Source organism: Catharus ustulatus, chromosome 1 (assembly GCF_009819885.2).
Source record: "Catharus ustulatus isolate bCatUst1 chromosome 1, bCatUst1.pri.v2, whole genome shotgun sequence".
NCBI lineage: Eukaryota > Metazoa > Chordata > Aves > Passeriformes > Turdidae > Catharus > Catharus ustulatus.
Genome location: NC_046221.1, coordinates 32,926,505 through 33,214,862, shown reverse-complemented (window position 1 = coordinate 33,214,862; position 288,358 = coordinate 32,926,505). Strand labels below are relative to the sequence as shown.

Below are 288,358 nucleotides of genomic sequence, written 5' to 3'. Positions count from 1 at the left end.
GCTGCAGGGGCTGCGCCGCCGCTTTCCCACGGCTGGTGGCGCTTCGCTCCCCCCGCGCCCAGCGGCTCTTTGCTCCCCCCACGGCCGACGGCGCCCAGCAGCGCTTCGCTCCCCTTGCGGCTGGTGGCTCTTCGCTCCCCCCGTGGCTGGTGGCTCCTCATTCCCCCCGCACTGGGGCCAGGGCCGGCGCTGGCTCCCTCCCTCCCCGCACAGCTCCTGCCGGCCATGGCCGCCCGCTCCCACCCCACCTCATGACTCGGCGTTCCCGCAGCACCATCCCCCCATTGCGGCTCACACTTCCAGGGTGGCAAATGTCGCAACTTTGTACATCATATAAGGCGCACTGTACTATAAGGCGCACTTCCGGGCTTGGGGGAAAATTTTAGTCAGAAGGGTGCGCCTTATAGTCGTGAAATTACTGTACTCAACTATGATTTGATGATTATGTTACTTCAGTAGTGCATGGATTTCCTCAAAGAAGCTTAAATTCCATGTCATGAAATGCTGTGCAAAATCCATCTGTGTTGGGCAAACCAACCTTCTGGAAAAGCTGTAGGAGGAAAAGATCATCTATGTACTTGTAGATAAATTGCCACAGAATTTGTTGAATGCAAGAATTAGAGCAAGCCATGAGCGTCTCTGTCCCTCTGTCTGTTAGGGAATTATGATATGGTTCTCAACAAGCTGTTCATTCGTGTAGCAGTGGGAAGTTGCTGTAACACAGGAATCAGTGTGAGAAAGTTCAGTATGAGATCTTATGAAAGGGGAGAAGGTACTTATTTCTAAAATCTTTAAGCAAGTTGATTTTATGCATTCACACTCATTCTGCTGTAGAGTTAATTCTCTGACATTCTGACACTTGTCTATTCTTGATAACCAACTCATAGAGCCCCACGGGCCTTGAGCTTGAGCTTGACACAAAGGAATGGGGATGCTGCTGCCACGCCCTCACTACAAGCCCTTGACTAGGGACAGCAAAGTGGTTTCTGGACAGATCTGTCATTTCCCTTGGGAGGCATCAGCTGGTATCTTACCTCAGAATCCTGTTTGCTTTGTTCTCCACAAATGACATGCCAGGATGCTGCCTGTTTTTCCCTGTTTTCACCATGTGTGTTTTCCAGGCAGGATAACAGGAAAGGCAAGGCATATCTGACTCAGCAGCCTTGGTACTGTCCTCCTGGGATCAGGATCCTGGGTCTTTTGCTAACAGGTTGTCTGTGTTGTGGCTGTTTCCAAAGTGCAGGTCCTTGGCCTGGACATAAACAGAGCAATTCCTTAACTTTTCTGCTGGGAACGGTTTTCTGGGTAAACAAGGGTCCATCCTTTTTACCCTCTGTTCTGCTGCTCCTACTGGAGCTTCCACACATTTTCATTAATTGCTCTTTTATTAGAAATCATAATCTCTCTAAAATATCTAATTTCCTCCCTACATATTTGACAGCATCCAGATGAATACTCTGTTGAAAAGTAAATGAAGCTTGTAAATGTAATGTATCATACTTTGTGAAAGAAACTAAAATTTGGGGATACACACACACTATATCCCCTATATCTGCTGAAGCACAGACTTCTTGAAATGCTGAAATATGTGTGAAATAATGAAAGCACTGAGGTGGCCAATATAAACAGCTTTTAAAATAACAAAATTATGCCTGCCAAAATAGTAATGGAAAACTGATAGTCTGTATTTCCCATGATGTGCTGGAAGACTTGAGCACACCGCTCCCACTGATGTCATGAAGTTACTGCTCTAAATTCACTGTTAGTAGGTGAAAAACCAACCCATTCCTGGTTTAATATCTTTTCATTTGTTCCCAGCAATGGAAGTTATAGATTATTGCTGACAGGAGGCAAAATGCTGACTCTGCCTTAAACCTTGAAGCTGAGGTTTGCTAGTGCTGACCAGTGCTGGGTATGGAGTTATCCGTCAGTGTTAGGTGTGCAGCTACATGACAGCATTAGACACTTTGAAACGTAGAACAGCACAGTGAAGTTACAGTACCTTATGATACAGTACCTTAGAGAGAACAGAACTTTACTGATCCAGCAGTTCACTCCATGAGTTCTAATGCAGAGGAATGTTTTCTTGGGAGAGGTATTTGGACACCTGAGAGGACTGGAAGCTGCAAGGCTGGATTTATTAGAGCTCCAGATAAACCAAATTTTGCACAAGCTAGAACTTGCTTTCCTCCCCCACCCCTAACATTGGGATCTAATAAAAATAGAAGTTAAATGTGGTTAAGATGCCACAGAAGAATGCAGGAAGAGATGCCACACACTGTCCTATGTGCAATCTTAATGCAGAATCCTTGTTCACAATCCAGCATGCAAACATAGAGCAATGGTCTGTGAAAATTTTTGTAATCACACACTTTCTGTCTTTTCCAGAGCTTGGATTGGACTCTGATACAGCACTAGAAGTGCATGAAAACTTTTTTTAAAACATTTGTTGTGGAAATTGGAGTCAGAAAAATCAGTACTATCTGTTTCTGCCTCTACTATAGAACTCCTATGTATCAACCTAATTACTCCAGTCAAAGTGCTCCTAATTTTCTAATGTCAAATATTTGCATAGGTAGTTCTAGGTAGCTGGAAACACTGAGGACTTCCAAGATGCAGCTGAAGTTTGCTATATGTGTATACATATATGCTATACATATATCCTCAGAAATGGTGCTGGAATTGATATCCAAGCTGGCTCATTTTCAATTAACTCTGATAAACCTGTAGTTCTGTGTACATTTATATACAAATAATGCATAAGTGCCTATACACATGTACATAGAATTATAGACTTGCCTGGGTAGGAAGGGATCTTAAGGTCCATCTTGTTCCAACTCCCTGCCATGGGCAGAAACACTTTTCACTAGCCAGATTACTCAGAGCCCCATCCAACCTGGCCTTGAACACTTCCAGGTATGAGGCATCCGCAACTTCTCTGGGCAACCTGTTCCAGTGCCTCACCACCCTCACAGCAAAGAATTTTTTCCTAATACTTAATGTAAACCTACTCTGTCAGTTTGAATCCATTCCCTCTTGACCTGTCACTACATGCTCTTGTAATAAGTCCCTCTCCATCTTTCCTGTACGCTCCCTTCAGGTGCTGAAAGGCCACAATTAGGTCACCCTGAAGCCTTCTCTTCTCTAGGCTGAACAATCCCAATTTTCTCAATCTTTCCTTGGAGGAGATGTGTTCTATCCCTTTAATTATCTTGGTCGCCTCCTCTGGACTCGCTCCAACAGATTTCTGTCAACTGAGAAAACCCTGCTGAGAAAAGAGAATACAACCTTATCAGAAAATTGATTAAATGTGTTTGCTTATGACTGCCATGTTACAGTAAGATGCCCATGAAATGACCATGGAGAAATAGTTTTATTCATTGCATTTAAAGTGAAACAAACAGTAGTTTAGAAAAGGCATTGTAACCACTAGTCCATTACACAGCAAACATGGCAAGTCCTGAATTTACTATAAAAGTATCCCCCAACCAGAGAAGCAGAAAGAAAAAAAATATGACTCTTGCCCCCAGTGTGAACAAGGTTAAGAAGCATTTGTGCAAATGGATATATTTCTGGCTTGCAGCCAACTGGGGAGAGAAGAAAATTGCTATAGATAGAATCCCAGAAGGTGTAACAGAAGTTGCAGCAGGCTGTTGGAGGCTGAAGTATGTCAAGAATGAGGTTAGCAATTAGCGGTTCCAGAGACTTTATTTAAGTGGAGTCTGCTCACAGGTAGCAGACTCCACAGAATTCTAAACATGGAAGCAGTTGTTGGTGTTCTTCCTACTACTTGGGACAGCAAGTATAAACGTTTTTGATTTACTAAGAGAAGGATACTTCAACACACATTTAAGGGTCCTGGCCACTTGACAGCAGCAGTGTTTAAATTCCATAGATGTAGAAGTATCTTTTCCTGTCATTAAAACTCTCAACTCTGAAGGAACATTACCAGAGGAACTGATCTTGATCAAGGATGTATTTTATACATGGCATATTCCAAATTTCTAAGTCCAAAACTAAGTTTACTTTTCCAATAAAATACTATTGTATTACTTTTGGCACAGGCACACAACATCATCAGACAGTACACACATCTAGCTGTTCTTTTCCATGTAAAGAAATACAAGGACAAGCTTTTGGCAAATCTGCCTGTAGCAACAGCTACTGCTCCAATACAGTTATTTTGCATTATCTAACTCCCTCTGTAACTCAGCTGGGCCTGCTCAGCACAATAAAGACAACTCTACATAACAATGTTGTGTTTCTGAGGCTGTAATATCTTCACTGCTCTTGAATCACTAGTGTTTTGAACATTTCACACATATTTTACAAATAAAAAGGAAACTTGGGTACAAACAAAATATACACCATCTAGGATTAGTGAAAGAAAAGATCATTGTGGAGGTAGATGTGTAAATCTGTGAAGAATATAGCAGGCAAAATAAGCCATACCCCCAAACCTCAGACTTATTTGCCCCTAATAATGGTTAACAGTTTTGAGCAATGTGTAATTAGGGATGAGTAAAATAACTTTGACACTGGAAACCACATTTCTCAAAGCAGTAGTTTTCATTAATTGAATTGTTATCTTTCTTCCCGCTTCTTGAGCTAAAGCATCCAGTGGTTTAATATAAAATAAGCCTGTATACAAATGCCTTCAATTAGTGGATATTTCGAGGAGAGTTTATGCTCTGCAGAAGAGCAAATGAATCTTTTCCCTTTTGAGATAATTGCATATTCAGGCCTCTGTGAATTATGGAAAGTGATGACAATTTGGAGGCGACAACTCTTTGTGAAGTGTACAATTACACGAGGTACAAGGAGAAATCACCAAGAAGCTTAAAGTGGCTTCTTTTATAATATATTCTTAAAAACCTTCAAACAGCACTTAAACATGTGTGAAGTCTTAACACATTACACATAACAAGAGTCAGACATGGGCTATCATAAAAGTTTTTGCAAAGACTACAACCCAACTTAATGAATAACAAATTTGCCTAAAAATGTGAAGTACTTGTTTTAATAGTAAAATACTACTTTAAAGTAGATCTTTAGGCATTTGATGTGACTGCCACCCATCTTCTCAGAAATATTCTTAAGATCCACAACCTGACTGTCAGGTGGTCTGTGTCCACAAGGGAGCAGAACTGCCAGGGCTCAGGCTGGGGGGGTTGGGGGCTGCTATTTCATCAGTGTAAACTCCCCAGTCTCCACAATTTGAGCTGCTAGCAATCATTTCCATAACGTTTGCAAGAGTTAAAATAGTTTATGTGTGCAAAGCACTGAATTAGATCTCAAAAAGTGGATTTTGTCTTGTTTCTGTAGGTCACCCAGACCCACCCTATTCCTCATCTGTAAAATGGGAATAATTATATTCATTTGCTTATAAAAAACATTTCAAGATATACATGGTTAAGGATTAAGCAATGTGGATTATCCCTGATGAGTAACACACAGCTGCTGATACACTGATTTATTCACTTTCCTATTAGCGTCTTTATTCAAACATTCGCAAAACACTCATTTTGTCAAACAGCAACTGCAAAGAAGCTTTTATCCAGCACAAGTAATTAGAATAGTAGAGAAGTGATGAGACTTTGAGCTCAAGGCACTATCTGGTATTTTAATTTCAAGTAACTGTAGTAGCAAAAAGAGTTTCCAATTCAAGTCTGCCCTCCGCTGGCTTTAGCAGAACACTGCTAATAAATTTTGGATCAACAGTGTATTTCTGTAATGAAGTCAAGGAACTAAATTAATAGAGGCTGATACCTTTATTAATTTACATATTTATTCAGCACTTATAAAAATTTTGTAATAGTAGTTAAATAATTTGTAAAAATTTTTAAAGTCCCATCTAGGCTCCCTGTCAGATTAATGTTTTTAGGATTTCAAAATCCCATCAGCATATCATCCATATTAGAGCTGCTGGAACTGAACTACAACATGGGAAAAAACATTCTGCATGTGGTTTTAAAGAAATTTAATAGAAAAACGATAGAAAAATATTTTTGATAAAACTGATGCTTGATACAATTGACTCTAATACATAGTGCTGTATGCATTAGTCAAATGCCCTATAAAAGACCCCAATCAGTCTAGTCTAGTACTCGGTCACTAGAAGCAGCCTGTCCCCTTAAAATATGAGAGACAAAACACGACCATTTTTTACTGTGTTTATTTCAGAAAGAATTTTCCATCACAAATACCACACACATATAACTCATCTCTAAACTCAGAACGACTCATTTTACTTTCTATTTTTAAGGCAGGAAGGTAATTGGGTGTGGGGAACTATCTTATTAATACTTACTCACACAGATTCATCTAGAATGACTTCAACCCCAAGGCGACATTGGTGTCTGAAATACAAAATCTGTATAATTATGTCCTGGATGATGTGATTGAGCTGAAAAGCCTCTGGTTCACATATCTTGTCATCCTCATGCTTCGTTACACACACCAGCATTTAATCTCTTGTGACTGCTGCCTACATCTAAAATAAAGGAGTACAATATTGTTTCTTCAGATGTGTACTTAATATACACTTGGAAAAAAGGGAAAATATAAAAGTATTGCAGAATTGGCATTTTATTGGGACCGTTTAAATGCTTGGAAATCAGGGTCAATTCACAGCTTGTGCCAAATGTGTCTAGCAGACTTTTTATAAAGCAGAACATAAGGAATTTTCACAAGTTCCTTGAATGTCCTCTGCATCTTCTAAAGCTCTTGTTGAAATGGTTCTCATTAAAAAATGAAACCTTTAGGAGTCCAACAGTTTACAAGAAGCAGTGAAAGGCACACAACTAATCTGCCATTAAGGGTTTGGGGTGGGTTTGTTTGTTGATTTTTCTTTTTTTTTCCTTTTTTTTTCCTCTAGGCAAGAGGCTATGGAAAAGCTACTGAAATCTCATTAATCACTGTAGTACCTAGTGCTGCAAATCACCCTCTTAAACTGGACTCCAGCATCTAAAATGACTAAAATGCAATTCTGCAATTCTAGGAAAGTAAAGTTTGAATTTTTTAATAATCCTAGCTGAAAAGCAGCAGCAGTGATTGAAACACTAGTAGGTATTTCCCTGAAAGGTGTCATTTGTCTTCTGTGCAATAGTAAAAAGAGTCTTAGATGAACTTACAGGCATATGAATCAGGCTGACAATACATAAAGAAGACACACTAGTGTGTCTACTTGACAATGTTTTGAAATTAGTAAAATCTAAAAACGTTTATCTGGGCTAAATATGGCATATGACTCCACTAGAATAGACAAAGTATGGACATAAATTGTGTATGAAAGGCAAAAGGGAAGCATTTTAAGAGACTAGATTTTATTTTAGTAGAATGGTAAAAACTTCATTAACCATGAGTTGCGCTTCATTTAATCTTGATAGCACCAGATAAGACTTGGAAAGAAAGAAAAGAGCTTTCCGTGATTGCCTTCTGGTATCTAGGAAAGGCCTTAATTACTCTTCATTATGATACCGATTCTAATCTTCTATGTGCTGACAATCTCAAAGAATTTTCAGTGAAATCCGAACTACTTAAATGCAAAAACGAAAGAAACACATAAATTTTGATACTTTTGTCCATACTGGTTGAATTTCCAAATTCTGGAATGCAGCTCTTGCTGGAGTGTCACCTTCAGCAGGAAGCTCAGGCAGCACACCCTGAGGGGCTTGGCAGAGGAGGTGTGAACTGCTCCTCACCTTGATGGTCAAGGTTAGGCTCTGCTGAAATAGGAATATGACAATAGGTTTGTCCTTAAGTTACTAAAGTCAATTTACTCAAAGTGTATAATGAAGATAAATGAATACCTATGTTCAGTTTAATGAAATAATTAGTTCAACATTTAGATTTACTACGAATTATTCAGTTTGTACATATTCGTGACACATTTCCTTTGTTGACAGGGCAATCTTATTTAAGATCTGAAAATGCACATATTTTTACCTTTCCTTTTATGCTCTGGACGCTGCAATTTGTATTACAAGTTGTTAGAAACCATTATAATGACTACACTAACACTTCGACTGTGCTATGCTTTAAATTCTATTGAAATTAAAGCCATACTGAATTAAACTTTAATTTACACTTTAAAAAATCTTAGTTTCAACAAACAACCTTCTTGTTTTGGAAGCTACAACAAAAAAAGGATACTTAAGGATATATTCAGTAACTACATATACAGGATATATAAGGACACTTAAGGATACATATAGTAATTACATATAATTTGCTTTACTGGGATTTAAGACAAAACCCAGAACAAACTGGCAAAAAAACCACACAGACCTGTTTCAGATCTAACTGGCATATTTCAACTCAGAGGTTCTTCCTTTTGCTTTATTACATGTTTTCTCTTAGCACATAACCAGAGCTGTATACCTGTATCTTGCAAAACCTGAGAGTGTATCCAAAAGCTCTATTGTACATCAGTGAAGCAAGTGCTGTGCATCAATCAGTTAAATTTTCAAATATTTCACTGTCAGAAAAAGTTGTTTCAGCATCATTTTGTTTTGTAGTTGGATGCTAAGAAAGACTATTACAATACTCGTTGAAGAGAGAAAGCAGAATATAACTCAGAATTACTTTTCAAATGCTGCAATTCTATGTCCTGTATCAGAGAGAAATAGTTCATTTTTCTCTGCAAAGACTTACATTATCAGTTTCATGGTTGTTTCACAATACAATTTACTAAGGTTGGAATTGGTATAAAGGCAAGTATACAAGCAAAGACTTTGGAAAATCAGAATATATTATTTGTTTTCCTCACCTTGTTTAAATCACAGTAAAAATTTGCCTAAAAGAAACTTTTTAAAAGTCCTTTAAAATCTTTATAGATATGTGCTGTTAAAACAAAGTATTCTTCAGCAACAAAAATCTATTTAAGATCTGTTGACAAAGAAAAGGTTTACATTAATAAAACACCTTTAGAGGAAAATCCTCCTCAAGTTACCAAAACCTTTTCTGCTCAGCTGCTAAAAAGAGAGCTTAATTAAAAAACAATGAATGAGTAAATATGGGTTTTAGTTTTGGCCTCAGAAAATCCTTTTATCCATCAGATTTTTGCGTATCACCAAAAGTATGTAAGGAATCAGATTATTGTTTTCATCCTTGGCCAAGTACTGCAATCATAAAAACATGCACTGAGGAACTGTTGTATTTTTAGAAAAACTATCTATGGTAAAAGGTAGCAGTATCTCCAAGTGTAACACTTAATCCTCATTATTAAGCAAAGATAGGCAGAATGGGAAAGTCATGCTTCAAACAACATTACAGTTGTGAAGCAGGTACTATTCAATTTTTAAGCACATCAACAGTTCTCGGAGATCTCTAAAAGGATTTGATGAGGTTCTTTCAATGCTGTCTCACCTCACACTGCTGTTTCTCCTTCCCTGGCCTCAGAAGCTGCAAAGAAAAATAATGAGATTATAACTCCATGCCACCACTCAATTATGGTTTATTTTAAAATACCATATTAAATATACAAAATTATTAAACTTTGCTGTTTGTTCCTGCTACTCTGGTCATTCTACTAATTTTCAATAATTTTCAGCCAGCAGCCAAGCCCCACACAGCCACCTGCTCACTATGCCTCACAAACACTGGGATCAGGGAGAGAATCAGAAAGGTGAAAGCCAGAAAACTCATGGGTTGAGATAAAGATAGTTTAATAGGGAACGGAAAAGCTGCGCACACAAGCAAAGCAAAACAAGGAATTAATTCACTGCTGCCCATGGGCAGGCAGGCAGGTGTTCAGCCATCCCCAGGGAAGCAGTGCCCCATCACATCCAACAGTTACTTGGGAAGACAAACAGCATCCCCTCAAATTGCTCCTTCTTCCCCCCTCTTTACGTGATGTCCCATGGTCTGGAATATCCCTTTGGACAGCTGGAGTCACCTGTCCTGGCTGTGTCTCCTCCTCGCCTCTCATGCACTCTCTGTCCCCTCACCAGTATTACAGTACAAAAAGCAGAAAAGGCCTTGGCTCTCTACAAGTTCTGTTCAGCAATAACAAAAACATCTCTGTATTACCAACCATGTGTTTAGCACAAATCCAAAGCACAGCCCCACAACAGCCACTGTGAAGAAAATTAACTCTACCCCAGCTGAAACCGTCACAGCGTCAGGGAATACCACTTTTCTTGGAAATATCCCATATTTGACAGAGCCAGAGTACATCCAACAAGTATCATACAGAAAATCATATGAAGAAGATTCTAATTTGGACAGATGCTTTTTATATGCATTATAGCTCTGCATTCCAAGCACGTTTTGAGACTATGCTAAATGCAAGAATTCAGACATACTCACCCCAGAGTAATATAGGCCTCAGTAACATTCAGGAGACATTTAGAATTCTGGTTATTTTGCACATGACCTAATTGGACAGCCTAAGTCTCTGTTATTTTGACTGTAGTACTTTCCATTTCTCTTTGTCTCTGTCTTTTCTTGTCTTTGTGAAATGAAAAGGAGCATTTCCCAGATCAGCGGTACTGCAGAGAAGCGGGGATTTATTAGACTAAATGAATAGGAATACTAAAATGGAATAGAAGGAACATCGTTATTAGGGCACAATAAAAATAGGAAGTTTAGTCATTACAATGAAGTGAAATAGAATGCCTAGCCATAATATACCATGGTTTTTACTGACATCATAAAGATTCAGCCTGCACTGGAAATCTGTTGAAGAGCTCTTCCTTATGTTCTTGTGCTATTTATACTGATTTATGGTATAATCCCAGAGTATGAAATATCCAAGATAGCTTCTTTGAAATCTAAGTTCCTCCTAAATAGGGTCAAACTCAAATTTTGTTCCCAAGCAGATAAATTTAACACAGCTTCTTTTCAGTAAATCAAGGAAATCTCAAGAGAGTAAGTGCATAATGGAGTCCAGCAGGGATTTCCTATGATGTTTACAGTGATTTTTCTCAGATTTCAATGTGTCACTGCACTTTGTCTCCTTCATCAGCCTCTGGAGTTACATGTACTGTTGCATGGCTTTACTTTGTGGTTTGCTGAGATAAAGCTTTAGAGGTCTGTAATTCTTTAACCTGAAAGGCACCTTTTGCACTCAAAAAGACAAGTTATAGCTGTATCACCAAGTGACATTATTTCCATGAATCTGATACTTGAACAATTCAGTCATGTCTATAAGAATCTCAATTCCATAATTTACCCATAAAAACGGAAATATCTGGTCATTTTACCATGAATATAAGTGATATTTATTTGCTGTGAAAACACTTGTAGAATTACTGCTAAATGAGTTAAAAGAGTAGGGATTCATGTTCTTCTTGTCCCAGTTGAAACCTCTGCAATTCTGTTTCTGATTTTATTGCTATGGCTGATCACATGAAGCTACAAGGCAAAAGAAATTCAAAGAGATTCTTTTTTTTTGCAACAAAAGATTTCCAACATCTATGGTATCACTTATTTTCTTTCATCACACCAGCAATTGGGGCTCTTACTCTTCTCAGTTAATGGATACACCATTCCAAGTGGTTTTGTCTTCATTATCAGCCACAAGAAAAAACCAAATTAAATAAAAATCCTTCATGGAAGTGTTACTACAATAAATTACAAACATGGATACTCATAGTGCACCCATAAAATCCTACTGTCTTCTCAAGACAGAGTCACCTCCATCTTAACACTACTCATTTCTTTGAGCATTAGGTTTTCTCCCTTCAAAACTCAAAGCTCATTGTTTCATGCCTCATCACAGGCATATTTGCTTTTAGAGGTTAATTGTCAATACTTAAATGATGTGACTACTGCTGTCCCAGGATGACTGCTGCTCTCCTTCCCCCTTTGAGTCAGCAGATCACCAAAGCGCTGCTGAGCTCTCAGACCCTCTAAAATCGTAGGTGACACAGGAGCATGGAAACTTCTGGAGTCAGCACAACCATTTACTGGTTTTATTTTGTTGTGGAGGTTTCGTGCGTTTGTTGGTTGGCTAGTTGAGGTCTTTTAGTTCAAATATGGTATGTTGGACAGTTTGAGACTATGGATGTGTGTTATAATGAAATAAGTGCTCTTCTCCAGTTTACAGACTTACAGTTTACAGTTCTTAGTTTACAGACATCCTTTCACAGCTTCAGTATGTAAGACCATAGAATCAACACTGGCTCATTTGCACACCAAACACACACCTTTGTGCTCTTCCAGCACTGATTTTGCTTGTGAGAAAACTGGCAAAGTAATACTAACTTTCTTGCTATTATTTTCCTGGCTTCTGTAGTTAAATCAATGAAATAACCTACAAGTTTTTAGTCAAACATCCAAATTAGCAGACATGAGAAATGAAGGCTAACAAGTTTCAGTGCTCTGAAAATTACTCCTTGACTCAATGTGTGAAGGGGAGAAGATCTGGTACATGTGGCACACTTTGGTGAGAATTCTTTCTCAAGACCAGCCACAATAACATTATATGTACTGTGTCACACATGACGCTGTTAAACCAATTCTCAAAATGAGACAGAGCAACTGTTCAACCCTTCACATCAGGTGATTTGTACATTTGACCTTCTGAATCTCACTTGCACTAAAATTACAGGAAGAAAAAGTACCTTTTGAATTTAATTCCACTACAGTCATATTTTATTGCAATATTTTGTAAGAGATTATTAACAAGCTGTGCACCGTAATGAACAGTTGGTTTTGTGTGTTTAGAAAGAACGAGCTGTAACAGTAACCACAGTGTGAAAACAGATCTTACTTGGCCTCATCTACAAAGGAAAACCAATTTAATACGAACTGCAAGTCAAAAAACCAGGTTCAATGGTTTGAGTTCTCCTTTGAGTACGACAAGCCATTACCGATTAATGAATGTGCCTTTTGTACTACACAGGTTCAGAAGAATAAATCTGTAATTTTGAATGTTTGTACAATTCTACTTATGCATACTAATTTGAAAAGTTTGACAACTTTGATGTACAAAAAAAATTGAAATCCAACACAAACATATAAAGACTTGTTCTCTCAATTTCCAGTTAGAATTCCCAGAATTCTCCCTCCAAAGGCATATTCTTTTGGGATATGTGTACTCATAGTTCTATGAGCTTCATATTGATGTTCATGGTGAATTCAGACAGCACTGGTGCCTTTCCATAGTGATAAGCTATTCATTAAATGTGTGTCAGCCATATGACTGGAAATACTGCTGTATCCCATGTTTAATGTGCATGGAAGCACAGCGCTCCAGGACTGGTGCATAACACGGAAGGTTGTGCATTCTGTAACATGACTGCACGTTTGTGCCATGACCTCACCAAAATACTCATTCACCACCCCCTGCTTTGATAATTCACAGACTGCGGCAAAAGGAAGCCACAGGCTGCCAGAACCCCTCATGTTGCCTGCAGTTTGCTACCTGTCTGTACCTGGAGAGCAAGTAGTGAGCTAAAAGCTCCTCCTTTTATCATGAAATGGAGGAACAGGCATCCTGGAAGAGTAAATGGTATAATCTGAGTAAGTAATATTTGTTATATCCCTGGACTGTTTCTTGTCTCTAAAAAGCACTGACATGCTGTTATTCTTAATGTGACAAAATGGCTACAGGAAGTTCAAGTAACTGCTGTAGGCAAACCAATATATAAAATGCAGAACTTTGCTATAGGTAGCAGACATGATAGAGCCTGATGGTGTTAACTGCTGCAGCTGCATTAGTAACAGCAGGAACCTGAAAACCTGCATCTGGCTTGGATCTGGCATTACAGCAAAAGGCAGGAGGCTACCTGAGAAAGAATGAAAACATGGTAAAGACATGATATAACTGGTTGAGTCAACGACATAGACACTATGCAGCAAGATGCCATGTAATTTGTGTCAAACAGTAGCTTGGTGGTTAGGTCACTGCAAGGACAGAGACCACTCATTTATTATAAAAAAGAAGATGCCTCAGTGCTTATCTAGGCTCTGAGGTTTTTAAGGACAACAAGCTCCAAGTGCTGTACTGGCAGTTTTTAGGTATCAGGCCTCTTTCCCCATATTTCTAGTCAAGTTTTCACTCCCTGACCTCTTTGCTTCCACGGACTGGATACGTCACACAGCCTGGTATCAAAGATCACGGAATATCCTGAGCTGGAAGGGACCCAAAAGGATCACTGAAGTCCAACTCCTGGCCCTGCACAGGACACACCAAGAATCACACCCTGTGCTGAGAGTGTTGTCCAAACACTTCTTGAACTCTGTCAGGTTTGGTGCTGTAACAACTTCTCTGGGGAGACTGTCCAAGCGCCCAACCACCCCTTAGTTGAAGAACCTTTTTCTCATTACAAGCCTAAACCTTCCTTGACACAGCTTCACGGACAGCTTCATGGAGAGGCACTTCCAGTTTCCTCCAGGAACACTCTCTTACCACTCCACCTTTACTCTTCACTTACCAAAGGCACTTCCTACCCTCCAGAGGCGGCGTGAGCGCAACACCTCGAGATCTCCGGGGAAGAACGAGCACAAGCGTGCGGCAGGACCTAAGGGGGCAGAACCACAGCGCCTGGAGCCCCCGCGCCCCCTCACAGCGGCGCGGCCCCGCTGGGCCCACCTCGATCCCGATCCCGATCCCAATCCCGCTGCCGCTCCCTCAGCCTGTGGCGCTGGAAGGCGGCTGGGACAAGCCCGCCGGGGTCGCAGCGGGCAGAGGGCGCCCGGCGAACAGAGGGAGGGCACCCGGCGGACAGCGGACACCCCACGGCGGCCATTTCCTCGCCCTCCCGAGGGCACGGCCAGCCCCGGTCCCCGCCCCGCAGCACAGCGATGAGTCCCGCCCAGCGCAAGGCACTGCTACGAGAGCGGCTGCACTCCTCCCCCTTCTCCTCCTCTTCCTCCTCTCTGCCCCGCCGCCGGGATGCCGAAGCTTAGCAAGGAGGCCAAGCAGCGGCTACAACAGCTCTTCAAGGGTGGCCAGTTCGCCATCCGCTGGGGCTTCATCCCCGTAGTGCTCTATCTCGGTCAGTGCCGGGCGGGGACGCGCGGGGGCCCTGGGCGGCCATTGCCGAGGCCGGGCCTGGGGCGGCCGGCTCCCATGGCCGCTCTCCGCCCTCGGGCCGTGCGGGCCTTGCCGGGGAGCGGCGGGGCCAAGGGAAGGGCCCGGGGGCCCAGGCCACCCCGCCGCCATCGCCGCGCATGTGCGGAGCGGAGGGCGGGCTTGTCCTTGGCAGGACTGTGAGACCGGGAGGCTTCTTGTTACAGTTGGGTTTTTTATTTGTGTGTTTGTGTGGTGTTTGTTTGGATTTTTCCCCTGTCTTTGTAAAGAAGAAGTATGCGATCATCCCACTCTATTCGGCCCTCGCGAGGCCATATCTGGAGTGCTGTGTCAAGTTCTGGGCTCCTCAGTACAGCAAGGACAAGGAGCTGCTGGAAACGGTCCAGCACAGGGCCACCAAGATGATTAAGGGACTCGAGTATCTCACTTAAGAGGCGAGATTGCGGGTGCTGGGCCAGTTTAGTCCAGAAAAGAGAAGACTGGGAGAGGATCTCATTAAAGCATAAAAATATCTTAAAGGCCAATATATAAAATATCTTAAAGTGCCAAGAAATTGCAGCCAGATTCTTTAGTGGTGCCCAGCTACAGGACAGGGAGCAATGGCCATAAACTATAACACAAGAAGTTCCACCCCAACATGAAGAAAAAATTCCTGGCGTTGAGGGTGGCAGAGCGCTGGAACAGGCTGGCCAGGGAGGCCATGGAGTCTTCCTCTCTGGAGACATTCCAAACCCAGCTGGACATGTCACCTGCTCTAGGGTGACCCTGCTTTTGGATGGGGTTGGACTGGGGGATCTCCAGAGGTCCCTTCCACCCCTAACTATTCTGTGATTCTGTAGTGAGTTGTTAGCTGCTCTTCCTCCCTGGAGGCCAATCCTGTGTGAGAGCCCCTGGGTAACGGAGCATCGAAGCAGCTGAACAGCAAATGGGGCTGAGATTTAACCCTGTGTCAGTGACTGCTTGCTGTAGTAGTCAAGGCTGTGCTTCGTGCTCTGGGGAGTCTGTGGTGAGGAGAATGCTGGGAGCACTGCTGCTTCATGGCCTCTGGCTGAGGTTGAATTTCCAGCAATAGGAATACAGGTTACAGTCTCTCTCCCACCAAAAATGGTGTGGCTCCTGTTTCCAAGCTGCAATGGAATGTTGAGGGTGGGCCTTGAACTTGTGCCTGGTGCCCAGGATATATTTTGCTTGCTCCTGTTGTCAGGCTGGCCAGACATCACTAGTACATGGTAGTTCTGCTGAGTTAGAGCTGTATGCTATCAGCTGTCCTTGTATAAAGAACTTGACCCACTTGGAACAGGCACATGTGCCACAGGCCTGACACTTTTGTTCATTTCTTTTACAACAAGGGGGCTGAGAAGACCGATCCCTAGAATTTATTTGGCTTACTTTCTGCCTGAACCGTTGGGCCTTTTCGGAAAAGCACCTAAACTGGCCAGGCATCTTTGCACTGAATGCAAACGTGAAGGAGGGCTGGGAGCTTGATATGTTTACAGTCAAATCTGTGAGGTTGTTTTGATTAATTGAAGGGAATACTGTGCCTGGTTTGAAGGGCTTTTATTGTCTATCTGTAACAACCAGGAAAATATTGGTCTCTTCAGCTGTTACAGATGTGCTTTAACAACAACTACAAGCAAAAGAATTCACTTCAAAAACCATGGAAAAAATATTTAGCATTATTAGGTCTGAACTTTAATTGCATTTCTCTTTTTAGTTTATCAATGATTTTAAATAAGTTCTGGGTGGGAATTTCAGCAGTGTTTTATGACCTAATTTGTTGTTTAAGTTTAGTTTTGATTTTACTTCCATGACACTATCTGTGGATGTGGGAAAGATGCTCATTTTTCTTAGTGACATCAGAATGTCACGTTAGTGACACTAATGAGTTACATTAGTGACATTAAATAAGTTACTTCAAATTGTATAAAGCCACCTTACTGTATTTACAGTTGCACTAACACCAGGGTGCCTAGTATATTTTTGTTATGTAGCAGGGAGAAATTTAAGCTGTAGTAGTTTAGGTTCATATCTCCAGAAATTGTGCTGTACCTCGTTGGCATTGCATTCTTCTAAATTTATCTGCAGTAATGAAAGTAGAAGCAGGTGGGAAGGGGAAGTGCACATGCCACCTCGATTGCCATACACATTTGGAAGTGGCATGTACGCAAAGTCTACAGGATTGGAAGAACCTCTTCTCTGCTGGGATTGCTTTTGAGTCTGGGAAGGAAGATGTGACCCTTGTGTATATAAAATAGAGTAAATTCACGAATACAAGCCGCACTGAGTATAAGCTGCATCTCTGGGTGTTGGCAAGTATTTCGGTTTTTGTCCATAAATAAGCCGCACCCGAATATAAGCCACTCTGTCGTTCGCAGCGGGGACCCGCGTGCAATTAGTAACAGAACCGCGGGAGGGCGGGGTTTACTGGTTGAGCTAAGGCTGTGCAGGCTCGGTCCGCTAGGGGCTGCTGACGGGGCCAGGTGGCCCAGCCCGGTGCTGCCGCTCGGGGCCGGCCGCCGCTGCCACTGGGCTCGGTCACCCCAGGTCGGCGCTGCCCCGCGGTGGCAGGCAGGGACAGAGCTTCCCCTGCTCCTATGGCAGCGGCGGCGGGCGGGGACGGAGCTTTCCCGTGCCCGTGGCGCTGGCGGCGGGCGCGGACAAAGCACCCCGCCTCCTCCCCGGGCCGCGGCAATGGCTGCGCGGGGCTCCCGTCGGCTCCCCGAGCCGCGGCAATGGCGGCGCTCCCCCCCCCCCACCGAACCGGGCCGCGGCAATGGCGGCGCCCCCCCACCCGTCCTCCCCTGGGCTGTGGCAGAGGAGGGAAGAGAGCTCTCCCGCCTCTCTCCCCGCCCCCCGTGCTGCCTGCAGGGAGCCAGGGCAACACAGTAACACTGTAACAATCACGGAATGCCGGCTTTTACTGGCAGGTGCTTGGCTCGGCACCCTGGCTGGCACATCTGGGGTTGTAAATGTCAGAAAATTATTCACATATTAGCCGCCCCTGAGTATTAGCCGCACTTCCGGGTTTGCACCAAAATTTTTGTCAAATTGCTGCGGCTTGTATTCGTGAAATTACTGTACATGCTAAACTAATCATAGGCAAGGAAATGGTCAGAAAACTTGAGTCTGTAAGTTTCTTTGTAAGGCTTTCTAGTTCGGGGCATGTATGAAGAGCCCAATATGAGATTGTGCAATTATAGTCATTGGTGGGGTTTTGTTGTATTTTTAAAAACTTGCTTTGAAGTGGCTGCTTTGGTTTTAAGTCAGTAAATTAGACCAATGCAGTTTTGTTATTAGACCAATGCAGTTTGCTTATTTTAAAATACTGGGGGTGAGGGGAGGAGCCGGAAACATTCACACACAGAGTGTGACTGCAATTCATGAATTTCTAAGTTGTGTTGCTGGACAGTATGGCAGCCAAAGAACTCAGGTCAGGATGACTAATTGTCTCAAATAATTCAAAGTTATTTTCAAAGAGCTTTTACAGTGCCTGTGAAGTTAATGGAAGTTTTTCCATTAACTTTTGTGGCCTGTGTTTCAGGCAACATGACATTAATTATTTATTTTCTGTAAACTAGGGAAATAATATATTTTCATGAAACATCTGGATAGCCAGTGTAGTGTTGAACAGCGCCTGAGCTGCATGATTCTGTTTCAAGTCTTTTATTTTACAGTCCAAAGAGCAGAAATATTTCATATACTAAACTTTCACTTGCTTCCCTAGTATACATATACTTTAGTCAACTGGTATATTTGAGTCGTTGAGGACTTAGGATGAACCCTTTGTAATTAACTTTCATTTCATTTTCCTGGGTATTAGAAAACAACTTGTTTGTTTGCAAGCTTTAATAATATGTAGCTTTTTCCAAAAAGTGCCAATCAAAATAGAGGATTGGTTTGACATTTAGCATTCTGTCATGCTAAATGGAGTGAACTGTTACTGAAACACTGCTTTTGTGTGTCAGATGCCACTGGAGAATTGTCTGTTAGGCTCAAGGTGCTTGCTCTACACCACTTTAGGTGTCTTTATTGGTAGAGCCCTGCTAGATGGCTTTCTGAACAACATTTAAAATCTGTGGGTTTGTGTGTGTAAAAGTGTGTATGTCTTGATCTCTGGGATAGATGACTTTCTTCATCTCACACAGTTAGTTGACCCTGAATTTTAACTCAGGTAAAGATTCAAGTTAGACTTTTTTAAAAAAGAAAAGTCTACACTGATGTTTGTTTTCTTTGCTTTCTAACCCTTGTAAAAGTGTGCAGTTTTTATTCAGGTTAGTGCACAGCTTCATGAATCACAATTCTATGTTCAGTAATTTTCTTTTTTATTGCTATTTAATGGGCTAGAATAATTTTATAGAGATTTAACTATGCAGGAATCTGCACACTGTCGTTTATTTTCATATATGTATGTGATGTATGTTTCACTTCAGGTTTTAAAAGAGGTGCAGATCCTGGAATGCCCGAGCCAACTATTTGGAGGTATGTAATGGTTCCAAATGTACATACAAATCCAGTGCAGATGCCGGTTTGGTTGTTACCTCTGGCCAGCAGCAGTTGTGAATTATGCTTCCATCCCTTGTTTTTACTTGTTGTGGTTCTTGTTTCTTTGGAAATTCAAATGCCAAGTCAGCAAAGTTCTAGTTCTTGGGAAGATCTTTCTTTTAATCCTGCATAGTTTTTAAGATAGAGTACTTCCTGTGTCTTTTGCATGAAAGCTTTCCTTCTAATCTGTTGTAGAGCCTAGTTTGTACAAGTTATTGCACTGAAGAATAACTTTTCAGCTTTCTAGCACAAATTTAAACCAAAACCCAATCTCCTTCTGCCTTTTCAAATGAAGGAATAAACTGCATAAAAGGTGCATGAAATAAATGGCTATATCCTTCTGTATTAGTCTCTGACATGAAACAAAGTGTGTTTGGCTCAGGTTGCCTCTTTCTTGTGGGACTCTTTGTTATGCTGCAGTGTTATGGAATTAGTAATGCTTAAGTTCTAGTGGTATTTAAGTTTTATTGAAGGGCTTCCTTGGTCTAACTAATTAAAGTTTTGCAGAAATCATGGTGGATCTGTTTTTCAAGAAATGCCTTTGATTACTGTGCAGGACCAGGTATTCCTAAACAAATAATTGATGGACTGTATTGTTTGTAAAGTCATAGATTAACTCTTCTGGCTTTACATAGTTACAATGTATAGAAATCCCATTTTTAGGATTCAGTGATTCAGTAGAAACAGAAAATCTGGGAAAAAAAGTAGTAAGATCATATTACAATTTCAGTGGAATCCTCTGTTGTCTTAATAAACAAGTTGCTTGCAGCTGTTTGCTTGCTAACAGTATTTCTGTTTAGCTTCACTGGTGGTTTGAGACTGTATCTGTACAGTGTAAAAGATTTGTTTGAACCAGAACATAGATATATATATATGTCGATACCACAAACAGATGTTTGGTCTAATCTGAATCTTAGAGGTGCTAATTTTTGTAAGCACATGTTGGTGCTCTGTAGGCTTAAATTTTACTTTAAAAGTGGCATTATTTCAGTATTTTGGGGGCTAGTGTTTATTTTGTACATTTGTAGGGCTGTTCCTCCAGACTTGCATTTTACAAATATCAATTTAAAGACAAGTACATGCTGCAAATCTGACTTTCATTTCCTCCCCCCTCCCCTTCCAGTCTACTTTGGGGATGAAGGCAGTGGTGGTCCTGTTGTAGACGCAGCCGATGGACAGTGTCAGAAGATACGTACATTCCAGAGGATGAGGCCGACACTTAGACCGGCTGGCCCAATCAGCTTGCTAATGACATAGGTTGTACATACAACAAAATGAAATTTATATGGACCTAACTTATTTGCATTACGGTGTAATTAAATAAATACTGTTTGAATGGATGCGTATTGTTTTTAAGTCTTTACATAATATAATGTAGTAGTTTATTTATTACAGAAACCCACAGTGGGGGTTTTGTTTTGTTGTGTTTTTTTGGGTAAAGATTCCTCTTTATCTTCACAGTAACCAGAAAATTGAGCTAATGTTTTAAATACTCCAGTATTCTTCAAAGATTCCCTGCCCAAATATTGGTAAACCTCTGTGGTTGGTTACTGTGCTGATCCACTTTGCGTTTTTTATGTCCTTCTGGATTCCTTTATCTGTGGATACAGTAAGGATGGAGGGATGTGTATGCTGTGTTACAGCACAGTCAGATACTAAAAACGTAAACTTTTCTGCTAAACTTACCTTTAAATGCTGTCTATATTTTCTGGGATTTAAGATGGGTGGGAGGACACAACAGTTGAGTACCCTGTGTGTATGTGTATAAATTGCTCTTACTGTAAGAGAAAGTTATTAATGTGTAACTGAAGGAAGAAAAGAAGTACACAAAACAAGGTATGTGCTTCATTGTTTTGCTGAAGCTTGCTCTTTGGACCATGGTTGTTTTGGTTTCAATTGATTTTCTCCCTTTTAACACTGAAGTTCAAGCACTAAAATGGTGACTGTTTGGCTTCTGTTAGAAGCTGTTTTGGGTAGATTGCTCTTTCCCTTCAAGAACTGTGCAAAGTAGTTTGTATCTCTGCAGTGATTTTTAAAAAAGTACAGTAAATTCACGAATACAAGCCGCACTGAGTATAAGCCGCATCTCTGGGTGTTGGCAAATATTTCGGTTTTTGTCCATAAATAAGCCGCACCCGAATATAAGCCACTCTGTTGTTCGCAGCGAGGACCCGCGTGCAATTAGTAACAGAACCGCGGGAGGGCGGGGTTTACTGGCTGAGCTAAGGCTGTGCAGGCTCGGCCCGCTAGGGGCCGCTGACGGGGCCAGGTGGCCCAGCCCGGTGCTGCCGCTCGGGGCCGGCCGCCGCTGCCACTGGGCTCGGTCACCCTGGGTCGGGGCTGCCCCGCGGTGGCAGGCAGGGACGGAGCTTCCCCCGCTCCTGCGGCGGCGGGTGGGGACGGAGCTTTCCCGCGCCCGTGGCGCTGGCGGCGGGCAGGGACGGAGCTTTCCCGCGCCCGTGGCGCCGGCGGCGGGCGCGGACAAAGCACCCCGCCTCCTCCCCGAGCCGCGGCAATGGCGACGCGCACTTCCCCCCGCCTCCCCGGGCCGCGGCAATGGCGGCGCGCCCCCCCCGTCCTCCCCTGGGCTGCGGCAGAGGAGGGAAGAGAACTCTCCCGCCTCTCTCCCCGCCCCCCGTGCTGCCTGCAGGGAGCCAGGGCAACACGGTAACACTGTAACAATTGCAAAATGCCGGCTTTTACTGGCAGGTGCTTGGCTCGGCACTCTGGCTGGCACGTCTGGGGTTGTAAGTGTGAGAAAATTATTCACATATTAGCCGCCCCTGAGTATTAGCCGCACTTCCAGGTTTGCACCAAAATTTTTGTCAAATTGCTGCGGCTTGTATTTGTGAAATTACTGTAATGTTTATTGGCCCCAAATTACCATTGCAACAAAGGTATTCTAGATTTTGGCATGGCTTTTTTTTTTTAAACCCACAGATTTTTCAGGCAGTTTTTGCATTAATTAAATGTTTAAGAATAGGAGATTCCTCAGTTTTTTAATCTGCCATGACAATTAATGGTAAAATGTTACTGTGTTTAAGGGCTATGATTGGAAAAATAGAGAAATGAACCAAGGGAAAAAACTTTGATTGAAAGACAAGAATTGGGAATAAAGTGTAAACGTTTATGACAGATAATGCAAGCCAGTATGTTCTTTAAAATTCCATTAATCACGATAACTCAGTCAAATGCCACGAAATACTGGCATGGCTAATTCTGATAGACTGCTGACAGTGGAACAGAGCAGGGACTGAATGCAGAACAATTTCTTGTGACCATGTATCCTTTTGCTGATGCAGCCTTTCTAGTGCCTTTTCTCTTACGGTAACTTGAGATTAATATAACTGCTCATATGTCTTAAATTATGAAAGAAATTAAAATTTTGATTCTATTTCTTGACTGCTCCTAATGATAATAGTAATGAAATAACCTCTTGGTACTTGGTGGTGGCTTTAATCATGATTAGGAACATTTTTCTTCTGTTGAGTTTCGTGCAGTAACCTGAGATATTCAACACTAAGAGTTACAGTATTCGGTGTGAAGTAACTCGTATTTCTCAATCAGATCTTGCATTTTACGAGGGTGTACGATATCCTAAATGCAGCAGTGGGTGGGTGGACCCAAACACCTGCAGAAGTGTATTTCATGTGCTCTGTTGTGTGTCTGACATTTGGGGATGTGGTTTGTGGGTCGCAACCGCCACATGATTGTTCTGGCTGCTTTCCAGGGATGATAGTATTTGGCAAGAGGTAGAGGAATAGGGAAGTTTTTCTCTTTCATTAGAAGTTTTACAAAAGCATACTTATGTCACGCACAGGCCAGATTCAGTGACGTCTCCGTGCTGCAAATTTGTCCTAAAAATAGTTGCATTTCAGGTTTTTTGCGACTTGGAATTACTGGATAAATATTGCTTATGCAATTCTTACTTTAAGCACATTGGATAGGAAATTTTTAGTAATTCAATGCTGCTGAAGTATGTTGCAGGAAAGTCATTAGTATAGAACTCTTGGGTTTTCAAATTGAGGGGGAAAAAGTCTTTAATAGTACTTTCAAGTCACGTTGAATTGAATGCCAGTAGGTAGTATAATGTTTTTTGTTTATATGTCCATTCCTATAGTGCTCTTCCTGTAATTAAAAGGTGAGTGAAACTTCTCCTTAAATAAACATTCATATTCTTTCTGTGCTTCCATGGTGGGGAAAAAAAAAGTATCAATCATTAAATCTTTGTAATTAATTCAAAGGTAGCAAAACCAAATGAGGTATTTTTCTGCAAGTTTAAAAATGAAGAAACTGGTATGGATGTTTTGAAGTTACTTTGCAGTTGTCATTTGTACAAAATTTGGACATGCTTATAAGAGCAGATCAGTGGTTTAGGAAGTTATACATGAAGAAGATTCCTGTGAAGACTCTTTGTGCCCTTAAATAAGGTCAGGAAATATGCTAGTCTTAGCAAGACTGGGGTATTTTTTGGTGATGCTAGGGAGAAGAGGGCAGGTCTGTAGAGTGAGATGGAAGAACTCTTATGTTGGTTAAGGCTGGGGACTTCAATTAGGTGTTACTAATTTCAAGTGTTTTAATCTACAGTTCTGTCCTTTCTGTTTTTCTCCCAGTAGAACTAGAGAAAATTTAGTTTTACTGTCACATGGGAGACACTTAGAAAAGAACAAATACGAGTTTTCCTGCTTGACTGTATTGATCTCAGTCACTGAATCAGTGCCTTCTGCAGCCAAGTGTAGATTATTTGACAGGATTTGTGAATCAGTCCTGTGAGCTCTTAGTGTTGGAATAAAGTTGGTGAGCCTAGTTTACTTAAAAATGGGCTCTGGCTACTACAGTTAAGCTCAAGGCTACAGTGTAGATGTGTGAAATGAAGTCTTTGATGCCTTCCTGTGTTTGGTGGAGATTGTACTGACTTTGAGGTATCCCGTTGAGCTTATCCCAGACACAGGGATTGTTTGACTTTTTACTTTGTGCCTTCCAAGCCGAGGGAGGTGGAGTGTGCTTGTGGTTGCCTCAATGTCAGGGAAATGCCACTTGTCACTGGAGCCTGTTATACCTGGTGACAGAGAGGGAGTCTTGTGGGTTTGGTGGTTTTCTTTGTCTTGGTGTAGGGACTGCAGATCTCCTGGTAGCAGGGTAGAAAAAGAATGATCAGTTTAGTGTCATAACTAAAGCAGGGGGGAAAAATCTGATGATCAGTATAAATTTGTTCTTAATAATTTAATCTACAGAGAAACCTATCTATGTGCTCCACAAACTCTTCAAGCCTGGCCAGTTGTGAGGCAAAATTAAGATGATCAGGTATTTATAACAAGTTTTTAATTCTGCTACAAATTCCTGGTGTAGACCTGACTGGTACAAAGTAATGGTACTGTATCTCATCACAGTTATAAAAGAGAGGCTGTTTTTTTTCTTTTGAAGTCATCAGCAAAGCTCCTATTAGCTGAACTATGACATTTAAACACATAAACTGTGCAGACCACTGTTCAGAATTTCATCGCAACAGGCCCATTTTGGGGAAGTATAAAACTTGTCTTTTGCTACTTTGTACAACTGTCTTCCAAAATGGCTGTAGGTGACAAAGACCTGCTTAAGATCTTGTCATCTTGCATTGTGTGGTAAATGAAACAGACATCTAGCATAATGATCTTAATCAGGAAAATTGCTAAATCAAACTATATATACCCTGGATATTTTTGGAAATATTTTGTTACAACCTTGGAATTTAAGCTAGGATGATACTGATGATATTTGGAAAGCTCATTGCATCTGTTTTCACCACAGGAGGAGAGACCACATCCTGTTAAATGTCATATGACTAATTTAATTTTTACAAATAACGACTTAATTGCAATTTCTAAATACTTTTCCATGGTGGTGTGATGCAATAGCTATTTCTTGGTTAAGCTTGTGGGTTACATACATTGTTTCTTGGTCGTGCTTATGTTATTTCAGGATTGGAGGATGGGTTTTCTCAGGAAAGATTTTCTCAGGAAAGATTGAATCTTAGATTCTGGTCGCTGAATAGAAATCCAGAAAAATACAAGAATTTCTGTAGAGTGTTTTATGATGACTGCCAAAGTCAGTCTTGAAAATATAGGAGGATTTGGTTAAATATGTTTAGATTACAGAAATTGGTTGATTTTGCTAGTAATTCATGGACGAAGTAGTGCTTCAAGGTTGAAGCCTGCAGAGGTTGCATTTTTTGGGAGCAAGAGGGTAGGTGGATTTTGGTTTTCTCCTTATTAAGAAGAGGAAAGAAATTGACTGAGAGAGATCAGAAATCTCTCAAATGATTTCAATCTAATTATTTGACTTGAAAAACAAGGACTTAGTCACAAAGTTTGCAGTTATATATATATATATATGTATATACACTTCTAAAATTTTTTTTGTGCCAGTACCTTGACCATGAGGGCTTTGATGTATACTACTGCATACTTACCTTTCCATCATTTTATCTTTGAAATTGGAAAATATTAGTTAAAAATAACGATTGCAAATATAGGGGGAAGTTTCCCATTAAGCTAAACCAACCTAATGACTCATTACTGTGATGCTGCTACCATGCTTTACTGGTGGTGTAACTCTTCCATCTCTTGCAGCATCAGCTTGGTTTTGCTAATCTCACCATCAACTGTTGATGAAATATGTGGAGGCACTAGAGATGCATGCAGTCTCATTCAAGCAGTTGTTGTTCTCTGCCAGAATTTAGTGTTTTCACCAGAACTGGGTAGGGGATAGTCCTGCAGCCTAGGAAGTCGGTCAGGCTGAAATGTTTTCCACTATTTTTTAGGAGTTTCTTACATAATGAAGTATGGTTAAAAAACAGAAAAAGGGTACTTCAGAGACCATCCCTTACTCCACTCCCCAACTTTTCTGTTACAGATGACTTCAATATTAGGTTGTATTCTGTCTTTTTGGTTTTTTGGGGGGTTGTTTTGGGGTTTTTTTCTCTCTTGTCCACTATTCTGGTGTTATGGTAGCTGCTCTTTGGGATATTTTCTCATCCTAAACACTGTTTCTGAATACTGTGGGCTTTTCTTGCATACTGTATAACGTATGCATGCTTTTCAACATTGCTTTACCTTCTTCCTTCTTTGGGAATTTAAAATCAGGATGAAGGGAGCTGGTAATCTGTGAAGCATTCCAGAACCTCGGTGTGAGGTTAACTATTAAGAATGAATGGAAATGTGGGGAAAGGCTGCTGGATGTGCAGGATGAGGCTGGTCCTGTACAGCAGCAGCCAAAATGCTGTTTTGGTGGGTAATTCCCTATTTTTAAGGTAATTATTAACAGGTCTTATTTTAAAATTTGGATTGCGTTAGTTTTTTGGTTGTTTTTGTTTTGGTTTTTTGAGTTTTTTTTTGCTCAGTTGACTGTTAGTTAGGAAAAGCTCTCTTCAATAGATGTGTTGAGGCATTGGTGCTGAGTATAGTTAGGACTGCTTGCTTTTACTGTCATTCTAGGTTTTTTTGTGTATTTGTGCTGGTCTGCCAACTAAAATAAATGCCTTTTTGTGTTTACTAATGTAAAATAGTTTCTACACAGCAAACTGGAAAAAGGATGATAGGTTTGTTCATTTGAGACGCCTTGTAACATGCTCAGCAGTGTTTAGGTCTTCTCTGATTTCATCTGAATTCCCCACTGCAAATATTTGTGTACCAGATACACCAGTCAGTGTAGGTTTCAGCAAGTGATGCTGATCCTGGGAGCAGTCCCTGAAGTTGCCACTGTGACAGGAGATTGATGGCCAGAAAGGCAGCTGCTGCATTGAAGGACCCTGAGAACTGTGGAGGAGCCACAGGTGAAATAATGGCAGCTCAGTGGCACCATCAGAGATAACACTTTGCTCCAGGAAGGACTGGAAATTTGACCTCCCCACCCAACCCAAGATTACCCAAGCGATAATCCTTGCTCATCTTCTGCACCCTAAAATATGGCAGCATTTACATAGTTAATAGAATTGCAGTCAGCCTAGGGTAACCATCAGCTGAAGGATGCTGGTTGAAGTGTCAGTGCTTGTCTGTCAGTTGCAAGGGATTTCAGCACTCCAGTTCTTACATGGTTTTTGGTGTTTCAGGGGATCAGTGTGACTTTGTTTAGATGCAGTGTACATGGTAGCTAATGGTGATCTCAGGCAGCCACTCTGCTGGGAGAAGTGAAACCAGGAGCTGGCTTTCTTTTGGTCAGTTTATTTTTATTTTCCCCTCCCTGCTCTTACATAGTAGTTAGGTCCAGTGTGGGATTCACTTTGGGTCTTATAGCTATTACTGGCATAATAAGGAAGGTCTCTAAACAAATGGTCACTAAAAGAAAATCCCACTGAATATAAGCAGTAAAAAGGCTGAGCCAGGCTTTCCTGTTTCCTGGAGCATGTGGCAGGACAGTTGAAGTAGGATCTTATGTGCTGTTAGAAAACCCATTCACCACAGACCTCTTTAAAGATCTCCTTGAGATCTCATTCCTTCTCCAGTTGTTGCTCAGCCTGAAATGACAGTTTTACCATATTGGGGAAAACAGTGGTTTGTTTTGTTTTGAGCATCTGAGATGTGAGCAGTGGGTGGATTGGTCACTCTTTTGGCATCCCCAGTGGTGGAATGCATATGTGGACAATCATGTCACTCAGAGGAAGAAGAGAGTTTGCTGGCATCCTTATCCACATTCCCAGGCATGCCTTTCATCTGCGCATCTTCACCACAGTGCCAGAAGGAAAAGTGAGGGTAATTAATAATCTACCATTTTTAGGGACAAAGGTTGAGGGCCTTCTGCTGCCTGCATCCCCTGTGTGAATTCGTCTGAGTTTGGGCATATGAGGTACCTGCACAGCTACAGTGCTGCTGCTGATGCAACCAAGGAAGTTTCAGTCATTTGGTACTCAAGTCCTGTTCTGGTTTGTTTTTTTTCTTTTTTTCACACAAGTATTCAAGAATATGCATTCATGGTATGTGGCATGTCCATACTAGTGAGATAGAAAAGACAAATGCATGATGCTACATTGCTGAGCAGCAATATGTTGATTTATATTGCTTAAGGAAATAACCTAATTTTTTTTATCTACTTCTTGGGGTAGGGGCTAGAAATGTTTAACCAAACTTGGAAAATTCCCCTGGATGACAGCAATAAAACTAATCAGAGGACAGTATTCATGTCAAAGTGGTTAATGTGGTTGGCTCACCACTTTATTTGTTTTAAAGAGGCTATTTGACTTGTAAGAAGATCCTTACAAACTATTTTATTGGGTGTCCCTTATTAAATATAAGGCACTTGTCCATTTGTTTCTCAGGAGCATTGATACCTTACTCATTCTTAAGTGCTGTTTTCAGTGCATCTGGTTCCTTCATATCCCATTTTAAGAATTATATGGTAATTGTGTTGTCTGTGTGTGTCTATGTGCTATGTAGAGAAGTGACCTAATTATATAGAGAAGTTCTTGAAAGTGGTTATTCTGATAATTGCAGGTATTAAAGACTGGATATATTAGAGTGCTTTAGTCTTGTTTAAAGTTCACAGAGGTTATACAAGCTTTTTTTAAAAATCGGCTTTTATTTGTCCGAAAAATACAAAAAAGTAATCTCACAAATATATAAAAACATAAGTTATACAGCAATTTTTCTGGGTTCTGAAAATGTTTTTTTTTAAAAATACATATTAAATAAGTTTATATCTGAATAGTACCATTAGAAAGGAAATAAAATACATAATTTAAATTATTTCTAAATAATGACAATATAAATAAGAAATATTAAAAACTAATAAATATTTTAAATATAATAAATAAGTTCATTGAGGGAAATGGGAATGTATATAGATGCAACCTATTGTTAGTATTGCTAGTTCTTAAAACAGAACAACATTTGTCTGCCACCTGACAGATTTGTAACTAAAGGATTGTGCCTGAACTAAAACATTCAGACACTGAAACTCCTGGTGTTTTTCAAATAGCGCACAGCCCTCACTGTCTTCTCCATAAATGAAGTAAAATCTCGGAGGATGAGATGGATGGTGATTTTCTCTGTCCAGGCCTTAATGGACTTCAGCTTTGTGTGGAGAGATTCCTGGGTAGCTGCATCTGGGATGATCACTTCTTCAGGATTTATCACCTGTGAAAAAGACAATATTTGGAACCTTGGTTAAAACTGAGCCTGTTGGAGAGCATCGGTTTGTATGTTCCCAACCTGCTGCATAGCCACTCTTTCTGTACTGCAGACAACAGCCCTCCCTGGACCTGTGCTTCTCTCCAGCCCTGCTTCTGTGGAGAGGTGTGCGAGGAGTATTGATGCCTGCTACAATTGCTGTGTAGGAGTCTCTGGGCTATGCTGTTGGTTCTGGTTTGAATGCAACCTCTGGCATCGCAGTCCAACAGGCTCTGAGCAGATCAATACACCCCTCCTTGCTCCCTGGCAGTCACGCAGTTGGTTAGGTGGGGAGGTGCTGATCGTGGTTTGTCCTAACCTGTACTGCTCCATCCTGAGTCATAACTTAATTAGCTGACATTGGAGTACTCTCACATTTTGTAGCAGATTAACAGTTTACAAAGATGTCAGACTTGTTTAGCTGCTTAATTCTTACTTTCCTGACATTTAGTCACATGTGAGACTCACCAACTTTCACTATGTGAGAGTATAACTACAAGATGAGTAAAAGTTATTTATCTAATGAGTTATTTATCTAATGCTGACTCACAGTCCTGTACACCCAGTACCTGAACGCCTTTGAAGAACTTGTCCCGAGTCATTGAACTGCTTTAGGTGATTTGGAGTCCAAGGTTCTAGCAAGTGTCTGCTCAATCCTGTGTTTAGGATCTCTCCCTACCCTATGCAAACCTCCTTCTGGAACATCTTTTTTGTGCTATATAAGAGAGAAATATTCTTCCTATCCAGACTACTTGGGAGTGTCTTCTGATCACACCATTTTCCTGGTATGCCCAGCTCCTTGTTCTGCTCTGCTAAAGTCTGTGTCTGGATATCCAGGCAGGTATCATGCTGGTGGATCTATTTAACCGCAAGTGATGGATTCTGGCTTTGCTGTCCTTGCCTTAAATAGCAGGTTTTTCTCTCACAAAGAAAAATGCCAACCTGAAGAGCAAGGCTTTTTCTCAAAAACTCCATAGTGTTTACAAGTGCAGGTTTTGCTTTTGATCACTGTGTTTAATTCTGTTTTGATTACCTTGGTCAAAAAAAATAAAATGTCCAAAGCCTCAAACCCAACCCAAAGAACTCAGTTTCTCTCAGTTATGAAACAAACTTTCTGCAAACTTGTGTATCAAGCTGGAATCCAGTAATCAGTCGCTGTCTTATGATAGGACTATTATTCTCAGCTAGCACAGTGTGAAAAAAAGCAGTTCAGCTTCTTTTCACATAAAGAATGATGGGCATAAGTAAATATATTAGGAAAGATATGGCAAACACGATATACAATAGGCTTTTCACATGCTGAAAATTGCCTGGAAGGAAATAATGCCCCAAGACTTTTGCAGTCCTTACCTGGGTGATTTTTAATTAGGCAAATGGTTTCCCCAAAGACAAAAGGAAGTGATCGTATTAAGGATTATTAAAATGAGCAAGAACTACAGGAATTAAGTGAATTTTTGAAGTGTGATCTTTCAAAACTCTCCTAAACCCGAAAAATGTCTATCAGAAATTAATAACATTTTAGTTTACCAAATCAAGAGAGAAATGAGTATTTTTATGAAAGAAGCCTTTTTTTATAAGCAAAATCTATGTTTTTCAGTAGGGAACTGTCTAGTATATTGACAGCAATATCTCAGTATTTCCTGCAGCTTGATTTAAAAGTTTTGTTTGGAGAGTTTTAAGGAGAAATAATATTGTAAAAGTAAAAGTTGCTGACTTCTACTTCTCAATGGGTTCCAACATTACAAGGGCTGAATTGCAGTTCCGCAATTAGAAACAAGCTCCCTGAGAAGTCTTATTTCTATCAGCCAGTTTAATATATTTGTTCTTAAAACAATGACGCATATAGTTGGTTTGGAAATTACAAGTAACAACAGAAAGTAGGAAAAGAGTTCTTTCTTTAAGAAAGTAAAACTTTGTAAAACCTCTAAGTCACAAGGGTAAGATCTGACCATAGGAACTGTCACCTGTTTTTTCAAGGAACTGAAACATAGCATCCCGTATTTCTGACTTCACATCAGTATTAAGCCACAAAAATTATTAGAATGAATTTAAAACCAACTCACCATCTGTCTTATGGTACCTGCCAGGAGCTCTGTACTATGGCATAGTGATTGAACATTTTGCTTTTCACTAGTAAAAGTTTCTTGTATATATTTGAGGTATGTCTGAAATGTATAAAGCCCGCTGGAGATTTTTCTCAAGCATTTATCCTGAAATGAGAGAAAGGTGAGAAAGTCACTTAAGAGTTCAAAATGCCTTGATCTCAATGCTGTGTGCAGGTTAGCAGATGATGCTTATATAGTGTGGAGGTCTGAAAAAAGCCGGCTCGAGCTGGCCCAAATCTTTAGGTCAACTTCCACAGTTCTTCTGAGCAGGCAAAACCTGCCCCAGGTATACAGGATTAGAGCAGAAAGGAGAGCGGTTCCTTGCCTCATTGAAGCCGGCGAGCAGACACCCATCTTCCTCCGTCACCTTGGGGAGGTTGAGGTTGTTGCGGAGGAGCATTTCCATGCTGTTCTGGCAGACGGTGAACTTCTCGCACATCTGGGGAGAGACACGGAGAGGTTTGGTCGCGCCTTGTCCGAAGGCAGCCGCGTCCGGGCCGTGCGGTGCGGCAGTACCCACCTCGTCCTGCAGCTCCGCGGCCCGGGCGTGCAGCAGCTGCGCCTGCTGCAGGCTGTTGGGCAGCCCCGCTCTCCGCGCCGCCGCCCCGTCCAGCTCGGCCTCCCCCGAGGAGTCCGCGGGGGGCAGCGGGGCGGCGGCGGCCCGCGGCACCAGCAGCAGCAGCAGCAGCGGCGGCGGCAGCAGCGCGGCGCGGACACAGCCACAGTCCCGGGGAAACTTCATCGTGCGCCTGCTGCTCGGCTCCGGCCTCGGCCCCTTCTCGTCGGCGAGGCTGGCGGGTTGAGTGAGCTCCGGGCATCCCTGAACGTGTATTTATTGAGGGGGCTTCGAGATTATTCATGGCCTGGGAAAATCCGGCATGAGAACACGGGGGGTGTGTGCTCACGGATCGCGCCCGGCTTGACAGGACTGCTCGAGAGCCGGGATTGTGAAATGGGCTGGAGGGGGTGGCTCGGTGGGAACATGAAGTAATCGCGCTCCGTAACTCCTTGCGGGCCGGGCTCCCCCCGCACCCTCCGCCGCTCACCTGCCCGCGGGGTCCCGGCCAGCCCCAGCCGCGCAGAGACTCCCGGCAGTCAGACCCGCGAACCTTATCAGCCTCCACACCTGATACACACATCGTATATGCTACATGCTGCCGTGTGTTTGGGTATTTTAATGTGGTTTAATGGATTTTGCATGATGTGTGTCTGTCTTTGTATTTTGACTATTTTTGTTATTTGTGTATGTGAAACTAAACGCCTCTGTTTAGGTGCTGGGTAGTACAAGTCTCAAGTTGCCTCTTTCTGAGTGAACTACGTGTGAGTAGATTAAATACATCAAATGGACGAAAGCTAGCTCCTGTGGGAGGGTGGCTGCAGGAAATGCCACGAAATTCCCTGTTATCTGCTACCTTATCTCTTTCTGCCTACCTGGTAGCTATTGCAGGAATTTTAACCTTTCAGGGGGACTCTTCACCCAGGGCAAGTGTGCCTTTTGGGATCAATCTTGCAGCATGCAGGCTGAGTCAAACTGTGTAAGGCATGCTGACATTGAACTTGTGGAATGTCTTGAACTGATTTTGGCCAAATTGCCTTTTCTTTTTTTTTTTTTTTTTCCTTTTTTCCTTTCCTCTTTTTCCTCTTTTTTTTATCCCCTTTTTAATTTTTTTGTTTTAGTTTTCTTTGTAGTTTGAACTCAGTTATGTTTTCTCACATAAGGAAGACTAGAGTCTGCATTGGGAATGGTAACAGCAGGGTACAGAGTGGGGAGAACAGTACATGAGGTGTAAGAGAGATGTTAGAGACAATACAGAAACTGAAAAATACCCCAGATACTTCATTTTCTAAAAACAGCCTGAAATGAGAGCCTCAGAAAAAACCCAGGGTACTACTGGTTTTTATTTAATGTCTCTTTCAGCCAGTAGCAGAAAAGCAACTAAGGTAATTTTGCCCAGTGGAGAGATATTACATCTGGAACACAAGTGTGAGAGAGCAGTTTTCAACAGCAGCAATCCATCTCTGCCCATGTCCCTGAGTGCTGCAGGGAGGATTTGCCAGAACAGCATCTGCTGTAATGTCAGGTCAGTGGTGTTAGGTACAGAGGAAAGCAAGCAATATGTTTGACTATTATCAGTGAAAAGTGCTAAAGGATTAAAACAGCCAGGCCAGATGAACTCAAAGCCTGGTATTTGCTTTTGGATAACCATCAGAGGCAGATACATCAGGGAGGGAACTCCTGCCTACCTCTTTTTCCACTTGCGATAGCACATGGATGTACATGTCTCAGGGATTTCCTTTCACTGCCAGGCGAGTCATAGGCTGCTGCCTGCAGACAGTCACACTTTTGCTTTACTAACCCAAGTGAAAATATTGTTCTTAAAATGATGAAAACTTGGTAGAAGGCTGTGTCTCCTTAGTAATATCTTTTCAGCAAGCATTCTGTAATTTAGTCTTGTCTGTAGCTCTGTAATTCTTAATTTTGTAAACTTATTTTATGAGTTGTCGTATTTTCATTGTGTCATGAAAGTCTCTGTTCCTTAGAAATTTTCAGAGAACATTTTGTACTGATGTGTGTAGTTGCATCTGCAGAGTGAAATAAAAGCAAGTTTCAACTGTTCCTCATCTAAAAGTCTCTAAACCTTCAGTTACTGTTTTCTCATTTTGGGGTTTTGTTTACTTTTTTTATATGAATGTCCATGTGACTTTTCAGAAGTACAAAGTATACTTACATGCTCCAGTGAAAGGTGCTCATTAATGGCTTAGAAACTCTGTTTGATAATCTAGGACAAAGCATAGCATTCAAAGGAAGAAGGAACTGGAATTTACACAGTAGCATTAGAATACTTCTATTGCTTTGGCCAGTTTCTTATGGAAAATGACTTGTTTAATTGGTACTGTACATAGAAGAAATACTTTTGCGCTGATCTATCTGTAATAATGGTTAAATTTTGGGGAAGGCTTAAAGTAGATCCCCACTGCATTACTAATTAGTCTGCACTGTACTACACTGGATTACACTGATTCATCAGTAGTCACGTCGCCTAAAATTTACTAAGCCCTGAACAAACAGCACTTGCTCATGAGTTACCTACAGATCAGATCTGCCTGGTACTTAAAATGTAGGAGTATTATTAGTGAGACTCTAGGGCATAGTTTCTAGATGCCAAGGAATTTCCTGCATAGCACCTTTGTAATACTGCAGATTGCTGTTCTTGCATCCTATTATTTCTATTGCACTTCGTTTCACTGTACAAGTTTTATCTTTTCATTTATACGGTCAATAAGATGGCTGCATCCTGGTATGTAAAAACTTCCTAAGGTGGGATTTCAGAAATTTTCAGTGTTTAACTATCTTCCATCTGAGGAATGAGCACTACTACTGGGCATTTCTGTAGGAGCAGAGGGACCATTTCTGACCATTGTAAAAAAGTCTCTCCTCTCTGATTGTCACACATAAAAATTTTTCCCAGTTCCAGTTTATAGCCAATCCAGGATCATTCCATGTGTGTTTTCTAGGATCAATACAGTGAGTACAACTCACTGACCCATTTTGGAAAAGGCTCTCTTTCTTCTAGAATTGTTCTGCCTGGGAGCAAGCCTGTGCCACTTTTGCTCTTGATAACCTGGGAGATTTGCAGAGGAGCCTGTTTTCAGGAGTGGTGGGTGACACCAACATGAAAATGTTATTGCCACTAAGGAATTCAACAAACCGCGGAGTTGTCATGGTCAAAGCCTGTCTCCCCTCTTCCATCAGCCAGCAGCCATCATGTCTACAAGGAGCCCCACCATGTGCCAGAGCAAAACCCAGTGCCACTGGCAGCAGCAGGAGACCTTGCTTGCTGAGTGTTGTGAGTCAACACAAATGGCATTCATAGAAGGAAAAATAAGGTCTTTTAATGAGGTAGAATTATTGGGGTTGCAGTAAGTTCCACTCCAATGTGTGTTTGGTTTGACTGTCCTCTTTCTAACAATCTCCACTATTTTACAGTAGTAAGAAAAACAGTAATGTTTATTTGGGGATTATGACTTAAAATAGTACTGCTGATAGTAAGAGAAGAAATACAATTTAAAATATGGTGTTATTCTATAGAAGTGTTAGATTGTCTGTGAAAGAGAATGCCAATTGTCAGAAGTGAGATCATGACAATCACTAAGCAAATATCACTTCCAAATAGTTTGAATAAGGAGGAAAGCTGATATCTGGTTCCCCTGACATATTTTTAAATTCCTCAAAGTTTGTAACAAGGGAACTTGAATTCCTACAGATCTTGTAGAGTGTCAGAGTTCTTTGTAACATTAAACCAAGCTGCCCTGTGTTGTATTTGAAGTGAACAGGTTGAACAGGTCAGTAATACCTTGTGTTCATGTTTCTCATAAGCAAACATTGCTTTGACAAGCTGTATGTCACCAAAGAGCACTGGTACATTTGACTAACAGCCCATTGCTTTTGTGGCTTGTCAAGTTCTTTGCTTAACTGTTGGTGATTTGCCAGGTAACTGCAAATTTTTTGGGGATTTTTGGGTGAAAAGCTTTGGGGATTGCTCATTTTTCTTTCCTAAAGGAAGACTTGCATCATTTTTCAATAAGACTAAGATGTGTAGTAAGACTTGAATTTTTTTCTTGAGTGCATCATATGCAAATACCATGAATTTCCTTGCTTTAAGCTAAATCAGAGGTTTAGAAGTAAAATTTTTACTTACCTTGTAATTATGTCCTGGTTTTCAGCTTTACATGCTCAATTTCAAGAAGATAAATAATGCTATGGTCTTCTCTAGTCAACTTCCAGTAGACAACAACTTCCAACCATGCAGTCCTAGATGAAGGAGGTCCTAAATACAATGGTTCTTGGGGAATATCTGAATGGTACAAGACACATCTAATAGACACATGTCCTTCAAGTCAAAATGATTGAAGGCATTTTAATGCTGAAATGAGAATATTGTGGCACCTGACAGTAGATTTGCCCTAGGAGCACTTTGCTGCTGTGGCTGTGCTGATAATGGCATCAGGAAGCAATTTGACAGACTTTTCTCATGGAAGGAAGGTAGCTGTTGCTTTGTCTCCACAGTGTGCCGGGTGGGGTGGGTGGTGCCCCTTTTAGGGCTGCATGAGACCACTAGAACTCAGAGCTGGCCAAGTTAGAAATACTGGTGGCCTTGGGTCTTTCACAAGCAGCATGCTGTTGTCTGGCTTGTTTTGTGAGCATCACTCACTAGGACAACACGCTGTTTTGACAGGGATCTCATTTTGTCAGCATTGTGTTTTGAATTATTGTAGGGCTGTACTTCTAAAAAAAAATCTCTGTTTTTAAGCATTAATTGACTGTAAGTTCCACTTGTGTTTAAGGAACTTCTCAGTTCCCATTGCGCTTGCTTTCTAAGCATGAAAGATGAAAATTCAAAGAAGTTATATGATGAAGAAAAGTGAAGTATTTCAGTCACCAGAGAAGATGACAGAGCTGAAAAGAGAACACAGTGAAGAGCGTGAGTGTATGGGAGGTATTGAATGGTGTATTTATTTTTATTGTTTGCCGTTTTTGACATGGTACATTAGATGTAGATTGTGTTTTACAAAGCGTTCAAAAGGGGGGTTTTCCCTCCAAGGAACTTGCTCAATGCCAAAGGAAACTGAAGGGTGTCAATGTTTATAATCCCACTCATAAATGCATACCAAGTCTAGCTCACCTCAGTAAAGAGGATCCATTTCACTCTTAAATAAAAGCTCATGTGTCATTTCACGAGACATCTGTAAATCTAACTATCTTTACCCTTGTCCATGTTCAATGTTTTTGTGCCCATAATTTCCTTGTCAGACTATTGACTCACTTGGTTTGACATTTAGCCGTGCATTCTCTTGCATTCTCATTCTGCTTTTCCTAGTGATTGCCTTTTTGTGACTTTGTAAATTACCTACATATAAACCAAGTCACTTAACAAATTTTTTGTATTTTTTCTGGAAAACAGTGTTTTCTCTCTGTAGTGAGATCAGAAGTTGGGTGGTATCAGTGGTAAAAGTATTGTAACTCCATTGTCAGAATGAGATGCAAGGCTCCAGTACATTCCTTTTGGGAGCTAACTTTTCAATACCACCTTATATGTGTTGGAAGTTTCTCTTAGCAGATGGGTAACTGGAAAACCAAAATGCAGAGTGCACCTTCAATGAGTGTTGTGTGCTCTCATAAAGGTTGTCTAGCTCAAGAGTCCTGCAGTGATGCAGTGAAGCTGCTGTGGAGTTTATCACTTTGGTCATACCATTTTGTTGAGAAAACTGAGTGTCATTACTCAGAAAGTACCTTACACATTGTGGGATTTGTGTCTTTCTTCCTTTCTAGGTGAGTTCTAGCAAACTTTATTATTCTGGACAGAATTTGTGAAAGGGAACCTACTTACCATAGCAGGAACCCTTTCTAATTGCATGCTAGCACACTATAAGAGGATTAATAGATTGTTCTGGATCTGGATATTTACTCTTCCCACACTGCTGTTCTTGAAGCAAAAGTGTCCTGGGGGCCAGGTCAGCTATAAAGATTTTGATCCCTTCACTAGAGGATCTGAGTGGTCTAGGTCCAACTAATTTTTTCCTTTAGATGGCCAGTTAGATGGTGTGTTGCTTTTTTGTTTAGATTGCTTAACCAGGATGTGGGAGATGTTGAATCATATCCCTTCTTTATTTAAACGGATTATGAGCCCAGATTTACTCCTTTACAGGAAAGTCTCCCAACTCCCAAGAAGAATATTGGCCAAGATGTTTTTCTATGCCTTGTCTTAAAGTGAACCGTTTTTTTTGTCAGAGAAGATCAGGAGCCTGTGTGTCACCTCAGTGGGTTGACCTGGATTCTGAGGGAAGTTTGCTCAAATAGGTAGTACAGAAAATTCAGACCTTGGGCAGAAATAGAAAGTGATTTCCAGGGACATGCTGACCCCAGAGCTGTTGAGTAAGCCTGGGCGTAGGAGAAAGCCTCACTTCCTCCATGGGCTGGTTTTTGGAAGGAAGAGCTGGTTTCTATGGTGAAACCCGGGAGGATTGGGTGGCAAAGGGTCCTGGCTACCTGGGAGTCACACCTGCTTCCTCTCCCTGGAGTTTCTTTTGTACTAGTGCAAGAGCTTCTCATGCAACACCAGCTCTCACACACCCCTTCCTTGGCAGGGGATCTGTGTGTGCCTGGCAGGGCAGCACCACAGCTCTGCCCGCTCTGGTCAGGCGCTCCTTGCTGTGAAGTCCCCTGGTATCGCTCATCAAAAATGCAGACTGCACTCAGCTTCCCCTGCTGATGTTAAAATTACGTGGAAGACCAGCAGTTAAAAATAAAAACCAGAAGCAGTCAAGATGAACCACTCTGATACGAAACATCCCCTTCCCCTAGCCCTTTCCTACAGCTGTAGCACAGAGCTACATCCTCTGCAGATGCAGCTATGTGTGACAATGGCAGTTTTGGTGTGGACAGGGAACTTGTTGGGAATCTCCCTTTGTACTTTAGTTCGGCATCATCAACCACCACTCCCTGCTGCTCTTACTTAGATTTTCATTGTTACTCACAAATGCTGAAATATTGAGATCTCTATGGTCTACTTTTTTTCTGATACTCCTTGTCTGGACTTTTCAGTATTTTGAAAGTACCTAGACTTTCAAAACATGCCTACGTGAATGCAACAAGGGGTACTGTCTTTATTCCCTATGTATACAGGAACAATTGGCAAACATGAACAGAGAGCAGAGGCCTTGGTCAGAGTTACAGGCATTTTAAAGGAAGGGTAAATTACACTTTTGTGTTTCATTTAATACTATTTCATTATCTGTTTGCAATAATCTATGCAATTTTTCTAGTGGGAAGTTCCATATTTTACACATTTTGAAAAAATTATTACTTTCTAAAATTTGACATCCTATTATTTTTTTTTAAAGTCATATAGAAGACATTCCATGGAGCATCCTATGCTGTTACCAACTGCACATTAAATGTCCCATTTAGCCTGGGTACCACACAACTGTTTAGTGAAATCTGCTGCTTTCTGCTTGACATTTAGCATGTAGTTCCACAACTGTTATAAACTGATATAGAAACATAGAATCATACATGAGTGTACCGGCCCCGGGCTTATTTATTATTCAGATTTAGTTTCAAGCTCTTTCAATGAGCCCTGCTAATTCCTGGGAAGCGGGGACATGCTACCAAATAGGTACAAATATGGCAAAGATGCTGCCAAAAGAGAGTATCACTGCCAGTCTGTAGTCTGACTTCTGCCACGAGTCACTTTTTCTCACCACTTTCCATGTGTTTCAGCACTGGTGTTTGAGCCATTATGTCAGACTGAGGAGGGGATCTAGCTGGAAAATAAGACACCAAAGGAATTTAATCGTTTTCGTTAGGATCCAGTCTGTGATCTGAGTGACTCTCTGCCTGCCTGAACACTTGTGTCAGTAGGATGGAGCAAGATGCAATGCCTGACTCCTGGGAGAGTATCAATAACAAATTAATAAAAATCACTGTGACTTTGTGTTGAGCATGAAAAATGTGTATATATTTTATATTATATATATTATACGTCGTCTCAAAATAAATTTCACCTCTCATACCTCCAAAGCAGTGGACAGTCTTGAAAGCAGATTAAAAAAGGAGAAAGTTTTAAGACATTGATGTGGTCATCACTTTTTATTAACAAACAAAGCTAGTAGCTAAAGTCAATTTGAATTCATGAGGATTTTTGTCAACCCGCCTGCCTTCAACTCCAGACAATATTTAGGACAAAGTATTATTATTGTTATTATTATTCCTTGACTGGTCTTTTTTGGTCAGCTCTACCCTCTTGCCCACGGAAAGCCATTGAATGCTTTAAACTGTTGTAACTCCATTGATTTTGGTAGAACTTCACATGCCTGATGAAAGATCAAAGAGAGTCATGCAGCCTCATGACCACTGTCAGTGCATTGCTTTGCCATCTGAATGGGTAAGTCCACAGCTGTCAACTTTTTCTGCTATGTGATGGGGTTGCAAGACCCTTTAGACAGCAAATTTCATGAGCTGATAACCCCTGGAAACACAGCTTTTGAAAGGAGCATTGATGTGTGGACATATGGTTTAAGCAGAGCTCCCAGTGCTGTTGGGTCTACAGAGAATATCTGCAGAATACAAAGCCTGCAAACAGTCAGGAAAACACAGCTGACTTTCCTGGCTTATGATGATGAAAAAAATGGTTGGAAGACTCTTTTAGCATTTCTAGAATTCCATTACTTTTTTGTTCCATGTTTTGTATCTTCCCTATCATGTACCCTACTGAGAAAATTTTTGTAAATAATTTCAGGGAATCAGTCACAGGGGAAATGAAAATATCTGCTTCTCAGAAGAATAAGATCAGTATCACAGATTGTTTTAAAACTTTCTCAAAGACAATGTAAAATTACTGTAAGAGGGTGAATCAATGGGAACATTTTTATTTAATTCATTATGAAACTGGCACTTAAAAGGAAAGACAGACAAAGTGGGAAATGACTTCCACCATCCCTCCAAAAATCTGTATTATTCTGAGCCTGAGCTTCTTCTCATTAGGCTTTGAGGAAACCCTTTTAAAAGCAGTACCATCAGAACCGAGGCTAGCATAGTAAGAAACGTACTAATTTTGTGATACCACAAGGAGGAAAATAAGTCAGATGATATCAGAAAAGGAGGAATTACTAGTTGCAAGTATTAGATGACATCTGTTTGAAGTCCTTTGCTTGTCACTGACGCAGGATACTTCTTTGCCTGGGGACAAAGCCACTCTACCTGTTCTGACACTTCTCCCTTCAAGTCGGTCCCTTAAGCACAAGTAATCATGATATAGCCTAAAGTAACTCTTCTTACAGTGTGAAGATTAAATGTTTCAAAGTACATGATGGGATTAGGATATTTGATAATTCCAAAATGAAGTCACAGGTTTTCTGTAGTAACAAGCTTTATTATTTTGAAATAGATTTTCTGTGGCCACTTGCCAGAAGTGATACTTATTGTTTAAGATTTTTGAAATAGATTACTTTTTTTAATTTGAAAAAAGGGTTGTAACACTTCTAATTTGTTCAGTAAAGGTCTTTCCCTGAATAGCTCCCCCTGACATCTGTAGGAATCTGTAATCCCACGGTTCCTTGATACTTCTGAAGTTTGCTGTTAGTTCCCTACTGATACATATATTTTTTGTATCCTCAACCTTCTCCCCTGCACCTAGTTTAAGCTTCACCAAACGTGTTTTCCCCAAAATCTCCTTTTGCCTAGGCTGCTCCTTTTTGTGGTATTGTGTGTGATAGGCTTCGTTTCAGTCTTAAAACAGCATCACACTACAAAGTATAGACAATTTTAGGCTTTGACTGGACTGAAAAAGTCATGGAATATAATTTCCTCAGATAGTCTCAGAAAATATTTATTTTCCTGATAAAGCACTGGTGAAGTCCTCTGGAGCAACTTGTGCACGTATTTAGTCTACTTTCTGCTCTTTCTTATTGTGTTTTTCACTTTTGCTTCTTGCTTCAGCATTTGCAGCCTGTCATTCTCACCAAGAGTTTATCCAGAAGAACAAAGTCACATGAAAAGCATCCTTACACTAATGCAAGCCAAGGTTACTCTGCACCCTAACAAATATCAGCAAGAGTTTTCGTCATCTTCAGTTTATTCCCTTCAGTAATCTGGAATGTTTTTAGTAAATTCTAAATTATTTAATAGAAAATAGAAATAGAAACTAAATAGAAAATACTTCCTTTTATCTTTGAAAGCTCTAAAGGAGTGACTCGTGGCATGTCCAAATTGTGGGAAAGCTGCTCAGATTTTTTGTCTTGGCCACATAATGTATTAGGAATGAGAATCTAGAATGGGGGCTTTTTGGTGCTGAAATGGGGCATATTTAATGATGTGGCTATTTACAAATTGAATGGCTATTAGGTGATGTGTAAGTGATCACTACAGGGGACCATTGGCTCATGATGTCACTTGCTCTGGAGCTCAGGGATGATGTTACACCTCAAACACAAATGTCCAGGGCAAGGGACTGCTGGCATTGCCACAGGGCCTGGTTGGGGCGGAGTGCTGCCATAAAGCAGATGATTCAGAAACCACAGGGTCAGACTTTGTGAACCACAGCTCCTGATGTCTGTAATGTCATCCTCAGTGCCCTCTTTCTGATGTGGAAAAGGAGCATCATTTCTTCAGCTATGTCTGATGCCTCCACTACACACAGTCCTGTGCTGCACTGTGGTATGGTGAGATGTACTGCATGTCAGCTGGAATTAGTAACAGGAATGAGCTGATGCCAGAGGTGGTTCCTCCTCTGGCAGGGGAGAGCATTCCCACTCCTTGGGTGCAAGCTTCACAGTGAAGCTGCTGAAAACTCTGCAAGGTATTTTACAGGCTCAAACGGAGGGGAAGCAGCTCCTCTCCCTGCTGTGGGACCAAGAGCATGGGGAAACTCTGGCAGAGGGATGGTCTCAGGTAAGTTTTAGTGTTGGCTATGGAAGGAGCCAGAGCATCCTTGGGCACTTCCCATGGCCTGGAATTGCTCCTGATTGTTGAAGCATCCCTGTTTGCATATTGATCTCCCCAGCTCCTCTCACAGGGTTATCTCAGGTGTGGAAAAACCACAAACAGGTGCTCAGGCCCACGTTTCTGAGCCAGCCCCTGCACACCGCTGGTGGCCACACAGCAGCAGGACAGGTGAGGATGGCTGCTGGCCCTTTGTCCTTCAACAAAGCTTTTTTAAGGGATGCTGTTTGGAGCCTTTAACTTCAGCACACATTTCCCAGCACACAAGGAGCTGGCAGATGTCATTACCTTCCTCTCAAGCAGAATTTTATGCAACATGGCAGGAATATGTTAAATGTTTCCTGAAAGTACATGAAAACTTCACAAGACTAAACAATAGAGCACCAGGAGAAAAAACCATGCAATATCCTGGCATGTAACAACATGTTTAGTCAAGTAAATTACCTGTTTTACATAAGTAACGTAGTTCATTCCCATTGCAAATAACCATTCACATATGTGTGGTTTGTGTCATTTCTCCCTGCTGAAGTCCAACTTTCCAGTCTTTTGCATTTTATTCATTACTGTTAGTTTACAGTACTGATAGATTTAATTTTTGACAATTCATGTGATACAGTTTTTTTCCTAAACAAATAGCAGTACTCACAAAATTTAGCTTTAAAGCTAAGTGTTGTTGCAACAGAAGTTGAGGTTATTGTTGGCCGTTTTTTCTCATGTGATGTTTTAGGTGTTTTTTTAATAAAGATTTTGTAAAGGACGAAACAGATGAAAGAGTTGGGCCTGGTTTAAATTACTAGGATGAGATTTCAGAATTGGGATGCTTGTAGTATGTTTTGAGCAGAGGATCAGGGATTTCATTCACAACTTTATTTGAACTGAGGAAGTGAAACTGTTTAAATGTGGAATATCACATTACGTCTGGTTTGAAAATCTATTTCTCCATGGACATTCTTTAAATATTATGGATTTTGCCTCTTCAAGAATTGTTCAATAAAATTGAGGGGATGCCAAAAAAATGCCTCTAATTGACATTCCCCATATTGCAAAACTGTTTTAGTTATGGATATTGTAAAAGCATTGCTGGTAATTATGTTGCTGGGAATCATGATTGAAAAGGATAATACAGTGGGGATAATCAGACATGTCGCAGCAAAGAAAGGGATTAGAAGGAAATTGAAATCTCTCCTATTGGTGGTTAACACCTCATTCATGATTTTGCCTCTTCTCGTCTTTGTTTTTCCAGCTAGTAGCTCCAGAAATGAAACTGCAGAGCTATCGCAACTTTTTGGATCTCCATAACCTAATAGATAAGCTGTGACAATAGAAATATAGTTGAAAAAATTCCTGCCTTCACAACTATGGACGTAGTGCCAACTATTGCACAATTTGTGTCTGGTTGTATGTTTTTGGGATAATCATAAGTAAATTTGGGTCTCAATCGTTTCATTATCAGTCACAACCAGCACAGCTTCATGAGAGGAAAGTCCTTCTTATCAAACCCAATTTCCTTTATGACAAGGTAACCTAGTTAACCTAGATCAAAGGAAGCCAATTGATGTAATCTCTTTGGAATTCAGTAAATCTTTCCATATTGTTTCTCACAGGATCCTTTGGACAGAATGTCCAGCACACAGCTGGATAAACACGTCATGGGATTGATGAGCAGCTGTCCCAGGGGTCGGGCACAAGGGGTTGTAGGGAATGGGGTGATATCAAACTGGGAAACTGTCACTGGTGGGGTTCCACTGGACCCCATCCTCAGCCCTGTGCTCTTCAACATCTTCATTTGTGACCTGGAAACAGGACTGCAAGTTCACAGATGATACAAAACTGGGAGGAGCTTCAAAGGCAGGGAGGCCCTGCAGAGAGACCTGGACAAATGAGAGGCCTGGACAATCATCCACCACATGAAGGGCAACCAGGGAAAGGGGCAGATTCTGCACCTGGGGTGGGGTGTGTGTATAGACTGGGGAATGAGAGACTACAGAGCAGTGCCATGGAAAGGGACCCGGGGGTCCTGGTTGATGGCAAATTGAACACGAGTCAGCAGTGCCCTGGCAGCCAGGAGGGACAACCTTGTCCTGGGGAGCATTAGGGACAGCATGGCCAGCCAGGCAAGGGAGGCATTGTCCTGCTCTGCTCTGAGCTCGGGTGGCCTCATCTTGAGTGCTGGGGGCAGTTTAGGTGCCACAATGTAAGAAAGATGTTAAACTCTTAGAGAATACCAAAGGAGCACAGCAAAGATGGTGAAAGCCTTGAGGAGAAGCCATGCAAGGAGTAGCTGTCACTTGGTCTGTTCAGGCTGGAGAAGAGGAGACTGAGGGGAGACCTCACTGCAGTTACAACTTCCTCATGAGGGGAAGAGGAGGGGCAAGCACTGATCTCAGCTCTGTGCTGACCAGCAACAAGGAATGGCTGAACTTGTGTCAGGGCAGGTTTAGGTTGGGTATCAGGAAAAGGTTCTTCACCCAGAGGGTGTTTGGGCACTGGAACTGCTCCCCAGGGAAGTGTTCACAGCACCAGCCTGGCAGAGCCCAAGAAGCATTTGGACAATACTCATGGGCACATGGTGTGATTCTTGGGAATGATGCTGTGCAGGGCAGGAGTTGGACTCAGTGTACCCTCCAACTCAGCTGATTCTGTGATTCTATTTCTGGCACTTCTGTTGTTCAAGATGCAGCAAATGTATCATCTTTTTTTTTTTTTTTCTCCTGGATTATTGTGAGGCAAAGTGTGCCTCTGAATTTGTCAGGGACTGGTACATCAAAGCACAGCTCTGGTAGCAAGTATTCCTAGTTTCAGACCTCTTAGGTAAAGACAGTAACACACATATGAAAAAAAGCAAACCTGGGCCCTTTAGTTAAAAATGTGGGGAGAGGAGGTGACCCAGGCAGTCTTAAGTGGTTGGCTGCAATAGTATGCCAAGCTCTCAGGAAAATTTTGAATGAAAGGCAAATAGAGGTTGGGAGGTTGATAAAATGAAACATGACTTTGCAATGTTGGATTGTGTCAGCCCAACACACTCATTCAGAAACTATTTCCTACACAAAGGAAACATGTTCCCTTCCTGGGAATTTCAATTAAGCCTTTTCATGGAGTCTTGTGGGATGCAGTGAGGAGGAAGCTGAGAGAAACAGGGATTAGGTGTGCATGGAACTGGCTAAAAGGGAGAGAGCACTGCTGGGTGTTAACAAACATGGTGAGGAAGGAATTCATGAGCTGGGTGCTGTAATGGCAGCAAGAATGCTGTATGGAAATAACTGTGGAAGGAAGGGTGCTGGTGTCTATGGCAGATGTGCTGCTAAGGTGATCTTAGAGCAGTCTGGTGAGGTATATCCAGCAGAAAAGGGAGAGTCTTATTGCTCTAAGTCAAAGATATTTGTGAGATTTCACTCCAGTTACATATGCTTCTGATTGCTCCATGTCAAACACAGAGCAATGAACTTTCAAACATGAACTTTAACTGGAGGGTGCCTGCAGTGGTCAGAGGGATGGAGGGCTTTGTGCTGGAAGGGAAGTGGGAAGTGGATACTGTGCTTAGTCTAGTGAAAGAAAGGCTCAGAGGGGACCAAGACTGCTTCTTATTGGCAGTATAAGTACCAAGAGGATGCCAACAAACTGATGGCACTAATCTAGCCTTGAATAGAAATGTGTCCTTCAAGAAGGAAAGTGCTTCCTAACCATGGAACAAATTTTCTAACCAGAAAAGTGTTTTACAGTGGGACTGGTCAAGCACTGCCAGCAGTGCCCAGAGGCTGCTGAATCTCCATCCTCAGAGGTGTGTGAAACTTGACTGGGTATGTCAATGACCTACCTGAATGACCCCATGCTCCATTGGAACAGAAAAGCTCTCAGATACCTTCCACACCACATGAGTAAAAAGCAAAAGGCCCTAATATAGGTTCCACAAGATTCAAAGTTTTTTTACTGAAGAACAGAGAGTGGCCAAGTAATGAAAAAAAGAGGTGATGAGAACCGAAAAAAAATCTGATTTTTCAACAAAAAAGAGTGCAGCTGAGGCAGAATTCAGGTATGGAAAATGAGTGGGTGGAAAAGCAGAATTATGATATAGGAAAAGAGTGGAGGGAAAAGGAAATAATCAAAGGAGAATTAAAGGGACAGAAGGAGGTTGGGAGATGCCCAAATCTACTAAAGAGTTCTGAAAAATTGTATTTCCTTGGTAGGTTCAATAGTTCAGCCTCTCCTAAATAATTTAGAAATTGAAATGAAGTGGGGAAGCAAATTGGCCTGGCCTTTATTTTTGCATTGTGGAAGTGTAGAGCTTGCAAAAGCTGGGGCTGTAGCCTAGACAGAGTTAGCAACAACATTTGACTCGGCTCTCTCTCCTTAACTCATCTTCCCCAGAAATGCTATATAAGCTGGTAGGACCATGTCTAGGAGAAAGAGGCAATTGTTTCTTCAGGCCCATCCTTCTCTTGGACCAGCAGGAAAAATACATGTCTTCTTTGTAACTCAGTTTTCTACCAGTGTCGTTCCACTGAAATAAATTCAGGCAATTTGGCTTTTAGTCCATTAAACAAATCATTAACACAGAAACACATGTGCAAGGACTGTTTTGATACTTTTCTGAACTAAATGGCAATATTGTCATTGGAGGTCCAGGAAATTTTTTTAATTACTGTTTTTTTAACCTTGAAGTAGCAGCCAAAAAACAAACATACAAGGGGAAACAAGTAATTTAAAAGATATTTTCATGTGCAAGGCTATCTTATTCACTGCATTGTTTTGTATCTGAAAGGACAAATTTCTTATTCTTTTGGTAATTGGATTGAGCCACAACTGTTTTTTCTAACGGTAAAGAGGTACTAAGGCTCAGCTTACCCTAAACTCTGGACCCAAAATATAAGTATAAACCTTCATTGAGTCATGATGCAATTCTCCTTGTACAGGCAAGCAAGTCTTGGCTTCTGTGAGGTGCAGGACAACTGTACATGCAAGATATATATGTTTCATAGCTTTTCTCTGATTTTACATTGTTTCAGCCTGCTTTGGGAGCTCTGCATGCATCACCTGTGTGTACAGATCATGTACAGCAGCTGCTTGCTGAGGTGGCAGATGCCCTGCTCTCCCAGCACAGCCCTGGGCAGGGACAATGTCTGAGAATTGAAACAAAAACCTCCCAGGGGAAAAAAAGGACATTTCTAATTGTTTGGAAGTTTCCTGTATTCATTGCCCAGAGGCAGACAACAGTGGATGGGCAGGTTCTCCCCAGTGACTCAAGGATTGCATCGCTCATTTGCTGAAGGAAGATGTGTCACTCTGGGGAAAGCATCACGTCATTCTGGGGAAAACATCACCCACTTTTGAATGTATTGCCTGGCACCCAAGGATGTGACCACAGAGGAATGTGATGGCTTGGTAAGAGAGGTCAAGTGAAAACTGAAACATGTCTGTGCTTGTATGGAGGAGGGATTCCCTGAGTTTCTTTCACTTCTCTTATACTCAAGTTTCTCTTTTCCATTATAGTCAAAAAGGACTAACTGTCTCAAAAACAGTAACCTTAATCAGCTGCAGATAAGTGCCTCTGACAATGTCTTTATATTACACGTTTGCTGTCAGGTTACACTGTCTTTCTCACCACAGCTATAGTGAGTAGGATTGATACTCTGAATGACTGAAAATTTGCTCTGCACCCTCTTCTGAACGCTCTGGTTTGTGAGAATCACCTCTTGAATACATCCTTGCTACTATGCCTTCTAATATCTCCTTTCAGCTTTAGGAGCACTCAGTCACTCAGTTCTTTGGATCTATCTCCTGCAGTGTGGTTTCTGTGCCTATCTTCCATTTCAGATCCCGAAGACTTTCCCTTACCTGATCCACCTTTTCTGGTGGACAATCTGACTGTGGCTTGTCTGTCTCAGTGGAGATGTCACTTGAAGGCAGTGCTACTGCAGCATGCCCAAAAAACGATGAAAGGAATGCTGCACTATCTCCAGGATGCCCAGGAGTTCTCTGCAGAAGCTTGAATCCAGTGCTGTACCAGTGCCTTGTGAAGACCAATGCCACCTCAGGAGGTAAGGGTCATGGCTGGAGCACTATGGAGAAGAAGAGTGAGGGTGGTGTTTGGTTTGAACTTAGTGTGTATGGAGGCAGCAAAGGCTGGGGTGTGACTGAGGAGCTGTTTGGAAGTGAAGCCACAGGGACAGGGAGAGGTTTTGTTCAAGAACTATATGAAGAATCAGCAACCTCAGGTGGGCTGCACGGTGGATGGATCTCAGGGACCTCAGACACATGGCAGGAAGGGACAGTTTCTGCAGATGGCAGTTGTATTCCTGATGTTCACTCGCTGTAGGGAGAGGCCAGTAGTGCTCAGGAGAAGGAGAGATTTAAATACTGAGGGAAAGAAAATGTATGAAATCAATGGTGGGCTGTATCTCTACTGGTGAAGATGCTGGAGGCTGCCAGAGAGTGTCTCTGGACAAAGACACTCACACCTCTGTGTTACCAGAATATACATGTCCTTACTTCAGGCTAAGACAAATATCACTCTCCAAACCAGTTTTTAGGCATCGTTTGGGGGTTAAGACCAATTCCTGACCACTCCTAAGAGGCAGTTTTTGAGGACCCAATCTAGTTTGGAAGATGAGATACTTTAATAATGGGAATATGAGCCTCAGTGCCTGAGAATAATTTTAGTCACAATTCAAGAAAATTCAAGAAAAGTTGAAGCATCAGATATTTAGCGAAGTCTCTGAAATTAGAGCAAGAAAATCTTGGCCAAACTGCCTAACAAATAGGAAATTCTGGGTATGAAGTTCTTACAAGCTGGGGGCAGAGTGGTTGGAAAGTGGCCCAGCAGAAAAGGACCTCAGGGTGCTGGTTGACAGAAACTGATCAAGAGCCAGGTGGCCAAGGCAGCCAAGAAGGCCAATGGCATCCTGGCCTGTATCAGCAACAAAGTGGCCAGCAGGACCAGGGCAGGGATTGTCTCCCTGTACACAGCACTGGTGAGGCCACACCTCGAGTGCTGTGTTCTGTTCTGAGCCCTTCAACTCAGGAAGGACATTGGAGTGCTGGAGCTTGTCCAGAAAAGCAGGTGAAGGGTCTGGAACCCATGTCCTATGAGGAGAAGCTGAGGGAGCTGGGATTGTTTAGCCTGGAGAAAAGGAAACTCAGGGGAGACCTTATTGCTCTCTACAAGTGGCCTCTTCTCCCCAGCAACCAGTGGCAGGAGAGGAAACAGTCTTAAACTGCACCGGGGGAGGTTTAGGTTGGAAAATAGGAAGAATTTCTTCACAGAAGGAGTGATTGGGCATTGGAGCGGGCTGCTCAGGGAGGTGGTGGAACAATCATCCCTGAATGTACTTAAGGAAAGACTGGATGTGGCACTCAGTGCCCTGGTCTAGTTGACATGGTGGTGTTTGGTCATAGACTGAACTTTATGATCTCAAATGTCTTTTCCAACTAAATTGATTCTGTGATTCTCTAATTCTATTGAGCCAATCTACTGCACTGAGCGTTGACTTCTTTGGATCCTACCTTGTAATTACCCGGAGCCAGATCTCTATTTGCCTCCTTTGCCATGCACTGCCATGGCCTTCCTTTGTTGTTCTGACCAGTTGTGCCAAATACAGCTGGTACTCAGAACTTTCAAAGAGCCCAGTGCAGAAAGGACCCCTAGCCCAGGCACACCACTGGAATACACAGCCTGTGTTTGGAACAGTGCTGGAACCTGCCCTTCCCGTGCACCCCAGCAGAGACACGCTTACATCACCCCAAGTGCCAGATGAATCAATCCTCCATTGTGTCATCTCATGCTTCTGTTGTGTTGCCTCATGCTTATATTGGAGAAATTAAAGTCTTTATTGGCATTGTTGGTAAAACACCAGTGGTCTCTGGCAGGCTGGTCCTTCCTTTCTCCTTGGAAGGGGGGCATTTCTCAGGGGAAGTACGTAGTGTCGTCCATGAGGGATGCAGGACACTCTTCCTGCACAAGAAGGCAGGGGCCAGTGTAGATCTTGGAACTTGGCTGCACAGGGCCTTTTCAGGACTCTCCAGTCTGAGATGGCACGGAGTGAAGAAGTTCCTTACCAAAATCCCCTTGTAAAAGGGGGCATTGCCAACACTGAGCATGCCATTGCCAGATGTGAAAGATTGAATGAGTGCTACAGCTGCTGGGTCAGATTTTGCTGCTTTGGTTTCTGGTTGACAGGTGTTATAATAGAAGCACCAGACACTTCAAGGTAGTTACCTGGGTTGGAAGCATAGGCCTAAAACTTCTGCTTCAGTTAGTCTTTGTTCAAGACAGCAATTAAATACACACAGTAGGTGAAGTATATGCCTAGAATTCATTGAAATTGTACCTATGCTTTAAATGTTTTCTTGGTACTGCTTAATCCAGTCTGCATTTCATATATTACCTTATGAAATCCTTTTCTCTGTATTAAGCTAGAATTACTGCCCTGTAATATAAGGACCAAACTTTACACCTGAATGTCTAAAAATATCAAATTAGCTATTACAAACCTGAGTTATACAACTTGGCTTTGCACTGCTGCTGCATGCAGTGAAGGAGCAGCAGAATAAAAAAAAAAAAAGAAAAATTATTAGGAGATATGTTTGCCCTCCAGCTGGACTGTGTTCTGTAAAAGCGATAATCTGCGTCAAAGTGATCTAAACAGAGCAGCCAGCAAAGGAAATTAAAACTGTCATTCTTTGACACAGGACACTGCTTGATAAGAATGCAGGGCAGCTGTAAGCCACATAATGCTGCATTTTTCATGGCATCCTTTATACAGACTTCACAACAATGTTACCAGCCTATGGTTCTTGTCTGGCAATTAATGATTTGTACTGGTAACTCTTTGTTTACCATTTAAAAATGTATTCTTCATATTTTGTTGAAAAACAAACAGGGTAAGCTTTGTAAGATTTGTAACTGCTTTTAGAATGTGAATTTGTTTCTAAGTCTTCTGACAAAAGAAAACACAGTTTCCAGGCCTAAATCTTAAAAAAGCAAAAAACGGACACAGACTTAGTATTTTTTTACATTCATGGTTTAAGAGAACAGATTTTGCGTATTATGTATATATATACATGCTTATTATGTATACACATACACACACACACATATGTAAAATATAAGTTAATACAAATTTGAAAAAATACATTTAAAACAAAGATAAAGCTCTGTCAAACAATTCAGTCAAACCCAATTCTCATTTTGACCTTTCTGCTTACGTAATTTTAAAAAATAAGATCTTGGCATGTGGAGAACTGAAAACTTTCCCATTTTAAACTGCTTTATCTTTCATCCATTTTCAGTCATTTCAGGCAAGTTTACTGGAACCATTTCCTGGGATTTCTTGGAGTTGCGAAAACACATCCCTCTGCCCCTCACTCCACACAAAAGACCCACTTTAGGCCCTGCACTCAATGCACTTACCTTGGAAAATAATTTCATCGCCTTCTCCTTTGGACTTGAAGGAATTCTGGACATTCAGGAACTACCTTGCAAGTTAGATGCATATATTTTGCTTTACTGGGGTATATTTAGCTGTTATTTAAACTCCTGTCTATGAACACAAGGCTTGACAATTGCTTCTTTATTATAATTATCAGTAGTATTGCTATTAGTGAAAGCCCAGTCCACTTTAAAAACTCCAAAGAGGTTATGGCTTTAATAACACATGTTGGAACCCTCAATAAAGTTGTGGAACCTCATGGGGCTCTAAACTGAGTTGGACTGCAAATAATGCTTGCCCTCAGTGTGTTTGTAGTCATTTTCCTGAAGATAAATTGCCTAAGGAGGAAAACACAAGCCAGTTAAAACTGCTGGTTTATTTCAGAAAAAAAATTGCAGGGAACATTACTGTCAAGGCAAAGTTAAACACCCTGTCAAGCATGTGTAAGGACCTCAGGTCCCACGTCAACTGAGGAAATATCTTTGCTGGCGTTAGTCTAGTACAGCTAGGTTTTGTTCTGTAAAATGCCAAATGTTTCTCTTCCCTTTCTGCCATTCACAGTACTAATACATAGTAAGGATAAAGAAAGTTATATAACATTTAAGAATTGAAAATATCTCAAGAAAATATAATCCTTCTTGGATGCATTCAGAGTCTTTGTCTGAGGAAGTCTGGGATTCTCCATTCAGTAATGCTCCTGGAGTGTTTGAGAATTAGTAAACTAGTAGGGAGAGATTTTCAAAAGCACAAATTACAGCCAAGTGGCCATCTGCCATGGTTTTTACAGCTCAACTTGACTGGATATCTGAAGACAAAGCGCTTCCTTTGCTCTTCTCCATGCTGACGCTCAGGCTGATGTGGTGGCTCTGGAAGTAACCATGGTCTCCTTGGAGCATTCTCCTTGGCACAGTCTCACAAACCTCACAGATGAGGAGGTGAAACTCTTGCCCAGGAGTGTGGGTGACCTGCGCTCAGGGCAAGACCAGGAGCTGACTGGGAGCCTAAACTCACCAGTGTCCTTTTGACATCAGAGCATTATGACCTGCTGCTTTGCTGTTGTACCCTTTTGCTAGTGTCCTCCCCAAGCCGGACCACAAACCTCATTCTACAGGGATTGCTGTCAGGCTTAGGAAAGACCTCAAAGATTTGACCTTCACATCAAATTGTGAAATAAAAGGCTAGACCTACTCAGCACAAGTCATCTACACTCACCTCCATGTCACCTTCAGAGAAGACTCAGTTGCCTTGTCAGTTTTCTCTTCCCATCTGGCATATTTTTCTGGGTTTATGATTAGCCACTTCCATCAGCAAGCCTGTGAGATATATGATATGCACCAGCCTCGGGTGACAGAGAGGAACTACACAGGGATAGGAATTTCAAAGTACCTATCAAACAGAAGTCTGTATAGAGTTGTTCAGGGCTTTTTTTTTTCTTTGGTATTTTATTGCAGTTCATTTTGAAGTTTTGAGGAACAATATTGTACCTTTGGACCAGAGCAAAGGAATGGCAGTGCAAGTAAGTCAGTAGACTGGTAAATAGTCTATTAAATTTTTCTTAGACTGAATTTTTATGTGTGTTCAACTAACAGTAAGCCCCCAACAAAGAGAAACACATGAGGTATGTGAGGTATGGATTTCAGAGGAAACAGTTTCCAGATCTGGTTTGTGCGCTGCTGCTGGAGAAGAGGGAAAAAAACCAGGGGAAGAAGATGAATAGGGATTAAGCAATGTGGTACTGGAAGGATTACTGACATACTTTTCTGTTTTAACACAGATCTTTCCTTAACACATGGTAAGCTGGGACCTGTGTTGTAACCCCCCCACTGGAGAGGGGTTTTCAGATGGTTTCAGGGGGTTACTTTTCAGAGCAGACTCGTAAGAGAAGCTACGTGCATCTTTGAGCTTGCGTGCACAGCCATCCCCAGGAGAGACATCAGTGAAGTCATGGTGGTCCTTGCATGACCTCTGGCAGTCTCAGCTGGAAAATGTGTTGCTCAGGCAGATTAGACACCAGGGCCTGAGCCAGCTGCCTGACTTAGCTACATCTGTGAGTGTGCATGCCTGGAGCTTGCAAAGCTGAATTTAACTCAGGCCTCTAGTTTCATCTGTAGGGACTGCTGACGCTTCCACAGACAGTTTCTTGGCTCATCATTTGTGAGTGGCCCAACATCAGCAGGGTGTTCTAAGATGTCACCAAGGGTTTGTCAGCAGAATTTTCAGGACAAAAACCCACCAGCATTGCCTGTTTTAATACCAGAGTGCTGAGCAATGAGGCTTGAAAGAGAAATACAACACCTGTACACCATGAGTGATGAAAATGACATTGCAGATCTCATCTTGAGTTTCATGGACTTGCAGTAAATCCATTAATGTATCCAGTAAATAGGAGACCTTACATTGTTTGCATATTGCACTATTTGAAATTCATGACAGCATCATTTTGTCTTCACCAAGTTCTACCTTTTGATGCTGTCTGTCACACAAAGGGTCCAGAAGCATCTTGCAATTAGCCAGGTCTCTGCTGTGACTAGGTCATGTAATCACAGGTGCCTCAATGCCACTGTGTGTTACCTTTCCCTTTTCTGTTATTTAATTATATTTAGGTTTTATTGAAGCTCTTTATTTTACTTAGTTTCCCTTTCCTATTTACCTGCTGCATACTGTCTGCATTTTAGGTATAAAATCAGGGTAGGGAGGTGGAAGTTCTGGGGAGTTATGTAACTTCCCAGTGAGTTGGAGATGTGACATTTGCTTCTGGTTGGGGTCTTCAGACTGCTGTGCAGCATCAAACAGTGGAAAAAACACTGTAGGTTCATCTGAAGGGTTTGGCAAAATAAGCATTTTGTAAAATGTGCGCAGGACAGGCTAAAATTCTGAAAAACTCCTTTAACTCATGTTATGAGTTGGTACTCAGGTACCTTCATTGCTTCGCAGCACCACTTAAGGGAATCACATGGGACAGAACATTTGGATGGCATCGTATTCTCACAATGTCTTTCTTGGGGATGTATCTTATTCCTATCTTTTTTTTTTACTCCATGAAGTGGAATGTCAAATTAAACAATCATCTTGGAAACACACTCCATTGCTCTGGCACCCTTGCTCTATGTCTCTGAAAATGTAGCATGATTTATTAAAGGGTATATCCTCTTTTTGGAGAGATCTTCCCCTATAAACACTTCATAATACAAGGCTGTCATGGCAGAATTTCTTCCTCTCATTTTTTTTTTCCAGTGGAAAAGCTGGTGATCCAGGTCTGTGTTACCACGAATTTAAACTATAGTGTCTGTTAGAGGGCTCATCTGTGGTTCACAGTCCTATTTCACTTAGCACCATGCCATAGGAGCTCCCGTAAACAGATCAGTAAAAAGCACTTCACCAAAAGGGCAGCAATGTCACCTGTACTTCCGCTTCCCCTGTGCAATCAAAATCCAGCCCAGCTACACAAGGAGACATGAGGCATCTCTGTAAAAGCAATCACTGTGTACCTAGATGCTCAGATTCCTACATGGAGGCGGGAAGGAAGGATGAGGCAGCAGCCCAAAGGCCAGATTTTCCTGACTCACTGCTCTGTTCCGGCTGTGTCCTCCAGCTGCTTCCACGCAAGTAACGTTTTCTGCTGAGTCACAGCATGACAAGGCATTTTCCCCTCCTGATTAACACCTTCCCCAAGAGCAAATCTGCTTCTGATTTCTGCTCTCTCCTGCCTTGAGGAAAGTGCCTGGGTCACGGCAAAAGCAGATCTTTCTCCTTTTTATATCACTTCCCCCTTTTTTCTGGCTACTTCTCGCACTTCACTTTATCTCTGGAGTGTGGGAATAATAACAGCTGCTTTAGGGAATTGCCACTTATCCCATTTACTGTCCATCTTATTAACCAACCTCTGCCAGAGAATGTCTGTAAATGCTTTTTATGGGGATTTTCTTTGGCACAAATTTCTGTGGCAGCTCAGCACTTGTAATACTCCTGCTGCCTTTGCAGCTCTTACTGTATGTTGCAACAACTTGCACAGCCAGTTTCCACACTGTCACTGGCTAAATCATTCTTGGCATCAGTGGATAAGCTTTCCAGAACCTACAACCCAGCCCTGACTAAGCCAGGACAGGAATCTGTGTCCGGGGCAGTGTTTTCTCACTCAGGTGTTTTGAAACATTTTGGATTCGACTTTTCTGGGCTGACCTCACTTGGGCCACCAAGGAGCACCCTGACCTCCCAATTCACAGAGCTGGAGGCACCTGTTTTCAGCAACAACAAACGGTGTGTCCTAAAGCAGGTTGGGTCCAAAAGTAAACTGTGAGGTTCAAATCCTGCTTTTGGTAAACCAGGTGCTGATGTGGGTCAGGGATTTATTGTTCTATTTATCACGTGTTTCAGAGACCAAAATGTCAGGTTTTAATACTTTTTTTGGATAAGATTCTGTGGAAAGCCCATCCAATGAAATCTGTGAGCTCTCCTGAAATAATATAGCTAAAGCCTCAGAACATCAGTATTTAAGAGTCACAAAAAGGCACCACAGCTTGGCCAAACATTTCAGACTGGAAGCCTGTGTTTGTGGAAGGTGCAATTTCTGACAGTGGAGAAAGAAGGCAAAGTTGCTTTCAGTTAGAGACTTGTAGCAAGGGCTTGATTAAAACTTTTAACAGTGCACAGCAGTACAAGTAGGAAACCATAGGGAAAAGTTTTAGTATGCTAGTTGGAGAGTTGTCACGATTGAACTGTATTTGAAACATATTCCCTAATTCCCTTTGTACAGAGCTGGTGTCACAATAGTCCTTTTGTCATATCCCCCTGCTCTCTGCATATGGTCAGCCCTGACACTAGGAACAGCTGTCACAACACTGCTACCAACAGAAGGTTAAGATGAATGGGTATCTGGATGTGAGCTGAATCTACTGTATCTGAGGTCTGCAGTAAGGTTAGCAGGACAGGAAAGTGGGTGAAATGTGAATGAAATTCAGCAATTTTGAAATTTCCAAATACCCTAAGTATGACCAGAAGAAGAAATAGATAGGATTTTTTTTCCCACTTTAGTCTACTTTGCCAAACCTTGTATGTCAGAGAATCAGAGAAATGTAGAATCATTTAGGTTAGAAAAGACCTTTAAAACCATCAAGTCCAAGGGTTAACCCAGCAGCCAAGTCCACCACTAAACCATGTCCCCAAGTGCCACATCCTACATCTACTTGTCTTTTAAATACCTCCAGGTGTGGTGACTCAGCCACTTCCCTGTGAAACCTGTTCCAATGCCTCACAACCTTTTCGGTGAAGAAATATTTCCTAATGTCCAATCTAAACCTCCCCCAGTGCAACTTGAGGCTATATCCTTTTTTTTTTGTTACCTGGGGGAAGAGACCAGCACCTATCTCATTTCAACCTCCTTTCAGGCAGTTGCAGAATCAGTAAGGTCTCCCTGAGTCTCTGAGTGTCCAGGCTAAACAGCACCAGCTCCCTCAGTCACTCCTTGTAAGACTTGTGCTCCAGACCCTTCCCCAGCTCTGTTGCCCTTCTCTGGACCCTCTCCAGCACCTCAATGTCTTTCTTGTACGAAGGAGCCCAAAACTGAACATAGGATTTTGAGGTGTGGCCTCACCAGTGCCCAGTACAGAGGGACAATCCCTTCCCTGGTCCTGCTGGCCACACTACTGCTGACACAAGCCAAGCTGCCACTGCCCTTGGCCACCTGGGCACATGCTGGTTCTTGGTGCTGACAACCAGCACCACTTAGGTCTTTTTCCCCAGGGCAACTTTCCAGCCACTCTGCCCCCAGTCTGCAGCACTGCCTGGGGTTGCTGTGACCCAAGTGCAGGACTCAGTATTTCACCTTGTTACATGTCACAGCCTTGGCCCATCCATCCAGCCTGTCCTGATCCCCCCACAGAGGGATCCCTCTGCTACCCTCCTGCAGATCAACACTCCTGCCCAACCTGGTGTCTGGGTGCACTCAATCCCCTCATCCAGACCATTGATAAAGATGTTGAACAGGGCTTGTCCCTGATCCCTGAGGAACCACTTGTGATTGGCCACCCAATAAAGAAGCGTCGACTTCAAAGCAATGAACCAAAGTAAGGTGTCACAGGAAGAGGTGTGTTACATGAGCAGAAGTTCCCCAGGCAGCCTTGTATTTCAGCAAGATATCCTGCTGCTGCTGCTGCGGAGGCTTGCACAGTTCTGCTGAAAGTGCTGCTGCTGCTTTCACATCCTATTAGATTTCAGGAAACTTTGCTCGGCCTCCCTGAAAGTGATTGACGTGCTTTCAATTTCATCACTTTGCATATGCTTTTTTCTGTTTCAGAGGAAAAAGTGAATTGGAATGTCTGTCCCTTGACCAGAAACCAGAAGTACCCACTGAGAATGAAACAGAAAAAAATAAAAAGGCTTGCAGCTGGCTAAAATGCTGAAGGCTCTCATTGTATTTCCAGGGAAGTCAGTAAAGAGAAAAAAGGGAATATTATCTCCTTAAATCACTTCCCAATTTCCTAATCTCTGTGATCTGATTTTCCACAGGCTGAAGATGACTCACCAAATAACTCACCCAAAGGTGTTCAGTGCCTCTTGAGCGCTGTGGCTGGAGAATATAACATCAAGCCTGCTAAAGGGAAAACTCCAAGGGAATGCAGCAGTGCGTGCTCCCAGACCGAGGGCAAGAGCCATTGCTCACAGTTTTCCAGGATTGTGCAGAGTCCTCTTCCTTTTTCTGTGAAGGAGACATGATGAACTTCCCTGGTTGAGGAAACAGTGATGCCTGTCTGACTGTGGCTGCTAGCTGTAGGGATATTACAATAATTAATCAAACTGGCAATCTCCAATGGGTTATCTACAGGTGGTCCCTTCATCGTACAGGCAGGGAATTGAAAATGCAAGCTCTTTTGTCCAAAGACACAAAGTGAATTAGTATCAAAGCCCACATGAAAATTCTTGAGGCCAAATGCTAATTTCAAATGCCCACATTACCAGTAAGATGTATCATCAAAAATATTTAACTGATATTTTGTAGGCATATGTCTTTATTGATAATTCAAACTATGTGACAATTTAAATTCCTGTGTCTGATGTTAGAATTGAAGGTAAGAAAACCTTATGTTTAATCATAAAATGCAATGACCAATGATCCTGAAGGGGAATTCACTACCTGTTTTCTAGAGATGGCATTACAATGACCAGGGTTTCTTAAAGGAATAGCTATACCCTTGATGAATCTGCTGAATGCAAATATGCAGATTTTTCTGTGGTAGCATAGGCTAAAAAAGACCCCAGACATCTCTAATCAGAAAATCAGCTGAGCACATTGCAATTACATAGCAGGCTTTTCTCAGCATCACCCAGAGCAGGACTCATTAAAATTGGAGTCTTTACAAAAACACTCTTAATGTTCACAGCACTCTGTTACAATTGACCAAATGGTGTTTGGAGTTCAAACACATGAGAACTGTGATAGATGCTTTGTCACAGCACTAAATATTATGCTCCGTTCTCCCAGCTTAGGGGTTTTCTACAAGCCAGCCTCATTCCTTATAGTTTTTAAAAGATCTTGAGCTTTGTGAATTTTCTCTGGTAACATAGAGTACCTCCAACTAGTGGGATTTTAATAGGCTTCCAAGTATTGCAGGCTAGAATAAAAGTGTAGATGGCACTCTCTGAAAGAAGTTATACAAATTACAATTGGAAAATATTCAGCCTGTGTTGCATTTCACAAGCACCATCACATTCCCCTCTATAGCTGTGCATTCAGAAGACTATCACTGCAAGTCTAATCTTTCTTCTACTTTGGTTATGGTTATTTTTGCTGCAATGTGACAGGGTTACAGACACCATGCAAAACTGGACAAAACCCTACAAGGGTTTTGGTTTTGCCTGGAAGAACGTGGAGCATGGCTGTTCTCCATGAGTGTGGGTGATTGCTTCATCCCAGAATCACTTCCAGTTTCCCTTTCCAGCTTATCTGATTAGCATGTACCACACAATGTAACCACAGCTTTTTAGGTTGGTTTTGGGGCTTTGGGCCTTTCAGCTAGGAAAGTTTTTTATTTCTTCATGTTTTTCCCAAAGCTCTCATCTTTCCTAATTTCCTTGTACATGCAGGAGTTCTGAGTTTTAGCACTTACTGACTGTTGTGGTTTCACTCCAGCCAGCAGCCAAGCCCCAAGCAGCAGCTCTCTCATTCCCCCACCATTGGGATCAGGGAGAGAATCAGAAGTGCAAAACCCAGAAAACTCATGGGTTGAGATAAAGATAGTTTAATAGGGAAAGGAAAAGCTGTGCACACAAGCAAAGCAAAACAAGGAATTAATTCACTGCTGCCCATGGGCAGGCAGGCTGGTGTTCAGCCATCCCCAGGGAAGCAGTGCCCCATCGCATCCAACGGTTACTTGGGAAGACAAACATCAGCACCCCAAATTGCTCCTTCTTCCCCCCACTTTACATACAGAGCATGATGTCCCATGGTCTGGAATATCCCTTTGGACAGCTGGAGTCACCTGTCCTGGCTGTGTCTCCCCCAGCCTCTCATGCACTCTCTGTCCCCTCACCAGCATTACAGTACAAAAAGCAGAAAAGGCCTTGGCTCTCCACAAGTTCTGTTCAGCAATAACCAAAACACCTCTAAATTATCAACCCTGTGTTCAGCACAAACCCAAAACACAGCTCCACATCAGCCATTGTGAAGAAAATTAACTCTACCCCAGCTTAAATTGGCCTTGTGTCACACCGCTGATCTCTGTTGCTGAAGAACTAACATTTCTGTCCTTGATGGATAATTCTTACTAAGAAAACCTTCTTCAAGGTTTAAGTGAAAAATTAATTTACTAAAGCATATTCTAAGGAGGTAATGGAAGATGTTTGTACCCCATCACTGGAAACGGATGCAAAACTCCTCCAGTTCTCAAGGAAACTCACCAAGAGTTTTGACAGCTCTGCATACACCAGCAGGAGAAATTTCTGAGTGAAACTGGCCTGGCTCACTTCCATCTGTTTGGCTGTTGATGCTGTTGCTGCATTTCCTTGGAATCAGTGTGATGACAGCACTGCAGCTTCCCAGCTGAAAGAAAGGACCTAGCCACTAAAACTTTTATAAATATTTAACTTAATATCAGTTCAAAGGAAAAACAAATTGCATGCAACAACATCCCTTCTGAATCAGGATGCACTTTTGCTGCGGTGGTCCAAAACCTGTGTACCTTTGCCATGTCTCCCTATTTGACTACTTTTTTTGGTGGTGGTGGGGGCTGTGTCTCAGTGGCCCTAGGATGGTAACTTTAAACAGTAACCAACCTTCATGAATCAAACTGTTGTATTAGATTCATTATGTCAAAGAACACAACTCATGCAATCTGGATTTCAGTTTTGAAAATTTCGTGGCACCTCATTCAGTGAATCCTACCCCTCAGAAACCCTGCTTTCAATAACCTCCTGAATTATACTGGAGTCACCCTTCTAGGAAAGACATTTGCCTTTCGAAATGGTGCCTTTGACTGCTTTTCTGGAAATGATGGTGGAGCAGAAGCATTATATTCCTGTGTCACTGGATTCCTAAACAAGCAAGTCTTTCCACTTCTGAATGTGTTATGGTGTATCTCAAGAATAGATGAAACTCAGGTATTTCTACTTACGGCAGCAGTACATTGAGGGTAGATGGCTAGTTTGGCACACAAAAGGTAGATGGGTAGTGAGCAGTTAGGAAATGAATAAGTTTCTCCATCAGAGTTTTAGTGGAACGAGTCATGGACCAAGGTAGCACAGGCCCTGCAAAGGCTACCATGTGTTCCTGGTGTCCTTATCCCACGTAAGTTCTAGCTACAAAAACGAGAAAATGCTCCTTAACAATGTTCCGTGGTTACCTTATTCCCTTTTTTTTTTTTTTCTGGTGCACTTTTTTCCAGCCTTCTTTTTCTTGTATTCCGGAATCAAATTACAACAAATAATCTCCCTTTGTTTGCCAAAGGTTTACAGGGCCAGTGGATTCTTGGAACTTTCTGACCGACTGCATTTCTCTGGGCTGTGCCCTAAAGGGCAATACAGACAGCAGGGGGATATGTGTGTGTGAATCACAGAATCAATGAGGTTGGACAAGACTTCTGAGGTCACTGAATTCAGCCTATGACACCACTGTGCCAACCAGACCATGGGACTGAGTGCCACATCCAGTCTTTCCTTAAACCCCTCCAGGGATGGTGGCTCCATCACCTCCCTGAGCAGCCCACTCCAGGCTGATCTCACCTGGCTACAGCCTCCTTTCAGGCAGTGAAGAGAGCAATAAGGTCTCCCTTGAGTTTCCTTTCCTCCAGGCTAAACGACCCCAGCTCCCTCAGTCACTTCCCATAAGACATCCTCCAGACCCTTCACCAGTGTTGTTGCTGTCCCTGGACTTTGGATTTAACTTGTGACTGGGCTGAATAATCCAGTTATAGTCTGACTCTGCATTTATTCTCTCTCATACTGCCCCAACCATTGATGTAACAGTGGCATCACGTTGTGTGTGGAGCTGCCTGTTGTTCCACCGTGACTCATGTGCTCACACTGTTCTGCTTGGGCCACACTGGCAATGTCAGGCTGTGAAGTCAGAACTATTTCCCAGGACCAGCTTAATTCTCTTCTAGATCTGTTTGTACTATCTGCTGGAAGCATGACTCATCCATTCCTTTGGCAAAAGCCCACCAAACTCCACAGCTTTTAGAAAACAGATAATTGAAAAATGTCTCCTCTTTAGAAGGAGAAAATCCAAAACCCATCTACATCTCATGAGTGATATTCTTGCCAAACTATTCCATTACTACGAGATAAAATAGTACAAGGATCACTCTTGGGCTGACTCTTGAAAAAATAATGACATTATCATAAAGCATATTTGCAACATAGAATACAATATTAGTCAGCTTTAAGCATGCTGCCTGTTCTGAATGGGGAGTTCAGCACTTTTTAGAGGGAAATGAGGGGGCTGAGAACCTACATGTTCACATCCTAATCTGTGGGTTAGTCAGGAGAGGATCAGACATACTCTCTTTGACCTCTACTAAGCAAGGGTAAAAACCTGCCGCTCTTTGTCTTGGAGGCTGTGGGAATGGAAGTTACTAGAAACTGAAGGTGGTAGCAAAAGGGTTCCACCAGGATTTTGGCAGTAAATATAATGAGTGAGGTAATTGCATGTAGTAACTTTCTTGAGCATCTTCTGGCTATAGGTTAATGGTAGAATGAGATTCAGTAGAAAGTGTAAAATTTCCCTAGAAATCTGTGGAGCTAGTTGGGCACTTATCCTAAACTCAGTATTGCAATGATTAGTTCAAAAACTTAGGTATAGCAGGATACAGCTATCTAAAATATCAAACTTGTTGCAGTTAAGGTTCAGACCCTTGCCCAACATCCTATGTTTTAAAAAGTGCTACTAGAACAGAACGTCAGTCTGTTCTATAGTCTTTCCATCAGGCAGGGGATGGAGGTGCACAGGACAACTTCTCCTTCGCTGGGATTTGCAGTCAGTCTTTGCTACTAACAGTATTTTGTATGGACTTCCAAGAACAAAATGAAGGAGTAGGAAATGCTGAAGACTGAACTGTCTGTGGAAGATTGCCATGCAGCGGGGCTGCCAAGACCTGCAGCCATCTTCATGTACAGCCTCCACAGATTTAACTTATTCCTCTGCTACAGAGCTGGGCAAATGGTTCTTGTTTAGCAGCTCAGTTTCCTTTCCCCACAGAATGTGTATTTTCTCCAGAATGTCTTGCTGGTGCAACATCTCCTGGGAAGGCGGGAGAATTTTCTGGAGGGCAGCCACGAGGTACTCCCACGACTGGACTCTGCAAAGCTTCTGGCCTGAGAGAACGGCACAAGGAGCTGGGGGAGGTGGTGGTGGTGGGGCTGGGATGGGAGGGGAGGCTGCAAAAGGCAGCAACAGAAGAAATTCTTGGGGTTGCAGACCCAGTCTGGGGAAACACTAAAGCATCTGCAAGGTGCTGAGTGTTTTAGCTATACTATGGTTGTATTACGCAGCCTTTTAGGATCATCTAGAGTACAGGGAACATAAAATGGTCTCTGACACAATGCAAAAACAAGCTATATAACAAATCAGTTCCTTCATTTCAAAAATTACTCATTTTTTGGCAGAGGAAAACTGCTTGGAGGAAAACTTTAAAAAAAATACATTTATCAGTTTTCTAGAACACTTTCCATTTCTTAGGAATGCCGTGGGTTTTTGGATCAGCAGAGGGAGGTTTTAAAAATAGCAACATGAACTCCTACTACTTTTCTAGCACTTAATCAGAAGTCTTGTGCCAGGAAGGATTCTTTTTATCAAACTTACATGAGATCCCCTCTGACTGGTGATTGATAACTACCTAGGAAATACTAAGAATAAAGAAAATTTTCAGAGTCCTATTTAAATAGCAGAACTCATGGTTGACCAAAATAGTGGAAACATTTTCCTTTACCTTAAGGTATTTATGAATTATTTCTACTCTGAATCTTGCACAATATTGCTACAAAACCTGCCAGGCATGTTTTTAGAAAGAGTCTTTATTCTATAAATTTGCTTTAACATCTTGGCTGCTGATTTTGATGAGCAAGAAGTACACATCTGACACTTAGTCTTTGTGCAAAGTCTTCTTTGTCATTCAACATTAGGTTCACTCTTTAATAAATCTGTTATTCTTCTTTCTGCTCCAACAACCACAAAAATCCTATGAGGACTCTTGAACAAGACACTCTGGCTGATACACTATGTTGAGGAAGTATGATACTGTGTATAGGAAATGCAACCTGCAGTTCACATTTTGAAAATAGGTTTTCTGTGTTTCTTAGGGTTTGTGTAATATAGGTAGCCAATCTAGATATATTGTAATGATCTTCAGCTTAATCCCTAAAATTCTCGCTAGACTAGCTGTGTTCTGGCTATGTTAAGGAAATGATTTAGAAAACAACATACAGAGAAGAAGGGGTGGATTCAGCTGCTTTTTGAGAAAGTGTAGTAGCTAGTTAGTCTGGGAAGTTATGCAAAGCTCAGTCTAAGACAGACATGAGGGCTGTGAATTGTGGTGCCTGCTACCTACGTTCTCACATTAGGACATGCGTTGTCCACCAAATTGTAAAATTAATAGCTTGTGCAATCCGTGCAGTTTGTTCCTTTCAAATTCCCTCCCTTAAGTGTTGAAGATAGTGTGTTCCAGTAAATCAACAGCAAAGAGATTTTTTCCCTTCCTGGTATTTGTCTGAAGCTTCAAATAATGTTATTTTAGCCCTTACAAACTGAAAGCAACCAATAGCAGTTGGACACATCTCTGATTACAAAGTTGGCAGGCAAGTGAAATCCCACACTCATCCCTCTGCCAAGTGGAGAGGGAAAGCAGCATGAGGGCAGGGGAGCCACCACTGCTGCAGAGCTGGCTGGCAAGGGGTGCGTCAGCAGAGTGACTCCCACTTTGACACAAGTCAGAGGCTACGGGAGGGACATGCAAAAACAATTAAGTTTATTTATCCTCGGGGCTTTATTCACTGCTGGAAATTGCACACGAAAAGGAAGAAGCAGATTTGGAATGAGCTCTGAGCGGACTTCTTTGGAAAGATTTGTGGTGCTGTAACCACCTTTACTGGAAGAGATGGCCCCAAAGGTTGATCTGCTTCTGCAGAATTGTCTTAACCCTTTAAAAAGCAATGAAACACTCTTGAAAAAAAGTATTTCAAAAACATTTTTTCTTCTTATTTAGGATTAGTCCTTTGAACATTTTAAAATGTCATTTTCCCCAAAATATTTTATAATCATTTAGGTACCATTTATGCGCTGCAAATTAAGGGTACAGCAGCTGCCCTCCAAGGTTTAAGACTTAAAGGAGGATGTTCAAAATGACCCTTCCCTTTACTGAGCTCTAAGCCTAATACTGAGAGACATGTTTAGCTCAAAATGAAAAATAAATGAAAGACCTCAGTTTGGTGAACTTGTAAAGACACGTTAATTCCCATTTTTCCTCAAAGACTTTTTTCCTTTGGAAGATTTTCCTGGATGTTATTACCAGTAAGGAAGGATTTAGGCATGGTCCTTTTGTTACCTTCAGTAGTAAAGAAGGTGAACCACTGGCAGTGTCTTATCTATGGAGCCCCTGTAGGCCACTGATAATAGCCAGGCTGTAGAAGCTAAAACAACAATGGTAGTTTTTATTTTCCAGATACCTAGAGCTGAAGTCATTGCAGTATTCAGCATCTTTATGAAGAAATTGTGATATCTGAAGGAATAGATACAGTATCAGAAGAGAGAAAGACCTGATTCCTCTACCCTTAATTTATTTGTGTAGCTGAAGCTGTCTATAAAACATTTGATTCCACAAATAACGCAACATTAATGAATTAAAAGAATCAAACATTTTATGAAAAATGTTTGTATTTTTTTGGTTCAGTCTATGGAAAGCCCCAGGAAAACCTCTTTGTCTCAAATTTTTCATGGGAATGATATTAATGCCGTAATTTCCCTCATATAAATTAATACTTCTGAGGTTTTAGTGTTGTGGTTAGCACCTCTCCACCATTTCAGGTGTAGACAATTTTAGGAAAGACACAGATGGCAGTAGGTGAGAGAGGGATCAGCTGTTGAACAAACAGTGAGAGGGCTGAGCAGATGTTCCCTTCCCTAAGCAGCACTCATCCTGGACTGTGCAGGAGGTGAGAATCCACTGGAGAAAACAGCTCATATCCTGCAAATAAAGGCAACCTCATGGTGTAAAAACCCAGGAGGAGCCAGCATCACACAGGCCCACTGATACCCCCTCTAACCCACCTTTAAGTGGTATGTAACACTCACCACAGAGAGTAGACACAGTCTTGATGAGGATGAACCTTGAGAGCATCTCTACAAAATATTTTTTAAAGGGCACATACACAGGTGATTTCACTTTGAACAAAATCCCTTTTCATGTAAAGGCAATTCTTTTAAAACTGTTGGCAGCTCTTTTTTAAAAACAGCAGTAATATTGGTTTTCATTTCCATTTTAATGTATATAAAAAAACCTCTTATTTCCATTCAAATTAATCCTCTTTTTTGAAATTTCCTATCTTAGCCCTATGGAACAGGTTGGACAAGGTTTTCCTCATTTAGTGTGAGATCTCTTGGGTGACTCTGACACCAGGCTTTGCAAGGTCTCATGCTGAAGGGACAGAGATGTTGGTTCATTGGCCAAGGTCTTCTATCTTTTCTTTGAGCCCAAAAGTTGAACAGCTAGTGAAGTTGAGAAGCTGGGAAACAGAAAATTGTAAAAGCAGAAACAATCTAGCTCAAAACGTCATAGTTTTTCAACTTCCACTCTTTACTTCCCTGATTGCCATCCCACCATCATGCATTTTCCTAGAACAAACAGGCCCTATAGTTCTCTTTTGTCGACTCCTTTCATTTCAAGGTAAAACTAAAGTTTTAGAGAGCAAATTATTAAGAAATTATCATGTATACTCTTCTTGTCATAGCTTGTTAAGTGTAATTTTTAAAAAATCTTAACAAAATCAGTTTGTTTTTCAATCTTTTGTCATGATTTTTAGTTTGTTTTTGTTACCAATGACAATGCAGCACAGACACTTAATTGTCATAAATTTGTTTTAAAAGGAAAATCACTATTCACCATAATAGGGTGAAGACAGATCCTTTTCTCTGCATGATTGGCACTGGGTAGTCTGCCTGATGGCAGGGAATTCAAAGGGACACCTCCAACAGGTTTGTGTGCTCTTTAAATCTCTTCCCATTGAAAGTCAGTGAAGGCAAAGCAGAAAAATAAACATCAAAATACAGTTATTATTTCTGCTGCTCATCTTTTAAACAGATGACATCAAAGTAAGGGGAAGTAGGAACTGTCCCACATTAGTCAATCTTGTAGCCCAACAAAAGCTTTATTCTATTGCAAGAGTAAAGCTGCAGATTTCCTTTAACCACAGTGAGATTTGCTAAATGCTTTTACTCTTACCATGCAAATGAATGGTATTGCAAAAGGTAGGGCAGAAGTTCTGAAAGATGGATATCCTGTTTCACTTGGGGTTAGGAAAAACATGCTCATAAAAGAAAATGAAAGCAAATTATGTGGTGTTGAGTTCTGCAGTTAGTTGAAGAAAGCAATAGTGAAATAAAACCACAAGTTAACCTGAGGGAAAAAAACCTCCGATTTCTGCCTGGTGTTTTATTTTTGTTAAGATCTCTTATTCTATAAGGATTTTAAAAGATACTCAATATCTTGTTACATACCTAATTGCTGCAACTACACACTGACTTGACAGAATAATCCATCTCCAAGACTCTCCTACTCATAAGTGGATTTCTTTCCAAGAACTTTTGCTGTCCTAAATTTTATGCCTTTCTAATTGAATACATTTGATCACAAACATTTGTTTTAAAGTGCTTTTTTCCTCTATTTTGAACAGTGGCATAATACATTGAGATAAGTTTTCTAGTCTGGTGAATATGGGACTTTTTGAATTGCCTTTCTGAGACATGATTTTGACAGATCAGCCTTTGTTAGAGGAACAGTCTCTGCCTGCACCAGAGCAGAAATGGCACTCAGTGTGTGCATGTGAAGCACGTGCAGATACTGGACTTGGTCTGTGCTGGTACTGAGGACATTTTCCTGTGTGGCAAAGTCATGATGTTGTGACCCTGTCCTCTGCTGTTTCCAGTGCCTGACCTGCATTGTGTGTGTGCTTTGTCTGCACGGTCTGCACAGAGCTTATTGCAGAACCTTTGTCTGGTGCCCTTATCCTGCTACTACAGGACCACAACACCTGCAGGGAAGCAGAATAGCCAGTACCACTTCAAACACTACAGGTAATTTCTAATCAGAAATCTTATTATATCATAAAGCCAAATAAAGTTAAATGGTTCAAATGGACCTTATAGATCATCTAGTCCCAACCCCACTGCCATGGGCAGGGACCCCTCTCGCCAGACCAGGTTTTCCAAGGCTTTATCCAACCAGACTTTGGTGCTGCCAGAGTTGGGGCATCCACAACTCTCTGGGCAAGCTGTCCCAATGTCTCACCACCCTCATACAAGAAAAAATCGTCCTGATATTTAACCTGAATTTGTCCTCTTTCAATTTTTCCATTACTCCCTGTCCTATCACTACAGTTCCTGATCAAGAGTCCCCTCTCCAGCTTCCCTGTAGGCTCCCTTCAGATGCTGGAAAGCTGCTATGAGGTCTCCATGCAAATTTCTTTCTCCAGGCTGAACACCCCAACTTTCTCAGCCCATCTTAGAAGGGGAGGTGATGCCAACTATATCAGCTTCCATGTGAAGCATTAATAGTGGGTAACAATCTGTGAATTTGATCAAGCTTGGCAATTTCTCAGTAACATTCTTCACCTCCCCTAAAAGCAGGTCAGGCCAACAGATGAATACCCAACACATTATACATGTATTGTATTTATGAATTACATGTATACCAATATATAAATCATGCAATGTAACAAGAATATTTAAAATATTTGCATTATTGTAAATTAGCTGTAAAAATAATTTGTATTATTTTAAAAAGATGTATTTTAACAAACTGTTTCCTCTTTCTACTGTAACCACATATTCTGCAATTGCAAGGATGGTTTCAGGGAGTGACATGAATGGCATTTTATGAAACTTTTCAAGGAATTATGAAACTGGTACTGGAATAATTTTAATTTGGGAATTTCCCTAAACTTCAGAGAACAGCAACCTACATCAGATCCCAGTAAAACCCACTGAAGAATTAGTATAGAGTTGTAGAGGAAAGAATGGTGCAGTGCAATAAGCATGACTCTTGTGGCACATCCATCATCATAATTTCATTTTTTCCACGACTCATTAAAAAACCCCAAGGGCCTCTTTTAAACCACACTGGTCTAAAACATGCAGGAAGCTGAAGCACATGGCTGCTCCAGACAGTGGCAAGACAAAGGCCTATGTGCAAGGTGTGTTCTGGCCTTTGTGAGGGACACAGGGGGATCATGCCTCCTTCTTACTGGCAGATGTCCCCAGGGGTGGTGACATCCAGCCAGAGCCAACCAGCCACCTCCACATTTTGTTGGTGCTGGTGCCAGCACAGAGGCTGTCTCCACATCACAGCAGAAACCAAAGGGAATGTCCCTTAGCTGAGGTCCCATAATATTAAGGACATGCATAGTTCTCAGAGGGGTACAAGGCCACAGACTCTCCAGGGAGAATATTTTGGTGCCAAAATTACTCACGTGAGTAATCACAAGAGTCTGTCTAGGAACCAGATGTCCAGTCACAGCACTGAGCCTCCAGTCACACTTGAACACTTGAGTCACACTTGAACACTCAAGTCACACTTGAACTTTGTTCAAAAATTTGAACTTTGCATAAAGTGGTGTGTGTGTGTTCAGTTTTAGATATAGCCTGATTAGTTTTGCTCTGCAGAGTACTAGATGCAAGAAACACTTTTCCTGGATAAGATCCCAATTTAAAAACCTAGGTAAGACCTAATTTTCAATCCAGTGTATTTTATCCTTTTCATATTTAAATAATTTTCACTTTGGTATAGTTTGTCTTTCACATTTATAACACGAATCTAACAGAAATATCACCTGGTTATAAAAGATTAATGAAGAGGAAGCTGTTTGCTGTGGGTTAGAGGACATTGAAAGTTTACATAAGAAATTATACTCTTTACATTTTGAAAATCAATGTGACTTGTGAAGGAATATGTACAACCACACTTAAGGAATTAAATATTAGTCCATGAATAAGAAAACAGTGTATAGACATTAGCATAATTTATCGTATTCCTTTAATGGATGAAGATCCCATTCCTTTATCAAAGAGGCCATACAATTTCAATGCCCATATATGCACTTTACAAAGATGTCTCTTTCCTCCTCTTTTAACAAGTGGTTCCACGAAAGCTACTGCAAGTCTAATGTGGAGCTGGCTCTAGAAGAACAAGTTAACTGACTCAATGCTTTGTTTATCTCCTTCAGTTATGGGTCTGGGTGCATCAGTGGAACTTAGGGAAAAGCATCAGGGCCTCATGCAAAGCTGTGCACAACAAAGAGGCATTCTGCACTGCAGGGTGTTCCAGCTGGGGTCATTCCATTTGCTTGGCAGTGGATTCTGAAGGAACTATCCCCTCTGTTACTCCAAAGATAGTCCCACTGAATGCACTCCTGCTACAATCTATTGTCTTCAGTTAGCAAAAAAGTTGATTTGTATCTTTCATTGAAAGAGAGACTCCTTGAGTCTGGCTGTATTGGAATGAAAGATCATCCTGATGCCACATATGCTGTGTGAAACCCAAGATCTCAGCACTGAGTCTTCTCACAAGCTTTCCACTTGACCCGAGCCAAAAATGCCTCCCTCCCTATGCTGCTGCTCAGGTAAAGCCAATAAAAAGGAAACTGGCAGAAGTGATTTATTGCATTTACTACATTTTTCTTTACTACTAAAAGAAAGATAAAACATCTAAAGACCTTAAAGGGGACACACTGATACAGTTACCTGATGTATCATCTAATTATTAGATTATTAGTGTTTCTATCTGTTAAATTGTCTGGGACGGTCTATGGAAACTGGCCTAGATAAAACATAGATGTTCAGCTGGTTTATGCTGTGCAAAGGAAACACTGTGCCTTATAAAGGTTTGTGACATGGTGTGTCTCTGAAACATCTATGATGGCTGCTTTCAGTCATCTTTGTGACTTTCTTGTTTTTGGAATGATTTCCAGGAGGATTTTCTCTGTAACTTTCGCTGGACCTAAAACAAAGCTGTTTGGTTTGCATTTCCCTGGGATGGAGACATGTTTTGATGATGATGATGATGTGTTTTTTTCCTGAAGATCAGACACCCCTCTCAGTATCATTGACCTTTCAAAGATGGTAGAGAGGGGCCACACAATCAAAACCTCATGACTTTCAGGTGCATCCTAACTGCTACTGTGAACTTGCACCTTTCCAATTGGCCCTGATACTCCACTCCTCACTTGTGAACACAACTTCTTAACAGAGCCCTGAGTGCACTAATGGGCTTCATTTACTTTGGCCACTTGCACATGGGACCTCTATCCACACACCAATGGCCATGAGACCAAGATATTTCTTAAGTGCAGGCCCAAGGGTGGGAGCCCTTTCCTGAGCTGTGGTGCAGCTGAAGGATGTTTTTCCAGTCCTGTTTTGTCATGAGTCATTACTTGGATATCCTGACCTGATCTTGTTGTTGCCTTGCCTTTGCCTGACATCATGGGATGGACTTGTTGCTCTTCCTGCCCAGGGGCTGTGGGGCCCTGCCCAATGGTAAGTTCACTACTTGTGCTGTTTTTACCTTTGTCTCACCCTCCCCAGTGGAGAGCCCTTCCCTTGCTCTCTCCTGGCATATTCCCACAGCAGGATCATGGAAAGGGGAGAGCAGGTGACAGCCCTTTCTGGTGCAATCTAAGGCCAGAAAGAAAAGTATTGGGTACTCCAACCAACTCTGTATTTGTCACTAGGTTCCCTGACCCCTGCACAGCAGGGCTATGTCTTCCTTAGATTCCTTGCTGCTGCCAGTGTGCTTACAGAGGTCCCTCTTGCTGACCAATGTAACCTGCTACATACTCTAACCTTGCTGAGCTTTGGCCTTCATGGCTTCACTCTTGTGAATGCAGGCAAAGTTTCTATATTCCTCCCGGGCAGCCTGTGTCTGTTTCTACCTTCTGTGTGCTTTCCTTTTTTTTTTTGAACTTAGCCAGGAGCTGTCTGACTCTTCCATGGCCCATTTCTCCCATGTTTAGTTCCCAGATATCAGAATAGGCTTTACTTCAGAACTCTCCTCAACTCTCTTTGAGATTAATTGGGAGATTTTGAGTCATTTCAGTATAAGCCAAGTTTGCTTCTAGGCTTTTCTATAAAGCAGAGCAGAAATTGGAACATTTGAGACATCAATTCACCAAAAAAGATACTCTGAGGTGGTAAAGGAACTAGAGGTAGACAGAAATATGAGAGCAAATGGTTAAAATGCTGGTCTTGTCCAATTCTGTCTCTTTTGGTCTGAAAGCAGAGCTGCAAAGTATGCACCGGGATTTTTTCAGGTTTCAGTAGTTTCAGTTCCCTCATTGTCTAGCACAAAGCCAAATATCTGATAACCATAGATCCAGTTCCCATCACTCATTGCAGGCTGGGACAGCTCTCTGGAATGCAGCTGAGGGTGGCAGGAGCTGTAGCAATGTTGCACGGGTCCCTGCTGCATGAAGGAATGGTCAGGATGCAGAAGTGGCTCCAGTACCTGCCAAGTCCTTGCTGGGGCTGCACAAGGGCTTCTCCCCCTCTTCTCCCCGGTCCAGACCTGGTGCAGCTGCTGTGGCTCACCCTTTGGTGTTACAGCCCCAGCTGCTGGCCCTGCCTTTGAACTGTGGCAGTCAGTGTACTACTAGGAAGGGCTTGGTCAAAAGCTTGTTAAAATTTGCACACTCATGAAGCAGCTGGATTGTTGAACCTTAGTGCAGCTTTATACAAATCCCAATCTGTAGTCAAGATTTGATATGAGCCTTTATGGGAGTGGTCTCAATTGTTAGAATGGCATGAGGTGACATTGATCTCCTGCCCATCTCCTCTTGCAGTAGAGAGCTCTTGGTTATGAACACACTGAGCATGACCTAGTCCTTGTTTTACAGAAACCCGCCCACAAACAACCCATATTGTACTGCAAAATATATATATATATGTATATTTTAAAATATATTTTTAGAATTTATATATATACACACACAACATTGTATCTTTTCAACAAGAACTGTTTTGACATCAGAGAAAACTACAGGCTCCAGAAAACCAAAACCTTTTCATGGTTTGGGAGTGACAGCAGCACACAATATGCTTCGCAGGGAAGGGGACTGGGGAAATGGCTGATTTCACACCTTTGCTTTAGAGCAGTTTATGGGCATGGTGCAGACTCTGGTGGCCACACAATGGTGTTATCAAGGATGGCTGGGCAGCGTCTCAGGTGTCAGTAAACTAGAAGTGGTAATACTGCATAGTTGCATCAGGCCAAATTTTTGCCCAGATGGCAGCTGATGAAACAACTTGGAACGAGGACAACACAGCCCCAGTTGCACAGAAATAATGCTGAAAAGATGCTTTAGATTTCCTGTGGTGAATTCCATGAAAATATTTTTTCATTTGGTATTAACCCGATTTATGTGAATAACAGCTAATTAAAGAAAAAATAAAGGGTGAAAAAAAGTCTCTTATAATAATCTCTTTAAAAGGCTCTCAGGGGATTTTAGGAGGTAATATGTACTTAATGGAGGGGCTAAAAATGCAGCTGCATGTAATTATGGCAGGAAAAATATTCCCAAAGCTGATTTGCAGTTTCCCCAAAATGGTAGTTAGTAAGGCACCCTCAGGGAGATGGAGGAGAGCAATTTTTTATATTAAATCCTTCATATTTCAGCTGACTTCCAGCCCACTCCTCATGGGGCTGTGGGCTCTCTTTTAACCCTGGCCATCCAGGTAAGAGAAGCAATCCATCAGCCCTGTGCAGAAGGTGAATGCAGCCAGGCCAGCATTGGCTTTTCGTGGCAGCTGCTTCCCACTCCCACTGTTCTGGAGTTCCAGCCTTTTTCTGTCTTTTCCCAGCCCTGATGCAGCCAAAGGACATCATAGTCAGAGGAGTATTCTTTCATTTATTTATTTGGGAAGCCATTTCCTGAAGTACATGTCTCAATCTAGAATACTTTTATAGCTGGAAGGCGTCACCCAGGGCTGGTTGTTTGACTTGAACACCAGAAAAGTCCTTGATGACGGGTGTGCTCTGGCAGCTCCTGGTTCAGAGGGGAGGTTCAGCCTCCAGCCAAGGCAGCATGGAGGAAATCCCACTTTCTCATTTTCTGTGCCCAAAACTGTGGGGTTTATTAAAAGACTGGTTTGTTTTGTGGGTGTCTGAATGTTTGTTTGCTTGCTTAATTGTGCTTTGAAGGTCACCCAACTTGGCTGTTTTTGCTCTCTGTTGCTGTAGCCGAAGCCTGCCAGTATTTAAAAGACAAGCTGCTTTTTAGATAGTGGTTTGAGGACATCTAATACCTCAATCTGGAAACAGTTTGGGTTTTTTCGTTTTTCCATTTTGAATACCTTGAATTCAGCTTAGTTGTCGCTCCAGGTTTGCAAACTTGTTTTTCTAGTCACAGAGCGTTTCTCTGTGCTTGCGGAGCTCTATCTCTGTTCTCCTCTGTGCTGCTCGCCCTGCTGCCTGGGTGAGCTGAGGCCAGAAGGGGTCAAAAAGCGATTTTTGCGCCTCCGCAGCCTCCACGGAGCGGTGCCGCTGGCCGGGCGGCAGCAGGGGGAGCCCGCGGGCCGCGGCATCCCGGGAACGGGCCCCGGGAACGGGCACCGGGAATAGCGAGCGCTACAGCGGGGCACGGCGGGGCAGCACGGCAGGGAGGCGAGAATCGTAATAACAATATTTATACATAACAGCAATGTTTATGAATAATAACGATATTTATGAACAATACCAATATCATCGCCATGCCACAGTGCCAAGGTGTCGGATGAATTAAGTTACTTGCCAAGCATATCCTCAGGGATGCTCATTTGTCACAGGATGGATGTCCCGGTGGTGTTTAAGAATTTGCTTTCTTTAAAGTATTCGAAAAAAAGTTTCGAAGGGAGCAGGATGGTGCATCTCATCAGCACTGGTTGTCCAAAGTGATGAGCCAAGCCCAGTGCTGCTCCAAGTGAACAGCGGGCAAGGCAGCTCTGATCCTCTGCAAGAACAGCTTTTGGAAAGGCTCCCCTTGAAAGATCCAGTCACAAAAATCTAACTTTACAGAACATTGCATAGAACATATAGAACGTTATCAAACTTCATAGAACATTGCATCAAAAAATAGAGGGGGAGGGAGTTAATGGGGGCTGAATGATAACTTCTGTATTAATTAAAAAGAGGTTTTTATTTTGGTCCTTTTCTCTTCCAATGAATAGGCTGTAATTGATGGAGGAGAGGAAAAACCTAGCAAGATTTACTTTGTGAAAAGGCCAAGTGGACTGTATTAATTGAGACCAACAGAAAGCCATTGAAAATAAATTAAATTAGAAATAAGTTGAAAGTTGGTAATTTCAGCTATGCCCTTTGGTCAAATGAATAATTTTTGATCAGAGTTACTGCTTTATCTGAATCTCTGAAGTGCTGAGCTCTTTATCTTCACCTTGGAGAAGTGTTATTTTCACCACTGGAACAGGTGGGGGTAAGAAAAACATTTGAGGTGTGCAAAATGAAAGATTCTGTGTAAAATGATATTTCTGTGTTAAAATTAAAGTGGAAGACTTCCAAAACATTGAGAATGCTATTGGAAGTGTACCTGGCTTGTTCTTTTTGTGACTGGATGGTGAAACTTCTGTCAATTCTTTGGCTCAAGCACCAGAGGAGCCCTTGGTCCATGCTTGATGACAGGTGTATTCTGGTGGCAGTTTCTAATCCAGAGAAGGTTGAGCCACCCAAGCTTTTAAATTCAGATAAATGTGGCAGGAAATTCCTGATTTTTTGTATCCAAAACTCCGAGTTTTATTATAATTTCCCAGAAATAGTGAAATTTCTCATTAAAAAGTAAATTCCTTCAACTATCCATGGAAAAAGTTCTTACAAAATTTGTGGCTACCTCTGGGATTTGCTTCCTTATTTACATAGATAATCCTATGCAAATTCAGGGAGGTGCATAAAATAACCATATTTTTAAAGATAACTAAAACTGGAACAAAATATATAGTCATTAGTAATATAGATGACGTATTTGGATTTAGTATTTCAAAGCACAATAGTTTATTACTGCCGAGTTAATATTGGAAGAAATAAAATATTTTTCCCTCTGAAAGATTGGCAAGGAGTGTGCAAAGCTGGAAAGGAAGCTGCAGATCCCTGGGTGATCCAAGGCTCCATAGCTATCATGATTAATAGAGCTATAAGGCAACTGCTGCAGACTGTGGCAGATCCATTGGTTCCAGATATGCTCAACAATCAGTATGCAGATATGCTAATTTACAGTGTATTACTCAATCTAAAGGACGTTTCTATGCTCCACTAATAGTTCAAAAAGATAATTATTTTCTAGTTAGTGAAAAAGACAAAACCAGGCCCCGAGTGTTGGAGAAGCTTTATTTTATGGAGCTTTGTGATTGCCTTCTTGAACAATTCTGCATTCATTCAAAATGGTTTATAATCTACCAGGACCAGATTTGAATACCACATGTGCCAAGGCAAAAACATTGTGGTGGAACACAAGCCAGGGAACAAGCCAGATTAGGCAGAAGCTATGTGATGAAGACAGAAAAGAAATTAAGGTAGGCTGGAAAGCACAAGGGAGCTGTGGATAAGGATTTAAGTGAATGCTTTAAGTGGCAATTTGCAATTGGAGCATGGGAAAAGCCAGAATGTAACATTATAATGTAGTTTCGCATAGTATACAAATTGGTTCATGTATTATATTGCAAATTATAATTATGCCACATTATTATACTAATTTTATGCATTATAATATTTTGTAATATTGCTGTAATTACATAATTGGAGCAAATTATAATGTTACATTATACTAATACAGAAGTCATTAAGACCCTAAAGCACATGGAGTAGGGCTGCAAAATTCTGATTTTTCTTCCTGATGGGTTTGATGGAATACTTGAGTGATCCCCCAATTAATGGAATCAAAATCAATATATTGTCACTTCACAGTCTCACAGTTCTCACTTGTTTTGTCAGCTTCTGCTCATTTCTGGCTACATTTAGCAGTGGATGTACAAGAGAGAATGATCAGCAGCTGCCAGCTACAGCCCCTAAGTTACTCTCATAGTAACTCTCTTGTAATATTTACAGTCTTGAGCTGCCAGCACAAGGCTGGCTCTAGGATGGCTGCAATGGCAGGGGGAACTTGGGGCATGTTGTTTCCCTATCCTCATTCTTCTGCATAGCTGGAAGCCTTCAACCAGCTGCTCCCAGTAAGCCTCCTCCTAGGGAAGATATGCTTTGCTCCAGGCACTTGGAATGCAGGATTCATTTTTACTGTATGCCTTGTATGCAAAATTGTTGTTATTTAAATCTGGGATTGCTTATGAGTAAAACTGTACAATAAACACTGCTGCATAATTCATTACGTACACTGGGAGCTTTTAAGTCTAATGTGCCACATAATGTACTGTGTGCCTTTGGTGGAATACAAACACAGTCATTCTCCTTTTCAGCAGTGTTGGTCAAGTCATTAAAACTTCTCTACTGTTGCTCTAAGTTCTCTTCTCACAGCCAGTGTGCAGTTTCCCATCTGCAGTCCTCTGCTGGGATGTCAAATTCCTGGAGTTAATGCAGGTGGAAGGTTGCAGCCCTCAGAAAATCTCCTTCAGTGCTTTGTGGTGGGGATGAGGCCCTTGGTCAGATCCTGGCAATGTTTGCTCCCTGTGTTTGCCACTGACATAAATTACTTACTGTAACAGAACCTTAAGGTTAGATTCTGGGCTATTTCAGGAAAGTGCTGAATTCTTCTCAATTTTTTTTCTTAAGTTATGAATTACCCCCCACATAACAAATTACTTGGAGATTGTTTCAACTGGGAAAGCAGATATTTCTGCTTCCTCCATTTTTTCTATATTCTTTCAAATAATTTAGTTCTTAAAGGTCATAAGCTCTGAGGATGTGTGATTAGTGCTAGAACTCATTTTTATGTTGAGATAATAATATTAACAGTAGATTAATTTTAGGTCAGCTCTGTTACTGATGGTCACTGTGATATAATAGAAATTACCATATTCCCAGGACAGATACTTCAAGGACCATGTTAGGAAATACTAAGTTCACAGATTTATTAGAATTTAAGTTTTCTTATCAGCTAGATGCCTCAGTCCTTGGATCAAAGAAAAAAGCAATGAAAACATGAGGACAAGGTCTCTATGGGCTTCCTCTGGGAAGGCAGAACTCAGAACTGCCAAACTGTGAGCTCTGTTTAAGCCAACAAAGCTATTAAAATTATCCAGGGATGTCCATAGAGACTTCTTCTGGAATAACCTCCCAGTTTGTGGCTTGTTTTGCTTTCTTCTGGCTGAGATTTTTGTTTCTTTGATGGGTTCTGGAGAGTTGCATCTAACCTTGTTTGGCTGGTGGTGGAGAGTGTTACAGCCAGGGACCCTGGGGGAGAGTCAGGGAGGTCGGAAGGGTCCAGCTGTGAGAGATAGTTGTTAATTCTGCCTCTACAGAAGGCTTACGGAACATAAAGGAAAAGGGAAGACTGTGTCTGAACAGGTGAAAATGAGCATGGTTTGTGAAGGGAATCCATTTCTGAGCTATACATCCCCATCTTGCTTTCTGGTCTCGTGTATGTCCCCCTGTAGCTTCTGCTGACACACTGTCCTTGCAGCCTTAGGTGGATGTGCTGCCAGGCCGCTCAGCTGGTTTTGGATTTCTGACTGCCATGTGTATAGCTGGGCATCCTGCAGCTTGCTACCACTAATTCACCTCTGTGAGACAATGAAAAGAACAAAGTCTTTCAGGATGTCACAAAACCCAAACTGTAAATAGCATTGGATCTTTGGAACATTTGTATTTTGCAGTAAAGTTAATAGAAAGTCTGGTTTTAGAAAACCAAGACTTAACTTTGATTAGAAGTAAATGAGCAATTTCATGCTGGTGGGGCACAGGCAATGGTTATTAATTATTCATTTGATCCATTTCAGAATGCTTTGATCCTTGCAGAAGCAGAGTTGAAGTAGTAAGACCCCAGCCATCTATGTGCTAGGTATTTATGATATTCTGTTCTGCTGGGTAGTTCTGGTTGCAGTACTGAATATTGATTTCTTAGGGGTATTGCTGCTTCAGCTGCATCCAGGAAAAGAGGGACAGACTTCAGCCCTTAGCACCTTGGTTCATTTTCCTGGATTGCCTCACTTTTCGGAACAGTAATGCCTAGATGGGGCTTTGGCTGAATTACTCATGTTTGACACCTGCCTCTATTATTTTGGTGTTAAAGAAGCTGAGTGGTTGCTGTGTTGAAACCTGGCAGCCTCACACCACAGTCAGCAGCAACAGCCACGAGGCAACCCAGCATTTCCTGTGGCCTCATCCAAAATGTGGGATTTGTGTGATCCTGTAGTCATGCAAGCAGGCTGCTATAGCAGGACTATGTGCAGGCTTCCATCACAGCCACGATGGAAGGAGAAAACAGAAACAGCTCTTCCCTGAAGGAGGCAGCAGTTCATAAATGATTTCCTGGACTGCATTTCCTTCTTGCTGCCAAATGCCACACTTGTTGGAAGGAGCTGTCACAGATTTATGGATCAGATTAGTATTAGACTCAGCATCAACAGTCTGGCCACAGGGCTGGAAATACTTATTCCAGAATGATGGGAACACATAAACTAGAAAAAAAATAATAATGAGGACTTCATACACTGAATTGACATTTTAAGAAAAATTTAAGTTCTTCCCTCAGTTCTTGTACGAGGAACCAGCCCACAGAGCTTGCTACCTCATAGGACAATAAAATTCAGGTGGATTTCCCCTGTTCTGAACATCTTACCTCCTCTTACTCCCTCCTTTGCCTTAAAATTGTTTCTCATTACTTGCTGTTGGGAAGACAAACAGAAAAAAAATTGCAACATATAAAATGGTGAATAAAGATCAAGCAAATATTGCTGTGAAGACTGGAGACCTTGCTGACGTTGGCAAAGATGAAGACTTTGAAGGGAGAGTTAATAATTTTCTTAGACTGGTGGGTGGAGTTGAGAGCCAATTTCAGGGAGGAACACAAATGGGTTTTATTCCCCTCTTATGCAGAAGGGGAAATTGCTTAAATATGGGAATTTTTTCCCACAGGTTTAAAAGATATGAGTTGAAAATGCTATTTTTTTTTCCTTATGCTTTGATGAACTAATTCAATTTCATAATTTTGACCACTCAGGGATCAAATTTGACCTGGTTGGCATTTTCTGACTGCCTCCAAAAATGCAAAAAAAAAGTTCAGGATTTGTTTGCTTTTGGGATTTTTTTTGCTTTGGAATTGACTCTTTTGGAAATCTTGGGAAACACTTATTGTTCCATTTTGGAAGGACAGAATTTGGAAGAACTGTTGCAGTAAAGAAAAAAAAATGTACAGGGACCTTCAGGAATATCCTACCCTGTCTATACTTTTGCTGCACTTTGCCTGCATGATAATTGTTATTTATTGCACTCTTGTTGTTACCAGAGCATTTGCGACTGAATTTATTTTAGACTATAGAAGTTATTTAGACTATTACCACGGGTTTTAGGGATGTTTTTAGACATCATTAAGCCTATACTGATGGCTGCTTTCAAGGTAAACATTAAATTCTTGTAGCTGGCTGAATACCCTCTTGGGAGTCCATTATAGGCAGATTTCCTGCTTAAAATAGGTGTTCTGGGTTTTAATAACCAGGACAGACTGATCTACAAGAATCTGACTTTTTCTCTTGTTGAAGGTTTTTTTATAAACCACAATTCTGATATAACTCATTATTCACTTGAGATGGCATTAGAATAAATTAATATTAAAATATTTAAATGTAGAACAAAGAGTTCAAAAAGTTACAGAGATTGATCACCTGAGCTGCAGCATTGGTGCTTCATTAGTTGTGGCTCTCTGCACTGCCAGGCTGAGGTGCTTCTGTTTCACCTAATTAGCAATTTTTTTTCCATAATGCTGACTGGGCTGTATTCAGGCTGTGTGGCTTGATTTTTCTTCTTGCCAGAAGTTTATATTTCTAGGAGATTTCAAGGTGTGTTGGTGAGAATTCATTCCAATAAGAGAAAAGAGGCCTTGCAGAAAAAGTGCAGATTTTTGTGGTTAGCCTAAAATTTGGCTAAAGGAGTGATGCCATCTTCTCTAAGCAGGTTAAATTCTTTTCACATTTCTGGAGTCAGGCTCCTCTTGTATACAGAGAGATTTTTCTTAGCTTCCCAAGGAGCTTGGCCCACTCTGAATCAATAATCTGGGGCATAGCCAGCCCATCTTGTTCACAGCTCTGAGGCTGAGTAGAGAAATCTCTCCTCTCCTGGCAAAACTCTCCTCCCAGAGCTGCCTGCAGTGCTGGATTCCATGGCTGGAAGTCCTTCATCCCAGTAACACTAACACAGCCATATGGTCTAGAGCTGTAGGAAAAGACATTTTTCTAATTGTAGGCAATAGAGTTTCGCCAGGGGAGAAAGGAAGACAAATTTTTAAGCAGTTAAACCCCTTGCCATGTACAGCATGAGATGTAGTAGGCTCACCCTGCTCTTACAGCACTTGGAGTTTCCCTTGATTCCCAGCTTAGGACCACAAATGTAAATCCGAGCCTGGCTTTCTTCCCAAAAAGCTGCTTGTAGGGGTTTTCCTCTGGAAAATCTTCTGCTTCCCCCCATGAATTTGCCCTGGCCCAGTGCCTGCACGCATGATGCAATACAAACTTTCCAGGGCATCGGGGTTAAATCTGCCAGGTCAGAAGGGATAAACCCAAAGGCAGGAACATGAAACAGTGTGGAGCAAATAAATGGTGGGGGCAGAGAAGTGTCTGCCATTTTCACTCAAGCCCACATGGAGCTTTCCTAGATCTGAAGGTCCAGAGAAGGCACAAACCATTCACTCATTGTCTCTTGCTGATGGGTAGAGGTGGCAGAGACAGTGGTGGCTCCTTCATGCTGGGGAGGAAAAACAGCCATGCAGGAATGTAACTTTGCATTTCTCTGCATCTATTTTTTTTGTGGCTTTGGACCAGTTTTAGTTGTGATTGCATGTAATGCTGGTTTTACCTTCAATGTTTGCATGCATTTCAAAAATAGAATTTATAAAGAGGACATCAATCTGTGGATTTAAAAAGTCCTTTCTGCTAGGAATTTTCACTCCCATTATAGCTGTGCCCTATTTGCCCTCTTTAAATCCTCAACAGAGTAGCTTGAGGTTTTGGATTTGCAGATGTCATGTTAATTCAAAGGCAGCTTTAAAATAAACCAGTGGATTCAATACAGACAGAAGACTGAGTGACTTTTGTTCATGCACAGGTATCCAAGGTGGGGAGGTGTCAGTGAAAGGGTCTGATCTTTGCATGGGCTCTGTGGAGCTTGTGATATGACAAAATACATAATTTGCTGCAATGGGGACCTGTTTCAGCTTTTGTTTTCTGTGACATAGTGAGGATGTTCAAATCTGTAAACAGCACAGCACATTGCCCTTGAACTGTTCATTAAATGTTCCCAGGGCCTTTCTGCTGTCCTGAAAAGTGCAGCGTGCAGCTGGGGCAAACACGGCAGGTCAGGGATGTTGGTAGGTTAGTGGCTTGTGTGGTACAAAGGGTTAAGATGAAGGGGAAGGCTCCCTTCTCTGCTTGCAGGCATGTGGTCTCAGATCTCAGCTGTGGGGAAATAAACCTTCCTGGGAAGTGGAGTCTCATGGGAGAAGTGTTCTGCTCCACAAAGCTCCCAGGTCTAAGGGGAATGGAGCCAAGGATTTGGTGCGAGCTACTGCTTAAGAAATATGCAGTTTGATGCTGTCTCGGAGGACTTAGCACCCAGACATAAAAAATAGCCAACTCAACATTTTAAAGTGAGCTTTGACTTCTGTTTTCCTCTCCCTTTTCCTGCCAGAGAAAGTTTCCTATTCCCAGGCATCTCTTAAGCACATGCAGAATTATCTGGGGGATTAACCAACACAGAGAAAGAGCGGCGGGATTCAGGGAAGACCCAAGGGAAGGGAAGGACTGCAGAGAGGAACACTTCTAAGAGGCAGTTTATGTGTAAATTTTGCTTTCATGAGGGAAATCTAGAGCTGGTTGTACGGGTGTGGTGGTGGAGATCACAGGAGTAGAGGAACTGAACCAGTTCAAACTGTGCAGCCAAAAGAAACCTTGCTGGTGGGGTCTTCAGATCCTTCCAGCACCATCAGGTCTTCACATATGTTCCCTATCAACCCCCTGCAAGAACAGTGTGTGGTCAATACACTCTGCATGCACTTATCTTTCTTAGGTACCCAGCTGGCTAACTTGATTCAAATACTTTGCTTTTTCCCATCCCTGTGGCAGAGAAAAGGCTTTTTATCTCTTAAATGTGACAACAACAAATTTCAGAGTCAACTTTGAAGTGCCCTTTCTGTGCTGTAGTCTTATCACAGGCTCATGGGTAACATTTGCTTGGGAAGCATGTTAAAAAAATTGTCAGCACACAACTAATTGCTTAATTTAAACCGGTGAAACAAAGAAGTTAAAAGTTCAAAGCTGAGGGGCTCTCCAAGAGCAGCAGGTGTTTCCCTCTGACTGCTGTTTTGTCTCTTCTTGAGATTTATGTTAGCTGGCAGAACTAATATCTATAGATTGAAAATCCAGTTGGTTCCTACCTTCTTTTGCCCACCCAGTACTTTTTACCACAGGTCTGTTGCACCCAGGTTTCCTGAGCTGGGCACTACTGCTAAGCAAAGCCCTCAGGGCAGAACCTGCTGTTCCAGGGAAAGATGACTCTGGAAAAGGTGCAGCTGAATGCTTTTTCTGCCTCTTCTTGAGAAGTGTATCTGAAGTATCCTGCTATACCTCTCATGTCTTTGGCTGACATATTGAAAGCTTTTGAGAATTTTAGTCCAATATCAGTTTAAAAGCTTCGATGCCCTTTCCCACAACAAATAAAGCTTCGATTCCCTTTTCCATTGGCAAATATGAAAGGTCTTCCCCATGCCCCAGGAATGGGACTGTATCCATCCAGGACCTCTAGGGAGAGTGGCAGAAACCCGAAGCCTGCTGTAGGACGTGGAGAAGTAGGAGGTGGGAAGGCTGCAGCAGAGGAGAGAGCTGTCAGTTTGTACTGAGCTACTTCCCCTCATCAGGAGAGGAGCATTAAGCAGAGCTCCCACTCGAGTGACAGTGACACTTTTAATAGATACTCAGGCTGAGTCAGGTGCTTGTTGGTAGGGTTATTATCTGTCATGAAGAGGTGTTGGAGCAGATAATACAGCTTACTGGGGGGAGGCAGGCATATAGCTGCTTGGAGCAGCATTCCCTCCTGCCTGCAGAGTCTCTTCCATCAGCATCCTACTGATTTGTAGTGACTTGCTTTCTCCATTAAAGATTACACATATGATGTTAGGCTTTGATACTAAAATAATTGCTTTCTGGGTTACAACTGTAGCTTTGGAATAACAGTAAGCTAGTTACCCCAGTCAAAAGAAAACTTGGAAATAATTCATTTGGCTCCCTACTGATGCTGTGAATGTATTACTTCTTAACTGAAATGGGCCCAATGTTATTTAATGATGGTTTAAATCTATGGGACACAGTGGAAAAGCTGCTCAGCAAGTGCAATGTTGATCATGAGGGTGTGCAGCTGCTTTCCTGAGTGAGCATGTAGGTCTCTGGGGTTGCTTGGAGGAGCATCAGCCTAGAGGAGCATTGTGTCAGCACACAGACAGTTCTCAGGGGTTGCTGGTGGTGCCTGGAAATCTCCTGTTTGTGGGGAAGGGCACTGGGGCTCTGCAGCACTGGGAGGGCTTGAGCCAGGTGAAGGTGGGAGCTGGTGAAGTGGCAGAGGCATCAGGGTGTGACAGAAAGCTGAAAGCAGAAGCCAGAAAAGCACTCCTTTTATATAAGGGTTTTTCTGAAATAGCATCAAAATTTTGTCAAATTGAGGATGGAATCCTCTTAGCAAAACTGTTTTGGTTTTTTTTTTTCGCTGTACAAATTAATCTCCTTTTTTTTTTTTTTCTTTAAGCAGATAAATCTCTTGAGATTAAAAAACAATGGAAGAAACTCATCAAACTCTTCCCTTTCCCTTTTTCTCCTAAATCCAAGGGTGCTGAGCTCTGGGCCATTTTTAGGGTTTCTGATTTTCATCTCATGTAAGACAATTTTAGTGCAAATCATGTTGACTTGCATCAAAGCCTTAGGAAGTGTTTAGATAAATTTTATTGCTGTTTTGTTATCAAAATAATTTTTAAATGTTTTGTTATCAAAATAATTTTTAAACCATACTGAACAATTGCTTAATCACTGGGTAATGACATTTGTTGAGCTCGTGATAATAAGTACTCAAAGATCATGTTTGTACACTGTAGTCCTGTGGGTCAAAAAACATTTGTTTAAACTGTGGATGGCTTTTATTTTTAATCACAGACCTGAGATGGAATTAAGAATTTCTGAACCTGGGGGCTGTTTCTATCTGAACCTCTAGGCTGAGAAGGGCTTTTGTAACCACTGCTCTACTGCTAAACATAAATCAGCCTTTTAACCTTGGGTCTACAGGCAATTAATTTACAGTGGCATTGGCTCTGCTGCTGGCATGTCTGATCAGGAGGTGGACTGAGCTTTCAGAAAAGATCGTGCTCTGTTCTTTCACTGTGAGCAGGTTGACATACTCATTTTAACAACTTATTTATAGATAATAGATTAATAATTTCTATTTTGTATTGTTGCTTTTCCAGTTGAGATGTTATTACAGCTAAAGTCCGGGTGTTGTGCGGAAAGAATTCAACTGGGAACTTGCACAAGGTCACTAGATGTATTTGAGCGTGTTCTTTTAAAGGAAAAAGTGAAATTGAGCCCCAAGTGCAGAACACAATGCAAAGATATGTGCTCTGCAGTGTACTTTTCCAATAACAGTATCTTTTAAACAGCAAAAGGCACAGATGTGTTTACCCTGTGAGTGCGCAGAGGATGCAGTGATGCTGTTTTCTCCTTGTGCAGAGGAAACAGTGAGTGCTGCTCATCAGTCCCTCTGGTACAAGCTCAATGTTTGCTGGCATCCCCTGCCATCCTTGTCTCCTGCTGGAAGCCCAGGTCACATGTTCCTGATGCAGGGCCAGAGCTAGCCCAGAGCACAGAGAAGCAAGTGGCCCTTGGGTACAACCAGGAGCAGTTCTGTGCTTGCCTCTTGCTCCAGGCAGGTTCAGTCTGGAGAGAACTTCTGGCTTTTCTTCCCGTGTTTTGAGGTGCTCAAGGTTTGGGATGATTGGTTACCCACGCTGCCCACTGCCTTCCTATGTCCCTCATCTTCATTGCATTTTGCCGCAGAAGCAGCACAATGTTTTGGTTTTTTTCTTTATTTTACAAATCAGAGATGCCCCATAATGAGCATGGTGACATCTACAGCTCTTCCTTTCTTGTCCTTGATTTTCTTCTTTTGAAGCCTAATTGTCAAGAGAAGGCACCAGGAGATCAAGTCATGCAGTAATTAAACCCATGTCAAAGATTAAATGAGAGTGTTTAACACTATTTGAATGTACTGTTCTAAATTTCACAGGGTAGATTCTGTATTTGGGAAGGAAACTTACTGTGTTTGGCTGAAACAAATGATAAATTTTCTAGACTTACAGGATGTATATGAATAGCAGGGACTTGGAGTCTGGATCACATCAAGCAGATAAATCTAGGGGGGGAAAATGACATTTTTGATGGTTTTAATATCTGCTAGACCTATTTTGTTAAACAGTACTTAAAAACACATTTATCATAAGTTGCTTATTAAGATGCATGTCACATGCAGTGTCATGCTGATCAGCCTGAAAAAGAGCAGTTTCTCAGCTGATAATCTGCTGTGCCACAAGGAGGTCAGGTTAGAAGTCAAGACTCCAGGGATTAAATTGCGGTTCCTTTGAAATTGATAGGCATCTTGCCAATCACTTTGGATTCTGCTCTGTTTTGCTGTTTCACGTGGGTTCTGTTCTTGATTCTTATCAGTGATTTGCTGTGGGACTTGAGCAAGTTTTTTAACTCTTCTGCTCTTTTACCTTTTCCAGCAGTTTTTCAAAACTCTATGTATTGTGTGTAGTGCAGTAAGATCAACATATAAATACATTAGATGTAAGTGTAACGTAAAAACCCTTGAGATGATCAACTCCTCTGATTTCTTTCTTGATACACTGATTTTCTCTTCAGGATCGTTGGTAGGAAATGCCAAAGAAACTTCCTACTTTGAGAATTGCAATTTTTTGTAGGAGAATATTTTTCATTATGTGCATAACTTTCTGAGCTGTTTTCTGTCAGTTCTGTGAACCAACCTTCTTTTTAGGTCAGCAACAGGGTTGAGTAAGTGGATCTCAAGAACTTAATTTGGTGCCTGATGCGTGTCCCAGGCTGCTGATGGGAAAGGTGCGCAAACTGAGCCCCATAGCAGCATGTTTTCTGCAGGCATCATAGGACACGGCAAGCACCACTTGTGCAGAGAACCACAGCCATGTTATTTCCTAAGAACTGTCTCCGGTTGCACCTCTTGTGGTTAGGACAATCCATTTGCCAGCTGTGGAAAGGAGCATCCCTCTTCCTTCACACCAGCTTTGGCTGCAAGGCACACTGCTCCTGCAGTCAGGCACCCAGTGCTCTTGCTTGGTTAATTAACTGGTGTTGTGGAAAAAAGAGCCACCAAAACTGATGTGGGGTTGGTGGAGAGCAGGGAATCATGATGCTTACTGTGATGTGAAATCCTGCTGCCAGCATTGTGGTGAAATTCAGACGATTTTCTATGCCTGAAATCGAAGGAAGATGAACACTTGAATGCCTTGATTATATCCATGTAACCCTGATGAACAATCCCTCATTCCCAGGTGAAGGTGTGCAAACTGGCCCTTGTCCAGACACCAGCAAGAGGGAACATCTCTGGGCTTCGCATGATTGCCCTGGTGAGCAAGTAGAATGGGCCAAGTCCAGGTCTTTCCAAGGGGATGCTGCACTGCTGATGGGTGAGCTCTTTCTCTCAGAACAAGGTAGCCTTGGTCATCTTAATTACCACATTGTTGTGTTCCCTGAAATAAGCCTGGACATTGTTTTGGAAGACACAATTGGGCCAGGAAGCCTGCTGGAAGTTCCACAATATGGGCTGTGCCCAAGTTCACGTCCTGGCCCTGTTTAGTTCTGCAGTGCCTGTGTTTCATTCATGACCAAAAATGTAATTATTTTCCAGTACCTTTGCAGTTCAGTGTGAGTGCTGCACCACAACCTGACAGATGCTGTTGCAGTAGCACAATACAAAACACAGGTCACACATCCAGGAAAGTGGCAAGCAGGTGTACATATGGTGTTCTCATGTTGCAAAACCTGCTTGGAAGTGTTGGAAGTCTGACATAGGAAGGAGGAGCCAAATTTGTAATGGCTCCTTTCATGCTTTTTAACTGGACTGTGCCATCTTTCGGTGTGTTTGAGGTGGGGGTGACCAAGGGAGTGAGTTAGAAAATTAAATTATTTGCAACATAGGTGCTCCAGCTTTGTGTTGATGGGTCTTTCCATGCCCTGGGATCCTGGAAGGGAAGTGCTGTGTAAGTGGAACGAAAAAGAGAAGCGAGGGCAGCAAGGAATCTGCAGAGGTGACTTGCTCTGCACACTGCTGTGAGGCTCCAGGGCTGCCTGTGGCTGTCTGCTTTGCACACCTGACCCATTCATCTCTCTGGGCTCAAACTGAGTGAGAGCAGCCATGCTGCCCCCATCCCTGCCAGACCCACAGGTGCTGCTCCACAGCCCAGAGACAGAAGTCCACGTTTACAGGAAGTCCTTTTCCCTCCCTTTCCTTTCCCTTTTAAGGCTCCTGGCAAAGCTGTGCGATTCTTATCTGGCCTCTGCAGAGCCTTGAAGTGAGGTCATTCAGGAAGTTTAATTAATCCTGTACAATTGTCACTACATCCTTGGCTGCACATTGTGCTAGCGCCCAGCCCACCACCACAATGCCTCTTACGACAGCTGAACATCTGTTTAAAAACTGGTTGCCAAGAAGTAGTACTTGCTAAGCTTCATTTTCCCTCTGGCTGTGTGTATTCAGCTCATCACAATATTGTATAACAACGTTAAGAGAAAAAACAGAAGTTCCCCTTGCTCTAGGGATCAACCGGTAAAGCAAGCTAAAATTATCTGGGAAAGGCCGGTTCTGAAATAGCACTGGCAGAGAAATGAGCTGGTTTATGTGCATCCTGCTCATATTTATTTCCCAGGCTGGCACTGTCCAGGACACTGGGCTGTGAAGTGATGCTGCAGAACATGGAATTTGTTGGGATGCTGGAGTGGATTCACCAGGGTTTCAGTCCCTGATCGCTGCTACTCCCATCAGAATTGGGACCCTGCATGCCCCGAGGCTGTGTTCTCTTCCACTCTTCACCCTGTAGAGAAGGTCAATATGTTTCTTCTTGTCCTGAGGGTGGAGAAGTGTTGCACACACAGAGGTAGTCTTAGTTCTTTCCAACCTCCCAGCACAGCCTTTAAAAATTATTCTGGTGGAAAAGGAGAGACCGATAATGAAGAAGAGAAATTGCAAGGGAGGGAAAGAATGATAGATGCTGGGAGAGAGGAGAGCAGGGGATGTAGAAACCAACAGAAATATGGGACAAGCAATACCAAATTCCATAGTGGCAGAAAAAAGATAAAGGGGCACACAGAAGGCGCTGTGACAGGATGTACTTTCATCTGACAGAAGAGTACTCTTGGTGGCATCTGATCTGTCTTTTACCTTTATTTGCTCCTATTCCCCTTGGTTTCCTGCAAAATTCTTAGTGGTGGAAAAATATTAAGAAGCCTAGGAAAAAAATCCTACAAGGAGATTTTTGTTATGGTAGGGAGGTATTGGGGCCTGAAACTGTGCAGCTCACCTTTCAAGGAGAAGCAAAACTCTTCCTTGCTCCTGCAGGCAGAAGACCTAATGTGCCTCAGAGTTGCTCACATGGGATAACTGCTCCTGTCCAAGAAAGGTGGAAGTGGGGCTACTGTGGCCCCTGACACGCACAACTATGGATTGCTGAGGAGTGATTTGACATGAGGATTGTCTAATTTGGCATCTCTGATGAATAATGGATGGGAAAAGTCAATGTAGTAAAAGAGGCTCTTTGAGCCTTTGGAGGTAATAATCCATGCTTCCAATTTCCCAAATGGTCTTGCCTTTTGCTTCAGTAATGAAATCTATTTTTCATAGTTTGGCCTTTTGGAGCTACCTGATTTGTTTCACTCTTTGCATTTGTTAAAAAATTTCAAATTGCTTTCTCTGATGTTTTGTGGAGTGATTGTGCAGTTGAATGGGCAGGAAAGTGTATTTACACGCAGGCAGATCCTTCAAGGTTATTAATTCTGGGATATTCATATTTAGTTCCATACACAGACCATCTTTTATTCTATAGTAATAATACTGGTCTACCTTGAGAGAAGTTGTTCTTTCTTCGATGTCATATTGCCTTTTCTTATGGAAGACTAGAATTCAAAATTAGCAACATACACTAATTAATATTAATTATGAACTGTAAATACAGTCAAGCTGTAAACAGTAAACAGTTGACATAGACTGCAGCATATAAAGGTATCTTCTATAATTATGATGCAATAATCCATATGTAGTTATATGTATGTATAATTGTGTTATTCCAAAGATCTGAGATCTGTCCTGGCTTCATGCACAGAAAGATGCTTACCATGCATTGCCTGGACTTTGGGGAGCTGAGCTTTCCAAATGTTGTCTGTGTGCAGATGTTAAATGCCTGGCTTAGGTGGAGTCCTTTTTGGCTGAATTGCTGGTCTCACCACAGCACACAGGTGTAAGTGTGTGGCCAGGGGCCAGTGCTGGTGATACAGTGCTTTTCTGGCAGGAGAGGTGTGTCAGTTCCCACCCTCACAGTATCTCTCTGGAGGGCAAACCCAAACCCCATAATCCTGCTGGGATATCTCGCTTGTTCTGGACTCTAGGCATCTTGCTTTATACTGGAGGACTTTACACTCAGCTTTTAGTCTAAGGGATTGTGAAGACCATCTTAAATGAGGGTAATAAATACTAAGGAGGACTAGAGGTGATGTTTTCCTAGGAGGGTTATTTTATTGATAGCTTTCTAGCCAGCATTTTCCTGCCTCAACACAATCCTCTCAAGCACACTTACAGGACTGCATGAGCTGCATTTCAGGGTGTTTATCTGTCTTACCTTTTGACATTGGCACAGATGTGTCTGGCTCTGATTTTTTTCCTGCAGAGCACTTGGGAGCCAGTGTAGTCTCGGTATGCATCTGTCATAGTGTAATAACTCCCCTGTTGTCCATATCACTGTTCTGTAGTACTTCTCATGTTTTGTGTGTCTCAGAGTTGCCTGAGCTTTCTTACCTCTGAGTGGTTGGTACTGTTCTGTGGCCTGAGTGGAATTGCAGCAAGGGAGAACTCTTTTCTGTGGTGGTAATACTTCCCTTGTTTGTATAAGAAAACTGTTTTCTCTGCTTAGGGATAGAATTTAAAGTCAGGAGGAGATGGCTGATGCTAAAAGCAGCATTTTTAAAGGCCAGATTCTGTCCTGATCTGAGATCCACAGCTGAACCCAAAGGAGATTTACTGGCACAGTCAAATACAGAATATATCCCACTACCCCTGAAATAAATGACAGCTCACACTGATATACCCATATATTTATTTAATGTGCTTACAAGACATTAGCTAATTAACCTGGTAGTGCTTCCATTTAATGGGGCCTGAGTACCAGCATGTTCACAGAAGTCTATTCCCTGAGCACTGCTCTCTGAAGAACACACCTTTTGATTTAAGTGCCACACACAATAGTATTTTATTGATTACTCTGTTTTTCTCCTACAGTGCCATAGGGGTTTTTTGTAGCAATGGCCTGGAGAATCTTGCATTGTGTTTGGTGCCATGATACAGTTTCCTAGTGACTGAAATTTCATTTAAATGGTGTTTAAAAGTCCATGTATTCTCACAGAAATGGGAGAAAGAAAGAAGTAACTAAAAAAACCCACCATTCTTAGCCAAAGATATCATGTCTCCTATCTTAGGCTCACTTTGTTGCGCTGTGTTGGGTATTTTAGCATAGTGGCTTGGAGAGCAGAAATACAGCTGGATTTAGATGAGCTTTGGCTCCCTGTTTTGTCCTTCCTGGACACTGCCTTGGCCTGTGAGGTTCATTCCTCTCTCCACCAAAGAGCCCTTGTCCGACACTGAGAACAACTCCCCGAGGCTGCTGCTGTGTTTTGGGGCTCAGCAGCCTCACTGCCCTGCTGATCGCCTGTGTGTGAGCAGCCCTTGGCCCTGGCAAAGCACAGTGCAGCTGGGTGTGTGGGGGAACATGTCTTGGGGTGACTTTATGATGCTTGTATTCCCAATTGTCTGTTCTGTTAGTGTTGAATATTGAGTTCTACAGCTTTAAAACTGGTTCCAAGGTTAAAGAGGAGAGAAAAAATATAAAACTTCTGATCAGAGACTACACTTGCTCTCTCCGCATCCTTCACACAAACTGTGTTGTCTGCAGTAGACAACAGCAAAAAGCTCTCCTTTGCCCTTGGTTAACTTCTAGCTAGCTAAAGCAAAAAAGCTCCTTGAACTGTAATTTTTTTTCATTTTTCTTAAAATTGTTCAAACCTGCTCTGAACTAAAAGCCCAAAGGAGCACTGGAAGCTCATACTCGCAGCCCACTGGGGCCTGGCCTGAGCCACAACATTTCCCAGCACTGGAAAAACTAATAACAGACTAAATAAGCTGAACTACAACCCACAAAAGAGATGTTTGAATTTGTCATGTCTTTGGAACAACAAAAAGTTTTACTGTTCAATATTGTTCATTTTTGTACTAAAACACACTCTACCTATTAAATAAACAGGATTTTTTTCCCCAACTTCTCTCTGAGAAAATATTTCCCTGAACCAGTCAAAAAAGAGACTACTTAAATCTGTTTCCTAGAAAAACCCCATTCAAAAGTTTACTCCCACATTGACCCTAAACCAAACCAGCCCACGGTGGGTGCCTGCTGGCTCTGCCTGACCTCTGGGCCAGCCTCACATCCTGCTCCAGGCACAGAGGCTCGGTCGCTGCACACACAGCAGGAAGAGCACTTCATCCGTTTCTGCGGATTGCTCAGAGCCACGTTTTTATCTGTGCACGCAGAGCTGTGGTTATCAGCTGGTGCCTCCGAGTAACCTGGGAACAAGACAGATTAGAGGCTTCCACCAGACAAGTTAAATTGTGCATCAGATCGGTTGGGATTCCGCTCATTGAGCAGCTGAGGTCTGGCTGGTGTGGCTGCAGTGCCAGTGCCACACCTCCTGATTCACAGTGACTAAAGACCACTGAGCTGCTGAGATTCTTACAAGCTTTGTAAATGTGCAGTATGGGGAAGACTGATTAAAATACCTTTCTGGATATAAGTGGCATTGCATACTCTGCATATTTTCTAATAATGGTTTATCCTTATTTCTCCTAAACTCTCATATTGTGAATTCTCTAGCAGACATCTCTCTGGTATATCAAATGTACTGTCAGGCACACAGCTTTGTTTTGGCTTCAGCTGTTATATTTTTATATAGTGTTTTTTAGTGTTTGTTACAAGTGCCTTAACACCACTTTTTCCTGCTTTCTCTCCCTAATCCCACCACTTTTTTCTTGCTTTATGCTGAATTTGTACTGAATAAATGTGGCTGGTTAACAGTCACATATATCAGAAATTTCTGCATATCTGCATCATATGTACTGCTCCTGAATTCCTCCACCACTGTCAGGTTCTCCAAAAAGTGTTTTCTATGTTCTGAAGGCTATGATTCAAAGCAGAGCCATGGAGAAAAAGGGATTTCTGTCCATCTCCCTCTTGTCTGAATTCCCAGTTTGGGCTGTGTGTGACAGGAGCGAATCCAAGGGCTGAAGATGCCCATGCTGGAGCCCCTTCACCTCCACTCAAAACGATTTACCCCTTTACTCCAGAGCAGGGTTAGTCTGATTCTTCAGGTGAGTGCCCCCAGTTGTTAATTCGGGGTTTTGCATTCCTAGCAAAATTTAAAGTGCATTTTTTCTCTTTGCACATCTGAATCACAGCACCTGGTTAAGTTTCCTCTGCAAACAACTTAGTCCATGACCACCAAATCACCTTGCAAACACCACCAAAATGCAAAGATGAACATGGGGTTGTGAGGCTGCTCTGCACTATGAGCAGAGCTTGAAAAAAAGATGTGCAGGAAGACAAAATGATACTGGGTTTATGGTAGATACAAGGAGCAGGTTTTGTCAGGCTGAGCATAAAGCCGGTCTGGAATCACCAATCCCTTTTCTGTTAGACTGACAGTCACATCTTCCAGCTAGCCAGGCTGCCACTGACCTTGTAAAGGCATATTTATTGAGTGTGGAGTGTATCTGTTAAGGTATATGGGATTTCCAGATGAATATTTGGAAAGAAACCCTGGGAGCAAGTAGAAGCACTGAACTGGCTACTTGTGTGTACTGGTCTGAGCTGCTAAGCAGAAACACAGCAGCCCCTTGTCCATAGGAGGCTGTGAGTCCTTCTTCAACCCGGTGTTGGTGGCCTTGAAAAGTCTTAAGACAACCCCAGTGTTACACTCAGTGATGGAGACCTGCCCTGGGAAGGAAATAATCACAGTCTGCTCTGCCCTTGTCCGGTTTGAAGGCAAAGATGTCACTTTACCACAAAAGCAAAGAGGAAGAGGAAGGAGGAATGACCTCACCCAACTACAGCAGAGAGCACAAAGGGGATGAAGCTCAGCTGCTCTAGGAAATTCCCAGCCTTTCTGAAGGCATCATCAGTATTTCCAATCAACCAAGCAATCGTCTGTCTGATGCTTCCTGCCCATGTTCACCCCCCTCCCACCCTGTCTGGCCCAGTGCAGCTTCCCTTGGCAGTGGGACATCTGGACCTGTGCAATGATCCCAGGCTCTAACCACACTCTTTCATATCCTGGCACTGGCCACCTTTGCTGCCTTTTCCCATATGTGACAGAATTTACACCTGCTGGTGTTCTGCCCCAGTACAGCTCAGAGTCTCTCCTTTGGCAGCAATTTTGGATATAGCATCAAAGAAGAGTTTAGGTTGGTAAAAAACTCCAAGATCATTGGCTCCAAACACTAACTCAGCCAAGTCCACCCACTAACCCATGTCCCTAAGTGCCACATCTACACATCTCTTAAATACCTTCAGTAAATGGGGATTCCATCACTTTCCTTGGGCAGGCTGTTCCAATGCTTGACAACCTTTACCATGAAAGGAAGTTCTCCTGGTATTTAATACAAACCTCCTGTGGCAACACTTGAGATGATTTCTTCTTATGCTGTTGATTGTTTTCTGGGCAAAGAATCCAACCCTCACCACAGCACAACCTCCTTTAGGGTAGAGAGCCTCCCTGAGGTCTCCCTGAGCCACCTTTCCTTCAAACAATCCCAGCTCCACCAGTTGTTCCTCATGACATCTTTGCTCTAGACTCTTCACCATTTTTGTGGTCCTTGTTGGATGTGAAATCCATCTCGTCTATATCATAGCCACGCATTAAAACAAAAAAACAAGAAAGCAAAATAATAATTTTTAAAAATTGCAATGGGTCCTACCTCTTCATCCAGACTGCCTCCATCTTTGTTCTGGGCACGCAGACCCCAGTTTTCCTTCACTGATGAATCATCCTCAAAACTTTTGCCCTTCCGAGGAGTCCCTTTGGTGTGTGTTCAGGTGACTAAGTCTTGGTCAAGAGTCTGTCCCACTGTATTTCATTGGAAGGTGAGCACTGTCTTGGGGAAGGGCTGGTATAAAACAGTTTGTATCACACAGATATTACTGGAGATAAGACAACTCAAAGTATCCAGATGCTCTGTGCATTTTTTTAACTAAGTAATGAATGAAAGCTAGCCTTATAAAGTTCAGCTTTTAAGAAATTCCAATTTCCTTTGGTGTAGGAAAAGAACCCGACTTGTTTTTTGACAAAAGTAATATCAGAATGATGTTTCCTACTTCCAAATTAATTAAAACAATTAATAGGTGAGCTACAGAGGCATGTATGTGCTTTAGTTGTGAATGGTGCATCCCTTTGGATATTTGCTGACTCTTTTACCCCTGATTCCTTGATTGTGTTAACATCCCAGGGTATGTGAATGTTGGCAGACTCTGAGGTGTGTAAATACCCAGAGAAGAGTTCACTTTTAACTGGGGAAAATGAGAGTGAGAACTGAAACTGCCTACAATAGTGAAAAAGGTTTGGGTCCTATGTTTGAACTAATTAACTCAGCTAATTAGAGACTTGTTTGGTCTGTTCTGTTTGTGCATTAGTACTGTGATGGGAATAAGAGCAGAGGCCCTAGGGAGCAGAAAGATTTATCAACCATTTTTTATATTATCTCAACTGGTTTTCCTTTAACATACGGCATGAAAAAAGGTATGACAGCAAAAGTATGATGAAGAAATATTGTCTGTATTGCAAGACTCAGCAGTCATTTGCAAATGCAGTTACTAAATCTTTGATTGCACAGAGTTTGGCTCCAGTAAACACTAAGATAAATTCAGGTACTGCTTCCAAGGTATTCTTTATACTGTGAGATCAACTAACATGTCTTGCAAGGTTACAGCTATTTTTTTCCCCACTCTTCCTTCATCCCTTCCTTACTGCAGAGGAAAATTCTTTTTGAAGTCTTTGGACACGGTGCTTCAAAGGAAAATTATAACCTTAAACAAAGAGTTCCCACAACTTGAATATCCCTATGTCTTCTCAAGGTGATGAATTCTAATTCTTTCACCATGAAGAAGATGAAAAAAACAGCTGTCAGTCTCATCAGCTTTTTTAGAGGAGTGATGAGATAAATTGCAGAGTTAAGCAGCTAAAGGTTGGAGTAAAAATATATTTACTACCTTTTTGAAATCAATGCATTACCGAAACATTCAGCAATAGGCAGCTTTGAACAGAGCAGTTTGTTGACAGATTTCTTAAACTACCAAACCAGAATTCGTATGGGAATATGCATGTGTCAAATAGGTATCTCTAACAGAAAGAAATTGGTAAAGTTTGTTCTCAAACATCACAACAAAAAAAACCCTGTATTTTCCCAAACACTGATCTGGACACTCTGAGTGGTTAGGTCGAGCATCAGCTGGGACTTCATCTTCTTCTAAGAGGTGATGAAGTTAATAGTATTGCAGTGTGCTCATTCTTCGGCCAAGTACTTACAAAAATATTTGGAGCATAAGAATCCTTTTCTAAGCTCAACCTGTTTCTATCAAGAAGGGCTTCTGTGACTGCTATTTCAGTCTTTTGATTTTCATTCCAGCTTTGCCATTTAGATTGTGTCAAAAGATGAAAATATTTATGATTTTTTTTCTCCTCACCACTTATACCTCTCCTACACCCCATGCAACTGTTATGTAAGAATAGTTATATTGGACATCAGAAAGCTTGTATTTTGCTTCCAATTTCATTTAATTTTAGGCTTAATGATGTTGAAAATTCACAGAACCTCTAGAGATCTCTTGGACTCCAGTCTCTATGCTTACAATTTGCATGAAGGTAAAATCACATGGGAAATACTCAGGAAAATGAGGTATTTTCTTTGCCATAGAAAATACCTTCCTCTGACAGCTGCAGAATCCTTGATTAGTCTTTGTGTTTTACATCCCTTTTCAGGCATGTTATCTGTGCCTGGGTGGTATCTTTGTAGCAGGCTCCAGTGAGTAATTTATTTCCTACTGACTGAAAGAGGAAGGATTATATCAAGGCACTGATTGCTGAACTGTCCTGATTGCTTCGTTCCTGGCACTTTGGAGAGAGCTGGGAGAGGAAGCCTGGGGACTGCTAGCCTCAGGATTGAGATTGTCTAAACAGGGGGAGAGAATTTTTTTTTTTTTGCAACACATTAGGATATGGACTGTTCCCCTGGCAACAAACTGCTGCTGAAGTCGAGTTTGCATCGTCTGAAGGGTTTGTGTCCTTGAGACCAGGAGTCCAGAACTTGCCCCCAGCTCTGAACTCAGACCAAGTGGTGCTAAGGAAAGGTTTGGGGGGTCATGCAAAGCAGAAACATCCCTCACAAGTTCTGCTCTTGGGCCAACCATACCCATACCTATATTTTTTACCAGCTATGGGCATGTTATTCTAACTCAGGAGAGCACAGTGGAAGGTCCAGGTTTGAATCACACCCCTCAGTGCTCAGCACTACTGAGTCTCTGGAGCTGCCAGGCACCTCTGTAGCCTTGGTGTGCCCATTACCAGGGAAAGGCTGAAGATGTGTGGGAGGCATGGCTGGAACCCTGCTCTGGTGGGCTGAGGGGATGGTTTTGTGAGGTCTGAGGACAGTGCAACACGAATTCTGAGCAATGAAGGATCAGAGCTCCTCTGTTTACTGCCATTGTGCGTCAGTGCTTGGGGCTTTTCTGCCATCTGCTGAATGTGGGAATCTCTATTGCACCAGCTCTGTGCTCACATGCTGGTGACGCAAAATCTGCTTACTCATGTAGGGCTGAGTTTCTCCTCAGTGTCTGGAAGAAAGGAAGCAGTCATACAGCAATTTTGTCCTACACCTCTTTGTAAATTAATGATACCATGTTGCAGACCCCTCTCCCACCACCCCACAAGGGACTGCTCTGCAATATATCTAGTGCAGGCTTTTTCGGAAGTAGCATTTTGATTAGAGACAACCTCAATGGATGAATTCGTTTAAAAATTAAAGTGGAGGATATAGGTGTAATAATTTCTACCTTTTCTTTGATGTGAAGATATTTACATGTACATCTCATCCAACTAGAACTGACCTGGGGTCATTCAGATGAGGGTTACTAATGTAGTGCTGTCTCTTTTAAGTCTACCAATACCTGTACTGACACAGCCATGGCTCAGCATCAGAGTTCCCTCTCTAAACATGCCTGTTTTCAGGGATTTATGTAACTGCTACTCGAATTTCCTCCTGACTGGTTGACACTTGTCAGATCTATTGAAACCCTCCCAACAAATCGGGGGGAAAGAAGCATTTCCTCTTGCCTAGTATGAAATTATTTTAAAATAATTAATAGAAAAAAGAAGAGAAAAACTGAAAACAATACAAGTTGAAGAGGCAATAAGTAGCCTTAGAGGAGGCTTCTTGGGTGGCTCCCAAGATCCCTTCCAGCTTCAGTGGTTCTGTGATTGTGTGAGCTGTGAGCCTTGGCAGTGTGATGACTATGTGTTCTTGAAAACTTGTTTTAGAAACACAGCATAGGGGATAACAATCCCTGCTCAAGATTGACAGTAAGTCACATGCCTGAGGTGAGACAGAATTTTTATCTGAAACCTCCACCTCATGGTGGAAGGAGATGGTTTTTAAGTGCTGTACATCTGTCAAAGAAATCACATCACATTGTTTATTGCATGTAATGCACAGGTATATTGCAGTAAGCCTCTACAAAACACATTCACAGATTATACTCTTCATAGAGTTCCTTAAGGCATTACCTGAACCTCCAGCAGAGTCTGCAGGATGCCACAGGGGTGGCCAGAAAATTTTCTCTGTGGGTAAAGTTCTCCTTTTTCAGAGCCAGGATTCAATTTTGCCAGGATTCAGTTTGTCAGAAGCTGCAGTAAGCACTAAGTGCCATGGTGACTCTTTGTTCCGAAGTGGGAGATGGCAAAAGCCATGCATACAGAGTGAGGAGGGTGTTGTGCACACCAGTACATGGCAGCATGTGCCAAGTGGAGACACCAAAGTAGTGTTTTGGCTCTGGACCTTCAGCTTGGAGCTACCTCATCTCCCTCTCCAACACCTTCCCCCCAGAATGATGCTTGACTGTCCACTAGGAATGAGTTGTGTGGAGGAGGAGCCTGTGTTTCTCTGTGCCCATCTTCTCACTGCCAGGTATCCTACTGGCTTCTTGGCTTCAGTGTCTTTGGAAAGGTGGGATGTTTCTGGTGGTGGTGGCGGCCACTTGCTGGTGATTGCTGCTGGAACACTCACTCTCCAAGCACCTCTGCAACAAAGACTTCATTTTCATGCATGCTCCTGCCACGTTTGCCTATAATTAAAGCTGAGCAACCAATTAGAGCATCAGCATAAATCTGTGAATGCCAGCACTGCAGTATTCAGTTGCCTATGCATAATGAAGCAATAATTCTGAATGTGTGAACCTTGTCCCATGGTTGACTTGACACAGCATCAGCATTGCCTTCATTCTGCTGGTGTTGCCTTCTAATGTGATCCTGTGCCATGTGAAATTATGCATTTGGGTCTGCAGAGTATAAACACAGGAGCAGACATTTGTAAGACAGTCCAAAGTAAACGATAAAAATTGTCTTTCATTTCTTGGCTTCCTCTTTCACAAGACTTTCCCACCATAACATTTTCTTGTGTGTCCCTTCACTAGGACAGGCAGTGTGCTGGTTTAATATTTCTTTATTCTATTCTGGTTCTTCTGCCACCCACATCAGTATGGTGTCTTAACTATCACATACAGATTTGAGGAGAGAAGATGGAAAAAAGATGAGAAAAACAGCATGCTAATTAACATTCTAGTGATGGGAGAGAAATTGTTCTGTTACCATTTAATTCTTGAAAAGCACTCAGTGTAAAGGTTTTGGGAGGAACTTTCTAAATACTTTGCTTAATAAAGCAGCAATTTTGTGGAAATGAGAATAGACAATGATTGCAGAGACAATGGAATATGATTTCTGGGAAAAAAAAAAAAAAGCCCACTGTGCAAACTGAAGACTGCTAGTGTCAAAGACACAGTGATATTGGTGCAGAATTGATAAGCAACTCTCAAACAACCAAAATACTAGATAATGGCCATCTGCCAGTCACTGGGTGAAAAGTTACCTTATTGCTCTCTTTTGAAGCTGGAACAGAATTAAACATGTTTTACTGAACAAAACTATAGGAAAGGCCATTCCAGATAGCGAGTCCTTACTCTGGTAGATATGGAAGCCAAAAGACATATGGAGGGGTGTTACAAATCTATCTGCCTGTATATATGGTGGTCATTGCTCAGCTGTGCAGTCAGAGTTTGGGGTTAATTAGCATGGGAAGTTGAGAAAGGAGGGATAACTACAGGGAGCAGCTATGGCATGTAGCTTACTAGCCTTATGTGGCAGTTATTTGTTGCTAATTCTCAGACAATCCAGTGGCTGGGCACAAACTAAGTAGAAAAGATCAAATTGCAATTCAGGATGTTTTTAGTGCCATTTCTTACAGTTTTTCTCATGTCTTATTCTAATATTCCAAATAAACATGGGCTGAGAAAAAGATAAAACATCTTTTCTGTCATTGCAAACTTCTAGAATTATCAGTGGTATCTCAAAAGTGTAAATGAACTTTGATCTTACCTCTGTGTTTCAGTACAAGTCTTCACAAAAACATCCAGTCTGGATAAGTGCTATCAATTGCTTCTGAACACAGGGAAACAAACTGAATTAAAACATGATGTAGAATGTACAAAAACAGCCTAGGAGGAAATGTGGGCATACTGCAACGTTACGTTGGAAGTATTTTTATCATAGCTGAACATCTAGCTCTCAAACCACCCCCCCAAAAAAGCCTAAAAAAACCCCCCACCAACCCAAAAAACTCAAAACTCAGAAACAACAACAATTTACAAAAACCCCCAACAACAAAAAACTTCACACTCCCAACTTTTAGCGCATATTTTCCTTAAATTTGTCTTAAAAAAGCTGTTTAGATTCAATTACTTCTGGTTCAGACAAAAGGAACTGGCAAAACCAGCATATATAAAAGAATGTAGGGTACTACCTTTTCAGGTTTAATAAACTCACTGGCAGTTTCAATGATGAAAAATTATTCTAAGCACAAATTACAGCCCATATCTGATGCCAGGTAAAAATAGAACTACAATGATACTAAAACATACTCCTTGGTCAAAGGATAAGGAAATGAGGGCTTTTCCCTGCTCTACCCATCAGTCTATAAGTGAAGTTTATACCTAAACAATGCAAGGAAGGGTGCATTAGAGGTAACATGGGTAACTCAAAAACATGTAGGGGAGGATTCCACACTGGAAGTGTATGTTACAGCAGGATGTGACTGAACAGAGCCAGACTTGCCTGCACAGAGACAAAAACAAGTATTTGGATGATGATAGTGCAGCTTTTGTATTATTGAACATACCTACCATTTAGAAAAAAAAATACCTCTTCCATGTTGGAGGAATCTGTTCTTCCTAGGGAATTCAGCTGTCTACTTCAGTGTCTTCCTCGAATTTTGTTAGGGCAGGTTTTTCTGTTACTATCTTTTGCAGCAAGCATGGGACTTTGTGTTGAGAAGGGGGTAGATTCATCCTTTGAAGACCCCTTTTTTGTTGCTTTTGGGCTTGTGGGGGTTTCTTTGAAGGCTGGTGCTAATACATCTGTGAGTATGCACCCTTGTAGGCTGCATTGATCTGAGTCACTCTTGCCTGAGCCCTATGAATGTCAGTAACTTCAGAATGAAGAAATTATTTCAACCCTCAGATACCTTCAAAAAAGTGAAGGAACTGCAGAGATGTCTCCTAGGTTGTAGAGGATATTGTGCAATAGGGAGTATTTGGGTAAACCCGGTAGTATTCATACATCCTCTGCCTCATGATTAGTGGGGGGAACTTTTGTGCAGGCAACAAAGTGACTGAAGAGAAGCAAGAGAGCTGAGTAAGAAAAGAATATGCCTGACATCAGAGAATCCAATTTTCCATAGATGGGCACATTAGTGCATGCCCATCTCATGTCAATCCAGGAGATGAGTACATTGGACAGCAAAGGGACCACCAGGAGGTATTCATCTGAGTAAAACATACCTTCCCACGGGGAATTTCATATGCTGCCTGTGGGAGAGTACTGTCATGCAGCTGTGTCCCTGGGCAATCCAGAAATGTTGATCTTGGCCACCCTTGCTGGCTTATTTCCCACCTTGGCTTGAGGTTTGGATTGCTTAACTATCCCCATGCTACCACATGCCTGCTGCAGGATGGGGGACATTGCAGGTCAGGAAACACGGTGTGTGGGCATGTAGGGATTATGTATAGGAGCACTATGGGTCTCAAAACCAACATGTTTTCTACCCTTACAGGACTGTAGCCACCCTCAGATCTAGTGGTCCGTGACGAGACAGCAAAAAGGCACCAAAATCAGTTCTCTTTCCCTTTTACTGTTCATCCACCCTATATGCAGCCCAAATACCAGGTGCAGCAGGAAGCACTGTGCCTTAGCTACAGAATTATTTCCTTCTGTCATTAAAAGAAATTCTAATGCACAGCAAGCTCCATTGAAGTGCAAGTGAAGGGCCCATTTCATAAAAGATTTAGGCACTGTCTCGGTGTATACTTTTGATTTGTACAGCAGGGAGCTTGTACTTGGGAAGAAAAAGGGGAGGGGGGAGGAATTTGCTTTAAATTACAGCTTTTTTCCCTATTCATTTTGCATTCAAAAGCCCAAATATATTTTCTCTTTCTCTTCCCTTGATTTATGACCTTATAAAAATGAGATAGAATCAACCCAGAAAGAAACAAAGGTTAGGTCTTCCCAGAGCCTGAAGCCTTTGTGTAAGTCCCTGAAGAACAGCTGTGCAAATTACATTTGCTACTATCAGATAAAGTGGAGACAGAGAGCAGTTTTTCTAACAGGGTCTGGACAAGATTCCATTTTATTTTGTCGTTTTGAATGCAGGTTTGATTTTGTTTGCTGGTAATCACAGCCTTTAATGGTACCTTGCCAAAAATGGCTATTGCAGGGGAGCTCGCATCAATGTGATATCAGCACAGGCAGAAAGAGAAACATCCTGTTTATGTGAATGTCCCTAACAAAAGAAGTCAAGATCTAAACAGATAGAAGAGAATGCCAGTAACCATGAAACAAACTACATGCCAGATGTTAGTCATGCTGCTTAGAGCACTAGGAGAAGTTGATCAGCTATTATGTTGATGAGTGCAGCTTCTGAACATGTGGAGAAGGGAAGTGATAGTTGTCATTTGCATGATTAAAGTCTTATGTAGTACTTCTACATTAAATCATAAATAATTTAATTTTACCTGAGTGTATTAATTAAAAGGTTACATTTCAAGGCATTCACTTTCCTTTCTTTACGAGTTTTTATAAAGCACTGAAAAGTAGAAATTAATTTTATTTTACAGACTAAGAAAGCCACAGAATCGCAAATCAAATTAGGTTGATAAGGACTGCTGGTCCTAGGCCCTGCTCAAAACACGGCCAGATTCAAAGTCACAAGTTGCTCAGAGCCTTTAGTTAAATTTGAGTATCTCTATGGAAACTAGATTTTTTTTCACTGCTTAACTGTGTTCACAGTGGAACTGTTTTTCATCCATCCAACCAAGCAGAAATTCCCTTGCTGAAACTTGTGTCTGTTGCTTCTCATCCTTTCACTGTGCACCTCTGCAAGGACCCATCTTTGCTGGAGTCCTCCAAAGCCCTGCTTAGGTTGCTGTGAGGTTTGCTGTGAACCCATCTCTCTTCCAGGCTGGACAGACTCAGCTCTCACAGCCTCATGTACCTGGCAGGGGCTCATCTTTGCAGCCCTCTGCTGAGCTCACAGCACTTTTTGGATCTCACTTCCCTTCTGGAAGATGTAAAACTGGACACAATGGCTTCACTAGCACCATGGAGAAAGCTGTGGCCTTTCACATGCTGAGTCTATTGGTTTGACCTGGTGTTTACTGAGGGTGCACTCCATCCCTCTGTCCAGGTGGCTGAGGAAGATGTTTAACAGTGCCAGCACTGGTATTATTCACAACAGCTGCTAATTGTAGACTGCTATGTTGTCTTTTGAAACCAATGGTCCATCTTCTCATCCATCTAGTATTGGGAGTTTCTGAACCATGGTTAAATTCTGCTACTGCTTCTCTCTTCTGTGCTATAGGTAACTTGGAGCAGAATATTCAGGACTTTCAGAATGAAACAAGTAGTCTAAATAAAACCAGAATCTGATTATTCAGGCTACTCTCCATGTTGAGATTTTTTTGAGAAAGTAGCTGTGTTTCTCACAGATTAATAGGGATTTCTTTTCCTTGTTTAAATCTACTTTGGGTTTCCAGAAATCTTTGAGAAAGGAGAGTGTGGGAAAAACTAAGGTTGAAAGTGAAGGAACTGAAGCCAAGACCAGCAAAGAATGGATTTGTACAGGAATAAGACCTGTATATACACAAAAACATTTGTAGCTAGCAGATACCATAAGCACTTCTGCTACTCTGTGTAGTTTCACTGTTTGACTAGGAAAGGAGATATTTCCCCTGCAGCAGTGCATCCTTTTTTCAAACAAAAAAATTTCACAGGAGCCTTTGAATTTTGATAGAACTTGAGCAGGTTGAAAAGAAATACCTGACTGTGATGGTTTATTGATATTAGGTAGATTTTTTTCAGTAGTATCAAATAACCTGCTTCACTTTATTAGCAAGCACTCATTGTTTTGGATCCTCTATTAAAATATATGAGGAACAGTAGCTGCATTATTATATCATGTTACATATCTGCTTGATAATCAGGTTGTGTAGTCAAAATGAAATAATTTCATACTGAACCCTAAATTTACAAAACAGTGTCTCATGGGATCTTGTGAAATGTCGGTTCTCTGTTTCTGGTACCTTTCTTTTCTGAAACTTCTGAGAGTTGTGGTGGACCATGTTCTTCCACGATTCACAATTCATAATGTGGTCACATTTCACTATCTGGACCAGCCCAAGGTGGTGGAAACACCTCATGCCTTAGTGCTCAAGGCAGCATTTGGTGGGCATTTCTTGATCCCTGTTTTGTTCTGTACTGTAATCTGATAGTAATGAGCAGTTCTCCTGGCTCTTTCTTGCTTGGGAATAGTGGGAACTTCCAAACCACACCAAGTTCGCAGTTAAGTCTGTCCTAAGATGTGAAGCAGATTTTAAATATAGAGAGTTATAGGGGCATAAAAAAAAAAAAAAAAAAAAAAAAAAAAGCAAGTAAGGGTAGATAAAACTCAGCACATCCTCAAGGTGCGTAAGTTGTGTGAATATATCTGTGCATTATCATTGTGTTCATTGTATATTTTTCTCAGAAGCATCAGCCTCAAGAGCAAAGGTACAGTGACATTGTAGCATGACATGCTTTTCTAAAAGCCTATCAATGGGGGTTTAGATTTTAACTCTTCTCCCTTTATCTTCTCTTGAATATGAAATGGTTTCTTGTTGGGCTGTTTAAAAGATTCATAAGGAGAGTCTGATTTGTGTTGGTGATTCATTTGTAAAGCTTCAGGTGAGGGGAAACAAAATCCTGCAAAGAATTTCCAACAGAAACGTGTATGTGGAGGAGTTAGGAAACTATTTCCTGTATGGACCAAAGCCTTCTGCATGGCTGAGTGTCAAAACTGCAGCAGTCACACTACACTGACTCCCACGCTGGCACTTTGCTACTGCCTCTATGTGAGTAGGCAAAGACAGAACACTGTGAACTGGGTTTTTGAAAGCCAGGATGTAGAATTCAATCTTTCAGAAAGCAAAACATCGTCAACAAAAGACAGTGATTGTGCTTTAAAGCCACCTGGGAGCAGAGGGAAAACACATGCTCAAGCATTCAGAAAGCTGAGGCAGCCTCACATTGTTCAGCTCCTGATTTTGCCAGTGAGATGTGAAACTGAAACAATTGTGTTGTTGATACAGAGAAAAAGCAAGTTACCTACCTGTGCTGACCTTGAAGGCTGCTCTCCTCCTGAGATAATTCTGTTTAGTCAGTTGTTTCTTCTCCTGGGACTTACGCTGAGGTAAAATTGAGGAATTATGAGGATGGGAGATAAGGGGACACAGCAGCAGCATTGCATTCTGGAGAGCAACCCCTAAAGTTGCCCCAAAGCCATACTCCACTGGATATGCTGGAAAACAGCTATGAAGGAGAACACAAAATGAATTTGATGACTGAGGAAATAGCCACTGAAGTCAGTCTGAATGTGAGGCAAATATTTTGCAATGCTAAGTTTTGTCATGAGACAGTAGACAAGAAATTAAATGTTATTTTCTGGAATTCCTAGATATTTCTTTACACTTTTTTGGAAATAAAAAAGAAACTCTGATAAAAGTGAAACCACTGGAACTCTTTGCCCTGCAGCACAGGTTGGCAGAGAAATAGGGAAGAATGTTGTGATGCTTCCAGATTTTCCAGGAAACTAGCAATGCTCAGGAAATTGGAGAAGCTGGAGTCCCTCACATGGATATGTGCCAGAGACAAAAGCATTGTTTTAACAGCTGAAATTTGTTTCTACAGGCCTCTTTGAGCAGGGCATTAATACATACTTAAACCTATTCCAAGCCAGCAAGGAGCAGAAGCGTGGGCTGAAGTTCCAGTTGTGCTACTGATTGATTGCATGTGCCAGTAGTTTGATTCTCACTGAGTCCACAACAGCTTTGCTCTGCTTCAACTTCTTTGCTGTATCAAAAGTAATTATGTTGAGGTGACCAACCTGAACTGGAACAAGACTTTAGGTTATCTTAAACTAATGAAGGCAAAGATAGATATTTACACTGTCTGATTCTACACAACTCTTTAGGTACCCTGAGCCCTGTGCTAGTATCCATGTCTTTCACTTTGGGCATATAAGGTAGTTGGGCTCTCAGGTTCATGAGTTCTAACTCACATTTTAATTAGATTGACTAAAATGCCTGTTATAAATATCTTTCTACAAAGCAAAGTTTTAACTGTGAGCATAATTAAGTGTTGAAATCAATTTAAAAAAGAATTTCAAATTGTCATCACTTGCAGTCTTTCAGCTGAGCATGAGTCTTCATAAACATACATTTCCCTCACTTATGTAGGATTCTTATAGGGCACATTCTGGCACTGTGCTGCATAAATTGACTCATGTCTGTGATGTGCCTCACTGTGTATTCCTCCTGAGGGAAGAACTGTGCACACCAGGATGGCTTCTTTTGGTAGCAAAATGTGGCGTGTGTGTGAGCCTGCTTTTCCAAGAAGGTGCCTGGCAGTGTTTTACAGTAATTGCAGTTTCCTGTGAACATACATTGCATGCTATAGTCAGTTGATGGATGATCAAAGCATGATTTACTAAAACCAGATTATAATCTACAAGAGACAAGTTTCCTAGCCAGCCAGGGATGACTGCTAGATGACGCTATGCAGTGTCTAGAAAGGTGATACAAATGACTTTCCAAGTAACAACTTGGAACATAAGTCTTGGTTTTCCAACTACTGTTGGTGGTGATTACTTGTAGACACAGAAAAAGAGCTGTGTGATAGTTTCTGATAAAGCTGCAGTTTTCTCTCATTATTTTTTAAGTGTCTTGCTGGAGAAAAAGCTCAGACCATTTCAGATTGTTACCCTGGACTTTTGCCTTTTTATCTCAGGAAAAGGAACTGTGCCTCTGAGACAGCATCAAATGCATTAGGTAGTTCCAGGAGTGTGAGAAAGGATGTTTGCTGTGTAGCCACTGACTAGATGAGATTTTGCTTCCACTGAAATGGTTTCTCATCCAACTCTTGGATCTGAAAATACCCATTCAGCTTCATTTATACAATGCTACACTTAATCCTGGGTTATTGTTTAGGAAGAATGGAGAGGAGTTAACCACAGTCAATATCAGATTGTTACCCGTGCACCCAGGACACTTTGCATGCCAAAGAGAGTCTTTGAAGAGAGCCTTCTTCTGTGGGTTTCATGTCAGCTATCTCTGTCCAGTGGCACCAGCATCCCCTCGAGGGATGGAGGAAAAGTAACTGTTGTGGTCAAGTTCTTGGTTCATGCCCTCTCAGCATGTGAAACTTTGTTCAGGTTGAAGGCAATGGGCACTGGAAGCCTTGATGGAATGCTGACTGTAGTGGTGTCCTTTTATGCTGCTTTGCATTTCTGACACTCCTTTGATCACAAGATCCATCTGTACAGAACTGATTAAATCGTCTGTGAATCATAGGAAGGCTTGGGGTGAGATTTGGCAGTATCAGTGGAGAGATGTGGGCAGGAAGGTTTTATGGGAGTATGGGATAACCTCAGCTTTTATTTTCTGCCACGTGGAACTTTGGTTTCATGCCTCTGGCAGGAGAACTTGTACAGTGGCAGAAAGCAAGGGAGGTATATGCAAATGGTAAGAAGACAGAACCATATGGTAGTCAGTGAGCTGATTGTCAGTGCTGTCAGTGCCAATGCCCCATAAGCCCCTCATGTTTTCCTCTGGGGAAGAAGACATTTGCATTTTAGCAAACCTTGGTAGTTGCTGTCATCTTTGTGGCCAAGCCAGAGACTCTGGACTTATGGCTGGTGTCCTAATGTAACGATGGTTGTGATGTTCATAATCTTGATAGTAGGGCTGGAAAGCAGCACCTGGCTAGCTACTTGACCAGGGATTATCTGTGACAGTTCTAAAGAAAAAGGGAAGAATTTGGCAGTTTTAGTCTGCCAGTCTCACCACAGTGTTGCTGAAAGTAGGCAAACACTGATTTATTTCACTGCCTTCAATGTACCAGTGAGTTCTGTGAATGCTAGAGTCTGTGGCAGAATGCAAACATGTGGTTTTACTCTCTGTTCCTTTACTGCTCCTCTCTTCTGTTGTGCCTACTAATGGGAAAACACAGTGAGGCTGAATGGTGGTATCCTCAGACTAAGCGCTGTGGATTCATCTGTAGCAACACAACCTCCAGAGAACAGGTTGAACAACAAATCCCTGTTTTCATTTGCCTTACTTTGCAGTTACTGTTCTCTCTATACCTTGGGTAGGACAAAGCTTTCAGAATGGAATCTGTCTTAGAGATCCTAACAAAAATTTTTAAATTAATTTATAGTTTACTTGTGATGTAACCCTGATAAAGATAAACCCTGTTTATTTAATTAAGGCATGTAGTTGATATCCAAGACAATGAATATGTAGGGCATGTATGTTAGATATTTACCTGAAAGCTTTGTCATCTTTGGATGAAGGATAATGTAAATATTCTCTCATGATTTAGTTATATTTTTTGCCCATTTTACAGAAATGTGAGTGAAAAACAAGTGCTAGGTGTCTGCAGTGCAGTTGCCTAGATTTGAGCTGCTTGCCTTAATTCACTTTATAGTCAGTGGAGTTAAAAACGTCATTTTTAAGACATGCGTTATTCAAAACACAGTGGCTGAATTCAAACCTACAAAGTCTTCTTTCTCTCCATTGACATGAAAGGGGGCCTAGTTTGGTGGTTCTTGTGTAGATAAGCTACAGATGGCTAGAACCCAAAGGTGAAGAATCAGAGTGAGGAACTGATTCCATTGCATTATTCTCCATTTTGAAATGCATTTATTTGTTTGTTAATGAGATCCAATGTGCTTCAAAGTTCTAAAACAGAGTAAGTTGTCAGCCATTCCTCAAGTTGGCTCCGCTTTGTTAGTGGGGCCCAGAGACAAACTGTCTGGTTTTACATGACCCAATTAGTTTTAATAACTTCCCATTCAGACAGCATTCTCACTTGCCAAAATAGAATTTTTCATGAATTACTAAATTAATAATCAGTTCTTACTGACTGTCAGCTTCAGTGAAAGCTGATAGGAAGATGTTCTTGGCTTGTAATACAAGCCTAATACAAGCTTGTTCACTAAGTTTCATCCTATTTTTATCAACCTTCTCCTATTTTCCCAGGTGCCTTTTATTAGCTTGCTGAAAATCTGTGGGAAGTGAGACACTTTAACCTTTGGAAGATTCACAACAGGTATTTACTCTTTCTTCTTCTAACAAGTCAGAAGAACCAAACAGTATTAGAGGTTTAGTCACCACACACCAGTAAAAGTAGTTTACCAGTCCTTTAGTTTATTATTATCAGAAAGCTACCTAGGTCTTAATTAAACAGCAGATCTGTCTCCCTGAGACAAATACAGTTTGGCAACAATTGGGAAAGAGAAACTCAAATATGAAATTCAGTGTTTTTCTCTGTAGTATCTGTTAGGGTTTTGTTTTAGAATTTTTGCTGAGGACAATGTTTAGAAATTAAGTATCTGGCTGTAAATATCTGAATCTAATAGGGCAGTCATATATAAGGTTGGAGCAATAATGTCCTAATTATTATCCTATAGGTTTGATTGTTAATTGTGATGTGGGATGCTGGACTGGTTTCCAAACTCCATTCTTCAAAAATTGTGCTGTAAATGAATGAAAACACTGAAGAAAAGGGAAGACTTGCTATTGTCTAACCACAACAGTCCAGGCAGGCTGCCATAACAGCATTTTTAAGCTCTAATTCAATAATTAGATCCAACTACAAATGTATTCGTTTAGCCAAGTCCTCTAGCTGGCAAAATGTCTCAAATTTCCTTTGATAAATGCTGTTGTTTGCTTAATACATTGTTAGATAGTTTATGAATTGCTTGTCTGTAAATTGCTATGTTCAATAGCAACTTATTAATTAGATTGATTTGGCTTGGTATTTTGCTAAAAATATATGAATGTATAATTTCATTTCATTACAGTTACAGATATAACACTGTTTACTAATGGTAGTGCATCTAATTTTCAGAAAATACTGTAAATGTCTTGAAGGCCAAGTACAAAAAAGGCATTTTTCCAAGGCTTCAGTGAGAGGGAACGGTTTTTTCTTGTGGGAAAGAAAGCTCCATCTCATGTCTTCTCCATGTACAATACCATGTGCTTACTGTGACTCTCTTCCAGCAGGTTTTACATAGCTGCTGATGCAGCTTGTTGGGAGACTGGACTATAAGAGTCTTGTTTTACAGTTCTGTCTGCTCCAGGTAATCTAAACACATTTCAGACAGATAAATGCATGCAGACCCCAGAGCTAGCACTGCTTGCATGCAGAAGTACATCTCTGTAGCTGAGGTTCCAGTAAAACCCACCTCTCCACAAGCCAACATCCGTAATCTTCCATGGGTGGTCTCAACTGGATCTATGTTCATGTCTTAGGACAAACTGGTTTGCTATTCTAATTTTTTTAACTCTCTGACTCCTGCTGCCTTTCAGAAGTCTCCAGAGGTGACTGTATACAGAGAAGACTAAGGGAGGAGATGGGCAGGACAAAGACAATTTCTCCTTTTCTCCATGCATGTTGGATATCTCAGCACAGGGAGAGCTGTTTTGGCCAGCCACCTCTCCTTCCCCATCCCTGCCCTTGCTGCTACTTCCTTGAATGACAAGATAGCTTTGATCATGTTTTCCCACAGTCCCTTTGAACAGATGTCCCACAGGAACAACTGAATAGTCAGGGATCCCAGGAGTGCTGCTGGAGTGAGATTTGAGGGCTCATCAAGCCATAGCTCTGGACATGGAGTTGAAAATGCTGTGGTGTGGATCCATTCAAATCCATTTACTCTAGGCACATGGTCACTGCCTTCCTGCACTGGCAGATGTGGAAGGCAGTGTCTCTCGCTTCACTTTTGCTTATGCCAGCAGATCTGCTGGAGTGAGCCTTCTCTCCTTTACCACCACCCAAACAGAAAGGACAAAGCCACCTGGATTTGTCCACAGCCTCATTACATCTGCTAGAGCTGGTGTTGCTGTACTTCACTACCTTTAATGCTATTCTTAACAACACCTAAATAAAGAGAAACCTATCTGCTCTCTATGCAAACCTACACCATCTCTTGTACAGTGCAGACTGTCTTCTGAACCCCCAGTCAAACATGATTTTCTTTTCCAGTCATCTGTCTCCCTGTTTCTGTTCAGCAGCTGCAGTCCTCTTATTCAGCAGGAAAAAAACAGACATAGTTAAAATAAAACAAACCCCAGAACAGATACAAACAAATCAGATTAAAGAAAATGTTTTAGAGCATTTCAATACTCACATGATGCTGTGAGAGGGTTTCATGTCTAAAACAGTAATATTATTTCTGGCAATCTATCTCATGCTATTCTTTTGTTGATTTTTCCAACCTCTCAGGGACTTGGAATGAAAATATTTTACTGATGTTACTATCCCTGGGAAAAGCTTGTCAACATAGATCCAGGTTTATGCTCAAATTCAAAATGTTTGGCATGTGGTTTTGTATTTTCCTTCATCAAAGAGATTATGTGGGGCTAAGGTCTGTTCACATGGAGGCAGTGAGAGACACTGACACTGCAATTAAAACAAAAGGCATTTCATATCTGTGTACACATATGTGCAAATATCTCTTTTCATAAATGATAATATAATCATATGAGAAAGTCATTACATTACAGTAGCTCCTTCATACAAAATCTGAGTAGACACTCTAGGGATATATATATATATATAGAGAGAGAGAGATAGGGATATATAAGCTATAGAAACCTCTCTCTCTCATTTTTGCAGTGGCTCTCTGAGCAGGGGATCAATGAAGCCTGATTTTGTATGGATTTGTGTCTTGAGGTTGAGACCTTGTCTGGACTTTGAGGTCTCAGATGAAGTGCTGCACTTTTTACCTCAGTGAAGCATTAACCACAGCTCTTTACTGACTGCCTAGTCTCAGAATACTTTTAAGGACTTAATAGTTTTTGGATTTCAATGCCTCTCAAATGTGCTTGATGAGCATAAGCATTTGAAGACTCACAGAGAGATCTCAGATGCTCAGAGGCAGCACAGGATCTTAAACACAATTTCTACAAAATGAAGCTAAAGCATCCTCACCCATATGGAGAAGAAGCATAAAATAAGAATTAAAACAGAAAACATGAATTTAAATATAAACAGAGAATTTAGCAGCTAAGGAAGAAGAGATACATTTGCAGATTAACCATTAATCACACAGGGGAAATCTTCCATTGCCTGTGAGAATTTAGCACCTAATTGCAATTTGTCCTTTTAAAATTTCCTGCACAATCTCTTCTGTAAATGTATGTAAAGCCTATCACATTGCACATTTAAAAAAAACCCAAAACCACATATATATCTATGTGTCTGGGGGGTAAAGGAACTTGAATTTCAGTTGTAGCTGTCAGAAAAACTCCCCAATTCCATGGGTTAATTTCTGTGTTTTCTGTTTAAATTCTTAATTAAATGCTATTGATTTGTCATTTTGAGATTTCTATGTTTAGTTAAAAACCAACCAAACTGAACAAACTCCGTTGAGGATTTTATTGGCTTTGGAGTTTAATTTGGCCTGTAAGAGAAAGAGCAATAGCTCGATGACAGCACTATTTTGACAGAAAAGGCCAGACAGATGAGCTTTAAGAGTTTTAATTTCTCTGAGGGGTCATAAGGTCCCCGGCTACCAAGTCTGTTAAGAAGACAAATCAAGCTGAAGAGTTGAGTCAGGTTCATTAGCTCTGGCAAATCACAGTTGCCACAGCAAACGCATTCTGCCTCAGGTTTGTTTGAAAGCAAAAGTTTGCTATGGACCAAACAATGTAAATACAATGCTATATTCACATTAGTTTTGCCCTTGTCATCATGGCTCAGTGCTTCTTTAAAAAGGCCAGATCCATTTAAGGTTTCAAACACCCTCCTGCACACCTGTCCTCTCACAGTTCAGGTTCAAACCACAGCAGCAGCAAACCCAGTGGCTCAGGGTGCTCCTGAGCTCTCTTTGGGCACTGAGGAGTCAGTAGCAGGGATCATGTCCCAGTTCCATGGATGATGCATGAGCAGGACACAGGCTGAACAGCCATTTGAAGGTGCTCTGAGAGGGACAGGTGGCTCTTAGTGAGGTGCAGGGAGAAAGGGTCAGATGCTGAACTTGAAGAGGTTTCCAGGCTGTCAAGTGAAAACTGAGGATTAAATTAAGAGAGGCAGCTTCAGATCTTGCAGCTATGAGTCACACAAATCATGAAACTACTTGAAATATTTCACCTACTCATACACCTTCTTTATCTTCAACCTCTTCCCTCTTTTTTGTAGTTATTCTCCTGTTCTGCTTTCTTTCAAGTCACAACCTGCACTGTTTTCCTGCTTCCTCATCCCCTATTCCCATTTTGATATCTTTCTGCTGCTGAGCATTCATGACATTTTGCAGATCTTTCACATTTTGGAAATACTACAAGCAGTACTTCTGAATTTAAGTCACTGAATATTTGATCTATATGATGACACAGTACTAAACTGTTCTTTAAAAAATTACTTGAGAAACTAAAATTTTTTTAAAGTAGGCACTGCCCACATACATGCTGTCAATCTGATAATGAATTTGTGCTATTTATAGCCATAGTAAATTTGTGATATTCAACATCTAGAATGCAACTGAAGTCCCACTCTTTGATCAGGTGGAAAACAGATAAAAAGTCAAAAGTACCAAGCAAGTTATTCAGCCAGGAAGCAGATCTCTAGCAGCTCTGAGGTGTAGACAGGTTGGTTTTGTTCTGAAGCTGAGTGAACCAATGAAGAATTGCCAAATCAGAAAAAGGTGAGAGGTACCCAGACTTTTGCAGTGTTATCTCCAGCTCCCAGCACAGTGGCTGAATGGTCACCTGCACTTGTGGGTGAAATGATGAGGGCACACACACTTCCCTTCTTGGGACTGGGAAATGTGTCCTGAGACTGCTGTGGGGCACTGAAGTGGCAGAATGGAGCAAAGCCTCCCCCAGCCCTTCCCTTTACAGGGTCATGGCACATGTTGTGTTTAAAGTCAGAAACAAAAACCTGCCAGGCCAGGCTTCTCCATGTCAGGACCCTGAGAGCTGGCAGGATCTGGGAGCATGACAGAGGCAGTCTGCAAATCATGTGCATTGGGCCTGGAGTAACATTTGGCAAACTAAAATTTGCAGGATACAACTGTCAGGAGAGCATCCCACAAAAAGGAACCTTCTTTGATGTTCATCTGGATGTTGTACAGGAGGTGGGTAGTACACAGCTCACCTCCTCCTCCTGAATGGGAAAAGAGGTGTTACGAAAAAAACCTATTTGCTTGCTTTTTGAAGAGATGGGGAAAAGAAAGCCAACTCAGTTTCTGAAAGGGTATAAAAGAATCCAGCCCCATCCCTGCTCCAGCAGGGAAGGGGAGATAGTGTTTGGCTGGTTGTGTAGCAGGTGGTGTTGTTTTGGAAAAAAAACTTGCTTTCTTTCAAACACCTCCTGCCAGGTCAGGGAGAGCAAATATTCAAAAAGGACTGCTGCCTGTCAGTGAGATATGGCCCCTGCGCACCAGTACTCTGCAATTCTATTTCTGCACTGCCTATCTTCATGCAGGGAAAACTAAAGTATCAACTGCTCCAACAGAGTCAAGAACTCCTAATACATTAAGTCCACAAGAAGAGTTTATTATGTTTTGTCAGGAAATGTCTGATACCAAGTAATTCTTTTTTTTTTGCCATGATCTACTTAAAAACTGATGTGAAACACATACAGGCATGAAGGAGCTTGCATTGTTTTTACTGCATTTCTTTTGATTGTACTACACCATGAAAAAAAAACAAACACATTCAAAAAGCAGACACTCCCAGGCTCCACATCTGCAAAGTGCAGTAGAGTTGTTTAGGTCTCCAGACTCCATCCTGTATCTATTTAAACATAGATGTTTCTATATTTATATGAAGACTTTTGCAAGAAAGGGAACAAAGCCCAGTCCAGACTCCACTCTGGAAGGTATATTCAAGCTTAAATTTTTTGCTAGAAAGCACCAGATAGATTGTGTCCTTAGTTTTGCTTTATATTGGACCAAATTAAAAGTGTTTAATCCGGAGAACTGTAAATCTCCAATAGTGTTATTGCTGGCGTCTACAAGGGACAGGAAATCCAGTCACCTGGAGGCCAAGTCTGTTGAGAATAAGGACCACAATCCCTCAGACTCCTGCTGTGCCTTCAGTGGCAGTTCACCAAAAGCAAGGTGCTCTTAACACAATGTTTTAGCTGCAGCACACTGTTCTGGGTTTTTAAAATGAAACTGTTTTGCCAAATAACTCCTGACCAGATCTTTCTTGCTCTCTGATCCCCATCCCTTTCCACTGCATTAAAAACCCACATTCATTCATCATGCTAAACTTTCAGTGACTTAACAACAAAATCAACACAAAATTTAATTTTATACAATTCCTACCACAATCCTCCCAAAACCTGGAATGATCCAAACAAGAACTGGAGAGGGCTATCTACTCTGTACTCAATATTCTTGACAGCTGATATTCCATATTATGCTGTCTGGCAGCTGATAATTTTTAAACACACTGCAGGGCATATTTATTTCTCTTTTGACACTGTTTACATGTATACTTATCTTGCTTAGTTAAAAACCAAAAACTTTTGAGCACTGACATAATTTTACCCTTTCTTAACATAATCAAATTACTTCTGGTTATACTCCAGTCTGTCATATTAAGTCCCACTTTATTGAGTTGTCTTACTCTGGGTTGTATTGTAGCAGTGCCTAATGACCCAGACAAAGAACATGGTCCTTTTGTGAAGCCCATAGACTAAGGATGCATTATTCTTTTGGGTGTAGATACACTTCTCTTCATAATTACATCCTGAGCTGTGACAAAGTGGCTGCCAGGCAACACAGCTGTCAAAACTACAGGACAGTTGGAAAGCACAAATCAAATATAATAACAGAAATGCTTGGGACAGTGTTTGGGATTGTCATAATCACCCTTGTCCTTGCAAAAGTGTTGGTGGTGACGTTGTCACTTGGGACTCCCAGATGTCTCTGGCATTTTGAGGTCTGCAGCACAGTTTTTGTCTGAAGGCTGTCACTATCCTGCCTTTTTCTGTCCTTTGTGTCAGCAATAGACATCATGCAATGGTCTGTATCACTCTGCTAAAATGGGTATTTTTTTTACACTTGGCCTTTCAGATGTGGCTAGTGTAATGGACTATAGCAGCAGAAAGGAGGTGGTGCCAGAATGTGGCTGGAGCAAGCCCTGTCCCTTTCAAGAGTACCCAGGTTGCCCTGACTCATGCTTCTCATCAAATCATGCACACAGGATGCAGTTAAGTTGATCTAACTGCTACTGAAAGGAGCAGTTCTGCTTTACTTCACTTCCAGGTTTCTGCCTTCCTCCACTCTGCAGCTGTGTGGTCACAAGGTGGATCAATTGAGCTGTCTGGCTAATGGAAAATCCATTATTTTCTGAGGTGTTATTTTTCCATGAGATCAATCAGCTGAATGGAGTCTGATGGTTACCAGATCCCATGGAAGCGTGGCAAAGGGAGAGACTCATCCATGGGTTGCAGGTGGGATCACTGTTTCACAGCAGCCTGTGGTCAGGCCAGTGATGCTGAAAGGCCAGGCTGCTGCTGCATTCAGGTGACAGATAAGCCAGTGTCACACTGATGCTGGAAGAGGCTGTTCTCTGTCTCAGCACCCTGACACAGGTTGGGCACATCTGCCATCCTTCTCTATAGGTGACCCTGTGATCCCAGAGGAGCTGGTTTAGAGTGCACATCAATGACGAAAAAAACCTTTTTCACTTTTTTTTCTCCCCAAGGTTAGTGTCATGGTTTAGCCAGTTAGTTCGCTGTGGGACTGGAGGAGTAGGAGGGTCAGTCCTGAAACCAGTGGGACCTCTTGGTCAGGACAAGGCAACACCTCTCTCTAGTATGGCTGTGAAATTGGCTTGACTATAATGTCACTTACCTAGACATTTAGGCACTGGTGAATTCATCCTGGATAAGCAGGTCAGCCTTATTTGTAGCTTTGAGGCACAAGACATATGTAGGGAGACCCACATTACAGTTCTGTGATCTAAATGAGAGAATAGTGTCTGGTAGAGAGGAAGCAATTTCTATAGCATGAGTTAGAAAAGGTAGGGACATTGAATAAAGAGACTAATAAAGTCAGCATAACTCATGGAACTGAATTCTAGACAAGTCTCTTACAAACAGTAAGGATTTCTGCCATTGAGTTCTCTTGCAGGGATTACCTGAATGACTGGAAGCAAGTCATTCACCTGGGATGAACTGCTTGGTTTCTCTAGTATCAATGCTGGCTGGCATTGGAGGATTAAACACCTCTTTGAGTCGAAAAACCACTGGGAAGGGAACAGAGGTCTTCACCTCTTGCAGCCTTAAATAATCATTGGACCAGAGAGTAACTCGGGCAAGTGGCAACGCGAGGAGGCTTCCAGCCCAGGCAGGCTCAGTGCTTGGGGAACACACCGGGCTGACTGGGACTTCCTCCAGCCAGGTCTTGACAGCCTCCGGGAGGAAGCCGAGGCCACCCAGCCCCTGGAGGAGCCCGCACTCCTCTCGGCTCGGCTCGGACCCGCCGTCTGTGAGCGCGCTGGCCACTCTCCCACGCGTTCTCGCCGTGGGTGCGGGTCCGTGCGGGGCGCCAGGGCCGGTGGGGACAGCCCGGGCGGCGGTCCGTGAGCGCAAAGGAGTTAACAGGACTTTCTGCCTTTTCCCGCCCGCGCCTCCTCCACCCTCCTCATTACCTGCACTTTACCAGCGCCGGAGCCGCGGCGCGGGGCGGGAGCGGTGCAGGGCCGGCGGGGCTTCCTGCGGCCGCGCCGTGCGGGGGAAGGTGCGCGAGTGCTGCGTGCGGGGGAGCGCCTGCCCGCCCGCCCGCCGTGTGCCCGCCTGCCTGCCGTGTGCCCGCCTGCCTGCCAGCCGTGTGCCTGCCTGTGGGTGGGAGCGCGGCTGGGGCTGGGGCTGGGGCCAGGGGAAGGCGGGCGGGCGAGCGGCTCTGCGCGCCGCAGCCCGGCAGGGATGCGGCATGGCCGTGGGCTCCGTGAAGATGCCGTCGCCGTGTGAGGGCGCGGAGCTGGCCCGAAGCTGGAGCCCCGGCGGCGGAGCCCAGGAGCCGGCGCCGCCGGTGCAGCTGCGGCAGAAGCTGCGGGAGCTGCCGGCGCTGCTGCGGAGCGGGCTGACGCTGCGGAGGAAAAGCGCGGCCGCCGCCGGCCGGGTGAGTGAGTGAGTGAGTGAGGAGAGAGCGAGGGAGCCGCGGGCGGCCCGGGCAGCGCCCCTGCCCTGCCTTGCCCTGCCCTGCCCTGCCCTGCCCGGCCGTGCCCTGCCCTCCGGGCCGCGGTGCCCGGGGCAGGCGGGGCCGCGCCCGCAGCGCCCCCGGCCGGGCCGCGGTGCCGGGAGGCCGCGGGCTCTCCGCGCTGGCCCCGGCGGCGGCAGGGACGGAATAAGGGAGGGAGGGACAGGGGATGCCCCGGCGGCACCCACCGGGAGAGGTGCCCGCGGGGTGCCTCGGGCCGCTGCCATATAACAGGAGATACCAGGGTGGGAAAGCGTCCCTGTCCCATCTCGGCTTCCTCGAGTGGCTCTTCCCCTCGGGCGGGCTGATGCCTGCTCTCCGCGGTACAGACCGCCTGTGCTCCGACACCGCTGCACACGCGTGTTCCTGCAGCCAACTCCAGCGTGTCCTGGAGCCTGTGAAGCTGGGATGGAGTGAAATTGGGATGTGCACACCTGGCCCTTAACCTTGCCTGTCTCCTGACAGTGAGCCCTGGGGTCAGGTGGGCACCACCGAGATCCCCAGCCAAATTTCCCTAAGTTTCACCCATTTTTCAAAAGGCTGGCGGTGTGTCCTCGCAGGGCAGTCAGTGCTCCAGTGAAGTGACACTGCCGTGGCTGGGAACTGCGGTGACAAACAGCTGCTCACGGCTCCGAACTCTCCCAGCCGTGACTGGAGCCATATCGGGGGGTGGTATTGCCATCAGATCAATGGCAGTCAATCACACCTTACTTGCAGGCCAACACTGGATTGGTTGTAACCCACCTCCTCAGCAGTCGAAATGACGCGGTGGGTTAATTCACACGGGGTTGGGTTTGTCTGTGTTGGGAATCAGGCAAACTGCTGCTTTGTTTCAGTGCACTGATAAACAACTGTGCAGAGAGTTGGGGGAAGTTAGCATGGTGTGTGTTTGTACCCTCATCAACTTTGCAGTACTTTGCCCATGTAAATAAATGATTTCTCTGCATGGGGAAGTTGTTGTGAAATACACTAGGGTGTGAATCTCAAACCAAACTTCCTGGGTGAATGCTTTGTTATAAGAGGATATATAGGTAAGGAAGATAATTAGGATTAAGGTAGGATATAAATTCACAGTAGAATAGCTATTTTTGAGTAATATTGATTCAGATTCCAGTCGTACATGAATTTCTTTCCGCCAGCACATTCAACACACAAAATAAAGACTAACCGTATGGAGATGCATAATGATTTTTATTGTTCTGGTGAATTAGTAATCCACCTGATGACAGTCCAAGTTGTCCATATGAACACAGAGCTAAGGGTTAAACAGCTAAGTCTTGCTTTGCCCTAGGGGGACGTTTGCAACAGAGATCTTTCTTCCAACAAAGAAAGTCCTTTTCTGAATTGAGTATGGTTTGTTCCTCTTTAAAAGCATACTGCCAAAGAAATGGAGTAAGCGTGCAGTGAGGAGGAGAGAGGCAGCAGAACTGCTGCTGGTAACAGCTTTAGTTCACAGGCAGGTCTGAAACACTGTTTTAACAAAACAAATTCATGACACTTCAGGGAGACACCATACAGAGCAGCCTCAGGTTCACTCTCGTGGTTATTCCTCACCGCTACTGAAAGCATTTGACAAGTGAGCGCTACAACAGATACTCTGTAAATATTTGCTGTGGGTGAATTAACATCCTGGTGCGAAGCCTGGGTAGCTCCTGGGGCATGCAGCTCCTCACTTGTGCTTGATGAACCCTTGGTGCTCTCTTGTTTCACAGAGTTCCAGCTGAGACCCTCTTGCTTGCCTTTGCTGGTGTTATGGACCAGCAAACACAGTGTGACAGATTTAGTGGTGGTGTCACCGATGGCTTCACCTCCCTGTACACGTGGGTCATCTTGTAAAGTTTTTCTTGAACCATCTGTCTTGGTAGGAAGACTGGAGGGAGGATGGTGAGTCTGTAAGGCAGTCTAGAGTCAACCCAGTGGATCTCCTGCCAGGAAGAAATTATTTACCCTGAGGGTGGTGAGGCACTGCGACAGATTGCCCAGAAAAGCTGTGGATGCCCCATCCCTGAAAACATCCAAAGGCAGGTTGAATGAGGCTTTGAGAACCTGGTCTAGCAGAAGCTGTCCTGCCCATGGCAAGGAGATTGGAACCAGATTGTCTTTAAGGCCCTTTCCGACCCACTCCATTCTATGTGCCTATGACCTTGGATCAGTGGGAGATGCTGTGTGGAGATGCTGTATAGCTACAGCAGGACCTTTGGATCAGTGCCTTGGTCCCATATAGAGAATGGCAATGCTGTGCTCTACCATCTCTGGGTTTGCAGGGACTATGCTGCAGATGGGATTACTCAGCAGCATAAGTGCCTAGTGGGGTGTGCCAAGCATCAGGTCATGCAAAGAGTCCAGCAGGGTTGTTAATTCACTTGTTCCCTTTGGAGACAAAGTTTGTTCATGTTAGTAGCACCGTGTGTTGATTCCTGTCTGGTCTATGCATGTGCCTTTTCCCCCAAGAAATAGACTTTTAGGGGCATGACACTTTTCACATACCTCTATTTAATATGCAGAGCAGCTTAAACCCTGAAAATGACAGTATTCGGGGGAGGAAAGGGATATGTTAGAACAATAAAATGCAGCAAGTTTTTGTACTTTCCCTTTCAAACATGACCCTAAATTTTTAAAAGTCTTAAAATAAGGTTGGAGAAAGAGTAACACAAACATATGAAACAAAGATTCCCTTTTTTTTCCACCTCAACAAAATATTTCAAGTTAATCCAAAGTTAATTTTCAGAGGGTTTTGTTTGCTTATGAAAAATACTTAGTCTGTTCTTCCTCTCCAGTGACTTTTTCTTTGTGCTTTTTTGCTTGTTTAAACACCAAGCTGAGAGTCTTATTTGTCCAGCTGGTTTCACCAGGAGCATTGCTCACTTAGGTGAGCTATTTTCAAGTAAATGCTGACCAGCTGAAATCCTGGCTTGTTTAATTTCCTAGAAAAACATTATGACCCCTGAACAGGAGTTCTGCTTCTGGTGCTGACTTGCTCAGGGACTGCCTGCAGTGCAGTTCACTTCTATATCTATAAAGCACAGATAATCTACATGTGTGCATGCCTGGGGACTATGGATAATAAAATATAATGGAAGTGTTAAGGGTATTATAATTGTTTTAAGGATGTACTTCACTTAATGCTATTCAAATACTTCCTGGGCTTCAGGGGAAAGGAAAGCATTGTGTAGTAGGGGGTAGTATATGTTAAAAGAGTTGATTACATTTTGAAAATCAGTATGGGGTGAAATAAATTTTTTCAATCTGTTTGGACTTCTCAGTCCTTGGCTCTTCACACTAGACTATCTGATATTTGTGACTAGATATGGCGATAATTGAAAATACAGTGTAATAAAATTAGATTTCTCTCTCAGTTTAGCAACCCCCAAAACTGGAGAGCAAATAGGGGGTTTTTTTTGCTTTCTGTGTTGGGATATGTCCAGTACTAATACACGTAAAGAACTTGGAGATGGAAAAGCACCTTATAGAGAAAGCTGCAGTAACCACCCTGCTTGGATGTTTCTGTTCTGTGAAGAGCAAACATGAATACACTCCACTGCTTCAGTCATTTAGATAAAACAAATGTCCAGTTCCTTGTCTAGGGGAGCCCAGTGTTTCTCTTAAAACTCTTGATCTTTGAACTGTACATTGACCTTGTCCTTGATGGTGTTTTTTTCTTAAATTCTTACTTGGGGCAGGTGTAGCACAGTTATCCAAGATGGCATGGATGATTAGATTTTGTTTGCACAGTAAGCTGTGAGGTGTAGGTTTTACTCATCATCCTCTGCTGGGTAAAGTAGCAGAAAATGACTCAATCTTTTGCTGTTGTAGCTGTGTGTGTGTCAGAGCTCGTGCAGAGGAGGGATCTGTTGTAGTGGGTCGCTGTGCCCAGTGGAACTGTTCCCCTCTGCCTTGTCCTTTCTCAAAATCTCAGAAAGGCCCTTCAGTTTCCCAGTTTGCCTCCTAGAGTTACGTGTTGAGTGTACGTGCAGTAGGCATGAGTACTTTGCTTATGAGCTGTCTTTGCTGCTCTTCCTGCTGCCTGCTAAAGATACCTTCTTCTCTTCCCTTTTCTATTATGACTAGCGATGAAGTACAGTTCTGTGCCTCTGGAAGCACCAGCATTGAGGCCCTGAGGGCCAGTCCATCGTGCCAAAACTCCTTTTCACCACACTGAGTTTCACACTTTATGGAGCTAATAATGCTCCTGAGAGAGCAAGGAAGGGCTCAGAAGGAGGAGCAATTGTCTTGCACACACACAGGCACACACCTTTATTTTAATAATCTCTTCTGCTTTCTAGGCTCATGTTTACACACAGATGAATACTGTTGTACATGAGCATCAATGTGGCTCTTTGTCACAGTAGTGCATCTACTGTGGAAAAAAACCTTTTGGATGTTGTGTCAAACCCCATTACTCTGATATTGTGAAAGATCTTGCTGGCCTGTAGAAACCTCCATCATGGGATGTACCTTTTAGCTTGATCAAAGTTGAAGAGATACCATGACTATTTTATCTTCTGAGACTTGTAGTTACTTCTGTGAGGTTTCTGGAGGTCTTTGGCCAGGCACCTTAGCTTTGTTTTGAGCAGCTACTTTGCTGCATGTTTGTCAGGATGTAAACAGACTGTAGGGTTACAGGTTGAAAATAAACTACAGAAACTGTGTTACAGCAGCTAAAAATCTACAGGAGTTCAGGGTGAGTCTGGAGAAGTTCATGGAAGTGAAAAATATTAAGGACACATAATCCTCGTCAGGCACAGAAGGTTCCTGAGCTGAAAATAGCTGGAAGGTTGGAGTGCATTAGGGATATCTATCATATATTCTGGCACTAGCAGTTGTCATGCTGTTGGAGACAACTCCTCTTTGGCAGAGGAAAAAAAAATCAAACTATATGCAATCTGTTTTAATTAAATGAAGTATCAGATTCTTTCAACCTACATTCTGCTAAACTTTTCCTCATCTCCCATTAGGAGCTTTCAGTTGCTTATGTCATTCAAGTAACTATTCTCTAATCAATTCATTTGGCAGCTGTGGAGACTATAGTGTTGTTGATGAGGTTTTGCCAGGACATTAGAAATTGGCTGCTGGAAACGCTCAGAATTTACAGTCCTTACATCATGGTGGTGGTTGATATTTAGGTTTCGATTGAGCCAAGTATATAGATCTGCTTCATACCAAATAATCCTCTCACAAATGACTGACATTTATCACAGTCCATATTCTTGTTGGCATCTTCTCATCTTCATGGTGCCTGAGTGTCCTTGTATTTCATGTCACTGAATTACACCCTTTTCCTGATATTACACTTCTTGAAGGCTCCTAATCTTCCAGTACGCCATTTTGTTTACATGGGTTTTGACAATACATCCAGTTTTGTGCCATCAACACATTTCATTAACACCTTTATGCTCTTTTTACTAATGTTGCTAACGCGCAGAAAAAAAAATCGTAATAATTTCTCTGGTACCTATGCTTATATACACTATAGAGACTTTAATTTTGACATTTCTTCTGCATTAAAAAGATGCAGAGATGTTTTGTGTAGCTGCTGTACTGGTTGAATTCTCCACACAAAAGTGCTGGGTTGACTCAATGGGTTGGAAGTTTTATTGTCAGAAGTATTACCGAAGTTGATTGATTGATATTGGTGACATTTTGCTTTCAAGTCTGTCACAGAGGTTCTACTCAGTAACTTAATACCCCCATCACTTTAGCAGCTATTATGCAACTAAAAATAGTTGTGGTAAGTAGTCTTGAATTTTTTCTACTGTAATCAGGATTATTATGTATTCCTCCTAAATGTATTCGATTAAGATAATTATCTCTCACATATCGAGTATAGTATCCTTAAACTTGTCAGCTCTGTGATTGGAGGCATGAAATATTGAGCAGAGAATAAAATAGTTTTAGTAACAGTGACCATGGTAGCTGCTGGGGAATTTCAGTGTCTCATGTGTTTATTTGCATAATAATTTGTTTCATAGTCAGTCTTTAGTGAATTACTAAATTGAGAATACTTCTTAATTAGCTCATGTGTTATGACATCTGAGAAATTGGATTTGATTAACTAGAGTTGAACGAAATGGAAAGTAAACCCACACTTCTGCCCTAGAAAGTAACCTAGCGAGTTTTGCAGAACACAAAGCTGTGTTTCTTCCTGAGGTTGGGGATTAGCCTGATTGATAGGATGATGCCCACTGCCTGTGGTCTTACACTGGCACTGGGAGTGAGGCTGGCAATTCCTGGACTGATAAACCAGCTGCTTTCAAGCATCCCTGGGAAAGTCCAGATGCAACACTAGCAGGTGCTGCTGCCAGCGCATGGGGAGTAGGTGCCATCATGTGGCTTGTGTTCATGGAAGCTGTATAAAATTGACATGGATTTCTTGACACATCAGAAATGCAGCAGCTTGCTCTATACTATGGGAGAGGTTCTGTTTCCTTTCTCTGCTTTGGTCCAGAGCACATCCTGATGAGCCTCTCTTTGACCTGCCTGCCATAAACCAGACTTGACAGTAACCCCTTTCCCATGCTGCAAATTGAGCTCCAGCTGAAAATACCTTGAGCTCATTTTGCCTGTGCTCAGTCTTTAAGTGCCTATTGTCTTCTGCTGGAAATAAAGCCTTCAGTATAGGACTGCAGAAGCAAGTTTGATCAGCCTTGTCTGTTTTTTGTGTGGTTGGACAAGGATCTCATTGGTTTCACTTATGGTTTTGCTCCTTTTCCTAAGGGATGTAGCTTGCAGATCCTCAGATGTGATACTGCTGTGTATGGCTTGGAAACCTATCAGGGAAGTCTATGTAGGAACTAAGATCAACTCCACTGGAAGTAAAATCAGTGTATTTGCGAAACTTCCGCTAGTGTTACATCCTACTGAAATTCTTGATTTAAATATGAGCTGATTGTCCCCTTAGTTACATACTTACAGGAAAATAAACAAAATTCACTTAGTGGAATTGTATACTTTAATTTGCTTGGTTGCAAACCTGTATTATTGGTTAATTCACACTAGATTTCCCAGCTGCCAGGATGAATGAACAGCACCATACTGTACAATTATGACAAACTCCGTTAAGATTTGTATTCAGCTGTTGTTACTTGTGTGTCCCCAGTGGTTTGAATTCCATTTGCACCGTGAGGAAATTGCAAAACAAGCTGTGCATCTTTATGCTGATGAAAATGCTGAAAATAGACAGTGATAGCTTTTCAAAAGGGAAGAAGAAAAATAAAGGAAAGCAGAATATGCAGACTTTCAACCCAACTCATAATAAAACAGATTTATGCTAATTATATAACAATTAAAGTAAGATTTCATATGCAGGAAAAGAAGGTCCTTTTTCTTTATACTTGTACTATGTAACTTATGCTGTATAACTTTATATTTATGCTGCATAATTTGGTTATTCAGTTCCAGGTGAAATGCTCCTTCCCACCCATGGTTTCTGCTCACCCCAGGCAGGTGCTGGGTGTAGCAGCCTGTGTATGAAGTGATGGTTCAGGTTGCAGAACTTTGGTCTGGCTTTGTTAAAGCACTTGAGCCCTCTGATGGGTCTGGCTGCATTTCTGTGCCTGATCACCAGGCAGCCAGATGCTGCAGGTCTGGTCACACATTCATCTCCTGAAAAGGGTTCACATCAGTGCGTAGAAAAAGAGTTTTAAGGTTGGTATGGACTCAGCAGGATGCTGTAGGGCTGGAAATCAAATGGGACACCTTGAACCTCTGGGCAGGGTGACAGTGTCCTGCTCTTCTGTAGTCTTTCAGGGCTGGCTAAGCTGAAGCTAGCTAAAATTTAAATATTTTTCATTAAACTTATGTTTCTGGCATGAGTTTAAGGATAAAAAAGAAGTCATTTGGGCTCTAAAGTTAAAAGCCATGGAGGCAGGATGTGAGTATTTGCAAATTCTAGGTATAAAATGCAATAGCTATTCATTGCTGTCACTATGTCTTTTATCTCAGTTAACTTATTGTTTGGTTTGGGTTAGTCTGACCTTGTAAAATGATCTTCTTAAGGACATTGTATTAAGCTAGGGTCAATTATTAATTTAATAATTTAAATCCTATACAATTTTCTTTGATTAATTCCTTTTTTGAAATATATTTTCCTGCAGAGAGACACAGTGGTCTAGCTGATTAAAAGTCAGTATACTTTTTTATATTGCAAAAAGAAAACATTCTGCTGATTGAAGGAGAAAAAAAACCCCTTCAATCTCTATAAATAGCAGTAGATATGTATTCATAGCATCAGTAAGGATCTTCTGCCTTCAGTTTTAGAACTGAATTAACCCATTACATCTTAAAATGCCAGATAATTTCTAGTTTTCCTTTTTTGAAATACTGATAGTGAGGAATTTTTTCCCCTTGTGGAGACTGCCTTTCTTTCCCTGCTTCCTGAACCGCATACTCAGGCTTTTATGTAACTGAGACATACATGGGCTAGTTAGAGCAATAAAGAAAGAGATAGCAGTCTTTTGTTTAATTACAGGGTGTGTTTTATCGGTGTGTGTGTGTTTTATTGTGGCAGCTTCTGCTGCAGCTGCCCCTTCTGAGCCTCTCTGCAGGTGGTGCATGTGTCAGTGTCAGCACCATGGCTGTGCAATGAGTGACACCAAGCAAGGAGCAGTGGCTGCTTGAAATGATACCACTGGTGGCAGCAATGTGTGTCAAACCATGCACTTCATGATGAAGTAGATGGTGTGCAGTTTGTAGGTCAGTATTGAGGAGCAGGAAGGACTGCATTTTGTGCTTTAAAAAAGCAAAAAAAAAAAAAAAAGGACCAAAACCCCAAATCCCACAGAAAACCCTCAAAAGAAAACTGAGCTCCAGACCACTTGTGAACATCAAGAATTTATGATGTGGCTTGGGAAAGGGAGAGAGAGCAGGTGTTTGGAGTTTGTTTATACATTTTTTAAGATGATAAGCATTTAATTGTGGTTTTCTGGCCAAGTTCTCACTAAGAGAGTGAGACCCAGTGGACCTAAAACACTTTGTAATTTCAGATGGATGTGGTAGGCATTTGCTGCAATAGACTGCTACTGCACACTGCTGAGCAGATGCTCCATTTCATCCCATAGGCAAATGCAGTTCAATGATACATCAATTGATTTTTAGGATATGGAAAGAAGGGGAGGAAAACAATGCACACACATGGTTAGCTCTGAAAGTTGTGTAGCTGGTGATTATTGGGTGGCTGAAGGAATGAGACAAAAGTACCACATAGATCTGCTCTGGATCCCAGCTCATGTACAGTCCAGTGCTTTGTTGTGGTTTGTCATTTCTGCAGTGCCTGAAGCCTGTTGGCAGTAAAAATAAATCTGGGGGTGTGGACTGTGAGTCTGATGCTGAATCTGTGTTGCAGGACAAACTGAGCTGTGTGGTGTTTGTAAAGGAAGGCCATGGGAGATCCAAGCTCTAAAGGAACTGAAGCAAAATCCAGTAGTTAGTTGCCAAAGAAGAAAGAGGAGGACACAACCTATCCCAAGCTTAAGTGTGTTTTGACTTGAGTGGGATAAACTGTAACATCTGTCAGTGCTCGCAAGGATTTGTGTATGGGAATACTCTAAAGTAGCATTCCTTGCATTTTGCTGGCAAAAAAATATTTAAGAAACAAAAATTAATAGTCCTGTTAGATTTAACTGTTATAAACACTTTTGAAAACCTAAACAGAGTTTAATTTCCTTTCACAAAGAATAGCATAATCATGTTAAAGTTGGAATTTTGATACTTGAAAAGTTTACACCATGCATACCATCTTAAAGTTGTACTCTGTCAGCTTCAAGAGTGTCTGCAAATGATTAAAAAGACTTGTTCTCTTTATTCCGCATGTATAAAAGAGATTGATAAAAATGCTCAGCCTGTTGGAGTACAGTAATTCATAAATAGTATCTTTGTAATTGCCTTTGACAGCAATTGCTACAACAAAATACATAAAATGTAAAAAATAATAATGGTAGCCAAATTAATACCTCTTTATTTATATTTTTACTATTGCGCTGAAGGATTCAAAAAGGAACATTGAGCAGATATTTAATTTCTTGTTTTATCTCATTAAACAAAACAAATGAGTTTCAGATTAGTTTTACCAAAGCTATTTATCTAATTAGGGCTTTCAGTACACTTGAATGAATGGTTGCGAATCAATAGGTCTCTTAGGTTGCCAGGACATGCATTAATGTTGGTGAGTCTCCAAGCTGAACAGCAGGACTGATGTCTCTTTGTTTTTTTTCCATTCAGATATCTGTCCTCAGTTCGTACAGTGTATGCACAGACTGAGAATTTACCTGAAGACTTGCTTAAAGAGTTCCATTTATAAATTGATCATTTGCAATTCGGTGTGGCAAAAATATTTACACTATACTGTTGGAGGTTTTGTTTTAAAAAACCCCAAGCAATTCTTTCAGAGGAACATAGAGTAGATAAAAACATTTTGTAATGGGTCAAGATGATGGTTCATATAGTCCTGTATCCATAAATTTTAAGGTTAATCTATCAGGTAACAGTTTTAGCCATAATTATAATGTTTCTTGTGATTTCAAGAGAGTGTGTGGGCAAATGTTGTATTGCCTGCCTCCCACACTGTTGGGGTTTTAAAATATTTTTTATTCTAGTTTCAAATAGTCAGATATCTTATACTCTGATGCTGAGGGCTTGTTGCTATTAACCATTTTAGTTACAGCTTTTCATGTTGTGCATCTACAAATCCAGTCTTTTAATGAATCTGGATAGTGTTTTGTTTTCAGACTCATCTTGGAACACAAATTTACAAAGCTTCTCTGTGGGGTTTGGTGACAATGGCTTTACAAGGGAAGGTAAACTAAGTTTTGTTTTATTCTGTTATTCTGTTATATATATTTTATTCTGAAAAAAATTTAGTTTTGATCAGCTTTGAATATTCTACTTTTGATTTCAGTGACCCTTCCTCGGTTCTTATGAGGCAGGGAACTTCCAACTTCTGTACATTTAACTTCTTTTTCATGGTTGTTTTTCAAGCAAGCAATTCCAGTCTCTCTAGATGACTCCTTCCATGCTGTAATCATTTTTGTTACCTTGTTTTGAACTCTATCTAATACTGCAGTGTCCCTTTGAACTAGTGATGGCTTGTGCTGAATGTAATATTCTAGATGAGACTGCACCACTGTTTTATATAAATCATGCAATTTCCTCCCCCTCCCCATCATGTAGGATTTTCATCCTTACAATCTGCTGTTTTTTCAGAGCTCCAGGCCACTGATTAGTTCTTCACACAAAATGTCTTCCCAGCCATTCAGGTTGCTTTCTTCCAGCTGATATAGTTAATTTAAAGCCATATAGATTGTCAGCATTTTATTCCTTGCTTTTGATGTGGATAAACATAATTTAGCACTGTTTACTTGCCTACCTTGACTAGGTCCATTTGAAACTGTTTGTGGGCTTCTGATTGTGACTAACCAAATTTGTATGAGCAAATTTGCTTATCTTGATGCTGACATCATAAATATGTTTCATGAAAGAGCATTCTGCCTGGGATACAATGTTGGGGCATCTTTGTGTTTTCCTTTCCACAAATGAGAACAGTCCATTTAATCCTCTTCTTGTCCTTCATTACTCCTGTGTTTTTTATCAACTGCAGTGTTTTGTCTACACATGAAAGCCTGCTTTAGCTTCCTTTGAGGAGTTGTCTGTGTTAGGGCGAGTCCATGCTGTCCTTGTTGAAGTTGGAGGTACAGCTGTAGAGTGGGGCTGTGTAGGTGGGCTCTGAACACAGGAGGAGAGCAGTGGATAGCACATCAGTCTGGGGTTTGTTGCAACATGCTCTGTCAAAGGCTTTGCTATTCTTCTAAGGATGTAAGAATATTCATGACCAGTAGAGCTCCTGTTTGGTGGGTGGACAAGTGTTTGGAAGGCTTTCCACAGAGTAGAAACCAACAATTTTGTCAAATAATCTCTGAGCAGAGCTCTCTGCAAGAGTATCTCTTGACTCTGCTCCTACCGGTATTTTCTTTAAAAACCCTAGTGATGGAGTGGAGAATAAATTGTTATGGAGTAGCTCTGATACATCAAAGAAGAAAGATCAGTGAGGAAATGTGCAGTTTTTTGTTCTTTTAGAAAGAATTTATTTTTATGCTTAGGCAACTTCATGACCAAACTGCTATTAGGAACAAACCTATCTAACAGGCAAACCAACAAAGAGTTGAAGAATGTCACATTACAGGAGTTTGTTCTCTATTCTTGTAAAGCACTTCGTTAAAAACAGAGACACAAAATGTCCTTGTAGTGAGTGGTCTTTTGCATTTGAGCAGAAAAGTGTAACTAACAGAGCAGCACTGCTATTAAATCAGAGTTGTGGTCTGATTAAAAGCAATACAAACTTAGGCTCTTTGAGAATAATTTTATTTTGACTGTAGAAAAGTACCTACTTCAGTTGTTTATTAATAGCAAAACATGTTACAGGAAAATTTATGGCAGGATGGTGGGAATCGATAAGGAAACACGACATTAATCCCTTCTGTAAATAAAAGTAATTCCAAAGAAACTATCCAGAGACAATATTTTCTTGTTAAAAACTGTCCCTGGTCACTGAAAAGCTAATGGTAAATTTTGTGAAACTTCTGAACTAGAAACCTGATTTAATTTTTTAAAAAAATTTGAGTTAAGCAAGAAAACAGACTGCATCTTTATCCCTTGCTTTAGCAGTTCTTGGTGTTATCTGACTTTCAGAAACAAAGCTAAATGCTGAGGGTCTGTGACTCATCTTCTTTTCAGCCTGAGCCAGCTCCAGCTTCAGTATGTGTATGCTTGTTTCTTTATACCATGACTTTTTCCCTCCTAAGTTAGTCATTGTTATCTCTTGGCACAAGTGAAGAGGTTAAAAATGTCAATAAGCATGAGGCATGCTAAAAACATGCAAACAAACCTCCCATGTAATCTTCCAAACCCCAGTGTGTTCCCATTCCCATTACTTTGTTGTTCATGAACCCATCTGATCTTTTGAATATATCCTGATGGAGGGAGCAGGGGGGTGAATTCCAAGGCAAGGGTTTACTAACCAGGAATAATGTAACTGAAGAGGCCCTCTTCAGTTTGCTTCCAGTTTGTGTCCAGTTTCCAAAACAGACATTATGGCATTGCACAAAGAAAAAGAAGAAAATAGATTAGATAGAGGTAAAAAAATTCTGTTGATATTTTTTTGAAAAATTTGCCTTTTGAAGAAGTCTCCGTGTATGTATCTATGGACCAAAGAGTTTTGCAAGCTCCTTTTAATTGTAGTACAGTTATTTCTGGTGCTGGAGAAGCTGCCAAATAGGTAGTGTACCCATAGGTTTAGTCTGGTTTGGATAAAATGAATGAAGTCCTTGTGGCTTTTACTAGTTGTTTCATAGAGATAAGGATGGTTTGAAGTCACTTCTGAAAAAACAGTGTGGGAAAGGATGGAGCAGTGAGCAAGGTGATGGGGGGAGCATCAGGAGTATCTCAAAATGAAGGTCTCGCACAGTAAGGGATGATTTGCCATCAGTCTGCTCTAGGGCCAGAGTTTAAGCCATGGGTCACGTGTCCCTCCTGTGGAATAAGTGATCAAACTGGATGGGCTTTGGAGATTGTCATGGTGAACAGGTTGGAAGAATCTAAAGAGAAATTACCCACTTTGCCCAGGCTGTTTTGGTGAATTGATGAGAGTAAGCCGAGTGTCCCAGCTGTCTGTTAGCATGTCACTGACATCTTGTTTTTTTGTTAGTGTTCGTGGAACATCTCTGCTACTCCCTGGCAGATCAATCACTGTGGGGGGAATAATGCCATACATTAATCTTTTGGATAATTTCGCTTCTTTGATTTAAATCTAAATTATTATTTTTCATGTGCATGTTGCTCGAACCAACTTTTCAAGACAGCAGTTCCCCATCTCTCCCACCTCCTGCTTTGTGTAGGCCAGAACACATTTACTGACTTAAAATGATATTTATTAGTGACTTTTAAAACTGAGTGGGCTGGTAACTAGGATACAGTGGGTAAGTAGAAGGAGGGTAGCAGCATATTGAGTGATCAGGGTTGAAGCGTTGGCTGTGATGCAGAATATTGAAGAATAAGAGAGTTAATCCTCTTTGTCCCTAGGCGTTAAAAAATGTGGTCAGTCTTTACCTCCTTTTATTCTCATGGGACAAAGCACTCCTTCAGGGATCTTAGGATAAAGATTTAACATGGTGAAGCAGAAGAAGGTGGCTCAGTTCTAGTTGCTGCTTTCCATGGATACATAAAGGAGGACTCTGAAGAGCCCTGGACACTGGTGTGTGTGGTAGGGCAAGAAGGGTGCAGCTTCAAGTAGCACACGAGATGTGTGAGCTGCTCCTTAGTCTGGTGATCAAAAACTCCTCCAAGTGCACTGTTCCTAGGCCTGGCTGTCCTCAGGTGGTAGAAACGTGACCCTGTAGAAAGGCAGTGATGTGTGAGTCCTTTCCTCTGATTGTACTCTGGCATCAGCAGACGGTTCTGCTGGCTCTTTGAGGTTGCTGTGTTCAGGATGCACTCAGCTGCACTTTGGCTGTGAGTAATGCAGAGGCTATTCTGCTTTTCTTTTGTATGCCCCGTTCACACAGCTGATAAGCAAGCTTCTGTTCACAATGTGTCCCTCTGCTTCTCTCTTACGTGTTCTAATGAGTATTTCTTTAAAAATAGTTACAGTGCTACTGCTGCTGTCTCCAGTGAGGGATGAGGTGCTCTCCTGGGTGGTTATCTCAGATTCTGCAGGTGCAGGCTGTGGATACTGCCTTGTGTATATTTTGAAACAGCCTTGAAAAAGTCACTCACAGCTTTCAAGCCAAAAGGCTTCTGGTTTAAGACAACAGTTTCTCTGGGGGAGTAATTTTCCTTTCAGCACTCTTGAAATCTTAGAGAATTCAACCTCTTTGTCAAAAGACAGATCTTACACAGACATGTGTGTTCAGTTTCATAACACACAATTCACCTCAGATCCCTGCTCTGCTGTAATGCTGTATTTTTTCCACTGCACACATTTTTCATGCTGATTTAGACTCTAGCTGTTTTTTTCTTTTGCATATGCCTTTGAGTATGAAAATAAGATTGACTAGGATATAGATATCATATGGTGGGACTTCTGTTGGGATGGAAAACTAGATAATAGTTGCAAATGTAATTAAAGGTTAATTAATTCAGATAATTTAATCAGATGCAGAAAATAGAAAAACCTTCTAATCCTTTGACTCTCAAATTGTGAGGGTTTTTGTCTATTTATGGAGTAGTATCTTTCTTTTACAGGGAAAAATGCCTTGAAAGTCACTTAAAGGCTTTGTAATGCATTAAAAAATAGAACAAAGGGAACTTTCTGCTTTAAATATCAAGTGTAGGAACTTTCTGCTTTAAATGCCAGGTCTGATTTTGCTAGAGGGAAATTATTGACTTCATGGGGGACAAGAGACTGATGTGGGACAAATTCAAGCAAGATTTGTTTGTTTGTTTAGTTAGGCTGCCTAAAATAGTTTTTTCATAGGTACTTTCTCCACAGAAGGTTTAGTGCAACACAGTTTAATATATTCTTATTTATGAATTTGAGTGAGGTTATCATCTGAGGATGCTAATCTTGCAATAGTATCTTGTCAAATTTTGTGACTTTTTGCTTAAACTGAGTTTGGCTGTACAGCTGAACATATCTAAGCCTGAGGAGAAGTGCAGGGATTGCTTCTGAAGGCCCATGCTGTCTTGGAAATAAATAATAAATGCAGAGAGCCCTAATAGGACAGTTTCTATTCATTATATTTTCAAAAGTCTATTGTTGGATCAAGGCCCTATCTTTGAAAACTTGAGGTCAAAAAGAGAAAATTCCCTGGTACCAGCTGGAAAATCTCAAGAGATAAAGGAAACCCTTCTACATAAGGATCAAACTTCCTACAGCAGTAGGAAGACTGACTTGTAAACTTCATTAAATTTAGAGTGCGTAAATCTGCAGCATGAAAATTCAAAATAATACAGCATAAACCTGATGTGACATACCCATGTGCTATTAATATCTAATGTGTGCAAGCAATTTTTTATATTGATAAAGAATGAAAATAAACATATATATCAGAAGAAAGCCAGGTAATGAAATTTAATGACGAAGAATATAATTAAGGAAATCCGCCTTGTTAGGGTGAAAGGCTGTGTTCCATTCTTAAACCTATTTTCACAAAGGAGGTTCCAGTCTAAAAATGCTTGCACTGTATCTGGGACCTTGTGGGGGTGCTGAGCATGTCTTTTGCTTTCTTATGAGATTAATTTGTGCAAGAAATGTCATTTGTATTATTTGGTTTTGATTTTATCATACTAAGTAAAATTTCCATCTCTTAGCTACTTGACCCTTGAGCAGTTTTACTGAGGCAAAAAGAAACATACAAAACTCATCTGTGTCTTGCATATGTATTTCCTGATTCTGTAACCTCTCGGTCTGGTGAAAGCTAAATTTACCTAAGCAGATTTTAGTGGTTGCTCATATATTCTAGACTCTTCACGTTCTAATTGTATTTAGTGTCTAATGGTTATTGCACACTACTTTCCACATATCTCTATGTGCCAAGCAGTTGGGATTGAATGATAGGCATGCAGTAGTTTCTGCCACGTTGAAAAATTCAGATATTTTTGAGCTGCCTTGTTTCTCAGGTCCCTCCCCATCTCAGAGGTGACAGACCTCCCTTTGGAGTGGTTTGCACTTGAGTTTTCATTTGTTCCTTCTTTAATGGGCAGACTAAAGATTTGCAAGGTGATCAGAGTTAGTATCATCTCACTCTACAGATGGTTTGAAGGTGCTGGTAGCTGAGTTCCAAGTATTTCTGAGGCTTTGCCAGGTGCAGTTGAGGAGTTCCTGATCTACTTTGCCAAAAAATTGCTTGTGTGATCTAAGGAAAAGCTTTATTCTTTCTTTGCGTATTGAGTGCTTTTCAGCCCTCTCTACAGTGAGCCCTTGACTGCTTCATGAAACTAAAGTAGTTAAGCTTTAATAGTTTTTTCCTACAAAACAGTAAATTACAGCTGTTCTTCTGGAAGTGGTTAGGAACTCCCTCTCTCTGGTTCATAGTAGGTTGGCACTGGTTTGTGCCAAGAGCTGCTGACGGCGAAATTGTTATTGTTCCCAAGAGGTCACGTAACGGAGCGCTGCCAATACAAACCACAGCACTGCAGATTCCCAAACTGTTAAAGCTGACATGCAAAACTCTTTCAGCAGAATTTGTTCACCCACCCTCAAGGCTGCTCCTGCTCTCGGGAAACCTCAGAAGGAAGAAAAGCAGAAGTCGGCAGTTTTACTCCAGTTTTGTTGTATTTTAAATGTCCTGTAGGTGTTTGGGCTTAGAGTGGGGCTGCCCTGGGTACATGGAGGAGAGTTTAGTTGATAGCAGATTTTTACCTGTGGGTCTCAAAGTGCCTTCACATGAGCTCATGGTCATTCCCATTGCATGGGAAGGGAAATGTCTCGCTGCAACCATACCAGGTTCAGGAATAAAACTGAGGTACACTAAACACCCTGGTGCTTGTCCCACTGGGGCACTTGGTCTCTGTGAAATCAGAAAATCAGTTTCTCAGAAACAAGGAGGAAATAGTTTGAATGTCTTGTACCAGAAAAGAGTAACTGTGCTCTCCTAGTAGGAAAAAGGTGTGGGAAATTACTGGGTGATCTACCTTCTGTGCAGGGAGTTGTAAAAGCAGGACTCTCTGGGAGGAGGGACATTAAATTGCAGGGACATTAAAAACCTACCTTTGTGCACTTGTAAACCAAATAATGGACAATTTGTGTGCAACCTATTAAAAGAAAAATTTTAAAAGTTGCCAGAAAAACAGGCATTTTTCAAACAGTAAACTGATGCAATTTACTGTGAGGTATTTTCATAAATCATAATCAGAGCACAGAATTTTAACTTTGTCTTTTTGTACTTAGAATATTAAAGATACTTCCGTTCTTGAAAACTACAAAACTGTTTCTTTAATTGCAAATTGCTTCTGAATGAATTAAGATTATAATGACTTTTCTTACTCAATAATATATCCACTCTATATTGACATTTTTAGTCATTTGTCGTCATCGTTCACAGCTGATTTGCTGAATATTTGCTAATATTTGGGGTTTTGTTCCTGCATCTGTGTTCACTGAAATAGCTGCAGCAATCTTGGATATTTTTGCCCTTCTGCTCTTTGCTAGAATTGTTGTGGTGGAGATGAGCATCCTTGCAGCTGGGCTGTGGGGCAGTTCATCAGAAGGCTACTGGGCTTGTGGTGGCAAAAATCAAGTACCCAACTATGCTGGTTTTGCCTGACACCAGAGAGGGAACGTTTGAACTTACACCTACGTGGTGGGTGGTTGGTAGTGGCAGGCAGGATGAATCACTGAATTGATTGTCTGCTTTAGAATTTTTATTATATTTAATCCCTGAAAAATGTGGCTTGCTGAAGGTCAGGTTCTGGCATCAGTATTATCTGCAGTTATGTTGACAGCTGGGGTACGTCAACACTTGAGACCTGGCACAGTGGGTAATGTGACAGGGAAAAGTTTTGGTGGAAGGCTAACATGAAAATATGTGATTTTTTGGAGCCTCTTTTTAAACACAGAATGCACCTAGAAATGTACTTCTGGTTTCCCTGAAGCTTCACAGACTTTTTCTCCCATGCCTGGTACAGCCAGCAGAATTTAATTGTCTGGGAGTGATGGAAGACAACTAGAATTATAGCAGAATTATTTGGGTGCTAAGGGAACTCCAGGAGATTGTTTGATCCAGCCTCTGCTCTGTGCAGGAGAAAATTCAAAGCCAGAGAAATTGTGCAGGATGCTGTCTGGTGAAGTTACAAAAACTCTAGGAAGAAGGTTTTGCAACCTGAACATTTATTCTTGTGTTTGACAAACAATTTCCTCATAAATTTCTTCTTACTAATGCATTTTTGTAAGTCAGGCTTCCTGGCTTTCAGAATGCTTTTGCTGAGTAGATGTGCCATGCTGCTTTCTTTTTTTTTATTCAAAAATGTGTAATGAGAAGGTATTTTGCTGGCAACACAAGAAACATGTCAACAGAAGTACTTTGAAAAGCTTTTAAGTATGCAGACAATCTGCGTTTTCCTACTCCTGATCTCTCTTTTAACTGTTTTGTTGGTGTCTTCATTTAGATTTATCTGAAAATAAACAGTAACCTGTCACTGGGAGCATAATTTTATTGTAGTGTAAAGTAACCAGGGCACGTTCTTTTGAAAGCTCCAAGTACTATACTATCAAATTATAACCAGCATCATTAGAAATATTAGCTGTGACAAAAAAGTTTATCAATCACTTAACCCCCCTACTCATCTTCTCTTACGTGCTGACCTCCAGATCAAAACCAGACCAGATGCTTGTGGCCAAGGACATAAGGGTAGATGACAAAGACCATCTACTGTATTTATTAGGTGCTAAGTTTTAAAAAAATGTAAGTATGGCAATATTGCTAAATGTTTATAGTAGCAGTCTGTACAGTGCCTATTTTGTACTGGAAGAAAGGGAGGATATGCTTTCCTGTGGAATGTTGCTGACAGCCAAGATGAGTGAAATGCACTGGGAATTTTGTGAGATAGCATTAGGAAATGTATGGCTGAACTGGCAAACTAGAGCATAAATGCTGCAATAAAGTTTAGTTAACGAAGGAACATGAATAGACGATTAAGTGTACTCTGCATATTTTAATATTATGTAAAGCATGATGAAAAGCAGCAAAATTCTGATTCTTTCTTTTCATATTTAATGACATCTCATTGCAAACATTGTATTAGCATAAAAGTTGAAAATGTCCATTCTCTCTTTATAAGGAAGAGAAATCTTGTTTAAACTCTGTTTCTGTACTTTAAACTATGCCCATGCAGTCTACAGCTGTAGATGACATGGGAATTGTGTTTAGCTTCAGCTGTGAACATGGAGTTGCAAGTGAAGTTCCCCATTGCTGACTCCCTTGAATTTTGTATTGTCATTTTTTGTGAGCATAGTTAACTTCCTTTTTATGTTGACAGAGCTCCGTCAACATAAAAAGGATTTATTAGATGTGTTTTATGCCATCATTCCTTGGATAGTTTTAATTTAACATAAACAAGTGCTTCCTCTGAGCACAGCTGTCCCTCCCTGCCTCCCTCCATGTCCCACAGCCTTGGCCTGTGCCCCCGCTCTTGCCTCGCTGGGGATCGTGCTTGTGTGGCTCCCCAGTGACCCCGCTGAGGGAAACCATCTCTGTTGAAATGAATCCCTATTTAATGACCCAATTCAAAGCCACTGGTCCTTCAGCTTGGTTCAGGACATGGCTTGATGGACACGTGTGGAAGCACAAAGGAGAAGAGGGCGGGAATGGGGAGCTGAAGCAAGAGGTGTAGGAGGACACGACCTGCTTGACAGCAGCCTCATTTCAGGGTACTTAATCTGATCATGGAACCCACTACTAGCAGCAGGGTGGCTATCTCCTTTCTTTAGTAAGTTCCTAACCAAGGCATGCCCTTCTGCTGGCTCCCCACTGCTCCCTTTCCCTCAATCTGAGTGAGTGTCAGGATGTCAGTTTCATTTGAGGCACAGGATACAGACAGAGGAGCCTGTGTTGGTGCCTTCCTGAAGCTGGATTCATCCTGGGTTTTCCGCCATGGTAGGACTGAGGAAGAGGGAGGAGAGAAATCAGCCAGTCCTGCCATATTGTCTTCTATGACATTCTTTTCTATTCTTAACTTCTTTTAGGCATAAAAAGGGCATTGAAAATAAATTTTGCTCTTGGACACTAAATTACACTCCTTGCTAGGCTCCAGAGAATTTGAAAGTGGATGGTTTATGTCAGATTAAGTAAAAATTAGTTTTGGTTGAAACACAAACCTGTTCAGCCAGATTTAGTTTGCTAGGTACTGAAAAATAAAGAAATGCTTCTAAATGCATAACTTTCCTAACTGTCACTGTCTCAGAAATTAGTCTTTAAACATAAAGAGCACTGCTTCTCTTTGTAAAGAGCATCCATTTTCTTGTCTTGTCTCTTTTTGTTTTGGAGGAAGTAAATATGAACAGTGATTTGTGGGTTTCCCTTCATGAAATAAAAAATTTTGTAAGTTTTTTTAACGCAGAAAATAAATGACAATACCTCCTTGGTCTTCTTTCATTAATGACCCATTTGAGTTTCTCCAGAGAGCTCTTTGGAGTCATCCAGGAACTCTAAATTGGAAGTTCTACTAAATACAGATTTTTTTGTACAGCTTTTTGACCTTTTTATGCTGTACCTAAGTGTAAGAAGTTTAAGATGATCAGGAGAAGACGTTTTCTTTATATAAAAGATTCTTTACAAAGGGTTTTGTATTTAATCTTAAATATGACTGCAGAGAACTGTCACATTGGTTGTTCTTCATTACCCATGAATTCTGACAGTGGGTTTCAAGTGGAGCAGTGGGGGAAGGTTGTTTGTTACAAATATTATTGGCAGAAAGTCAGGCATATTCTACGGTTTCATATGAATGATATCCTCTGAAAGTCAGCTAGCTTCCCAACCAACTCTGCTTGCTGTGCCTTAGCAACAAGGAAAAATCTGTTGCCACATGGAAACGGATTGGGATTCATGACAGCACTCCCTATATCCAGCCACCTTCAAACAACAGCAGCGTTTCATCTACTAAACACAACACCCATGTCTTACTTTGGCTTAAAACAACTATCATTTAGATGTCAAATGCAAAAAATTCAAAGGTGACAAAGTGGTTGTTCGCACTGTTCAGTAATTTTTTACTCCCTTCCCCCACTCCTTACCTGGCAGGAGTAAGCACTGGGAATAAATGAGCATTTACTCCTGCAGAAATTACTGCCTTCTTGTGTTGCAGGTTGAGGAGGGTGTGCCAGGCAGGTACAGCCCAGCTTTGTTTCAGGATTTGTGTTCAGATCAGGGCTAGAGTGGAAACTCTCTAATTATTGTAGCTGTTTGCTTTTAGCAACTCCAGCAAATCCTTTTGATAAAAATCCCCCATAGGTTTCTATCAGTTGTAACAGTTGCAGTGGTTTCTGTCGCTCTTATGGCATTATCATTGTCACGGTTAGTAATGAGAGAACAAAATCTGTTTGAGACACAAATAATTACTTTTTGATTTGTGCGTGCAGTGGGAGAGAAACCTGAGGGAAATTAAGTAAATACCTCTGGTGGATTTCTAAAATTTTTCCTGAGCCACTGTGTTCTTAGAGCTGAATGATCATTGGAGAGAAAAGTACAAGCAGATGATTGTTTTTGAGAGTGAATTTGTATTCAGCTTTATTTGTGATCCTTTTCCATACGCTCTCATGGTTGGAATGTGAGAAGTTTCCAGCATAAGTACTTGTGAAAATGTATTTTAGGTTTGGATGCTTAAATTCTTGTTGGGTGTGTGTCTGAATATATAATTTCCTTTGTGGTCACATTAGCCAATTTAGGATTCAGGTGTTGAGTAGTTGCAGAAATCCCCCTGTAAGGGAATAGAAATGATCTCATTAACAGGTAGTCTGTGCTACACCATGCGCATTTCAAAACGAGATGATTTTTTTGTTCAGGCTATTTATATTTAGGGAATAACAATACTGAAGCATTTACTTAATTTAAAATATATTGAGTAATCCAGTTGGAAATGCACAAGTGTTATACTAAATTCTTTAGGGACATCATGACAGTGCCCTGAAACTATGAACAACTGTTTTGTTACATTTGTACATAACAAAAATGTTTCTAGAACTGCTCAGCAGCATGGAGTTGATCATGGGCATGTTTGAAAATTAAGCTCTGATCAAACAGACAAATATTGATAAGTGTATTGGAAACTGAAAACAGGTGTAGTTTGATTGCACATTACAAATTCCTAAGCATCGAATATTGTGCTTATATTTTGGAAACACAACCAGTTAAAAACCTAGATATTTGAAAAATCTGGAGTGGAAACTCAAACAATTTACTGGGGAAGAAAGCCATGATTCTGCCTTTCTTCATTTCTGTTCGTTTTAAAATAAATCCCACTCTAGAAGATTCAGTAAAAGGAATAATCTTGACTAAAAAAGAAATTCTTCCTTCTTTCCTTCCTATTTTTGTCATTTTTTTCTTGCTAACTGCACATGTATATCAGAAGCTCTTAGAAGAAAGGCAAAACATTTCTGTTCCATATTTGAAATTATTATTTTCCTACAATTTCTGTAGCCTCTTTTGAGGTGTTACATTATGAATTCTGGTGTAGACAGGTTGCTGGCTGCTACTACTGCACCAAATCCCAGCTGAGGAAAGCACTTGAACTGGAGCTCAAAGCAGTCTTACTTTGTTCCTTTCTGGGCATGCTGGTGATTAAATTGCTAGCAGATGTATGGAGCATTGCTGATGCTAGTGTGACTGCAGTGCTGGCAATGGCAGAAATATCAGCAGTTGTTGGAACAGCTTGGGCAGGAGGCGAAGCACAAGCAACTTGTAGGCAAGTCATTCTCCCAAGCTGAGATGTGGCCAAAGCAAAATCCCTGGTATAGAAATGAGAAAATTCGAATGTATCTCCAAAAGATATGACTAAATTAACGCTCTATCCATTAGCCCTTGAACAGAACATTAGCCAGGTTGTAGTAAATGCACAGGGAGTTGCTTTAGCGGACCTGGTTCGGTACTCCCCCAAGGAAGGAACTAAGTCTTTTTCTTGTTCTTTTCAATGGAGCCATTAGCATACTTTGTTTTGTAATATGTTGTGGGGAGATTTCTTTCCAAACCTCTGAAAAATCAGTTTGTGCTGATATATTAAAATATTTTCATCGATATCCTCACATGCTTAACTTTAAATAATGTCAGAAATTCTCAGCTTGTTTTAAAAATAACCGTACAGTTGAAGCAATACTTATTTAAACTTAGGTATAGACTTTGCATAGTAGCATTAGTCATTAAATTAGCCTCTGCTTCTAAAAATCTACGTGGCATATTTAATTTTTTGGCTTATTGTTCTACAAGCTGATCATATAGATTGTAGATAAATATTTCTTTTTGTTTGTTTTAATTACTTGCTGTTCACTTTCTTTTAGTCCTCCCATTCTTTTCATATCATTACCGTACTCCTTGTGATTTTAATGGCTTTAAATACCACAATAAACTCCTTTATAACGTTTTTCAATTTCAGACTAAATTTTCTCTGGTGTGTTCAGATTTGATACCAGCAGTCCTATTCCAAACCCTTCTTTGTGCCTCCTGTGCCATCTGTCCTCTCCTGTCACATGCAAGTTGTGTCCCCAGCTAGGACAATGCCATGCCTGTGCTGTTTGTAGTTCAGACTCGGGATCATCCAGCCGACAAGGTCTCTCCCTGCCTCTTTCTTCCTGCCTTCCCAGCAGGGAAGATGAAGCAGTCTGTGCCCACCTACTCCTGTGTAATGGGACAGCCCTTCTGGAGGACACCCAGTGCTCTGGATCTCCTACATGTGTGGTCTGCTGTCCCAGGACCACACGCACATGCTGCCACAGCCCTGTCCTCTCCCTGGCATGGGTCTTGGCAAAGCTGCTCCTCAAGCTGGTGAGGAGGCACGTGGGGATGCCAGGGTGGCAGCAGCTAGAAAGCAGCACTTGGTGTGGGCATCAAGAACTGTTCCAAGGTAGTTTTCATGAGAGATGAGCTGTTTGCTTGATGACTAATTAATTTGCTTTAAAAGCACATTTAGGCTCATTCTTAGAGTGATTTGCAAATGTATTTTCAGTCAGTGTGCATGTAGAAATAATTTTGGGAGAGCAGCCTATATTTACCAGATATCTTCAGGGAGGAATGGCACTTCCCCAACAGAGCCACCCAAAAGCTGGGGTCTTTGAAGATAGGCTGGACCACTTTTCCCCTATCTCTTCCTCTCGTGTTTGTCCCCAACAACCAAAGCAGAGTCTGCTGAACAGAGGTGTGTTCAGTACTTAATATTTATTGAGGCAAGTTATAAGTTAAAAAAAAAATAAAAAAGAAAAGAAGAAAAGAGAACTGGATCTATCATAGTAGCTAGGACATAAAAATCCTAAATTTCTGTATCAATTTCAGCCTAACTGCAATGAGTGTTTCAACATTACACAGGCTGCACTAACATCAACATGACATCATTTTTTCTATTCCAGAGAGCCGCTTCCAATTTAGTTTTATTTTCTGCTATCCAGTTTCTATTTTCTTAAACTTCTAGAAATTTTGGGTGGTTGGGTTCCTGCATGGCAGGCTAAATGTACTCTCATGGTCTCTCCAGTGTTTCTTCTTTGCTCCACATCAGTATGGGTTCAGGCTGCCGTCCAAAAGGCATTGTCCTGTCTTCCCTCATCCCATTTCAGGGCTGTGAATTCCTCCTGTCTTCCATGCACCCAGGCTAGCACTTTGTGGTCTGAAGGATAAACTAGAAGTTTGGGGTTTTTTTCTCTAGCACCTTTTGCAGATTCCTCAGAGTTTCTCCTAATATTTAATCTACATCTACCCTGTTTCAGTTTAAAATGATTACCTGCTGTCCTTTCACTACATTCCCTGATAAAAAGTCCATCTATGTCCTTCCTATTGACCCCCCACAGATACTGGAAGATACTACAAGATCTCCCTGAAGTCTTCTTTCCTCCAGGCTGAACAACCCCAACTCTCTCAGCCTGCCTCCATGGGAGTGGTGCTCCACTCTCATGATCAACTTTTTAGCCCTCCTCTGGATTCCCTCCAACAAATCCCCGTCTTTATTATGCTGGGAAGATGACAAATGGGTGCAGTACTCCAGGTGGGGGTCGCACAAAAGTGCAGTAGAGGTGTAGAATCACTGCCCTCAACCTGCTGATCCTCCTTCCTTTGATGCAGCCCAAGATACAGTTGGATCATGTCCAGCTTTTAATCCACCAACACCCCCAAGTCCTTCTCCACAGGGCTGGTTTCAATCCACTCATCACCCAGCCTGTGTCCATGTTTGGGATTACCCCAGCCCAGGCACAATTCCTGACACTTGGCCTTGTTGAAATACATGAGGGCTGCACAGGCCCAGCTCTCAAGCCTGCCCAGGTCTCTCTGGATGGAATGCCTTCTCTCTAGAGTATCAGTCGCACCACCGAACTTGTCATCCAAGACTTGGCGAGCATGCACTCAATCCCACTGTCCATGCTCCCATGCTTACACGAGGATGTTAAATAATATGGTCCCAGAGGGACACCACTCGTCCCTGGTCTCCACACAGCCATCAAACCAATGGCCACAGCCTTCTGAGTGCATCCATTTCCTTATCCACTGACTAGTCCATCCATCAGATCCATGTCTCTCCATTTTAGTGACAAGGATATGCATGGGATAGTATGAAATGTTTTGCACAAGTCCAGGTAGACGATGTCAGCCTCTCTTCTCTTACCCATCACCAATGCAACACTGTTTTTGAACGCAACCAGATTTGTCCTTTTTGCTGAGTTTCATCTTACGCTGTCGTGTAAGTGCACACTGCAGTACCAGCATTCTCCCTGGGTGACCCTCCCTGTCCTCTGTCAGTGCCAGCCTGGGAAAGGAGCAGGGAGCAGAGAAATTATGTATAAACTTTGACTGTGCTGCTGCAGTGATCGAGGCTTGTGAAATGAAAGACTTGGACAGAAACCAAGAGAGGTGGTGGAATGCAGGGCTGCTGCAGAAACGAGGTGCTAACGACATGCCAGCTAGGAAGAGTAAACGGGATCTGAGGCAGTGTTGTGCTCTTACAGCATCTTTGTTGGGCACGGGAGAGGGAAATTAGGCTTATATGTTACAGTATTTCCATATGGAGCTCCTGTAATGCATGGAACTACACTAAGGTTTGTGATGAGCGTGGAAGGGTAAACAGCCATAGATACTTCTGTGATTCCTCATCCCTTCCCTTTCTAAAAATACAGGGACAAGAATACAGGGAGGAAAAAGCAGGTGGTGTTACTGAAATGTGGATTCTGTAATTCTTAGAGGGTGTGAAGGATGGCGGTTTTTTATGATTGCAATATACCAAGTGAGAGTTGGATCCTTCTCAAAGCAAGGAATTAATTATCCTCCTTACAAGTTGGTAAGGGAGCACCACATGATCTTCCTGTTGCAGTGCCAGTGAGCCTCTATGTCTTCTTTTCCACTTCCAGGCTTATTTAAGGCAGCTTTTATTTGTGTCTTGTACAGCCTGCAGTAATAGAGAAGTTGCAAGTAAGCATCAGTATAGACAATATCTTGTCTTTTAATAGTGACAAGATATGGGAAGATCATGGGGAATAAGAGTGGGGTAACCTGATTCTTGTGGAGATGTTTATCCTGTCTCTGCCTTTCAGAGTTCTGGTTCACTGTGAATTGTATAATTTTAAATCCCAGTCTTTATCAATCGGTTGTAAGATTTTGGCATCTGCTTTTCCCTGTTGTGAAGACTTATTTGTGATTTTCCTTTCTGTCTCCTCAAATATGAATCCTAATTTCAGTGAGTGATCAGTTATTCTCACGTAATGTAAAACAAAGCACAGAAAAACTGTCTTTGTGCCATATTATATAATTGCATGATGTCTCTTGTAATTTCTCCTTTGTAAGGTAAATAGTCACAGCCTTTTCTGTCTTTTCTCACATTAAAATTTATCCAAATCCTTTATTATTCCTACTACTGTAATTGCCTGAATCCCCTCTAACGCTGGAGTGTTCTTTTCTTGAGATGCTATTAACAGTGCAACATGTGGCATGGCAGAGATAAAGCTGATCTACATTAGTTACCTCCCTGCTGGTCACCATTTTACTCACCATTTATCCTAATTTCTTTTAACTACAGTTAAAAATTTAATTTAGAAGAGTGGTCCTCCTTGAAAAGGGTTCTGTGACCCTGAGGTGTCTTTACTGAATTGATAAAGTTTGCTTTAAGAGTATGTGTAATTACATTTTCTCCCTCTAGTATATGCTGATTTCAGTGTTAAGCTCATCATGATACTGTCTTTTCACTTGTATTTTTAGGTTTATCTTGAGATTCTTCATTGCCATTTTTAATCTTTCTTGACCCTATAATTGTGTGTTATTTATAAGCTTTTCTATCTCATTGTTCATCAGCTTTTCCAGCTCAAGAATTAATGTAATAAAAAACACAGAACTGAGTTTACCAAATCTTTTTCCTGATGTGAAATAATTATTTTTTGGAGATATATGTTATATTATTCAGATTATTTGATAAATTCTTTTTATTTGTATTTCAATAGCTAAAAGACTAGATTACAACTACCTTTTTTTTTTTTCCCGTGCAAAAACCATAACAAAACTAACAATCTGCCAAATTATCTTACAGACCCTGTCCAGAAGAATTTCAAATCCCTATCTGGAAACTCCTGGAAATAAGGTACTTGTGAAGCTTCTTTTAAATTCTATTTCATCAAACAACGTGTGAGGAATACTCCTGTTTCAGTTCAACCTCTTAATCGTAGCTTTGAAGACACTTGTGAATGTGACCTGCAGTTAAATCCAGTTATCATTTTGTGTGCGTGTGTTACAAATCACATCCTTCTATTACAGAGTTTGCAAACTGAATTGTTGTTAATTCCAATGTGCACCTTGCTCCCCAGTCACTCAAATGATTGCCACCGTTCAGCTCACTTTTACAGTATTTAAGAACTCTGGTTTGCGTGTCACAAGACTTCGCTGTCTCAAGTCTATTCTATATGCCTTAAAAAGTTCCTAAACATAGGAAACAAACAAGCAAAAAGATGAAACCAAACAGCATGGAGTTATTTTTTGTGTCACTTGCTCTGTTTTGCTGGGACAGTGAAGAAACATCCCAATAGAAGCCCAAGGTAAATTCTTCAGTAAGGAGTGGTACACAGAGGCTGGGTGGAACATGGTTTTGTGGAAGACCGAGTTTGGTTCTGTTTAGACAGACACATCTGCAGCCTTGAGATGCAGGGTAGAAATCGGGTGTGGGGAAATCAGAGGTGTGTCCAGTCTGAAAGACCATCTCTTCTTGGCCGTGCATGGATGAACTGATCTACAGCTGTCGCAGGAAACTTCCAAACGTTCTGGACAAAAAGAAAAGACTATAAAATAGTCTTTCGGTGTGTATTAGGCTTGTAATAAATTATTTAACTCAAATACTTAGGAAATTATATTTATTTTAGATCTCTTAAACTGTGTGATTTTGCAATCATTTGTATGTCTCTGCATTGCTAAAATAACGTGTTTTCATTTAAATTGTCTGTTGTTCAAAGGTAAAGCTGAGGGATAGTAAAACCTCTCCTTTCTTGGGGCAACAAATCCAAAATCAGCACAGCTTGTGGGGCACCTGCAGCCCATGATACAACTGGCAGAAGATGGGCTGTATTTCCTATGAGACTCTGAGTGCTTGCCTGGGAAGAAGGCTCAAAGGGAGGGAGTGGACAATGGGAAGGCAATTTATTACAGCAAGAATAAGTCCCTGTTTGTCACAGTTTTCAATTTCTCTTTTCATCTAGATTTATGGAGAAAGTTCTTCCTGTGCTGGGAGAGCTCTCAGGAATATTTTTACTCTACAGGCTTCTGACCTGATTAAAGACAGGGTGTACCTTACTGGCATTTGCAGGTAAATCAAAATAATTTGTTTTAATCAATTTTAAGAGTTTTGTTTTCATTTATCTATGCCCTGATTTGACAACACAGTCAATTCTGAGTGAGAGATTCTGCATATGTCTAAGAATTGAAAGTATTTTCTTAAAAAAAATCTTTAAAGTCTCATGTACCATAATATCTTTTCTTATATTACAATGTCAGTTGTCAGAAAGCAGCAGTGGCCTGATTGTGTATCCATTTATTCAATTGTTTATGATTTTCATATACAGTAGTGTTTGTCAGTTATTTTGCTGAAAAGAAAGAGTATTAATTTCAGCCCTGGTTTGGAGCTGTAAAGAGCTTAATTGGATTCCAAGATTTATTGACACAGTGATTTCTGCATGTAATTTACGGAATATTTCTGTAATGAAGTGATTTTCCATTTGTGTTGCATTGTAGCATAAATGATTTCTCCTGTTTTCAATTACATCAAAGTGTGCAACTCTTTATTATAACACCATTCATTCACACCTGTGTTCAAGAAAAATCCACTACTTTTTTATTACTATCTAAATATATTCATTTACTGATAATATGAAAGATTTAATATGTTCTAGAGTAGCACTTAAAGGTCTTACACATATTGTTTAGCTGTACTGATTATGCCTGTACTCAGAAAGGAAATAAAATCCTGAGGCTAAAAGTTGGATTTTATTTATCTCCTATGCATCTTTGGATAAACAGTATGCATCACAAATTGATAAAAATGCTACAAATTGCAAAGTATGCTACATGAATCAGGTAGGGAAGGGAACTTGCTCATCTAACATAAGTGCCTTCATTATAGCTAGAGGTATCCTCTGAGACTTGCCAATGTAATTTCTTCCCTTGAAATGAAGAGGTTTACAAAAATTTGGAATTGAGACAATGAGTTTTCTCTGCTGAACAAAAAGGCTGAGATTTGATAGCTTTAAAAATAACTCTTTATTATGAAAGCATGTTTTAACATTACTGTAGTTTAAGAAGTGATGTTTTGCTTATTTTCAGGAGAAGTTGTGTTGGATCAGAGCTGGTAGACTGGCTTTTGGAGCAGTGCCCTTTTGTCAAGTGCAGATCTACAGCAGTTGGAGTGTGGCAGCTCCTCCTGGATATGGGCATTATATTGTCAGGTCAGTCCTGCCAATACTTCCAGTGTCAGGAAGGCTATCCCTTTCTCCTGCATGGGACAAGAGTCGTGGTTTTTATTGGAGGAGGGAAAAAAATAAAGCACAGATTCATCCAATTTTCTTGCCTGTTCTTTATTGTACTATCATTTTGGGAGACTACTGTGACCTTTCATTTCATAAATACCAAAGATCAATCCCCTGATTTTGGCAGTTTTGTTCCTTTTGCTTTTGCAACTGTAATTGTCTATTATCAAGTTGCAGACAGAGTGTGTGTCTTTTCCAGGCTTTTTCTTTTTTCCCCCTGCAAGCTATTTTAGGTTTTTCAAGACAGCAGCTCTTTAGTGGCTGCAGATCATGGCTTTACCAGATTACGTCTGTATTTTCTTTTGCTCTCTGTTTTCCATAATTTTAATTGCAATGGGTTGAGAGATGATCCAGCTCCTTGAGATGGTGGTGAGGCCAGGTTCTACCCTGCTGTCCACAACTCCCCCACCAAACTGAGAGATTTGGCCCAGCCAACGTGGCTGGTGATAATTGCACTAGTAACCAGCCTCTGGATATCTGATGGATTTTACTTTGAGGCTGGGACTACTTAGGTAGCTCAACTCAGGTCATACCCCACCCTGGGGTCTGTGCTAGACACTTAACCTCTTTCCTGTGAAAAGGTGAGGAGTTGTGGAAAATTTCTGCATATGTACACTGACAGTGTACCTTAAGGTTTTCTTCAGCTAAACTGACAACATGTCTGATCATGCAGCCTCAGCAAGGGCTAAATTACTTGTTGCATGAGCTTGTACTTTTGGCTTTGGATTGTGTCCTCTATTCCCCTAAAATCCCATTTTTTTCAGGGAACACAAACGATACATCTTCTTATCCAGGTCTAGTCTACAAATCGAGTAACCCTGAATTTAAGGAGAAGCTGGAATAATCATGGGCTGCATCCCCATTACTGAACTTTGTTTACTAGTGCCTGACCATTAGTGAAAACAGTTTAGAAACCTGTGTAAACTAAGACTCAGAAATCTAACAAAAAAGACGAAGGTTTTTTTTCCCTAAACCTGAACTGATTCATCAGTCTTAATGCTTGAATTTCAGGATCCTGGAGATCTTTAAATTGAGGTTTTGGGGCTTTCCTGTTTGGATGCACTGAATTAAACGGAGAGGTCAGGATTGTTTCTGTGCCGAGTATTCAATCCTTTTTCCCTATGTGATGGTACAACTCAGCATTAAGATCAAGTGTAATACAGAATGTGGTAGGAATCTTTACATGGTGAAGGTTTAAAGGTATCTAATACTATTTTTTCTAACAGTGGACAGGCAACTCTATTTTCAAGACAGTCATGCTTTCTACCAGTTCTCAGCGGATGAATGTACCTACCTTTTCTGCGAATTTGAGAAAGAGGAAGCATGGAAGAATGGAGTAAAGCTCCTACTTCAACTACTGCCACTGTCTCCTCCCAGGATTGACATGTGCAATCTGTAAGTCTGCAGATACAGCTGTTTGCAACTTATATTGACTATTATGTAAGTGTCTGGCCTTATAATGACACTGTTTACCCCCAAATCACCTTGCAAATGAGGCAACTTTCTTTTGGAGGTTGACAAATCTTTCAGAGATGTGCTTTTCATCTGAGGTGGTCAATATGGGTAGAAAAATACAGGAACTTGACTAGGAGTTTTGGACATATTAAGGTTTTGGGCACCAGCTTTCTGCCTCTAGTTTGCTGTATTACTTGGGCATGTGATTTTTTATTGGTGTCCTCTTACATTTGGAGGTTTGGCAAGAATTTGGTAGCAGGGATGCTCTGGTGCTGATTGATTGGTGCAGATGCCCTTGTGCTGTGTCAGGATCAGCTTTCAGATGGATTGACAAGATGGATGGAAATGTGGTATTTTCAGTCATTTGATTTAAATTTTCTACTGTATGTTTGCCAGAGCTCTGCAAACTTACATTCCTTTTCAGAATATGCTTTCTAAGAGTTTTGCTTCCTGTATGTCTCCCCTTTCACCTGACTATTGGATGCTATCATACTTGCTGTGCTCATGTGTCTGCACTCTAAGGTTGTCTGTTTAGAGTGGCTAGAAGGAAAACATAGTTATTTGTTCCACAGTGAGATGCCAAAATAGAGGAGAAAGGTGTTAGTGAGAGCTCTGGAGGCTCATGACCATTTATGCTTTAGTAAATCTTCAAGAGTTGGCCTGAACAGACAAGTTAAATTCTTTCATTGTCCCTAGCATGATGATCCTCAAATCCAGTACTTTGGAGAACTATTACTCTGGCAGTACTAGAATTTATTCTCTTTTATGCCAAAGACAAAACTTTCTTCTATGTGTACTTTCCTTCTCAACATATTTGCTTTTGAAAATGCTCATTCCCAAAGATAAATGTCCAGTAGAAATATTTTAAAGGAGTACAAAGTCCAAAGACCCTGTAAACTGTCTCAAGCCCAGATTCTTAAATTCAGACATGTTGAGCTGGTATAAAAAAACCTTAGTAATTTCTCTACATGGTTCAGGGCAGAAACGTAATTCCCTTCCCTACTGCTGACTGCCCTCACCAATCAAATATTGGCAGTTCTGGAATGGAGCTCCCCTTCAAAATGCATTTATTTGATCAGTGTGAGTGTAGGCAAGTGACAAGAACCCCAAGATGGCTAGAGCAGCAGGGCTGAATATCATCTTCTAAGCAGCTAAATCACATGGGAGAAAACCTTTGACTGTTTTTGCAAATAGAAATTCTTGTCTTCCATCCAACTCTGGTGCTAAACAGTTTGTCTGTCCCTTAAATATCAGGGCATTTTGATCTTGATTTTAGTGGGAATTGGGATTTTTCTCATCACTGTAAATCAGATCCCTTTTCATGGTTTGTGTCTACTTGTTCAAAGGAGTTGAATCAAAAGGACAGAACAGATAGGTCATATTGATGTGTTACGTGAAGGATGCTGGGTAGGAAAATGGATTGAGGGCTTTTTAGGTTCAAGTTTACAGTCTGCTTTGCAGTTTTATCATTTCAGTGCAACTGTCATTTCCAGTGGAAGATGATCCCTGTCACATGAATTGAACAATTATTCATTAATGTACATTTCCAGCTCCTTCCTGCGCACATTATTCAAATTTGAGTTGAAGCTGGATTCCTTTTGGGAATATTGTCACTGAAAAATTGTTTTCTGGAGCTTTTACCTGTCACATTGTGAGGGTGCTTTTTGAAAAAGTATATACTCTAGGAATTGAATTTTAAATAATAGTATACCCTCGAGGGAATGTGATATTAAAGCAGAAGGAGACTTTTCCGGGTTCAAAATTTTTCATGCTTGATGCAAATAATAAACTGCTAAACCACAGTCAGAAAGGGAATAGGTGTGATGAGATGTTTGTTAAAGTTGTCTTACCTGGTTAAACAAAGGAAAGAGAGCAATTCTAAAATCCTCTCCCTGCAGGGTTTGTCTTTTCTTGAATATATAAACTGTTTTGCATACCATTGGAAGCATAGGATTTTTTAAAATAATTTAATATTTTTTTACTCATTTTTCTGTCTTAGCTTTTCTCACAATCTATATTTACTGCATTAACTCTATACATACATAGGGATGGAGAAATTATTGCTTTGTTAATTCCCTGCTTTTGACGAGATCAGAAGCAGCTGGCTGCTTGTGTTCCAGAAGGGAACACTGGATGTCTCCTGGTGGTCCCAGAGGCCAGATGACCTCTGTCTCCTCTGCAGCTGTGGGCAGCAGCCTAGTGCTTGCCTGGGCTGCTGGGTGCATCAGTGAGCCTCTTGAGTACCATGGTTCTGCTCTCCCAGAAGGAGTCTGTAGACCTGAGTAGGCAGTAGCAGCTCTGGGGACTTCCTTCAGCAGCTATTCTGGAAACTCTGTTAAATAAACATAGCTCAGATTTGACTTGCTGTGCAGATTTTTGATGGATCTGTGTTTGTTCCGGCTCAGTTTTAGTGGTCTTACCAAATTACTATAGGAAACCCTACAATGAAAAGTGCTGTTCTGAAGTCTGATATGTGCTTATGATTTCTGAGTTAATGCTCCCTATTGCCCTTGTTGGAAACTCCTTACATTCAACATAACATTGGTGGCAATTCAACATGGAAAACAAGTCAGGACATAGCAGATTTTCAGCAGCTCATGCTAATCTGAATGCTAATGTGTGTATTCCACAGGATTCAGATCCTGTAAATGTTGTCAAATTAGATGGGACAAATGAAGAGGCTTCTTGGGGTCATTAAACGTCCTGTTTTAATCATAGTCATTTTACTTGAGTAGAAAATAAGAGAATATTGCAATAGCTTGGGAACAAAAAATCAGAATTGAAAACTGTGCCATGTCCCCCTTACAACCTTGAGCAATCACTTAGGGTCTTATTCAATGCCTCCTGAATTCTTTTCTAGTTACTGCGAGGGTTTTGTATCAGGTGTTTAATCCTTGTGTGCTTCTATTTCCTTCTTTGTAAATGGGAGTGTTTTATAACAATTCCCAGAACCACTGGTAGATTCAGTAAACATTTCAAGAATGCACTCAGTAACTGAGACTGTTGAAATGTGTCCCATAATACTTTTAAAATTATTGGAAGGTATGTTAACATAGTTTTTTTCTTAATCTTACATTGTTTTTTATTTTCAGGAGTGTTACACTATATTCTCTGTCTTCTGTCCTGAAACAATTTGCATTTTATTGATATCAGAAAAGTAACCATTCTTAAAAGTAATTTGGTTTTCATGCAAATAGCCAGGATGGGATATTGATTTAGTTACTGCCTTATGGAGTTCCTGGAAAGCTTTTGTTGAACACAAACAGCTCTCAGGTATTGCATGGCAACTGACTTGCCTGCTTGCAGATCTAGGACAAGCATCCCTGCATCTCGCTCTGCTGAGCAGACTGAGCCCACAGATCACTGAACTGTATAAGCACTAATTTGCCTGGGCTTTGTAGCTCCTGTTTGGTACCAGACTCACTAGGTCCTAGCTGTCCACTTTTGAAAAAATTAGGGTGATAATTGTTGCTTTTGTCCATTGGCCTGGGTGTCATAATATACCCTTCCTCTCTGATTTTGAAGAGCTAACTCTAATTTTTAGTTTATTCATGGATTCAGAAGTATTTGATGCTCGTATGAGATGAATACTGGGAGTATTTTTAAATACAAAATGAAGTGATAAAGGCCCAAGAAGGAACTAGCTATGCTATGTGCTGTTCTGGGTTTATAGACTGCATCTGTGGCTGTGTCTACTGAGCTGCTATTTTCTGCCTCCAATTTAGAAGAATCAGATCTTAACTTGGTTCTGAGAGATCAGAACAGAAGAGATGTGTAGAGAAACATCTAAAGAGTTCAGTTATTTTAATCTCATTCCAAATTATAAAGAGAAAACCTGAATAAATCAGTCTCTGTAAATGAAAATGCATTCATTAATTTCTTTTGGGCTGTTCATAACACTTAAAATGTTGAATCACATTTTCTTTGAATAGGAAAGGCAGTTGTGAAAATAATTGTGATTTTAATCTGAATTACCATTTTGATCTGAATTTGCTTACCCCAAAATGAATGCATGTGTCGTTCTGTGCTTTCTGACCTTAATTTTTAAATAAGGGAATTAAATTTCTGGGTTCCAAAGAACCACAATACACCAGCTGCATATTCCAGATGTGTTGCCAGCTCTCTCCCTAAGGACATCAAGGCATATAAGCAATTAAATAATTTAGTCAAAGACAGAAGCTTCTGCTAATACCTGGGATTTAATTTTATTACAGCAGCTGCAGTTTTGTGTATCTGTTCGGCTTGCTGGCATGCCTTTTGAATACCATGAAAAGTAAAGATCTCAAGGGCATTTCGTTTCACTTCTTCCTGCAGTTATAACCCTGCAGTTATATTGGTATAATGCTTCTGATTACCAATAAAGCTTCTAAAAAGCTTACAGATATTTTAATGATGGGAATTATATTTTTTAAAGAGAAACACAGTCTTATCCTGTATTGTTTACTTTTGCGTGGCTGTTTCCACGTTGGCCATTCTTTGGAAGTTTCTAGGAGGGTTCTACCTTCACTGCCTCACTTTTGAAAAGACACATTGTCTCTTTCTTGAGAGTTACCATCAAGACAACCTAATATTGCTTTAGTTCGGTTATTTATGGTTTATTAAACATTATATTCGTTTTCAGTCTTTTTTTTCTGAATATTGAATTTCACATATCACAAAATTATTTTGATGTTGTCTATGGAAACAATGAAGTTGTATTCCATAGGTGCTGCTCTACACCTTAGCAAAGCTGGATGGGGGGCAGATAGAAAACTCTTTGTTCATAGAGTATGTTCTTAGCACATCAAAATATGCAGTCAAAGAAGCAACTCTGATCTAAAGGGTCCTGCATTCTTCAGTTCTTCATCATATTTTTATAGCTGAAGAATTCTCTCACTGCTTCACGTTGGTGGGATCAAAAGAGTTCTTGACAGCAAGGGACAAAGGGTGTACTCTGTCGTTACTGACATGATTAATTATCGTCATGTTGCAGTCCTCATTTTGATATGGAATCTCAAAGGCCCTTTTACATTTGTGCCTGTGGCTACACAGTTCCTTACTTTCCAGGAATCAAAAGATGTTGAAACAGAATGAAAGAAATAATAAAATCTTATTTTTATTTTTTAAGGCCTGATCAAAAAATAGAAGATACAGCAGAAACCAATGCTGAAATTCTTGCTCGTCTCACTTCTGCGGTAAGGTCATTGCATCAAAGTTTGAACTGATCATGTTTGAAATGTTGTCATGTTTTAGATCCTTTCAAATTAAAGACTTAGTCTAAGTGAACAGATGTTTGTATAGGAAGAGTGTTCTTTCAGTCTCTGGAAGGGGAGAGCTCTACTGAGGTCTTAGTATACAATTCCAAAGCTATTAAAATCAACCCAAGCAAGGACTGCAGCAGCCTGCTCTTGTAATAGATGCTCTTCATGGCCCAGGAGATACCAGCTTGGAGGTGACTTTTGTGCAATGTGCTTTACACTCAGATCCTCTTGGGTCCAGTGTACATTGATGGGAGACAAAGGGAGAGAAAAATCTTCAGCAGATGTTGTGTAGATTATCATAAACTTCTGAGGAGATCCACCTGGGAAACCTGAGCTTCCCGCTATGTTTAACCTCAGTAAACTTCACCATAATAAACAATAGCTTATTCTGTCTGTGCTAGACTTTGGTGCATCTGGTTTATCTTGTGAGATCACTGTTCTAAGGAGCAGACAGGCAGGATTTCAGAGAGTTAAGCTAGACTGACTCAATTTAATGTAATCTTTATGATAGCACAGAGTGCACCCTCAGAAAATTAGCAAGTAATGTGACACTGGGAGGAATGGTTGGTCACCATCCCTGGAGCTATTAAAAACGTGTGGATGTGGCACTTGGAGACATGGTTTAGTGTGGACTTGGCAGTGCTGGGATAACAGCTAGACTCGATGATTTTGCAGGTGTTTTCCAACCAAAATAATTCTATGATTCTGTGGTTGTGCTACCACTCAGAGGAACTTTGACAATCTGGAGAGATGGGCCAACAGGAATCTTAGGAGAGTCAACAAAGGACAATGCAATAGTCTGCATCTGGGAGAAATAACCTCATGATTCTATACAGACTGGGGATTGACTGAAAAGCAGCTTTGCAGGAAAGGACCTGTGAGTCCTGGTAGACAGCAGGTTGAACCAGAAACACGCCCTTGTGGAAAAGAAAGCAAATGTTTCCTGAGCTGCATTAGTAAGAGCATTGTCCTTAGGCTAAGGCAGGTGATCATCCCCCTCTCCTCAGCATTGGTGTGCCAGATGTGGAGTGTTGAGTCCTGTTCTGAACTCCCAGTACAAGAGACATGGATGTCTTGGAGTGCATGTGAATGACCACGGAGATGGTTGGGGAATAGAGTACGTGACTTCCAAGGAGAGTCTGACAGAAGTGGGGGTGGACTTTGGAGAACAGAAGGCTATGGAGGCCCTTACTGATGTGTACAAGTGCCTGATGGACAGGCTCTAGCTGGCCATGATTTTCAGCAGAGGCTTGTATTAGATGATTTTGAGAGGTGCTTTCCTATCTCTGCCACTCTGTGATTGTACAGTTCTGTGAACACCACACCTAAGTCATGGTATCATCAAAACATGGAATTAGTGTTAGCTCTGATTTGGCATGTGAGAAAGTACAGAGACAAAAATGAAGCAAGCAAGGTAAAGTTTCTATGAAAAAGACATGAGGATAAGAGCTATATTAAGAAAAGTAAGTGAAGTGCTATCTTGAAATTGCTGTAAAATGGAAGAAAAGGAGAATTTTTGGTGTCTTTTGTAAAGACAAATATCTTTACAAAAGACATTTAATAATGTGTTTGAAAAGCCAGTGATTCTCTGTATTCAACTTTATGCATGAGTATTTTTAAATGTATGACATAAGCAAATGCTGTGTTTTAAATGTCTTTTTTAAATCTCAATATTCAAATTCCTTGTTTTCTAGACTTTTTTTCTTAATTGAAAAGGAAAGGTGAACTCAGAACCTCAATATCCTCCTTTCTTTTTTACTGTATGGAGTAAAAATAGAAAACTGTGAAAGACTTTCTGCAAAGTTATATTTTTTCAAAAACTAAGAGGTTTTGCCAGTTAAAAAAAGGGACCTACTTAACAGAACAAAGTGACCTTTTGAGTTTAAGAACTGGATCTAGCCATTGCTGGATGCACTTGAGTAACATGCATATCCTTAAACACCTAATTGATGGTGAGTTCAGAGTGTTTCACATCTGCAAGGTCAAACCTGTGAACTACATCCTGAGTCATTTCAACAGCAGGGCTCATGGACAGGGTTTTCTTAAATGAACCATTATATTGGTACAGCTAACTAGCTAAAGAAAAATTAGGCAGTTCCATCTCCAGATGGCCTGAGACCCATCTATTGCCATGGTGATGTCAAGAATCTGTTCTTTTCTCCTGTGTTTTGTGATTTTCCACAGAACTTTGTAGTGCCTCTATAATGATTTTCTAGTCTACCCCTGGGGAAACGGCACAAGACCAGAGCAGAATCCTCCAAATTTTAACACCTGTATATGAACTTCACCTGTTTATCCCTCCAGAATATTGCTTTTTCTCCATATAGTAGATTGGGACCTAAAATACTCGTTGCAACCTTATGGAAAGTCTTTTTAAGTCCCAGAAGAGTTTGAAACCTTAACTCACACCATTCAACAGAGGGCTAGACTATTCCATGTCTAGGTTCTCTTTTTTTTGTAAGCAGGAGCTGGAAACTGAAAGAGAAGTTATTAGCTGTTACTGGAAATGTGTTCACACTGGCTTTTTGGCTGCCTGAATGTTTATGTATTTTGTACAAAATTAAACCATTCTTCTTTGAAGAATTCATAATTGAAAATCCTGCTCATGATACTCTTCATACCAGTATTTCAGAAGTGTGAGAAAACCCATGAAGTCCAGCCCAGCACTAAAACAGTGGAAGATTAGAGTTGACTTTTTAATTGGAGTCGCAAATCCCACTGCTGTCTCTTCTACTTTTCTTTTTGCTTTTCATGGAGCAAAACACTTTTTTCAGGTCAGAAGAAAGTTTTTGTCAGCTTTTTTTTTTTTTTTTCAGGAGATTCCATTTGAAATTTTCAAACCTACACTTATTGTGAAAATCTAACCCAAGCAACATTGAAGGAATCCAGGTGCTCAAAATATCAATCCCTCTTTTAATCTATCAAATTATGTGCTTATATCATGGGCTCCATTACATGAGGCACCAACAAAACCATCAAACTTGAATCCTAAAGGCAAGCAGTGCAAAACGCCATTAGAAATACATTTGTATCAGATAATCTCTTTGGTCATGGATTTTTTTAAAATGCAGTGGTTACTCATGGGTTTAAAAAAGCATTCCAGAGCTGTCATGCATCCCATGTCGTACCCAAAGAGCAGCTTCATATTCAGTGTTTTGTGTGCTAAAAGTGGAACACAGTGGGATAGGTACAAGTGTTTCCACTGCAAAGCTTTTTTATCTTACCTTGTGATGAAACAGAAGAAAATATCAGGATTTAATGATGTGTATCTGGAAAACAGTTTTCTGGTGCTTTAAGGCATCAGCCAATATTACTTTTATTTAGAGCCCATCAAGCTATCATAACTCAAGATGCAAAAATGTGAACTAGGCTCTTACTCTTTTTCCAAACTCTACTGTTTAGAGCCTTCTGTCACAGGATATAATTTTGAGATTCTGTAAGGATTGGCATTTTCTCTCTAGGTCTGAAGTCCTGCTTCACATAATGGCATCTAGAATACTGTCTCACAAAAAACTACTGTGGGCAGAAAAAGAAAAAGGAAAAAAGGTGTCATACACTATCTGCTAGATGCAGTTATGTCCACTATGACAAAATGATAAGATTTGTGATAGGAGCAGTAGTTGTCATTTACTTTTTAAAATTCTCTATTCTTTGAAGATAAGATTCACCATATAAATGAACCACTTGTACTTAATCAAGCAGAAATATACGTGGGTATCACTTTCTATGCATACTCTTTTATATTGCAGAAAGAAAACTGATTGAGATGTGGTAACATGTCAACTAATATGCCACTCAGAATGTTCTCTTTCAGACTTTCATAATACTTCTGTAAATATTGTGTGGTGTACTGGCATTTAAACTGAATCAGTTTTGACATCTGCAATACTACTCAAATGGGATACTGTTTGGATAGTGTTAGCTTTGTAGCAGCAAGCTGTATGTATAAAACATTTTTAAAAATTTAATATGTCAATATGGTAGGCATAGTTCCTGTTTATATGTTTTGCTTTGTGTCTGCATTATCATCTTCAATGTGATGTGCAGCCATCGATTTTGTCAAACAGGCAGTAACTGAAATCCTATTAGGAGGAAGTATGATAATGGGTAACATGTGTGCAGTGAGGAATGAGTGTTATACATGGATTTCTACTGGTGTAATGATGCAGAGGAATTGCATGTCCAGCAGGGATGTCAAGTGCATTTATGCTGAAATAGACAAAAGCATATAGATTATGAAATCTAGGGACACCAACCAAATCCAGAAGGATGCTCAGCAGTACCAATTCTTTGTGATTGGAGTGAATCCTATGAGAGGGACCTCAGATTATCATGATGGAACCCTTTGATGAAGGAACTTTTGCTTGCTGCAAACATATTTTCCTCCTGCTTTATCTGAGGGGTTTTGCTCAAGTTAAGTAAAAGACCAGCTGCACTCCTGGCCAGCAGCAGATTATGAAATATTTAGCTTGACAAAGACAAAATATAGAAACACAGCCTTTCAATTACCTGTGATTTTAGAACTATTTTTCAAACCTAAAAGGCGCCACCTTATAAGAAAAGCAATACTGCAAATACAACTTCAGGATGCCACAATGCTACCTTTTCTTCTGACAAGATGGGTTTTTCTTTGCAGCCATGGAGAGATTTGCATTTCTTGAATGTTTGATTGGGTTAAGTGATACATTTGCAATTGTTTCAGGTTGTAGTGTCCCTTAATCTTAGGATAATGTATTTATTAAATGCTAAAAGATAAAGATGAGACATGAGTGAAATGCTTCTTACTGTCAGTAACCTGTGAAAATAGATAAGAATTAAGGCATCAACATGGGTACCTCCTTCTGAGTTTAATGAGGGGAGAGGGTCTGAGAAGTGTAGCCATGAAAAGTCATGGTGCTGTTGTACAGAAACAACTTGGGCTTTTATTGAAAATCCTGCTCTTTACTAGATAGCTTGTATATATTATTATAATACTTGTGTATAGCAGTTGCTGCAAGGAAGCGCACAAGTTGTTTTTCCACAGAATAACTGTTCTTTGCCTTTTTACTTGAAGTTTATGCTTACATTATCCATGATTAATATTTCTCCAGACATGGGAATGAGTGTACAGGAAGGAAGGAAGGGAAGGTAATATTGCCAGCTTGCACAATTGTGCTGGAAACAGGATGACATTTAAGAAAACTGTGGCACTGCCTTCGTATTTTCCTGCTTGGAGTGGCAGAAAATTCTGTCCCTCTTGGTGAGGCAGCATCAAGGAGTAGAAAAGATCCTTTTACCTTGCAAGGACAGCAAAAAAAATCTTCTTGGTCCTTTGCCACAAAGGAAAGAAGGATGCAAGCAGAGGAAGGATGTGGCCTCTGGTACGACTGCCTTCTGCCACATGCAGGGTGTAGTGCTGGGTGGCTCCTGAGTCTCTGATCAGTGGATGCTGGAGTTACCATTGTACTGAGATGCCCTGAGTGATTTTGTCTGTCTGCTCAGACCAATATAATGCTAGCTATTCTTCTTTCACATTTTCAAACTTCTCTTCAGAGTCATGACAGTGGGATATCAACAGTTGTTAGTAATTGCATTACTTTGGGAATCCTTTGTGGGCTTTGTGCTTTATGACCCAACCACATATCTTGAGAATGATGTTTGAAATCTCATGTCTGTCAAAAACTGCATGTCAAACCTCCCACTACCTTGAGCCTTTCCTGGGTCAGTTAGACAAGATGGCTAGTATGCACTGCTGCAGACTTTGTACAGGGAGGTGAGATAATCCCTAGAAAAAGCTGGAATGTGCCGTATGGTTTTTTTAATACTGAAGACAAGCTATCTTGGGAAAATTGGAGCAATTGGAAGGAGCTGAGGGATCTTCAAAGCGTGGGTGGGGCAGAGGAAGGAAAGAACTGAGGTGTATGCAGCAGAGAGCATTTGGGGTTCTGTAGGCCAAGTGCAAGAAGCTGCAGTGGGCCAGATGATGGCAGTGAAGAAGTAGGAAGTGTGAGAATAATGTACAGAAAAATGATAGGAAAAGAAATTATATAAAAAGGAATAGATCCATGGGGAGAAGTGGATGTGGAGTTGATCTGGCTAAAGAGAGAATAGCTGCTCTATGCAGAGAATATGAAGGATGCAGCAACGAGAGGATGAGGAAGGGAACTGGTTAACATGGCAGGACTGTGTTAGCACAGGCTAGTGAGGGAGCCTGTAAAACTGAAAACAGCCCTGACTTCTGCATCTTCATCTCAGTGAAATTTTGGTCCTGAAATTCTCAGCCATGCTACTAGGAGACATTGTTTCCTCCTGGAAGATCCAAAAAGTGAAGGTCAATTACATACAGGAACCTCTGTCAAACATCAGCATGAATAGCTTTCTTATTCTGGAGTCACACAATAAATCTGGCATTACAGTGTGCCCATCAAAGGCAAAACAAATATGTAACAAGGGAAGGGAGAAGATTCAAGTGCATACTTGTGAAAGAGATAGGCTGTGCAAATAAATTACACGTTGGGCTACTGAATTTGCCCACTCCCTAAGGAATGTGTGGTATTTACATGAAATTAAAGTTGCAGAATTCCCAGCTGAAAAGAAGATAGATTTGCTAGGAAAACTGACTGTAATTTCAAAACCATGCATAATTCCACATGCAGTTAATTGCTACAAAGCACTGATAGCTCTTATCTTACCAATGTTGCATTTTGTTTTATTTGATGGTGCTAGGAACTATAACCATCCTTTTCTTTTCCTGATATTTTAGGTACAGAGAGAACTGGCTGCTGTCATTGCCTTGAAAGCAAGGAAGTCAGGTGAGTCAGGCTGAACTTCAGAGGGGTTTTTGTAGTGCTGTTCCCTTTTGTCATGTCTTGAAGTATCTGAATTGTCACTGCTGTCTTTTTAATATGGGGGAGAAAAGATAGTGATGGAGAATCTGTGTATACAGCACAGTGCAATTACATTTAAGCTTATCTCCTTCCAGCTCATTACATCTAATGACCTAACTAATAAAATCAATGTTACAGCTGAACTCGGGTATCTTTCTGGCCAAAACCACTACTTTCTCTAGGCTTGCACTTTATAAAAAAATCTGGGTATCTTTATTTGACTTACATTTAAGATAAATATGTTGGTAATTTTCCTTATTTTTTTCTTTTTATCATCCAGTATCTCATGCCCTCATCTTTTCTGCCTTTTACTGGCCCAGCAAGGTGTTTTTCTTACTGCTAAAACAAAAGGACAACGTCATGCATGAAGACATTCTTTCCTGTCTGTACGTCTCTATGGCTGGAGAGACAAGTCTTTGATCAGGGCAGGAGAAGGGGAAAGGCAATTGGATCACTGGAAGTCTCTGACAGTAAAAGCACTGGCAGCAAATGCTGGTGCCACAGTGCAAAGGCACTGAAATCTGTGGCCATCTCAGCTCCATCAGGGTTTGGCAGCACAGGCACCTCAGCAGGTAGAGTCTGCATTGCTGAGCTGGAATGGAAGATAGGAAGCTGTGCTTTCCAGGCACTGCACAGGAACCAACAGAACCTATCTGGCCAGACCTGACTCTTTACAGGGTTGACTCTCTGGTGTCTTAGTGCAGTGTCTTCTGCACCAAGTCAAATGCATTTCTAAAGTAAAACAGAGGTGGAGTGGCCTTAAATTATTAGTGTGTTCCCAAAACCGTTGAGGTATTTGAGCGCATTTTCACTGAACATCTCTTGTGATTTTCAGTGATTTTTCTAGAAATCAAAGTCACAGATCTTCTTGAGCTGTTTTCTGACTTGTTCATTGTACTGCATCGTAATATCTCTGTCTGTCTGTCTGTGGATTACAAGTACAGCACAAAACTTACTACACAAATGCACAACACACAGCACGGTATCGTAAACTGGAGGCAACAAGAAGATGTAGCTGGTGTTCCCACAAATATTTTCTTGTGAAAATGTAAGTATTGAAAAACATATTCTAGACACAGTTTGATGCCTTTTTTCTGGAAACAGAAGCACCCATAAGCTGTACTCACATTCACCTATAAATGTAAATCTATAGAAAGCGAACACAAATGTGAGTGTGAATTCAGACCTGAACTGCTTCTGTGTGGTAACTTTGCTTCTGAATGTGCTGTCATAGTTTATGATGTCAACACTCCTCAGCTGCTTGCCCTTACCTGGTGTCACCCCAGTCCCACCTGATTTATAATGGCTGAACATGCAAATGCTTCTGCTCTGCCTCAGTGCAGAGGAAAAGGGGCTATTTTAAAGAAGTGCTCAAGGTAATCTTTTGTTTTACTGTTAAATGGGCTGAGCCTGGTGCCATGTACTTTTACTTCCTGCTTATGGAGGTATAAGAAATCTCTGCTTCTAAGCAGTTTTGTCAGCAAATATTACTACTGCTACTAGCTATAAATAGAAGTCTTCCCCCCCAAAGAGTTGTTTTCAGCCTGGATTAGCTTCTTATTTCCATTTGGTGGATGGTCATTAGAGTAAAAAATCAGATGGGTATTGGATTAGGAATGAGGTAAAAGAGAAGAAAATCCAAAAGGAGAATATGTCTTGGAATCTCCTTTTTACTGGTGTAATCCCAATCCTCAATGAACTGGTAGAAATATTTCAGTTAAAAATCACAGCCTTAAAAACCAAAGCTCTTTATAAGTGCTTTGCAATGTTGTCCAGCCTTTTCTAATACATTAATGTAAGCACTTAAAATATCTGTTCAGATCTGAACAAAAGATAACTGTTTAGTCAGTTTAACTAGTGCATGCTTGTTGAAATTTGCATTTCTTTATGCCCCATCTTGGATGCCTGTAAAAGATGGGTGTATGATCAGACCTAACTGTAAGGTCTAATTTAAGTTAATGCCTTTAGTAAAGTAGGTGCAGAGTAAATTAGGGCAGTTGGTTATGCTCCTTTATTTTATTGCTTGTGGTGAAATTCACAGTGTGGCAATTCCTGTGAGCAATCCAGCTATGGTGTGCTGTGCCTGGTGAAGTGAAGCACGTTTCAGAGAGCTGTAAGCCACAGCATCGTTCAAAGATATTGTTCCTCCAATCCTCTCCAAGGCTCCACATAATTCCAGGAAATAAGCCACCAAAAATCAGACAAAGAGTTTATTTTGGCTTGAAAAGAGTGGAACATGGCTTCTGGGCCAGCTGCCCTGGGTGGTTTCCAGGCTGGTGTGAATGGCGTGGGAACCTGGCTTATCCACCCTGGGTTTCATGAGTGGGGAGGGCAGGCAATGGGCATGGTCCTAACCTGCTGTCTGGAACCTGGGTGCAGAGGGCAGCTGATTCATTCAACACAGGCTTTCCAAGATATCAGCAAACCCCTCACCACAAAAAAAAAAAAAAAAAAAGGCATTTTTTGCCTGGTGCAAGGACTATATAATGTGTATAATGTGTTCAAGAATTACAGTAATTTCACGACCATAAGGCGCACCGGACTATAAGGCGCACCCCCAGGAGTCGGCAAAATTCGCAACTTTGTAGATCAGATAAGGCGCACCGGACTATAGGGCGCACTTTTTTTTTTTGCAGCGAGGCCCCGCCCCCAGCTCCCCCCGCGTGTTTGCTGGACGAGGCCCCGCCTCCATCTGGCTGCCGTGGCACCGTGGCCCCGCCCCCACCCAGCAAGCCCGACCCCGCCTCCAGCCAGGAGCCCCAGCCTTGCAGCCCCGCAGGCACCCAGCGGCCCGGGTCCTGCAGGCGCCCAGCGGCCGCAGCCCCGCAGGCACCCAGCAGCCCCAGTCCCGCGGGCACCCGGAAGCCCCGGCCTTGCCTCCACCCAGCAGCCCCTGTCCCGTGGCCCCGCGGGCACCTGGAAGCCCCGGTGCTGCCGGCAACCAGCAGCCCCGGTCCCGCGGCCCCATGGGCAGCCAACAGCCTCGGCCCCGTGGCCCTGCAGGCATCTGGAAGCCCCGGTTCTGCAGGCACCCAGCAGCCCCTGTCCCACGGCCCCGCAGGCACCCAGCAGCCCCAATCCCGTGGCCCCGCGGGCACCCAGCAGTCCCGGTCCCGCAGGCACCCGGAAGCCCCGGTCCCGTGGCCCCGCAGGCACCTGGAAGCCCCGGTCCCGCAGCCCCGCGGGCACTCAGCAGCCCCGGTCCCACAGGCACCTGGAAGCCCCTGTCCCGCAGCCCTGCGGGCAGCCAGCAGCCCTGGTGTGCGGCCCCGCGGGCACCCAGCAGCCCCTGTCGGGCAGGCACCCAGCAGCCCCGGTCCCATGGCCCCACGGGCACCCAGCAGCCCCGACCCCGCCTCCAGCCAGGAGCCCCGGCCTCGCAGCCCCGCAGGCATCCAGCGGCCCGGGTCCTGCAGGCACCCAGCGGCCGCAGCCCCGCAGGCACCCAGCAGCCCCGGTCCCGCGGGCACCCGGAAGCCCCGGCCTTGCCTCCACCCAGCAGCCCCAGTCCTGCAGGCACCCAGCAGCCCCGGTGCTGCTGGCGCCTGGAAGCCCCGGTCCCGCGGCCCCGCGGGCACCCAGTAGCCCCAGTCCTGCAGGCACCCAGCAGCCCCGGTCCCGCGGCCCCACAGGCACCTGGAAGCCCCGCTCCCACGGGCACCCAGCAGCCCCAGTCCCATGGCCCCGCGGGCACCCAGCAGCCCCGGTCCTCCAGGCACGTGGAAGCCGCGGCCCCGTGGGCACCCAGTAGCCCCAGTCCTGCAGGCACCCAGCAGCCCCGGTCCCATGGCCCTGCGGGCACCCAGCAGCCCCGGTCCCGCAGGCACCTGGAAGCCCCGGTGCTGCCAGAACCTGGAAGCCGTGGCCCCGCGGGCACCCAGCAGCCCCAGTCGGGCAGGCACCCAGTAGCCCCAGTCCTGCAGGCACCCAGCAGCCCCGGTCCCGCGGCCCCACAGGCACCTGGAAGCCCTGCTCCCACGGGCACCCAGCAGCCCCGGTCCCATGGCCCCGCAGGCACCTGGAAGCCCTGGTCCCGCAGGCACCTGGAAGCCCCTGTCCTACAGCCCCGCGGGCACCCAGCAGCCCCGGTCCCGCAGGCACCTGGAAGCCCCGGTGTGCGGCCCCGCGGGCACCCAGCAGCCCCGGTGCTGCCGGCACCTGGAAGCCCCGGTCCCGCGGCCCTGCAGGCACCCAGCAGCCCTGCTCCCACAGGCACCCAGTAGCCTCAGTCCCGCAGGCACCCGGAAGCCCCGCTCCCACGGACACCCAGCAGCCCCGGTCCCGCGGCCCCGCAGGCACCTGGAAGCCCCGCTCCCACGGACACCCAGCGGCCCCAGTCCCGCGGCCCCGCAGGCACCCAGAAGCCCTGGTCCCGAAGGCACCCAGCAGCCCCAGCCTCGCCTCCACCCAGCGGCCCCGGTCCCGCGGCCCCGCCTCCAGTCAACAGCTCCGGCCCCGCAGGCAGCCGGCAGTCCTGGCCCCGTGGGCACCCGGCAGTTCCGGCCCCGTGGGCACCCGGCAGTCCCGGCCCTTCGGCCCCGCCTCCACCCGGCAGCTGCAGCCCCGTGGCCCCGCCTCCACCCAGCAGCCGCGGCCCTGCCGGCTCGCCCCGCGGCTCGCAGCTCTCACTTCCGGGTTTGCAAATTTCCGAACTTTGCACATCAGATAAGGCGCACCGGACTATAAGGCGCACTTCCGGGTTCAGGGGAAAATTTTAGTCAAAAGGGTGCGCCTTATAGTCGTGAAATTACTGTAAGTTTAATTTCTGGATGTACCTATGTACCTCTGCCCTTAGAGAGACCCTTCACGGTGATTTAGTTGTACTAGAAAAAACAACTGGCTGATTTAAGTTTTTGCATTATTTGTCTAGAGCTGCTGTAGTAATCGCTGTGTTAAGTTGCATGGAAAGCACTGTGCAAGCACCTAAACACCGCAGCTCTGTGTGCAAGAGATGAAGAGGTTCCCAGAAGGAAGGCTAGCTGCGTTTGGAGGGGGGGATACAAGTATTGCCTTTGGTTACACGAATGAAACTGTTTTTGTTTAAATGAAGCTGGGGTTTGCTACCTAGTATATGTAAGTGACAGGCAGTAATTGCAACTGTTACACTTGTGGCTACTGCAAAGATTTCCACACTGTATCTGCTGACAAAAACCGAGGTAGAGATCTGAGCCTGCTGTGGGGTAGGGCACAGTGTCAAATTCTTGCTAGTACAGGATCTGACTTGATGGAGAATGCCTGCTACCAGAAAATAAAAAGCCAGTGGGGTGTGGGGTAGAATGCCTTTCCCCAAGAGCTGTTATTCTGTTTTGACTGTGGTGTAGAAGAATAGGAGAAATTCATAAAACTGGCAGATGCTGAAAGAAAAATGAGGAACCTGATAAATTAAAAACTTCTGTGCTGTGGGAAGAAAGCTCTGTTTTCATATTCCATATGTGTACTGCAAGTATACAACTGATAACAGGGCATATGCTGACAGAGACACGCTTGAGAGCCTCCATGCTGAGGGAGCTCAACACTTTTAGTTTCTTTGCAAATAAAACTAAACCAGGGTAAAATAAGTGTCTGTAATTCAGAAGTGTTGATGGACCTCAGTAACACTGTTGACTTGAAATCACATTTATATTTCATTAGAATAAAGCTCTCATGGTAAAGGTAACCTATGAGGGGGAAATGAGCTTGTGCAATTCTCTGTGGCTTATAAAAATGCATTGAAATTATTCTTGCCTAACCTTAGAAATAGATTAAATGCTGTCTTCTGTGGTTTGGTAAAAGGTCTTGGGGAAGCAAGTAATTGGAGCAGAAGGGAACTTTTCATTTAATTGTAGGCACTTGGCATTAAATTCTTTTGTTTATTTATACCTTACTGGCTTCTGATAGCTTCTGCAAATGTGCTGAAATGTAACATGAATGCAGCCTCCCGTCTGAAGGTTTACAAGGGTTGGCATTTATCTCAATTGCTTGTCATGGCTCATGACATGTTTCTTCTGTGTTAGAGATGGTAGCTAAAACAAGGATAAAAAGCAGCAAATAGCCTAAGGCTGGAGGCTTTAGCTGGTGGCAAAGCTACACGGGTACATGTGAACTGATCAAAACCTGTCAGGTAGATGCTTTGTACTGGTGTTAATCCCATCCACAAACAAGATGCCTTGCATTTCGGTGCACGCACCGAGCTGCACCCCATGGCATCACCCCCAGCAAATCCCTCTACAGAAAAAGGAATTTATGTAACTTTATTTGTGCAAAGGATCAATTGATAAGAGCATGACTCTTGTCTTTGAGTTTGTGAATACAGGGGCTAATTAAGATAATAGCTGACAGGGTATGGATGAGGCAGCAAGATGTGACTCAGCTTCTCCCCAGGCACTAAAGGAGCAGTGGCAGGTCTGTGGGTGCTTCTCCCTCCCACTGTGAAATCCAGGGCAGCCACACATGCCCTAGAACTTGTGTGTGGTTTTTCTCCCTTATGAATGATATTCAGGTTTCCATTATATAATTAGATACATTTTAGTCATACCACTCTTGAATTGACAAACTCCATTGATTTTTTAATATGTCATTTACATTTTATTTATAATAATGTACAATAATTTATAATAATATGAATTTTGCAATGCATTAACTCCATATTTGAGATCTTCTGGATTGCCTCCAGCCTATTCTTACATATATATATGCATAGCCACCCTTCCCCTTTTCTTTTGTATTGCTTCTGTCAGAACCTAACTGCCTATGTGATTTGCTTTGTATTTTTGTTTTAGTGCAGACAATTCAATATGAAGCAGTCACTGGGGCTTGAGCTTTGCCGACATGAATGAAAAGCAAGCTGTGAACAGCTATTCCTTTTCCCAGCCACTGCAGCACCTCTACAGCACTGCTGTCAGAGCTGATTGCGTGACTCGACTCAAACACACTCCAGGCAATGTCAGCCCGGTTAAACACATGAGAACAGTCAGGCTGGGTCAGGTTAAAAGTCCATCCAGCTACGCTCCTACCGTGAGTGATGAGTAGGGTATGCTTAGAGTAGAGAAACAGAGCAAGCACAGTCCTTCTGGTGTACATGCTCAGCATCTACCAGCCTGTGATAGAGGGATTTTACTGTACCCACAGTACTGTGGTAGGTAACCTTTGCTGGACCTTTTCTCCATTAATTTATCAAATTGCTTTTTAAGCCTGCTTATACTCCTGACCTTCACCATCTCTTATGGCAGCAAGTCTCACAATTCACATGTGTAGTATGTTAAAACGTATTTTTTCTTGTTTGTTTTCAAAGCATTCCCCATAGCCCCCACTCTGTTGTGATATAACTCTTTGCTGACAGAGAATGGTGAATAGTCCATTCCCTATTTGTCATTACACTGTTCAGGATTTTGTGCACATCTGTCATACCCCTGTGAGTTGTCTCATTTCCCAGCTGTATCACTAGTCATTCCTCATACCAAATCTCTTCTGTTAAATCTGATTATCTTTGCTACATCTATTATATTACTTTTGAGATGGGGTAGCCAGAGTATGCATACAATATAGCAGCATATAGTACAGCAGCAACATGTGCTAGAGTTGACACTAAGTGAGGGTGGCAGCTTCTTATCAGGGTGGAGAGGTGGAGGTGTGTGGAAAGGAGCCCAGTTAGACACTTTTGGCAGCATTAAGCTGTTTTATCAGCTTAGTTAACTCAGGAAACTGCATCTTTATCTTTCATCCCATTTCCTCAAGTAGTACAGATCCTTGTGAGACTTCTGAGTAAATTTATTTTATCATAATTAGCAAAAGTTTTGTCATATGGTGCTATCTGAATGTCCTATGCTGTGTTATTCATTTTGTTTACTTGTAGAAGTATTGAAATATATGGAAAATGAAAACCATTACAAATTTTAGTTAGATTTGCATACACACTTGAAAAATGACACAAAAATACATGATCAAAGGTCATTCAAGAGTGGACTACTTCAGCATTGTGTGTGAATTTCAAACATAGCAAGTACTATTGAATTTACATGTTTCATAAACAACCAGGTATTCAATATCATTGGAGTAAAATGTGCACAGTTTGTTACCACTTATGCCACTGAAAAAAGGCATAACGAGGAATGAAAAAACTTGATCCTATTTACAGAATGAAGTGACAGTTATGTACCAGAAAGGGGTGCATTTTCCCTTGTGAAAAAATTGAGAAAGTTTGAAGGGTGGGAAAAGGGTGAATCGGTAGGATTTTACTGCTTTTCTGTTCTCTTCATGTCTCTTTTCAATAGTTTGCTTACTTGACTCAAGTAGTACCTCATTTCATTACAATTTTCAGTTCCTCCAAGCACCCAGTTGCTTAAAGCAAGGGCTGAAATTAGTAAACTGTGTGGAATGAGAGTTCTTCTGCAAATGATACTTACAGGATTCACCCTGGAGAAATAGCCACTTAAAGTGAAGGTGCAGGACTGTTATGCTTCTGTTAGGTCATGGTGACTTAGTCTTTACTTTTCCACTGCAATGTGATTCAAAATAAAACTTCACCTGAGAAAATACTTAGCAATATTTTTAAAGTTACACTATACTTTAGGGTCTTTCTTTAAGGTCTATGATTTCAGGTCTTGAGGTAAGGGAGGTGATCTTGGTTTGTTCAGCCTGGAGAAGAGGAAACTGAGGGAGATCTCATGGTGGTCCCTCATAAGGGAAAGCAGAGGAGCAGAACACTAATCTCTTCACTCTTGTGACTGGTGACAGGACTCAAGAAAATGGCATGAATTTGAGTCAGAGGGGGTTTAGTTTGGATATCAGGAAAAGGTTCTTCACCCAGAGGATGGTTGGACACTGGAGCAGGCTCCCAGGGGAGTGGTCACAGCACCAACCTGACAGAGTTCAAGAAGCTTTGGGGCAATGCTCTCAGGCACATGGTGATTCTTGGGGTATCCTGCTCAGGGATTATCCTGATGGGTCCCTTCCAATTCAGCATTAGTTACGATTCTATGATTCTAATTGTGTTTTCTTCTTTAAGCAATCCTTTTAAAACATTCTGTGCCCTACTGAAGGGAATCCCTACCCCTAGGGACCAATGGGGATTACAATGATGTATTACATGCATCACATGAGTTTCTTCCATTATTCCTGAGATCAAGCACACCCAGAAAATGATAGCATTTCAAAAGGGCAGATCCAGACCCCTTCTAGCCCTGGGGAATGATGCTCATTTGTGCCCACCCTGGGTGAAGCCAGGGGTGGGAAATGCCCTGAACAGCATCAGTGAAAGGACTACACAGTAAGACTTACCAGCTGTTGTGTATTCAAGAGCTGATATAAAGCAGAATGGACTCAGACTTGGAAAAAGAAGGAAAAGAGCTCTCTGCTGGGAATTGTGGTGAGAGGGATTTTGGCCGTTTATGGTTTTGTTTTTGCAGTTTTTGCAGAACCTTGAGGATAGTTCTTTCTGTGTGATCTTAGGTACTCACACAGAAGAAATCAGCAATGCAGAATAGCTGTGTAGGGAAAAGATATTTTGCACATACACAAAAAGAGATGGCACAGTAAGGTCAGAAAGATAGCAGTTGTGCAAAAAACAACCCCCAGGTGAATGTTTTGTTTACCAGGGCTTTGGGAGAGACATTTACAATGAGTTCACAGAATTTATTTATTCAGAGTCCTCTTTGTTTCCTGCTCCTTTCCTGGCCATGCCTGGGGGATGTTTCCATGGAATAGAGAGCAGTTTTTCACTTTGCACCAGCCCTCTCAGCAACAGTCCATACCTCCTTGTTTGATCTGTTCCCAGCAGCCATTCTCTGATCGTGGAATGGGCTCTTTCTTTTCCATCGTTCCATCATCGTGTTTCAGACAACACTATTATAGATACATTCACTACCATATGATTTAAAAAAAAAAATCGTGCAAATGAGAGCAAATATCTACATTTACTGGATAACATTTAAAACTTTCTGTATTCAGGCATCAAATGCTTCCTCTTGACCTGCAGTTGGTATGAAACCCCTTAATTTTGTCTGTTCCTGTAGTAATCCTACAGCATTTTCATATAATTTTTCTCAGTTTTTTCTCCTTGATAAAAATATGACTTTATATTTCACAAAGTGAGTAAAAATGTGGCCTTATTTTTGCATACATCACAAAGGGCCAGGCATTGAAAACCAAATCTCCTCTGGCCATCTGAAACAACAGTAGCTGTTTTTCTGTTAAAAATTACCCATCTCATTTAGCCAGAGGTGTTTTACAAATTTTGTTGTTCTAATGCACCACTACCTTGCATGAAACACAGACCTTCAAAGCCAGATGAAAGGCTTTGGTTCCTATAAATAAAGTAAGCAGAAGCTCCCAACAAAACCAGTTGTGCCATAATGTGAAATGACCATTTTCTGACTGAGCTGGGAAATATTGGTGGCTTTACTTGGTACACTCATTTTTAAATTTATAATAGATGCGTAATGCAGGCAGACCTGAGCCTCACTTTAACTAAAGTTTGTCCTTCCTGTGGTCATTTAGGAGCAGTGGGAAGGAGTGGTGCCTTAATGGTGATCAGCAAGACCAAATCTACATCTGCCAGCCTCCTTTCTTACCACAATGGCTTTGCTTTGTTAAGGTTGCAGATACCTACCCTTGCTGTTATCTGTTCCTTTTGATAAACTCTGCAATGAGAGGAAATGCTCTTGCATCATTTTCTGGAGTCCTGTTTCCTATTTGAGATTTGAGAAATGGCTTGTAGCACTAGGACCCTTGGGAACTTCTTTTTCTGCATGGAAACTAATCAGAATAATGAGTACCCTCTGTGCAAATTCAATATTAGTTGTACACCTAAGGTCAAGCAGAAGTTAATGATCATTTTTTTACACACAGAAGTCAGTTATGAGACCAACATTACATTTCACACTTTTGTAATTGTAAAATAAAATACTGGAGTAATTTATGTTAAATTGATTTAAACTACAAAGCATAAATATCATTGCGTCCCAGATTAGGGTTTGAGAGAAAATGGCATCATTGTTACATGTGCAATAGTTCATTCATTGATTTACAAGCACCTCTATTCCATCTCGTGCTTGCTGTGCTTTTTACATACAGAGGTGCTGAACAATGCTGTAAGCAGGAGTCTGTCTCTAATAATTTTTGCATTTTCTTTGTTTCTTTAATTAGCTGATTTTCTCAGCTGATTGCACAGCTGTCTGGGCAACACCCCCCCAGGGGTCTGCCAACTGTTTCAGAGATATGTAATGTACTCAGTGAAGGGAAATCTGTATGATAATTTGCATGTATATATGCAGGAATAGTGGGAAACGAATAAGAAAGCTCAAAGGCAATTTTTGTACTGCTAATAAAAGGAAACATGTTAAGGATGAGCTTAAAAAGCTTTCTCTTTTCAGTAATTTCTGAGAAAAGATTACTCTTTCATGGTAAATAAGGAACCAATTCTCAGATGGAAGGTTTTGTTCTTGGGATTATTGCCCTCACAAGCAGCTTTTGAGGATTCCAGAGATACTCAGTGCTTGTTAGTTTCCCCTTTAGTTTGGAAACAGAACTTGGATAATGCAGGAACATGCATGAGGATGTGGTCTGGTCTAAAATGGTCCCCAAGTCTGAGGTTTGCAAAACATTTACTGGCTGCTCATCTTCTTTTCCATTGCTCAGCACTAGTGCTCTATATAGCCTAGAGGATCTGGCTTTTAGTTTCCCCAGTGGTGTCAGTATGAGCTATTCATTTTTTTCCACTCTGATAAATTAATAAGCATCAGCAAACATTGTAACACTGTCAAACAGCTCAGAGCTGCCATAGTAACCAAACCTCTCTAGGGCTCGCTGTATACCCTCCACAAAGAACAACAGGGGACATCACAAGTTCATTGTTCAAAATAACAGTAAAGTTTTCAAAAATAATGAAATTAACTTAGTTATGTGATTAAAAAAAAAAAAAGAAACAGGGTTTTGTTTTTCTTAAAAGCTTCATGCCATCAACTTCCATTGGAAAAACAAAACAAAACAAAACAAAAAAATCAACCAAAAAATGCAGAAGAGAAATAAACATTCCTCTTAAAAATTTGGAATATCAGAAGAGTGCTAGAAGTTGTGAGCTTCTCAGCAGCTGACAATAAATCAACTGGTGCAGGCTGCTGGCAATTCTGGAGCCTTTCCCACGGGGAATATTCTTGCAGATTCCTGAGGTCCTGTTGGTTTGACAGGAACAAAAAAATTCCCACAACAGGCTATAACCATCCAGCAGGGATGAAGCAGTGAAAGTCTCCTGGCTTGTCAAATAAATGAAGTTCTTGTGTTCAGAAGTATTCTCTTTAGCTCTTCCAGGGTGGGAATGAGTCTCCTGTCTGTAGACAGTAAGTAGGTGAATTTTATTTACTGGCGAGATAAAAGAGATTAATATATGAATTGTGATCACAGAGTGCTGAAAAGACTGAAATCATACAAAGGGCAGACTAGTTTGATGTTCTAGGATGTTAGCAGGTTAAAGAACAGTACTAAATAATAAATTAATGTCTGCATCAGAAATGAAGGAGCATCTCTGAGTACATGAGCGATGTAGCCTTAGGGGTGACCGAGCTTTGTATGGTAAACAGAGCTACCTGTGGAGCAGCTGTGGGGACAGTGAAGTCCCTGTGCAGCCTGTGCAGCCCCAGGTGAGCCTGGCGGTGTTTGTGCAGCTGGAATCCCCCTCGCTCAGCTGCCCCTGGGTTTGCAGCCTGGGGGTTTGCAGCAGGCTAAACCAGTTTGGTTTTAGGAGCAGTCTAGGGCAGTACAGGCATGTCTGCGGACAGTTTATGGGCTCTCGTCCCCAAAAATCAGGCGGTCCTGGCCCCAAAGGTGGATCTTACAGCCAGCTCAAGGGCTGCAGCTGGAGCTGTGTGCCACGGGGGGTCTGGCAGCAGTGTTACCTTGAGGGGTGTCCTGTCCCCCTGCCTGCTGCCTGTGTGCTCTGTCCTCAGCCAGATCTTCAAACCCAGCCACGATAGTAGTAATCCTTTGCCAATGCACAAATCCCAAACACCTGATGGTAGCACAGAGGGGGAACAGTCAGTACAAGGGGTGTGGGACAGCCAGCAGTGATGGGGAGCTAAACTGGCTCCCTGGAATGGCCATGTGGGTGCCACCCACAGCCAGCTGCTTCCAGATGTCCTTGCCTGTTGTTCAGCAGCAAAATGGTTAACTGTGATGACAGTCCTTTCTTAAGCATTTAAATAATTAGCTTTCACGGTTAACACCCTATTAAGCCAAAGGAGGAAGTTCACACCTCTCCGGGTGTTATTGTTCCAGTCTGGCTGGCTGCAGCAGCAGAATGACGATAGTGCCTTGGTTTGTGTTGAGAAGGTTATCTTTGCAGCCAGAAGGGGTAGCAAGAAGAAATTTCATTTATAGAAAAGGAAGAAAGCACAATAAAGCAAAGCCTCTGGGAAGATTACAATGCTGTGGGTTCCAGGAGTTGCTGTATTTGTGGATTTTTTTTAAACTGTCCTTCCCACTTTCAGTTGGGCAAACGATTCTGCTATATTGAACAAGAGTAAGCCTTAAAATGAAATAATGTGCTTGTAATATTATGTGACTTTAAAAAATCTTACTCATCAAATGTGATTGATGTAATTAATTTACCTTCAAGTTTGTGGCAGAAAGAACTGTGTCACAGAGGCACTGCTCTGTGGGTAACCTTGGCAGATCCTTCCATAGGCAGGAGAAGGTCTGTAGTGCTGCTGGTGTCGGCTGTTACCCTCACTGGATGCCAACCTGTCTAGCTAAGGTGAGCCCTTTAGCATGCGTGTAATGCTCCATGCTGCTGGAGAGACAAATCCCTTCCAGTGCCTTGAATCTGCACTAAACTTTGTGGCACAGCCGTAAAAGCAGGAGGGAACACGGCTGGTTGGCTCCAGTGTGAGCAATGGTTACGTTCCCTTTCCTTTCACACCCCGTGTGTGATGGCTGATCCTGCTGTAGTAGCAGGTACAAAATGATATAGTTTGGTTTCTTAGTTTTCCATTTTCATTTCTTCATTTATTTTTTTTTTTCTGCTGATTTAATGATCTGAAATGGAATCACAAAAGGACAAACTTCTCCCCCACAAGAGTTCCCTGTGGTAACATAAGTTTACAGAAAAATCTACTAGCAAAATCTCAGCTCTGCTCTGTGGGGCCACAAGGAACTCAGATCAGATGATGACCCTTGAGATCCTTAAGTGACCGTAAAACATCAACATCCTGAATTCCATAGACTAATTTGCAAATGGACATGTTTGAACTGCACATGAGCAAGCTAATGCTCATTTGATATCCTTTTCTGTCATTCATGGTAACCTTTCCTCCAAAGGAGACATGCTGCAGGTAGGAAAGAGAACTGGTCACTCTACATTTGTTTGTATTTTTTTTCCTGTCTCAGGTTTCAAGACTGAACCCAAATACAACATTAAATAGATACATGTAGATCAGGGTAAACCACCTAGACTGTTTCCCTATTATTGCTGCTTTGTTAAACATGCTGGGATATTTGTATCATGGAGCAAAGCTGGATTTATGGTGGTGGAGAAGGAAATATTTGGCTCAGCTCCAAAGTTCACAACTTTTTTTGTATGTACAATTCCAGAATCAGCATTTGCCTGGGAAATGCTTTCCCATCCCACCCTAAGCTTCCTCTTGCTTTTTCTATGGTTGAATTTGCAATGTCAAAAATTTTCTTATCAAAAAATAAATGGCCAGCTAACAGTATGTCAGAAATTATTCTTGAATTCCTGCATTTTGTGACAGAACTTGTATTGCATGCAAAATGACCCATGAAAGCAGTGCCTTCAGTTCAAGGAGTGTCTATGAGTTGTTGTGGGGTTAGGAGGCATACTGTGTCTAAAAACGCTGCAATCAATTTCAATGTATGTGGTGGCCCCCACTAACATAAATTTCTAAATATACCAGTATGTTTTAGGAAATATGTGGGTTTTCTCTGTTTTATGGACAAAACACATAGTAACCTTTTACTACAGAAACCAAGAAAATACAATTAGGGGTTCTTGCTTGTCTGTGTGGACACTTCTGCCTTCAAGAGACTGTGCTTTTGTGATGGGAAAAAGGTGTGAGATGGTGTGATTCTTTGAGTACTGCTCCCTGGGTGTAGTTAAATGGTTCAGTTGTGGCTGGTTCTTATAGATTTGGATAAGAGGCAGGGAGGACAAAAAATCAAGTTTGTGATGGAAATTTTACGAAGAAGAGGCCAAATACTCCTTGTCTCCCAAGAGAGCTGCAAGAATGTCAGTGTGAGGTCTGGTTTGTTTTTTTTTTTCCTTTAAGAAAATATTTACTGCTTCTTTTCTACATTCCTTACACAGTCTAAACAACATTAAGGTCAAGGAGAGTTGGATCTGGATGATAAACTTATTCAGGTTTCTTTAGAGTAGAGTTGCGAAACCGCTGATAAAAAAAATTATTTTTTCTTTTTAAGCCATTCACTTACAGTACACTTAAACTGAGGCAATTTTCTCATCATCTTTAAAACGATGCTCATGTTAAAATCACTCAACACTCAAGGATAGCTGTATTCATTGGGGGTTGTGGTCATGCAGCCTCTTTCCCTTTGTGCCAGGTAAGAGATGTTGCTGCCCTCAGTTCTGAGTGTTTGCTACTTGTCCCTGTCTCCCTGGCCAGACACCATCCGCTCTCTAACCTGCCTGCCCAGCAGGTGCTGCTCCCTGAATGTCTGCCTGTTCACTTGGGTTAAAGGTGCTCTGGGGTGCTTGCTCTGGCACTGGGCAGGGAAGGGGACACTTGTAACCGAGGTCTGTGACAAGAAACCAGTTGGCAGGCACTAACCTCTTCCCCTGGCACAGCTGTTTGTGCAGCACCCATCTGCTCAGGACTGTGGAAAAGCTGGCTGGATCAATGTAAATCACTTAAACCTGGATGCATGGTCTTGTTACTAGCAAGGTGCCACTCCTTTAAATGCCATGATTAATAGCCAGAGTCTGGGGGGATGTTTTGCCCATGAGTACCTACAGCAAATTGATTTTAGAAGAAATCAGAAAATTGAAAGGAGAATTGGGGAAATGTTCTGTTAATGCAGACTTAACAGTTTGAGAAATTGCTCAAACTACTGATTTTCAGCACTTGTTAATGCCTTTTGCATTGAGCATTCCTTCTCAGGCAGGTTCTTCTGTAGTGGTCAACAAATCAATGTCTTGAATGCTCTGTGTCTCCCACAGTGGCAGTGGGTGAAACAGGGTCAGACATGTGTGGGACTGTGCAAGAGGATGAGGCAGCTCTTGGGGAGGAAGGCTGGGAGATGGGTTAACTGGAAGCTACTGCACAGAGCCCCCAGCCTGGCTGGATAAAGTAGGCTGACTTTAGAAAACCTGCCCTGTGCTAGAAAATCAGGGGTCACACATGGCTGCTCAGGCCATCCCTCTCCTTACTGGGTCATTGAGTATTTCCTTTTCCAGGCTGGGGCAGAGATGTGGCACAATATCCCAAGGGTGTTTTGGTTTGGTCTAGCTTTAAATATGCTGGGATCTAATGCCCATTATACATGCTGTCTGCTACATCTATAGCCTGACCCTGTGTTTTCAGTATTCACCTTGAGTTTTAGGGGTTTGCTGGTAAAACGATGCCTGCAAACACAGTGGTGAAGATTTATGTTAGAACTCTGTTTTCCTTTGATAATGGATTTTAAAAGATCCCGTAATGGAATAAACTGCATTGACAGAATGACTAATTTCCCCTTTTATAATTACCTTTTTATTACCTTTTTTTTTGATGGTGTAACTGTGGGGGAAGAAACAAAATTATATCCTACATGGCATATAGCAATATCAGAAGCAATCCTGCTGTAAGAAAAAATAAATCCCTACCATTTATTTTAGAGGTCAAGAACAGTCCAAAGATACTTTTCTTTAAAGTTGTTAGATGCTGCCTAAATGTTAGGCTGCTTTTTGTCTGCAGCAGACCCATAGCACCCATACAGCCACACCAAGCTGGACCTCATGACTCACGTTAGGTGTATGAGCTTGGCCATGGTAACCTGGTTATGTCTGAAGATTCAGGCTGAGAGGTGAGAATAGATAGGTGAGGATGCCTGGGGAAGATTGTACTGCTATCTGCCTAGCCCTTCTCCTGCTCCCTTTGCTCATCAATCAAATTCTGGACTGCCTCACCTCGCAGATGTTATTTTAAGGCAACCCAGGACTGGTGATCCTTGTCTGAATACATTGTGCTATGGGCTATGGCTGTTCAGGTGCAGCCTGATGAGCAGCTCAGGTACACAGGGGTGAAGGAGAGAGGAGGTGGGCAGGAGGAAACACACCAGCTCAGCCCTCCCACCCATCCATCAAAGCCATGAGGAAATAGATGTGACAGCTCTGCTGCTTCAAGGACACTTCTGGTGTCACAAATGCTGTGGCTAAACCAGGAAATCACTCAAGATCCAAGATATTTGAGTGTGGTTCTTCTAAGTTGATGTGTGCATTATAAGGTAAAGTCACTTTGCATGTCCCAACCTGCCATGTGTCACATTTCAGACTGAGTGAGGGTTCAATGTCCCACCAAAATACAGCAGGTGGCTGTGCTGACTGAAAGGGTACAGATAATAAAACTGCCTGTAGGTGAAGCTGTTTGCAATACAGAAATCTGACGTGTTCTTTCATAAGAGGTTCCTTGTTTCTTTAGCTGGATAAACTCCTAGTTTGATGCAAAACTTTAAAGTCCAGGAAAACTTGCTGATTTTAATTGATTTAATTCATGTTAATTGGGTGAGGTTGCCAGCAGCAAAGAACTTTCAATAAAACATCTCCTGCTACCATTTATTTCTGGAGATGACTTTCATGGCTAGTGGTGATGTTTGTTAAGATTGACATTACTTTGCTTACAGAGAATTTTCCAATATGAGGTGAGGGATAAATCTGCTTATTTTTAGTCTGACCTTCTGCAGTATAATGGAAGAAGAGGGAGACCTTTTTTTATTGCTTACAAGTCATGATATCTTGTTCCAATGTATGGAAAAGTGGAGTTTCCTTAAATGTCATTGTTTTATCAGGACTAACAGCAGCTTAACTATAACTATTTAGTACTGGATTTTACTTCCTGGGGAAAAATTAAGTACACTGCATTTAGTATTTTTCCGAACCAAATAAAATGTACCTTATAGGATCTCTCCAAAATCACTCCAGGTGTTAACTAGAATGATGAAGTTTAAACATTCTTTAATGTTAAATATTCTTTAACCACTCAGAATGGTCACCCTATTTGATCTGAAGTGGGCCATGCTGCTTTGCTACTTTTTGTGATTTAAGCCTACCTGCTTCCAATATATTCCTCTTTCTTATTTTAGCAATTCATCAAAATGAAGAAAACAGTAGTCAAGAAATAAGAGGACTAGAAGAGCTCAAGGATACCTCTGATGCACAGGTACATGTATAAGATTAATGGAGTCTTGGGAATGTTTTCAGATCTACAAGTTGAAGAACTGCTTTCAATAGCTCTGGGAAATGGATTTTCCTCGATGTTCTGTGCAGGCAGCATGTAGGAGGGATAAAGTCTGCTGGATCTCGTCTTATGTGACTATTTAGAATAAGATTGATGATTACTCTGGGAATTAATCCCATGATGTTGCAATTGGACAGCATTCTTCAGCTATCTTTCTGCTCCTTTTAGATAATACACATAGCATATACCAGATGTGAAAGTAAAATGAGATGTGTTTTAGGAGGCAAGGACATATGACATTTTGATTGAATTTTAATCACTGTAAGTAGACATGCAATGAAATAGGGATACTTATTAGTCACTCAAGTGCAAGCAACAACCTTCTTTCTTTCCCTAACTGCCCTCATTTACAACCAAAGCACACTTCTGGATATTGCTCAGAAGAAACTAAACTGCCTTTTAGAGTATTTTATTGTGGGGTTGCTTACCCTTTTTAATTCTGTGAATCTTTTTTGATGAATCTGCAATTCATTCAATCATTTCATTCATGTGTTCAAGCTGTGCAAGTGTAGCTATATTGCTCATTGTACTGGTACTGATTATTGCCTTTAATTTAAAATTGATTTTTCCCAGTCTTGACTTGTTTTTCTCCTTATTTTTCTCTTGCAAATGTTATGTTCCCCACCAGTTGCCACCTTTTCTCCTTCCCCTATAAGCAGCTTGCAGTTCCTGCCTCTGATTTATCTCCCTACCGTCTTGACAAACTGAAAAGTTGTGTGCAAGAAAGACAGGATTTATGCTGATGTCTGTGAGCAAGCTTAGCTGAAAGGGTACAAGCCATGTAGCCAAGAGTGTACCACAGAGATATAGAAAGGACCCAGAGGGAAACATGGCACAGAAAATTTGGCTTTCTGGTTTTTTGTTGGATTTTTGGGGGGAGGGGGAGAGGGGAAGTATTTAATGTATTCTCAGTTCTACTTAGTTGTTGTAGCTATTACAGTTTTTTGAAAACATTTGTTCCCATTTATGACATAGACAGTGTACACGCAAAGCTCCAAAGTAGCCAGCTTATAAGATTACCTAGAATAATTATAAAAGCCATAAAAATGTAGTCTTGGGGTATTGTTTTACCCAGATTTTAATTGACTGGAAACCAGCTTCTAAAATTTAAAGAATATGAAACACCTTTAGAATTATACAATTATTAAATGAGCGGTTAACAGAAGCATTCATGTGCTCTGCTGGGAGGAGAGCAGGAGTGTTATCAAAGCAATGGTTGCTCCAGTTTGTTAGCACCATAAAAATGACATCCATCAAAAGCCAAATACAGCTTGTTTTAAAGGAGTGAATGGGTTTTTGTCACTTTAGTGGGACTGTGCATATGACTGGAGCAAAGCAAGGGATCCTGTCTTTTGAGGCAGTGGCACATGGTTATAAGTTTTCAGGTTAATTAAAGGTGAAGCCAGTAATAATTATATTTTTTTCACTGACTACAGAAAGAGAGAGAGGTATAATAAAAGAAAATCAAACCACCACAAGCCTTCTGTTAATAGAATTGAAGGATGTGGTGCCTGTTCTAAACACTGTTCTGTGGGAGACAGGCTTGTAGTTGACAAACTGGTGGAAGTGCATGTCCCGGTTTAAAGGGACAGCATTACCAGGAAAAGGGAACCCAGGAACTCGCAGGCACAAAAAAGGTATAGGTTGGGAACAACAGCTCTCCACTGAAACATTTACAAGACAAACAAAAACAGCATCAGCTATACGAAAGAAAAAAAAAAAAACAGTGACAGAACAGAATGGAATTCAGTCCCAGTCCCTTTGTCAGTCACCGATGGCTCTCCGATGGACCAGGGCGGGCGGCGTCTCAGTCGCGGCTGCTGCAGGGGCAGGGGAGGGGGCCAGATGGCCTCACCACCCCAGGTGGAAGAAAAGGGTGAGAGGAAGGAAAACTCTGCTCACCGTGGGCGTCCCAGTTCCCAGTTGTTCAGAGGAAGCAGAAAGCTTTAGCAGTCCAAATCCAAGAAGCCTGATCCCAACAGGAGAAACGGAACCTCTCTCCTCCAGTTCGGCCGGCGAGCTGTGTGTTCTCCTACCCCCAGTGTCCTCTTACTTGCGGAACACAAAAGCAGGACTCCACCTTTCCCTAATGGGCCATCATTGCTTCAGCAGTCCTTTATCTCCAGCTCTTAACGGCTAATAGGAGAGCCATCCCGGCTAGCTTAACATAATAATGGGAAAAATTTCTAAACCTCGCCAACCCACAACATTATCCACCCCAAATTTTTCCATGCTAACATACTACATTAAATTAGAACCTTTAAATTGCATACATACATGCAGTTACAGACACAGTATCATAGGTAGTTCACCCCAGAACAAGGTCTCCTTGGGGTATGCATCGGGTTTCTCCATCCTTTTGCATCACCCACCAGGTACAACCTGGTCCTTGAGCAAAAACCACCCCACGGACAGGATTGTCTTTGCTGGAGGCAGAGTTCACCCAAACAGTTTTCCCTAGCATACCTCTCATGTGTACCACTGGAACCTTATCCCCATCTGGTGTTCCCAAGAGCTCAGATTGGGCAGGGCCTGCTCGGTTAGTGGAACCTCGGGTATTCACTAACCATGTGGCCTTTGGTAGATTACTTTCCCAGTTCTTGAAAGTCCCCCCACCCAGTGCCTTCAAGGTGGTTTTAAGCAGGGCATTGCACCGTTCGACCTTCCCAGCTGCAGGTGCATGGTAGGGAATATGGTACACCCACTCAATGCCGTGTTCCCTAGCCCAGCTGTTTATGAGGCTGTTCTTGAAATGAGTCCCGTTGTCTGACTCAATTCTCTCAGGGGTGCCATGTCTCCAAAGAACCTGTTTCTCAAGGCCCAGGATGGTGTTCCGAGCAGTGGCATGAGGCACAGGGTAGGTCTCCAACCATCCGGTGGTGGCTTCCACCATGGTCAGCACATAGCGCTTGCCTTGGCGGGTCTGAGGCAGTGTGATGTAGTCAATCTGCCAGGCCTCCCCGTACTTATATTTGGACCAACGCCCGCCATACCAGAGGGGCTTCACTCGCTTGGCCTGTTTGATGGCAGCGCACGTATCACAGTCATGGATGACTTGAGAGATACTGTCCATGGTTAGATCCACCCCTCGGTCTCGTGCCCACTTATACGTGGCATCTCTGCCCTGATGACCTGAGGCGTCATGGGCCCATCGAGCCAGGAACAATTCTCCCTTGTGTTGCCAATCCAGGTCTATTTGTGACACCTCTATCTTTGAGGCCTGATCAACCTGCTCGTTGTGTTGGTGTTCCTCATTAGCCCGACTCTTGGGGACATGGGCATCCACATGACGAACTTTCACAGGTAGCTTCTCTACCCGGGTGGCAATGTCTTTCCACTCGTCGGCAGCCCAGATTGGTTTTCCCCTACGTTGCCAGTTTGCCTTTTTCCACCTTTCCAGCCAACCCCACAGAGCATTGGCTACCATCCACGAGTCAGTATAAAGGTAGAGCTTTGGCCACTTTTCTCTTTCAGCAATGTCCAGGGCCAGCTGAACAGCTTTGAGTTCAGCAAATTGACTTGATCCACCTTCTCCTTCAGTAGCTTGTGCAACCTGTCGAGTGGGGCTCCATACGGCTGCTTTCCACTTCCGGTTCATCCCCACGACGCGGCAGGAGCCGTCGGTGAAAAGAGCGTAGCATGTTTCATTTGCTGGCAGTTGGTTATACGGTGGGGCTTCCTCAGCGCGGCTCACTTGTTCTTGCTCCTCATCATCGGCGAGACCAAAATTTTCACCTTCTGGCCAGTTCGTAATTATCTCCAAAATCCCAGGGCGATTTGGGTTTCCGATGCGGGCGCGTTGTGTGATGAGGGCAATCCACTTGCTCCATGTGGCGTCGGTGGCGTGGTGGGTAGAGGGAACCTTTCCTTTGAACATCCACCCCAGCACTGGTAGTCGGGGTGCCAGGAGGAGTTGTGCTTCCGTCCCAATCACCTCTGAGGCAGCTTGGACTCCTTCATAGGCAGCCAAGATCTCCTTCTCTGTGGGAGTGTAGTTGGCTTCAGACCCTCTGTAGCTCCGGCTCCAGAATCCCAGAGGTCGGCCTCGAGTCTCCCCAGTCACCTTCTGCCAAAGGCTCCAGGACAAGCCATGGTTCCCAGCTGCAGAATAAAGCACATTCTTCACCTCTGGTCCCGTCCTGACTGGGCCAAGGGCCACTGCATGAGCGATCTCCTGCTTGATCTGGGTAAAGGCTTGCTGCTGCTCAGCACCCCAGTGGAAATCGTTCTTCTTACGGGTGACCAGGTAGAGAGGGCTCACAATCTGGCTGTACTCAGGAATGTGCATTCTCCAAAAGCCTATGGCACCTAGGAAAGCTTGTGTTTCCTTCTTGCTGGTTGGTGGAGACATTGCAGTGATCTTATTGATGACCTCAGTGGGGATCTGGCGCCGTCCATCTTGCCACTTTACTCCCAGGAACTGGATCTCTCGGGCAGGTCCTTTGACTTTGCTCTTTTTAATGGCAAAGCCGGCTCTCAGCAGAATCTGGATGATCTTTTCTCCTTTCTCAAATACCTCCACTGCCGTGTTCCCCCACACAATGATGTCATCTATGTATTGCAGGTGTTCTGGAGCCTCACCCTTTTCCAGTGCAGCCTGGATCAGTCCATGACAGATAGTGGGGCTGTGTTTCCACCCCTGGGGCAGACGATTCCAGGTGTACTGCACGCCCCTCCATGTAAAGGCAAACTGAGGCCTGCACTCTGCTGCCAGGGGAATGGAGAAAAATGCGTTGGCAATGTCAATGGTGGCATACCACCTTGCTGCCTTGGACTCCAGCTCGTACTGGAGTTCCAGCATGTCCGGCACGGCAGCGCTCAGCGGTGGAGTCACTTCGTTCAACGCACGATAGTCCACAGTCAATCTCCATTCTCCATCAGACTTGCGCACGGGCCAGATGGGGCTGTTGAAGGGTGAGTGGGTTTTGCTGACCACCCCTTGGCTCTCCAGCTCACGGATCATTTTGTGGATGGGGATCACGGCATCTCGATTCGTCCGGTACTGCCGGCGGTGCACTGTTGAGGTGGCAATTGGCACTCGTTGCTCTTCCACCTTCAGGAGTCCCACTGCAGATGGGTTTTCTGACAGTCCAGGCAAGGTGTTCAACTGCTTAATGCCCTCTGCCACTACAGCAGCTATTCCAAAAGCCCATCTGTATCCCTTTGGGTCTTTGTAGTAGCCACTCCTGAGAAAATCTATGCCTAGAATGGGCGGTGCCTCTGGGCCAGTTACAATCGGATGTTTCTGCCACCCCTCTCCTGTTAGGCTCACCTCAGCTTCCAGCAAAGACAATTCCTGTGATCCCCCTGTCACCCCAACAATGGAAACACGCTCTTCCCCCACATGTTCTGATGGTATTAGAGTGCATTGTGAACCAGTATCAACTAATACCCTGTATTCTTGTGGTTCTGATGTGCCAGGCCATCGGACCCACACCATCCAATAGACTCTGTTATCCCGTGCCTCTCCCTGGCTAGAGGCAGGGCCCCTCTAGCCCTGGCTATTACTCCTTTCCTGAACATACATAGTGGAGGTTCCTTCAAGTGGGTCTGACAGATCATCCTCCCTTCTGTAATGCCCAGCACCTTGGTCATGGGAGGTTGAGGCTACCTTCACTTTAGTGTAGCTCCCTCGGTTAGCATTTCCCTCCCTGAGTTGACGCACCCGTGCTGCCAAGACAGAAGTGGGTTTCCCATCCCATTTTCCCATGTCTTCCCCATGGTCACGCAGGAAAAACCATAGGTCAGCTCGTGGGGTGTACCCTCTTCCACTAGCTGAGGGGCGTGGGGCTGTAACCTTGGGGTATGAGGCTCGCACTGGTGCTGCCTTGATCTTCCTGATCTCCTCCCTCATCTCACTTATGTCACCTCTCATCCCCCTCACCTCCCTGATCTCCTCCCTCATCCCCCTCATCTCTTGGACCACGGAAGAAACCTGGGCCTGGACTACGCCATTCATCATACTGTGAAAATCCCTAAGCTTGTTAGCAACAGAGCTCACTGTTTCTCGGTGCTCATCAGCATTAATCATTGCAATGAAGGTGGTGTATTGAGATGGCCCTCGGTTTGCCAGGTTCCACAGCATGTGACCTGTGCACCTGACCTTGTCAGGGTCATTGTCATGCTGTCCATCCCTCCCAAAGAGTACCTCCAGTACCGCCACCTCTCTCAGCTGTTGAATCCCTTCCTCAACGGTTTTCCAATGCGTTCTATTATGGTACTCCTGCATTCTTTCTTTGTTGACAAACCTCTCTCTTACACTCATTAAAAGCCGCTCCCAGAGGGGAAGTGGGCCTGGCTCCCTTACGAATATTTGGTCCACACCTGAGTCCTGGGACAAGGATCCCAAATTCCTTGCCTCTGTACCATCCAAGTGCACACCTGTACCCATAAGGTCCCAGACCCGAAGTAACCAAGTTGTCAAAGCCTCCCGGCCCCGTCGTGCAATATCTTTCCGCAGATTGCGGAGATTTTCATAAGACAGGGACTCAGTGATGATTTCAACCTCTGGCTCCCCTGCTGGTTGTGAGGGCCCTCCTCTCTGGTCCTCTTTGTCTAGGTGCCTTGCTTTCATTTTAGACTTCCTAGTTTCTACAGGGGCGACTGCTGCTGGCTGTGAGTGCCCTTGCAATTCAGCTGGACCCTGGGCAGATGTAACACCTATGGGTTCCACTACAGCATCACTGGATTCTCCCCCTTTATGGCAGGGCTTCTCACCAGCTGGGGAGAGGTACTCCTTCATCATCTGGCCCATCTCACTCATCTGCTTCACTAGAAGCCCCACCCACTCCGGTTGGTTTCTTTCTGAGATGGGCTGTGGGGCAGGGTCAGGCTCTGGGGCAGCATCCCTAGTCTTTGGGGCAGGGTCAGGTTCTGTGGCAGCATCCCTAGTCTCTGGGGCAGGGTCAGGTTCTGTGGCAGCATCCCTAGTCTCTGGGGCAGGGTCAGGCTCTGTGGCAGCATCCCTAGTCTCTGGGGCAGGGTCAGTCTCTGTGGCAGCATCCCTAGTCTCTGGGGCAGGGTCAGGCTCTGTGGCAGCACCCCTATTTCCTGGAGTAGGTATCAGAGTTGTTATCCAGCTCAATCCCCCGTTATCTCTTAATGTTAAATAGGACAAGCCTATCAGTAACACCAGCCACTGTACGATATCATTAGCATTCAGAGTAAATCTGAATCCTTCAAAAACTGGTGGGGTAGCCCCAAAAATTTGGGTGAGGGGTTGGGAGAAAATTTCCCCTGGTGTTATTCCCTCACAGTAGGTGCCATTATTAAAGTAATCCCAAAAACATGCATTTAGTGTGTGGTATCCCTGAATCCATGTACCCGCCGTCCAAAGGAAGTTAAAAATCCATGAATTCCTCACCTTATCAACCCATAAAGCAAGTTCGATAACAGTTACAGTAGCCTTAGTTACAGGGCCCATGCTTATGTAAGGGTTTGCAAATGGGAGATATACATGTATGAACACGTGCAGCCCAAACCAGATTAAACTGGACCACATGTTGCTAGCACACACACAAAAAAACAGTCTCAGGCAACCGAAGAACTGTTATTCCTTAACCTCGTGCCCCACGTTGGGCGCCAAGATCTGTCCCGGTTTAAAGGGACAGCATTACCAGGAAAAGGGAACCCAGGAACTCGCAGGCACAAAAAAGGTATAGGTTGGGAACAACAGCTCTCCACTGAGACATTTACAAGACAAACAAAAACAGCATCAGCTATACGAAAGAAAAAAAAAAAAACAGTGACAGAACAGAATGGAATTCAGTCCCAGTCCCTTTGTCAGTCACCGATGGCTCTCCGATGGACCAGGGCGGGCGGCGTCTCAGTCGCGGCTGCTGCAGGGGCAGGGGAGGGGGCCAGATGGCCTCACCACCCCAGGTGGAAGAAAAGGGTGAGAGGAAGGAAAACTCTGCTCACCGTGGGCGTCCCAGTTCCCAGTTGTTCAGAGGAAGCAGAAAGCTTTAGCAGTCCAAATCCAAGAAGCCTGATCCCAACAGGAGAAACGGAACCTCTCTCCTCCAGTTCGGCCGGCGAGCTGTGTGTTCTCCTACCCCCAGTGTCCTCTTACTTGCGGAACACAAAAGCAGGACTCCACCTTTCCCTAATGGGCCATCATTGCTTCAGCAGTCCTTTATCTCCAGCTCTTAACGGCTAATAGGAGAGCCATCCCGGCTAGCTTAACATAATAATGGGAAAAATTTCTAAACCTCGCCAACCCACAACAGTGCAGAAAGAAATGGCAAGGGGATTTTCAAAAGGAAACAAGCCATAAACAATGTAAATTATGTAAATGAAAGATCCCCTCTTGTGTTCCTACGGATGTGTTAATGTCTCATTTCTAGGATGCTCATTTAGGTCCTATGCAGAGGGAATGTTTTCCAATGGGTATGCTGGAAGAGAAAGTATGTTGTCAGCATCTTCCTTTTTCTACCCTCAGTAGTGACTAATTTGCTTTCATTCCCATTAAACTTTTAAAAATTTCATTTCAAATATTACATAAACACACTTGATTATAGTGATTTCGAGCCATGAATGGTAGTAAAGTCTTACTATAAAGTACATTCTTTTATCATTCATTAAGGTAAAACCAGTTAAACTGTGCAACTTTTTGATTTTCACTTTCACATATATTAGTAATTGCATCTATTTTGGTCAACATGAATTAGATGTCTAAGCACCAGCAAGGGTTTTGGAGGATGTGTGCCTGCACAAAATGAAAAACAAAGTTGTGCTTTGCAAGTGGGGTGACTTGTCTAACAGCTTCCAAAATATTGCCTGAAAATTGAATTTGTATAGAGAAGTGAAAATGACCAGTAATTGGACACTGTCAACATTTTCCTAACCAGGTTTTAGAAGCTGTCATCAATTAATTAATTGACCTGGATGTTTTCTTCCAAGTATTTAGCAGAAAGATTTATAGTGGAAAGTCAGCATAAGTGAGGAAACCAGAACTAAAAGTAAATAGTTTTTTTTCTTAATTATGAAAAAAGTTCAGCCTTTCGATGTTCCAATTACATTCTTTACTCCTAGAGCCAAATATATGCAATTCATTTAATTATACCTTAGCCCTCCCAGAAATTTTTTATCCTCTAGAAACCCAATTAAATAATTTTTTTTTCATGTTCTCTGAAACTCTTTAAATTAAAGAACTGTGACAGGAGGAGGGGACATGTTAAAGCATAGTATTTCTACTTGGTGGGTATTTGAAGTAGGACAATGCGATTCTTCAATGAAAATGCCAGTTTGAATACAGACCAGGCTTGTGCAGGGGCTAATGGGCTTTTCTTTGGAACTGCTCCTCTGGGCTGCTCATCCACGTGGAAGGCAGCAGCACACTCTGTGTGAACCACAGGCAGAGGGCAAGTGGTGAAACAGAGAGAGACCCAACATCCAAAACCTTACCTTTCTCTTGGATGTTTGTCCCACTTGAAGCCAACTTGTGCCCCAAAACTGAAACCCCCCTTCCTCTTCTTAACGTAAGTGGTTCTAGCCATTGAGCTTTGCTTCAAACTCTGAAGATCAATGAATATTTGTTCAGCAGGGACTCATAACCATCTCTTCCACTTGTAGGTCATGGACCATCTCCTCTGGACAAATGTCCTGGTTTCAGCCAGGACAGGGTTAGTTTTTGCCATAGCCAGGACCCAGAGGTTATTCTATACACCTCACATTGTTGGTGGGGGCAGAAGAAGGGATTGTCTTCCAGGCTGGGATATCAGAAGGAGGGGTCAGTTGGGTACTGTCTGCTGTGGAGGGATTTCCATGTGAATCATTCCTTCCTTGTACCCTATATGCCATTATTATTGCTACTGTTGCTGTTTGTTTTCTTCTCTCATTGCTGTTTTCAGCAAATTGTTCTAATCTCAACCTGTGATCTTTACCTTTTGTGCCTCCAATTCTCCTCTCCAGCTACCTGCAGGAGGTGGGAGAGAAAAAGTGGGGAGGGAGCAAGTGGCACTCACTTAATCTCAGTAGGAGCACTAAACTGGGGAGTGCCATTCCTAAACCAGGACAGCACAACAGGAAGGTGCAAAAAGTGCCTCACAGTACTAAGATCCCAGATCCAGAGAGAGTCAAAATCTTTATCATCCTGAAGTCCTAGTAGACAATGGCACTTTGAAGTTATCCTTAGCCTACATTACACTGATGTAGCACTCTGCTAGAAGCATCCTGCAGCCATGAAAGTGCAGGCTTGATTTAACTGATGTCCCCAAGCACTCAGGGTGTTGGAAGTGCAGACATCAGGCCTCCAAGTCTTAGGTTCCCTGTGTAAATTACTGAAGAAAAAGGAAAATATTAGGAAACAAATGATCTGACGATTTTTAAACGTCTACTGTAGAGTAAAAAAAAAAAAAAGTCTCTTCCTAATACCCTCTTTTCTCTATTGATTAAACAAGTCTGGACAACTAGTTCACTATATTCTTCCACATTTGATGAAATCAGTCTTGCTGCTGATCTGCAGGAGATAAGAGTATGTCAGAACTGGTTTATAAACCAATGTCTTCGATTTAGAAGATAAGGCACTGAACTCATGGACTATGTAAGGAATTTGAGATTAGGCAATTCCTTATTTTCTCAGTGGGTTTCTGACCTTCAAAACAGTGAACAGGCTCCTTATGTGGGGAAGTTGGGTTCCTCAGGAGGCTGTGCTGAGGAGGAGCACAGGACATTCCAGGCACAGCCTGTATCTGAAATGCTTTATTTCATCAGAGCAGAAGTGTCTGATGCAGGCTTGGGAGGTGAGGTCTTCTTCCCCACTGCAAGAATGTAGGCATGTACAAATTTCTTTCAATGAGTTGGGTACAGATGACTCTGGATTTGGTCATAGAACCCATTTTTTCCATCAGCATTCAAGAACTTATTCATAAATTGATTTGTTTTCTTCTTCAGCTAAAGAAATCTTAACCCCCACTTGTCTCTTCCTTGGAGAAACCGGCAGACTGTAGGGTGATTTGGGTGGGCTCTCCCTCGCCTTCATTAGTCATGGACAGGAATTGCTCAAGGCCAAAGGATTGGACCCTGCAGTGTTAGCAAGTCAGGGCATCCCCAGTTTTTGGGCCTCATTCACAAGATATGTTGTGAATTCTGGAGTAGGTAGGGATTCATTTAAATTCAAGATGAACAGTAGAAAGAAAACAGTGAAGGAAGTGGGGGAAAAATGTTTATTTTCAGATTGCCTTTGACGTGGTATAGCTGTATCACAGCTATGCCACGTGATGGGTCCACCCAAGGCATCTGCTGGTCCCATCAGGAAACATCTGGGGTAATAAAAGCTGCGTGGTATCATCGCCCCAGTTCTTGGTTTTGCAGAGGCTATATCCATAACCAAATCATGGGCAGCGATATCAGCCACTGACTTTGCAAGGAGCAGTTTAGTCCCATATCAGCTAACTTTGCCATGAGTCTGACTGTGCCTATGTGCAAGCAGGAATACATCTTTTTATGTGCATCTATCTGGCATTTTTAGAAAACAACCAGTGCTGAATATTTTGACAAAACACTATCAGCATAGCTTGAATAACTGTCAGATTTAGCAAAAAAAAAAAAAAAATAGCTCTAACATAGCTTTTAAAGCAAATGTCATTTCCTTCCCTAAATAAATCAAGAGATACAGATTTGTTATTTACAGAATAAAGAAATGTGGCACAACTGCCTTTTAACTCTTGAGTCTTGCATATGTGAAAAATGGTTGGAGTGGGAGCAGAGGGATTTGTAGCCTGTTATTTTTAGGAGTGCCTTGTGTTGCACTTCATTCTTTTTCCAGGGCTGTTCCTGGCTAACTTTCCCATGAGTTTTTAACCTCTTGCTCTTGTTCTCTTATGTAACAGGAAACAGGCTGACAGGAACAAATAAAACACAGCATATCTGATAGTTGCACTCAGAGGAGAGGTTGATTTAGTTAGCCCTGCCTTCTTTCCTCCAGAGTAGATGCATTTGGAGATTCAGATGTGCCTCTGTTCCTCTCCAGTTGTTTCCTGGGAAGCAGTGACTTGTTTGTGCTCAGCAAGTGGCACCGAAGTACCACAAATATGAGAAAACAGATGCATTTCTTTTAAGGTTGAAATTTGAGGTGGTGCCATGTCCTGGGATTGTGGATTTAAGTATCTGTTTGCTCTTTCTCCCACCCTTAAGGCAGGAGTTTTATGCAAGCTTCAGGGAAGAGATGACATCGGACGGATTGAGCTGGTCCAAAAGCTGGCGAGAGAGAACTGCCAGTTTTTGCAGGCGGATAGAAAAGCACTGGAGAAAGCAGAGCAAGTAAGACATTTCTTATTTGGGTTTTTTGTTTCTTTCGGGTAGGGGAGGGAGATTTAGGTCACAAAACTGAAATAGCAAAGCTGATGGTCAGAATCCATGGCACACATTAGTCATGGAGCTGTAGCTGCTCTCCTCTGGCATTTACATTTCTCTAAAGTGCGTTCAGGTCAATAATTGTCAACACACTTAAATTATTATGTTGTCATTAACTGTCAGATATTGTTATTAATATCTTATACACATAGGATGTAGCAGATGATTTCAGGATGCTTTTTATCAAATTGTTGGGTTTTACGGTGTATTTCAATAATGTATAAGGAATATGAGTGCTTCAAGTACTCCATCTTAAAATTACTGTGGGCATATTTGGATGCAAGTATTGACTGAAACTTTTCAGTATGAATTAAAAAGAATGGTCTGGATAGGGAATTCAGCAGTTTGTGTTTTTTTTCTTTTAAATTTTGTTTTCAATCAAAAGTTACACTGAAGAAAGCACCATTATATTTAATGCTTCTGAAAGAACTTATTCAGATGTTAATAACTGGACTGAAAATGCATTGAAACTTGACCACTTTGCTTACAGCACAATGTCTCCTAATTTTGTTCTCCTAGTAAAGATTTCTATTCTGATTGCATATTCATCTGAAGGTGCAGAGGATAATAACTGCAAGAAACAACAAAAAATCCACCTAGTCCTCATGTCTCTTGCCATTATGTATATGCAATTTATTTCATTTTCTGCTCACTGGACAGTAGAAAAAAGACATGTGCTTTAGAAAAGAAATACTTTCCTGCTCATCTGCAAGTTCATTCCTACTGAAATAAGGCTGTACAAAGGAAAAGAGAATGATGAAATGTTTTTTCAGAGCTTCATGCTGTTCTGTTTGGTAGCATAGATGGTCTAGTCTGGTGTAGATAGTTCTGTAGTTAGATGTGTAATGTATCAGTAGGTGGGCAGAGGGAGGAGGGCAATTAGCCAGGCTAATTCACCAAGAATTAGTTAAATTGTTTCTCAGCTGACTCTCTAGCAATGGACATCTGGGCAAATTTCTATATATCTTCAAATTGTATCCACAAAGAGCAATTAAAAGTTCAGGTGCTCAAGCAAAGGGAAGACTTCTATTGTGTTTCAGAATTTGGAAACAAGATTACAGATATGTGGTCATAGATAAGAGGTGAATGTTGGGACTGATACTCAAAAAATTCAGTGGATAATTTTTCTGCTACTCTGGTCATTGCAAAGGGTGCTGTGGAGTCAGCTGCAGCTCTGTAGCTGCACAGATTACAGAACAGTTCCAAAAATGGCAAGGAAAGCAGCGCTCAGCTTTTCTTCTCCTTTTGAAAAGTACTTAGCAGTTGCTTCTTTTTAGGAGAAGAGTGACTTCAGTTTAGCAGGAGCTGAAGCAATTTGCTCAAACCCATTCTGGGCACTATAACACAGCAATTACTGCTCTCAGACAAGGATATGCCTTTAGACCTTTAGGACATGCTTTTAAAGGTGACAGCAAAGAGAAATGTTGCCTGAGAGACTGCAGAAGCGCAGGTTATTCCTCATGTGCCCTTTATGTTTGGGTGGGGAATGTCTTGCAGCTAGTGCTGGCAATAATAAATCACGGTGTGCTTCATCCCCCTGCTCTGCACTTTGCTGGTTGTTGTAGGCTGGGTCCAGGCAGCCCATGCCCAGATATAAGAGAGACCTACAGTCTTTGTCATGGGTGTGTTTGGTAAGCCCCCAACCAGACTACTGACTTCACTAGGAATAGTCACCAGGAAGGCAACCTGAACAGTTTAGCTGACTCAGGTAACTAACTTTCACTGGAAAAAATGCACACACTGCTGTGGCAGGGCAGTGGGCTGCATATGTTCAGGAAGCTGTGAGCTTCCATCCCTTCCTCTCCCTCCCTTCCTCCCGTGTGGTCTGGGAGCTGCTCCGGTGCATGCGCAGGTGACAGGATTTGACTGTTGGGCAGGGTTCACTGCTCCAGGCAGATATCCCCCCTCTTCTCCAAGGAGAAAAACTGCAGGCTCAATTGTAGTGAGTAAATTGTAGTGAATACTGCTTGGATCTGGGATTTCAGACCTTCCCATCTCATCCTCCTGCTACAAAAGTGATGGCAGATTCATTGACATCAGCTTACTGTCCAGTCCCTTGGGCCCATTGTAAATGTTAGAGGAACAACATGTACAGGGTGTGGTATCCTTACTATGTGTAACATGCCCTTCTTTCTTTTTTTTTTTTTTTTTTTTTTTTTTTTTTTGTAAAGCATAGCTTATTTTACACTACTTACTTAACACAGGGTAATGGGCACTCAGTGCAGGAGTAAAATGGAGATGCTCTGTGCATTTTCCACAGGGCTCTAATTTCTCAACAAATATCCCTGCACTAAAGCTTTCACCAGCTTTCCCTCTTGGGGAGCTCAAACTGGGCTTACTTGGATGATCTGTCTTTCTCAAAGGAATGGCATGCAGTCTGTAAATGAGAGTCCTGAACACCCTGCCAGGCTGTTCTCTCTGCCCTTGGGGAGCCTGCTATCCAGGCTGGCCTCCTGGCAGCCCTGCTCAGAGCAAAAATGCTGCTGTGCTTCTGTCAGCCTGGGCCAGTGTCACTGTTAAAAGCTGGGAGCTTTATAACCTGCCTGGAAGCTAAGCTGCTTTTTCCATGATGGCCAGCTGGAAATTGAACCTGAAGCAAGTTCTCCTCTAGTTTTTTCTCCTCTAGGAATATGAAAAAAACCCCAAGACCCCAGCTTGAACATGGGGTTAGAATTGTGCACATGCCTAATTCCTCTCTACATGCACTGTTTCTCAGGCATGATGGGACATGGAGCTGTGGCTCCTCTGGAGTCATACCCACTGCGTTTCTAAAGCAGGTCACTTCAGATTAGTACAGCCTCACACGGGTTTCCAGCATTAACAGCAAATATAGATCTATTATAATTGAGTTTTGGTGATTCTTGAGCTTTCCTGTGAAGAAGAAAGCATTCTCAACCTAATTGAAGAATTTGGTACTGATTTGGTACCCCAATAACTCTTTCCTGTACAGTGAATGAGGTGTGGAGCATGATAAGAAGCTAGACTAGGAGGATTGGTAAACTCTCCTGTCATTCAAATAAATGTCACCATCTTCGTCTGAGTTTGAGGACAAAAGTTAATGACTCACTTAAAGAAGATAGATGACATGTGGGTGCACAAGAGTTTTTTTGGCAGATAAAGCACCTAAAGGTGTTCTTTGAGGCGTGATGTTGGAGGTTTGTGGTCCACAAGGAACAGGTGAAGCATGGATTGGTTTGGGTTGCTAGTTCATGAGATGAAATAGAATTATTTTTACTCAGAAAAAACAGATGGTCTGGAAGAGGGAATATATGTGACAGCTGGCTGGCTCACTGGAATAAAGCTTGGCTTGGAACTAGTGGGTGGGAGAAGGGATTCCTTTAGTCTGGCTGTGTTCTGAAGGGTATAAAATTGGGGTATCTATATCTATATATATAAGACGATTTGTACAAAAATCTCTAAGTCCATGCTACTTTTTTTTTTTTTTTTCCCTGGTATGCTATCATTTCACATTTATGGTCTGCATGAAAAAGTTTTGAAAAACTGTCATAATTTTAAAAGTTCTGTGCTCAGTTTCTGTTATGTGTGAACTACTGAATTGATTTTGACACTGGAAGCTGACAATGACCAGGTTGTATTGGTATATTGGAACTGCTGTTCCTTGGTAGCAAGCAGTGCCAACTTCTTCTGTGGTAAACTAAGTGTTTGCAAAGTGCTGTAACCATAATTGTGCACACAGATTTGTAGAGAAAAAACAAAAACTAACAGCGATTTTTTTTCCCACTCCCACTTCCTAATGTGTTAGAATAAGGCGCTTAATGAAGGCACTGAACCTACCATATGTGTTAGGTTTCTTAAAATTTCAGCTTTGCTAATAAGTAGAAAGTAAATAGAACTAAATAAGCTTCTAAGTAAGCAGATAAGCTTCCTCTCTGTGCTTTTGCATTCCTACAATGTATTGATAAATAAATAAAATTAAATGATTGTCTAAAATACACAGAAATTATTTTAATATTGAATGTGGGGTAACATGAAAAAACTATGCAAGCTTGCAGTTCTAATTTTATCATTACATGCAAATCATACTCATAAGCCTAGGGAAATGTGAAACCGAATATTTGTATTTTTATGTAATTTAAATATTCCATTTCCTTAAAAAAATTGCTTTGACAGAAAATAAATGAAAAATCTGTATTGAAATATTCAGCTACAGAACTTTTTGGAGAGGTTTGCTTATTATTAGCATTAATTATAATATAGAAAGCAAGCTCTGTGTGTAAAGCCATTTGAAGTCATTTATCATAGCTTTTTTTTCCCTCCAGCATACATTTGGAATGCATTCAAGAACATACTTAGACTAAACCATGGTTTTTGGAATTCCTTTTAGTCAACTACAACTCAAATAATGCCTTTATAATAGATGTGAAAATGTATAGTATTTCCAGTTATTATTTCAATGAAGTGTTGCGCTCATTAAGAAAATTGTGTCTGTTTATAGTGTCATTGTTTAAGTAAAATTGTAAAAGGGCTTTTTACCTCAGCAAATGGAGAGAATATTCTTTAGATTATAGTATCATTTTCATAGTCAGATCAACTGAATAAGATGTTCACAAACTGATAATAATGTTCTAAGGAGGTTCTTCCAGCACTTCCCTGCATCAGTAGGAAGGGGAACATTTCCTAAATCTACCCTGTAATCCCTTTACAGATTAATCTATATATTAGTTAGAATTATGTGCTGTTTAAAAGAATATAAGTATTTACAGCTTGAGCATATTGATTCTGTGACAATTCAAGATGAAGGAGATATAGGAGGCAGGTATGTTTTCAGAAGGACAGCAGATACTGAAGAACAGTTTGTTAATTTGCTGGGCACTAACTTTTGTAATCAGTGGTCTCATTAGGAAGACAGATGATTTGCTCATTGAAGCAGGTTAGTGGTTGAGCTGAAGCTGTTAAAAGGCTTACAACAGAAGATTAACGATTTAGAGCCTTGGGTTGTATGGATTACTCATGACCAAGGAATTTCTTAAGGAAATTCCAACCATGACACACCAGGGGTATTTTTAGGGTGCCCAGCTGGACGCCTGCAAGGAGATAAGGATGAATGTCAGGACGTGTCCAGAGCTGCAGTTTTTGTTAACTTGACAAAGATGTGACATTGTGCTGCTGTACTGTAGTTGGATTGATGGTCAGTAATCAGGGCTCTGATGGAAAAATATTCTTTAAAACATTGATATCAAATGATGTCTGAATGCAATCAGTGACTGAAATCTGTGCATTACTTTCTAAAAACATCATAGCTTCCGTTGTATCTGCTCTGTTGGGACAGATCTATCAGGTAGCTTGGGGGCAGGTTTACTGCTTTTGACTCTTGGCAGCTGCTCTGCATCTCCTGCAGAGCTGCAGGTCAAGTGGTCTTAACAACTACAACACAAAGTTTTGCAAAAACTTTCATGGCTTGTATAGCTATGAGGTGGTATAAATGTCTGAAGCCATTTAAACAGAATGGACTTGGCATGTCAGCCCAGGAATTTGTTGTTTCTCTTTGTACCTCTTGGACCTGCCAGCACTAGCAGAGAGAGCTGTACCAGGGTAAGATGATAGTTTGCAATTTTGATTTAGTCTTCAATCACAAGCCAAGAAAAAATGAATCTATCAATGAGATTGTCAGTATATACCTCCTTGTTGAGTAAGAATAAGTAATTAAGAGTTAGGTACATGTTTGCTTTGAGGTAACCTGAAGTTCAAGTCTCTGGTCTGAATTAGGGAAACAGGGAGTGGAGTCTTGTTCTGTCATGTTCTGGAGAGAATGTCCTATTCCAGATGCTCAATTTTTCATCTGCTGGAATGAATCCATAGCTCCAGGTGATCACCTGTTCTTCATAAGCCAACCTCTTCAACTTCAGAGAAAAAAAGACTTCTGCAGGTCCTAGGTTGTTTTGTTTTTGTTTTTTTTTCCTCCCGTATGGAACAGGCACAGACATCTTTTTAAAATGGAAAAAGGTAGCCAGAGATAAAGATCCTCCTGTTCAGATGTAGGACTGGGGTCACCAACATGCTTCTTTCAGTCTTTTGCAACCCTTTGAAAATAATAATAGAATTATTTTTATTTACTATGTACTTTTAAGAGGACTCACAACTTCTTTTGTTGAGTCTGTTTAATGTGGCCGGAGTTCTGGAGGAGAATGCCCTCTTGCCAGGAGTGCAGAAGAGTGGTGAAATTATGTGATCCTTCTCTTTATTAAAAAAAGCACTTGAGTCATGCTTGCGCTCCCATGATATGCTGTGAGCATAGTATAGAAACACGCTGAATAGAAACCTCACTATTTTCCTTTAAGTCAAGTTACATATTCCCACAATACTTTCTTTCCTCCAGATGCTCATCCTAGTGCTTAAAAGAGAAGAAAGCCTAATTTTCTCCTCTTTGATTTATTCTGTAACATTATACTTACTTTGTATAGGAGGAAATTCCACATACACATTTTGCATGCTGGGCTTTCTTTAGAGTGGAATGGTGACTCATTCCTGTGTGGAACAATAACTTAGGTCCTGTGCTGAAAGGGGTAAAAAGGGCACATGGTATTTAGCAGACTAAAACCTGGGAACCAGAACTCTGAATTTTTATTTCTGACTCTATTGGTTATTTAATAAATAACCTTCTTCAAATCTCATCACTTTTCTGCACCTTTGTTTGCCCAGATATAAAATGAAGTCTTAAACATGCGGGACCTTGAAGGGTGCCATAAAACCTGCTGTGGTTAATGAATGTTGTTGAGGAATTGCTTTGGGATCCTTGAGACGTGGTTCGGGGATCCCAAGGAAACTGGAAGTAGGTTGAGATGTTGACAGCCAGGAGGAACTTTTTTAAAATCCTGAGCATAACTGAGGTGAGGCAAAATGTTTGCAGTCCCTATGCAGGCTCTGCCCTAAACCTTGTCCCCAGCCCATGCAGTACTGCTCTGAGAAGCAACACAGAGAATAATGAAGCTGCAAAATGCAGTGAGTACACCTTCTTTGTGTGGTTATGTGGGATTGGCTCCACTCATGTTATGGGGACATGAGTGAGAATGGGATATGGTGTCTGGGATGTGTGCTGAGAGCTACTCTGCTACTCCTGGTGAAACACAGCCATCCTCCTTAATCCCCCAAGCCTTGTGATTTACCCAATCCAGAAACTAGACTGGGTCAAATGAAATGTCCTTGCATTTTTTTGGTTGGCAGTATTTTAATCTAGATCCTGTGTTTCACCAAGTGGCTTCATGAAGGCACACACACACACAGAAGGGGGTGAGTGATGGATGGGGGTCAGCATACAGGAGCAGGGAGAGGACAGGAGTGTTGTTTCTTATGGGCAGCAGGACTACACGGTTCTGCTGGTATTAAGACTGAAAGTGTGACTCCTTGGTTCTGCCCTTGCTCCTTTTATTCTCATGAAGAAACAGAGAAACTCTCTGAGATCTGCAATCTGCAGGTTGTCTCTATGCCCTGCTTCTGTGTTTCTCTCCAGATTTCAAATCACTAACCTGCTTATGTTTCTAGACTCCCCAAAGGTTTACGCAGAATTAATCTTACCATATTCTCCCTTTGGATAAGTATAAATTACCAGTTTATTAGTTCAAAGCATCTGCTCTTTTGTTTTCTAACATTAAATTGTCCCTCTCTCCCTGTGATAAATACATTTGATGCAATTCTGAATGTCCTTTTCTCCATTTTCCTGATTTATGACATCAATAAATTCCCAGTTATGCTGATAATACAGTGGATCTGCCATCTACTTCTGTACAGTTACTTATGCCCTTTTCCTGGGAACTCTGAATAACAAAGGTGCCTGGATCTCTCTGTTAAGTTTGGAATTTTTTTACTTAAATTCAAGAAGATAAAAAAGAAAAGTTGATAATGCTTTGAATATGTACCATGCAAACCTAGGTCAGAAATTTTAAGCAGCTTCTGAATTTCAGAAGTAGTAATTTTGTCTTTCACCTTTCAGTGGTGCAGAACTTGTAAGTAATTCACAGTTTTACCAGACTTTTATGTTGGAATTTAAATCAATCAAGGACATCTTATTTTGGTTCAGTCTAGATGTGGCTGAAAAGAAATACCCAAGATTTTTGATGAGCTAAAAACTGATGACTGTCTACCACAGCTTTGTCTTTGGAAGTTGTCTGAGATTTGGTAGGGATTAGTCATGTAAAAAGGATTCAGTACTGCAGGTGTCCATTTTTTCCTCTTTCTTCCTATCCTCCTGAATAAGTTTGGGAAGAACATTCCATTTCATTGAAGTGAAGATTTGGGCCAGTAACACAGAAGATACCTGTTGAGTGTCATTAAACAAGTGAGCACGTTTCTGCAAGTCAAACTTTGCTTTGTTTTGAATAGAAACTACATTGGAGCAAATTCTGTAGTAAGATCTGGAGTCTGTGCTAAAGTCAGAGTGATTCCAGTGGCAGGATGCTCTGGAGTCGATGAGGCCTGTGTCAGGACTCACTGGAATAAATGCTGACAGCATTTGTTGGCATCTGCTCCTGCAGTCATGCTCTGGAGACCACCTGGAGCATGGCAGTGTGGAGACAGCCTTTTCCCTAAGTTCAGCGGCCTCTCCTGGACAAGAGTCAGGCTATCTGCTCTGATGACTTTTTGGAAAAGTGGCACCTGTGAAGTGTCTGTCTCTGCCTTTTTTGTTGAAATCACATACACATTAGAAACGTAAGGACACTTTGACTTTGTATTTTTTGCAGGCTCCTTTTTCCCCCCAGTATTTATTTATTTTAATCATGAGAACTCCCTAAAATCTCCCCCCAGACTTCTCCTTTTGCTTTGGCCATTCTGTCACTCACTGTGCCTCCATTTTAAAGTTTAATTCAGCCCCTGCTGATGTTAATTGATGTTTTTTGGTGAGAGCAGGATATAGCCTGTGGAGTCTAAAGCTTTTGTCACATAGTAGCTGTGGAAGGTGTTGGCATTTTGCAAGATGGGCTTGACACACAGCCGCCTGTGGAGAGGACTGATTTGGTAGCAGTTAATACACCACTTGCATCCATTTTTCTTGGTTCTGTGTGGCAGCAAAGAAATGAAAACCCAGGCGATTAGTGGTATTTTTGCTGACTATCTTGCTGTAAATCAAAGCAGGTATTCCCCTCTCCTTCCTTGATTAGTGTTCCTACCGCTGTGTGCAGCACCTCCTGTATTCTAATTCACAGCACATGAAAATGAGGTCTCGAGTGCATATGAACGGATTTCATTTTAACTACCCAGTGAAAAGTTCTAATTAGGTGTTTCATGTGGAAACATGAAACAGGGTTTGAAATTAGCAATGACCTTGCTGCCTTCCTTGAATATATTTCCTGACACTGTGTGGCAGGCAGTTCCCAGCTCTTTTTGTCACTGCCTGGAACGTGAGCATCCAAGCGGGGAAGGCTCTGACGTGTGGGAGCGGCAGCAGTTGCTGGTTGCAGGAAAAAGTCCTTTAGCGTCTTTTGATGACTGGGAAAATAATAGGATGACCTAAGTCAGGAAGAGCATGAATAGTAGCTGGTAATTCCTGTAACAGCTTGCTGAAGATCAAATCTTAGATGGATTTCCAGGCTCTGAACAAGGGTGAGCCCTAACAGGGGGTGATGCTGAGCTACACAGCCCTGTTTGATCAAGGGAAGGGCCTGCAGCTCTCACATGCCTTTGCTGGCTGCTGTGCATCATCTCTGTCCCCTGCCAGCCTGGCTGATGCTGCTTTCTCCCTTGGAGTGGCTGGACTGAGAGCACCATCCCTCATTTCATCTCCATTTTCCCTGGCAGGTGAAGGGAATAGACCTGTGTGTTGTGTCAGGAGCAGCATTCCTTCTTAGTCTGGTGCTGGGAGGAGCAAACTTGAACTTGCTCTTTTTGGCTTGCTCTTTATAGGAGACAAGCACAGAATGCAAAAGTGCATCACCTTTTTGGTTTGGTTGCAATATCTCAGTGTCTCTCCTGTTTTAGAGGTATTAGTATTTGTCCAATGAATACATTATCAATTTAGGCTTTTTTACAAAATACTTTTACATGGCGAGCAAAGGATTATGCACCACAGGAATGTTTAAAACACATCTGTGGATACAAATACAACTGTAAAATCAATGTCTGTTTGTAATATATGCTGTTTGGCCATATTTAGCAGGTTAATAGAGACTGGATGTGGTCAGGGTCAGAGAAGACACTAATCAGAGCTGACTGAAATGGCCAGAATTTCTGTTCTCATATGCAAAGCTTGGTTGTTCAGGCTTTGATCTAAAAAACAGACACATTCAGACCTGGGCTTCCTTGTGTGAATGGCAAATAGCTGGAAATGTACAGACATTCTGGCTTTGTCTCCTCAGGTGAGAAACCTGAATCTTTTTAGTGGAATCCACACATTAATTCAGTCTGTCTAAATAATCTCTCAGTCTCTATGCAGTACCTGTATTGAGCTAATCATTGGGCCATATCGATTTCTTTTTGGTTTCTTGGATTTGATGAACTTATGTAAAAGAAACATGTGGCTTCTAAGCAGAAGTCTGTCTGCAGTGAATTCTTTACTCCTATTTCCCACAGAGACAGAAGTAAATTAAGCCTAGATGAGGTTTTCCTACCTGCTGTATCATTGTCATCACTAGATTTTTCCAAAAGAGTTTGAGCAGTGCCCAATGCTGCACTGGGAAGCTATCAAATCCTGCACATTGCAGATGATGACCTCCTGCACCTGGGACCTTTCTCAGGATTTCACCAAGGACATGGCAGAATCCTCCTTCACCAAGGAACTCGCAGTGTTCATGGTCCCCCAGTTCTTCTTCTGTAGGGACACCTGCCTATGTGTGCATGTGCTGTACATATTTATTCATTAAGCAAACTGCATACCTTGCTAAAAGCAAAGACAATCTCTTACAAAGAGAGGTCTCTTACTTATGGAACCCCTTTTCGCACTGTAGAATGAACCAGTCATTTAAACACACAGTTTCAGTTCTTAACATAAAGAAGATTCTTTCTCCGGGTGACCCATCTGCTCTGACAGCCATCTCCTACTCTTCCTCTTTTCAGATTGTATTGGGTTTTTGTCTAGCAGATTCTGAAAAGTTTCAACCTCCTTTTCAGTACTTCAGATTAAAACCTGAGTCTTGGTAATCAGGAGGTGTGTTTGAGTAGTTAGGTTGTACTGGGTGGCTGAGTGACACTGTAGATAGGTCAAAGCAGATACCTTTCATAAGTCTGAACACCACCTGAAACTTGCTGGCAGTGGCAGATTTTTAATGTGGGACCCTCAAATCAGGTACTTTCTTAAAAATGGCCCCTATAATTTTTTTTTTTTTTCAGAGCGTGAGCCGTAGCTTTCATTTCCAAGGACCCCTAAAATGTACCTCTCTTAGTTCGTTTTAGACACTTCCTGGTAGGAATGCATGCAGGAACTGGGGGAACATGTTCCAATTTCCCAGCAGAGCTGTGGGTATGTGTGCTGATTTGTGTGGGATCCGCAGCCACCCGCAGAGCTGAGCTGCCCTGCTCTTGCACTGGGTGTCCGTATGCTCCCGGTAACTCGTCTGTTCTCACTCTCCCACCCTCAGCTGTCACACAGACACATATGCGTGTGTGCAGTTATGACTGTCTCTTCCCTGGAGCAAAACTTAGTTTTGTACTATGTAGGCAAAAAGGCTAGAGTTCCACCACACTATTTTCCTTTTCAGCTGCTGTAGCAATGCTCTCCAGTTCTGTCTAATATTTTTACTCATTAATCAATTGAACTGTTTTCATTGTGGTGACATATAAATAGTAAATATTTGCATTTGACAAAAAGCTATAGAGTAAATCATGCAGTAACTGTTGTTTTAAAATGCTATTAGTTTTTAACCTGTTCAATATGTATTAAGGATGCCCTAAGAATAAAAACAGTAAAACAAATAGCAACTTACTCATTTAAGTACGGTAGAAATTCATGACTTACCTGCTGTGAGAAGAAACGAAAATTCAGCATTCCGGCAGAAATATCAAAAAGCTGTAAAAGTTGCTTGACCATTATCTTGTCAAAACTAACTCTAAAATCTTAGACACTTGCAGTCTTCCTTGTAATTCATTAATGCTGCAGTTTCCAGTATTCCAGTGCTCTCATGTGTGGAAAAGATCTGCATCAAATAGTTGGATGCCCAGCCTGCTTGAAAAAAATCCTATTGATTAAGGTCTAATAATACATCCCATCCAGAGATTCTTCATTTGGGCAATTTTGTGAACGCAGCAGAACGTGCAATACCAATATGTCCATATCACCTTTGCTTTTTTAAGAAATAATTTGTTCCAATTTTTTTTTTTTTTCATGCACAGGTTAAGTGCTTGCTACAGCAAAACTTCTTCACTTTCCTACCTTAGACAATATATTTAATGAACTTTATCTGTATTGCCTTGTTAAGGGCAAGGAGCTAGGAGCTACCTCTAAATAGACTAGAGCTTTTATGGAAATGAAAGCACCAAGGAGTTGCTTCATCATGGGAAATCACTGCCAAATGTCATGTGAGCTCTTGCTTTCCTGGCAGACACAATGTAGAGAAACATTTTCATTTTTAGCATCTTGACATTCAACTTTTTGACTTCTAGTGCTTTACCATATTTTAGTATATGAATATTTTCCATTAAAATGTGTTGTTATGAATTTGCTTGCCTTGAAATAACAATTGAGATAATGCAGAGATACAGATAATTAGAGACTTAGGTCATGCTGTACAGATGCATTTTAATAAGATCAAATTAAAACCTGCATTTTATTTTAGCACAGTCTAATGTTTAATAAGCTAAAGCTTAAAATCTGATGAATTGGCAATGATTTTGTGGTTTGATATTCAGAAAGAATGCGTCCTGAATACCAAATGAATGAAAGTTACTGCGGAATATCATTGCTGCATTTTTTATTTTGACCTTGAGAACTGGGTTGGTTTAGTGTTTTTACACAGCTAACCTTGAAACACAGCAATTGGAAAAACAGTGCTGAAGGTTAGCAGTGCTTTTTCTTGAGTTATCATAGGGGAATGGTTTGAAGTTTATGGGGGTGGGGAGAAATTGTCTTCAAGATCTTCAAATAGCCTGAAAGTTTTGGTGATGACAGCATTTTAACTTATCTTTATCCTGAAAATGTCCTTCTGTGCCAGTAAAGCCTCACATAGCTAAAAGGAAAAGTGACTCTTAGAAAGGAGTTTAAGTAATGTCAAGAGCATGGGCTTGCCCAGGAAGCTGCTAACAAACCCCTTCTGAGGCTGCAGAAACAGCTTCTTGCACTGGGGATGTGAGTCCTCACAAAATATCCTTGGTGCAACCACGTTTTGGTAGGTCAGGTGAGTAACTGTGTGTAGAGATCATACTTCTCATGTCAAGCAAATGCTCATGAGCCCAAGTCTTATCCCCCTCTTTGCTGGCTGCTGGCAAGCAGCTAATGCACCAGTACAGACAAAGGTAGGTGAAGAAACATGCTTTGCACAGGAAGGGTGTCATATGGAAAAAACAGAGGTATAAACAGAGACAACAGGCTTATGGTTTAATTTTTTGTCTTTACTGAGTGGGTAATTACACTGTAAACTGCACGTTCATTACTCACAGTGGAAAAAAATCCTAACAGATTTTAGGAACATTTGACTGTGTTCACTTGCATTGTAGAGGAGCAAAAGAAAATGTAAGCAACTTTGGCTTAGGGTCATCTGAAAATATAATTAATTTTATTAAAAATTTAAGAGAAACGTAGTGTTTTAGATATTATTTTAAAGACTTTCCCCTACCCCCCACCGTGGTCTCTGTGTTTCTGATTGCCTCCAATGCATGTGTTAAAATTCAAGGCATCCATAAGGCACATGTCCTCCTGACCTAGCGCTGTAGTTATGATGATGCATAAAATAAATCATTGCAATTACGGAGGCAGTCTCAAGCACTTAGTAACTCATGCAATTGCTTCTTGAAACATGACTGCACTGAAGAAAGGATCATTAGTTATTTCCCTGGAGTACTTGGATATTGTAACCCTCTCCACAGGGTTCTATTAGGGAGTTAAGACCTGGTCATCTGTTCATACATCTCATTTTATCTTTCTGTTACTCAAATGCTCTGTGATAGATAGTGAATTCCAGACTGTGTGTCTTCTTCACCCTTAGCACACCTTATCTATTGAAGTTTAGGTCAAATAGCAAATGGCCAACCGTGTGGGAAGGAAGAACCCAGCAATGACAAACTAAACAGGTTTCAGAAGTAATTTCTGGAAGGACTTGGGAAAGAAGGTGAATTTATGAGACATATGACATAAAAATAATTTCCTGAGCAAGGAGAAAGAAGCTGGTTAGATGGCATCTCATGGTTGTACATGAAAAGGATGTAGCTGTAGAATGCCATATAAATTGTTTAAAGCTATGATGGTCAGGAAGGAATCAAAGCTAGAAATGGGGGAATGAGAGTTTCAGTACTGCTTGGGTGGCATAATAGGTATTGGCAGTGTCTAAGTAGTCTGTAGGATGCAGTCTGAAAGTAATGGGATATGATGACAGAAAATAATGGGATCAGAAAATATATGTCAGTGGACAATTGAAGCCCTCAGTGAAGCCTTTGTCAGCTGAAGAAATCACTGTGCATACAGTATGATATCAGAAGGTGATAAGTGGCACCATGGAGTGTCACTCTCTCCCAGTAGGTAACACCAGCTTGCTCAGGAGGAGATACTTTGAGGAAGGAGAAGGGGAGTGACCCAAGGGAGATTGTTTGGGAATCTAGTGTCAATACTGTTCCTCATGGTGAATTTAATGGAAGAGAGAGAGAGAAGGAGCATTAGGTAGGCATGATAGTGGCTGAAGAAGAGCTAGAGAAGGGCAACAGGGAAGTACAGTGGCTGCTGGATGGGCTGACTCTTCATGGATGGGACTGGCAGTAGAACAACGTGGTTTGAGGGGTTGTTCTGAAGAAAGCTGCTCCCTACCATGTGGAGAAGGAAGGCCGTGTTAGGTGCTGATAATATCAGAGCCTGGCAAAACATGCAAAAGCCTGGTAAAGGGTAGATCAGGTGTCCTTGTTTAGGAGGTGGCAACATCCCTCAGAAGGGTGGAGCAGATGGCTGGAGGCAGCAACAGCTCCAGCACCAGCGGGATGTGCTGCTGCACGTCTGGCAGCCTCCATGCTGGCAGCAAGGCTTTTCTTTCCAGTGCTGTTGGGAATGGTCTCCTGGCGCAGGGGGCACAACATGAGTTTGAGGTACAGTAGGGTCACTGTAGGGTTTCATGGTCTTGACTGAGGCAAATCCCAGCAAAACATTCAATATTTAATCTGTTTTTCTAGTATTTCTTCCTACTCTAACAATACATCTGGTTAACCTCCCCATGCAAAAGTAACACTTTTGGATTACTTCTGTCAACTTTTTACAGAAGAGACAGTGAAATCTGGACTGTGCCACAGTTCTACCTGTGTTCCTCCACAAAGGAACCATTCCCTGAGGAGGAGGTCACACAAGAGGCAGATGAGTGTTTACCCAAGATGCCTTACATCTCATTGCAAATACAATGTGATATGCTAGTTGCCATGGTAACAATGCTTTTTTCATTCCATAACTTGAAAAAACGTTGAGGTTGCCCTTGGTATAACTAACTTAGCTGCCTTCTAAAGTTGGGCACAATTGTATTATCTAAGGAAAGCATAGAGGAGACTCCCAACATTCCTACTGAAATAAATTTAGAGCATGTAGGCATGTAACAAGCAGGCACAAAGATTCCATCAGGCACAAAATAAGAGTAAATTAATAGACGATTATTTAAAGTAATAAAATATAAAGAAATATAAAATGTTGCTTCATAATGTGGTGTCATGCATCTTTCTGTAATTTGTATTGTTTGTGACGTTTTGCTTTCTTGAATAGATGAAAACTTATTTAACCATTTCATAGTATTTTCTTTGTATAGGTGTGCAAGAAAGTACTTTTCTTCTTTTTCTTTGTTGTAATCCTGCAATAAAATTTCTTTATTTCTTGGGTGCTGTAACATCCAGATCTGAATTAATTATTGCAGACAGGAGTTGATTGTTAACCTGCCCTTTCCCACCTCCCTTATTCTTTCATGTTTTCCTTTTGTTAAATGTGGACAACAAACATTTTACCAAAACAAACTAAAAAAATGGATGCTTTAATTTTCCCCTGTGCATGTAGCATTAGAAAAAAGCATTCTATATAGAAGCAGACTGATTTTTCTCTTTTCTATAGTTACTATTGACATCAGTGCACATTTTATCTTGCATGATAAATGTAGAAACTCATCTCCTGCTATTAGGTGGAAGGAGTAAATTTTATTTTTCCTTCTAACTCCTTTTTCCTTTTTTTTTTTTTGGCAGCTTTATTGCATGCTCTACACATTGCTGTCTACTTAGGATCTGTTATCAAGTCTGTGAGTGATTAGTGGCTTATCTATGTTTGAATGATTTAGATTCATGAATTAATTAACAAGAAAAGAACCATTAGAAAGCATTAGTTAAAAGGCTGATGATTTCAGGCTATTTTGGAGAGAATTAGAACTGTCATCCAAACCCAAGAAAATTGTAGCCATTGTGATTCATGCTTTCCTCAAAAGAAATCACTGTATTATGTCTAACTTAGTTGAAAACAACCACCAAACCACAGGATATAAATTCTACTTTGTGATGACTGCTATTGGTCTAGAAGTTAAAGAAATTGTTTTGATTTTAAACACTTGCTATGGATTGTTATTTTTTTACTCCTTTACTCAGTGCTTTTTCACACTTGCAGTTAAATGTCAATGCATTTGAGAGAATTTGATTCTGGAGTTCTTGAGAATGAACTTGGGCTTTATATAGTATTCTCAATTTTAGTGAACCTTTTTCTTAAGCCTTTTATGAGGTCAGAACCAGCTCCTGACCTTTGCTGAGTACTCCTTTTTGAAAAATTATCTGCATCCTTCCTTGAGCACACCACTTCAACAAAAAGATACATGCCTTAGAGTGATAAGTGTAACGAGCAGCAATAGACAAGTTTTAACCTTCCCATTTTGGAATCGTGGCTTATAATAGGAATAGTGGACAAATCTTATTTGATTTTATTTTTATTGGAGTGATGTCATTGGAAGCATTGAGAGGTATTATGGACATAAGTCAAGAGACAAAGGTTTCTCTAAGAGACAGTAAGGGAATAAGTGAGTTTTAAAAAATAATATTTTGCTACACACCTAGTATAAATTAGTGTGAAATACAAGGCATCATTGGTCTTGTCTGTTTGACTTAGAATGTGTATGTGTTCAGAACTGGTAATTAGAGCAATACAAGGCTGACAGTGTCATATATTTACTGCCATATCTCTTCCATTCCTTCAAGAGACCTTATTTATCTCTGCTTCCATTATAAAGGTTGTAAGGCCTTTGTACACTTGTCCTTACCAAGGTGAATATTAGTCTACATTAATAAATTAAATCTACTAATGTTAGTGGGCTGTGTTCTGCAGTTCTCATTCTTGAGTGAAAGCTTATAGGGGCTGCCAGAGAAGTCAAGTTCCAGCCCTGTTAGATGTTAATCAAGTTGTTATCTATCTCCCTCATATGCCAGTAATTTCTAGAATGTCACCCGTTTGATGTTAGGATTATTCTCAAGTATAATTTCTGTATATCTACACAGTCCATTTTTCTTTCCCTGAGGCACATAGTAACAGTAGCATGTATTATCAGTCCTAGGGTATCCAGGTTAAATCTGCAGTCCTCCTTGAAGCCTTGGCACTCTTCCTCCCCTCCTGGCTGAAACATAAGTCCTGAAGTTTTTATATAATTTCCTTCATGCTCTTCACTGCAGCTAAGGTTTGAACCACTGCCACTGATATCACTGGAAGACACTATTCCAGCATCTTGCAGAGTCTCCCCCAGGTAGCTGGGGGATTGAACTGTTGTTTCATCTACATATTCCTATTCTATTCTATTCTATTCTATTCTATTCTATTCTATTCTATTCTATTCTATTCTATTCTATTCTATTCTATTCTATTCTATTCTATTCTATTCTATTCTATTCTATTCTACTCTATTCCATTCCATTCCATTCCATTCCATTCCATTCCATTCCATTCCATTCCATTCCATTCCATTCCATTCCATTCCATTCCATTCCATTCCATTCCATTCCCAAAAGGAGATACTTGCATCTGGTCTTTGAGCTTTTGTCTTGAATGAAACATTACATTCTTGGGAGGAAAACAGTTCTGGTCCTGGTGAAAATAACACAGTTGCGAAACTCTCTTAGGGCAGATTTTCCTGATGCCTTGGGACCTAGACATCCAGGCCTGTCGAGCTCCTCTGTGGCAGGGGATGCAGAAGCCCTGCCAGCCTGGGGTGGGCAGTATATGCAGGCAGTGGGGGAAGCCTGGCTGACTACTTTCTGTTCAAACTGACATGTTCTGGCACAGTTTCAGTTGTACTGAATTCATATTTTTTCAGTGAAAAGAAAAAATTTCATTGGGAAATTTCCCACAAGTCTGTACCCCACCACATGAGCTGCAAGGCCGCTGGAAGGGATGGTTTGCATCTTCCCCTTTTGTTCAACAGTCATGTTAATTTGCCCTGGTGTGGTGCAGGTTTTTCTACAAATTCAGATGCTCTAAGCCTGCAATTCTTCCATGTACTGATATTTTTTTCAAGTAACTGCTGTCGTGCCAGCTGTGAGAGAATGACAGCAATATTAATACCATCATCCCATTTTTGTCTCTCTTCACTCCCTTCCCCTTTCTTTTTCCCCCTCTGTTTTTGTACAGTTGGAGAGAGAAGAAGGTCTCCTCAGTTGTCCTTGCCAAGGTGGTAGCTCTCTGTCAGGCTGTCAAACTTACTAATAGCTGTGAAGAGTGTAGGCTCCAAAAAGGAAAACTGAAATGCATAGCCTTCAGTTGTTGTGAGAAGGCATTTCTCATGAACTGACAAAGAGTTGGGGAATGCTAGGGTTATGATAACATTACTTTGGTGGTTGTGACACCAGAAATTGTTTTTTCTTTTTTTTTTTTTTTCTTTTTAGGAAGTGTGTCCTTTTTACCTGTGTTAGAGGTGTTGCTTCCTTTCGTTAAAGCCGAATTCTTAAAGTGTTCTTACCTTAAGTATATTTTGAGGAAATTGAGGTACAGTCAGGGGTGCAAACAATTGGCCTCCATTTAGGACATTTCTTGCATGCTCAAACATCTGTATCTGTACCTGTGTATCTGCAGCTCAGCACCATCAAAGTGTGCCACAGGGAAGTGTACACCAGGATTCCTGTTTCCAGTCATGGATTTTATGCTTCTGTTATTTTCCAAAGGATATTAAGGGGTTTTTTTTCTTTTTCACTGTGAACCTTCTGGTGATTGGACTTCATCTTAAAGGTCTTTTCCAACATAAACAATTCTATGATGCTATGAAAAGCTTCATGAGGTTTTCCTTTTTTCACTTCTTTCGCCTTTGTTTAACTACACAAACTTCTTCATATTTTCAAGTGGCCTGAACAATGAATCCCCCACCTGCTTGTAGTTGGATCACTGCTTGGGAACATCAGGCAACTGAGATTTTGGTTTTTTTTCCCCTTAGGACCTGACTGAAGCCCTTCAGCTCACATAACAACTCGCATTTAGCAGTGCCCTATTCCCATGAGTGGTTTCTTTCTTCTTGATAATAGAGAACGCAAAAATAATCCTACTCTCAGCAGTTTTGGGATTACAGGCAAAAATTGTGTTCCTTGATGTATGACTGTGTAGGGATATTAATCTTTTCCCTGATGCCTGTTGTCTGTCATCCCTGTCTTACCAGCTCTGTCCTTTTGACCCCTCTACAAGGATAAGTTGTTATTAACGTTGCCTTTGCTGTGGATGCTCAGTATGCAGATGACAGCACCAACAGTTTTTCTAAAAGGGATTGTTCTGTGCATTATCAGACACAGTATTCAAAACTGGCTTCAGCAACAAAGGATTTTGTTTTTTTTTTCCTTGTGCTGTAGTTTGTGCCCGTTTTATCACCATTTGTGTAGCTGATAAATTCAGACGAGGATGTGTTAAGCTGAACGTTGTTGTTGTGCATCTGTGAGACTGATAGCTCAGTGTGAGACCACTAGGAAGTTTTTGTACAATGCCTGGGTGCTTTTTCCTGGAGGGAGGTTGTGGTCGAAAATTTAGAGTGTTGTATGGCTTTATAGACTGGTCAAAAGTCACTGAGAGCCAAAACAAAATCACTGTGTGAGGCATTTTTATGTCATTAGTCGATTTCTACCAGTATAGGATGATTAGCCTATGTTTATTAAAGGATTTACAACTGCAGGGGAAAACAAAAAATTAAGAGTACAGAGAACTGGGGTAAAGATCATGACATCAGAAAAAAAAAGCAATATGTATATCCTATGAGCTATATTTTGTAGTGAAATGAAATAACACAACCTTATGTAATTATTTTTTTTTATTCTTAAAAATTGCCATATTGCCAAACTTCTGTTGATGGTCCTTCAGGCCTGTAAGGTAGTGTTTCCCTAGATATTTGGAAAAGCGGTGATCTATCAACTACAAAACAAGAAGTCCCATTGAAAACATTTCATGTTTTGATATTTTAACTTGAGGTAGAGTAGTACGTATTTTTTTATTTTCATCTTTCTAAAATTAAGAGAGGGTAACCACTGCAGAACAAATACTGGTCACCTCTTACACAGTGGGGTTGAGCTGTACTGGTGATTTTGAAAGCTTTTCTCCTGTGGTAGCTGAAAGTGAATCAAACATCTTGACACAGATTTTGATCTCTCTTGGAATTCTGTGAAATGCAGTAACGTGTTCTGAGATGGATTATCCAAAGAGATCAGAGGTATTGTCATCCACCTTCATGTTAATTGTGATCTGTTCACTTCATTTGTTTGTCAAATGAAGGAGAATAGCCTGTGAAGAATAGAGTAATTTTTGAACCAATTTGTACTTTGGTGACTTTAGATTTTGCAGCTTCCACAATAACAGATTCCAGGGGGAAACACAATGAAGTGTAAGAAGGTAATCATCTTTAGTCTTGATAGAAGCTGTCTGAAAGTGTATCTTATATCTCTTAATATGTATTTTGTTGCATTTAATTTTTTTTCCTTTCTTTTATGTTCACAGTATAAATGTGCCCATATTTTATAGCCAGGACTCACCTCATTGTCTATTATTAGCTCTAGCAAATGTCTCACATTGTAAGACTTAATTTTCGATTGTTTATAGGAACTCTTGCATCTCTTCTGTTTATTCTGAAGGGTGTCTGTGTCAGCCTATGTCATTCTATATGAAAAATGCAGCTAAGAGTGAAGTTAGGGGTAAATACTGTTTGCTATGTTTAAAAAAAAAAATTGGCAGTAGTTCTCTGAAAAGCTCTTATGCCCTTATTATTCTGAGTTGGGATCTGAAATGCCTTTGGGGTGTTTTTGCCATCTTCATAAATATTTGCCCAAATATGACCTGAGTTAGAGACCAAAAAAATGCAGTTTATGCAAGCTTTGTAAAGAGTTTCTAGAGTTCTGGTGGTGAATATTTGAAGGCTCTGGAAGCTCATGCTTCAGCCTGAGCTGTGAAGAATTTTCTGTGCAGCTGTAGCTCCTAGCTGTTACAACCAGAACGTGCTTGTAGGATGCAATGAGTCAAGATGGAGATTTAAGTCTGTCACTTTTGGTGTGTCCAACCCAGTCCTCAGTGGGCAGGTTTGCCACACTGCAAAGACTTGTCTTAGTTTGAAACCAGTCTCAATGTTAAGTGTCAGCATATGCTGGACAAGGAAGAGGAGGTGGGATGGAGCAGGACAGTTTTTTTTTTTTTTAAAGTGTTTTATTCAAAGGAACTACATTAGATAATACAAAGATTACCAGTCAGTGTTTCTCAGGTTTTTTTAGCTCGTTTTTCTGTCTTTTTCATGTTCTTGTAATTCTTTTGCATGGATAGTATATATGAGAGATATTGCAATATTCAAGCAAAAAGACAGCTGCCCAGCAAAACTATCAGTCTTTGGAAATTAGGATGTTGTTATTTCATGGCTTTTGTCAGGCTCAGTCACCAGTTTGAGAACTTTCTCTGCATGGCAGTGGAAGCTTCTCTGCACTTGTTTTGAGCATACTTCCTTGTGTTTCACACTGCTTACATGGGTATATTCCTGTGTGCACAGGGAAGCTCCTTAGATTCACAGAGGGGAGCGGTCTCATCTTCAGAACACAAACAGCCCTGGAATCCTCTATGTACACCTTTTCCCGTACCTCTCAAGGGCACGACCTGGCACCAGCATCAAAAGACATAGAGGCAGAAGTGATTGACATTATCTGATCGTGTTGAGTCAGTTTTACCAAATTAGGAAAACAAAATGTTCCTGCCCTCCATAACTTCTAGAAGAGGCAATTTCTTTGTTATTTAATATGATTTTGAAGCAGATAGCCTGTGTAAAGTTTGCTTTGTTGCATGTTGCCCAAAGAAGATTCTCTTTGCCTTCGCTTGGTTCTTTGGCAGCAGGAAAATCTGTGTGTGCAGTGGATTTTCCATGCTCCATTAAGTTTGTAGGTGCCTTATAAGTTATCTCTTAGTTCCTCTATTACTTTTCTACCCACAGAAACTGGTAGTGTGTGAATCTGTCTGGATCTGGTATTGGCTGGGGTAACTCTGTGTCTGATCCCTTTTTTGAAAAAGCAGGTGAAGGGAAGCTGGACAAAAATTCTGTCATTAGGAAGTGCATAGTTTGCACTGCTGGTTAGGGACATTCCAACGTGACAGGCACTTCAGCAATGAGTCACATAGATATAGAAATTAATCTTTGCACATTTGTCCTGTCCTGCGGAAATTATGTGAAAATGGGTTTTCTTTTCAGTGAAGCGGTCTTCCAAATATACTGTCTGTCTGTTGCAGAGCATAATGTTGTTTTTTTTTTTTTTTTCTGTTAGAAAGCTGTTGGAAAGTAGAGCAGCTTTTAAATGCTATTTCTAGCGGTGGAGGTTTCTCACAGGAAGAGAGGAGGCAGTGCATTCTGGGTGTTGGATCCTCTTTTAATTAATTAAAAGGCCAAACTCAGGAATTCAAGGAACACAGAAATATCCCTCATGCCAAAGTTAGCAGTTGTTTTGGCCAGATATTGGGTTCTTCCCTGCCAATTGCAAATAACCCAGAAAACGAATGTCTCCCATAAGGAAGCCAGCCCACTGCAGCTGTTTTCAACACTGCCATTGGGTTCCTCCTGCTTCCTTCTTCCTCTGTGCTAATTCAGGAGGTCATATTCCTGCTCATGCAAAGTGTAACTCACAAGTCGAGGCCCGCTAAGCAAGGACTTCCAGCTGTTTCATTCCTATAAGCACATAAATATTTATACCACCCCAGGGTTCCTTTCTTGCTGAAAATAAAGGTAGCACTTGTCTGCTGTTAAAATATATTACCCGGGAGATAAATGGCTTACCTCAGTATTAGGAAGATGGATGAGAGGAGGGGAAAATTGACTATAATATTGGTTGGAAGATTCACTGAGTCCAGAGAACCTTGCTGTTTACTTGAAACTCCTGCTGGGAACTGACATGGAGGTTGATAGTGCTGTGTTTAGCTATCAAGAGATGATTAATTAAAAGCTGTAATAAATGTGAAATATAGTGGCTGACAGATGCAGAGGTAGCTAAATTTCCTTGTGATGGGTAATGTGTACCATGGATTGATTATAACATCCTAACAGGATGTGAATGGTGCTTATAAAGGTAGAGATGAGACAGGGAGAGTGTGCATAAGGCCACATGTAAAGTGAGATGGCAGTTTATCTCTGTGGCATTTTGGTGCTCCACCTCTTCCTGTCCCACCTCAAGTCCAAATGTATTCTGATCAAGGCTGCTGGGAGTAATTTCCTACTCAATACACTGGAGCAAAGTAAATATCAGGTAGGCAGTGTGGGGGGCTTAAAGCCCAGGTGCTGGCGTAGCATCACCCAAGAGAACTGAGGATTCTGTGGAGAGCTGGTGATGCTGTGCCTCTGTGCCCCTGCATGGCTGGTGCAGGTTGCAAGGCTGTGTGAAGGTCTGGAAACTGCTGGAAGGCTCGGTTGTTAATGGGAAGCGTGATGAGAACGTCTCTTGAGTCAGCCTGCTGACTCTCAGGGACTCGGCTCGGGTGCTGCCTCGCCCTTCAGTACACGCTGCTGTCACTTGGGGGCCCCTCGCATCCTCCTTCTCATCTGTCACTGGATTTAGACGGAGCATGCTGAGAGCAGCCCGGTTTTCTTCCAGCAAGAATTATTTCACGGACCATTCCAGATTCTGATAAATGAGGCGTGCCTTGATGTCATTTTAAAATAATATCTGTATTGAAATCGGAACTTGTGAAAATATGTAGGACTTGCCTTTGTGCTATCCTTTGTTCAGGATAATTGTTGTGGCTTGTTGTATGATTAAAGGGCCTGACCAAAAACAAAAGTATGTCATGTATAAGTGGAGGTTTAATGAAACAGTAATTCTTCCGTTAAAGTGAAATTGGTTTTGATATAAGCAAAATAAAGAAATTATCTATTCCTCTCCTTTTGGGGGGGAAAATAATTATTAAAGTTAATGAAAATCAAACTTGAACCAATTGAGCCTTAGTTTTGCCCAATTTTTGTCTTACCTGATAAAATAGATTGATTTTTCTCTTCCTTGAAATTACTAAAACAGGTAAGGAGAAGAGGAAGAACCTTATGAAAATCTTACCATTGGGGCACTTTATGCTCTAAATTTACAAACACCTACTCCAAAGATTTTTTGAAAATATCTCTGCCTAGTGAGATGCTGAAGGGGAAACACCATCTTCCACACCAACCATTGTTAATGTCCTTTCAGTATGAGAGAGCTTTCACCCTCCCAGTGCTCCCTGTTGACTTGCTGCCAGCTGCTCATGTATGTAATGTATATGAGTGTGCTTAAAATCCATTCCCATCTATGAGGAAATGGATGGCTTGTACAAGTACAGCACCATACATCACATACATTCTCCATATGTGCTGCAGTTTGGAATGTCAGTGAGCACAGGGAAATGAGGATCGGGGCTATTTTAGAGGATGGAAATGCCAGAGAAGAGACAGAGAAATGGAGCAATTTATTTGTTTGGATAAACCTTCCTTTTACTGAATTGCTTTATATGCTGTGCCTGTTTCTCGTTCTTCCTCTCCTTCTCTTTTGCTGCTTCTTTCATTGCAGTTTTTCAAATATGTAGGCAACAAAAAACCACGACCAGTGAAATGGAAGCTTACAATTATGCATCAGTATTCCTGTAACGCGGCTGCTCAGTGATGTCTCCTGGGAGTGTTGCAATGAATATCTGACATTAATTGGCTCAGTACCTGTATGTCTGACCTTGCAGAAATTTAATAGATCAATTCTACATGTTCTTTACTGATAAAGAAAACTTCTTCAAGGCAGGGGCTGCATCTTTGGGCATGCCTGCACCACAGTGACAACCAGAAGTAGCACTGGGTCTTAGAATAAAAAATAAAATAATAGAAAGAGGAATCATAAAGTGGTTTCTCTCCCTTGTTTGCCAAGGTAGCTCTGTTTGTCAGCAATTTTTAACCCCTTTGAAGTCCTTTTCACTGCTGTACACTCGATGCACAAATGCAGTTTTCTCTTCTTTGAGTACTACATGCATGGCCTTCATACGTGTGTTTGACATACTGAACAAAATAACTAAACCAGGTTAGAATTAGAGGAACAGCACCTACTGGGACGTACTTGCATTGAAACAGCTGCCTCTTTTGTGTCGCTCACTCTGGTGGCTGACTCTGCCAGGAGGATCTCGCAGGGGGCTGCGCGCCGCTCTCCGGCAGCCGCCGCGTTTCAATGCGCCCTGCTCAGTCAGCAGCAAGCCCTCGTCTCTGCACTGCTCACTCAGCTGCCTTTGGCTGCGCCGGGGATCTGGGCTGCGTGTGCACAAATGGATGATGGTTCAGCTCTCTTCAGTTCCAGGGAGCAGAGAGGGAGAAAGTCGGTGTGAAAACTGCAGCTTAGCCAAGATTCACACACACGGCGGTCACTGGGCTGAACTTTCTGTGGGGGTGTTTGTTTCCCAAGTTAAAAAGTTGTTGAAAAGAAAGGAGATCCATACACGGAGTATTTTAGGAGATTCTCAGAGGTACACATTGCATGCCTGCCCCACTGTTTTTATTGCCTTTATTGAAGTACAGGAGAGAAGCTTTACAGAAGGAGCATTCTGCCTCGCTATTACTGGCGTGCTCGGGAGCACTCGCCGCTTTCACACTATTGTTACCTGTCCCCTGCTTTGTTTGACTGTCTGGGAATTAAGCAAACCATCACCTTGGGGACACGGAAACCCGCATATCCAAGTCCCCCTCCCACTGGCTTCTGTGAATTAAAATCCAACACACGGAGCCCAGTGCCGCTCACAAAGGGAGCGCGTTCCGAGGTGCAAGGAGCCCCCTCCCCAGTTCAGGTGTCGGGCGGCGGGATGGCAGCCCCGGCCCCGGCGGGCACTGACCGCACTCTCTCTGTCCCTCTCTCTCGCCCTGCGCACGGAAGGCGGACGATGGAGGCGGCGGCGAGCGGGCGCGGGAGGCGGCCGGCGCGGCGCTGGTGCTGCGGAAGGTGTGGTCACGCAGCCCGGCCCCCGAGCGGCGCGGGAGGTAAGGCTTCCGCGGCTCCGGGCGTGCGGGGCTGGGCCGGCCGGGCCGGGCTCGGCGGCGGCGGCGGGCGGGGCGGCGGCCCGTGGCCCCGGCAGGGCGATGGCCCCCGCGGGGGGAGCTTAGGGGCCGGGCGGGAGCGCAGGGAGCGGGGCGCCATGGGCAGCGGCAGGGTGCGGGTGCCCGAGGCGCTGGCGGGCCGCGGCGGGGAGCGGCCGCTGCCCACCTTCGACGTGCCGTACTTCAAGTACATCGACGAGGAGGACGAGGAGGATGAGTGGAGCAGCCGCTCGCAGTCCTCCACCGAGGATGACTCCGGGGACTCTCTGCTTTCCGACAGATACGTGGTGGTGTCGGGCACGCCGGAGAAGATTTTGGAGCATCTCCTCAGCGACCTGCACCTGGAAGCTGCCCAGGACAAAGAGACGGGTAAGGAGCGAGCCCGACGGGGAGGCGGCGTTGGCCGGGGATGGGATAAGGTGCCGGTCCCGGTGGGGACAGAGCGGCAGGGCGCGGGGATCGCTCCCGGTCCCGGTGGGGGCAGAGCGGCACGGCGCGGGGACCGCTCCCGGGCAGCCCAGCCCTGGGCGATGCCAGCCGGGCGATGCGGGAAGCAATCCCCGGTGCGGAGCAGCAGCCGAGGTGTCCGAGCTGCGCCGGTCCCGGACAGGAGGGCAGCGGAGCCGCTGGGTAGCAACTTGAACCGGTTTACCTTGGGCTTTGGCTGCCGGCGGGGCAGCGCCGGCTGCGGCGGGCTTTGTACAGCACCGTCTCTCTGCAGGCACGGCTGCCATCCCTCGCAGCCTGCAGCTGTTCCTCTGTCCATCCGGATGCTTGCGGTGCACCTCAGCTCCTGGCCAGCTACTCGTTTTGCTACCACCCCAGTACTTTGGCATGTCTGTTTCATAAAAATGGCTTATAAATTTCCTCATAGCCTAGGGCACACCGTATCGCCCAGCGCTCTACTTGTTTGTCTTCAACCAGAGGTATGTCATTCCAGCCTAGAGCAATTTTATATGAATCAGGCTACTTGACATGCAGTTTAATTTCCAGCTGTATCTCTTGGCTATATGCACAGCTTGCTGTCACCAAGAGCTCATGGAGCAGTTTATCAGAAGTGCCTGCAATTCATAGATACTTTTGATGGAAATGGCCAGGCTGGTGAGACTTTTGGAGGTCCTGAAGAGGAGGGTGGGTGGCCACCAAGGGTGCTGTGTATTTGATCATCCCCAACAGGGTTAAAATGCATACTCCTGATGCCTGTATATATCTTTCTCTACAAATGAGATTACTGAGAATAAACACACTTTAATCCTTTTAAATGTCTGAAAAGAAAAATAACATCTGTGATTCCCAGAGGAATGTCTCAGAACAAGTCATTAGTTTAATGTGGGACAATAGGCATATTCTGAGTGCTGATGTGTCAGTGCCCCACAGAAACACATAGTCTGCCAGTGATATTATTACAGTGTTCCTAGTGCTGCTTTTGTCTACCTAGACATTAATATTTAGTGCAGAGAGAGGCTGTGGTTATTTTCCTCCACAGATGCACTAGGTTAGTTATGGGTGTAATTTGCTTGAACCAGCTCGTAGGCAGTGTAGCGAGGATCCTTCCTTGGCCTTTTAAGGTCGAATATTGGATCCAGAATAAGTTTTCTCATTAATGTTTATCGCACACAGACTGGGGAGCATCAGCTGCCAGTCTTTATAGTCTGCTTCGTCTTATTTTATAAGCTCAAAATCTTGCTGGAAAACAATGATACCTTCAGTAGATACACATTAATATTTTGATGTTTGTAAAAGCAAAGCACTCCTTACGTAAAGCGCCAGATGCTGTATACATCCTCCCATGTACTACCTTTTTTTTTAAATCTCTGCTCTCTCTCCCTCACATCACAGAGAGGCTGGTCCTAAGCCTGGTCTTTTTGTTGTACAGAGAGGCTGGTAAACTGTCCTCAAAGCAAATGTTAAACCACTGCTTGCTTGGTTGTTAGCAGATGGCAAAGTATTTACAGGGTGATTAGCTTCCCCTCACCTCTGCCTTATCCTAACTCATTTGGAAAGAAACAATTAGGCTCTGCCCTGTAGCCAGGGTTAACTGTATCCCAGGGACAGAACAAAGTAGCTGTGCCTTCAGTTTTTTGCCATCACAAGGATGTGTGCTAAATCTTGCCCAGCAGCCCTCCACTCTTTCAAGGGTAGTTCCTCAGATACCATTTTCTTCTGACTTTATCAATCTGGTAATACAGAACTTCATCAAAATGAAAGACTTTAGTGGTTATGTTTCCCAGAGGTTTATGTGGGGGATGCCCGTAATGGTTTTTACCAGCTTGTTTAGCAGACTCAGTTGCCTTTGGCATGAGGAAGTATGGGATGCTGATTGTGCATATGTACAGCTTTGTGTGTGTACCTGAAGGCATCCTTCTGCCGTTTGGGTGCTTGGATTTGCTGGGTTTTGTATTTTTTTCTAGTTCCAATCTGGCCCATCTCAGAGAACGATCGAGTTGCAGAGCCCTGCAGGCTTGTGTTTTAGCAGGCATAGCTTCACAGAACATAAAAGGACAATGTTGTTGTACCCAGCTGCTACTCCTGCTGTCTGTTTGCCAGTTCCAGGATGACTTCTGTGGCCTCTTGCTTTCCCTGCAGCCCCCAATGCAGTTTCCTTATTTGTCTGTAAAGAACATGAGAAAGGGCTGTTCTTACACTCACTGGTGCACAGGGGGCTGTTGTTCTGTTTGACCCTTTGCACTGCTTCCCAAGGAGGGATGCTCTGCATGTTTTCATTCCCACCCTTTGTATAGAAAATCATAACTGCAGCCCTTTATGGTTGTTAACAAAAAAAATCCACTATCCTGGGGCTGGTGTGGTCATGGAACGTTGCCTTTTATAAACACCAACATGGGTGAATGATGTGCCATGGATTGCTCCCAGCCATCCTCTGTTTTCTGGCCCAAGTTAGCACATAATGCTTGCACCTGGGAGCATAAAGCAAGTTTTGGGGCTGGTCTGGAAAAAAATTTACTGGTGTCCAGCCCAGTCTCCAAGACTTCCTTCAGCTGCTGCTAACCCTGCAGCAAGACACCTTAAGCACTCAGCTTAATGAACTCTGCTATAATACACAGGTGGGGACCCAACCTGAAGAGTTATCCCAGTGCCTGTGACATAAGAGAGCACTGTTTTAGCAACTGAGGACATCTGAAGAAGACACTGCAATCTGCAAAGCTAGACTAGTCTATTGCTCTGGTGACTTCCATAGGCAGGATGTCTGGAAAGCCTAAGGTTTGCAAGACTCTTTAGGCTTAACTTACTTAGTAATTGTTTAATGAGTGAGGGATTTTTGTGATGACCCTGTCAGGGAGTATATGTGAGTTCTTGGGACATCACCTTAAATTTGGGCTTGCCATTAACAGAGGCTTGCCAGCCTTCCATCTCAAAGGGAGGAGGTTTTTATCTCACTGAGGTGCTACAACCTGTAAAGTACCAACCTCCAAGAAGACCATTCTTGTTTCCTGCCATGGGATGGATGGAAGTTTCACATTTCTGTAACAAACAACTTTTTTGAGTCATCTCTAGGGTGGTTGGAATCACTGGGGAATGTCTGAGTGTCCATTTTAGAGTGCAATTTGAGGTTTTAAGAACTGAATGGAGAGATACACTTCAAATATGTCAGTAGTTAGGCAGAAGATGCAAAACGCGTCTCCTGGGTTAATCCTCATCAAGGATGGGGATTTGAACAAGTCATCTCCAAGAGGCCAAATCTTAGGGATCTCTAATCCCTCCCATTGGCTGCACCATTTATTTCAGAATCATTGTTCTTTTATGTAAAATCTTCATTTCTTGGATGTTAGCAGAATTTCCTTCTCTAGATATTATCCTGATGTCATCTCTGGAGTTTCCTCCAGCTGGTCTCTGTTCAAACATACTGTCTTGCTTTGTGGTGGTTACTTTCAACATTTGGCAGCCTCTGGAATAGTGTAGGAATCATCACATCCACTGCTACTACTCCAGGCCTGCCTGAATCACTCAGATCATTTCCTTCAGTCCATTGGGTCACCCCTCCCAGGCAGCTTCAGCAGAACACTGCTGAAGTAGAACATAATCTCCCCCACTGCATCTGCTGACACTGTATGTCTTTTACCTCTCTACTAAGGGATTCATTTTAGGGAATGAATAGAGAAGAGATTCATTTGTGAAGGTCTTTGAGAGCAGGAGGCAAAGGGAAAGTGTGGTCTGGAGAAAGGAAATTAACGTGGAATGGTACAACTGAACCAACATGATGGTCAGTACTAACTGATGTATCTTTTTAGTGGGCTGGGTGAAAGGGATTGTGGCAAGAGGGAGGCATGACAGTTTTGTTAGCCTATTGAAGAAACTGGGATGGCAAATGAAGGTGTGCCTGGAGAAAGATTACAGGGACAGAAAAAGAGGACATATCCTCATGACATAGCTAAAAGAGAGGCAGGAAAATCTAAGTATGGTCTGGATTTATTTGGAGCAGGAAAAGAAAGGAGTAATGATCTTTGTACCATGCTATGTCGCCTTATCTGGGACTGTGCACGATCCTTGGATTAGTGGGAACTCTCCCTTGTCATACAGAAGCAGTTTTATCTTTAGGAGTGTAACATACCACCTTGGAGGGGCCTTCAGACTGTCTCTATTTGTCCTAGAAGTCCTGTGTAGCAAGATTTTCTTTTGTTGAACACATAATTTGTTTCTTCACTGCACCAGCGACACTGCTGTGCTGTTGTGCAGTGGCACCCTCTGTGGAACTCTACGACACCTTGGAGGAGAATGATACCATCTTTCATGAACTGACTGTAGTCAGGTGCTTAATAAAGTCTGTGAAAAAGGGGTACAGCTCTTTCTTTTTTAGATTGTCTTTTAATATTCCAAGGCAAAAAGGTCTGGTTGCTTTTTGATATTTTTCTTAGTTATGAAGGATGTTATTAGGTTTTTTGCTCACTGTGCTTTTCACTGATGATTAAAAGGTGTTGAAAAATGTACTCCTGTGACTGCCACACAGTCAGTGTAAGTGTATCTAATGCATGTGTACTGATGTCAACGAGAATAAATATTTGCCCAGCGCTTTCTGGATGGAGAGAAAGAATACCTGCTAAACCTTCTTCTAAATAGTCCTTTATAATAAAATATTGTCAGTCATAATTTTGAGGGATTTTGTAAACTTTTTCGTGAAGTTTAGGAAGATTTGGTAAAATAAGTGGGCTAACTGCATATTACTGCCATGCCCCTAGGAGGGGAATAACACTTTAACAGAGCACATCAGTGTAAGAATAACAGAAAAGATAAAAAATACTAATATATATCAGTGCTCAATATGAGAGGACCTGGGGAGGGTTTTGCTGATGACCATTGCTTTATGCAGGGTGAGTCTAAGCTATCTCTAAATTAGACTGTCAGTAGAAGTAGGTTTAGAATAAATCAATAAAATGAATAGTAACAAATCACCAGGATCAGATGTTACTCCCCGAAGACTTCTAAAGGAACTCTGATATGAAATTGCTGAACTCCTAACAGTGGTGTGTAATCCATCATATAAAGCAGCTTGAGTGGCAGAGGAAGGTGGAAAATGTGATACCAATTAAAAGGAATGGTTCTATTTGGGGAACATCTAAGTAATAAGGTTGTCATTTTATCAATACATTATTCTAGCATAAACTGTTATTGGAGTTGAAAGAAGCAGCTCAGCCTTTCCCAGCCATTCTTGCCACTGGTGTCTCTGTGCTTCTACAGTCTCTGATGTGGTTCTGTAGCACACTCAAAGCTGTGTTCATACTAACCTAGGAAATACTAAATTATTAGTTTTAAGATGGATAAGTCTCTTGATCCACTTAATCTGTCAGTGACACAAAATTTGCCCCCCTGACACAGGGAGAGGGTGGCAGGGAGTGAGAGGTGTGCAGGTGAGGACAGCAGCAGAGAAGGACTGGTGTCTTTAGCAGCTGGACTTGCTTGCAGGAGTATGATTAGATGCAAAATTTCAGCATGAAATCGTGAATTTGTGCTGGGAAATTGGGTGGCAGTACAGTAGATGCAGAGGGAAGAAATGCATTCAGAAACATACTGAGAAGCAGGAAATGTGGAGATTATTTTTTGCGGACAGTTCAGATCTTGTGTATCCTGTAGAACTGTTAAAGGTTTGAAAGAGCGTGAGGATATATATGACCTGATGTGCCAGTGTTTTATATTCATCTTTTCAAAATGCTTTTGATAAAGTCCCTTATCAAAAACCCTGAAATAAATTTAAAGATTGTTTTGATCAGGAAGGAGATGTTTTTTAGGACTGATGATTACTTAAAAGGGAGAAATGAAAGGTATGAGTAAATGGAGGGAATTTGCCACTGAAGACTGGGTACTGCTGAGTGTGGGATGAAATCTGAGGTAACAGCATGTGCTGGTATTATTAAATGGTTGAGGATCTCCTGATAAATAAAGCCATAGTTTCATCTTTGGTGGCCATGCAAAATGATATTCTTGTACCCTCTATTATCCCCACATCTGACTGCCTGTTTGAGCTGTTGTGCTACATCAGGAAGCTGATCCAACTCAAAATTATTCTCATGAAAGTAGTGAGAATGGGGCAGTGTAGAACTGGGAAAATAAGTTGGGAACAGGCCCTTCGAACCAGCCCTATGGCTGCAGAAAGATGAAAGGAATAAAAATCTGTGTGACTGCAGGATAAAATTGAAGATGGGATCCAAGTTTGAAAAATGCAAAGTACTGTGTTTTTCTACCATGAAGAAGAGGAGATTCTTTTTATACATATTCCGTAGGGTGCTGACTTGACTATTATCATGCAGAAAATAGGTCTATGGAGGTAGTGTGGATAGTTCTTGGAAATTTTTGATCAGCACTGGTCAAAAAGGCAAGTGGTAATTAGACTAATTAGGAAAAAAACCAAGCAAGAGCTGTAGTTATACCACTGTGTAACTGTGAAATATGGAATGTATAATAGGATTCCTTCTTCTCCCCCAGATCAGGTTGAAAATGAAGTAAAAAGAAGCAAGGGTGATTAGAATTATAGATTAAATACATCTAAGAATAAATAGTCTAGGTCTGGTCATTGTAGGAAGGCAACTTTTGGTTGAGCAGATACATGGTGATCTACAAGGTTGTTAATGGTGTGGGGAAGGTGAGACGTAAAGATTGTTCATTGTTTCTCATAATGACGCAAGTGTTTTGTAACACAGTGAAATTATTTGGTTTATAACTAGTAAAGAGAAGTGTTTTTCTGATATGATACACAGCTAAACTGTGAAATTTGTTGTGAGTATTCTGTGGAAGCCAAAATTTGGAAGGGTTTAAAAATTATCTAGGCAAAATCCTGGCAAAAACTCCATCACTGCAGTGATATCAATACAACTTCCCTTTTGGAAAATATACATTCAATGTTGTTGGAAGATAGGAGGGCGTGTCTGAAAAAGATAACATGGTATTTATCTTTTTCTGAGTTTTTTTCTTCTCTTGGGTGTCTTCTGTCAAAGACATGGTTCTTTTTATGGGGGTCTTTGCTCTGGCTCAGTGTATTGCATGCAGAATGTTGCAGTTTGGAAAGAATTAATCAGAACCTAAGATTATAATAAGATAGGTGGGACAACTGGGTGACTTGTTGGTTCAACTGGCAGCAGAGTGGCAGCAGCATTTTCTGCTGAATGGCTTTGCAAGTGGCATGGTGGAACCTGAAATTGAGACAAGAGAAGCAGGAGCTCTGGGTAGCGTGAAATTGGGACCAAGCCTGCCAGCAGTGACACTGGGGAGGTCTAACATCCTGTAACTATCCACCTGTACATTGCCATGCTACCCCATCTCCTCTGCTGTACTTGGCTTGACCTTCTGCCTAGTAGGTTTAGGTATCTTCATAGGAAATAATTTTTTGCCTTTGATAGGATTATTTTCTCACAGTAGTGAGCTGCATCAGCTTGCAGAAGAAGCACCTGTCTGGGATTCATTACAGACAGACAGTGTGTCACATGCTGCTGAAGATAACTGGGAATACCAGTGAGGAAAAGATGTCTAAGGTGCTCTCTCGTGTCAGGAGCTCAGGCAGTTTTTTCTGAGAAATGGGGACATCGAGCCTGAAAAGGGTTTATTTGCACTTGGGCACTAAGGCTTGTTTGGGCAAACTTTTGGAAAGGCAGAGTCTGGGAATGCTGCTCCTGAATTGTCTCACCGTTGTATCCAATACTGGGAAACTGGAGTCAACATGGGGGATGATAAACACTTTTATTCATGATCAGGACTCTCTTTGTAGATACTGATGGTATTTTTCCAGTTCATTACCGCAAATACCTTTATGGTGTGGGTACACTTAGCAAGTTAGACCCTCCCAGGGAGAGAAAGTAACTGAGGTAGCCATCAGAAAAACACATGGTTTTGGTGTGCCCAGGAGCAGCAAGGCACTTTGTGCACTACAGACACCTAAATACAGTATTTCTGTACTCAATGCAAGAATACCTGATAGAGCCCCAAGTCCTTAGTGTTCTGTATTTGAGTGAAATTTGCAGAAGAAAAAGCGACCTATTCTCTATGACAGCCAATTGGATCATAGTATTCTCAGTTTCTCGGTCTTTTCCCTGTAATTCAGTGATTCATTATTGTCAGTTGTCACCTTTTGGTTGTGAGAAAGTGATAAGGAGCTGTCATGGAAGCCTAGTGTGAAACCATTTATTATGAAGATGTGCATTGTAGACAATATCAGAGTTTTTGATGATCTTAGCTGTTCAGGCAGAAAAGAATTGGAAGTGTAGGTCTATCAGGAGAACATTTTTAAGGGTAAAAGTAATATTCTTTGACAGTGGGAAAAACATTTAAGTCAGAAAAGGCAAAAAAATATTCATTTGTTGTACTGCAAAATAAGCTTGGGTGATAAAAGCATTTTGTTGAATTACCTGGAAGATAAGATGCTATGACACTGGGAATTTGGTAAGGTTGCTGGAAATGTAACCCTAAAGACATTTATTTAATCAGTTATTTGTAACATCTCTTTTGCCCTCATTATATTGGAAGTTTAGATGCTATGACTATCAAATCAATGGAGTATTTCAGATATATGAAATGATATATCATCATATATATAAAAGTAACCAGATACATTAAGTAGCTGAGATCTTAAAGATACATGTTTGTATATTTGAAAAGTGTTTCTACAGAACTTTTTTCAGAATGGTGCTTTTGATAATTCCTAATTTGTGGTGCTATGCCAAGAAATGTACGGAAGGGATAAAAATTATTGGAAGACTTTATAAAAATTATTGTATTTTAGTGGTGAAAAGAATAGCAGATGTTGCTTCTTAGTTTCTGCTTTAGTCTGAATCCTTTTCTAATCACTCGAGTGTGGCTGGTCAGTGTCAAATGTAGCAGAAATAACTCGTGTTCCCAGGTCAGAAGGTTCAGACTGAGGGCCACAAAGTTGAAGGGGAAAACCAGCTCGCTGCACAGGGGTCATGCCAAAGAAATCTCTCTCATCAGGAGATGTCATCTCCTGTCATCTTAGATATATGCCAACCACTTAGGCTGATTTCCTGTCTGGCTCAAGTGCTATGCAGGAGGTTAGCTCAGTTCCATAGCTGCAGCTCTGGATATAAAGCAGGCCAGGTATCTTCTGCTGCAGCTAATGTCACACTGGCTCTGGTGAGCCATAAGAACACCAAAACCAAAACAAGTCAACATCAGCTAAGCAAAAAATCATAGCCAAATTCTGAAATTAATCTAAACTGTGATAGCTTTTGCTTACTTCTGCTTACTAGAGGTCCATTTCCCTGCCAAAATTTGATCAAACCACCAAGAATATGAAGGGAGAGGATAACCTTTATTGCAGAGGTGACACAATTTTTTAGATCTTCTCAGCCCCCAGATACAGCCCTGTTTCATCTTTTCCCAGGACATGGCTCACTGAAGCTGACTATAAAACATATACAATTATCTAAAAAGTGCTGTTTCTAGTAGATGAAAAGTGGGATCTGATTTTTAAGAGAGTAGCATATTAGGAATAGCAACAGATGGTGTGTGGGCTGGCAGGTCAGTTAGCTGTGAGAGTAGGGACTGGAACTGTAAAAATGAAATATCAATGTTGCTGCTTCTTATGAAGTGTCCACACATCCTGTTCCTTCAGCAGGAACCACAGACCACCTTCAGAAACCCCAGACACGGGGCTTTCGACACAGGTCCCCCATTCATTGTTCTCACCGCTTAGTGTTGTACTCCTTTTTTTCCTTCTCAAGGAAGGAAGAAGTTTTTTTACTATCTTTTACTATCAAACCCTGATCTGCAAGCTGTTGAAAAGGTGGGCATGGTCATCCAGGTACTCTGATCACACTGAGATTCCCCAGTGCTGACCTAAGTAGGTGTCTGTACACTAAAGACTCCCATGCTGCTATTAGCACTTACTGCAATATTTGTCGAGTTGGAACCTTGTTCTCAGGATAAAGCAAAGTCTTCCTTCCTGAAAGCAGAATCTGTAATGATATAAAACTCAGAGATGGTGCTCTGAAATTCAGATTTTTTTGGTTTTTTATGAAAAAAGCTTTTATAGAATGGGGGAATTTTTATGTAAGAATGCTGGAAAGATAAAACTGCATCTTGACATGCTTGCTGTATCTATGAGTCCAAGAATACAGTTCATGCACTGTCTTCAGAGTTTGAATTCCAGTGCTCCAAGATGCTATAATACAATGATTTTCTTGTGAGATTAACATTTTCTGAGGAACATAAAGAGCGCCTTCATTCCCCGCCCACAGGGTGGAAGGATGGATTCACTGCAGACCTGTGCTTTGAGGTTGTGTATTAAGAATCTGAAAGAAATCTGTTCTTCAAAGCGGCTTTTTTCCCTCTTGTGAACTAAATTTACTCTCATGCTGTTAATTCCTCCTTCCCCCGCAATCCTTCTTAACATGCCCTGAGTTCAAACAGTTTCACAGCACTATGGAAGTAGCAGCCTTGGTCTTTTTTGTGAGCAAGAGTGGGACTGGTTTTGGCTATAGCCAAGCTACAATTATTGCTATTTTACTAAGCTCCCTGTCATGCTCCCTGTTACTGCCGTTAGGTGATGCTTGGTTGTGCAGTGTACTGATGCACTCCTTTTCTTTCCCACTTTACTGCTTTCTGTAAATCCCTGTGCTCAGAGGTCACCCGGGGAGATTAAGAACAAAAAGCCACAACCCAAGACCTATTTGTGAACCATTAATTGGTATAGATTTCTGCCTATTTCCCAGTGGGCTCTTTGTGGGCTCTTAAGACCTCCCTTAATAGCTGGGAACCCTGGGCTGCATTACAGCGTGGAGTGCCTCTGCTTGCTGTGCAGCTGAATAAATGCAATTGCCTGAGAAAGTCTGGGGCGTTGACAAACTGGAGCCAGCACTCTCTGGATTACCAGGTGCAGCAGAGCCAGGCTCTGCCCCACCCTAGCAGTGACTGCTGCCTTCTCTAGCATATGCAAGGGAAAGAGAAAAAGAGCAGATGAGAGAGCTGCTGCTAAAGGCCAAATTTGCTGCGTGCTGGAAGAAGTTGGCAGGGTGTTCTGCTGTGGTTTGTGATGTTTTGCTGGGTTTTGATTTCAGTGGGCACGGGAGAAGAGTGGCTGTTGGATGTAGAAATAGATGGTTGTAGTAGGAATACTTTTGTGAGAGAGGAAAGGCCTGTCTAAAAAGGAGATAATGGAGCAGAATGCAGTGAGCATAAATTCAGGAGCTTTGTGCACTAACTGCAATTGGTAAGCTCATAATGCAGGCTTTAAATTGCTGTTGCTTTTTTTAGAGGGAAAAGTTTGATCCAGTTTGGTATTACTTGGGGTCTATAACACCTTTTAAGAGAGTCTAGCTAGCACTGGAGACAGTCCTGCTTGTATTTTTAGAGACAATTTTGATCCTCTCAAAGATTGAAATAGGAGTAGAATTACAGCACTTTGACAGCCAGAGGTTTTTCATGAGATGTCAAGTTACCCTCATGGAGTATAGATGGCACTGACAGAAAGCGCTTTTCAGAATAGCATCAGTTACTGCAATAAAATACATTACTTCTCCCATCTTCTAGACAAGGTGAAAAATACTGATGTGAGCTGTAGCTGTGGCAGCTACTCACACCACTATCTCCCAAGCCAGGCTGAGATCATGAGATGACCTTGTCTCAGTTCAGAAAAGCCTGTGAGAGCCTTCTAAAACTAGGATCATACTCTCTGTCTGACGTGAAAATGTGATGGCTACAAGGACACTGTGTGCAAAAACATTTTGGGGTGAGGGTTTGGTGAAACTAGATGAATGTAAATTAGTGGCAGCATTGATGGGTACAATTTTGATGGAAGCTAATAATAAAAAACTGGTTTTCTTGTGATGGCATGTGACACAAATTGTGATTTTGTTACTTTGCTTGAACTTGAGTTTTGATGGAGATATAAATCAACAGAATGAGAGATGTAGTAAGGGAAAAATCATGTTGTCTGACTTGGGACTGCTGTAAGCTTTTATACCTCACATTTTATTGCTTTCCAGTTTCTTTCCTTTTTTCCTTTTTCTACACCCTGCATCCTCCTCCTGCCATTATCCTTTCTCCTCTCACTGCCCACAGTGCTCTGCCAATTCCACAGGCAGCCTTTCTTTAACCCTCTTCACATCCATTTATTGGAATTTAGGGCTAGTTGACCTCTCTCTAGGAACCAATGCAGTTAAAACCAGAAGGCCAGATCCTGGTTTTGTTCTTTCCCAGCCATGAATTCAGACCCCCGGCATCAATACAATAATGAAACCCTTGTTGCATTTCATTCCCTGCCCCATAGGAGCCTTGTCCATGGGATTTTGTTTGTTGATACTGTTAGTAACATCATGGGGGATGCACAGCCACAAGCTGGAAACAAACAAACGACAGAGAAAAACAACCACAAACAAATAGCATTTGTCAGATCCCCATTGTCAAAGGGTTTTCATTCAAAGCCTTAAAGCAGCAGTGTCCTGTAGCATTGCCCCAAAGTGTGAAAACCACCAAGAATGGGCAAAGGCAAACATTTTGCCTATGAAGGTGACTACGACTTCTCCTCTTACTGTCTGTAGATGTTAACGTCTCTGTGACGGTAAAGTTTAACTCTGCAACAGGCAGGTGGAAATCTTCCATCCGAGTTTGTGCCATCAAGCAGTGGCAGGGAGGCTACAACAGGGTGATTTAGCAATTCAGCACACACATACCCACTTACCAGCAGGAAAATGCCTCCTCACTTCCACTTCAACTGTGCAGGCATTGAACAGAGAGGCTGCATGGATGGTTCTTAGGATGGACCTGCTGCAGCCAGGTGGTTCTTTGGATGGGCAAACAGGTGCAGACTTCTGGCCTGCTGGAGCCCAGTGTGTTGTGAGGAGGCAGCCCTGGACCTGCTGCAGGCTCCTTGCTGTCCTCTCCCTGGATGTCCCTGGAGCAGGGCTGGGGAAGCAAAGGGACACTGTCTATTCCCTCCTTGCTCTGTAGGGCTCCCAGGCCACAGTAGTTTGCAAATGCCTTGGAGGCTCCATCAGTGCTGGGACTGCTGATGGGCACAGAGCCCTTCCCCAGGGCAGTGTGACACCCTGGGAGCCATTGCCATCGTGGCAACTCTGAGGTTTGCTGTGAGCAGAAGCCCCAAAGCATGTGCAAGGAGGCTTTGGGATGTGATCAGTTGGGAAATATGAGCATGTTGGACAAACAAAGACTAAACTTGTAGACAGGGGAAGGTCTCTGCCAGCTGAAATTGAGCTTCTCCCATTGCAAAGAAGACATTTTCCTGAGGTGTGTGTAGTATCACGAGCTTGAGGGAGATTTTGCTACAGTCTCTAGCATGATGGCCCATCTCTGCAGGCAAATATGTCATATTGTGCAGCTTATGTAAACACTTTGAACAAGTTTTTTTCTTTGATGTGTGAGTACAGATTGTGTTATTATTAATGATAATCTAATTTCCCTTCTGGGGTGAGGGTTTTGACATGCAAATGGGCCATAGGACGTTTGCTGTTACATCATAATTTAATGGATAGGAAATTTGTCCTGGAAGTCAAGGTTAGTAAGATGTAATTTAGGAAGTTACAACTATGTTCTTGATTACAAAGAATGATAAATATTTGATAACAGTTTTCTAAAAGCATCTAGAAAACATGAAAATGCCATCAGCTTTGCAAGAAACTGGTGTACTGGGTTTTCTTGACAAACGGAGAGGATTCAGATCTTCCTGGAGTGTTTGGTCATGTTGGTCTGGGATGAGGGAGTTTACAGCAAAGGGTAGGAGCAGCTGCCCACAGTGCTGCTATTTGTAGTACTTGGAAGAAAGCCAGCTCCTCTTCTGACCCCCTGTGACTTGGGGGAGTCCTGGGTGTGCATCAGAGAGACCAGAAAGTCTATCCTTAGACTACACAAACTCCACTGAGGTGAGTGTCAGAGTTTTGTGTCCCCTTACTGCAGAGAATGCCAGCTCCGTACAGTCAAGCTCCAAATGGAACAAAAGATTTCAATTGGGAGGTGAATGCACCACTTCCTCTGCCAATCTGTGAATCCAGAGATTCACAGCATTTGGCTTGACTATTCATGATCTATTTACCTTTTAAAATGCAGACATAGGCATGTGCGTGATGATTTATTCCTCCTTGTAATTGGATACAGTGATTAAATGAGCTTGCATATTATAGTTCATTGTCCTTCTGGGATGTGGGCTACTGTTTCTTCAGAACAGCAGCTCCTAATGGAATTAATTCCAGCTCCTGTATGTTTGCTGTAATCGGTGATGTGTTTGTAAAAACTGATACGGAAAATCACTTTTAAATGTATGTTCTTATATATGAAGTATCCATCTAGCTGAAGGGTGGTATGTAATCCTCAGAGTCTTCCTTTAAGATGCTTTGCTGCCTTCTCTGACAGGCTCTTTAGGAAGAACAAATACATGCCCACTATTTTGTAACCTGAAAGAGGCTGTAGGAGGCGTTACACCTAGCACAAGTGTTTACCAGGCTGCAGCCATGGAAAAGAGATTGCAGTCTGAGACTGTCATCACATAATTGATGATTTCCCATGGGCTAAGCAGTGGTGATATAGAAAGCATACTGCTTCTTAGTGAGAAAAAATATATTTTTTATAATTGCTTTTAATGACTAATTGAATAAACAAATCAGTTTAATAAAAAAAAAAAGGGAAATTATGCTGTTAGCCTATTTAATTTGAAGAGGGTTTGAAAAGCTGATAGGCAAAGGCAATTTGCAGTGGGATTACCATCTGACTCACATTTGATGGTGCTCGCCAACAGCATTGGTGTTGTCTGTATGGGGACAGTGGATTTGTGTACTCCACCTTGGCAGGTACCTCACCCTCTCCTGAACCCATATGTACTTCTTTTTCTCTATACACTGGCAAAATAAAGCACGTTTTATGAAAGCTGATCTGGCAGTTATGGCCTAAAAGCGCTATAGAAATGAAAGATGGCAGTGAGCACTAGTCACTGCCAGGTGCTGTAGTGGTGGAGCATGGTCATAGAGCAGATGATCCAAGAGGCACCTTTCAATGCAGCGGGTTATCTGTTATCACACTTTGTGATTTTTACCTTTTTCCTTAACATTGCATCAGATTCATGTATGTTGTGCAGAAAGGTGGGGTTTATCTGTCAACCAAGGAGATTTCCTCTGTGCCCTGTGAAGTCCAGGAGACAGCTGGCTGTCTTGATGAAAGGTTAGAAATTGAGCACTTCTCATTAAATACAGAATGCATCTCCTGCATTAGATGCTTTCCACTGTTTGCAAGAAAAACACAGTATCTCATAAGATTTGGAAAAGAAAGATAGCAAAGAAGAAAGCTGGGCTATAGGAGTCCAAAGTCATGCCTCTATGAGAGCTGTGTTTTGCATGTATTTATTTGTTTTTTTGTGAATGAATCATTAAATAGCACTAAAAATCTGAAATAATGGCAAACGTGAATATAAACCTTTAGAAAATTACCCCACTGTGCTTTCATCTATAATTGCTTAGTATTTCCACTTTATTTAGCTGAAATAAACGGGACCATCAAATAAAAAATCCTGAGTAATTACAGTACAGTTGAACCAAGGATCTAATGCAGAACTCCCCAATGAATGTGAATAGTTTGAAAATTATCAAAATAAGGGTCTTCTATCTTAAAAAGTAACACTGAGATGCTGTGTATTGCAAGCAGCCAAATTGCACACAAACACAGCTCAGCTGCCACAGGAAAATATGCTCGTGCAGGTGTCTTAATACTTACAAGCAGCTGAACTCTGGATAATATCTGTTCCTCGTGTCTTACCCCTGTATGATCTTTAAACAGTGCAAGCAAGAACCTTTGTGATTGCTTTCATTCAGCTGTCAGTTCGGGGTTGTACTGACAAACACAATTGTTTGAAGTTTTTAGATGTTCTTAATACATATGCAGACTATGTGCAAGGCATTTTTTTATTACTGTCTTCCATTAAGTTGTAAGAATAATAAGCAGAAAAGATGTCTTTAATTACATGTTAACCTGTCACTGGAATGATCTGGGTGTCTCAGCGTAGCAAGTAAAATTTCAGCTCATAATTGAAAGACCTGTATCTTATTTATAAGTGTACACTTAGTGTAACAATGTATTTTAATACCACCATCTTGTAAGTCATCAGGTTTTTTGGGAAACCATTCACCACACGGGGAAGCAAAATGAATGCTGTGGTGCTTATTGTTCTGGTTTTATTCTGTGAAGCTGTGCTTCACTGCCATGGGGAGTGGGGAGGAAGATAAGTGTGGAAGTGTAAGATGCAAACATGGCCCTGTTTGGTTTTTGGGTTCTCTTGGATGTCATGTCCCTCGTGCCACCCCTTGTGTGTCATAGATGTGTTGTTAAATATTGAAAAAGTTATTTCAGAGCTCTCTGAGAATTGTTTGCCCATCAGCCTGAAGTATTGTACACCCTGGGCAAAATGCTGGAAGTGGCATCCTTCACCACAGCAGTGACATTGCAGCATGCCAGTGTCTGTCTGGGTCTGCTGTGGGGTTTGCAAGATGTGTTCCTCCCTCCCCTCTGCCCTCTCCCCAGCAGAGCCTATAACACATCACAGTCATCCTGCACCTTTGCAGGGCCTTTTGCCTCCATATGTCAGAAGATGTTAAGAGAGTCTCTGCTTTTGAGGTTACATGACAGTGGGCCACAGCTGTGTATGCAAGACCCTAACCTAGTGCGCGACCCAATACACCAAAAATATCTCACCACTTGACCTTTCCTGTGCTGGAGGAAATGTGTTGTCTGTTCATTAGTCTAGTGCCTGCTATTCCCATCTTGTACAGAGATTTGGACCAAATTAAACATTTCTTGCTCAGATGAAAATGCCATAATTCCCTTTATAGGCAATTCTGTCAAATCTAGAGAAGACAGGAGCGATTCGCCAGTGGAGGCTTTGTCGTGCTAGGCTTCCCTGAAGAGATGCTGTGATGTTTACTGCACATGCTCCAGTGCCACATGTTGGGGAGTTTGCACTGCTTAGCATATTTATGTTAATTTGGCTCCCAGGGGCAAACAAGATACTCCTTATATCTCCTTCCTTGGGCTGAAGCACAAAGAAATTTCCCCTTGCTGCTTTGCAGGGGGGAAAATAACAGATCAAAGCTTCTTGCTAAACACTTTTTAAAATACACAGTATGATCTGTACATTTCTGTTCCCCTAAGGGACCTGTCCCTCTGGTTGTATGGAAAGCAGTTAGCAGCAGGTGATGGGATAATGCTGCACGCTGGAGTCTAGGCATTGTGTCTGACCTGCAGAGCTTTAGGTGGGGAGGGCACTGCCGTGAGTAATTTGACCTGCCCTTTATCCATGTCATGCATGGAATGGATTCTGGTCAGTATACTGGAGTTGTCATAATCTACCGGATTGGATGTTGTCCAAACACAGTGGATTTGGAAGTAAAGCCTTTTTGGGGCTAATAGTCTCTACTTGAAAATAATGCCAATTAAGAGTTTTTAAATATATATATCCAAACATGTATATATTTTTGCGCTCTAAACGGAAAATTTGGGCTCGTTCTCAAAATGTCACTGAGAAGCAGACTGTTTTAAAGCATCTCAATGATCTAGAAATTAGGAACTCACAAGCGTTTTTTGAAGATGTGATAATTTTTATGCTTATATGTAATGCTAGATTTGAAAGTTACTGTTTCCTAGGGAGTAGATTTTCTAATTCAGCAATGACAAAGACACTCTGAACTTGAAACTTGATTATTCTTCAATGCCATATAACCATTGGACAGCAAAGATGAAAAGAATAAAGATTAAGTGCATCTTCCTTTGTGTTAACTTTCTGAAAGCTGAATGTCTGATTTTCAAGTTCCTGTTAGTGTGCTGGACTCACAGACCAGGCAAAAGGCTCGAGCATCCTTAAGGACCTTAGAGCACCCAGTTGGTAGGACCAGGGTTCCAGTGGCAGAGGGGAGAGATGATGCACTGTGCTCCCTTTCTGTGCACTGCTGGCAGTTGCTGGAGGTTGGCTGTGTGCTGTGCTGCCACTAGGCAACAAAAATCCTGTCCTGTGCAAGACAGAAGCAGAAAAGTAGAACCTTGCCTTGTGCTTGCTCATACAACTTTCACTGAGCCACACCAGTGCCTGGAGTGCCAGGCAATGTGCAAGCTGGAAGTGCAAACCCAGGAGGGCACATCACAGCAGGCTGTGCTCAGGCAGCTGGTCTGCAGGCAGAAGGATGAAAGGGAGCCATTAAATCTTTTATCCTCTGTCCTGCTGCTCCAGGCAATCCTGACTTGGCTGGCTTATTATAATCAATCGATGGGTTTTTCTCCTCAAGTACTTTGGGGGATGCCTGATATGAACAAGGAGTGTCTGCATTTTGCTTGTGTGAGGATTTCACATGTGCTTTAGAATACGTCCCTTTACTGTCAAGTTTCACTGCATGGAAAGCTTCAGTGTTTTAGTTGCAAGCAGTCAAAGGCACTTTTTAAACAAAAAAGTATCAATAGCTTAGAGTGACTGCTATGGGAAACATTTCTAATGCTTCGAAATGTATAAGGCGTAGAGGATTTCTCCAGTAATTTCAAGTAAGCCTGACCATTATAGCTGCACATGAATCACCAGGGCTCCCTCCCACCTGGGGAAAAAAGAGAGCTTCAGATTTCTGCGTGGAAAAATTAGTGTCTCATTAAAGCTGGACAAGTTTGACATTTGCTCTCTGCCTGTGGTTTCAGGGCTTTTTGTCCCTCCAACAAAATGAGAAGCTGCTCCAATACATGTAATAGCAGCAACTGGAATGCAACTTCAGGAGCATCTTTGACCTTACCAGACAGAATGTGTTTGATTGATTCTGCAGATGTTAAAAATACTGCCAGAAATTTCTGGCAGATGACCTTAGAAATGATTCCTAGTTCTGACTTTTGTACTCTAATAAAAAATGTGGTTGTACAGGTTAAATATCTTGCCCTTATGTATTTCAGTTTTCTAACCTAATGCCAGAAATAAATGTCTTGCTCTTTATTCCTTTGTGCATTGATTTCTCAGTGCCTTGGTGGTTAGGTGACATAACTACTATAATTGTTTTAATACATTAGCAGCAAATTATATATCGATGTTCTTTTTTTTCTTTGACCTTTCTTTCTCAACATCATTTTCATTTTTTTGCTTCATGCTGTGTCCATGGTGGCATAGCATTATTAGAGGATTCGATTTCGAATTAAGGGCTAATCCTGCAAGGTCCTGAGTGCCGTTGCCGTCTGCTGAATGCAAGGGAGGCCTGGGACATCTCTGCACCCTCTCAGACATGAGAAATATCTTGCTAGATCAGATAAAAATTTGCATTTACTGTTTGCACTCAGAGACATCCTGACATTTTTAGTAAATTGCTATGGAATTACAGATTACTGAGAAACTTTTACCTTTGAAAAGAGTTGCTACCATCAAATAGTTTTTCCGTTTCTGCAGAACAAGCAATTTTCTTTCTGATTACAGCTCAACTCTCAGGACCTGTGTTTGCATTGCTGAAAGATTTCAGAGCATTGCACAGTATTATGTGAACTAAACCACACAAAAAAATCTACGTGTAGCACTGTCTGCCATGAGGCATGTTATAATTTTTCTCGTTTTGCAGAAGGGAGGAAGAGGTTTGAAAAGAGTTTTTCAAGGCTATGAGCTTTCAGCACTGAGAGGCTGGAAAACTTGAAAATTGCTGTTACCCTCATTTTATTTAATTTAAACTAACTGACTGAATATTTAGAATAGAAAAAACCTATGTATTCCCTATGGAGTAGTAAGTAATCAGCATCCATTTTACTCAGTCACAGGGCTCATCTGTCTGTTTGCCCAGCTGTAACCCCATCTCATAGGGCTGCTTTTCTTGATGACTTTGAGAGATGCGTGTCGTAACTCTTTCTGATCAGTATGGTGTTGCTAACCCCATCAGTGAATATTTTCTTTTTAAAAAAATATTTCCAACATGGGCTATGAGGTCAGAAGGTGCATTAGTGTTATTGATCCCAACTTTTTGTCATAGCAGGACAAAAATTCCAAAGGATCCAGCTGGTCTAGCTGTTGACTTTTTTCCGCCCATATATATTCTAGAGGATGAGCCTCACAAAACATTAGAGAAAACTGGTCCTGCAAGGTGGGGATGATACATTGAATGTAAATGAGAGCAGAGTTGTTGATGATTATTAAATTTGTAATTCTGACTAATACTGGTAAGTATATTTACATAAGGGCATGTCAGGAGCTGACCGTATGGTCGTCTTATCATCTTTGCCACAGTCACAAATGGGAAATGGCATAGCTAAAGGGTTTTGGAATTTGTTCTAAAACGTGTTGTCTAGAATACATTTCTTTTTCTCTTCATCTTTGTCTTTCTGAAAAATATCCCTCCCCACCACCAAAGTGATTTCATTATCACACTGAAGTCCCTCCGAGTTTGCATTGATGTTTGAAAAATGCACATGTAGCCCCCACTTGTATTTTGTACTGCTGGAGTTCCTAGATGCTAACAACCAGTATTTTATACTAAAATTCTTACATGATGAGGATGAAGAAAATATTGTGACCTCTTTTTATTTGTTACATTTCTGAAAGATAAGTTGGGAAGGAAGGAAGGACACTTAGTGATTTCTGCTGCTTGGAAAGCAGAGGTTTAGAGTGTTATGTTTTTAATTCAGTGCATGGTTTTTGTTCTCTCAGTTTAATTCTCTCATACACGAAGTGACAACCACAACTGCTCTGTAACATGACTAAGGCTTGACACTACAGTAGCAAGAGTAGTTTTAATCTATGGGTTACTGAATTCCGGTGACTTGTTCATTCAGGCAGTTTTTTTTTCTCTTTTTTGTTGTTGGTGTTTGGTTTTTCCTTCACTCTCCATACAGGTTTGGCCTTCACCAGCAAATCCTTGGAGAAAGCTAAATCACTACTTTGCATAAAGTGGAAAAGGACTTGCATTCCAGTGCTTTATCTATATTTTCTTATAATCCGATTTACTGTGGAATACAAGCCTGAAAAACCCTTAAATCTTTCTGTAATTCTTGCACAGCCATTCACAATGGATTTGTACAGTGCAAAGTTGAAGAGATTTGGGTTCAGAATAGTGATAAGTTTAAAAAAAAAAAAACCCTTCCCAAAAAAACCAGATTACTTGTTTTTCTTTGCAGTTTAACAGATTTCACTGTCAGTATCCTCGCCCCAACTAACAGTAAATGACATACAATCTTCAGAGAAAAGAATATGGAGTCTATATGCATGGAGTCTATAGGCTTATACTTCTCTGCATAGAGGAATTTGCCTTTTATAAGCCATGAAGTTATAAGAAAAAACCTCGATGCATTGGATGTTTTAAATTCTGTTTTAAATGTTTTAAATTTTGTTGCCTTGTTTTGCATAGCTTTATAATATTTAAATAAGCATATAATGCAAAAGATAGAACATGGACAAAGAAATGTTCCAGAGAGTGGAAAGAACAGAGTCTGAAAAGTTGCTCTGTAAAGTCTGATATGACAAAGAGAATGGTTCTCGTCATCTCAACACTCAGTTTGTCACTGAAAGTGCGAGGACTTGTTTGGCTTATTTTTCTGCTTTTATTGTTTGTTTGGTTTTTTGGGGTTTTTTTGGGGTTTTTTTCTGGCAGCCATTGAGAAGTAAGAAACCAAAATCTTATTCAGGATGTAGTAGTGTGATCCAAAAACCAGGACAAACTGGAATTTGGCATCAAGTTATCTCTACTTGTGGGTATAAAGGGATTAATGACTCAGGCATTAGGAATAATTATATCTGGCTTAGTTGGACAGTATATCTAATATTAGCAATAGGGCAATAGGTGTATTCTAAATGCAGTCTGAGCTATTGGATATATTTGTAGTGTAGATGCACTATTGGTTTAGCTGTGGTGGTCTAAAGATGCTGGTTGGTGCAGGGTAGTAAAAAATTTATGAACATACAAATTGCTATAATAGCTTAGTTAGGGATGTGTAGCTATCTGTCACACTTGAATGTTTCCATACTTTTCCTTCTTCACTCATTCTATGAGATAGCTTTTTAAAATATTTGCTTTTTAGAGCTGTCCTCAAGTATATCTAATTAATCAAATGAATTTAACTTTTACTCCATTTGACGAAGGCACTGCCTTTAGATTAAGTCTCCTTGAGTGTTTATGGTACAAGTTATTAAAGTGAGGCTGTTCCACTGATGCCTCGTACCACTGTAGTGGTAGAAAAATGCTCCAGTTTAAGAAGAGGGTACAGATGTTTGATGTGGCAACACCAAGAAGTGTACTACCCGTCCTGTTTTGTTAAATGTGTGGCACAGATGATTTTTCTTTATGGATCTGTATTAATTTCTGTCCTAAGCTTTAGTAATTGATAGTCCACCTAGAGGACAGGGTGGAGAAAGGAGAAAATAAGCAATTGGAACATCAGATTTGGTGTGCAAACTCATGTGGGAAACCCATTTTCTCCTCCTGGTATTTATAATTGTACCATCACCCTGAGCTGGTGTTTGTAGAGTTGTCTTCTCAGAGAGAAGAGGTTTCTGTTAGAGAGGTATGTGGGCCCAGGGAAAGCAGCAGGGAATCCTGTCTATTTTTTTTAGTAGGTAGGAATAAATGATGTGTTGTTCATGTAAATATGTTATCATTTACTGTCTCTGGGACCATGGGTCCCCTTTCCCCACCTAAAACACCATTGCTGCTGTTGGCTGCCATCACCCTCCTATACATGCAATACAGCTGCAACTTCTTGTGTAGATTCATTGTTGAGTCCTTCAGTAACCAGCTGGAAACAAATGTTCCCTGGATGTTCTACATGGGTGACAGTGTCTCTATACTGCTCTTTCTACCCCTCAGCCACCCTGAATGTGTCTTGCAGAAGGACTTGTCCATCACAGAAAAATGGGACAAGCAGTACTCACTGTTCCTGGTAAAGCAGTGTCCATGCTTTATTTCACTTGGGGGATGGAGGGGACTCATAGCCTGGGAGAAACTGTCTCAGTAGAAGCTGGTGCAAATTGATTATTTAATAACAAACAAGCACAGTGCCTGCTTTTTTATTATTTTTATGCCTATGGAAGTTGCACACTATTGGTGTGGTGAGATTACTGCCTGAGGCTGCCCCCAAAGGCTGCAAGAAGAGGAGGCCATGGGACTCATGCTGCTTCTGTTGCATGTCTTAATGAAGCTTTAAAATGTTTGAAATTGTTTTTGAAATGAAATATTTCTTAGCTACAATATAACTGCAGACTTTGTAATAATTGCTTGCCAAATAAAGGAAAATTGTGAGGAACAAAGAAAAGTTGGATTGATGACTAGAGGAAAAAGATTAAATAAAAAATTCATGAAGAAGAGAAATTAAAAAAAAATGATAACATCACAGGCTTTTGCACCAAGATTTCCCTTCCAGTATCTTTTCCTTTCCAACTATTACTATGCATTTTATTCTCCCTGTTTGCTACAAACTCTAGGAAAACTTTTTGTATAGGAATGACAGGGAAAATTGCCACAAATTTAGCCAGAAACTGGAACATGGAGAGAAATTTTAGAAGGGATATGCATTTCACTGCCATTCTGAGTGGGGGTATGGTGAACTGTAAATTATTAATGAGTTGACTGGAATTACCTTTTTTTAACTCTTAAATCAAATGTGACTGAAGAGAAAAATCCCAGAAAGACTTTTGTTCATAAATGTCAGTCTACCTTGTACACTTACAGCCCTTCCTCATTCAAATTTACTGCTCTTAGTGGCCATTAATAACAGAATTAATCATGTGCTGTGAATAAATCCTCTCATGGTTACCTTTTCTCTCCATTTGTAGATTAAGACCAGCAAATCATTTGTGGATATGTGTTAATGTCCTAAAGCATCTGACAAGTGTGTGGTTGTTTGTTTTGAGCAAATTATTTTTGAAGTATCAGTACACCCTCAGGTTTTGTGTTCATGCTATGACATGAAAAACCATTCTGGAATGAGTTTAAATTACAGGGCATTTAGGAAGAAAATACAGAAGATAGTTACAGTGAACAGTAGGACTTCAGGGAAATACCTACAAGCTAGTTCAGGCATTTTAAAATATGAATATTATTGTAAAGTCTTTAGGTGATGTCTGGTAATAGATATTTAATATTGCAAAAGCACTTTCATTGCTTACTTGTTAAAGTAATTTAATGGATGAGTGATGCTATTAATGGACCACATGTATAATCCAGACTTTTTTTTGTTCAAAACATTCCTCTAGGGTTTAAATTTCTAAACATGTTTGGAGGCAATTTGAAGAAATTCAGCCTACACAAAAGCTGTAGGAAACATTATTTATTAACTTTGCTTCTTAGCATTTCTTCTGTATTTAGAGGATAAAAGAAATCGCTATGTATACATATGTGCAACTTTAAGTGATCTGAGTGATATATTTTGTTTTGATGGGTTGTTAGAAAGCAGAGACTCTGAAGTGAAGGGTGTGGAGATGGAGATGAACAGAGGGCTTAAAACTAATTGTGAGTTATCTGAACAAACATACAGTTCCAGACTTTCCATCACTGTTTGGTTTGTTGTGGGGTTTTATTTGGTGGTTTTTGGTTGGTTGGTTTGTGGGGTTTTTTTGTTTGGTTTTGGTTTTTTTGGGCTTTTTTTTTTTTTTTTTTGAGAGAATTGCATTAGTAATGTCTGTAGCATAGTCCTTGCCAGAAAATAAAACAAGGAAGCAAGAAACTGACATTGTAGTAAAACCAGTCTTTCTTTCCATCCCAACACTTTGGGATGCTGGAAGAATTGACATCTGGAAAACAGATTATCAGGTAATAAAAATGAACATATAAGTAATTTTTTAAGCACATGTAATTATGATAAAGTCACACTCTTTTGAACAATTAGAGAAGTTCATTGACAATATTGCAGTTTTACTTCAACTAGGAGTTGATTTCTTTTCTCAACACATGGCTATATTTCGCCGAAACTCAGATATCACCTACACAGGATAGGAAATTAGGCAAATAATCTGGTTTGACTTTGTGAGGATCACTGCACAGTCACATAGTTCAATGAAGAACTAAAATGTGTTTCTTGACTCCAAGCTCAGCTGTTTCCAAATAAATGTTTGTGAGACTTCCAACTTTAATAGCCTCATTGTACCATCCAAAAGATGTGCAAGAGAATGAATAGATGACCTTTCAGATAGAGAACAAGCTGTTCACCGTGTCTTTTCATTTACTGAGACAAAATACTCTTTTATGCAGAGATAATACTTTCCACCATTTTCAACAATGTTGGGTAGAATAAAGAATTTAACTGTTTTTCTGCTGGGTGCCAGGGGTTTAGCCTATGTCTCCTTAGATAAGGACCCTTTCTAGACCAGCAGTGTTAAATGCATTGAGCTAGACGGATTTATTTTATTTTTTTGTAAAGACACTGGAGGTATTTTGAATCCCGTGCTCACAGGGTGGGATGCCATTAGCTATCCATCCATGTTTATCCATGTGACATCTGCCTGCAAATGATATATGGATGAATTCTCATTGCCATTGTGCACCACAGCTATTGCCATTGTGCACCACAGCTATGGGATCAATAATTTACTGATAAGGTCCAAAGCAGCTGTAAAGGAAATCGGTCTAAATGATTGTGAAATTGCAATCCTGCTGTGGAAAATGGCTGGGATGCTCTCAGTTGCACACTTGTACAAAAGCACTAGCTTGGACCAGAACGGATCACAAACAGTGAGAAAATTGGGATATGGAAATCAGGGCTCAGCCTTGTCTTTATTAAGTGAGGTATGGTCTGACCCTTAGTGTTTGCAGTTGTAAATCCACCACTTAAATCACAGTATAACTGGTGCTAGCTAATATCAGTTAGTTATACTGATGAGATATTTTTGCTCTGCAATATAACTGAAATAATTTCTGTTATTTTTCAGCGTCTGTCCATGTTTCTGTTCTTATCTGAAAAAAACAGAGCTGCTCTCTTGTTAAAGGGAACACAGCATGTTTGCTGAAATGAAAAGAAGAACAATCAAAAGGAGTCCCTCAAAACTTGAGGAAAATCTTACCATTGGGAAAAAAAAACGAACCCCAAACCAGAGGAAAAAACAGAAACGTTTTTATCTTGTTGTTACAAGGACCAATTACATTGTCTGTTTGCATGCAAGAAAATATTTTGTTGTGTGAACCAAATACTCAAAATCATGCGTCGTGCATGAATCATTTACTAAAATTGGAATCTAAATACTAAATCAAATCAATTTGATTTAAATTTTTTAAAAAAATTTTATAATAATTTCATTTAGAAGGGAGCTGTGAAACCACTGGGTCCAACCCATGCTGGAAGCAGCTTCAGTAAGACCAGGACACTCAGAGCTTTGCAGAGGCAAGCCTTGAATATAGTGATGTTGGAGACTGCAGCTAACTTGTCACATTGAGCCTCCTCACAGGAAGAAAAAATAAGTACCTTAATCTAGACACATTTTCTTTAGTTGCCATCTCTGATGGTTGCCCTATATAATTTTGTAGTACACCTCCAGGAAAAGCCTAGCTTGGTTTTATCTCCATTCTGCCACTGGGTTTTTTGAAGACCACCATGAGATTACCTTGAGCCCTGTCACTCAAGAGCAAACCCAGTGCTTTCATCCAAGTGATACGTGCAGTAAAGGTTTGGAAAAATCTTAAAAGTAGTGTGACATGGGAATGAGGAATTAAAAAGTTACTCTGAAACTGGCCATTTGTCCTGACAACCTGAGGTGCTTCAGTGTGTAGGTATGGTCTGTTAGCTGGTACCCTCAGCCTGCTTTTGTAACACTGATAGAAACCAGGAGGAGAAAAAACCTTCACTAATACAATTGAACAAACCTTAGAGAAAACTTCTCAGCACTTAGAGTGATGTCCACAAAACTAACCAACTATCTAAAGATTTGAATATATTTATTTCATGGTTTTCAACTACGGTGCATAACTGTTAATCACAGTTCATGACATTCCTAGTTTTTTCTCTTATTGCTAAAAGATATTCTTCTGAATCACAAGAACAAGCTGATGTGTGGGAAGGCTGCTTTGTGTGCAACTGAGCAAACCAGGATGGCAGTGTTTGTTATAACGACTCTTTCTTTCTGGTTGCTGAACTATGATGAAGTATTTTGTGCCTGTTGGTGCTTTGGGAGCTGAGGATGTACAGTAATTTGATGACTATAAGGCATACCCTTTTGACTAAAATTTTGGTCCGAACCTGGAAGTGCGCCTTATAGTCTGGTACGCCTTATATAATGGACAAAGCTGCGAAATCTGCCAACTCAGAAGTGTGACCCGTGAGCCGAGCCACGAGGGGGGGGCGGGAGCGGGTGGCCGTGGCCAGCAGGAGCCACGCAACCTGGGCAGGACCGGGCAACTCCTGGCCAGCAGGAGCCGCATGAGGTGGGCGGGACCGGGCAGTCCCGCGCCGCCCCAAGCCACTGACGGTCCTGAGCCACCCTGAACCGCAGCAATCCTGAGGTGTGTCCTGAGCCCCGCCTCGCCAGCTGGGGGCGGACGGGAGTGCCGGGGCCCGCGCATGGGGAGGGCACTTGGGGCTGCATTTAAAAGCTACACCAATCTGTGAAAAATGTTTGCAAATTGAGCACCTGCCAGTAAACTCCACAATGGCAGGATTTCGTTACTAATTCGTTACTTTGTTGCGTGCAGCACGGCTCCTCACTGCAAAAAAAAGTGCGCCCTATAGTCCGGTGCACCTTATATTATGTACAAAGTTGCAAAATTTGCCGACTCCAGGAGGTGCGCCTTATAGTCCGGCGCACCTTATAGTTGTGAAATTGCTGTACTTGCTAAATAAAGGGACTGAGCCCTGCAGTGGTAACACACTGTTAACCTTTTGAAACGTAAAGGTTTATGTATTCTGTATTCTTTGGGCCTTTTTTTTAAAGAGCAGGGGCCCTGTTCCTGCCATGCACAGTTACAGGAGTAGATATTCTCTTCCTGCTCTTGCTAATGTATTGTACCTTGGGCTTTTTTTTCTTCCTCTGCAGAAACTCTCCTGGATGATTTCCTTCTCACATACACAGTTTTCATGACGACTGATGACTTGTGCCAGGCACTCCTGAGGCAATATCCTTTTACTGAAAGTTGTGGTCGCAGGGGAGGGTCATACATCTACTCGTAGTTTTATCTGTTGTTGAGCCTGATATCAAAGTTACATGCCTGGTTTTGAAACAGATGCTTAACTCATAGCAACAATGCAATTTTATGTCAGCTTTGTTTAAAGATAAATAAAATTTTATAACTGTGACAAGGTAGAATCTAAATTGGGGTTAAAACCTCCCCAGGTTATGTTAATTCATACAATACCTACATGTGCACAATACATTACAGAATACACAAGGAGAAAAAGTAAAGAATTTTACAGTCTCTGCTCCTTTTATCATGTAATACAGGATATAAGTCTTAATGCATTCAGAGATAAAAGCATTATTTTCATGTATTTCTAAAGACTTACATGTGCTACGAAGCTATGGATCAATGTTTGAATAAACTCTTGGCTGTAAAATGAGCCCTTTGTTTGTTTGCTTTCTTGTTTTTTAAAATCTTTTCCCCATCTTTAACTTCTGTGGTGAAAGCATCAATTTTTTACCTTACGAAACAAAAAATCATGAAGAGACAAGAACAGTGTCCAGAGTAGTTATCATTTGACATTTGGTGTTTCTGCCTTATGAATAGAGAACAATGGTAGAAATAATCTTTCACTTTTTAATTTTATTTTATTTTTATTTTAATAGTGTCACTTCTGCAGATAGTGTAATTTGTGCAGGCAAAAATAAACTGACTTCCTCTGCCTGTTTTTTCTGTTATTGTTAATGATGCTTTGTCCTCCCTCCCACAGACATTCACGTTGGTATTGGTGTGCAGGACAAAGGTTCATTCTCAGTTCTACAGAAAAGATATAACTGCACATTGTATAATTCCTTTTGAATTGATTTTACTTTTATGGACTCACCTCCCTAATCTGTAAGGGAAAAAAATCCGGTTGGCAAAGAGGATAAATTGCCATTCCTATTACTGAGAATTTCATTCCCAAAAGTTATGAAACTCCTAAAGCTCCAGACAAGATAAAACGTTTAATACTGAGCAATGCAGTGAAAAAAACCTTTCATTAGCAAATGAGATTTCTGCAAAGTCTTTACCAGCAGTTTATTTTAAAGTTTCTTTGAGATTTTATTATATATTCCTTAACCTACTGCACCTATTGTGCTAAGAACCACCAAGGGAAAGAAGATGACTCTGATGTGTCCTGTAGGAAAAGAAAAGTCTTGCACTTGGTGTCTCAGTGGACTTCTCTCTACAAAGACTGGTTACATGAAGATGAGCATTTAAAACAATTTTTAAAGGTATTGAAACAATTTCTGCAATGCATTTCAGCACTGTTTAATTATACACTTGTCTAAAAAGCCCCAACAGCAAAATCCATAAAATGTGTTTTTTCATACTTAGATCTTCTCCATGAAATCTATAATATAAAATGATTTACATGTGTCTACTTTGAATGCTTTAAATATAGTCTGCTTGAACAGAAATCCTCTCAATGCCATCAATATTAAAAGCATTACTTTAACATATGAAACTTATGGAGCTCCCATGGTCTCTAAAATGGGAAAAGTTAGGAATGTAAGAAATAAAACTAAAAAGATGTGGAGGATTGGACCCACAATCCTATCTCTCAGAATAGGGTCTGCAGTCAGTATCCAGAGGAACATGGACACAGAGAGTTTTGAGGTGTCTGTAAGAGATGCTACTTTGACTGAGGAGTGAAATCCTATTCCATGGTGTTTGCTGGGTGGGCACGGAGAGCAGCATAGCTTTATGTATTTTTGATAAATAAATTTTGTTCCTTACTTGTTAACAAAGTTCTTCTAATATTTCTGTATGAGTTCCAAAAGCTCTTATAGTTCCCTTATTAATTTGAAAATAGTGCTGTTGTTGAGAACCTAAAATCAAGCTGGTTACTGAATTTTTTCAATATATATTTTTTCCCTTTTGGTTGAAAGATGAGAGTATTTTAGGAGACTGCAGTATCTTCTACTTTTACTGATGAGGCTCTTTGTCTACAGCTGGAGATCTTCTTAGGCGTCTTTTATCTCTTCAGTCACTCACTCAAGATAAAGGCAATGTGGAGAAGATCTTGAGATTGCTTTTTTGTGTGTGTTTTGCTTTAAGTAGGACACACTGCATATGGAAACAAAGACCTTAGGATTTTTGCTGTTTGATACTAGATGTGTGTTGCTGTACTGCAAAGGGGATATCATTTCAGGCATCAGTTATGTCACACTGAGTTGCACCTGTCTGGATGCAGGGCTTTCTGGCCATGGAGTGTGCACAGTGTGACTGTGCACTGTCTCACAATTCCTCTTCTGGAAGCCTGTGTGCAATATTAAACAGCAATAACATTAGTGATGGTTGTAGTTACATGTGCAAAACCGACATATAGGGCTGTTGGCTAAAATCATTCATGCAGAAATCTGGGAATGTGGGGGCTAGAGCAAACCTGGTGACTCAGCTCATACATGTGATCCTCATTTCCTTAGAACAGAAGGAGAAGGATTTGTGTACAGGTGTGGAAAAAGTGCAGAGAAGATATTTCCTAGAATTTCAATCATTACAATGTCTTCCCCCAAAAATTAAAAGTAAAGTTTATTTACATTAGTATTAGTTTACAGCTAGGGAGAGTTGTGGGAGATATCAACTCAGTTTAAAATGCATGCAAATGTGAGGAAAGGTAAAGTAGAATATAATGCCATTTTATAAGTCTTAATCTAATGAACCTATTTGTTATCATTTGGATAAGTGATGATGGTGTGGTGTGCTGTCATGCTTCAGAATGTGTTATTTTGACCTAACCCAGGCTTCATGTAATAGCCATAAGTGGTATTTTAAATTTTCCTGTTTATAGACAAAACAGTACAAGCATTTTGCCCTCTTGCTTGGTACACAGTACTAAGTAAGACTGTTTCTCCAAAGACAAGCTGAATATTTCCAGAAATTTAAATCGGAACATTCTCTCCTTTACAGGTTTTGCATAAATGTAATGATAAAACTTGTTGCTGTAGGATAGTGCCTGAACTGACTTAGACCTCTGATACGATGTCTTAGATTAATGTTTGAGTTGTCAGATGTTTTAAGATACTGCTTTGTTTTGTAGACGATATACAGAAATGTGTTAGATGATGTGTATGAGTATCCCATTCTTGAGAAGGACCTGAAAGAATTTCAGAAGATACTTGGGATGCATCGCCGTCAGTAAGTATTGATTATATTAGTGATCAAGTCTTCTTTTATCCAGAGTGTAATTTATTTTTGTTGCTATTTTTCTGTAATTCGGTAAAGTGATGAGTAATACAAGTGGCATATTCAGTTTTACAAATAATCTCTTTTTAAAACTAAAGCTAGATTATTAATTTTTTTCTGATGTTTCTGATTATTCTGGGCAGTGTTTGTGATTCAACATTTACTCCCATCAATTTAATTTGGGGTTACTTACAGAGAGAGCAATAGTTTGTGGAGAAACTGGCAAAAATTCCTTCAGAAGCTGCAGTCTGTGACTTCAGATACCACCTTCATTCTCTCTGCATTATGAGAAAAAAAATCACTTGGAATAGTCATCTCAGAGTTATTATTTTACTAATTATTATGGCATCTATAAAAGATATTTAATTGGCATGTTTTTCCAACAAATGGAGGTTGTTTCCATGGTTTGGCCATTGGGGAAATGGAAGCTGTGCTCTTGAGGGTGACTCTGGCTGCTGTGTGTGCCTACTCCAACAGCTCATGGGCTGGCAGCATTGCTTTTCACTACATCAATTATGCAAGTCAAAGGAAAGTCCTCTGGTTTTAGTTTTTCCTGAAGAACCTCTGCAGCCTTTCTGCAGTGACCATTTACTGTTAAAAACTTTCTGATGTTATAAAGTTTGTTATGACTAAAACTTCCTTTTCCTAAGCTTTGGCTGGAAAGAATAATTGTGATTTTCCATTTTGTTTCAGCACTGTAGATGAGTATTCACCTCATCGAAAGGTAATCTCATCCTGATTGTTGCTGATAGCTAATTTACCATCTCACTTTTTTTCCCCCTCTGCCCACTTCCCTCTCTTTTCTTGGCTTCTTAACTGAATGTGACTGGTGACCAAAATCATGACAGGACACATCAGTGAGGTTAGACCTGCAAAACTGCTTAAGGAACTTTTTTTTCCTTTGAGTACATCCTGGATAGTATGAGCTAACCTGCAGTGGCTGTGACAGTATTAGCATGTTAACAAGATGCTTTGAGTTGTCAAAATTCAGAAGAGGCCTGGGAGTGTGTCCCCACCGAGCTAGAGGGATGTAGCAAGCTGGGCAATGCAGGCTGAACACAGGCATTGACATGGATGTCAGGTAAACAGAGCAAAGGGTGGATTTGTTGTGACAGGAACAGACAAAAAGAGAGGAACATGAATCTGTCTATTTAACTGGAGGGAGAAGTTGCAGCCAGAGAAACCTGGCATACAAACTGCTCAGAGGTGACTCGCTGTGCTCATCAATTTTACTGGGCTGAAGCTGAAGTGTGTAATAAGATTAAAATGTCACTGCAAAAACCTGTAAGGCAGAACATGAGATTGTAGTGAAATTGCTAAATAGGTTGATTGGTACATAGGAAATGTATCTAAGTGTGTAAGAAATGGGCTCTGAATGTGAATACAGAAAACTGAATTGTGCAGGCTGTTTAGCTTTGGCATGTCCTGCTTCCTCCAAAATCCCCACCTTGGCTATTATTTAGTACGGCAACTCCCAATTTACTGCTCCAAGAAAGGGTGGGTGTACTTCCTATACAGAAATCTTTTGGCCAGACATATGGGTTAAATGCTGTATTCTGTGAATTACTGCTTTGTAAACAACATAGATGCAAAAAGTCACTAGTTTTCTTTTTTTTCCTTTCTTTTCCACTTTCTCACAGAATAAAACCTTTTTCCACCAATTCAGTGTAAAGGAGAACTGGCTGCAGCACAGAGGAACCATGAATGAAACAGAAGAAAGTGAGTATAAAGGAAAGAATGGAGGAAAACCTCAAAAACTATAAAATTGTTTCTCAAGGACTTCAATGTAAATATTCTTTAGCTCACATAAAGCTTCTGAACAAGACCTTAGGGACACAAAAGACGAAATGGCTGGGCAAGTTTATCTTCCTTCCTCCTGGTTTGCTCAACAATGCCATGGTATCCCAGGGGGTTTTTGCCCTGTGGGGCTCCTCCAGCACCCCTGTCACAGCCCTGTGTGTGTCCCAGGTGTGCTGGCAGCCTGTCCACCAGGCATTACTTCTGCTCCATTTCATGCTCTCAGTCTCTTGACCTATATCCGGGTTGTGAAAGGTGAATGAAGAAGCCTGTCACATGAAATGGGCCAGGATCTGCTAACTCTGGGAATGTGCCTTAGTTCCTTCTCTGCTCGAAAACATCTCTGCCTGGAGTGCAAGGTGCCACTTCACTTTAATGTCAGCCATTTCAAAAGGCAATTTCCCTCCATCACTGATAATTCTGCAAGGCAGTGAGGCTGTCACCCTCCTTTAATGCCTGAGTGAGGAAGGAGGCAGAGAGGAGAACACTGTGTACAAGAGCAGGGAACAGCAGAAGGACTTCCTACCTGGCAGCCTCACTCTTTGAGAGTGTATCTTCATTTCTTACTGGGAACAAAACTCTGGAAGTTCACTTGAAGTCAGTGTATTTTTAGTCCTCATTTGTGACAGAATAAAAACTGAGCTCGTTCTATGCCAAGTCGAAAGACTTGTACAGTATATGCCGCTGATAGATAATCCTCTTTTTGTGCTTCAGATGTGGGGGGTTTTGAAGTTTATGTTACCAAGGCTTCTGCTAAACATGTTATTTGTTGGATGAGAACCCCCTTGCTCATTCTTCTTTCAAAGTTGGACACAGGTTGTGGGTGACTGGAAAGGGAAGTGTACTGGTGCAAGAGAGGGGACAGACCGTGCGACTGTGGTAGGACAGTCACCAGGACAGGACACAGCAAGCCAGTCCTGACTGAGTTAAATTGCTTTTGTCTCACTCCTTGAGAGCATGATGATGGGATTGAAGGAATGAAATAGCCAGAGTGAAGTTGGGGAAGGGAGAGACAGATGCAGAGGGTGGACGTCTAACCCTGTGTGGTGGAGGGTTGTCTGACTGATGCTGCTGGTGGAGGATGGTCTGCCCAAGGTGCACTATGCCACCTGGGGTGTTTTATCCTCTATTGCAATCACTACCAGGGCAGCTTGCAGCTCCTGGCCACCTCCTCCCACTGGCATTTTCTCCTTCTCAGAGGGGAGCAGAATAGGCTCCTGGAAGAGATGACATGGTCCATCCCAAAAGATACCACAGACAGAATATTGGAAAAGTGTGAGGCAGAGAACCACTGTGGTGGTTGTGCTTGAGCATTTGTGGGTTGATTTTGTTCAGTGTTAAAGAAAGGATAGAACAATAGCCCATTTATGAATTGATATTGCTGTCATTGTCCCTTTACAAATGACAGAGAGGACATGTCAAACAAATTCACTGTAAGCTAGGTGTGTCAGTCTGTGTATGGAGTCCAAATATTCTTGTCAATTTTTTTTTAATTTATTTTTTACCTAGTAATGCAAAGTGCAGTTGGATGTCTCTATCTTCATGATGTGTATCCATTCTGATAAAAGATTCTACCATAGAATGAGCATCTTATCTGTGTCAGCAGAGACAGGTTAAAAAGAAATTATAAAATCAAATGGCTTTTTTCCTCCCAATACTCAATGTTAAGTTCCTCCTTCATTCTCATATTCTTTTTTTTTTCTTTACTGCAACAGGAAAAAAACCCTATTCTCAAGTATAGAGTTCTTAACTGCTTCTGGCATAGTCTTCACTAATGAAAGTGCCCTGAAGCCATGAAGATCTGTAGGACAAGCAAAGAGCTATTGCTACGTACCTCTGTCAATAAAGATAATAAAAAAAGATACAACCATTCTGGAGAAGAAAAGTTGTCCTCTATTGGCATTGTAGCAGGCTGTCTATAATAAGAAGTGCTAGAGTAGAAGGAAATTGAAAGTTTAATTAAGCACTGAAGTGAGTGTGAAACCAAGAGCTGTGACGATTCTGATTAGCAGATGTAATTTCCAAAATATTTATGCAAGTCTGCAGCTCAGTTTCTTCCACTTTAAGTGTGGCAGCCGTATTTCAAAGAACTAGCTAGGGCAAACTCGGCAAAAATGTAAACCTAAAATTCTGGCAGGCAGAGAGAGCGTACATCCCTTTTTGTAGTGGAAAAAAGCAATCACTGAGCTGACCACAGCATCCCCAGAACTGAACCTACTCATGGACCTCAGTGGAAGTAGTGAGCGCAGGGAATTTCTCCAAACCAGTCCCTTTTATATGTACTGCTTGTGATTCAGGAAATGAGTTGTCAGAACTGATTGTATGGCTGTTTGGGCAGTCTCTGCTGGTGCTGAAATACTCTGGCAGTGTAAGTAGTTTAGATGTCTAGACAGATAAGCTATCAGGAGTGGTTGAAGCTGTTTTTTCAGAGCTTCAAACCTGGGAGCACTGTACTTTCAAAGCTTCCTGTTCCAGGTAGAAAAGGAAGTCCAAAGTAATTTCTGCAGCAAATATGAAATATACTGAAAGGACAGTGATTTATCTGAACCTAAAATGAAGGGAGGAAAAAAATGGTGACAGCTGATTTTCAGAGAAGGTTGACAGTGAAGGAGGTTGTCTGTGACAAATCCTGAGGGTAGGAAGTCTTAAATAGATATTGCTATGGGAGTCTGTGTTTCCATTTGCTTGCCTCTCTCATTTCCCAGGGACAGGAAGTGGGGAGGGGGAAAATGGTGATGTTTATGCTTAGTTTCATGTCCTTTATGTCAGGGTGCACTGAATGCCCTTCCTGCAGCAGCCAGGCAGCAGAGGCTGTGCTGTGGTGGGGTCTGCAAGTTTGTTCCTTGCTGTGTTCAGGCATCTCTGCCTACAGCTGAGCATGTCTTCCTTCCTTTGTGCAGTTTTCTGCCGTGTGTATATAACAGAGCACTCCTATGTCAGTGTGAAAGCTCAAGTGTCAAGTTCAGCTCAGGAGATCCTGAAGATTGTGGCAGAAAAGATCCAGTACCCAGAGGAGGAGCTGGCGCTGGTGACAGTCTCATTCTCTGGTGGTAAGTCACTTCCCTTCATCTGGCTACTTACCTTTTATTGCATCAGGTGAGGGAGGGCTGACAGTTTCTGATGCAAGGATACAGCAGTTCCTCTGTGGGCCCACAGCTGGATGACCAGGGGAACAATGAGGAGCTGCTTCCCAGGGACTTGTTTCCATGGCAACAGCTCTTTCTTGAGTACTGTGGGATGTAGCATCTCCTGGCTGGGAAGGGAGTGTAAAGAACTCTCAGTCTCCAGCAGTATTGCAAGGTTTTCTTTTCCACAGATGAATCCCCTATTTTGGAATTTAAATTAATTTTGAAGGCAATGAGGCATGGTTTGCTTTAAGAATAGAGAAGGGAATAGCAAATACTATGTGCATAGCTGTTTCCTCATTTATGGCATAGGTAACAAATATTCTTGAGCAGCTGAAAGGAAGATGATGTATTTGCACAACTGAGATACTGAGAGCAATCTCAGCAATATTTTGTAAACAACAACTGATATCTTTTGCCTGTTGTTTTAGTAATTAAATAGAAGGGCTTATTGTCTTTTTAAGAAAGGCTAGAGTGATTGTAGAGTGATACTAGGGACCAGCCAAAGTCCCAAGATCTTTGATGTTTGGCAGGTCTCACGCTCCTTTGTCAGATTGTTTTGATCATTGTGATGGTTTTTGGAAGCAATTTAACTGGTGCATCAAACCATGAAGCTGTATCTACAAAAGGACTAAGAGTGTAGAATATCTTGGCAATATTCTCAGATAACATTAGTTGTGTTGACCCCCTAAGACAAAGGATGTATCTTTTGAGTTACAGCACTCATTGCTGCTTCTTTGTCAGTCTAGTTAAATGAAATACACACAAGTGATGGATGGCTTGCTCTGTTTATATCTTTGATTCACAACTAGAAGGTCACTTTTTTTCCCGCCATGCTGAGCTCAATTAAATAAACATATTTTTGGGTGCACTGATGTGGGTGGCAGGGAGATGGTGCCTTGCTCTGGTTGTTGAGAGCCTGGGTGTCCTGGCCATCCAGGCTACATCATTTTCAGGCATACTCTTTTTACCCTTGTGTGTGCCCAAACTCACCTCCAGTGCATTTCACAGCACTACAAAATCACTGTGCTGCTGTTGTTTTTCAGGTCTTTCTCTGCTGTTCAAGAGCAGGTCAAGTTTTGCTCTGATAGCAATAAATCTAGTTCTAACTGCCTGCTTAGCTAAAGAAAACCAACCATTCATAAATAATGAAACATACTATATTGGTTCCCAGGAAAGCCACAAAATACAAGTGGTTACCACTTGATTGTTCAATGAGAAAAAGCAAATAAAATGCAGGTATAGTAGGAAAGCCATTTGTATATGACCTGTATAACCCCTAAAGTGTTATCTAGTTACATTCCCCGAGTTAATTTGAAATACAAAAATTTCAGTATCTTTCTTCTTATGCATCCTGTACTGCAAGTAATAAACACCAACCTGCTATGCTTTTTTTCCCCCTGCTTTGTGTTTTCACTATTTGTGTGACTTAGAACTCTTAGAACTCTTGTCTTTCATCCACTTGGAGGGCAGCAGTATGAACATTTGAAAACCTGTTTTCATTGTACTCCAATAATGAATAAGCAAGCTCTTCATTCAAAATTACAGTAATTTCACGAATACAAGCCGCACCAATTTGACCAAAATTTTGGTGGAAACCCGCAAGTGCGGCCAATATTCCGGGGCGGCTAATACATTAACAAAATTCTAAAAGCTGCCAACACGGAAGTGAGAGCCCACGGCAGCCCCAAGCCAAGCTGGAGCCCGGCCGGCCCCGGCAGAGGTGGGAAAGCCTGGCAGAGGCGGGGCCAGCAGTGTGGGGGGCGGGCGGCAGAGCCTGAGCCAGCAGGGCGGGGCAGGGGGGCGGCAGAGCCCGGGCCAGCAGGGCGGGGGAGCCCGGGAGAACTGGGGCTAGCAGTGCAGGGGAGCATGGCAGAAGCAGGAAGGCCAACGGGTGGGGCTGCCTGGCAGCGGGGGAAGCCCAGCAGAATCGGGGCCAGCAGCGTGGGGGAGCCCGGCGGTGCGGGGGCCTGCAGTGCCGGCCAGAGCGAGCAAACGCGGCGGCGGTGCAGACGGGAGGGGGCGGCCGGCGAGCCCGGCGGCGGCGGCAGCCCTGCCGACTGGGCGAGCAAACACGGTGCGGGGCGGTGCTGATGGGAGAGAGGGGCCAGCAAGCCCGGCGGCGGCGGCAGCACCACCCGGCCAGCCCCGCCGAGCCGTGGCGCTGAGCTGGGCCACCCGGCCCCGTCGGCAACCATGAGCGGGCCGAGCCTTCCTGGCCCCGCCCCGAGCCAGTAAAGCCCGCTATGCCGCGATCCTGTTACTAATTGGCCAATTTGTGAAAGCTGCGCACGGATTCTCGCGACGAACGGAAGTGTGGCTAATATTCGGGGTGCGGCTTATCTATTGACAAAGACAGCAACATTGTCGAGGCACCGGAAGTGCGGCTTATAATCCGTGCGGCTTGTATTCGTGAAACTACTGTACCTTGAAAAAACAAAATGATACTTCAGCATAATATATTTGTGTCTCAATGGATAAATGAACATGGATAAAATGGAAAATTGTCTGAAATTATGTTTGGCTCTCAGGCTCCTTCTGGTCCTACTCCTCATGGGCCATGCAGAATCCAGGGTAGCTGTCAGTATGCTTGGAGTAGTTTTGGGTCTGTCATGTATCAGGTCTCCAGAGGGTTACTTGGAGCCTGCAGGAAGTGACAGTTTTTGCTGGGCAGTTTTTAAGCTGTGTTTGGCATTTTACTTTATTTTTACCCCCACTTTTCTTTAATTCATTCAAGATTCCACAGAGCTGAACCAGCACTCTGGACTGGAGGAAAAAAAGTCCTTTCTCTTTGCCACCAGTGTCCTGCTCTTTTACACAGATATTTCCTAAATTATTTGCTCTAAGTCTAGAAGAATTACCGTAAATACTGTGTTACAAAGAACTACTCAACTCTGCTCTGTGGGGTGGATTTCATGGCATTGGGATCCTTTAAACTTCTTTTCCTGTTGAATGGCTACTGATTTAATCTCCACCCCTGGTTTTGTCTCCAGTGACACACAGCAGCTCAGTCTCTGGAGGCTGAGACACTCTGCTCTATCAAACATCACTTCATTTATGCTAGATACACTGGGTTGAAATTAAATGTTCTATGAGGGGTAGGAGGCTAGACCAGATGATTTTGGGGTTTCTTTCTGTTCTATGTGAAGTGCAGTTTGAAAGCAGAAGCAGGAAGCTTTTGTGCTCTAGTCCATCAGAGGTAAGTTGCCTGAGTGGGGTGGAGATGATGGGACCCCACAGAGACTGAATTTGATGCTTAGTTACCTTCTAAGAAGTTGATGTGGCTTCACCACTACAATTGTACCTTTGTTTCTCGTATATACAACTTTTACTCCTGTTCTGAAATTTCAGTGGGTTTTTTGCTGTTTTTGCAGAAAAACACGAGCTACAACCAAATGATTTGGCTATCTCAAAATCTTTGGAGTCATCCAGTCGTATGTTTGTGTACCGAAAAGATCTGACCGATTCTTTGGTAAGGATTGGTATTGTCTATTTCCCATTTTTCATTTGTCTGACTCCAAATCAAAACTTTAGTATTCCTCTCAGATGGCTTTTTCAATGCAGAATTTATTTTTTGTTTCCTTAGTAAAGCTCACTGAGCTGCTGTATTCCTAAAAAAAGAAAATAAAATCTTTCATTAACAGCAGTTATTTGACTGAACAGTAATGGAATTTGTTCATCAATTTTACATAAACCAAAGCTTCTGTGCAGCTTAAATTTTCAATCTACAACAGCCTGGAAAAGCTGACCTGTGTTTGTACCAGAATAGATGGGATGAGGATTATTCAGGGCTTTTGTGACTCTTTCCTCCCCACCTTGCCTTGTGGCTCTCTAGCACTTTGGCTGGTACATGATCATACAAAGTGGTGGACAAATTCCATGGAATTACTAAACGTGGAAACAGATGTTGTGTGAGCTCCACAAGACCCATCAGTGTGACCCCTGTGTTGTGGCAGCCCCTTGGTCAGCTGGTGTGTGCCACTGGTGCTGTGTCCTCCTCCCTTCTGCCTGCCTGTCTCTCCATCCTCTCCATGGGGCTGGGAGGGTCAGTGGATTGAGAGGCAGCAGATCTCCCTCATCCTTCCCTCTGTTTTCAAAAACCAGGACTGCAAACTCCCTCCCTCCATGCTTTCCCAAAACCTCAGTGAGGCAGGCACAGTCAGGCACTTTGCTGTTTCAATAGTTTTCTGCTAATTATGCAGATGTTTCCAGGAAAGAGTAGGGGCTGTATCACAACTGACTTCAACATGTTGTCAGTACCTCTAGGATCTGTGCATTCATCCTCAGGATGAGAAATGTCTATTTACATTTTGTTGGATCAATGTGCCCCCAAGAGCTGACATGCCCCTATCATTGTAATCTGTCATCCCCATTATCTCCAGCATTTGAGCCATCTCTAAAAATGTGAATATTAAGGGAAGATTTCCAGTGTAGACAGGTGACAGCCAACCTAGTTTCATTAGTTAAGTAATAAAAATTGCAAAACTTGCTTTAACTGTCAGAAATATATCACCAAAGTAATGGCTTGGCTGGTAAGAATAATCTTTCATCTTGGCAGATGGTTCACATGCCAAGTTTCAGACTGATGAGGTTAAAATAGCCAAGAGAAATGCAAAACTTTGAAAATCCCAGGTAGTAATGGAAATGTCAAATCACCCTGAACACCAGCAGTACCACAGCACTCCATAGTAATAAACTAAGTAACTTTTTTGAATTGGAACCCACAGAATTTTACTCTTTGTTGATTACATTTTGGGTAGATTAATCATAAAATGTATGGATTTATGTTACTTGCAAAAAAGGACTGGAGGGCAAGTTATGTGTGTTTATTCTTAATCCAATGTGTTTTCAGAATGATTCTTTTATATCAGAAAATTTACTGATGCCTCAATTTAGATTTTATTTTCTGATAGTTTCATGAATTTTGTTTTCATGATTCAGTGTTTTATATTCAAGGTAGGGAGAGAGAATGAGAGAGGGAGAAGGCCTCACTCTCCAAAGCAAATCATTGATCCTATTGACCCATTTCCCATTTCAAGCTATTTATTAAATAGGTTATAGCTCCTTCATTTTGATTAGTGGGGAAAAAAGCCCTCAGAGTGCACTTAGAGAAGATTACCTACTCAGCTCTGTTTGGTACCTTAGTCCAGTAACTGTTTCATGGCAGAATTCCTTTTTCTTGAGGAATTTGTTTTGCTCTTTCTATTCATTTAGAACCCATTTTCTGAAAATGAGGAATTGCAGCAAAGATCTGTGAGGATTTTGGGAATTAACACCTGGGATCTTGCCTTAGAACTAACAAACTTTGACTGGAGCCTCTTCAATGCAATTCATGAGGTAAGAAGCAAGAAGCACCACATCCACTTCCAGGTATATTACTGTCATGCAGCATTGCACCATCGTGATGCACTTTGGAGAACTGATATTCCTGAGGCTTGGTTCACTGTCATGACAGCATGATTTGGCAGCTCTCATAGTGATGACAAGTCCAAGAGTTATCTTGCAGTCCTTAAGACTAAAAAGAATTGTCAGAGGTTTGTAACTTTGCTGTGTTTGGACATCTCATACGTTCCCTGTATACCTATTGTGTTTCATTTGAGATTTGGCTCAAGAGAGTAAAAGTCCATGATTATTTTCTAAAAACCCTCTCTGTGAATGTGTTATATATGCAAAAAGTCCCATGAACTTGATAGTGTTTCAGTAAATATGGGATTCCACAAATAGCTGTCTTTCACATCACTTTAGCCACAAAAGAATTCACAGTTTCAGCAATTCAAATGGTCACATTACTGTTCTTGTTTTTCAGTGAGATGAAAAATACTGGGCAGGCTTTATTAAATGAGATAATGGTGCACTTCAGGGCCCATTGGGTTGCTTCAATGACTTTGATAGCTTCTGGTTTGGGTTGCTGAGCAAAACCCACAGTTAACAGTAGAAAATCTCTCTTGAAAATACCGTTTACTGAAAAGCATGTTGGCTTTCTGAGAAAATGAAGGTGAAACTCCCTTGCTTTTCACCAGATGCTTTCCTTTTCTTTCAGTTTGCATTCTTTTGTTCAGTTTAGACACTTTAAATTTGAAACTGGCCAAGTTTGGTGGTTTTTTTAACAGAAATCAAGACCCACACCTCTATTGATTAAAAATTGGCTAATACAGAAACAAGTTTGAATAAAGTTGAATAAGTTTTTCAGATTCTGCAGTGGTTTTCATACTGGAACAGAAGTGCTGAAATACAGAAATAGATTATATCTTATACCTGGTTACAGCCAGAAATGGAACCTTGGGAATTCTAACAAGAAGAGCATATCTTACAGGATTTCCAGTCCACCTGCCTTCTATAGTGAGTGTCTAGATTTTGCTAAGCCAAAGCTGAATCATTTGTGATTGGCTCATGGATAATGAAAAAGTAGCCATTTGTGACCAGACCTTGTTTTAAAAACACACTTCTGAATAATTTACAGTTCATTTATATTTAAATTGTTTTTTATATCCCTAATTATGTTGTCAATGTCTTCCAGCAAGAGCTGATATACTTCACGTTCAGCAGACAGGGCAGTGCTGAAAACACTGAGAATCTCAGTCTTCTGCTTCAACGATGCAATGAGGTCCAGCTTTGGGTTGCCACTGAGATTCTCCTCTGTAGCCAGCTCTGCAAACGTGTACAGCTGGTGAAAAAGTTCATCAAGATTGCTGCCCAGTAAGTTCCTGGCATTGCAACAGAAATCCTTGTATTCACGTGGTCTGTTTGGCAAGAAATAGGTGGAGAAGCAAAGAAAGAAAACTAATTTTTGGTAGTGTAGTAGGCATACCTAAATAAAACAGTCCATAGATAACAACAGCAGAGCCTGGTCAAAACTAGACATGGTGGAATGTGTGCTGCTGAAATCTCTTCTGGCAGATTAGCTGCTGTGTCCGCAGTGTCAGCTGCAACATCCCTGATGGTGCAGAGATAGCTCCTTCTTAGCTGAGATAACCTGAGGACCATATGACAGAACTATTTTGGCAGCAAAACACTCACACAAGACTATATAGAAACCAAAATACTGTTATAAACTTGAAAGTCCTACCTCTAGAGAGGAACCTAACTGCAATAAGTTGTTGCCCCATGTACTCCTCTCTGGAGTACTCTTTTACTTATTGGAGGGGTAAGCTTTTTCATGTCTTAGATGTGACAGTCTTTTACTGTTAAGTAAATAGTACTGGCATTTATTCTATGACTTCCAACAGAATATAAATATATACAATACATAGAAATTTCTCTGTCATCACTCTTTGTCTTAGTAACCAAGGAAATGGAGTGATTTAAATACGTGCAATCATCCTCCTCACCTCTCTCCTTACTTGTTGATCTTCTGCAATATTTGAATATTCATGTTCATGGAAAATGTATAAATTGTTCCCTTCACCGACTGGGCTGATTTAATTTGCAAGGCACTTACATACAAAGGACTGTTCTCTACTGAAGCATTGCCTTTAGAGAAATTAATTCTTCTAATCTAATCTAGTGTAACTCATAAATGTGATCTGATTTAGTTTGCAAGTTGTGTAGTGTCCAGTAATATAATCATTTTCTGCCATATCAATGGCCAAAAAATGATTGGTTCTATGTACCTTGCTTGCACCATTGTATTTTATGCATACCAGGAAAAGTTTTGTGTCAGTCCTACATGAATAAGAATATATTTGTTACCAGACTAAAGTGTTGCTCTATTTTTCTATTGATTCTGTTCTGTTAGGTGAAAAGCCAGAGTTATGAAGACTAAATACAGTTGTCAGTAAACAGTAGGCAGGCTCTCCCAGTGTATTGCAGAGGCACCCATCATTGGAGAATGTAGGTGATGAAATAAGCAAGTGTGTAGTTTTCACAGAATTTTTTTTCACCATAAAAGCTGTTTTCTAAACGAACACACCACTATATCTCATCAATTCTGGGAGAGTTGATGACACAGGAACAATTAGGGTGGAAGGATGGTGTGTTAAGGACAGGGCTCCCATCATGAGACAAGCCAAGCACACCTCCTGTTTTGTTTATGGCTAGAGCAGAGAGGTAGGGAGCTATGAGCACCTCTGGCTGCTCCCTGTTCTCTGCACACAGATTCAGCCAGGAATCTTTGTCTGTGATTTTCCTCTGGTCAGGAGAGCACCAGGACTAAGATTCCATGTTCACGATCTGTGTGCTTTGCTGTTGAGGAACGCCTGAAGAAAATAAAAGCATTTTATGCAAGTGTATCAGTATATAAAAGAGAGACAGTTTTTGAAAAACAAATCCATACACTTCTGTTGATGAGTAGTCTAAAAGAGAAAACAAGTGGCTCAATAAACAAAATTAATTTGCATGTTATTAGAAGTTAAGATCCTGGGAAGTTAAAGAAACAGGTCATTGTGAGGCTAGAACAAACATTACACTGAGTGAGCCCACCCAACAGGCAGTTTATGCAGGCTGCGTAGGACACCTTCCTTGTTTTGAAATGAGTTGCCTTTGGGAGCTGCCTGGCTTTAATGATAAAAAGAATCTAAGCAACAAAGTTAGGATTAACTTGAAGACAGCTGAAGTGAAGTGAGAAATACACTGTCTCAAGATAGAACACAGTGATAAGGGCAGACTTTATAAAACTTGTAACAGGTTCTGGCCATTTTCCAGGCTAAGGCCTTGGCATTTACTTTTCCCTGGTGATAAATCCCAGTGAAGCCAGTGGATTCATTCATACTTATAATTATCTTTAAGGAGGATTTGTACTCTCACACACAAAGGCACCAAAAATCTGCAAGAGACAGGGTAATACCTTTGTTTTAAAAGGACTCAGTATTTCAGGATTTCAGGTTTCCTAATGAACTAGAAAATGGACTAGAAATAAGCATGGTCTGATTGTGTACAGTAAAATGTCAAAAAATAGAGGTATCGTGCAAATCCCATTTGACCTGTACCGGAACCAGTACCAGCTGCAACTGGTCTATAGGCATATGTAAACTGAACACTAACCAGATTTTCAGACAATAAAAATGATGACGGATTGCAAATACATTGGAGGATAGATAGAAAAAAAAAAAATTATCTAAGGAGTCTCGTGGCATGTGCAAACAACAGTAGGATAAGATTTAATTTAGATAGATGCTAAGTAATTCAGCTACAGAATGCTAATACTGAGCTGAAGAAATAAATGCATGATTGTAAAGAACAGTACTGTGACAGAGGTCCTTGGGTGATAATAGATGACAAATTAAAAGAAAGGACAAAATGTGATGCTGTTCCAAATAAATAATTTGCTGTTTGTTTTATGCTTGCATAAGAACGTAGAACAGTAATTGTATTTCTTCTTCCCTCCCCACTGTCTCACTACATGAGAAAGTAGTGAAGGAAATAAGAGTTGAATATGAGTTAAAATAAATAATGAATTAAAATACATTACAAAGAATTCAGTGAAGGATAATAACAATATGGGAAAGCCGATTGCAGGCGACAGCCACAAAGAGAAATTGAAGGAATCTATGTTGTACAATTTACAGAAAAGATGAAAAAGAGGATGAAAATATTTATTAGACTGTAGAATAGAGGTCAAGGAATTATTCTGTATGGTAAAGGACAGCTGGGAGTAACTTGAACATTGAAAAGGGAAAATTACTTTTGACAGCAAAGGGAAAAGAATAACTTGCCAACAACTGGGTTGATGAGACAGTAGAACGCTTTCTAAAAAACTTCTTAGAGACCCCATCACCTAGACTGCAGGTGGTTATGAGAGGACATTTAATGAGTTCATTATGTGGAAGATGATTGTATGTTAGTGCTGAGGGTTGAAATGAGACTCAGTAACCTAGGTTACGTGTGCATTCCATTTATCGCTGATTCTGAGCACAAAAAAAATCATATTTTTATTCCTCAGCTGTAAAGCCCAAAGAAATCTGAATTCATTCTTTGCAATTGTTATGGGTCTCAACACTGCATCTGTCAGCCGGCTGTCTCAGACCTGGGAGGTAAGGCACATCTTTATATTTTTCAGATACTCTCAAAACCATTTCGAACAAAGGCTGTATACTGGTGAATTGCCTTTTCTTTCTGGTTATTGTTTTTTTCATGCTGAAATCAAACATGGAGGGAATGTTGGTGGAGAAAATTCTTTGTGACCTGAAGCCTTAGATATGCAGGTATTAAAAAAAAAAAGCCCTATTTGTGTCCTTCCAGATTTTTAAACAAAACATGGAGATCTTATCCTCTTAAAACAAAATAAATTATTCTACCATTTTAAGTAGATGTCAGAACAGAAAGTCTTACAAAGGTGGCTCCAAACAAGCAATAACTTATTATGGAATAATTTAATTAAAGAGCCAAAACAACAAAGTAGAAACAAACCTTCGCTAGTTGTCTTTCATCAGGGTTTTTTTTTTCAGCTGCTCATCATGAACAACAAAGTTAAGAAATGAGCCATGAATAAGGAGCATGCTGGAGAAGAGAGATTATTTGCTTAAAAGCTACTGGTTACTACACAGAGCATGAGTGTGTTTAAAGGAGGGGATCTGCATTTATGTTGTGGGCATTTTGTTTCCATCTGAGTGGATTGAGTCATAGTGTCCATATTGGGTTTGGTATCTGCAAGTTTATGTATCTGCTGATGAGCCAAATATTGGGGAAGGAGTAATTGAGCAGGGTGGGTTGAAGCCTTATCCCTCCTTCATGCTCATAACACCACAGGTGTACTCCAAAAACACCAATCTGTAACAGAGTGACAGAGAAGAGCTGTGAAGACCTTGGAGATACTCTTGAGCATCAACAGCTGGGACCAAAGGGCATTAGAGACTTGCAAACCTGTCTGATGCTGTCCAGAGCAAAGTCTCCTCTTGTAGCTGAAGCTATGCATATGGAAACATCACTTGTGGGTCTGAAGCTTTGACGCACAGAAACACAAGGACAGTGACTGCTCACAGGGACTCAGGCAAGGAAGAGCTGACCTAAATAAGAGATAAAGTAAAAGTTTTAGAGAAAACTTCATACCTGAGGGCAATGATACAGAAACCCCTCTCTAAAACACCTCTCTGGGGAACATTTGCTCTGGCCTCCTCCTAAGCTGCCGTCATTCCATTTCTCTGGGCTTTGGTAGCAGAGTGGAAGAGACCCAGTATGGTCTCAAAGGCGATGATACAGATCTCTCCTGCACAGAGACATGCAGAGCCCTGCTCTGTGCTGAGGCCTCTGGAGATGATGTGCTGCCGGTGGACTTCTCTCAGGAAGAGCAGAACATGTTGCTTGTCGGAACAAAGAGTGCATCTGCATATGTACCTCTGTAAATATGTCACGTTCCTGTGTGTAAAATATTTATCAAGTCGCATCCTTTCTCTTGTTTTATTTGTAAAACTTCATTGCACTGGAAGTTTCAAAAGCAGAAGGTTATTTGCATTAGTAATGTGACTTCTAGAAAGTAGAGCAATGTTTTTAAATTAATTATAGTTACTTTCACATGTAAATGAAACAACCTAAATTTAAGCAGCCATTTAGACACTAAATCATATTGGCTCTGCACTTGATTTCTTAAACAAATAGTATGCTCTTAAGCATATTCTACTTTTTTTTTCCTACAGTATCCAGTGTTTTAATGAGCCTTACTTTCCCTGATTTAAGATAGGAAAACAACATGCAATTGCTGTTTCGTGTTCAATCATTTTAGCATTTTAATCTAACACATCCACTTAATGTAATTGTTCTAAATCTCTTTTCTCTTGGTAGTGTCACTGTGGCTGTCAGGATCTAAGGACAAAGACAAGACAGGATTTGTACTAAGAGGGGAGCTCTTTTGCTAGACTAACTACTATGGCTGGAAAAACTAGACAGGCTTTAAGGTCCACACACCATTATTCAAGTCTGAAATAGCAGCATGAAAATTTAAATTGCAAAACAATTGCTTTGAGTGTAGTGATGTGAATCCAGCAAAGCATCTCAGAGACAAAGTGGATGCTTGTGGAGTAGAGCAGGTGTTGGCATGAGGGGCAAGACAGTCTGTCCCTTAGAAAGTGTTTTATGCACCTCTCTGTGGGATTAGGATCAGATACCAGAGGCAGAGTAATTAGTTTATTAAGGAAATGTCTCACTTTGGCACCACTATGTGCCAGCATTAACCTGATCAGCACTGGCATGATGTATAAAACAGCACTGAGTGTGGCACCTGTTAATTTCTAGAATCTGTGTTCTGGGGGGAGATTGATTGCAATAAATGATTTAACGTGGATGTGATTAGTTTCTAAATCCTCAGCCCATGTTACTGCTCCTAGCTTGATATGGATATCTAGTCATGAAAACTGGGGAAGAAAATAAAGGCAGCTGCTAACAAGCAGTTTCCATAAAGGAAGGATGCAGGTCCTGAGGATGCAGAGCCCAGTGCCTTGATGGCATTGTACTGAGCATGGTCTGTAATTAGGGCCCTGGGAGCTGAGGAGCTGGGGCTCAGTGCATGTTGGTGCTTTCAGCAGGCACTTCACCCAGAAGAGTCTCATGGAAAAAACTGCCTCAGGATTTTTCTGCCTAAATCAAATTCTTTATCTCTCTCTCTCTTTTTTTTTTTTTTCCTCTGTTTTCTACACTTCAGAAAATTCCTGGGAAGTTCAAGAAACTTTTTACTGAACTTGAAAGTTTGACGGTAAGTTCACCAGCATCAATTTGGGAGCTGTTCTTTTGCCCTGGTAGCTAATCAGCCTTTGTCTGAACCAACATGATGCAGATCAGGAGGAAAAGAGACCAGCTCAAGTTTAAAAAAAAAAAAGTCAAAATCTGAGGCTTGAGGGTCTTTGTCAGCATTATCAAAGCAGAATAAACAAATGTTTCCTCTGGCTGTCATGGAAGTGGGTGTATGGTAAGATCACTGCCTAGCACAGGGAACAGGAGATCCAGGCTTTACCAGCTGTCATGCTTCTGTACTTGGAGTTCTTTACAAATGAATGTGTTTTAAAGATTCTGTGTGAGCTGGTACACAAAAACGTTTACATTGGAAATGGAGATGACTTTTTGAATTGCCTATACAATGCCACTGAGACATACTACCTTATTTACTTTGAAAGTCTCCAGTGTGCTCCATGGATCTTAAAGCAGTTTTTGTTGGGATTTTTTGTGCTGTTTGATGATGCTGGTTTTGCTTTTTTAAGAAGAAATTAATCAGCAATATATTTGGGGATACATTTTGTGCTATATAGTAAGAGATTTTGCTAATAGAAATTTGTGGGGAAATTACAGTCCGAGTGAATTGATTCTGCAGCTTCCTCTCAATTTAGCACTGCTTCATCTAGAGGAACATAATTGCTTTTGTTGCTTTCACTGTTTATGTTTCCTGTTCAGTTTAGCATGTCAGCTAGCTTAGAAAACCTTTAGCTACCTTGCATCCCAAAGAAACCTTTTATATCTAAATCATGTTCAGATCATAAGCCTGTAATGGATTTAGAATTGCTCTTTTTATAGCCTATTGATTTTTCTGTCTATTACTCAAATGGTTTTGTAGGATCCTTCTCTGAATCACAAAGCTTACAGAGATGCATTCAAGAAAATGAAATCTCCAAAAATCCCCTTCATGCCATTACTTCTGAAAGGTAATGTTAAAGCTTGGCTGCTCTTCACTGTTGTTAATTCAAATAAGTGTAAGGTGATTTTTCCTTCATATGCTCTTAAGATGAGTATGTGACAAATATAGTGCTAACAACAAGATAGCACTTGGTCTGGATAATAAACAACTTCCTTTTAAGACAGGGGGAAGATGCCAATTTTCACACAGGTCTTAAAGCTTCATACTGTCCTGTCAAGTGTGGATAGAGTTGTGTGCTTTTGCTTTGGCCGCATCTTCTTCAGTGAAGTGTGACCCTGCAAGCCCCTGAACCAGTGGCCATGGTCATACCTCTCTGTTTTGCTGGGGTGAACCTGCCCTGTCTCTCTGTCCTGAGAGGAGGGTATTTTCAAGTCTCTTATAGGTCTGAAAGAGATAAATAAAATATTACTATCTAAAATAATTTTTTAAAATGTCTTAAAATAAAGTACAACTACTTGCTAATGCAGTGAGCTGGGCATCTAATTAAGTGGCAAGTATTTAAAATACTCCATTGTCTTGGAGTCATTAATTATTAATTGCCTAGTCTTTGAACATGGCAAATTCATTTGTTTATTCCTGTATTCTGAAAGTGTTCTCTTTAGGCTGTTTATTCCAACCTACTGCTGCTGCGGCTGTGAAATGCTTGAAGGCAGCTCCCCAGATCAGCTGGTGACAGTTTGGGAGCCACCAGACACTTCCCCTCCTTGCACACACCAAAGGAGTTTGCATTAATTCAGATGGATACAATTATCAAGGCTTCAAAATCAATATTTTTAAAGTGTTCTGGAGTATGTCTTGCCTGCAAACAAAGGCAGCAAACATAAGTCACTTGTAGCAATGGTGTATGCCCAGAATTGCAATATGAATATAAGAACATGCACCTAGACAGCATTTGTATCTTTAACTTGTATTGGAGATAGCAAAAAGACTTTAAAATTAATACAGTGATGTCCTTCAATACACTGGTCCATAAGGAGAGGTTGCAAGGGCTGGTAATTCTCAAAGTGCAATGGAATTTATTCCATATCAAGCATATTTGTATTAAGGTCATTTCCAAGACCAGTAAAATAGGAATGGGTAACATAGGAATCATTAATAACTCAGCAAATTGCTGTATTTCATCACAATAGGAACAAAAGTAGTTTCAATTCAAAAAAATGAAAAATCTTAGATTATGAAAAATAACTTCAGAGTGTCCTTTTAAAAGTTAATTAAATTTAAATGCAGAGCTCTCACAGCACACAGACACAGCTTTTGAAAATCAGGCAGATTTTTCAAATGTGTAATAAAATACTGTGATATACCCTTATAACCTAGTTCAGATGCAATTTTCTGCTCCACTGAATTTATCTAGACTCTTAGTTGTTGGCTGCAAAGCAAATTTCTGTTCCTTCTGCCCTCAGAGATATACACATTGCTGTCAATGACTTTAAAAGCTGTGTGGAAATTTCTGCTTCCAGTACAGGTTTTTCATTAGAAATGATGGACAGTGTTTAACTGCATAGATATAGACACAAGTACTGCCTGTGTCCTGAAGTCGTGTCCTTTCTGTGTCCCTTTCCCTGGGTGCCCCAAAGCAGCCCAGCAGAGGAGGTGCAGAGTGTTGTGATCCTTCCTTTCCTTCTTTTTGGGATGCAGCCCAGCGGGAGGAGAGGTGCTGGAGTTTTTGGCAGCATATACTGTGCTTTCTGCACGTACAGGCTGCCATCCTGCCTGTCCCAGCCAAGCCACCCTGGGGGCACAGGAGCTCTCCATCACCTCCCCATAAGAGTCCCAGTCCCGGGTTTCCACCAGCATTTGAAGCCGTTTAGCATTTCAATTCCAAGCAATTACAAAATATCCCTCAGGCACAGAGTGAGCCTTTGAAACCCAAAGAAACAGATCAGGTTGGCTCTTTTGAGGGAGGGTGGAGGTGGATGGGGATGGTGTGTGACAAAGCTTCTCGGCAGGTTTCTACTCCTGAAATGCCCCAAAACCGTGGGGTCCATGTGAGTGAGGGAGGACAGGAGAAATGCTGAGGCGCACACTTTGACTGCTGGGCTGGAGGCTGACTTGTCCCATTTACTCTGTGCCCTTCTCCCGCTGGCATGCACAGCCGTGACTCTCAGGGAGAAATGGTATTGGAGTGCCCTCTCATTCCTTTAGCATTTTCTCCTCATGGATCTCCTGGGTACCCTCACATGCAGGAGACAGCTGACAGGGGCATGTGGTGCTCCTGACAGTGTTTTCAGTAACCTGGAGGGTGCACTATTGAAGTCAGAACTTCTACTCCCGCAGGGAATCTATTCATATTCTTGGTACTTTGTGTCCAAGATAGGTCTCACTTCTGACCTAATACACATTAGAAAAACAGAGAAAATGGCCTTGAGCTACTGTTTTAATTGTAATCTTAATTTGGCAACATTTATTTTGCCTGATATTCCCTCCCTCCAGTTCATTACACTGTGTTCAGTTCTCTTCCCGGAGCCAAATATAGACCTTTCCCTTTTCCTCTGACCTTTTTGTTGCCTTTGCAAATTCCCTCCAACAACATTACATAAAAGTGTTTTTCCCTAGCCATGGTGCTTCTTTCAAGGCTTTGTACTTCCCTTTGGTGTCTTGTGTTTAACCTCTCTGGCTGTCCACTGCTGTACTTTTGTCTTTGGAGAGGAATTCACAGTCATTTGTCCCCCAGAGGGAGATGAGGGGATGTCAGAGCCAGCTCCAGCATCTGGTAGCTCTGCCCCTGTGGATCTCTGGGCTCAGGGACAGACCTGTCCCAGCCTGGCACAGCCAGGGGCAGAATGGCTGGATCCGTGCTGCAGGGTGTGGAGAGCAGACATGCCATGCAGGGCCATCCCTCTGGATGCCCTGCCCTGCTCCCAGCTATCCTGTGTGTATTACCCATTCCAGAAGTAGCACAGATCAGGTTTAATAAGAAATCCTTGCCCCCACTTAAAAATACTCTTCTTAACAATGCGAAAATACTATTGTTATCTAATAATCTCTACATGTCATCATTAGGCCAGGCTTTTGTTTCACTCTTACAATATATTGTGTCAACCCTTAAGGAATGCTTTCCCTTTTTTTTTTGCTTTTTGTTGCTGTTTAGTAGTTTTATTTATTTGCATTTTTAAAAAAGATTGTGAATAGTAATTGTTTTTGTTTTTATTTTTTCCCCAGATGTAACATTCATCCATGAAGGAAATAAAACATTTCTGGATAACCTTGTTAATTTTGAAAAGCTGGTAAGCTAATTTTGTCCTTCCTGTTTTTCAAAACACTCATGTTCTCTTCTTCCCTTCACTTTTCTTATCTTGTAAGACTGTAAGGTTTTCTTCTGGCTGAACCAGGAAGAAATAAACAGGGGAAAAAAGATCAAGCAGGACGAAACAACCAAGTTTCTTTCCCCTGCCCTTTTCCTCTGCTCCTCTCTCTTCTCATTCCTTCCTTCTCTACTTCTGTGTAAAATGGTTAATCCAATAGTGGCCATCATCACAGCTACACAGTCTACTCTTCATTTTTACCTGTTGAGATCAATTCCTTTGCACCACCTCACGGGCTGCTTCTCATGAGTTAGGTTCTCCTGCTTCAGCTTTCTCTGAATTATGTTTCCTTTTTTTTTTTTTTTCTCAAGGTTTCTCTAGTTTATCACCTGCCAGTGGTATTGTTAGGGATCTTAAATGTTTTTTTTTAGGGATCTTAAATGAAAGTGAAACTTTTTGATCTGTGTTAAATGAGCCATCAGATAACATCTACTCTGGCATGGTGTCACTGAGAGAGGTTTGAGTTGCCTAATTTGTGGTTTGTTTGGTTTTTGTTGTCGTTTTTGGTTGGTTGGTTTTTTTTGGTTTGGGAAGTTTTCTTTGATAACATTTTCATGAGGTCACTTCGTATGTTCAACCTAGAGAAGAGCTCATCACAGTCTAGAACTTCCTTGTGAGGGGAAGAGGAGGGGCAGCCACTGATCTCAGCTCTGTGGTGACAGTGACAGGACCCAAGAGAATGGCCCAAATTTGTGTCAGGGGAGGTTTAGGTTGGATGTTATTAGGAAAAGATTCCTCACCCAGAGGGTGTTTGGGCACTGGAACAGCTCCCCAGGGAAGTGTTCACAGCACCAGCCTGACAGAGCTCAAGAAGCTTTTGGACAATACTCATGGGCACATGGTGTGACTCTTGGGAATGGTGCTGAGCAGGGCAGCAGTTGGATTTGATGATCCTTGAGGGTCCCTTCCAACTCATCTTATTCTGTGATCCTATGGCACTGAAAGCCAAAATCTCTATATCTGAACAGTGGTGGAGTAGAGAAGCTTGGATTTTTTTTTTCTTGTTGGCCTGTGGTATTTGACCAAGAAACCAAAATGTTCTTTGCAATTGTCCAGGTGTGCCATGGCAGTGTTAGTCCAGATGGCTGTGGTTGCTGAACTGTGCCCCATTGTTTTCTCCATGCGTTTACACTTGTTTGGGAACGAATGCACAACCATGGAGTTATTAATGAACCAGATGTTGAACTTATTTTTTTATTCTATCACAATATATGTTGTCTTTCAACTTGCAAGCAGATGTAGACTCTGACTTTTGAACCTGAGCTCCTTTTTTTGTGTTTTCTATTTGATTTCTGTACCTTTTCTTGTTGCAGAGTTTACAAGAATACTGATTTGCATTTAATGAAAGGTTTTCTTGTCCCAAGTCCATTAACTGTTTGACCTTTTGGTGTTTTCATAAAACTCATTAGCATGTTCTTCTTCATTGCCTCTTGGAAGTACATCCAATTAACATGCAAATTAAACTAGCCCTTGATGCACCATAATTGTTATTAAAATCGCCCAACTGGCCCATATATTTATTTAGTGAATATGTAGGATTTAATTATTTTTCAGTCTTAGCAGGCTGTGTTGGTTTGTTTGTTTGTTGTGTAATGTATATGTTTAATGTATGCTGGGCTTCCTGGGTAAGAATCCCTATCCTTTCTGTCTCCATTGTGTCTCCAGAGGCAGTGGCAGCTTTGCTAATTGACTTCAGTGAGCCAGGATCTCACCTTTTCCATTCAAATGGATAATGGGAATTTTAAATGGCAGGAAGGGAGAGGCTGAGGTGATGGTTGTAGGGTGAGGGTTGTTCAGATTGACACTTCCTCCAAATTATCATTCAGATCACGATCTCAGAAACATGCTGTCTCATGCAACTCTGTACATATGAATGCAGGCAATAGTGCAAGCTTAGGAAGTGAGGGCTTAGGAGAGATTTAAATATCAGTGTAGTGGAAATTCAGGCTGCACACTGGTATTACCCTGGCTCAGTTGGACGTTAAGGGATTTAGTGGATGGCCATGAACTCACAAGGTGCCTTACACATGATCACGTATTCATGAGTCCGTGTTTCTTTTCTAATTATAAGGGCTTTGTCCCGAGGAACTATGTCCTCCTTGCTGTTCTGCACTGAACACTGAAGTGCTGAGCACTTTCTGGCCTTTGCTGAGAAAAATTAGGATTGACGTTGACTCCTGCTCGATTTGGATCAAGCCACTGAACCTCACCTGCAAATTTGCTGTTGCAGAAAAAGAAGAAAAGAATTATTCTACCATAGCAGATTACTGCTTTGGGGAAGGAACTTACTCACTGTCATAAATGACTAGAATTTCCACTCATGAATTTCAAAGCAAAGATAGTTTCTTGCATCTCCGTTTGGATCACTATTTTGAAATATTTCATTTCTGCATTTAACATCTCACCTGAAGGAGGATTTGTCAGTCTGAACCATAATTTTTTTCAGCTATATTAGTTTCTTTAATAAAATATCTTCTTTCTCCCTACAATCCCTGCTTCTTTTATATTCTTGTAACTCAACAATCCTGCCATGTCTGAATTTGATTTGACATGAAATGATAGCAGTGGATACAAAGTTAATTCAAAATGTAAAGAAGGAAATTTGCAAAGAAAAGAAAAAGAAGTGATCTTTTGTCTCAGAAATGTTATCTGTCTTTAGCAAAGGTGAAGGGATTGTAGTGGTTAGTTTAACTGCATTTTGGGTAAAGTCTAGTCTATTACAGTGCTAGATCAATACTTGGCACCATACCTACTTCTTCAACTAAATCTGAAGGAATAAATGAAAATATAGTCTTACAGGGTCACATCTCAAGGTGTTTTCTTGGCTGTTTCACTGAAATGTGGCTTCTTCAGGTTTTTCTCTCCAGCCACCAGCTATGTCTTAGCAATGACATGTCTTAGCCACACTCCAACAAATTCTATTACAGGTCAATGGCCATTACCATTTCCAATAACACCTGATTACATAGAGCCTTCAGTTGTAAGGAATGTGAATGTTCCCAACCCACACCCCAAAATACCTGTGCAACCCCAAGCCTGAGGCTCTGCTGTCCTCTGTGAAAGGAGTGCTAATGATCCCGGGTAGCTGACAGGCTGAAGAGCCACAGGAAATGTGTGCTGCTCATCACACTTACAAGTATGCAAGCACCTGTTTAAGCAGTCAGGAGATTGCATTTGCTTTGCAGATACACTGGCTGACTTTCTGCATTACTTTTAGACGCCAGAGAATCGAAACCAGAGAGAAATTTGTAATTAGGGTACTAAAGCCAGAGGATTTGGGATTCTGCTTTAAATGTTACACAAAAGGTTTTCCCTTACCAGAACATCACGTCCAGAAATCAGTCTTGGGATGGACCCTCACAGTGACTGACTACAAAGGAAAGACAGCAAAGAGTTACAGTATGTGTGATGTGTGGGTCTCTCTGACTTCTAAAATCCAAATGCAGAGAGCGTTGGCTGGGAAACATCACAGTAGCAGCACTTGTGGAGGTTTTAGTACTGCCAGTACTCACATTATTGATCATGAAATCTAGATCATCTCATTAGAACTTCATTATAATCAGTGCAAGGACATCAGCACAAGAGATTGTATAATTTCATGGCAAATGAAGCACAGCGGGTAACAAGAAAAATTATTTTGATTTGCTGATGAAAGAAATATGAAGTTTCCATTAAACATGCTCTTGTGATAAGCTTTTCTGTGGAGGAGCCTTGTAAGCCACTCCCACGATGTTGAGAGATGAGCTTTTCTGCATCCTTCTGCTCTTAAAAATACTCTGCTCAAGACAGTTAATCCTTTCCACCTCAAATAATTTTTGAGGGAGATGTGAAAAGAGTATCAGCTGTTTGCATGAGCTTTCAGACCATTCCTGCTAACTGCAATTTGCTTCTGTTACTTACTAGGTTTGGTGAGGAATTGCCTCAGAAACAGTAAAATTTCAAAAAAGTAATGGCTTAATAACTTTATGGGCAGTATCTGGTGAAAATAAGCTCCCTCTATTGATTTGTGGTGAATAATCCCAAGTTTTGTATAAATTGATGACCTGAGCCTGAATGCAAAACCAAATGTAAACCTTTCGTTTCCCCTGCTTAACGTAAGTGAGCATCCAGTATCCCTGTAAGCACCAGTTTTTGCTAAAATAGCAGACCTAGAGGACAGTTTTACTTGGTACATGCCAGTGGAGATGTCAGGGTGCTTGCCCTTCAGCATTTAGGCTATGTGGTCTTTTTTTGTGCTGGTTAGGCTGCAGAGAGCTGCCTGGTTGATAGTGGTGCCTCAGTGTGGTAGGCATTACACAAGTGTACACTCAGGGGTGTAACCTGTGCCACAGAGAGGCTTACAGTCCAACTATATAAATGTGGAGACAGAAGGAGGGGCTGCAGACTACACAATACCTTAGATAATGCACTAAAGGTGGGGTTGAACCCCAAAGCACTCACCCAGCCCACAGGCCTTCCTTGCTGCAGGTTTTCAGTTTTATAAGAGTCACTGGAAGGAAAACGAGCAAATGTTTAGTTATTTTTCATTAACACTTCCCATGGGTTCCTAGGAGTTGTTCTCATTTAATCTGTGTGATATCAATAAGACATCTAGACTAACCCTGTTTCATCAAATGGTATCACAAAGATAAAGAGCAAAGTTTCTCATGCTGTCTTCATTTTCCACCTTACTACAGTTGCTTTTTGCTGTACCATGTAAGACAAGGAGATTTCTCAGGTTTTTCTAATGACAGAATCTGTCCCAGGTATTTGCACTGATGTTTATTATCTTATCTTTTCAGCACATGATTGCAGATACTGTTCGGTCATTGAGACATTGCAGAAATAACCAGTTTGGTGAGTAGACAAAATGTCCTACTTATTTTGTCTTTGTACATCCTTGAGGGTTTGTTGAGTTTTTTGGTTTGTTTGGTTTTTTTCCCCATTTTATTTCCAGTTGCTCGGGTTAGTACAGCTGCAGAATGTGGTCAAAAACTATTTAACCAATGGTCAAGAGTGGGCATCATTTTGAGAAGATCAGCATAGCAAAAGCCACAGTTGGGGGAAGTTCTAATTTACAAAGTGTTTCTAGGAACAGCTTCCAAAATGGCACTCATCCCCACAGCTTTTCACTCAGCTCTTCACCAAGAGCAACTGCTTATCTGGGGTTCTTAAGGACATCTCACCAAACTGTAGAGGTCTTGAAGGTATGAAGATCCTGTGGGTTTTGTGAAAGTGGTTGTGTAGAAAGAAATTAGGAGGTTGTTTTCTAGGGGAAGCTGCAAATATAGCTGTGCCTGCTTTAGACACTGGAGGATCTGTGCTGAAGGCAATGATTGCGAGTGCCTCAGCTGCACAGAGGACTTTCTTTGTTTGCTTTTTTAAAATATTTTTTTGTTGTTTCCGCCTTATTAGCCACTAGAGAATCCAACCCTAAGGGACCATGCCAGAAAACTTCAGCTCTCTTTGTTCTGCTGCTAGCAGAGGAGTAACCTTGCTTTTCTCTGTCTCAGTGTTCTTATTCTCTGCAGAGATGTTAAACACAGGAAGGGGACACAAGAACTACTTTAGGAAGCAGTTAGTTTTTAAGCCAAACCCACTAAACATGTCATTTATTGAGGCCACTAAAATCTCTTTTTCAAAGAGAAGTTCAGAACTGTGCTGCAGCCTTGGGGAAAATAGAGTTGAATAATATCTTTTTTCCACTGACTTTTCAGCATCTGTCAGCACTGACTCCAACAAAAAGAATAATAATCATAATTTTAATTATAAATACAGGTACCTTGGAGAATAATAGGTACTTTTAAGAGTTGTGTTAAACATTTGCTCTGTAGAATTACCACATGTATATACAGAATTACTTTTAAACAAAGGCTGTTCAGTATTATAGTTCTTGAGTAATTTTTCTAAATATATATAGAAAAAATACATATGTACATAAATATATAAATGTATGTAAATGTATGTAAGAGAGGAAGAGGGGGGAAGGAGCAATATGTGCCTTCTTTGAATTCAAATACTTAGGAAATATTGATTAATACAAACCATGCCTCTGTAAATTAAAATGTCTCCTATTTGGCAATATGAAAAGGAGCATTGTTTCCTTTCAGTGATGTGAGGGGTTTTTGCACTTTCCCTGCACATCTTTCATCTTGTTTTTTGCCTTTTTTATTTTTCCAAGTGATTTTGTAAGTCTTGCAGCATAAATCCAAAGTTAATACCTGAGATTTATCATATAATCTGGTAGTTTGAAGTAGGCAATTGTTATTTCATTTTAGCACAGACTTGATTTATTGTGAAGCTGGCATTTAAAAAGCATCTTATACAGACATCCCTGTAGGCACTTTTTTTCCTCCTAAAATTCGTTTAGGCATGAAATGAATTCACTGAATATTTATTGAGACTTTATGGACAGTTTCCTTTTCTAGTGGGCTTATTTTGCTCTCAGGAATGTGAATCTTTCTACTGCATCAATTCCCAGATTGGCCTAAGAGCAGCAGGCATCTCACTGTAGGAAGGAATTCAAACAAAACTAAGCAAGGAATATTATTATTGTTTATGAGCTGTATCATGTGCATTAAGCTTGCAGGCCAAAGTGTTTCTGGATTTGAAACTGGTGAGGTTCCAAGAAAAGCTGAAATACCTGTTTAATGGAAATAACATTTATATCCTAAATCCTGAAAACAAATAATAGCATTTCCAAACTGAGGAAAAGCAGCCTGATAAATGACATAATTCAAGCTTTTGTCATTGGAGGTGTTAATGAGAAATACAGATGTTTTTCACTATGTTCAGCACAGCTGCTGGGATCCTATTCCCTCAGAACAAAAAGGTCAGCTCTGTATCCTGGCACGAATTTATCACATTATCCTGTTTTCTCCAACACTGCTCAAGTTAGATGGCTGCTGTGCAAGAGTTCTTTGAAACAGCTGCCCAGGAGCCCCATTAGCAGCCACATGCAGAACTGGCTGCATTCTCATCTCGTGTTACCCACACAGCATTGTGGAGATGTCTTCAGAAACAAGTGGGATTGGTGATTCCTGGAAACTTTCTCATACAGCTGGAGAGTGTGGAGAAAAGGATGATAATGAAACAAAGGAGAGGGAAGAAGTGTGTGAGTTGAGCTGATTGGTCCAGGGAATTTTGAAGGGTGTTCTTTTTCAATTTATCATAATATTATTAGAAATTCCTTGAGAACATGGACACAAATTAAGCTTTCCAACCTTTGCTCATCTGCCAGAAATTAGCAATGTTGCTTTCTCTGCCTGTCTTACTGGATCTTGGGTTTGGTTTTCTTTTCTCTGTCTCTGCTAGTATCAGCCATGCTGGAGGGTTTCACAGGCAGTGAGTTCCCACAAGCCCATTTTGAGCACAAAGCTTGTAACAGAGAACAACTGCTATTCAGGCCACCCTTCAGTTTGTCTGTTACACAGCTAATTCCTCTTGCTGTGTAAACTCCCATGAAATGAGAGCATGACTTTTGTCTCTGTTACTAGATCAGAAATCAAAAGCCTAACAGATCAAAACACGGCAGCCTGTCAGAGCAGCTTTGAAGAGCTTTCGTATCCATCTGCTGCGCTGTCACCTTTCCCCAGCTCTGAAGAAAATCATCCAGGGCCTGCTGTCTTGTGGACTGTGTTAAATTTCTTAAAAAGTTGCAGGCTGGGTTGCCCATCCTGCTCAAGGTCCCATTGTGCTGCCAGAGCAGCACAAATGAAACCTTGAACCACGCTTGCAGGGGATGGACTGTCTGTACTGCCAGCAGAACTAAATCTTCCTCTTGGGAAGAGTCAGATTCTTGCCGTCCTCGTGTCCCCTTCCTTTATATATGCTGGCTACCCAGAATTGTCTATTTCTTTTTTTCTTCTCTCCTTTTCTCTATCTATCTGTTACCTCATGCGCTGCGCTTGAACAGCAAGTTCTTTGGATTGCTGGCTGTCTTTTGTGTGGCTGTGTAGCGCCTGACAGGTGGCACAGCAGTGACTTTGTGACAAAGGACAGAGAAGCAGCAGGCAAGGCACAGCTTTCTAATCCATCCTCTTTCTCCTGTGTTGCAGGCAATGAAGTTCCTTCGAAAGAGCATCACGAGCTGAAGCCATACGTCCACCACCTGCATGTCATCGACAACCAGCAAGCTCTGTTTGAGCTCTCCCACAGGATAGAGCCGCGAGTGTGAGCGTACACAGCTTCCCATAACCTTGTACCTGCAGCACTTTGAATTAAGTGAATGTTTATGCCAAGCATGTTGCTTCCCTATATGAGAACGGTTTACTGAGTTTTATCAGTAGCTCACACAACATGCGCAGGAAAATCAGGCAAGAGCCGGCAAAGGGGCTGCTCACAGAGTTGCAGGGCAAGCTTGGTGCCATTCCTGCTGGTCTCTGGGCAACCTGAGGGAGTGGAGCAGTGTCCTTTGAGCTCAGGAGCTTGGTTTCTGTGAAAATATTGTTTGGTCCAGTGTAGCTTTCAATGCAGATTCTGCCAGTATTAAAAAGAGAGGAATCATCGTGTCACAGCAGCAAAACATTTCAGCAAGCAACATGCCGCAAGGGGATGGATTCCCAGTTCCCCACAGTATGTACCTCACTAATTCAAGGCTGCCAAAAGTATTGTTGCCAAAAATAATGTGCAATCTGTGCAGCTCCCATGAGTCCACTGGAGCATAGTATTTGAGATGTGTGAGCAACCTATAACAGGAATATAACAAGGCAGTGCACCCAGATGAAACTCAAGAGTGTGTTGTGATGTGGAGGTCAGCAGTAAACAGTTCAGTCTGTTATGACTCCTTTAAGAATATGCTTTATAAAACACGCTGTAAGAGCCAATCCACTTCTGTTGCAATTTATGGACACAATTGTTTGTGTACTGAAAACATGTTATTTTCTTCCTTTTCAGTTATCTCAGATTTAGCACTGGCTCCTGCAGTTAATGTGTTATAAATTATTATAGCAGGAGCTTTATTTTCTGCTTGGATTACAGCCTGTTTGGTATCTATTCACAGGCAAATACCTAGATCCATCTACATTTCTAATTTCCCCCACTGGAAATAACATTTCAGTAAGTAAAACTTCACCTAACTTGCCCATGCTTCCAATTTTTAAAGAACAGAAAGGTACCCCCTACAGGATCCCAGTGTAATTACCTGCATACACACCAGGCTCTCAGCATCCAGTGCCCCTTTACTGCTTTTGTCTCTTCCTATGACAATTCTCATGTGGTTAAAAGTACTACATCTGGCCCTGTGCTGAGGCAGCATTTGTAAAGTCATGTCTACAGCTGACCTGCATCTTGAGCATCACCATCACCTGTTTTCCAGTGCTAAGAAGTTGCCCTGAAATGATCCAGTGGATGCCACAGGCGATGTGCAGGGTGCTCTTTGGCATGTGTTTGTGCACTGACTCCTGGTGATGGACCCTTTACAGAGCAGGGAGGATACATTGTATTGCTTGCCCATCTCTGTTGTATGTTTTCCACATGAGGAAGACTTCCAAGAAAATGCTCCTTTACTAAAATGTGGGAATACTGAAGTAGCATGCTCTTCATCGTTGTGTTATCTCTGGTTTAAAGGGATTTTTAAAAAAGCAGCTTTAATGAGTAGTCTGTGGGGGAATCTGTAGGATGCATTCAGTTTTCCCATCTGTGAAATATTGTATAGATCTATTGTAAAGGAAACAGATGTTTCAGAAATGTATTTGCTTGTACTTTGTTATTATCAAATATTATATGATTTTTTTTAAGAAAAAAAAATTTCTTTTTACCCAGTAAAAAGAAAAAAAAAACAACTCTTGCTGGCCATGGAGTAAAAATTTCCTATGTTCTTCTGTAGATGTGACTGCACATATTGTAAATAACTCTTTTGTGCAAACAGACCAAAACTGTTCAAATGAAGATACTAGCTGTGGTGGGCTCCTTTTTGCAGTGTAAGAACAAAAAACAGATACAATTTGTTGCTTGCATTTTTGCAGTTCTTCCTAGGGCTACAGCACTTGGAATTCCCAATCTAGCTGCATTACCTGGATGCTTTCCTGGGTTTTGAGCTCCCTCTTGTGAAATTTATTTTTATTTTACTGTGGCATTATTTTTAGGAGCCTGTATGTAGACCAGCCTGCATGCTTCAGCTTGTGTGGTGCAACACTCTAGTCCACAAATTTGTTCTGGAAATCTGTGGGAGAGGGAGCATTCAAAGGTATTCAGGGTGAGAAGGTGGGGCTGTTTCTCAGTTCACTGCATTTGGCTCTGTGATAGTTTTGGTCACTACCGTGGATGAAGCAGCAGCTGTGTTGGAGAAGAATAAAAGGAAATGAAAGAAAGGGAAAAAAAAAAATAGAAAAAAGATAACTGTGCCAAGGCTTTGATTTGAAAGCCTGATAGACCTACCTGGAACACTCCTCACTCTGCCAACTCAAAGTGAAATGAAGGAATGAGTTAACTCCTACCAATAGGCTTTGAGCCAGCTGAGGTATTGGCTTTCTGCACCGCTGTAATTTCACACTAAATCAGGTGTTGTCTCCCACTTGCAGCTGGCATAAAATTGGACTCAAGGCACACAGCCAGCAGTAACCTTGTTATCTGTGCTGTGACTAATTAAACAACTAGTCACAGCTTCACAAACTAGTTTTTATAGTGGTCTGTATAACTTGGATTTAAGTTTCACGTGTGCGTCCAACATGGCTGCATCAATTTAACATTGAGAATTGGGCCTTAGAACAGTTGCTATAAAGGAAAAGTAAATAGCCCAAACCTATAGCTAATATGTCTAATTTTAAAAAGCCCCTTCTATGTCTTCATTCCACAGGTAAAATATTGCAGAGCTTTGTTGCAGACTGGTAAGCAGTTTGAAGATATGGAAGTTAGGAGAAGAACTAGAAGTAAACCCTGTATTAGGGAAAGGCAGCACTGTACAGCCTCTGCCAGGGTCCAGCAATGGTGATATTGTGTGATTTTTTTTACATCCTTCAATAGTGCAATTAGGTTACATGGTATAAAATCTATAAATCTTGTAAATTCCATTTATCACAACCACATCTGGGATTAAATACTCTGCATACTGTTTTTCTTTTTTTTTAGTACCTAAGAGTAATTAGACAGAACAAAGGAAAGAGCTGTGTCACTTTATACCTCTTTGATGTAGAATTTTGTGGCAACAAATTTAGATGTTTCTCTAACACAGCTTTTTGATTCCAACATCATCTTAAATAGCAATAAACTTCATTTGCATAGCAGTGGCAAAAGAAAGGGTGTTATCAGAAATAAGACCTGTGCTACTGTAAAATTACAAAGAAATATGTAAATACTAAACATTTTAGCAGAGTAATATTTATTTGCATAGCCTATTATTTATTGTCATCTTATACACTGTTAAACACTGGGATGAAGTCAATGAGCTGAGGTAAGAACACCTGCCTGTTCTCTCTTGAGTGCCATAAGGGTGTCAGCTTGAATTAAAAGTAATAAAATAGAAACCCCCCAAATCAAGGTATTTACCTAACTTCTCAGGGACTACAGTTAGTAGTTATCCACCATCATGAGACCTGGTATGTATGAAATAATCTGATTTACCAGAATCAATGTTGCCAATGTTTTCCTTTGCATATTTCATGCTTGTTTGCCTCTGTACATATTATTGTGTCGTGTATTTATGAGAGCTAGTAAGCAATAATTTATATGTCAAAATGGCCAAGCAATACAAGGTTAAAACTTGTAGAAGCAACTGTTATGTTTATCTTGCATTTTCCAGTGTTTTTTAATATTGCTTTTCAAAATATAAAATCTACCTTAATGAAGTCTGGGCTCTGTGCCTTTATGCCTACCACATACTCTTATTGTTCCTATGTGGAATATTATACTTCCAGTCATTCAGTTCCACAGACCCTGGCTGCATTTGTGAGATGGATGCAGACTCGCACAGAGGCTCAGGAGCCTGACCCCTTTCAGACCTGCTCATTTGTCTCTGGTCAGTGGGACCTGCTGGTACCAATGTTTCAAAGCAGGAATGATGTTAATGGGGCCTCAGCTGTGCCCTGTCATCACAGCACAGCCAAAGAGGGGCCTCCAGCCACCACGAGAAGTCCCTGTGGGAGAGGGGAGGAGTAAATCTATCTTGATATCCTCTGGAGTCTGCTTATTGGCACTTGATCCTCTTACTGAGGACAGCAAATGCTTTCCCCTGTCATCAGTCATCCCTGATGGTGCTGTTTCCTCTCTTTCCTCTGGGCTGGTCTGCGGCAGGAAGGCAGAGCTTGGGATGGGCTGCAAGT

The 288,358-nt window shown here is 41.7% G+C and overlaps 3 protein-coding genes, 3 long non-coding RNA genes and 1 other non-coding gene across 8 annotated transcripts; 3 read left to right on the top strand and 4 right to left on the bottom strand.

Annotated features, from left to right (window-relative positions):
• Positions 1-6,159: 6,159 nt before the first annotated feature.
• LOC116995389 lies at positions 6,160-9,927 on the bottom strand. Its single transcript, XR_004417718.2, has 2 exons — positions 9,370-9,927; positions 6,160-7,727 (listed from the first exon to the last, which is right to left on the bottom strand). It is a non-coding gene; the product is annotated as an uncharacterized LOC116995389 (long non-coding RNA).
• On the bottom strand, positions 9,031-9,118 carry LOC117009215. Its single transcript, XR_004420446.1, has one exon. It is a non-coding gene; the product is annotated as a small nucleolar RNA SNORD93 (small nucleolar RNA).
• Positions 9,928-14,758: 4,831 nt separating the features above from the next.
• Positions 14,759-20,865, top strand: TOMM7 (translocase of outer mitochondrial membrane 7). Its single transcript, XM_033058068.2, has 3 exons — positions 14,759-14,948; positions 19,414-19,462; positions 20,649-20,865. Exons 1-3 carry the CDS (start codon positions 14,846-14,848, stop codon positions 20,662-20,664), a joined length of 168 nt encoding a protein of 55 aa, XP_032913959.1. The 5' UTR covers positions 14,759-14,845; the 3' UTR covers positions 20,665-20,865.
• Positions 20,866-29,291: 8,426 nt separating this feature from the next.
• Positions 29,292-43,187, bottom strand: IL6 (interleukin 6). Its single transcript, XM_033074632.1, has 3 exons — positions 32,095-43,187; positions 31,728-31,874; positions 29,292-29,631 (listed from the first exon to the last, which is right to left on the bottom strand). The coding sequence occupies exons 1-3, from the start codon at positions 32,509-32,511 to the stop codon at positions 29,440-29,442; spliced, it is 756 nt and encodes a 251-aa protein (XP_032930523.1). The 5' UTR covers positions 32,512-43,187; the 3' UTR covers positions 29,292-29,439.
• A 2,796-nt stretch (positions 43,188-45,983) lies between these two features.
• LOC117007836 lies at positions 45,984-60,054 on the top strand. The gene is made up of 2 exons (XR_004420218.1): positions 45,984-49,304; positions 58,987-60,054. It is a non-coding gene; the product is annotated as an uncharacterized LOC117007836 (long non-coding RNA).
• Positions 60,055-100,694: 40,640 nt separating this feature from the next.
• On the bottom strand, positions 100,695-120,544 carry LOC117001628. Of its 2 annotated transcripts, none has more exons than XR_004419088.1 (5): positions 120,480-120,544; positions 119,681-119,788; positions 107,921-108,120; positions 102,601-102,719; positions 100,695-101,507 (listed from the first exon to the last, which is right to left on the bottom strand). It is a non-coding gene; the product is annotated as an uncharacterized LOC117001628 (long non-coding RNA). The 2 variants fall into 2 exon arrangements; XR_004419098.1 differs by having other exon boundaries at positions 102,601-102,663.
• A 201-nt stretch (positions 120,545-120,745) lies between these two features.
• Positions 120,746-287,884, top strand: RAPGEF5 (Rap guanine nucleotide exchange factor 5). Its single transcript, XM_033079369.1, has 26 exons — positions 120,746-120,949; positions 149,213-149,263; positions 150,369-150,475; positions 151,489-151,610; positions 152,918-153,086; positions 158,254-158,320; positions 165,129-165,177; positions 183,535-183,611; positions 195,825-195,950; positions 222,474-222,577; positions 222,915-223,003; positions 251,034-251,112; positions 252,245-252,389; positions 254,198-254,295; positions 255,037-255,067; positions 255,984-256,062; positions 259,041-259,190; positions 262,640-262,737; positions 264,480-264,602; positions 265,783-265,961; positions 269,143-269,233; positions 271,834-271,884; positions 272,737-272,824; positions 275,980-276,044; positions 280,904-280,958; positions 284,159-287,884. The coding sequence occupies exons 1-26, from the start codon at positions 120,761-120,763 to the stop codon at positions 284,275-284,277; spliced, it is 2,601 nt and encodes an 866-aa protein (XP_032935260.1). The 5' UTR covers positions 120,746-120,760; the 3' UTR covers positions 284,278-287,884.
• The last annotated feature ends 474 nt before the right edge of the window (positions 287,885-288,358 follow it).

Bases quoted from the DNA above. Each gene is read 5' to 3' on its own strand.
- TOMM7 (XM_033058068.2), top strand. From the start codon at position 14,846: ATGCCGAAGCTTAGCAAGGAGGCCAAGCAGCGGCTACAACAGCTCTTC. The intron at 14,949-19,413 runs GTCAGTGCCGGG...GTTTCACTTCAG, and splicing joins CCCCGTAGTGCTCTATCTCG to GTTTTAAAAGAGGTGCAGAT.
- IL6 (XM_033074632.1), bottom strand. From the start codon at position 32,511: ATGAAGTTTCCCCGGGACTGTGGCTGTGTCCGCGCCGCGCTGCTGCCG. The intron at 31,875-32,094 runs GCAAGGAACCGC...CTCTCATTTCAG, and splicing joins TGCTCGCCGGCTTCAATGAG to GATAAATGCTTGAGAAAAAT. The intron at 29,632-31,727 runs GTGAGTTGGTTT...TCTTTTTCACAG, and splicing joins CAGGTACCATAAGACAGATG to GTGATAAATCCTGAAGAAGT.
- RAPGEF5 (XM_033079369.1), top strand. From the start codon at position 120,761: ATGGCCGTGGGCTCCGTGAAGATGCCGTCGCCGTGTGAGGGCGCGGAG. The intron at 254,296-255,036 runs GTAAGTATTGAT...ATTTTGTTTCAG, and splicing joins CTTGGGATGCATCGCCGTCA to CACTGTAGATGAGTATTCAC. The intron at 256,063-259,040 runs GTGAGTATAAAG...TCCTTTGTGCAG, and splicing joins CATGAATGAAACAGAAGAAA to TTTTCTGCCGTGTGTATATA.